General features: G+C 50.2%; 8 protein-coding genes, 1 long non-coding RNA gene and 1 other non-coding gene across 20 annotated transcripts in view; 5 read left to right on the forward strand and 5 right to left on the reverse strand.

Moving 5' to 3' along the window:
- Positions 1-38,606: 38,606 nt before the first annotated feature.
- LOC138992071 (uncharacterized) lies at positions 38,607-58,418 on the forward strand. 3 transcript variants are annotated; one of them, XR_011467914.1, is made up of 4 exons: positions 38,607-38,736; positions 50,883-50,921; positions 53,224-53,330; positions 58,282-58,418. It is a non-coding gene; the product is annotated as an uncharacterized lncRNA (long non-coding RNA). The 3 variants fall into 3 exon arrangements; XR_011467916.1 differs by lacking the exon at positions 58,282-58,418 and adding an exon at positions 55,850-55,912; XR_011467915.1 differs by lacking the exon at positions 58,282-58,418 and adding an exon at positions 53,550-53,683.
- Positions 58,249-147,103, reverse strand: TBC1D16 (TBC1 domain family member 16). 5 transcript variants are annotated; one of them, XM_070389220.1, is made up of 12 exons: positions 146,993-147,103; positions 127,245-127,490; positions 123,861-124,458; positions 74,070-74,231; positions 72,864-73,011; positions 71,818-71,982; positions 71,134-71,282; positions 70,377-70,511; positions 69,430-69,616; positions 67,225-67,404; positions 64,527-64,673; positions 58,249-63,692 (listed from the first exon to the last, which is right to left on the reverse strand). In XM_070389220.1, the coding sequence occupies exons 2-12, from the start codon at positions 127,426-127,428 to the stop codon at positions 63,444-63,446; spliced, it is 2,304 nt and encodes a 767-aa protein (XP_070245321.1). In that variant the 5' UTR covers positions 127,429-127,490; positions 146,993-147,103; the 3' UTR covers positions 58,249-63,443. The 5 variants fall into 5 exon arrangements, with proteins under 5 accessions (XP_070245321.1, XP_070245318.1, XP_070245319.1 ...); XM_070389217.1 differs by having other exon boundaries at positions 71,818-71,985; XM_070389218.1 differs by having other exon boundaries at positions 71,818-71,985; positions 127,245-127,486; positions 146,993-147,046.
- A 127-nt stretch (positions 147,104-147,230) lies between these two features.
- Positions 147,231-190,914, forward strand: CCDC40 (coiled-coil domain 40 molecular ruler complex subunit). Of its 2 annotated transcripts, XM_070389224.1 has the most exons (21): positions 147,231-147,574; positions 147,833-147,953; positions 149,423-149,486; positions 149,922-150,338; positions 153,266-153,398; positions 154,555-154,718; positions 155,489-155,572; positions 155,650-155,869; positions 162,219-162,376; positions 162,575-162,697; positions 165,751-165,872; positions 177,290-177,533; positions 177,614-177,796; positions 181,524-181,769; positions 182,729-182,942; positions 183,362-183,531; positions 183,622-183,713; positions 185,127-185,247; positions 187,314-187,502; positions 189,022-189,180; positions 190,135-190,914. In XM_070389224.1, the coding sequence occupies exons 2-21, from the start codon at positions 147,925-147,927 to the stop codon at positions 190,378-190,380; spliced, it is 3,378 nt and encodes a 1,125-aa protein (XP_070245325.1). In that variant the 5' UTR covers positions 147,231-147,574; positions 147,833-147,924; the 3' UTR covers positions 190,381-190,914. The 2 variants fall into 2 exon arrangements, with proteins under 2 accessions (XP_070245325.1, XP_070245324.1); XM_070389223.1 differs by having other exon boundaries at positions 147,231-147,953.
- Positions 190,915-192,088: 1,174 nt separating this feature from the next.
- Positions 192,089-208,360, forward strand: GAA (alpha glucosidase). Of its 3 annotated transcripts, none has more exons than XM_005889519.3 (20): positions 192,089-192,211; positions 194,971-195,492; positions 196,703-196,848; positions 197,789-197,954; positions 198,037-198,133; positions 198,613-198,732; positions 198,806-198,924; positions 199,009-199,140; positions 200,396-200,506; positions 200,979-201,092; positions 201,190-201,274; positions 201,709-201,826; positions 202,204-202,337; positions 203,476-203,627; positions 203,781-203,929; positions 205,121-205,262; positions 205,658-205,801; positions 206,263-206,427; positions 206,707-206,859; positions 207,260-208,360. In XM_005889519.3, exons 2-20 carry the CDS (start codon positions 194,986-194,988, stop codon positions 207,317-207,319), a joined length of 2,814 nt encoding a protein of 937 aa, XP_005889581.2. In that variant the 5' UTR covers positions 192,089-192,211; positions 194,971-194,985; the 3' UTR covers positions 207,320-208,360. The 3 variants fall into 3 exon arrangements, with proteins under 3 accessions (XP_005889581.2, XP_070245328.1, XP_070245326.1); XM_070389227.1 differs by lacking the exon at positions 192,089-192,211 and adding an exon at positions 192,239-192,448; XM_070389225.1 differs by lacking the exon at positions 192,089-192,211 and adding an exon at positions 192,547-192,992.
- LOC102273004 (ATP synthase membrane subunit K, mitochondrial) lies at positions 199,804-200,147 on the reverse strand. The gene has a single exon (XM_005889518.2). It carries the CDS (start codon positions 200,091-200,093, stop codon positions 199,917-199,919), a length of 177 nt encoding a protein of 58 aa, XP_005889580.1. The 5' UTR covers positions 200,094-200,147; the 3' UTR covers positions 199,804-199,916.
- Positions 208,361-211,092: 2,732 nt separating the features above from the next.
- On the reverse strand, positions 211,093-222,859 carry EIF4A3 (eukaryotic translation initiation factor 4A3). Its single transcript, XM_005889520.3, has 12 exons — positions 222,618-222,859; positions 220,570-220,642; positions 219,884-219,950; positions 219,032-219,094; positions 218,066-218,198; positions 217,782-217,862; positions 216,433-216,574; positions 215,431-215,569; positions 214,694-214,809; positions 211,734-211,841; positions 211,506-211,633; positions 211,093-211,324 (listed from the first exon to the last, which is right to left on the reverse strand). Exons 1-12 carry the CDS (start codon positions 222,784-222,786, stop codon positions 211,308-211,310), a joined length of 1,236 nt encoding a protein of 411 aa, XP_005889582.1. The 5' UTR covers positions 222,787-222,859; the 3' UTR covers positions 211,093-211,307.
- Positions 222,860-238,707: 15,848 nt separating this feature from the next.
- On the reverse strand, positions 238,708-238,780 carry TRNAG-CCC (transfer RNA glycine (anticodon CCC)). The gene has a single exon. It is a non-coding gene; the product is annotated as a tRNA-Gly (tRNA).
- A 370-nt stretch (positions 238,781-239,150) lies between these two features.
- Positions 239,151-259,903, forward strand: CARD14 (caspase recruitment domain family member 14). Its single transcript, XM_005889521.2, has 20 exons — positions 239,151-239,361; positions 240,536-240,673; positions 241,598-241,923; positions 243,981-244,148; positions 245,119-245,238; positions 245,858-245,983; positions 246,480-246,644; positions 247,648-247,749; positions 248,643-248,785; positions 248,873-248,967; positions 250,529-250,589; positions 250,767-250,959; positions 252,526-252,652; positions 252,825-253,062; positions 254,108-254,171; positions 254,894-255,017; positions 256,034-256,207; positions 258,150-258,271; positions 258,957-259,072; positions 259,687-259,903. Exons 1-20 carry the CDS (start codon positions 239,151-239,153, stop codon positions 259,880-259,882), a joined length of 3,009 nt encoding a protein of 1,002 aa, XP_005889583.2. The 3' UTR covers positions 259,883-259,903.
- A 22-nt stretch (positions 259,904-259,925) lies between these two features.
- On the reverse strand, positions 259,926-267,100 carry SGSH (N-sulfoglucosamine sulfohydrolase). 2 transcript variants are annotated; one of them, XM_005889522.2, is made up of 8 exons: positions 266,942-267,100; positions 265,669-265,829; positions 264,049-264,154; positions 263,690-263,840; positions 263,189-263,345; positions 262,745-262,826; positions 262,052-262,255; positions 259,926-261,271 (listed from the first exon to the last, which is right to left on the reverse strand). In XM_005889522.2, exons 1-8 carry the CDS (start codon positions 267,036-267,038, stop codon positions 260,712-260,714), a joined length of 1,518 nt encoding a protein of 505 aa, XP_005889584.1. In that variant the 5' UTR covers positions 267,039-267,100; the 3' UTR covers positions 259,926-260,711. The 2 variants fall into 2 exon arrangements, with proteins under 2 accessions (XP_005889584.1, XP_070245329.1); XM_070389228.1 differs by having other exon boundaries at positions 261,193-261,329.
- A 31-nt stretch (positions 267,101-267,131) lies between these two features.
- The window catches only part of SLC26A11 (solute carrier family 26 member 11), a 17,729-nt gene continuing 2,691 nt past the window's right edge, over positions 267,132-282,169 (forward strand). The window contains exons 1-14 of the mRNA XM_005889523.3: positions 267,132-267,270; positions 268,387-268,610; positions 269,145-269,337; positions 269,699-269,784; positions 271,743-271,822; positions 272,852-272,994; positions 275,392-275,567; positions 276,011-276,083; positions 278,302-278,352; positions 279,408-279,468; positions 280,767-280,822; positions 281,018-281,158; positions 281,713-281,840; positions 282,164-282,169. The exon at positions 282,164-282,169 is cut by the window's right edge and continues 94 nt beyond it. Of these exons, the coding sequence (XP_005889585.1) occupies positions 268,389-268,610; positions 269,145-269,337; positions 269,699-269,784; positions 271,743-271,822; positions 272,852-272,994; positions 275,392-275,567; positions 276,011-276,083; positions 278,302-278,352; positions 279,408-279,468; positions 280,767-280,822; positions 281,018-281,158; positions 281,713-281,840; positions 282,164-282,169 (1,416 nt within the window). The 5' untranslated portion in view covers positions 267,132-267,270; positions 268,387-268,388. The remainder of the gene's footprint in view (positions 267,271-268,386; positions 268,611-269,144; positions 269,338-269,698; positions 269,785-271,742; positions 271,823-272,851; positions 272,995-275,391; positions 275,568-276,010; positions 276,084-278,301; positions 278,353-279,407; positions 279,469-280,766; positions 280,823-281,017; positions 281,159-281,712; positions 281,841-282,163) is intronic.

The following is a 282,169-nucleotide window of genomic DNA, read 5'->3' on the forward strand; positions in this document are numbered from 1 at the left end:
GCCAGCCTCTGGCCCTCCTTGCATGGCCTGGAGCACTGCAGACAGGATCCCAGCTGGACAGGAGTCTCCTGGGACAGAAGGCCCACCAGCATGTCCTTCTCCTGGGGACACATTAGTCAGGAAACCTGGGTTTCTCTTCTCGCACATGGGTGACCTGGAATGGCACAAAGCAAGTCAATGCACTAGACCTGCTGTCCTTCACCAGGCATGTCCAGTGGGTTGCTTGTCCAGTTTTCAAAACAAAAATTCAGGGCCCCTCATTTAAAAATTATCAACAGGGGCTTCCCTGGAGGTCCAGTGGCTAAGACTCAGTGCTTCCAATGCAGGTGGACTGGGTTCAATCCCTGGTCAGGAAACTAGATCCCACATGCCAAAACTAAAGATCTGCATGCTGCAAATGAAAAAAGATCCCACATGCCTCAATTAAGACCTGGCAACTAAGAGCCCACATGCTGCAACTAAAACCTGGCACAGCCAAATTTTTAAAAAATTAACTAAGTTTATAATGACATAGATTATACTACAAAGGTAATACATGCTTAAAACTCATTTCTTCCTAATGATTTCACTCCATTTGATGCTTACCATGTTCTTGGGGGTGATTCACTTCTATTGTATCTGATGGTGGAAATGTTGGATAACGGTGGCTCTTGGGCCTCTTGTCCCAGTTCCCTGTTCAGTGACTTTCTGCCAGCAGCTTGAAATCAGCTGTGGTGGGAGTATTTACATCACAGAAATTGGCAAACACTGCAAATCACATCTTGTGTTACTGTTTCACTGGTTGTCTAGACTTAAGAAAGTGATGGAAAAAAATGTTAATGATACAGGTTAAATTTAAAAGCATGTCCTTAAAAAATAAATAAATAAAAGCATGTCCTGTCTGTAGCCATTACATTGTGAATGCCACAAAAAATTGAAGGAATATTATTTTGATATTAAAAAACTCTTATCTGATTCAGTGAAGAAGCCACTCACATCATTATGAACCAGTGAGGTTTGACTTCTTTGTTGTTTCCCTTTCACTTTACTGGTTGGCTTCAATATCAACTAACATTCTTGTCAGAACTACACTCATTCATCAGTGGCAAGCATATGTTGGCCACTGATCCAAGAGTTTGGGGAAAAAAAATCAAGGAAAGCATTCTGTGAATCAATTGGTTATAGAGTTTACTGTAAAGAATATTTGTAAATTCTATGATACACATTCTTTATATGAGTAAAATCACATGTATTCCACCCTGACCCCCACCCCCTTAGGTGACAGTCCTAAACATTTATGAGCAACTCACACTGTGGCCAGCCCAGAGGAGGCATTTAGATTAATGTAAGTAAGTGAAGTACGTTTAGTGAAATGGGGTTGAGGACACTGATTCAACTGTTTGTAGCCCTAAAGAAGGCCAGGACACTGGAGGAGAACCCCAGGCCTGGGACAGGTGACAGTAAGAACTGGGATCCTAGGACACCATGGCAGGACCCAGAGTGGGTGAGGGACACAGGGACACCTGGCATATTCATGGGATCTTTTTTTTTTTTTTTCTTAGAATGCACTTTTGTAATGTGTTGTTTATTTATTTAGCTGCGTTAGGTCTTAATTTTGGGATGATGTCATGAGGGATCTTTTGTTGTGGTGCACCAGCTCTCTAGTTGTGGCACTTGGGCTCCAGAGCTCATAGGCTCAGTAATTGTGGAGTGCACGGGCTTAGTTGCTCCACAGCATGTGGGATCTTAGTTTCGGGATCGAACCAGTGTCCCCTGCATTGCAAAGCAGATTCTTAATCACTGGACCACTGGCAAGTCCCATATTGACAGGATCTTAACGAAGGAAGGCCTGTGGATGGTGAACCAAGTCCTTTTAGTACAGCATCCTTGTGGCTTCTCCTCCCCAAACAAGATGCTCCCTCTTGTAGGTGGCACAGAATCCTAGACCCCCCTAAGTCATTGTCCTAAAGGTAGATGGGCCCAGGCCCCCATACAAAGGCCCCATTATCCTCAGGATTGCCCCCATGCTGCTCTCTCTGTCCTCCAAGCCTGTTAGGGGACCTTGTGTCCTAGAATTATTGTGTCCATATATTCTGGCCTCCGTATCTGCTAAACCCAAGGAGGGGCTGGTCCAACTCCAACCCTGGCCCTCCTCTTGCTGGTGGGAAAGAATTATCCTTTTATTTTGTTTTGTTCTATAAGTGTGTTTGTATAAAGTATGCTTCAGATTGCAGGGGGTGGGTAGTCAGAGAAGGCCTCACTGAGCAAGTCACAGGTGAATTAAGACTTGTATGATGAGGAGACAACTATGTAAAGATGGAGGGGGGGGGTGCATGTTGCTCCAGAGAGATGGGGCAGCATGTACAAAGGCCCTGAGACAAGCACAGACCGGGAGTGTCTGAGGACCAGAAGGAAGGCAGGACACAGGGACAGTGTGAGCTGGGGGACTGGGCTTCGAGAGCACATGAGAGAAGGATGAAGGCTGTTTGCCCTAGTAGCTGTGATGAGGAGCTTGGACTTGATTCTAATTGGGTAGAAGTCCTTTGGCGGTTTTAAGCAGGGAAGTGAGAGGAACAAGGTCAGGCCTTGCCCTAGTGGCTGTGATGACAAGTTTGGACTTGATTCTAATCGGGTAGAATTCCTTTGGAGGTTTTAAGCAGGGAAGTGAGGGGAACCAGGTCAGGCCTAGATACGGAGCAAGTTCCCAAGCCTTGAGAAGGGGTCGCGTGCTTAACTTTCCTGGATGACCTGTTCTCTACCAGGTCATCTTTTAAGCAGCATCACAGAAGTACCATCTCTCCCCCTGTTAGCAGCATGGATTTGAAGACTTAAACACTAAAAATAGAGGGTAGGGCTAAAGGCACAGACTCCAGGAACCAGGCTGCATAGGTCTGCGTGGAGGTGGGGCATTTACTCCCTCCCCTCTGTGACCTTGAGCAACTGATTCATCATCCTGCGCCTGTTTCCTCATCCTGAAAAGGAGGCTAATGATAAAACAGTTGATAGTCTTGGAGGTTACCTGGATCAATAGGCAAAGCGTTGCACAGCGCCTGCCAGGCGGAAGGCACAACACATGTTAGCTATTATTGTTATTTTTATTGTTTTCATGATTGCTGTCAAGACAGAGAGGCACCCAGGCAACCAAGCCCAGGTCAGAACCCTAGCTCAGGACAAGGATGCCTGGGGTCATGGAAGCTGGTTACGCTGACTGGTGGGTAGGTGAGCTTGAAGCTACACACTTCACTACAAGTGAGGTGTGGAAGCAGGTGTTATGAGCTCCAGAAGCCTCACATTCAGGGCCCATGGAGCCCCTGGAACTCCTGGGTCCTCAAGACATAGGGCTCCTCCGTTCCTGCTGGCTTCAATGGATGACCGTGGATTACAGGGAGCAGGCCTTTATTTTCAGTTTGAATTGAATGCTTTACTAGGTCTATGTGGCCCTAGGAAGTCCTCTGTGCAGGGAAATGAGCTGTCTTGGCCCAGGGGGCAGGGGCAGAGCTGAGATGGGTCTTGGTAGAGGTGTGAAGGGGACCGGCGTTCTCTGAGAATTGGCGTCAGGGTTCTGGCATCTGTGTTGTCAATTTTGGGTCTTTGGGTCACTGCGTGTGAAGAGGGTCTTTGAACACCAAGCCCAGTGCCTGCCTTGGACACTTGGGGGTGGTGTGGGTGGCTCACCTGGGAGGGGCTGGACTAATGCATACCCCGCCCTGGCTGGAAGAGCAAAGGAGGGGGCTAGGAGGCCATGAAAAGGGGACTAGGGTGCCACCCAGCTCCAGGGGAGCCACTTCCTGGCTTGTGTGTGGGACCAGGGACCCACTGGGTTACGTGCCTACGATGGCAGCATGTCAGGACTGTCAGGCAGCTCATTTTGAGAGGTGACGCCCTGTCCCTCACTTACAGACAAGGAAGGTTCTAACTGGTTATGCAGTGGCAGCAGGGCTGGGCCCCTGCCTACGGTGGCCCCGCCCAACCATCTCCACACTTCCAGCCGGAAGTTGTGCTCCACAGGCCGTTTTCATTCCCTAGTCATGACCAGGCCCTGGGTCTTCACACCTAGTACACCTGGTGACCAGCCTCAGGAGGGCCTGGGGTTTGTGGTGAGGACTGGAGTGAATTAAACGGACACAGGTTCCCATTATCAGGGAGTTTATCATTTGAGAAGGTGGAGCCGGGAGAGGTAGTAAGGGCTGAGGACTAGACAGAGGTGGCTTTGGTGACTTGGACCCACCAAGCTCTGGGCCAGGGTCCTAGTGAACACATTCTTTTTTTTTTTAATTTATTTATTTTAATTGGAGGCTAATTACTTTACAATATTGTAGTGGTTTTTTGCCATACATTGGTGAACACACTCTTACCTTATCCACATAAAGTGGTCGTATTATCCTCGGCTCTGTGGGGAAACTGAGGCAAAGAGAAGGTAATGATATGCAAGAGAGGTAGTGTGCTTTGCATATGGGATGGATGTGAACTTGGAGTGGGGGCAAAGGGCAGACTGTAATGGGTTGAGTAGTAGCCCCTCACTGGCACCAGATATGTCCAGGTGAGATCATTCTGGATTAGCATAAAATACAAGGACGAGTGCCCTGAAAAGAGACTGAAGAGGAGAAGATACACAAAGATGTTCTCCTTACATCTGGGGAGGATGCCACATGATCATGGAGCCACAAGCCAAGGTACGCCTGGGGCCTCCGGAAGCTGGAGGAGGTAAGGGGTGGTCCTCCCCTAGACCTTAGGAGGCGGGGGCACGGCCCTGCCCACCTCTTGATTTTTGACTTCTGGGATCTAGAGCTGTGAGAGAATAAACTGCTCCTTCAAGCCCTTCAGTCTGGGGTGGAGCCAGGATTTGAGTCTGGTGTGTCTGCCACAAAGCCTCATTTCTCCATTACTCTGCTGGCCAAGGGGGATCCTGGCATGAGAGTCCCATGTCCTTTTCTTGTTGGTAGAAAGAGAAGGACTGCTAGTCTGTCTGTGTTCCTGCTGTGGGCTGAGTGCTGGGGTATGTCTTCTCACACAGTTGACATGCCCAGCCTGTCAGCTCCATTATAATCCAGTTTATACATGAGAGGGCCCTGTTATAATCCATTTTATACATGAGAGGTCCCCCTTTTCAGGGCCAGACTCACAGAAGAAGGACTCTGATCCCAAGAGCTGTCCTTTGCTTCCACCAAATGTCCCTACAAGGGCAAGATATGATGAGTGTCACTAAGTAGACAGCATGATGCTGTTATGACACCACAGTTTCCCCCTAAACACATGTGCCCAGGGAAAGGTCTGGAAAGATATACCTCTTGGGGTTGTTACCAGTCTTTCCCTTCCCACGGCTCCAGCCCTGGGTCCCACCCTCATCTCCAAATGTCTGGATTTATGGCAAGCACTGTGGCTCTGGCCTCCCTGCTTCTTGTCTTCCCTCCCAATGTGCCCCAAATTCTCAAATTCCCATTTCTTTCTTCCTTTTTTTTAAAAAATGTATTTATCTGGCTGCACTGGGTCTCAGTCACGGCACGTAGGATCTAGTTTCTTGACCAGGGATTAAACCCAGGCCCCTCCATTGGGAGCATGGAGTCTTAGCCACTAGACCACCAGGTAAGTCCCTCAGATTCTCTTTCATTACTTATTCTCATCCGAATCACCCCATTCCTCTCACTGGAGCACCAGAGGTTTTCCCTGGCACACACATGCAGTCTAACCCTTTCTCCTCTCCCCCATCTGTCACCCTGCTCTCTTTGGGGATCCCTGTCACAGATGGGCAGTCTTCCCTCACTTCCTTTCAGGCCCTGGCCTGTTCAGGCCTTGCTCCTTCTCTTCTGGGGCAAGCAGAGAGAGGACAAAGATTTACCAAGCACTCCTGTACTCCCTTCATCCCAGGATTGGCATGAGACCCTTCGCTTGCATGCTGGTTCCTCCTGAGAGCCCTAACGGGTAACCTTATCCCCATTTCACAGATGAGAAAACTGAGGCTCAGATACTGACTAAATAGCTTCATGCAGCTGCTACGTGCCAGACTTGTGGTTGCAAACACTTACCCAAGGTCTGTGCTTCTGATGCCTGCCTATCGCATGCCAGGCAGTCCGGCACAGTACTGTCTACTCTGCAGACTGCCCCTCCCCCCATGAGGGGGACACGCAAACCCTGTGCTCCCTCTGACGGCCCTCACATCTGTAGCTCTGTGTTGACACTTCAACACGTGGTGTGGGACGGTGACGTAACGCTTTCGTGTCTGTGCACAAGCAGGTCTTATCTCCCCGCTTGACTATAAATTTGGAGCTGGTGGGACAAGTCTGCAATTCCTCAGCATCTCCCGTGTCCCTAGCAGGCACTCAGGCAAGCATGTGGCGATTCATTTTGAAGGAATGCATACCATGTGAAGCAAACAGTGCCATTGACCTCTAGGACTGAATTTCAGGCCCAAATGCCTTTACAGGGTTTGTCGCGGTACTGGGTACTGAGGATCTTACAAAACTCCTCGTTTTTCGCAGGATTGGAGGAGCCCACGCTCAGTGTCACTCAGCAGGTGGCCAGGCAGGCTGCTCTGTGAGGGTCAGGTGGGCCACTGGACTTTTCTGTTTATCGTGAGGGTCTAGGGCAGTTCGGTTCAAAAGAAATATCATGGGAGATATGTCTGTAATTTTATGTTTTCTGGTAGCCACGTGAAAGAAGAAAAAGGAGACAGGTAAAATTTATTTAGTGTATTAGCCCAGCATATCCAAAATACTTCAACCTGTGGCCAATGAAAAGTTATTAATGAAGTATTTGACCTTATGTCTGTTGTTGTTAGTCTGGAACATTGGGCTAGGATTTTGCACTTTGGGTGCCTCTCCTTTGCATTGGGTGAATTTCATGTTCTCGAAGGCCACATGAGGCTTTGTGGCCCCATATTACACAGCAGGCTTGGGGTTGGATGTGGTAACTCCCAAATCCCAGTTGAGCAAACCCCTCTGGCATCTGACCTGTGAGAGCTTTATGATTTGTCCCTGGTTTATGTCCCTCAAAGCCCTGCAGGCCTGAGGCAGGCCAGTGGCTGGACCCAGTGTCTGGGGTCATGTCGTCATTTATGTGCTCAGTGTGGTCAGGCTTGGTATCAGGCTTGGCGAGGGCGCTTCCTCTGGGCCAAAGCAAGTGCCCACCAAGAATGCTGCCTCCAGCCCACCTCCCCCTGGAGGCCCACCCAGGTTGATTTAAAAAGTGAGATCAGAGCCAGGGTGGGTAGTGGCCTTCACAGACACCTGTGGGATGGGACATTCACATCAATAATGTGTCCCCTGTACACTCGGCTCACTTCAAAGTTGCCTTCCTGGGACACAGCAGTTTTCCAACAGCCTAGGAGACTGGCTGGCTGGCAGGGGGCAGCTGGAGCTGGAGTTTCTTTGGAGAAGGGTGTCTTCTTCCTGGGTGCTTGGTCTGGGCTTCTGTTATAGGTAGGAAGCCACTGATATCGGCAGGACAGGGTGCACCTCCGAGGTGTCTGTGGGATGCTGCCTGGAGTAGACCCAGGAGGGGCCGTGAGCGTCTGCTTATCTTATCATTCAAGTGGATGCTGTTTGCTGGCAGCTGAAGGTAATTATGGGGCTTCGTCCTTGAGGATGGTTCTGCGCATGTGTCTCCTGTGGGGCTGGTGGCCGTCAGCTGCTCAGCGAGCTGTGAATCTCTGGGACTCTGGGCAGGGCCTCCATTCACTGCATCCAGATGCCTGGGATAAAAATGCCTAATCTGTTGGAGATAGAGACATCTCCTCCTCTCAGGGATGGTGACATCGATAGGCAGTCCTGGTGGGTGCTGACCTCCAGCCTCCAGGCACAAACTCTGCCCCCAGGATGTCTGTCCCTGGCAGCTTCTCTCTGTCCTCGTTCCTCTGGCCTCTTTCCACAGTTTTCTATCCTCTCTCCTCCTCTCTCTGCCTTCCACTCAGGAGCTCCACTCTCCTCTGATTCTTTTCCAGCCTCTTCCTTTCCTGGCACTTTGCTGGTTGTGCCTGTGTGCCTCGTTTGGATCCTCCTGGTTTATCGCTGGGGCAGTCACAGTACTGAGTTTAATAGTCCACCCCACCCATTTCATTTCTATCCAGAACCTCAGAATGGGAACTTGCTGGGAAAGAGGATCTTTGCAAATGCGATATACTTGAAACAAGATTGTTCGAGTGGGTCCTAACCCCCTATGACTGGATTCCTTATAAGAAGAGGGAGATTTGGACACAGACACAGAGATACTGGGGAGAAAGCCACATGAAGATGGAGATAGACTTTGGGGTGATACATTTAGAAGTCAAGGATGCCAAGGCTTGCTGGAGGCCACCAGAAATTGAAAGGGGCAGGAAACTTTAGAGAGAGTCCTGCCCTGCTGACACCTTGATTTCAGACTTCTGGCCGCCAGAGCTGTGAGAGGAGCAGTTCCTGTTGTTCAGGCCCTCCAGTGAGTGGCCCTTTGTTACAGCAGTCCTAGGACACTCACCCCAGCCTGTTTGCTGGGCTGGACCCCAGAACAATAGGAGGATCCCTCCGTCCGACCCTACTCTAGGTTTGCTGAGGCTCGTCCTCAGCAGGCTGTCCCTCACATTCAGCTCTGTCTGCAGAAGCCTCAAGCTTCACACACAGTTTCGGGGATAATGGCTTCAGAATTCCAAAGGATTTTTTTGAGCTCACCAGACGCTGACCACAGCCAAGCTGCAACCCCACACTTGACAAGTGACGCAATCAATGCCTTGACAGTGTTTCAGGAGATTAATTGGGAACAGAGGGTGGGGTGGACAAGAAAAGGCAGACAAGAGCAGATTATTGCAACAGCACAGGCTAAAGGCATCCCTGCTGAACTGGGTGACAGTGTGGGTAGAGGTAATAGGCCTCGGGGACAATATCAGCAGAATGGGGCAATACCGGCAGAGCAGAGAGGTCACCGAGAGAGCACGTGGTCATGTGCAGGTGGGAGGTGAAGTGACCAGGCAGTCAGCAGTAGCCAGTGAGGAAGGCTGTGTGGTAGGATGGTTAGGAACTACGTGAGCCAGAGTCTTGTCTCTGCCCTGACCACAGGTGGGGGTCCCTGACCCCAGGCTCCTTCTCTGTGAAATGGATGCCAGGGGGCCCACTTCCCAGGAATCTGGGAGAGTCAGAAATGGGAGGATGATCAGTCCTTAGGGACTGTGCTGTTGTCAGAATTCCTGAACAGGTTGAAGCTCTAGACTGGGTCACTCTTCAAAAAGCAAGGAAAGAAGATGGGACTTCCTTCGTGGTTAAGAATCCACCTTGCCATGTAGGGGACGCTAGCTAGTTCGATCTCTGGTCGGGCAACTAAGATCAGATATGTCTCAGGGAAACTAAGATCCCACTTGTCAGGGAGCAACTAAGCCCACTGGCTGCAGTACTGAGCCCAGGTGCTCTGGAGAGAGTCCATGCACCGCAGCGGAAGATCCCAAGTACCGCGACTAAGACCCCAACACTACTAAATCAATAAATAAAATGTTTTTTTTTTTAAAGCATGGAAAGAGAGGCTTCTCTTTTGGGGGATGCTGGAGGATGGGCAGTCTCCATTGAGATGGACGTAGGTCGAGCAGGATGGGAGAGACTGCATGCGCGAGTACACACACATGTACACAGGCTGCACGCTCAACCACTGACCAAGTGAGGGTAGTGTCCGTTAAGAGAACGTGAAAGAAGGGCTGAGACTGGAGCGGCCAGTAGGAGCCAAAGGTGTGTGTGTTTTATGGCAGGAGAGAGTGTGGGGGTGGGGGTAGAGGAGGCATTAAGGATCAGGGGGAAGTGGTGCTGGGAGCACGGGTGGGGGTCCACCTGGGAGAGGACAAGGGTGGCCAGTGCAGAGACTGGTGGGGAGAGGGGAGAGGGCATGAGGACCACCTCTCCTGGTGGTCCACCAGCTAAGACTCTGTACTCCAAAGCAGGGGACCAGTGTTTGATCCCTGGTCAGGGAACTAGATCCCACATGCTATAACTAAGAGTTTGCAGGGGGCAACTAAAGATCCTGCACGCTGCAACTAAGACCTGGCACAACCAAATGAATAAATAAGTATTTTTTAAAATATTTATTTAAAAGGGGAGAGGGTGAGGCCTGATGTTCTGGAGCTCCTGGAGGGGAGGGTGTTGGGGAGGGGAGGGTGTTGGGGAGGGGAGGGTGATGGGATAGGGTGGGGAGAAAAACTGGAGATAAGATTGTCTGTGGGGTGGTTTAGGGGAGATGGGGCTGCAGTCAGGGTCACCAGGAGATTAGGGGAAGACTTCCTGCTCAGTAGGGGAGGTGGGCTGAGCTGGAATCTATACATAGTCACTATCCCCTATAAAGACCAGCGACCTCCAGACCAAGTGGACGAGGTAGGTCGAAACAATGGTCTGGTCAGGCTGGAGTGCAAGGGGCCAGGAGCCTGGGTGTCACTGCGATGGGCTGGAAGGGGCCCTGCTCCCTCTCTCCTCTCCTCTCCTTGCCTGTTTGGGACTCAGGCTGCCAGCAGAGCAATCAGGCTGAGCTCTGAGGGGAGTGCGAGTAGCATTGTCTACGCGTGTTCACACAAAGAGGTACATACCTGGAGGGATGTTCACCCTTTGTCATCACCTCTGGGCGGTGCCATCTAGTGATTTTTATTTTTCTCTTTTGCACTTTTTAAAAGTGGCTTCTTCTTTTTCTATTTTTGCCGCACCCCACAGCTTGTGGGATCCTAGTTTCCCAAACAGGATCAAGCCTGGGCCGTTGGCAGCGAAAGTGCAGAGTGCAAACCTCTGGAGTGACAGGGAATCCCCTCTCTTGCACTTTTGAATTTAGTTTACAACCACCAATCACCGTTGTTGCTTTTTTTTTTACCCCCCAAACAAACAATAAAACAATTTAAGACCTCCCCTTCAGGTCCCAGCATTTGGATTGAACTGGGAGGTGAACCTTCTTGCCTCTGCTTATTATTACACATTCTGTTACCTTTGAGGGACTCTGGAGCCTCGCGGGTCCTTGTGGGCAAGTGAACTCGGAGGAGGGGGCAGTCAACATCACCCTGAAAGCAACACCCTCCCTCCAGCGCTTCCTAGATGAAAATGCCCCCTCCTTGAGAAATAGGCGTCCGGGGCAGGAACGCTGCACTGCCTGCACACCTGCCCATCCCATTCCCGCTCCGCACACCCTCTAGCCTGCCTGGCTCTGCTCTCTCTTTCCTTCTCAATCCTTTGAGGACTTTGCCCTTTGCCTGCTCTCTTGTCTGCATCAGCAGCTCCTCCCAGCAGAAGGATTTTTTTAAAGAAAATACTTATTTATTCATTTGGCTGTGCCAGGTCTTAGTTGCGGCATGCAGGATCTTTAGTTGCCCCATGCAAACTCTTAGTTACAGCGTGTGGGATCTATTTCCCTGACCAGGGATCAAACCCGTGTCCCCTGCTTTGGGAGTACAGGGACTTAGCCAGTGGACCACCAGGAAAGTCCCAGTAGGAGGATTTCTGTTCACAAGCCAGTCCACACTGGGAGTCTCCTCCTGTCATCCCATGACTCTCCGGCCAACTGCCTTGTTCCTCTGCTTCCTCCAGCTTCTGGTTCAAGTTGTCTAGGGTGGGGCCTGGGGTCTGAGATTTGACAAAGACTCCTCAGGTGATCCTCACCTGCAGTCAGGGTGCAGACCTACCAAGCTCATAGCCTCCTAGACATTTCACTCATCCTTATTGCCTGAATCAATGACATGCCAGTAAGTGTTTAATAACCAGTTCTGGGTGATGAGGACAAAACCCCCAATTTATATAATTTGCCAATTTCTGTGGTGTAAATATTCCCACATGGCCAATTTCAAGCTCCCAACATGAAGTTTACCAGCCAGCAAATTCCTGAAAATTTAACCTCTGGGGTGGGATCTCCAGATGGCCTGTCTTTACCCTGAGCTGACTTGCAACCTTCTGGATCCTGGTTCAGTAATGGATGGGAACCAGGCAAGATCACAGAGCAAATGGATTATAGAAGCAGCCCCAGGCCTGGGTGTTTTGAGCAGTAGCTCAGGGCCACCACCCCCACCTCCTGAAGGACATTTCCTAGACTGGCAGGTGGTCGATTCTATCTCTCAGTCCGGTTCTCTCCCACACATCCTTCTCTGAACCTTCTGTGCAGGATGTACAGGCTGGCACTCAGCAGCCATTCTGCTACCTTCCTCTGTCTCAGAGAGGAAGGCAAAACCCAGCTATCCCAAGACTTCTTTGCCACTCACTTTGGCCAGTTAGATGCCTTGTTGGGAATTTGGAAGCAGGAAGCAACGGAAAGGCCACGCTTCTGCTTTTTTCCTGGCATGTTTGGTGGTGGGCATGTGAGGCAGCATTCTGTGGGCTGGGCCCCAGCCCTGGGGATGTTGAGAGGCAGGTTGAGGACTAGTTTTTGGTCAGTGCGGGTCCAGTGGGTGTTCTGATTGCTCCAGGCATTCTGAAGCCAGTGGTCCCAGAGCTGTCGTCTTGGTCCCCCACCTTATTGATGAGGAGGGAGGGTTAGCTTTCTGGGCCAGTTTGGTGGTGTCTTAGGGCCCATTTTGGAAGCAAAGTATAGTCTGCTTCTCCAGTCCTTCCAAGGATTTTTATAAGCCCCTAGTTTCATCTTCTGCCAGACGTCGCCAGAGTGGCTTTTGTTGTCTTCATCTGAAGCCCGACGGACACACTTTCTCACCATGGTCACCTCAAATTCCATGTCCTGTGACCTTCATTCAGGTTTGGAACCCCTAGCTCCATGCGGTATGTCCATGTGCTTTCTAGTGGGATTTGGTGATACATATAAAGAGTGTAGACTCTGAGATGGGACCTAGAAAAAATCTTTTCAATATGTACACTTATCAGGCAAATGCTTCTGGAAAAACGCAATAACCTAACACCATTGACAGCTCAGAGTTGTGGACTGTTACCTCTGCTGTGTGACTATGGAAACCGAGAAGGATTCATGAAGTCGTGCCCTCAAGTCTCCCCACTTTTTTTTTTTTTTATAAGAGCAATTATGCTTCCACTCTGAGCCTGCCTGCCCGAATTGTTCACACAGTCTCAACCACGGCGTTCACAGAGGGTTGGAAGGAAAACACAGAAGTGAGAATGGCTGTTGGGGGCAGGCATGCAGACGGCAGTGAGTAATGACAGTTGACAGTGATCAAGGAAACTGAAAACTATAAAAACAAAGGAAAGTGCAAGGCTCAAAAAGCATAGGCAGGAGTGGGGAGGAGGGACTGGGGCTGTGAGCACAGGGCGAGCCACCCCCTGCCCCGTCAGCCCCTGCTCTGTGGACCCTGAGGTCATCAGCACCAGGGCCCAGTCCTGGCATGCTATTGGTGCCCACCACAAAAACCCTTCAAGAGCACGATAAAGAATGTTGGTGCCTTTGGCTGGGGAAACACCGTGCATTTTATAAGGCTGTTTAAGATGTGTGTGTGTAAAAAAAAAAAAAAAAAAGATGTGTGTGTGTGTCGCGGGTGGGGGTGGGGGCGGGGGTGGGGAGGGGGCAGATGGGGAAAGGATGGTGTGTGAATATTTTTCTGTCTTTTATTCACTTGGCCATTAACAATGTACTCAGTTTTGTCCAACTCTTTGTGACCCTATGGACTGTAGCGTGCCAGGCTTCTCTGTCCTTGGGATTCTCCAGGCAAGAATACTGGAGTGGGTTGCCATTTCCTTTTCCATGGGATCTTCCTGACCTGGGGATAGAACCCATGTCTCCTGAGTCTCTTGCGTTGCAGGCGGATTCCTTACCACTGAGCCACTGGGGAAGCCAACAATGCACTAGCAATTTTAAAAGATTCTCCACCTAAGTGATGAACTTAAAATGTCTTTTTTATTAAGTAACACATGTTTACTGAAAAATGTTGGAAAAATTTAAAAAGTGAAAGCAAGGAACCTGCAGTCACTTGCTTAACATAGCCACCGTTAACTTGTTGGAACTTTCTTCCCAGCCTTTCTTCCATGTCTGTCCATCTCCCCTGTTTCTGTCTTGGGCTTGGACAGTGTCTATATGCGGGTTCCTCTCTAGGCGAATATACATTAAAACTTAAAAACAAGTAATGATGATAGTGTGTTTATAGATCTGTATCCAACTTTTCACTTAACTTTCTTATCTTGCCTCCTCCCATCAGGGGATTTAATAAACTGAAAGCAAACCCCTGCTACAGGATAGCCTTCAGTTACAATTGACAGATTTCGCAAATGAAAATACAGAGGATTTTGCAAATGAAAATACAGAGGATTTTGCGAATGAAAATATTAGAGGAAGATAAGCCAGGTGGACAGAGAGTAGGGCCTGCGTGAGGCCTATACCAGGCTTTGGGGTACCAATATTACCCTCGTGGGGGAGCACAGAACACTGAATTACATTTCAACTTTGGATAAACAATGACTGTCCCATGCAAGTCCAGGGCATAGTTATATTAAAAAATGATTTATTGTGTATCTGATATTCAAATTTAGCTGTGTTCTATGTCTTGTCTGGTAGCCTAACTTCTAAGTGCTGGGTGGCTTCAGACACTGGGGTTCAAGCATTTTAGAGTGAAAGTCGCCCCACACCTGGAAGACTGAGTCTGTTCAGACCTAGAGGGACTGATTCTGCTCACACCTAATTCCAGGTGACTCTTTGCTTTGGCCTTGTACCTTCCTACCTTCCTCTGACTTCCCTCTGATGCCCTCTTATCACCCTGCTTATTTAACTTATATGCAGAGTACATTATGAGAAACGCTGGGCTGGAGGAAGCACAAGCTGGAATCAAGATTGCCGGGAGAAATATCAATAACCTCAGATATGCAGATGACACTACCCTTATGGCGGAAAGCGAAGAACTAAAGAGCCTCTTGATGAAAGTGAAAGAGGAGAGTGAAAAAGTTGGCTTAAAGCTCAACATTCAGAAAACTAAGATCATGGCATCCAGTCCCATCACTTCATGGCAAATAGATGGGGAAACAGTGGAAACAGTGACTGACCTTATTTTTCTGGGCTCCAAAATCACTGCAGATGGTGACTGCAGCCATGAAATTAAAAGATGCTTACTCCTTGGAAGGAAAGTTATGACCAACCTAGATGGCATATTCAAAAGCAGAGACATTACTTTGCCAACAAAGGTCCGTCTAGTCAAGGCTATGGTTTTTCCAGTGGTCATGTACAGATGTGAGAGTTGAACTGTGAAGAAAGCTGAGCACCGAAGAATGATGCTTTTGAACTATGGTGTTGGAGAAGACTCTTGAGAGTCCCTTGGACTGCAAGGAGATCCAACCAGTCCATTCTGAAGGAGATCAGCCCTGGGATTTCTTTGGAAGGAATGATGTTTGAAACTCCAGTAGCTGCGAAGAGTTGACTCATTGGAAAAGACTCTGATGCTTGGAGGGATTGGGGGTAGGAGGAGAAGGGGACGACAGAGGATGAGATGGCTGGATGGCATCACCGCCTCGATGGACGTGAGTTTGAGTGAACTCCGGGAGTTGGTGATGGACAGGGAGGCCTGGAGTGCTGCAATTCATGGGGTCGCAAAGAGTCAGACACGACTGAGCGACTGAGCTGAACTGAACTGAAGCCAAGTGGAGTGGGGCCTGCAAGGCCTATACCAAGCTTTGGGGTACTGACATCACCCTCCTGGGGGATCCTCCTCCCCTGGATAGTAGGCTTGGGCCTCTGAGCCGTGGGAAGGCTTCTGGTGACAGCCTGGAACCCAGGGCAGTTGGACAGTAAGCCACTGATTGCCCTCAGGGTTCAGGGCTTTTGAATTGCTGGCAACAATTTCTTCTGGGCCCTCAAGGGCTTATTTAAATAGAGTTAAAGTGCCCGGCCCCTAGTGGGAGAGGTTAAGTAACAGAGGTGGAGGATTAACTGCTGGCTTGGGGGATGGGCAAACCTTTGGAAGGCTCTGGAATTGGTCTTTCTGTCTCCCAACTCTCCCCCGCCCCCTGCAGCCCCTCACATTGCTTTCCCCATCAGGCAGACTCCTGGTACCCTTTTCTCTCTGGTCCTCACCAAGATTCTTAAACATGGGTGTATCTGTGGGTTACTCGCAGAGAGGCAGGTACAGTGTGGGGAAGAAGAGCCTCTTCTTTAAGCGTTTGTCCCTGAGACCTTGCCTGGTAGCTTACCTTATACCTCCACCCACTAGCCCATCCTCCTCCTCCTTCCCTCCTTTAGGGAGATGCCCACCTGATTTTGAGGATTGGAGGTCTCTGGGGGAGCAGACTGTCAGGGTGGGTACCTCCCAAGGAAACTCTGACCTGGCGGCTCTCTTCCTCTTTTCTCAGCAACCACTAAAGAGAGGGAGATGAAGGGGGTCTAATTCCACCAACCCCTGCCCCTCAGTAACAAGTATGACCCTGGCCCCCTGCCAGCCTCAGTCTGGAGGTACAGGGCAAGAGGGACCATCAGTGGCTTGGAAACCAAGTAGCCAAATAGCCCAGCTCTGACTGAGGGTCAGCATGGGGTGGGGGTGTTGGGGACTGGTCCCTTTGGTCTGGGGCCACAGATCTCTGAGGAGCTGCAGCAGCCAGGGGCTTTTAATCCAGGGCCCTGAAATTGGGGTCTGTCCCCTACAGGGTGTGCCAAACTGCTTGGGGCCTGAGCTCTATTGGAAAATATTCTAGAGGGATATGCAAGGGAGGTGGTTAGGCTAATATTGCAACAGCTTAACCTGGGAATCTTGTGACTGGAACCAGGGCAAGGGGTGGACAGAAGTCCAGGGAGTGGGTTCTTCTGCAGGGTTTGCTGATGAGAAGGTAGGGAGGAATCGGGGTGACAGCACCCTTGCTCTGGGCGTGTACAGTGGGCAGAAGGTGAGGTAGTTCTGTGCCGGGAGGCGCTGAGACCTCAGATCCAGGCTCCGGACTAAGCGGTGTTACTGGCCCTCCGAGAGAGCCCCGCCCTCCTCTTGGGCCAGAGGAGAAGGTTGACATTGCAGCAAGAGGGATTTGAGTGGGATTAAGCAAAGGCCTTGCCTTCTGGACCATGTATATCTAGAAGACAGGTTCTGAGTGTGGTTTTTTCCCTTGTCAAGTCTCCCTGCAGACTGTCAGTGTCCTGGGAGCTCCTTTTAACTCCACTTAAATATCACGAACGGGGAGTGAGAGGTAAGGCTCTGAAAGGCTGAGGGAGGCATGCTGGGTGAAGAAGGTGGCTTGGTCTGCTCGTCGCTCGCTTCCCACTGTGTTGACAGCTGAGCTGGACCCCTGCCACTCCCCTGGGGCAGGGTGGCTTCACCATAGGCGACCTGCCCAGTGGGACAAGCACTCCCAACCTCGCCACCCTTGGTTTAGTGCTCTGCCCTCACTGTCTTCTCCAGTATTCTTGCCTGGGAAATCCCATGGACAGAGTCTGGCAGGCTACCTTCAATGGGGTCGCAAAAGAGTCAGACACGACTTACAACTGTGACTAAACAACAACAACTTCTGTCTTAGAATTGTCCATAATTTTTGAACAAGAGCCCCAAAGTTTCATTTGCTCTGGGTCCCTCAAATCCAGCAGCTGGTCCTGCCCTGGGGGCCCTGCCTGTTTTCTTGGCCTTGGAAGCAGAGGCTCCTGTGTGGCCGGTGCAGCTGGTAGGACCCAAGGAGGGAAGTGGGAGGCTGAGTCATGTGTTTCTCTCTTTCCATCGAACTCACCAGCCAGACCACCTGCAGGAGCCGAAGGCAGGCCAGAGGCCAGGAGAGTTACCACAGGGAAGACCATCTAGTTGGACAGTGGGGCCTAAGCAGCCACTGACACTAACTGTGCCTGAAGCCACCTGGAAGAGGCAGGTGTAGCCTCAGAGGGATCATGAAGCTGGGAAGGGGAAGAAGCAGAACCCCGCTCGTCCCCACCTGTTTCTGTGTTTTCACTCTCGAGGCCCCTTCACTCCTGTGGTCTCATTTAGTGCTGTGAAAAATGAGATCATTGTTATTACCCCATTTCCCAGAGGGGAAAACAAAAGCTTGGAGCTCTAAGGTTGTGGACCCTAAGCATGGGCGTCTGGTTGGCTGTCTCCGGTGCCTAGTGTTCTGGTTAAAATAAAAATGCCAGCATCCTGGTCCCAGAGAGTCCTTACTGAATAGGTCTGCGATGTGATGTGAGGTTCAAATTTTAGGAGCTCTCTAGATTTGGGGCCTTCCATGGTCTTTGCCCAGGGTCACACAGCTGGGAAGCAGCATCACAGGATTTGAACTCAGGGCCAACAACTCCAGTTCCACTAACAGCATAGTGGAGGCTGGGACTTGGACAACACAGGAAGAGGGCTTTCAAGAGAGGGACACTCATTATGGGGTCCCTGACACCTGCCAGGGTTTTCCCATTTACTCCTCATGACATACCTATGAGGTAGGCATCATGTTTCCATTTTATAGATAAGCACATGGAGGCCTTGAGACATCAGTAATGTGGTACCAGTAGCCCTCACTGTGATGGCCCCGGAGATTGGAGTGGACTGTGCACCTAGGCTGCACAGGAGAATCAGGAAGGAGCTTTAAAATAATACCACCCTGGGGTCCTGACCAGACCAACTGCTTCAAAATCTGGGTGGATTTTTTTTTTTTTTTTTTTTGTACAGAATTGCCCAGGTGGTTCTCATGACAGCCAGGGCAGTGAACTGTGATTCAGAGGAACAAATTCCCCATCCTGCTATGAAGAAAGGGGTGGGGGCAGTCTAGATGACCCCAGGTGACCTCAGGCCAGGACTCCACAGTTACCTAGTGGCCTGCAATCTCCACACACCCTTTCTTCTTGGATTTGCAGAAAGATGCCTGGGAAACCCTGGAGTGATTTAGGGCCCGGGGTGAAGTGGAGGCCCCTCCTTTCTCTCGGGACACATGCATCCTGGATTAGGGTAGCCTTCACCAAGGACTCCTGGTCCTGGCTGCTATGCTGTGAAGGACACCAAGTCCGAAAGACATAGAGTGTAGAGACAGATCAGTAATAGAAACCCCACATCCTGCTCGGTGGTGCCGGACACCTCCCCCAACTGCCTCCCCGATGGGGCTATGACCCATGACCTGGGGGAAGCTCTGGTCTCGGTGCTGCGGCCAGAGCACGGTCCACCCTCGTCCTTGACACGTGTGCTTTGGGAACACAGCCCTCCAACAGGCATCGATTCAGTGACTTCCTTCTGCCAGGCCCCTGTGGGCCTTCTAGTTTTTCCTAAAAGGCAGTCTGTGTGCACCTCCATTCTGCCAGCTAGGTGCATGGTGACTTTTGATCTCTCTCTGAACTTTTATCTGAGCTGGGTGGCCAGAGCAGCTAGGCATGTGCTGGCCAGGGTGGGAGGTGGGAGGCGGACACACAGAGATTTCAGCTGGGCCCCATATCTTTCCATCCCTGGAGTTTACCAGCAGTGGGATAAAAACCCACCCCCAGACCCTGGAGCCATGGACTATGGGGAGAGAGATCGCTGGCTTTGAGCTTGACCATAGGTAGAAGGCTTGTGGGAGGAGCTTGCCAGATATGCCATGTGCTGAGGCTCCAAGGGGTCCCGTGAGAGGCGGATGGGTCAGAGGCCAGAGGTGGGCTTTCAATCCTACTGCTTCTCATCTGTCCAAGGTGGGGGAATCCAAAGGAATCCTTTCGGCACCCACACATGTGCACCCCGCGAGTACATTTCTCAGAGTCATCCTTGACAGACAAGGCGTCTACGGCAAACAAATGCTTCTCCCCTTTGTGCTCCGTTGCACCCCCAGGGTCAGGCGCCGTTGCAATGGCAACTACATAAAACAGCATCTCCCTGGGTCATGGCCTTCCCTGCTTCATGCTCTCTCCTCTTCACTCCTGCTCCCTGGATCACTTTTCCAAAGAAAACACCTGCAAATCAAGCCAACCCCATGACAAGCGTTTTGTTTGGGAGAATCGAGGATAAGTCATAACCTTGAATTTAGTGACGTACTGTGGTCATTGGAGACTGGAGGAGCAGTGATGAGGGTGGGGGGTGTGGGGGAGTCACAAGACAGGACTGAAGGTCAGGGCAGTCCGGAGGGAATTTGGTTTGTTTTTTGTTTATTTTTGTTCATTTATTTTTTTAAGTTGACCTTTTCATGTTGAGATCATTGTAGATTCTCATGCTGTTGGAGGAAGCAACCTAGAGAGATCCCGTGTAGCACAACTACTCAGGGTCACCCAGTGGTAACATCTCATGAAACCATGGCACAATGTCACAACCAAGATATCACTGTTGATATACATGCCCCATCTTACTGTTTCCTTGGTTTTGCTTGTACTCATCTGTGTGTGTGTTTAGTTTCAATAACTCTATCGCCTGTGTGGGTTCATATATCCACCACCACAGCCGAGATACTGAACGGTTCCATGACCTCAAGGATCTCTGGTATCGCCTTTTATGACCACTACTACCTCTCTCCTCCACTCTCCAATGCACCGCCCACCCCCCACCCCCCAGGATCTACTCGTCTGCACTCCATTTTCTATAATTTTGTCATTTCAAGTATGTTATATAGATGGAATCATATACTACATAACCTTTTGAAATTGGCTTTTTTTCACTGAAAATAATTCCCTGGAGATTAATCCAAGAGTAAATCAACAGTGCTTTTTATTGCTGAGTAGTATTCCATGGTGTGGATATACTGTTCAACCATTTGCCTGTGGAAGGTCCAATTTTGGGCTATTAGGAGTAGTCTGCCATGTACATTCACGGACAGGTTTGTGTGTGTGTGTGTGAACATAAGCCTCCATGTCTCTAGGGTAAGTGCTAAAGAGTGCAATTGCTGAGTCATATGGCAAATGCATGTTTAGCTTTGTGAGAAACTGCCAATCTGTTTTCCAGAGGGGCTGTCTCATTTTGCACTCCTATTTGCAATGCATGAGTGACCTAGTGTGTCTGCATCATTGCCAGCGTGTGGTGTGGTCACTATTTTCTTATTTGAGCCGTGCTGATAGATGTGTAGCAACATTTCATTGTGATCTGTATTTGCATTTGCCTCGTGGCTTTCAGTGTTGAAGGTATTTTCCTATGTCCGTTCGCCATTTGTGGATTCTTTTCAGGGAAATGTCATAGTTGAATTAGAAGTGAGTTTCCTGTAAACAGCATATTGTTGGATCACTTAAAAAAACAGACTCTGCCAATCTCTTCCTTTTAATTGGTGTATTTAAATAATTTACATTAAGGCAAATTATTAACATTTTAGAACTTAAGTCTGCTGTTTTATTGTTGATTTTCTGTTTGCTTTCTCTGCTCCTCTTCTCTTGCCTTTCTGTGGATTACTTGAACATTAGGAGTCCATCTTGATTTATTTGTAGTGATTTTGGGTGAGTCTGGGCTTCCCTGGTGGCTCGGAGGGTAAAGCATCTGCCTGCAATGCAGGAGACCCAGGTTTGATCCCTGGGTGGGGAAGATCCCCTGGAGAAGAAAATGTCAACCCACTCCAGTATTCTTGCCTGGAAAACTCCATGGATGGAGAAGCCTTGTGGGCTACAGTCTATGGAGTCGGACAAGACTGAGCGACTTCACTTTGGGTGAGTCTATGTGTATGGTTTTCCTAGTGGTTGCTCTGGGTATTACAACACGCACTCATAATTTATCTTAAAGTGTCAACATGTTAGGGACTTCCCAGGTGATCCAGTGGCTAAAACGCTGTGCTCCCAGGGCAGAGGGCCTGGGTTCCATCCCTGGTCAGGGAACTAGATCCTGCACACCTCAGCGATCCTGTCTGCCACAACTAAGACTCAGCACAGCCAAATAAATAAATAGATATTTAAAAAATTAACAGAAAAAAAAATTTTTTAACACTTTCAGTGAAGCATGGACACCTCCCTCCTGCTTAGATGCCTTTACTTTTCTCCTTAAAATTTTTTTCTAGATGGGCTGGGAGGTCTGAGAACCCAAAAAGGAATTAGATGATGGTGTGAATTTGGCACATAACAGTGCCCACACCTGAGGGACCCTCCTTGCCCCACATTGCCCCTGGAGCTGCCACGTGGTGGCGGGAGAAGCTGGCATCCTCACCAAGGCTCCCTGGCTCAGCTCTGCCAGACGCTGCAAGTTTACATCGCCTGCACCTGCCAGGCTGAGACAAGCACTTGTCAGCCCAGAGCCTCTGCAATTAAAGTCTTAAGAGTGCAGTCTTATGAGTGGGAGGGGGAAAAAAGCAATTTCTCATTTAACATGTCAAAAACTGCTCACCCAAAACACCTCAAAGAGACATCAGGCAGGGAAGAAGTCCACATCAAAGCTCCTCAGAGGACCTAGCCCCACTTGCTCACCCAGTGCTGTAGCAATCTTCTTGGTAGGAGGTGAGGAGGGTGGAATTGAGGTGTGACTGGCTGGAGGTGCTGGGGTGTGGACTGCAGGAACCCCAGAGCCTCACCATATGGGTGCCAGGAGGTGGCAGAGGCTGTCACAGAGAGCCAAGTGGTTCTCAAAACCCTTTCCAAGGGCTAGGGTGGCTGCTTAGTCCACCCACAGCCCATCTGCCTGCCCCCTGCTTGTCTGTGGCTTCATCCCTCACCCTGTCCAGGCTCAGGATCCTCCTGCTGGAATGGGCCCGGGACCCACCCTTCTCCCCATGGTGTGCATGTGATGCATGTGTATGCGTGTGTATGTTTATTACGCATGCATGTGTATATATGTGTATGCAGACATTTTTTTTTTTTTTGGCCAAGTCGTATAGCTTGCAAGATCTCAGTTACCCAACAAGGGACTCAACCCTAATTGGGGTAATGATAGCCTGGAATCTTAACCTCTAGGCCACCAGGGAACTCCTGCAGGCATGTATTTGTATATATGTCTTGTATGAGCATGTGTATGTGTATATGTAAATAGGATGCTGGTGCATGCATATGTATAATATGTGCATGTGTAAATCTGTGTGCATGCACTTATGTATATATATATATTGGTGTATAATGCATGTGTATATATGTAGGCATGCCTACATGTACTGTGTGATACAAGTGTGCATATACAATGGTTGTGCACATGCATGACATGTGCGTTTTGTGCTTACATGTATATAATGTATGTGTATATAGATGTGTATCATATGTTCAATTTCCTCAATATGCAACAAGCTAATATGATTTGATAAAAAACAGCTAAACAACCCAACAGAAAAAAAGACGATAGAAAAATGTAATTCATAGAAAATAAGATTTAAATGGTCAATTGAGTTTCAAGTACATGTAAACCCCGACAAAAGAAAACCAGATTAAAGAATATGGATACAATGATCACACTATGTCTAGTGGGCAAAATTAAATAATATTTCACCTCACTGATAGGAAAATTCAAAATGATATATTGCTCCCTCTTTACACAAACGCTAAGATCCACTGAGGCAAAACCATGCAGAATGCTGACATCTCACACATGCCTGGCAGAAATAATCTGCCAATATATACTGAGAAGAAAATAATTCACATACCTTCTGACCCAGTATCCCACTGTGGGAGCCTCTTCTACAGAAATAAAAATAATAGTCTATGAAAATCGACATAAAAGAACGCTTTCAGCTTTGGTGGTGGTGGGCAAAACCAAAGCAAAGCAAACAAACTGGAAACAACTGAAATGGGCAGCTTTTAGAGGGATGATTATATAAACTGCAGTAAATTCACACCATGGCTTACAGAGCAGCCCTGAAAAAGTGAAAGTCGCTCAGTCCGACTCTTCCCACCACATGGGCTATAAATTCCATGGAATTCTCCAGGCCAGAATACTGGAGTGGGTAGCCTTTCTCTTCTCCAGGGGATCTTCCCAACCCAGAGATCAAACCCAGGCTTCCCTCATTGCAGGTGAATTATTTACCAGCTGAGCCTCAAGGAAAGCCCAGGAATACTGGAGTGGGTAGCCTATCCCTTCTCCAGTGGACCTTCCCGGCCCAAGGAATCGAACCAGGGTCTCCTGCATTGCAGGCAGATTCTTTACCAACTGAGCTATCAGGGAAGTGGCATGTGACAAGTGAAAGTCGCTCAGTCGTGTCCAATTCTTTGTGACCTCATGGGCCATAGCCCACAGAATTCTCCAGGCCAGAATACTGCAGTGGGTAGCCTTTCCCTTCTTCAGTGGATCTTCCCAACCCAGAAATTGAACCGGGGCCTCCTGCATCGAACCCAGGTCTTCCGCATTGCAGGTGGATTCTTTACCAGCTGAGCCACAAAGGAAGCCCAAGAATACTGGAGTGGGTAGCCTGTCCCTTCTCCAGTGGATCTTCCCAACCCAGAAATCGAACCGGGGCCTCCTGCATTGCAGGCAGATTTTTTACCAATTGAGCTATGAGGGAAGGCCGATCTATCTGGGAAGCCCACTGGAAACCTTAGAGAAGAGAGAATGGAGGGAAGGAGGAGACAGTGATTATGTTTTCTTTATTTATCTTTGCATTGTTTCACTTGCTAAAATGAAGATACATTACTGTTTAAAAAATGGCTTTAGTGATGTATAATTGGCTTGTAAAAACTCAGGCGAATATTTAAAAGGCAGAATTTGATAAACTTTGACATAGGTATTCAAGATAGTGAACACATCCGTGAACACTCCCCCAGTCTATGCTTCCTCCCTACTCCCTGCCTTCTCACACCCAGACCTTCCCTAGGCAAACCCTGATCTGCTGCTCTGTCACCAAAGATTTGTTTGCATTTTGGACAGTTTTATATAAATGGAATCATACTGTACATGCTTTTTTGTTCTCCTTCCTTCACTCAGCCTAGTTTTGAGATTGGTTCACACCATTGTGTATATGAATAGCTCATTTCTTTTTATTGCGTGTCCCAGTGCATGGAAATAACAGCTTCTTTATCCATTCGCCTGTTGTTGGGTTGTCTTCAGTTTTTGATTATTACACATGAAGCTGCTAAGAACATTTGTATTCATGCTTTTATTACCCAGGAATGGGATGCGTAGGTCATGTGATATACTTTAACTTTCTAAGGACTGTCAAACTTTCCCAAAGCAATTGTGCCATTTTGTATTTTCACCATCAGTGTTGGGAAGTCTAGATTCTCCACATCATCATCAATGTCATCAGATTTTTAATTTTAGTCATTTTGATAGGTGTGTGGTGGTATCTGACTCTGGGTTTAATTTGCATTTCTCAAATAACTGATGATGCTCACTATCTTTTCATGTACTTATTTTTCATACACATCTTTTTTGATGAAGTGTCTGTTCAAGTCATATATGAGGATTTTTTGGGTGGTCAGGGGAAGGGGGTTGTTTGTTTTCCTAGGTTCCGTAACACTGAAGGTTTCTTTTATATTCTTCATATGCAACCTTCATTAGATATGTGATTTACAAATATTTTTCCTTGTTTGCATCTTTCCATTCCCTTAACAGTCTTTCAAAGAGCAAAAGTATTAATTTTTTTCTTTTAAAAATTATAATAACTTTATTGAGATATACTTCACATTCCATACTGCTTCCCAGGTGGCACAGTGGTAAAGAATCTGCATGCTAATGCGGGAGAAGCAAGAGAACACAGGTTCAATCCCTGGGTCTGGAAGATCCCCTGGAGAAGGAAACAGCAATCCACTCCAGTATCCTTGCCTGGAAAATTCCATGGACAGAGGAGCCTGGTGGGCTACAGTCCATGGGGTCACAAAGAGCAGGACATGACTGAGTGACTGAGCACACACACACACACATCATACAATACCACTACAGTGTACAACTCAAAGATATTTAGAAATTCACAGGTATGTGCAAATTTGTAGAACATTTTCATCACCTCATCCCCATTAGCGATCACCCCACCCTAAGCCCTAGGCAACTCCTAATAAAAGTTATTAACTTTGATGACTCTGATTGATTTTTTCTTTTTATGTATTTCTGTATTTAAGATATCTTGGCCTAACTCAAGGTCACAAAATTTTCTCTCTCTCTCTCTTTTTTTTTTTTCTGGAAGTTTGTAGTTTTTGGTTTCCATTTAGGTCAATGATCCATTTTGAGTTGCTTTCTGTAGTGGTGGGTGGTATGAATTGGAGTGTTCTTTTTGCATATGGATGTCCAAATGTTTCCTTTGTTGAAAAGACTACTCTCCTCACTGAATTGCTTTTGCACCTTTGTAAAAAATCAGTTGTACAGGGATGTACAAATCTATTTCCATTCCATCAATCTATTTGTTCCCCTTCACACTAATACCATGCAGCCTCAATTACCGCAGCTTATGGAAGTCTTGATATTGGGTAACGTTAGCTCTCCAACTTTATGCTTTTTTTTTTTTTCTTCAAATTTGTTTCAGCTGTTCTAGGTTCTTTTATATTTTCATGTGAATTTTAGAATCAGTTTCTCAATTTCTACCAAAAAGAGCCTGCTGGGATTTTGATTGGGATTGCCTTGGATCTATATATAATTTGGGGGAAAGAGATAGTTTTAATGATATTGAGTCTTCTAAGCTATGAACAAAGTGTCTCTCTTCATTGACTTAGAATCATTTAAATTGCTCTCAGCAATGATTTGTGGGTTTTAGTGTACAGTTCTTAGACATCTTTTTGTCAGATTTATCCCTAAGTGTTTTGTATTTTTTGATGCTATTTATGATATTTAAACTTTTAAAATTTCTGGTCATTACTATTATATAGAATATGGTTTATTTTTTTTAATGTATTGATATTTCTCCAGTAACCTTACTAGACCCCCTTATAAGTTCTAGCAGACATTTTTGTAGATTCCATTAGATTTTTTACATAGATGGTTAGTATCGTCCGCAAATAATGACACTTTAGGTTTTTTCCTCCCCATTCTGAATGCTTTTTTTTTCCTTTGGCTTACTTTACTGGTTAGAACCTCCAATGTGATGTTGACTAGAAGTCTTTTTAGTTTGTTAAAATGGTGGACTGCATTGATTGATTTTCGAATATTGGACCAGTCTTTGTTCCTAGGTTTCCCCCTTGTAATGTTGCATTTTTCTTTTAATATATAATTAAATTTTTAATAAATTTAATAAATCATTAAAATTCTAAAATTTTGCTTAATGATTTTGTGCCTTGTTTGTGAAAGATATTGATCTGTGTTTTTTTTTTGTTTTGTTTTTTGTGTTTTGTTTGTTTTTTTGGCCGTTCTGGAAAGCTTATGGGATCTTAGTTCTTTGGCCAGGGATTGAACCCAAGACCATGGCAGTGAAAGTGCCAAGTTTTCACCACTGGGCTGCCAGGGAATTCCCAAGTCTGTGTTTTTTTTTTCCTGTAACATCTTTGACTGATTTTTGTATCAGTGTAGTATAAGCCTCATAGAATGAATTGGCAAATGTTCTCTTGCTTCAGTTTTATGAAAAAGCTTGTGTACAATTGGTTTTATGGGAAGTCCCCTACAAACAAACCTCCAAGTTGCAGACTTTCAAAGATGCAGATATGCGCTCCATCAGTGTCAGGCATGAGTGAAGTCCTCTGTCTCCTCTTGCTGCTGGCCCTTCAGTTCTACCACTGCTTTTAGCTCCCCTGTTCTTTATCCATGTCACTTTGTCCCACTCCATTTCTAGAGCCACAAAAGACTGTCCCAGCATGTTTCAGCTTCCCTCTGGGAAGGTGAAGGATATTAGAATTCCTGCCCTGCCCTTTGGGGCTCCCCTTCCCACACACCCCACCCCACAGCTCTGCTTCTCGGGCACTGCCAAGGCTGCTGATATCGGTCGTCTACTCTGTAACCACTCATGGTCGATGCTTTCTTTATAGGTTGGTACTAAAAGTAGAAGATCAATAACGTTATATTATTATGACTGTATATAAAAATTCAGTGCACAGCTGAGTGGCGTATAATGATTACGACTTTGGTGTTTTCCTCGGGCCTCTAACTGTCTTCCTTTTTGCTGGAATTGCCTGCCTCTATCTCATGCTGGAGTTCTTCCAACTCATCAATAACAGACAAAGTCACTGGAATGCCTCTGTTAGGGAGAAAACCCTCTGGAATTCTTGCTCCTGCTCTAGCCTGGAGGGTTGCTGAGGGGTGCCACTGCTCAGCTGGCATCTTGGGGATGACCTCCCTTCATGCCTCACCTGGGGTAGAATCGAGGAGTCCAGGCCCAGCTATTCCTACTACTAACTAGTACTACTAATACTACTAGCACTACCAGTTCTACTAGTACTACTACTACTGCTACTAGTACTAGTACTACTAGTATTACAATACTACTAGCACCACCACCAGCCCTACTGCTAATTGGCACTACTATTTCTGCTTTTTCTAAATTGAGGTGAAATTCACATAGCATAAAATGAATTGCTTTATTTAGTTATTTTTTATAAGTTGATGCCTGAGATTTAATTTCATTTTTTATTAATTTTTTTCTTTCTTTTTTTTTTAGCTGCACTGTGCAGTATATGGGATCCTACTTCCATGACCAGGGATTGAACCCATGTCCCCTGCACTGGGAGCACAGAATCTTAACCACTGGACCACCAGGGAAGTCTCAATGAATCATTTTAAAGTCTACAATTCAATGGTATTTAGTACATTTACAATGTTGGGCAACCATCCCCTTTATTTAGTTCCAGAACTTTTCTTCACCCCAGGAAGAAACTCTGACCTCATTAAGTCATTACTCCCTGTTTTTCTGTTCTCCCATCTCCTGGAAACCACTGCTCTACTTTCTCCCTCCAGGGACTCTGCCTATTCTGGACGTTTCATAGAAATAGAATTTTAAAACTCTCTGTGGTTTCTGCGTCTGGCTTCCATCGTTCAGTCGTGTTTTCAGTGCTCCATCTGGGTTGGATCGTGCTCAGAACTTCCTTTTTAGCCTGGATACTCTTTCATTGGATGGGTGGGCCACATTTTGTGTCTCTATTCATCTGCTGATGGACGCCTGAGTTGTTTCTACCTTTTGACGATGGTGGGTGAAGCTGCTATGAGCATGTGTGTAGGAGTATTTGCTCGAGTCCCTGTACTCAGTTATTCTGGGTACGCACCTGCGAGTGGACTTACTGGGTCATGGGCGATTCCCTGTGTAACTGCTGGAAGAAGCCCCATTACTTCTTGGCACTCCTTTGTTGGGCTAAGCCTATCCAAGTCACTTCCTAAGGAGGGTCTGTGCAAGGGATGTCCTCTGAGACCTTGCATGGGTGCCAGCCCCATCACAGCCTGCCCAAGCTGCTCCTCCCCTCACCACTTTCTGCAAGAAAGTGATGCCCTACCCAGGGTGGCTGGGACACAGAACCCAGCCCTGGACCCAGTACTATTGCATCTGACCGAGATTGATGGAAAATCCAACAGAACAGTTGGATTCATCAAGGGCCCTGCTCACCCTCGACCTGACTGCTTTACAACTGGCCAGTCCTGTTCCCTGTGATGGGTGAGGAAAAGGGGCTCTGGGAGGGCAATAAGTAGAGAAGGGCTGGGAGGAAAAGGAGTGACAGGGTGCCCTACTTTCCCTTTGCCTTTCATGTCATTGTTTCAGCATGAGTAGTTGACTGATACAAGGAAGGAACACAGGTCAGAAAGTAGACGATAGGTTTTCCTGGTCATTCAATTTCTTAAAACCATGTTGCATTCTTTCTGCATTCAAAGTAAGTTCTGGCTTGAACAGAAGGTGTGGCCTTTGGAAGTCATCAATGTTCCCTCTCATTGTTTGTAGGCATAATGCACGAGCCTCATTCTCACACTCAATCTCACTGAACTCCTTCAGGTCCACAGAACTCCGTGCTCATGGGGCATTGCCAACGCTATATGCAAGGGGGCATATCTCCAAATATCTGCTCATGCACACACTCTAACATCCCACAGACTTCACTTACAAAACACGTGTCCAAAAATAAAATTATTAAGACCCTTAATCCAAGCAGAGGTCCCTCTGAGCACGCGACCCTGTGTGGCTTCAGAAGTAGTTCTCCATGAAACCAGCCCTGTTTGCGTCTATGTACACCTGTGTGTGTGTGCATGTGTAGTCATGTAAATGTTTTACAACATGCCTTATCATGTTTTAAGGGCTTCCCTGATAGCTCAGTTGGTAAAGAAACTGCCTGTAATGCAGGAGACCCTGGTTCGATTCCTTGGGTCGGGAAGATCCCCTGGAGAAGGAATAGGCTACCCACTCCAGTGTTCTTGGGCTTCCCTTGTGGCTCTGCTGGTAAAGAATCTGCTTGCAATGGGGGAAATCTGGGTTCGATCCCTGGGTTGGGAAAAACCCCTGGAGAAGGGAATGGCTACCCACTCCAGTATTCTGGCCTGGAGAATTCCATGGGCTGTATAGTCCATGGGGTCCCAAAGAGTTGGACATGACTGAGCAACTTACACTTCACTTATCATGTTTTAAAGTATTTATTTCTTTGGCTGTATCAGGTCTTAGTTCCCCCATGTGAGCTCTTAGTTGTGGCATGTGGGATCTAGTTCTTTGACCAGGGACTGAACCTGGAGCCCCTGCATTGGGAGCGTTGAGTCTTAGTTATTGGACCACCAGGGAAGTCCTTTGCATTATGATTTAATCATCTATCTTGGAAAACTTTCTCTATAAACTTCATATATTCTATAAAAATGTATGTAGTCCTTTAAAGTGGATCCTTAAAATTCCATTAAATGTATCAAAATATATTTAATCAATATTCTATTCATAGACGTTTTCCCTCAATTTCACTCTTACCAACAATACTGCTTCAAATATCTTTGTGCCCTTAAGCAAATGTTTTTTCACCACAGTTTCTGGAGGCTAGGTTTCTAGAATTGGAACTGCTGGTTCACAGTATACAGAGATGTGAATATTATAATAGACATCAGCAAATTACCTTTTTTCCCCTTGTGTTTATGTGGTTGGGACAAATTACCAATTTCTTTGCTCTCAACAACACGTGCCTGTTTCAATACTCCTCCACCAACATTTGGTACCATCAGAGTCTTCATCTTTGCCCATAGGATAAGGCAAAAATATCTCATTGTTTACTTTTATTTAGTGATCAGAAAGATCAAGGATTTTCTCATATTTATTCATCCACTTATATTTCTTCCTTTGTAATCTGATTATCTGTACTCTTTGAATGTTGCTTCTTTCTTTTTTTAAAAAACTAAACATTTTAAAGAATATTTATTTTGTTTATATGTTTACTTGGCTGCGCCAGGTCTTAGTTGCGACACTCGGATTCTTCCGTCTTCGTTACGACCTTCAGGCTCTTAGTTGGAGAAGTGGGATTTGGTTCTTTGACCAGGGATTGAACCTGAGCCTCCTGCAGTGGGGAGTATGGACCACCAGGGAAGTCCTCGAAATAGACGTTTAATGTTAGAATGGAAACTTATAGAAAAGCTTCCAAGCCAGTGCAGAGTTCCCATACACCCCCACCCCAGGTTTCTGCTAGTATTAATACATAGTGAAAATGAAGTCGCTCAGTCGTGTCCAACTCTTTGCGACCCCACGGACGGTAGCCTACCAGGCTCTGCTGTCCATGGGATTTTCCAGGCAAGAATCCTGGAGAGGGCTGCCATTTCCTTCTCCAGTGGACCTTCCCAACCCAGGGATCAAACCCAGGTCTCTTGCATTGCAGACAGACACTTTACCGTCTGAGTCACCAGGGAAGCTCTCTTGGACAATTAATACATAAGGATGGCACATTTGTCAAAATTAACAAACTAATATTGACGTATTATTACCAGCTAAAGCCTGTGCTTCCTTTAGATTTCTGTAGTTTTTCCTTAATGTCCTTTTCCTGTTCCAGGACACCAGGACACCAGGAAGCACGTTACATTATTGGTCACGTCTCCTCAGGCACCACTCAGCTGTGAGTTTCTCAGACTCTCCTTGTTTGGATGACCTTGGTGCTTTGCAGGAACACTGCTCAGATACCTTGCAGAGCGCAGCCACTGGGACAAGTCTGATGTCGTTCTCTGGACTGGACTGGGTGGTGCGTTTAGGGGAGGAAGACTGCAGAGATAAAGGGCCTCGCTCAACTTGTCATGTCAAGGGCATCTGACCATCGTTGCCGGTGTCGACCTTGACCACCGGGCTGAAGTCGTGTTTATCAGGTTTCTCTGTGTGACCTGACTCTTTCCCCTCTTCATATTGCTCTGCTGCTTTTGGGTCTCTCTGTCACCTGCTGTGCCTCTTAACAGGGTGAACGAGCTGCGGTTTCCTCTCTGCACCTGCTGGCCTTGCCCACTGTGTCCAGCATTTGGGTCCTGTGGTCTCAGGGTTCTCACCACCCTGCTGGCATCACCCCCTGCCCTCAGGGCTCTGGGGCATTTGTTTCTCCACATGGTTGGAGTGAGGTCCCCTGGCGTCCTGGTCTCTCACTTCTGCTTCTAACACTAGCCTCCTAGCTGGTCTGGGAGGGCTGCACAGCAGCTCCCAGGCCATACAACCCACTCAGACATCAACCTACACATCCCAAGCGAAACATGTCTTCTTGAGAACTGGCCCCTCTCAGCCTTAGTGTCTCCTGTCCTTACGCCTCTCAGACCCACCGATTCTCCCCAAACATCCGCAGACCAGCTCCCTCCTTTTCTGGCCTCCTTATCTCACCCAACTGGACTGCAAAGGCCTCCAGGCCACAAGGCTGGCTGGGTGCATCTCACCCAGCACTGAGGTTTCTTGGGGTGTGGGACTTTCAGTGCTAAAACGGGGGGCTGGGTCACCCTGCAATTGTGTCCCTTCTTCCACACCAGCTCCCCTCCAACAAATATTCCCTAACAGCTACAAGCCTGTTCCTTTAACTGAAATCTCATCTCATTTCTCTTCAGCTGAGACGCCAAAGTGACTTCAGAATAAAAGTACCACACAGCCCCAGAGCACCTGGGGAGTAAGGCAGCTTGCAAGGGACGGACCGCGATCCCTGTGCCTTTAGACCATTTTGTCTTTAAACTGAATTCGTTTCCCACGGTAGTTGTAACAGATCACTACATACTGAGCGGCTTACAACAGCAAAAATGTATTCGCTCACAGTCGGCAGTGCCAGTTCCCCGTGGAGGCCCTGAGGGGGCACCCTGTCTCCCAGGGGGTGCAGGCCACCCTTGGTATTCCTTCGTTGCATCACCCCAGTCTCTGCCTCCGTCTCCCTCAGCCCCCTCTGCATGTCTCTCTCTGTGTCTGCTCTTCATGGAAGTCACTGGTTTAGGGCTCACCCCAAATCCAGGAGGCTCTCATCACAAGATCCTTAACTTAATGACACCAGCATGAACCCTGTGTTTTCTTCTTCTGAGGTTCTGAATAGACAGGAATTTTGCGGGGACACAGTTCAACCCATTCCAGAAGTCCTGGAGGTGGATTTGTGGTTGGGGAACTGGAGGCAGGCATCCACGTCGGGTCTTCTCAGGACCTCACACCTGCCCAGCCCGCTGTGTGGAGCTGAGTGGCTTGTTTGTGGTCAGGAGGAGGCGTAGCAGCTGGGGGTCTCACCTGAGGAGGGAGTGGTAGCAGGAAGGGGCAGAGCTTCGGGGAGCCCCGAGGAAGAGTCCACACCTGGGCTCAGGGCTGCCCCAGCTAGGCGGGGCTGGCAGGGCCTCTCTGGTCGTTGGATGCCCGCTGCCCTGGGAAGGATATGCCCTTGGCTGAGGACCGTTCTTCCACTGAGTGACAGAACCTTCCACGGTGGCCCAAGAGCTCCAGGCTGTCTGCTGGAAATCAGCCCCTTATTCCTGAAGGCAGATCCGGGTAGTCTCCCTCCAACTCCCTGAAGTTCCCTGACTTCCACCGGTCAGGCTGTGAGGCCTTTGCTGTTTGAGCAAACTGTCGTGCTGGCCCCTGACCCACGCCCTCAGAGGGCCCTCCCCAGGGGAGCAGGGCCTTCCCCCAGGGCAAGTCCTTTCCAGAAGGCCTGCAGCCGTTGGCCTATTCAGCCTGCTTCCCAGCAGACCCCACCCAGAAGCCCTCCTGCAGCTCCACCCCCTCAGCTCTCAACAGGTCTGGAGGGTGAGGCCCATCTCACAGAGGGGATGCTGGGGTCTGGAGAGGTGGAGCCCCTGCCCCACTCTCAGCTTAGGCCAGGCCGTCTGATTCCAGAGGCCAGGATCTCCCTTGTTTTAGGCCCCCCCAGGGGGACTGAGGGCCTCTGAGCATCCCCAGCCTGGGTCCAATTTCCCAAAGACACCAGATTCCCTGGGGATTAAATTCATGCTGAGTGACGGCCATGGGCCTGCCGTCCTGGCCCCTTTAGGGATGGGATGTAACAATAGACAGGCTGACTTCAAGAGCCGAGATTCCTCTTTCCCTGGCCTTTCCTTAAACCCCATCCTGCTGCCTCCTCCTTCCTGGCTGGGCCTTGCCAGTGTGTAAGAGGCCCCCAGACAGAGCCTGGAGTACCCCCCTTCACACCAATTCTGCTCTGGGTCCCTGCTGACTGGGGAGGGAACCAGGCACCAGGCACTAGTGGGGGTCACGCAAGAGGCCACCAAAGTGAGGGAAGGGACACCCATGGTCACAAAGCGAGTGGACAAGTTTGAGGATGGGCACTTGGAACTTTTGCCAAGTCAGAAGAGCTTTTGGGGCAAAACCTTTCATATTCATGAGAATATGAATAGCTTAATATTCATATGAAAGGCAAAACCTTTCATATTCATGAGAATATGAATAGCTTAGGCCCATCTCACAGCATCCCCTCTGTGAGATGGGCCTCACCCTCCAGGTAGCTTAACATACCCTAAGTCACCAGAGTTAGGTGTGTAGAAAGGGGAGCAGGCTGAACAATGGAGGGAAAGCCCTGGGGACTGATCTCGTCTTGGGATTAAAGATATTAAGACTGGACAGTAATAGTAATGATATTAATATTATTTCTATTAATAATAGAAAAATTGTGGCAACAGCTGCCACTTTTTAAGTACAGACTACATGCCAAGCACTTTGCATATAGTGTTTATTGCACCAAGCCCTTGCATGGATTCTGGAACCCACTATTTTTAACTTCATCTTACAGTGAAGGAGACCAGGGCTCAGAGAGGTGAGGTAACTTGCCTGAGGCGACACAGAAAGAGGCAGAGCTGGGCCTTGATCCTGGGTTTCTGGCATCTGGCACTAACTCCCGTGGCCTCTCTGTGCTGAGGGGAGCCTATGGTACATCCATGCCATGAGCTTTCCATCGGCTTGGCCTCCCTTGGGCCAGCACCCACAGCTGGCCGAACGTGTGATCTTCTGGGCTCCCCTGGGCTCTGGAGGCAACAAGCACTGCGAGGCAGCCCTTCATCCCTGAGCACCAGCCAGACCAGCATCAGGATAGTGAAAGGGAGGGCTAATTGTGGCTCCTTATTCATGGTCACATCCCAGTCCCCTGAGCAGGTCAGGGCCTGAGGAAGCATTCACTGACCAGCTGCACGGTGCTGAGCACACCAAGCTGCCAGCTTGTGCATCCATGTACTCAGGCCCTAACTTGGACATGACCTCCAGCCCAGTCCAGCAGCCTTCTGAAAACCTCCTACCCCAGCCACAGACACCCCTGCTCGACTTACCGCAGGGCTGAACTCCCTGACAGCAGCTTCGCCAAGCCCCCAGGCAGCCAGGTGGCCTCCTTGCTCAGCCCCACTCCCGCCTCCTCCGCGGCCAGGAATAACCAAGTGACTCAGGCGGTGCCCGTGGTGCTGACCCTGCTCCCTGGGCACTTTCCCCTACAAGGCAGTGTGCTCCTCCGGCCACCCGGAGGTGACAGGCAGGCTGCTGTCCCACTTCATCCATCCATTCATCTACCACTATTTATGGAGCCAGTTCCTTTGCAAAACACAGGGCTACAGTTGCTCCAGATGGAGACTCGAGGGGCTAAGGATTTTGCTGGGAGTCTAGAAAGAGAGTCAGGCCCAGGGCCCTGATATGGGCCCCCTGCTGGACTCCGTCCTGGGGAACCGCCTGAACCGTCGTGGAGGGTCATGAGCACATCTGTCAGCTCTGCTGCTGGGCCGTGGCATCAGGGCAGGCCCGGGCGCCAGGGGTGACCTCTCTGCCCGGGAATGAAGGAGCGGTGCCAAGCCTGCCTGCCCGGCGGGTAATTATTGCTGGTCTCCTGCCTGACCTCTCCTGCCTGTTTGCCTGGAGGGGAACCAGTTGAAGCTCACAGCCAGAGTGGGGCTCACAAGTCAACCTGCCCACCACGCCCGCCCCGCCCATCTCACCGGCCAGCCCTGCAGCATTCCCTCCCCAGGGAGGAGCTGACCCCTGGCTGCCTAATGCATGATGCCTCTGCTGGTGAGTCACGGGGTCCGCCGTGGGCAGGGATGGGCTGGTCCAGGGTCTTGGCTCTGGGGCTTTAGCGTCACCCCCAAGTCTAGATGGATTCTGCCCCCTGGCTGTTTGTGCAGGAAAAATAAAACCTTCTCTGATCCCTTTACCCAGCCAAAGTCACTGCTGGTGTTTTTAGTGTATTTCCTGTCCGTCTTCCCACTACATATACCTGTGCATATATTTTTAAAATAAAGAAGAAATTATGTACGTACTGGTTACTACCATCAGGAACATTTGCCCATGAGACTTATTTAAAATATTTAACAGGTTTACTGAGACATAATCAACATATCATAAATTCTCTCATTGAAAGGAGTAAAATTCAATGGTTTCAGTCATGTAGAGCTGTGTAATCACCACCATCATCTAATTTCAGAATATTTTCCTAGACCCCAAAGAACTCTGTGCCCATTGGCTGTCACTCCCCATTCTGCTCCCTCCCTCCAGTCAACAACCACTAATCCTCTGTCTCTATGGAGGTGCTTATTTTGGACATTCCATGCAAACAGAATTACATGAAGGTCTATTTTTTGGAAGCCCTGAATTAAATAGGTGTTGCACTTTCTGATCTGGGATACACCACGTCTCCTTGTGGGGAAGTTCAGTTGTCTCAAACATTCCTCTGCACTGAAAAAGACCACCCATTGCCCCCACTGGAGGATCTAAAGGTGGGATTATAAAGGCTGAGCTGGAATGAGCTGCTCTCCCGTCTTTGTACACAGCACGTTACCTTGTGAGAGGAGCACACGGTCACTCGGCTCTTTCCAGAGAACAGGGACCCCCTCCAGGCTCACGCAGCTACCCCCAGTGCTGCCGGGACCCGCCCATGGCGGGACACAATGGATGGTGGCTGACCACACACAGCCCAAGGCTGTCACCTCTCCAGTAAGTCTGGCTTTGCTTGCGTGGCATCATGAGCTGCCCATGCTCAGGAACAGGTGTGGGCTCCCCTTCAAAACCCAACAGACGCTACCAGGATGGATGGCTTTTCAGGCATGAAATCTCCATTCACTGATGATGGAGATGACTGTTAGGAGATACCCAGATCTGGTGGGAAAAGTGAGCAATCCAACATGCTGGAATTTGCTGGACAGTCACAAGCCAAACCAAGACAAAAGCCTGAAGGAGGCTGCAAAGTAACAGGAGTGGAGTTTTCACGTGTCTTGTCCACTGATTCTAAAAGGCAGTTACCCAGATATTCTCAGGTGGGCAGACCACTAAAGCCTCAGCAGATCTCCCCAAAGTGTTGGCTTCTGGGGAACTTGAAGTTGGGATCGTTGGGGTTCCATGACAACTTCCCTCCTGCAGATTGGGGAGGGGGGTCAGTTCTGGTCTGGCATACTGCAGTCCACAGGGTCGCAAAGAGTCAGACACGACTTAGCGACTGAACAACAACAACAAAGACAACAATTCTGGCCACAAGGCACGGACTACCTGCTTCTCTGCATGGACACTGCTCGGAGTCCCTGGAAAGTCATCTCCCTCCAACATACTGTGTCACCAACTCACCAGGAAAGGCATTCACCCAGGTGTTGCCTTGTGTGTGCACACTGCATACTATGTGCCTGCAGATGGTGAACACATAGACACACTCCCACCCCCCAGTCATCATCCACAGGTGTGTGGTGGCTCCTCTGAGAAGGCACACTTCCCCTAACTGTTCATGCTGCCGCCTGCCTTGCTGCACACACATCAAGTGCCTTTCCCGTCCTTGTAGAGCAAGTTGGCCTGTGCAGTTAGCGTTCCTGGCCACTCTCCATCACAGCCAGGACACGTGCTGAGTGGACGGCTCACGGGCCACCACGGGGACAGCCCTGCAGAGCAGGCTTTCCTTTTCTACCAGCCTCAGGTTCTGGGGAGAAAGACAAAATTTGGGTGGTGGTGGGTACATTATCCAAGTGGCAGTGATGCCTTTTCCCCAGAAAGGGGCCCTTTCAATGTTATAGTCACTGATCTGCTTCAGATGGCCCATTGAATATTGAACACGGCTACTCTGAAGTCCAGAACACTTTCAGAGGAATTTGCACTGGATCACAGTAGTACTGAGCTGACTGAATAATGCTGAGTGAATCTTGATGAATGAATAATCATAGACTAGACACTTGGTAGGTCTTTAGCCATATTTGTGGGCACAGATTCCTGGAGTCTTTTAGAACTTAGCCATGTAAGGATCTTGCTGTGGAGCCTGGATGCCACAGGCTGGACCACCAGTCCAGACATGGGAGGGGACCTCCCATGACAACTTCTGCCAGGTCCCCTAGACTAGTCTTCAGGGGGAGGGGACTAGGGGTGAAAACCTGACCTCAGTAAGTTCCCGGCTCTCAGCTCCAGCACGTGGCTGGCTGGGTCCCCCGTTTCCAGCCCCCACCACTCGCTCCCGGCTGCCCCCTGCTCCAGAGGAAGTGAAACAGGCTGTGCCCAGGCAGAACCGCCTGGCTGCACCTGGCATGAAGTCCCAAGCAGGCTGCCTGCACAGCCCTCTCGGCTGACCTCTGCACACCCTCCCCGGCGCTTTGCCAGGCCTTATTCATGCGCTGGCAGTGTTAGGACCGCTCAGGAGGGAGGCGGGCCCGCAGTGGCTTCCAGGCCCAGCGCCAGGCCCCAGCCTGCACCCCAGGCTGCACTCGCGTATCCAGGAACCACCTCTTTTTACAGCAGGAAGAGGGCAACCAGAGAGGGTGAGAGCGCCGCTCACGGTTACCCACAAGTTTCGGAACAAAGTTGGCAGCATGAGGAGTCTGGGTTCGAATCTTAGCACAGCTGGTCGGATCGCTAGCAGTTAAAATCTCAGGTAAGTTTCCCTATCACTCAGAGTTTCCCTGTAGGGAAATAACCCATCTCCCGTGACAAATCTCCCTTTCCATCCTCCTGGGACCTTTGCAGGCAAACTGCCAGGCGGATGGCAGTCGGGTTGGGAAGCATGAGTGGAGTCACTCCCGCCTTTTCTCCTGCACTCGCTCAGGGCCGGTGGGCATGGGGAGGCTTGGCACCCAGGCCAGGAGATGCTGGGTGGGTGTCCTGCGGTCCTCCCGCCTCCGACTAGGTAATGGGGGCCAGAGGTCGCCCTCCATCCCCGAACCATAAGGGTTGGAGGATCCCCCACGCAATTACTCCTTGCAGGCTCCTCTGTGCGCCCCGCAGCGCAGGCACCCACCACCCCGCAGCAGCCTGCGTTAGTTCTGCGGCCCAGGGGGAAGTGTGCGTGCGCGTCTCCACTGGCAACGGCGGTCGCCCGGCAACCCGCGCGCCCCAGGCCCGCCGCCCCCCCCCCCCACCCGGGAGCCCGGAGGGGGAGGGGGAGGGGCGCCCCGCGGTTCCGCGCAGTCCCTCCCTTCTGGGACCGGCAGCGCGAACCCGCACGGCCAACTCTAGACCCCGGCTGCCTCTCGCTGGAGCTGTGCGTGGGGGCTGGGGCACTTAGACGGTCCCGTGCTGGCATCCAGGGAGGCTGGAAAGCCAGACCTCGCGGAGACTCTGGCAAGCCCCTTCCCTCCGGGGATATCGAGGCAGCAAGGCCTCCTGGCCCTCTCCCGAGGCTGGGAGAGAGAGGAGGGCGAAGGTCGCAGATGTGAGCGCGTGGTGAGACAGAGGCAGAGAAGAGACTAGCAGGGTGCTGTGCCCGCGGGTGGGAAAGTCATGTCAGGGTGTGGAATCCAGAACGTCTGAGATGACGTTTAGCTGGGGGCTGGTCCCTCTGGGGCCGGCTGGGGGCAGAGGGCAGCCTGAGGACAAGATCACTCACAGAGTCTGGATGTGTTTAGGTTTTTTTCACCCCGTGGGGTGCCTGCATTTTAGAGAGACATCAACCTTTACTGCACGGGCCTGATTTGGTGTTTAGTCACCATTTGAAGCTGCACACTCCAACCCCAAAGTCACAGGATCCCACATCTCAAACCCCCAAACCCAAATCCAGGATTGTGGCTCATGAAAGTGGAGACACCCTGGTGGGTGGTGGTTTGGGCTACTGCAGAGATCAAATATGTCTCCTGGGCCAGCAACTAGGGTCAGTTCCCCAGAGCATCTTGGACAACCAGCTCTGGATTTCCCGAACATGGACTCATGCCATTTCCCCAAGGCCCCCAGTGAAGAAATGGGCTCCAGGCGGTGAGGGGCGCACAGGACGACTGACACCCAGCCCACCACCCTGCAATGGGGGCCTCCTTGGTGTTGACAATGACTTAGTAACAGGTCCACCCTTGGGATCCCCCTGCCTGGCCTCAGAGGGGTTTAGTGGGCTTTACCATTGTCCTGCTAAATGACCTTGAACAGGTGACATGACCTCCCTGGGCCTCAGTTTCCTCATTCTATAAAATGGGGACAAATATAAGGCTTTGTGGTGATTCGATGAGATGGTCAGGCACAGGCAGTGTTCAGGAGAGCCTGGGCTAGTCTTATCGCCTCTCTCCTTTCCTTGGCTCCCTTCTGGGTCCTCATTGCCTTCTTGTCTAGCTTGAATTCCCCTAGCTGTTTCCCCTTGGTGTTTTTCTCTTTTTTGCCTCCTTCCCTTCCCCACAGTCTGACTTCTTTTCGTCTCCAGCTCTCCCTTCTTCATTATCAGTTTCATTTCTCTGTCCAGACATTTGGTGAAGCTCTGCTGAGTGTGTGCCAGGCCCTGCTGCCCCCAGCACCACCTTGCCAGGCTCCTCAGGTCCTGCCCTTGTATTGCCCAGGGGTTGGGGCTGGGGCGGGGGGGCCGGGGAGGAGTGCTGACGTCAAGAGGCGTTTATCTGCCCCTCCCTGCCTAACGCAAATTTCATCCTCGTACTCTCTGAATCAATTTACTTTTATTGCCTCAGCTGCTCAAAAGCAATTTTTCAAGAACAAAAAGGTCAGCACGTCCAAGACTAATCAATTCTCCTAGAGCTCCTGCCACCACCGCCAGGGGAGCTGGGGACTGGCGGCCCCCCGCCCTTCCCGCCAGCCCCCTCCCAGCCCCATCACTTTTATTGCTTCATGATGCCTGTCATTAGCGGTGTGTTTGAGACGCCCCACAGTGTTCTTACAACATAAAACCTGGCCCACTTGCGGGGGCGGGGGTGGGGGTGGGGGCTGATGGGAGGTGGCGGGCGCATTTACGGCCACTCGCTGGCCCAGACAGTAACAGCTGAGCTGATGGATCGCCTGTAAGGGGAGCCAGGGCAGGAAGCATCCAGCCACTTGTTCAAAAGCTCGGCTCCAGAGGACACGCCAGAGGAGCCAGGGCCCTGGCTGCCTGCTCTCAACCCCCATCACTGTTGCCTTGGGCACCTGCCTGCTGTCACCCAGTCCAGGCCTTTCCTCTCGAGACCATCATGATCCCCACTGCAGCCCTGCCTGGGGACAGAATACTCCTTCCTGAGTATCTCCCAACCCTCAGCATCATGCCAGGCTCCACCCACTGTGAGACCCTGCCATTCCAGATGGGAAAACTAAGGCCCAATATCACAGAAGTAGATGCAGACTGGAAACAGGTCTGGGACCTGCCCAGGGGACACACACGAGCCTTGCCCAGTGGAAAACACATCTCCTGTTCCTGGCTTTGCCCTTCCACTCTCCCACTGTCCTGTCCCACACCATCCTAACATCTGATGCCCGTGGCAACAGCAGCTAAAATGCACCCAGGCTTCCAGGGGCAGACCTGCACTCAACACACTGCCCAGATGACCCCTTTTTGCCCACAACAACCTTTTTATGAGACACTCTTATGCCCATTTTTCAGATGAGGAAACTGAGGCAGAGGAAGACAAAATTTTATGCTTAAGACCGCACAGCTGGAAACATGCAGAAGGACCAGATCCCAACTATCTGTTTTTTGTTTTCTCTTTTAAAAATGGCTTAGGATATGAAATATCCAGAATGGCAAATCTATGGGTGTGGAAGGCAGATTGATGGCTGCCAGGTGCTGTTAGAAGAGGCATGAGGAGGAACTGGTCAATGGGCATGGGTTTCCTGGGGTGATGAAAATGTTGAGGAACTAGATAGAAGGGATGGTTGCCCAACATAATGGATGTGCTAAATGCCACTTAACTGTACACTTTAACATGCTTGGTTTTGGGTCATGTAAGCTTCAATAATTTGGTTTTCTTTAAAGGCTTAGGTTTTTCTGCCACTTATTCGGCAAGAGGCTGCGTGGCCTGCCTCTGCTCTCCTGGGGGAAGTATGACAGCAGGAGAGACTCAGAGATGTCTTTCCTGCCCAGCAGGAGAGTCACCTCTCCCAGAGAGCCCTCCTGGCTGACCTCACCTGCTCAGACGGCTCCTCCCAACTGCCATGGCCTCTGTCCCTCTCTCATGTGGTCCTACCCTGTGGCTCTGCCCTGTGGCTCCTGGCTCTGTTTATAGCACACAGAGTGTGTCTGTGCCTGGCTCCCTGTCAGATAGGACCCATGCATAAACATTTCCAACATCCCTTGAGCTCCTGGAGGCTCCCTTAACCCCTGGTCCTTCCTTGACTTGAGCCCATTCTCTTGTCCTTCAGCCCCAGGTCTCAGAACCTTTGGCCTTTTCTCAGGACTTCAGAGGTCATCTGGTTGACCCACAAGCCTGCTACCCAGCACCCTCTCCAGGCTAGCTTGCATGGCACAATGACAGAGAGTTCATGACTCCCTTCACAGGACATCTGAAAGTCCTTTCTAGGGTTAAATTGCCCACCCTGCCCAGGGAAGAACAAGCCATGTCTCCTCTCTCCAGGAGAGACAGGCACACCTGTGAAGGTTGCTCCCAGCCCACACTGTAGTGGTCTCTGAATGTCCCTAATGTGGGCTGTTCCCAATTGTGAGCCCCTCCCAGCCTGGCAAATCTTTCTTCTCTGCTCTCCAACGCAGCGCCCATCTGGAGCCCAAACCTTTGAAGGCCCTCTGCTGGGCAGGGCAGTCCAGCCACTTGAGAAGGTGACAGTGAGCTAGGTCTCTCTTCTGATGTCCAAGTTTTGTCCTACAGGCCTTGGGGAGCCTCACCCAGGATGAGAAGGGGTCTCAGGGCAGAAATAAAGCCTGGGATGCCTGAGCCCTGGTGGTGTGTCCCTGGAGTCAGCAGATGCTTATTCAGCCCCTGCCATGAAACTGGCCAGGCAACTGACCAGGGCCTTGTGGTGGGCAAGTGCCCCTTTTCCCAGTCAGATCCTGTGGGGAAGGCTGAGTGGGACAAAGCTAGTGAACACTCAGAAGAGAGCAAATACCAATGTCTTTAAGCGTATTTGTTTCTTTAACAAAGAGAATGACTCCCTTCTGTGAGCCTACTCACGGTGTTGAATGCCAACTCACTGTTTACCTGTTTCCCTGTTTCCCTGGACCAACCAGCCAAGGAAGGGTTAGTCCTGGAAGTGCCACGTTGCAGGTAGAGGCCCTGGGGGGCAGCATCACAGGAAGTTAGGGTTCCAGAGCTTCCCACAAAGTGGCAGGTCTTAGTGTCCATGTGGGCACCATACTGGCCCTGTCAGTCTCACCACCAGTGCACCTGGCTTCCAGGTCTCAAAATTCAATCTGCTTCTCTGTTCCGGCTACTGGGCCCCTGCCAAGTCCTTCTGAATGGGCAACAACTGCCGAACATTCTAAGAAATGCCTCCCGGGGTTTTCTTGGGAGCCTGGGTGAGGCAGGAAGTCCCCTGGGCCAAGGGGACAGTGGTAGCAGGTGGCACCCGAGCTCTGGGTAGGGGCCATCTCCTGGGGGTGCAGGCTAGTGAACTGGAGGCAGGAGTGTGAGGCCCAGTCCTGGGGCTCCTGCCAGTGGCCGGCACCTACCCCTGAACCAAGGGTTCCACACCTGCTCTATTTACAGACCTTGAGCTCTGGAAAGCTCAAGGTCTGGCGTTCCCAGGGCCACAGAGCTCCGCTGGCCAGGGGCTGGGACTGACTCACTCCCCATGGCAGCATGTGGCCAACCAAGAGTTGTTATCTGATGGTCTGTTATTAGTTTCCGTTCAGATGAATCTGTATCAACTCTATGCAGCTGAGTCCTACTGGCTGGGCTCAAGGAGAAGGAGAAAATTATAATAACTGAAAAAAATTGGTATTTTGACAAGTAAGTACCTATTTTCGAATCTAGCCAGTCCAGTCGCTGCTATCTCCAGGTGACTGATGCAAGATAATGTCCTTTCGTGGCTCTAAGAAGATTTCCCTTGATTGTCTCACTGGTTGCCTCCAGGTCCCCTCTCTCTTCCTCTGCTCCTTTCTTCCCAGCCCCCACCACTCTTTCATGCCTCTAAACTCAAGGGTCACACTGTCACCTGAACACACCAATCACAATGGCATCATTATAGTTCCAAAGCTACCAAAAAAAAAAGGTGTGCGTGTTGTAGGGGGTTGGGGGCGCGGTGAGGATGGTGGGGTCCAGGAATTTAGCCGCACCCAGGAGAGCAGTACAATCAGCTATTGTTGTGTCAGAAGTTTCCCGGTGATAAGAAGGGAGTTTAGAAATGCCGCTTTCTGAGTGGGTTGCAAAACAGAATAGAAAGTTCAAGGCTGAGAGATAGCTGGGAACAGGGAGTAGCCCCTCCAGGAAGCCCCCAGGCCTCAGACAGGCCTCAGGCTGACCAGCCCCTTGACAACAGGAAGGGGGGCCTAGTTCAATCACCCCCTTCCGTCTCCCGCACCCCACCCCACCCCCGTCCCCTGAGGGACCAGGACATCAGAAAGCTTGGGTTTTGTCGAAATTCTCTAAAGCAGCTTTGGACCATTGAGGGCCTGCCTGGTGCCAGGCACCTGTTGTATTTACCTCAATTATCTCATTTCTCAGGGCTTCTCAGGTGGCACTGGTTGTGAAGAACCCACCTGCCAATGCAGGAAACCTAAGAATTACGGGTTCGATCCCTGGGTCGGGAAGATCTCCTGGAGGAGGAAATGGCAACCCATTCCAGTATTCTTGACTGAAGAATCCCAAGGACAGAGGAGCCTGGCAGGCCACAGTCCATGGGGTCACACAGAGTCGGACACGGCTTGGCACATCTCATCCCTCACACCCATGTTGTGTGGAAGGTGGCAGCTCTCTCCTACTTGGATGGGCAGGCAGCCGAGGCACACAGATTGGGATCTGAACCCCACTCCACTGCCTCTCGTTTATCCCGAAAGCCTGTTCCTTCAGATTGTGGGGAGGACCAACTCCTCCTCAAGTGTCCTAGGTCATATCCAATTCGTGCAGTCTCTCCCTCGGGACTTTGTCTAAGGGTATCCGTGGGGTTCAGGCCAGGTTAGAGGGGGGCCATGCTGCCTTCCTGCTCATTACTTCCTGGTGAGAGCCACCCCTCCCCCATTCTGGGAGCTGATTTTGGCCAGTCTTTCCCTGGGACACCTGTCCTTGAGTTGTCATCCTCCCATTGGCATTAGCAACCTCGAGGGCAGAAGGTGAGGGCACGAGGAATTGCAGTGATCCAGCGCTGGTCACTAGCAGCTGTGTGACCTCAGGCAGGTCGCTGAACTTCTCTGTGCCTCAGTTTCCTAATTGAAGAAATGCGGATAATAATAGCCCTACCCTGTATGGTCACTAGGAGGAACAACAGAAGGTGCCTGGATGATCCCTGTTCCATCTGGGGGCTGCCAAAGCATTCATTTCAGCCGAAGCCTGTCACCGTATAGACTAACTGTGGCCTGGAACTTCAGGGCCTTCCTTATTCTGAATCTTGTGCTCTTGCCATCACATCGTGCCAGGCTCTTGGCTCTCCCCTGGCATGCACAAATCTCCCTCTGGAAGTGGGAAGCAGCTGGGTCCCCGGATGACTGCCACAGTGTGGGAGCCCTCCACAGTGCGTAGAGAGGTTGAAGAGCGGCAGAGAAAGCACTTCCAATCAAGCGTTGTGACATCATACCTCAGCTCTATGGTGTGAAATGTAATAAACAGAAGCTTCATTTAAAAGGAAATTGGGGGAATTCCCTGGCAGGCCAGGGGTTAGTATTCAGCCTTTCACTGTCAAGGGCACAGGTTCAATCCTTGGTCAGGGAACTAAGATCCTGAAAGCCACAAGGTGCAGCCAAAAAAATTTTTGAAAAAAATAAAATAAAATGGAATTGGGAGGCCAGAGGGGGAGCTCTCATAGTCTACCATTCAGCATCAGTTGCAGACCCAACAGGAAGAGAATACCTCACATTTCTATCAAGAAGGCTACTACTTTTCTATCCAGCAAGAAAAGGAAGAATTTCTCTTGGCCTGGCAACAACCCAGCCATTGAGAGATTGCCACAACTCAGCCAATGAAAAGCCACAACACTTCCAACTCCTAGTTTCCTCCAATGAGCTCTTTTGGTTATAACAGCCCCTCCCAATCCCCCTTCTCCTCTATAAAAGAAAGTGCCCCTGCTTTGTTCTCCTGACTTGCCTGTGGTTTGCCATGGATAACATGTCCCAAATTGCAATTCTTTGCTGTTCCCAAAGAAACCCATTTTGCTGCTAAAATTCCTGGGTATTTTATTAAGTCAATACTAGCCTCCTAAATTTAGGACCCCAGCACCCCTCCCCCAGCATGGTAGCTCCTGACCAGCAACCCTGTCACCCCCCGTGTCACTGAGTCCGTCCCCCAGGTTGGAGGCCTGGGCCCAGCTTCTCTGGCCCTCCCCCAGGGATATAAGACCTTCCTGAGGAGGTGCTCCTCTCTGACAACCTCATCCTTCCGTGGAGCTCCAGGAACCCCCATTCCCCTGCCACCGCCTCCCCTAGCCTGGTAAGGCCAAACCACCACCGTCCAAATGCTTTGACAGCCCTGTCCCTCAGGTGAAATCAAAGCCTGTGAAAGATACAAATCCTGTGAGACTGTGGGAAGCCTGTGCTAGTTGCCTGGCCCTGGGTTGCAGCCAGCAGAGGCTGATCTGTGCTGTAGATGGTCTCTGCTTCCTGGGACCCTCACTCCCTCACCCAGAGCAGGGCGCACAGGGGCCCAGGCACCAGTGCTGCCTTGGAGTAGGAGACCCGAACATCCCAGCGGTCCGCCCCAACCAATGGGGCTGAGCACCAGTCTGCAGAAACCCCAAACTGTGGTTAGGTTCAGGTGGCCTTCCCATCTTGGAGACAGCCATCCCCTTTGCCCCTCTGTGTTCACACTCCCCACCCCCACCCCATTCCCTCTGGGCTGGCCCCAGTCAGTCCAAGTGCCTTTAGCATGTTGCACAACTCTCTGGGCCTCTGCCTACTCATCTGTGAAGTGGTCCAGGACCTGTCTGTCTGCAGGATGCCGTGAGGGCTGGACAAACAGTAGACAGACAGCTGGGCCCACAAGGCAGTGCCCTGGACTTTGTCGTGGGGCAGGCATTGAGACCTTTGAGACCTTGGTGGGGGAAGCCCAGAAATGGTGTCATGGGTAGCAGGGGCTTGCACAGGGCAGCAGAACTGAGGACACGGGAACAAACCACTCAGTCTCTCCTGTAGCTGTGCTCTCCACCTGAGGTGAGGCAGACCCTAATGAAATGGCCACAGTCTGAGGGCCTCTAACAGGCCAGACACGTGTGACATGATCTGTATGACCTCATGCTTTTCATTTAGTTTGAAACAAGTGTGGGAGTTGGGTATTGTTACTGTTCACATTCTATAGGTGAGCAGAATGAAGCTCAGAGAAGCTGAGCAATTTGCTTAAAGTCACACAGCGAGAGATACTGGATTGGAACCAAAGTTCTCTCAGTGCACAGAGGATTCCAGAGAGCAGCGAGAATGTTCTCAGACTCCACCCTGTGCACCCCTCAGCGACCTGCTGGGCCGGCCTCTACGTCTGGGATCTAATCTTATCTCTCCATCAGCACTTGTCACGGCCTCTTTTATGGTCTGTGTACTCTGACATGTGTCCATATTGGTAGAGACGTGCCTTCATTCTGGCAATATTTGCTGAGCGTCAGGGAGGGGCACTTGTTTATTAATTTATTATCTTCAAAGACCACGAGGCTGCTGTTGGCCAGGCTCCATGCTGAATGTGGGGGCCTCGGGGCCATGCCAGTGACCCACTGCTGAGGGCGAGGTCCCAGTAGGAAGTCCAAGGCCTGGAGGGTGGAGGTGAAGGAGCCAGCTCTGGGAAGTAGAACCAATGTCCTGGTTGCTGGCACTCAAGTTCAGAGAGCTCATGTGATGTGCCCACATTCCTACAGCTGGATGCAAGAATGTGGATCCCACCCACTCTTTTACTCAAAGTCCAAATTAGGGGAGACTCATGTTGCCTAGAGATGGGTTGGGTCTGGGAGCCCCCCCAGAAGATGGCCTTAGAGCCAAAGCTGGTACCCCTGGAAACCCAGTCTCTCTTTGCTCTCCTTTTCATGGGGACCAGGGCCTGAAGATCTGGGGTGCTGTGGAGTCACAGAGATTGAGAGAAGTGGCCCCTGCTGCTGGGGGCATGTGGGACAGCTGGGCTGAGCCTTGATGCCCAGGCTGGGAGGAGGTGAGAGCAGTTCAATGCCCCCTTGCATCGCCTGGTCCAGCTTTGGCTTCCCAGGCATGCTCTGATCCAAGAGCCCTGCATCAGTGGCCCCAGAGAAGCGGGAGGGAAGGTAGGCAGGACAGATTTGGCAGGCCTGGCCTGGGGGCCGCCAAGGACTCACTAGGGGCTGGTTCTTGTCTAATAAGGGTGAAGCATCATGTGGTCACACCAGCTTAGCATTTTGGAAAGTCAGCAAGTCTGTGGATTTAAGATCTAAGCTTGCAGATGTAGAGAGGTTCTACTTCTGTGGTTTCCAGGATAGAAAAGCAGGGGTGGGGTGAGAAGAAAAGAGCCCCAGGGAGTCCTGGGTGCCAGATACCCTCTCCCAGTACCTCCCTAGGGAGAAGGGTGGGTACTTCCATGTAGCCTCAAAGGTCAGCGTGGGTGGGAGGAGGAGGGAGGGGCAGTGAGGGAGCACCAGGCTTTAGTGGGGAGCAGCCCCCTTAGAGGGCAGGGGTGGGGCATCCACTCTGAGGTGCCAAGGGACCTTCAAACAGATAGTGTTAGTCACTCAGTCGTGTCTGACTCTTTGTGACCCCATGGACTGTAGCCCACCACACTCCTCCTACCATGGAATTCTCCAGGCAAAAATACTAGAGTGGGTTGCCATTTCCTTCTCCAGGGGATCTTCAAGAGGGAGGGGACTCAGGGCGTGGAGGGGAAGTGCGGTTCTCCCACACTGCAGGCAGACTTTACCCCCCTGAGCCACTAGGGAAGCCCCTCAGACAAACAGATAGGGCTTCCCCCATCTCCCTGCACAGCTGAGAGGGTCCAGACCCCTTGGTTTTAAGTCCCCACGTGATTTTCATATCTGGTCAGGGTGAGGACCCTGCAGAATGACATGACCACCTCCTGGAACCCAGGATGCAGGATCCCTTAAAGGCAGGTGTGCGTGCCTCGGTTCCCGGATGGCTGGAAGAGGTGACATCGGGCAGCCGAGCCACTTTATGGGAGGGATGCAGGATGCAGGCATCTTCCAAAGTGCAGAAGCTGCACCCTCCATCACAGCCCCCCGCCCCCCAGTTTCAGACTCATCACTCTGGGCCCTTGTGCCATCAGTGGAGCTTGTCACGCTCCCTGAACATTCTCTATGTGATTTTTGTGACGATCACCTTTCAGGCTGACCCAGGTCTCTTTCTTCCTGGCCCCACACTATGGACACGGCGGACCTGACAGTGTCCTACGAGGGCGGGGGCCAGTGGCCCCCTGAAGCAGCCCTATGAGTGGGGAACAAGCAGGCAGGAGGAGGAAAGGGGTGCAGGGTGCTGTGAAGGGCCCACCCCCTGGTTCCGAATCTGCCCGTGGCTCTTCCCTGTGGGTTCAGGCAAGCAGTTCCCCTCCCTCAGCCTTTTTCTCCCTGAAAACCCATCCTCTACCTGGACCAGGGTTCTGGTATACAACATATGCTCAATGCATGGTCGCGGCTATTCTCCCCGGGAGGGGGGCACTAAGAGCTCCGTTTATGGGGGGCTGTGCTGGGTCTTCGTTTTGGTGCACGGGCTCCTCTAGTTGTGGCTCATGAGCTAACAAGTTGCAGGGTATGGACTTACTTGCTCCATGGCATGTGGGATCTTAGTTCCTCAACCAGGGGTCAAACCCACATCCCCTGCCTTGGAAGGCAGATAAAGAGCCCCATTTTGCAGCTGAGTTGTTAACCTGGGGAGACTAGGACAGAGCCTGAAGCTCACTCTCCTCCACTCCCCACTGCACTGCTTGAGCGAAGGCCTGGGCTGCACCCTGCAGTGGGGGAGAGGCAGGGCCTCTGTTATTTCAGAATCAACTCCCTGTAGGCCCGCCCTTCCCCATTTCTGCCCCCTGAAGAGAAGCTCCCACTTGGCCTCGCTTCCCCTTTTTTTAAGGGACCGCCTTCCTTGCCTCAAGGGACACTCAGACACTAGCAGCTGCTCCTTCCATCCCAGAGCTGCCCCATTCGGCCCCCACCTCCTCCTCTACCTTAGAACCAAGCCCAAGGGTACATCTGACTCAGGTCATTCTACTCTGTGGGCTCCCAGCTGGGCAGGCAGGATAATCTGCGTTTCTCACCAGCCTGCAAGGGGTGGAGCTCCAGGATCTGGCTCCTGGGTGCATCTCCTGGCAGCCTGGATCTGGGTGACCTTGGCTCCTCCCTGCTGGGCGCTGGGGTCCCAGTGAAAGGGGTGAGGCAAGGTGAGGCCGGTAAGCCCCTAGAGGGGTTGACGACTTGCCTCCTCTGGCCGGGTATCACACACCAACATCCTGCTCCCAGACAGAGGCCCAGAAAGGGGAGGCATCGTGCTCAGGGTCATGCAGCAATGCCAGCTCACAGTCCTATCCATAATTCCCTGGGTGGGCGTGAGGGAAAAACCAGCGACAACAGGAGCAACTCAGTTCAGAGTCAGGTAAACTGAGACTCAAGGTGCCCACTTGAGTGCTCAGATGTCCCCTCCCTTGGAGAAGGATGGCCCCAAGCCCTTGGCCAGAGACTGTCCAAGCACAGGGAAAAGAGAATCAGAAAAGCCTGGGCACCAGTCCTGACTCTGCCATCTACTGGCTGGGTGACCTTGGACCAATTACTTAACCTCTCTGTTTTCTCCTCTAGGCAATAGGGTAAACCCAGCACTGCCCCCATCTGGCTGCGGTGAGTATTGAGTGCTATAGTGGATGGAAAGGGCCCTGCAGGGTCTGTGTCCCAAACACCTGCCTCCCTGGTATTCATTGGCCTCCTGCTCAGGCCTGCCTAGTCCGCATAGAGGTCCCATGGCTCCTGGCCAAAGAGCAGCTTCTTCTGACAGGTAGTGAGTTTTCCATCATGGGGGATATTCCAGATGACAAGACATGGCTGGGAGGATGGAGCCTCTGTCTGGAGTGGTACTGGATGAACTAACCCCTTCTCTTCCTGGGCCTCCCGGATGTGGCCTGCTCCCAGCCAGGCAGACAGTCAGCGGTGACCCACCCCTCCCAGGGGCTTCTCCTGCAGACAGTCTTAGAGGGAAAGAGGGGCCTGGAAAGAGAGATCTGTTTACCCTAAATACAGAATAAAGAGCCAGCGATGCTGCTGTTCAGGTCCAAGAGCTGTGCAACCTGCCGGGACAGGCCATCCATCTGTCTGTCAGGGACAGGGCCAGGGGCCAGGGGAGGGTGGGGGCTGGGCTGCCGGATGGCAGAGCCCAGGAGGGATCTCAACTCCCAAGTTGATGAAGGCCGAAGCGAGCCATTAACTCACACAGGGGGCCCTGATGAATTTTGATTTCCAGAGAAAATGGGCCCTGGGAGCTTGTGAATCCCATGACAAGGGACCCACCAGGCAGATAGATATTGCCAAGCAGGCTGGGCTCTGGGGTCGTGGCACGGAGCCCCTCTGGCCCTGGGGTGAGGGCTTTGTCTGAGGTAAGAATAGGCAGCTCTCAGTGGTGGGTTAGGACCTTGCTGGGGAGATCAGGTCTGCATTACTGAGAGGTCCGGGTGCCCCCACCAGGGAAACCCAGGTACCCAGGGAGCCCTTCTGAGGCCCGAGGTTGCCTTTTCTTGGCTTTTGGAGGAGGGTAGGGGACATGGGGTACTTGTTCAGATTTTGTTGAGACCATCAGCTGGACGCAAAGACGGGGGAGCTGAGGAGCTGAGGGTGAAGGCGCTGGAATGAGGGGCCGGCCAGGTGCCCTAGCCTCAAGATGGCGCTCGGGGCTGGTGCCTGGGAGTGACGGGCCGGGGCCACGTGGGTGGGGGCACTCGGAGGACGCTGGAGCCAGGCGCCTGCCCTGCCAAAGGTCAGGTCCTGCCCGCGCTGCCCTGGGTGGGCAGCTGTGGAGGGGGGATTTCATCTCTGTCTTCGGGCCCTTGGGAGCTCACTGTGTGTCCTCTTCTGGCGCATGTTTCAGCGGGAGTGATTCCTTAGTAAAGCTGCCAGCTCGCATGGTGCCCTTTTAATTAGATTTCCCCAAATTCCCTCTGTCACCGGGTTATTAATATTTATCTGGAGCACACCTGATGTGATTAGATCAGTGGGCCCGGGAGGGCTGGAGGGGCTGCCCCCCTTCTCCCTTCCCTCCTGCTCTTCTCTCTCCCTCATTCTACCCCAGCCCCCTGCCCTAGTGCCCCCTCCACGCCCTAAGTCCCCTCCCTCTTGAACCTCCAGCTATTGTCCGGTCCTGTATGCCCCTCTCCCTTGGTGCCTCTCCCATCCCCAGCACGGGCAGGAACCCATCCACACGGTGGCCCCTGAGGTGTGTGCCAGGCGTAGGGCAGGACTCCCACTCAGAGAAAAGGTCCACTGGGTGTGAAATCAAAAGCCTTTTTGCAGAAAATGGGATGGATCTGAGCGATGTTGGCCCTCTTCCTGGGGAAATGGGAATTAGCGCTGAGGATTATTTTTGAGGATTTGGGGGGCCCCACTGTGCCCACACTTGCCACCTTCTGACCAGACCCCAGTGGGTCCCCAGGCTCAGGGACCCTTGCTCCCCAGGCCTCTTATGGGCAGGGCAGGGATGGGAGCATCCGACAGCTTCCCTCCCTCCTGGAAGACCAGTTCCTGGTGAGGAGCCTTTGGTTTGCATAGACACCACTGTGTTGCTGAATCCCTCAGCCAGGTCTGTGTCTGAGATCCAGCAGGACAGCTGAGAACAGGAGTGGGGAGCCCATGCAGCCCACCTCCAGCCTCGTGCAACCTACCTGGTGCCCTCGGGCCTAGGGGGCAGGGTATGCCCAGCAGGCCTCCACCCAAACTTTGGAACTTGCTTTCTGGAAAGGAAAACCCACTAGGGAGCTCAGTTCCGTCCAGGCTTTGGCAGTCTCTTAGGTGCCCAACCTTAGCCGGGGCAGGAGCCAAAGGAGTTGTACCCATCAACTGGTGGGACATTTTCTGGTGGGGTGTCCCCTCTAATAGAAGCCACATTCTGTGGGCTCAGCACCTCATTCTACAAGCAGACCATGGTGTTCTGGGTCAGTTTCAGGCTTGTGATGGAAGTCGAGGTCTGTGCAAGGATCCAGAAGACCAGGCTGGTTTGGAGAACCATTTCAGACCCTGGGGGCCTCGCCCTATTTTGGGGACCTGGTAAGCTCTTTGGGGCTGGCCTAGTGACTGCACTCTGGTCCAGTGGGTTGAGGGGCAGTGGTCTTTTTGGTAAGACCCCTTACCTCCAGCATCCTTCAACCACTGCATGGGGGAGGGTGCAGATGCAGAGGGCTGCGGAGGGGTTGGGAGAAGCTGCAGGCCAGAAATCAGGGGGTAGGGGACCAAATCCCAGCCTTGCTGTGCTGTCCCACCTGCCAGCTCTTGAAGAAACACCTGTGAGGGCAGTGCCTCTTCCTACATGAACTAGCCTGAGTCAAGTTCCTGGATCTCACCCTCCTGAACCACTCCCCCACTCCCCATCACCAACAGCTCTGAAGTGTGCATTCCAGGAAACATGGGTAAGAGCTGAGCTCTTTATCTCACCCCACTTCAAAGCCAGTGGTTCACCTCCCCTGGAAATGCCCTCACCCCCACGTCCCTGAGCACCGGACACCTCCCACCCCCTCCTTGCCACTGCCTCAGGCTGCTGACTCTGAGCCCTGAAAGTTCACTGCTATTTATCAGCACAGCTCAGGCAGTCATGTGGCCCCATGGAGCAGTAAGACCAAGAATGGGGGCGGGGAACTCCCATCTAAATTAATCATTTGACAGAACCTGGGGATTTATCAGAAAGCCCAAAGGATGCTCGGGCTTTGGAGAAAGGCAGAATGTTCCTGGAAATAGAACGGACCCTGCCATTTGGGTAGATGGGTGGGATTCCCCCAGAGGACATCTGCCCAGAGGTCTGAGGGTCCCAGGGATGTTCTTCTAAAATTTCTAAAGTTTTCCAAAAGGGACAGGAGGTGGGCATAACAGAGGGCAGGGCCTGGATACCTGACCAGGCCCTGGGAGGACTGTCATCACAGAGTAATGCCGTCCACTTCTCACCCCCTCCCCTCACCGTGCACACGCTTCGTTGGTTATTTGTCCCAGCTGGTTGCCTTAAGTACACTTGGATTTCCTTTACAGAAGGACACTAAGACCCCACAGAAAGCAGGCTCCCGGCTGAGCTTATTTGAAAAGCCAGAATGCTCCATTCATTCACAGTCCCTATACTTATGCACCTTGGACAGAGTGAGGAACCCTGCAAGTGAGGGGCTTCTCCCATGAAGGGCGAGTCCACACCAAGAGTCCTGGAGGGCAGAGGGGATGGGACATCAAGAGGTTGGTGACTTAAGAGTAAGCTCCTGGCTTCCCTTGTGGCTCAGCCGCTAAAGAATCTGCCTGCAATGCGAGAGAACCGGGTTTGATCCCTCGGTTGGGAAGATCCCGTGGAGAAGGGAAAGGCTACCCACTCCAGTATTCTGGTCTGGAGAATTCCATGGATGGTTTAGTCCACGGGGTCACAAAGAGTCGGACACAACTGAGCAACTTTCACTTTCACTTTCCCGATGCCCAGCCCTTCGGCACTGCCTCCTGTGACCACAGGTGGCTCTGCCCAGCTCTTCTCACCAGAAAAGTGGAGAGTAGCTAGTTGGCATTCTTGTCACTAAGTCATAAACTCTTGATAACATTTACTATCCTTCAGTCTTTATTTTAGACAGGGTCCCGTCCTCTACCCTTTGAGGTCTGTTTAGTCTTTTGTTGTGTGCCTCTCAGAATCTTCTACCCATCCCCCTGTAGCTGGTGTCCAGCCAGGCATTGGCCATAGTTCTCCAGTGAACTGATCTGAAGCTCTATCTTATTCCAGAAGGCTTCCTGGTCCTTGTCCATTGCTGTAGTCTACTCTTAGGCTGTAAAGTTCCCAGACTGTTGTGCTCACTCACCATAAACTTGTGGCCACTAGGACCCTCAGTGTCTTTTTCTATTGTGCTTACTCATGGCCAGGAATCAATGAACTCAGTGAACTTTATGTCTGGTCCCTGGTGAAGGTTTCCCACTTTGTTGAACTGCACATGTCTCCTGTTGGTTGAGAGGAGTTTGAACCTGCTTCTTCCTCCTGAGGGGCTGCTATACCCAGCCTATGGCACTATCCCATTGTTGCACCATCTTAATTTCAGCACCCAAAGGTCCATTTAGAAAACCATTAAGCCATTCTCTCTAATAAGTCAAAATATAAAGTGCTTTCTTTTGTTCAGTGTCAAATTGCTGATGAAAGAGCTTGTGGCATTTGACCTATCACGGCAGATATATTATCATATTCAGAGAATAATGGCATATTTTCAAACCACTTTGTCTAAATCACATGGACATGCCCCAGGAGCCCAGAGATCTGGCTGCTCTCCTGAGATGCAGAGAGGGGAGAGCCTCACCTGTGAGGGAGGGATAGACTGAGGATGAGGGATGACCTTAGGGGTGTCCTATGGCCAGCATCTGAATGTGGTCCATGCGGCCACTGGCAGGTGTCCTCCAGTCTGCCGAGGGCATGACAGTGGCTGGGTGGGACCCTCCCCGATGGCTGTGAGGAGGTGGGGGGTGGTAATGAGGACACATCTACTTCAATGGTGAGATCACTCGTGCTCCCTGATAACTTGCAGAGATGACTGGGACCCTGATCTCACTGTAATTTTTCTTCCAAGGGTCTCCCAGGCTTGTCAAGCCCTGGTGCTCCAGGTTTCTGCTGAGTGGTGGGAAGGAGCCTGCAGCCAGCCTCCTGTGGGTTCTATTCTAAAAGCCAGTGCTCCTTCACATGGAACTCTGCTCAATGTTATGTGCCAGCCTGGATGGGAGGGGAGTTTGGGAGAGAATGGACACATGTATGTGTAGAGCTGAGTCCCTTCACTGTTCACCTGAAACCATCACAACATTGTTAGTTGGCTCTACCCCAATACAAAATGTTTTGGTGTTAATAGCCAGTGATTTAACTGAACCGGGGAGCAGGGGGCTGGGCTGAGACCTCCTGGCTGTGTGTGCATGTGTGTATGTGTGTGTATGGCGGTGGTGGCTTCTCAGCACAGGGACAGGATGGGGATAGAGATGCAGTGTGCCTGAGCATTAGGGCCCCAACTAAAGGAAAGAGCCAGACCTCACGGACTCTCTGGGTTTGGACAGAGGGTGTCTTAGTGGCAACGTTAGGCCAAGACCAGACACGTTTTGTGTGGGATTGCTCCCACCCTTGCCATGACACGTCCTCAGGTGGGTGCTGGGGGTAAGGAGAGACATCAAAAATAACCGAGACTGAACTGGGTTGATAGGGCTCATAATGGAATTCAACTTGACTGAAAGAAAATCATGTCAGTGACATTTCTGAGTCTCTGAAGCCAAAGGCCACTCTGACCTGGGGAGTTCAGGGTTTACCCTGGGGGCCCCAAAGGTGTGAACATTGAGTGGCTTCTCCTAGGGCTGGCAAGGCAGTTATGCTCCTGGAGGGTTTGAAGTGTACATACCGCTGCCCCAGAAACCTGTGACCCAGTGTGTTTGGCCTTGGGTCCGTGGAGCGGGTCCTGGGACAATGGTACCAGTCTCCCTGGTAGGGTTCGCTGAACACTTGCTGAATGGATGCATGGAGGGTTGATGGGATTGGAGGGTGCACAGGATGGTGTCTCTGAAGCGAATGGACCTCAAGAGAATTTCTGCCGCTAGCAGCAATGTAAAGACTGCCAGTCATGCAGATTGCCCATCCGTGCTGCAACAGACAGGTTGCTCCCAGGCACATTCGAAATCCTCAGGACCACAGGACAGCAGAGGCTGGGCCATTCTAGAGGCTGCCCTGAAGAGTCTGGCTCTTGGGTGGCACATCTCTGTGGCCATGACTATATGGCTGTTATTTCAGGGAGACTTAGAGCAGAACCAACACCTGATGGAGCTCCTGCTTGGAGCAGACCCAGGGTATCAGTGGCCAGACAGATTTGAAAGGCCATGGCCCAAGGCGGGCGGTGGGGGTGGGGAACATAATGGGCCTCTTGCATGGCTGCTCTGTGGGTTTGGGACCATCCCTTTCTGAGGACAAACTGACCTACAGCCATGCCCTGGAGGGTGGTGATGGTTGGACTGTCAGTGCCCCTGAACTCCAAGCGCCCTCTTTGTCTGCACTCGGCCATCAGCTGTGACTTCAGCTCCCAGGTTAGAATGGGACATGCAGGAGAAGTGGCACCTCCCATCCCCCAAAGGACAGGTAAAGGTTTCTCTAAGTGGAGCCACCAGCCATGCACGGCAGCTGAAGCATCACTTGGGCCTGCTGCCCCTCCTGGCTGTGTGGTCAGCCAGCCTCAGGCAGGGGTATGTCTGCAGAGAAGAGGTGATGAAGCTCTCTGTGGTCTCAGCCAAGGCCAGGTGGGTGGAGGGTGAGACAGACCCTGAAGACACGAGACCCTTGGTGCCAACGTTCAGATGGTAGCATATAAGCCCTCCTCCCCTCTCAGGCAAGACAGAAAGGCACATAGAAAACCAAAGAAAACATTTGCAAGCCCTTAGGCACTATGTTGGGGCCCAGAGCCTGCAACCCACCAGCATGCTCCAGAACCAGATGGGCCCCTGCCCCCTTGCTTACCTCCTTGTAATCCTTGGGGCATGTTCCCTGCAGTAGGGCTCCAGGGCATGGAGATCAGAGAAGCCCCATGCCTGAATCCCACCCTTAACAAGGTCAAATTCATCTTCTTTGCCTCCGCAAAAAGTTTACAAATGCAAGACTCTGGCTTTTCCTGAAACTGGAGGCCTAGCAGCTAAATCTCAATAAAACGCTGTGTGTTTCCAGGTCCTGCGGCCGGTCTCAGGGCCCCCAGTTACTGGGGTTCATGGGCACTTGCCCACTAACTCTCCATCAGGGAGGCAAATAGCTCCTCCGCTCTAGCAGGCCAAGTGCCTGTCCCCTTCAGATGCTTGATGGACCCCTGGGCCGCCGGCCAGGTTCCCCAGAGCAGGGCCTGCCACTGGCCAGCCCTCTGGCCCTCCTTATTCTTCCATGGGGGCCCTCTTCACCCAGCCACATTTGGACCTAACAAACCTTGTCAGACCTCTTAGAGGAGCCACAGAGCATATGTTTGTTGTCAGTATGATTTTATTTACTTTGCAGTGGGATCCACGAGAGCCGGAAGCACTGTGGGGGCTGGGGCCCCAGTGGTCAAAGTGGCCAGTCCCGAGCCAGGGGCAACAGGCGATCGTATTTAAAAAACAAAATAAAATACAGAGAACGAATTGCTTGCCACGGACATCAGTGATCTCCTGGTAATGGTGGAAATTTCTTTAAACTTTCCCTAAGACAACGGAAACCCTGCCCTCTGACTAACCCAAGGTGCTACAGAGAAGATGACCAAGTGACTTGATCTCTCAACTGGAAACGTACTTTCCTACCTAGAAATTGAGCGCAACGTGTTTAACGGCCAGATGCCTGCAGCCTGTCTGCACACCCGCCCTGCCCCCCAGAGGCCCAGGGACATCCCTCTCCAGTCTCTACAGCCTGACTCAGGGGCCACAGCCCCCTCCCTGCTCCCAGGCTCGAGTGGGTTTCACAGCCCCAGGGGAGGACCCTGAAGCCTGGACCACGTCCTGATTCAGAGCCAGGCATGCTGCACACAGACACGTCTCTCGGGGTCACCAAGGTCATGGCTCATGGTGAGTCTTCCCTGTGGCAGGAGTGAGGTGGCATGGGGTGAATTACACAGAAGAGGCACAGAGGAGTCCCCCTAGCTGGGGACGCACAGTCAGGCGGACGTGTGGAAGGGAGGGGGTTTGCTGACTCCTGAAGCAGGGTGAGCTCTCAGATTGGGAGCACGCCACCTCTCAGCCAAGGCTGCAAGGCCAAGGTCAGTGGTCTCTTCCCTGAGTGGCAGGTGAGGTCCCCAGGACTGGGAAACCATCTTCATGACACCTTCACCTGGAGAGTCCCCACACTAGTCCTGTGAGGTGGGCTAAGCCAGAGGCAGTGTTCCCATTCTACAGATGAGGGAACCGAGGCTCAGAGTGGGGAGGTCACGCACCTGGAAAGGGTCAGAGGCAGGACGGGAACCAGGTTCCTGACCCCTAGGTAAGTGTCTTCCTTCTACACAGCACTGCTCACCATCTGTAGCAGAGCCCTGTCCTTAGGCTTCACAACTGTGGTGGCAGGTCCCTCTTCTGAGCCAGGGATGGCCGGGGACAGAATGCTTTCACTCAAAGGGAAGGCCTTGCAGCCCAGCTTAGAAATCCAAGGCTAATCAGATCCTGGGCCATCTGGTTCCCCAGGATCTCCAGGGGAAGCGCCCAGGCTCAGGCCAGACCCACAGGCTCCCTCCCCTTGCTGTGGGTTCATGGCACAGCTCCCAGGCCGGCCACACCCCTGCACGTGTGTGTGGGATTTCCCGGGGACACTCCGCCTCCTTCCTCTGAGGCAGGGCAGCCTCTAGGGGCCTCTGCTAGGCAGACAAACTGGAAGAGGCTTCCTTCCCTCGGCAGGGTGAACCCAGGTCCTCCTGCTACCACTCGGTCTCCCTCCACAGGGGAGGAGAGGCTAAACAGGAGATGGAGGCTTCCGCAGGGCCACGGCACAGCCCTGAGCAGGTTCCCACCCCACTTTGCGGCTGCTGCTTCCCAGCTATTTCTACCAAACAATACTCAGATGAGAGAGCTCAGAGGGACCTCACAAAACACCAGGGAGAGCCACAGAGGCCCCCACCCCGACTACCATTCACAGATTTTGCCCCGTTTCCTAATCAAAGGTCAGAGCTGGGGGACCTCTGCCAGCCACTTCTGCCCTCATTTCAGGACCAGCATCTTCATCCTAGCTGTTTGCCCCCAGCAGGCTTTGACAGAAAACTCAAAGGTCCTGGATTCATAAACCTCCATTGTGCCTGACACTGTCCTGTCCGATCAAGACAACACAGTGCTGCTTGCTAATAGCGTCCAGCCCAAGGCTGCCAATGGAACTGCCCTTCTAGACTGCAGACCCTCCTCCTCAGCAGAGGTGGACTGGGCTGGAGGCGGGTCCTCCCCAGCCTGCCCATCCCTCCCTCTCTAATTGGCTCAAGAACACCGAGTCCCTTGATTTGTGAGTTCCAAGTCTTTCCCTGCTGGGACTTAAGTCAGAACTTTCTGGAATAGCACACTGCTCCCCTCTGCACTTAATCAGACCCCAATCCCACTGTTTCCCCAGCTTGTGCATCTCCCACCTTCCCTGGGCTCAGCTTCATCCTGCCATTGTCTCCCCTTCCTTGGGAGGGTGAACCCCACACTGGGCTGGTGAGTCTGTGCCCCTCTGCCCTTTCCTCGCCAGCACGTGTACATCAAAGTTGCCCTCTCTTCCCAGAGGCCCCGACGACATCAGGTAACGTCAGCACAGACATTAGCAGTGGGGAAACTTGTAAGTATGCGTGCACACGCACACCAGCCAATAATATTAAGTGTCATTTTAAAAAATGGGTTAAATAAGCAGCATCGCGGAAGATGGCCGTGCCGGGCTGATTATCCCGTATTTGCACGTTCTGGTGGTGGAAAGGCTAGAAGTCTAATGACTGAATTATCACCCTAATGCCTTTTGCTGGCTGGGAATAATCCTGGGGCAACAGCTGCCGCAGGGTTTTTGGCTGGTTTCCTCTAATTGCATCCAGATTAAGGGAGCCATATAAGGGCGGGCTTTCTCCATCCCTCCGGAGCAATGGGACCTCACAGAGCCCATACACCCAGGTCTTCGGCTTTTTGAGGTCCTGGCTGCTCCACGAAGCCCAGACCACACTGGGGCCCGGCCCAGCACACAGAGTGTGAGGTGGGAGCAGTAAAGGCGGGGGTGGCACTTGGTACAAGGTTTTGGGGAGCTGTGAGGGTGAGGGGCTGTGGGAGCCGGGAGGTTCAGAATGAGTGCTTTCCACCCAGGACCCTCAAAGTGAGGGAACACAGGATCCCTTTCCCTCCACCCCACACAGCAGCCCAAAGGCACAAGGTATCAGAAAATGTGCAGATGCACTCTGGCTACAGAGGAAGGGAGGGGAGCACTCTTTCCCTGCTTAGGCATCTCCAGTCCCTTCAGTAGAAAGTCATGCCCCTGGTAAAAGGCGAGTTCCAAAACAGTGTTATCTAGACCAGGATTCTGTGGCGGTAATGGTAGACTCCCAATTCCAGCTCCCTACCAACCGCCTGGTTCCTCACCCCTCCCTGAGTCCCCAGCCCCTAGGCATTGACTTCTCTTACTGCAGAGGAGGGTCCATTTCCCCACCCTTAGATGCTGAGTCTGGCCAGGTGACTGGCTTTGGCCAATGGGATGGTAAGCAGGGGTAGCATCTGTCAAGGCTTGGGAAGGTGCCTACACACTTCTGATTCTGCACCTTTGCCTTGGCCGGGACTGGCTTGTGGGAAGGATGCAAGAGGCATGGAGCAGAGCCACATCTGACCTCTACACACCTCTACATGTGTGAGCACCCTGTTGGAACTTAATAGTCCAACCCAGACCAGAACCACCCAGCCAGAGCTGCTGCCCCACAGACTTGCGGGCTAGCTAAGTGCATGCTATTTGAGGCCGCCATGTTTGGGGGCTATTTGTTATGCAGCATTACTGTGGCAATGGGTAATTGATACGCCTGTTCATGGAGATGTGGTCTCTAGAGGAGGGTCAACATAGTGCCTGGTAACTCAAGTCACCTCCATAACGGATCAGGAGCCATCCTCTGGATGGAAAGGCAATCCTCTTTTCCCAGAAGCTGAGCAGATGAGAAGTCTATGCAGCCTGGACCCTGCTGCTGGACTATAATGGTTGGTACTCCAAGATCTGGGCACTGATGGGGCTCCAGGACAGTCTCCCCAAAAGGCTCTTGGACCGAGGTGTCAGGAACCTGGAAGTCCCAGTGTCAGTCTTCTGCCCACTGGAGGACATGGACTCATAGAGAAGCTGAGACGGGAAGAGGCTGATAACTTCCTCTTTCCTGTTGATAAACAACTTTTTAAAGTGGCGCCATCCAGCAGCGTCCACTCTAAGTGAGAAAAGCTAGGGGCAGGAAGAAGCCTTGGTTGGGCTGTGTCTCTGTGATGACTCTAGCACTTCAAGGATTTTTCTCCCCAGAAGGATGTTCAGGAGGATTCTAGGAACGATTCCAGGCTCCTTGTTCCTGTCAGTTCAAGAGGGCAGCTTTCCGTGTCCTTGTCTGTCCTCCTCTAAACCCCAGAAGGAGCAACTGGGGAGGCTCTGGGAGCAGGGAGAGTGTGCTGGGAAGACCTGGTTCCCACACAGAAAGCAGGGTTGCCCTGAGTGACGGCTATTGTACTGTGGTCGCTCCCGCATCTGACCACCAGAGACGCTGACTTACAGAAGACTGGCGGTCACGGCAGAACGCAGACCCCGCAGGGAAGTGGGAGTGTTTCTGGCACTTTCAGCTGCCTTTGTCTTGTTGGTCAGTTCACATGTGCCCCTTCCCTCAAACATTACAGATTCCCTTCAGAGAATTTTGTGTGCACACACACACATACACACCTCGACCCATCCAACCCCAAGTTGGTCACAGTATTTGGTGAAAATGGCCTTCAACATTGCCAAATGTAGACAATTCTTCAACTAAGGGAGAAGAATCCGACACTTCAACAGCCCGTGCTCAGGCTCACGGGCAGCAGATTCCTTCACATACCAAGATGGTCGGGTGTTGAAACAGACAGTATGAAAGCCCCCAGCCTCCTGCTCTTACACCTCTCTACCCTGAAATCAGTGGGGCCTTTTTTTTTTTGGCAGATGTCTTCACATCAGCTTTGCAGCTGTGGCTGGAGAAGCTGTGGAATCTGTTTGATTTATTCAAAGAATGAAGTCTGATGAGGGGGTGTGCCCAGCTTGCAAAGATGTCTCTGGGCCTGGATGGGACCCCCTTGTTCTGGGCTTCCCAGTGTTGTCTCTCTCCTTCTGTCTCTGTTTCTGCCTTTCCCAGTGCCTGGCAATAATACCCTTTGGTGGCTGATGAAACTGGAAGAACTCCTGGGTTGTGTTGAGATCCATCAAAGGTGGGCAACATGAGAACCCAGCAAGCCTGCGTCTCCAGGTAGGGTGGTCATACATCCTGGTCCCGCTGTTTGGGGAGCCAACTTTTCTCTGGGCAGCTGGTGGGTTTTACTTCTGGCACTTCCGGACTCCAATTTTGTCCTTAATATAAGTTTCCCTTCATGTTGCTCAAGGGCATTTTCCTTCCATTTCTACCATCCTGTCTCCTCCACACCCATCCCCACCCCCTCCCCCATGCTTGGGACCTGGCAGAGGTCCCCTCACCCCTTGTCCAGCGCAGGGAGCCCAACCTATCTGCGGAAACTGAAGCCTTCTCGGGGCGTCTTTGGGCCCTTCCTGCCTTCTCTGGGGGGCTTGGGGGAAGGCATCTCCACGGTGCCCCCGTACGGGCAGCTTTCCGACCCTGGGTGCTGGCCCGTGCACTCCACGGCAGGCATGTAACCGCTGTCCCACATGCCAGTCCCACACAGCTTGCACAAGTCGTGCAGGCTACAGGGGATCCGTGGCAAGAGGCGAAACTGGTACAGCAAACTCCTCGCCTGCAAACAGAGAGGACAGTGGTGATGAGGGACAGTGGGCAGCTAGTGATCCAAGAGCAACAATAGCCAGCACCCGAGGTTGCTCCTTGTGCCAGGTCAGGGCCAGGGCTCCGCCTACCTCATCCCTTTTGACATCCTGATCCAGCTGAAGGCAGGGGCTATAAAGTTTCACAAGCCGCGCTCCCATCCGGCTTGACCCAAGGACGGCTCCCCCAACAGTCATATGGAAGGTGAACAGGGCAGCCAAAAGTGGAACAGGGCCCACCCTGGCCCTCCCTGGCTCAGCCTGGCCCCATGGCTCCACCTCTCTGCCCTGAAGGACTTCTTCAAGCCCTCTTCCTGCCCACTCCACCCCTGACCCCAGGCCCTCCTCGCTGCCCCTGGAAAACACCAGAAAGCTTTAAGAAGTGGTGTCTCCAGCAGAAGCCTGGGAAGTAGGGAGGTGGCAAAAGCCCCATTTATCCCACTAACCTTGGATGAAAGTTTGGCCACCTCCCCTCCCTAAGCCTCCTGCTTAGTTTTCCCAGCTCTGGGCTATGAGTGAGGTACCTCACAGTGGAGGACCTGTCTGTCAAAATGGGTAATCTGTTCCTTCCATGAGGAGAGGGGCCTCTTTTGTCAGCCTGATGGGCGCCCTGAGCAGCTGCCAGACATTCTGACCTTGGTGGGGAGCTCCCAGGATGGAGGGTGGGGGCGGGGCTCTGCATGTGGGCAGGAATTGATAAATGTGGGGGGTGGAGCTTATAGGGGCCCCTGTAGGGGTGGAGCTCTGGCAGTAGAGGTGGGGCTCTGTGTAAGGGAGGGCAGGGCTGCATGTGGGGGAGCCACACTCACCTTCCTGAGAACAAGCTCCCCATTCATGTGCATGGCCAGGTTTCCAAAGTGCAGAAGCATCTGGTCGGTGGCCAGCTGCTGCTCAATGACATCATCCCCGTAGATGGCCACGATGGCCACGCAGATGAAAAGGTGGAAGTAATCTGTCTGGGGGGTAGAGAGTGGGTTCAGATAAGGCCCCTGACCCAGCCCCGGGTCCTGACTGCCAGTAGAGGCCACAAGCAGAGCTATGGGGTCAAGGGGTCCCAGGTGAGGCCGTCTGGGTTTGTGTGGCCCTGGGCAAGCCCAGCAGCCTCCTCAGTTTCCCCACCTGCAAATGGACCAGTGTCAGCACCTACACCCAAAGACTGCTGTGACGCGCAAAAGGGCGATGCTGGGGTTGGTCACTGACAGGCAGCTGGTCCCCTTTGGGGAGCCCTCTAGGAGCCTCTCCAGCACGTGGGCAAAGAACATGCTCCTCTGAAGCCTGGCTACTACCCATTCTGGGGTCTTGAGAGACAGTGAGTCAGAACCCGCTCCAGTGGGTGGTGGAACATGCTATCAAGGAAGATGAACTTTCCGGCAGCCACCCACTTGTCATTGTGCTCCTGCCTTGAGGCCAAATGTCCCAACTTGTGCCCCAGAGATGTCTTAGGTTTGTTGGTAAGAAAAGTGGGGAGGAGAGCCTCAGAGCCAAGCACAGCAGCTCCCCATAGTTCCCTACAATGAGCCCACCCTCTTTAACCAGATTTCAGGCCTCATCAAGGACTCCGCTGCCTTCCCTGGAGGCTGCCTCACATTTTGCTACCCGGCAAGGGCGGGCCTGCAGCAGGATGCTGGCGCTTAGTCCTCACGGGGTACATCCTGTGTCCTCTCCGGCCGGATGCTCTGAGGGCACACTGCCTTTGAGTCACACTAGCTCCTGGGGGCAGAGGAAGGACAAGGACCACCAGGAAGCCTGTGTTTAGTCTCCTGACATCGGCCACCCAGCCAGACAGAACCCTGTTCCTTCCCAAACAGAGCCAGGCAGAGCCTTGGATGTGCGGGCAGAGGTTACGGGCAGCAAACACCCCACATACCACCCACTCTGGAAAGGCCATTCCCAGACTGCCCAGCCCCTTCCTCTGAATTAATCCGGAATAGTCTTGCTGCGGCTCAGAATGATCCTTCTGCAGCTATTTGAATTGCGGCGGGGGCTGGTGGGGTGGGGTGGGGGGGCACAGCGGAGGAGTTTCAGGAAGATTCATGTCCAGCTCCTCTGGGACAGGATTATGGGGAAGAAAAGGTGGGGCACATTCTAAAGGGGCCTGGACAGCAGTACCGGACTAACCCCAGTTCACTGAACCAGGCCCAGGGCAGCCCATCCCCCGAGGGCAAACTGGAAGTATAATAAATGAATAAAACAGAGCCCTTCACACTCTGGGGACACTTTAAAGTTAAACCAGCTGGTAGTGACCTCCCCCCACCTCCTGCCAGAGCTCACTCTAATGAATTAGCCTACCCCCACTACCACCATCCTACTATCCCCCGCCTCAACCTCCTGCCACTAATTTGATCAAGGGGTGGGGCCAAATGAGGCTAAATTTAGCCTGAGAAATGGCCCCATCTGTTGGGTGATGCTCTGGGTTCACATGTAACATTAGCCTAAATGTGCTGTCTCGAAGGTGGCAAATTTGCTGCTAGAAAAGATGCAATGAGGCTTTGTGCAAAGCGGACACAATTTTTTTTTTTCTTTTAAATGTGATCCAGTGTTTTGGACCATCCTTGCCAGTGCTTCCTAGATTCCACCCTGCAGTACACACGGAGCAGGCTAATCCATACAGGAAATGCAGCCCAGACCTGGGCCGGGAGGGAGCAGGAGGAGGTGGGCGAGGATGGATGAATACAAAACAGCCCGTGGCACCAGCAGCAGGCTTCTTCAGACTCACTTCTATCAGACATAATCCTTCTTCAACACTAGTAAGGAGGGCAGACGCTGATGCACATTTCTGAGGGCTGGTGGGCGTGCACATCTATCAGCAAGGTTTGTCTAATCCAAGCTGCGCCAGCTGCCGTAGGAAGGATGGAGGCTGCTCTTGCAGAAATGGTCCCGGCCACCTCTTGGATGCGTCAATACTTTTTTTTTTTTTTTTTAAGGCTGATGGATTCAGAGAGACTTGCCTATCCTTTAACATGGCCTGCTTGTTGCTAATTTGGGCGTTAAAGCCGTGTGACAGGGCCAGCGAGAGGCTCTCAGGGGAATTTGTTGAGGAGATGCTGATAATGAAGGATGGCAAGGGGAAATCACGTCCCTGCGAGGCGACAGTGGGCGGTGCCCGGGCTCTCAGAGGGGCTGGCAGGGAAGCAGGATCTCAGGGCCCTTTCCCTGAGCCATCCCGAGGAGGGCAGGCGGGTGGGCGCTGGGTCCGGCATGTGGGCACCAGCGTCCTGCTTGTCCCGCAATGTCTTTCATGCTGATTGGTTGTGACAGGAGCGTGCTCAACCCCAGAACGTGGTAATGAGTGCAGTCAGTGGGCAATTTGCATCGATTTCAGTTACTTGGGAGGCGAGTTGAGGGTCGGAGGCTGGCCACGTGGGACTAGAAGGCAGTTGCCGTGTGAGGGGCTGAATGTGGTCTGTGGGGGGCCAAGCATGGTGGAGCAAGGGGACCCCAGAGGAGGTGCCCGGTTATGCGGGCATCCTGCCCTGCTCGTATGCCAGGCGTGCCCGCCTGGCTCACCTGGTAGTGGGCCCAGCAGGCTTCCCAGATCCGCAGCGCCTCGGCCTCGGGAAACTCCCGCTTGAAGCACAGCAGGAGCCAGCGGTGGCAGAAGAGCATTTGCAAGCCGTCCTCGCCCAGCGAGACCAGGTGCTGGTAGAAGCGTGCGTGGGTCAGCCGCAGCAGCTCCCGCAGGTACAGCTGGGGGCGAGGCCAAGATGAATGAGCCCCCCAGACCCGAGCAGGCCTGCCTGCCTGGCCCTAGAAGCCCACTCCCACCGAGGCCCTTCCTCGTCAGGCTCCCCACCCTCAGAGCAGGTGCGCCACACGTGAGGTCTCTATTTGCTTCATGGGTCTGCACCCACTTACTCTGTTCTGTCACTGGAAGTCTGACTCACATCTGTCTTGGTCAGTTTAGCCCAGATTTTGGACTGTTCTGGAGGCTGTTGCAAGGGACAGCAAGAGCAACCTGCTGTGGCCCAGGAGGCGGGTGGCAGGTCTGAGGCTAGGGAGACCCCTGGCTCTCAGGCACCACATGGGCTGTTTCTGATGCCCCCTCCTTCCTGAGATGTCGAGCAAAGCATCCTTTTGACAATGCCCCCTCCCCCGCACCCACTCAACCACCTTCCACTCCTATCACCTAGATTCATCATCTCCCATAGCTGATTCAGAGCAGAGAGGAGACATTTCTGAACCCCGAGAGGTTTGATTTCTGTGCTTCAGGTCACCACCCAGTGACGTGGGACCAGATTAAGGCTATTTCTGGCAGCGTCTGGCTTGGGCTGCTGACTTCACCAGCACCGTTGTAAAATCGATCTCCAGCAGCTAACGAGTCACGGGGCCATGTGCTGTGGAGCCGTCAGCAGCGAATCACGTCAGAGCCCGTAATTGCCTCCCCAGGTACTGTGGAAACCTGACATCACAGGGCCGACACAGAGAGCGGGGAGTGGGCAGGCTCGGCTGAGATCGCAGCCGGGGGATCCTAAGGGGGGGGGTCTTGGTGACTCACAGGCCCCTTCCCACACAAACAGCCCATTGTTCCTACTTGAGACAGCCACTGGGGTGGCACGGAAACGGATTCTGAGGATCCTTCCAGACTGGCCAGTTTCTTCACCTAGTGGCCCACAGCAGGGTCAACAAATCCAGGCAGGCAACTGACCCCCTTCCTCCCTCCCTCCCTCATGGGTGCCCCCCGCCCCTGCTCTGGTGCCCCTTCCCTTCCCACCTCCCTGCTCCTGGCTCCCTCTCCTCCAATCCCCCTGCTGCATTCTGCTCTCCTATCCACAGTCTTCATCAGCTTCCTAATGGCTAGTCGACAGGAGTGCTCCTTGGTCTGGCATTCGAGGCCCTCCATTCAGCTCGACCCTCACTGCATGTGAGCCACCAACCTGACTGGGCCACCCAGTGTCACTGCCCAAAAATCCCTGCTCAGACAAGTCTTGGCAGGCCTGGCAATGTTCATGGCCAGACCCCGTGTACCGTTGAGTCAGCCTGGCCCAAGGAGACATTGGGACTGCTGTCTTGGTTCCCTCTCTATCACCAGAGCTCTTTCTGTATCACTCCCTAGCACACTCAGCATCCCGCCCATGCACCATCAGCTTCCAGGCTGAGAACTTCTCAGACTAGGGACCTGAGACCACGTCCTAACAGGTGATTGGAGTGCACAAAGAGTGGGCACTCCCGGCCCCACCTTACCCAGTTTTGCCTCCTCACTCCCAATTTTCAGTGCTGTCTGGTCTGTGTAGGTTAGCAGGGGTCATGGTGGGAGGAGAGCTGCCTGGGCACAACAGGCCTGCTGCCCTCAAGGTGGGGTTGTGATGACTATACAGTGGGCCTCAGGGCGGCTTCAAGAGCCCCTCTGATTCCCATCCCTAGAAACCCTGGCTATGTCCCCTGTGGGGGACTCAGATAGACCTAAGAACACGTTTTATAAAGCACAGGGCCAGGTGTGATGGTGACCCCTTCCCCCCAGGGAACCTGGGTTAGGATGCCACATGCAGGGAGGAGGGAGGCCACATGAGGAGCCTCTGGACTACAGGAGTGTGAGGTGGGGATGGCAGCATGTGTCCTGGGACCTGGGAACAGCATGTATCCCTCATGGGGGAGCTGGCCCTAGTCCACGAGCCCAGGGCTAAGCCCCCCATAGTCCATCAGCAAGGCCCACCTTGGCTTTCCCACTGCTTGGCGGCCCACAACAGCCAAGCCACACACATCTGAGAGCCTCACCAGTTGTTTCTCCATGTCCTCGTCCCGAGGAGAGCTGACAAAGATTGTGTTCTGCATCAGACCCACAAAGCACCAGAAGGTGTCTGACTCGTCTAGGACCTCAGCCAGGATGGGCGCCACCAGGTCCGACATGCCCTGGGAGTAGCCAATGGCTGGGTTGTACACTGCATAGTTCAGCAGGATCCTCCTGGAGATGCAGTGCAGAGAGCAGGGAGGTCAGTGGAGAGTGGCTATAACATAGCGGTGTGTTGTCCAGGCCAGTAGAACCCCGGGCTGGAGCCTCTGGGTTCTCCAGGCCCCCGTGCTTCACCTTGATCTTAGAGGAAAGAGAGTAGCTCCTGGGATCATCTCCAGAGCTTGGGGAAGGTAAGGGCCTGCACTTAGGCACTCACCAGCCCCAATTCTCTAGAGCAGAGCAAGGAGGAATGTGGGTCTGATTTTCTTAATGGTCGACAGCCTGTGACAAAGGGTGGGCTAGCAGGGACTTTTTCTTATGGGCTGCTAATTTTGTGCAATTATTTGCCAGGAGGCAACAGAATGTCAAAGATGCCAGCCTCAGCCCCTGTGTGGCTTGATCTCCCAGAGGACCACCCAGTGGGAGGGAGACACTCGGGGGAGGCGGGTTCACAGCTGGTGTGGGCCAAGCAACTGGCTTGGTGGATGCCCAGGGGGTGGGGCCTTTGCTGGTACCTTTGGGAGGGGCTTCAGGCCTTCCCTGGGTCACTAGGACAATAAGGGGCCCATTGACATTGTTGAAATAGCTAAGGACTCTCTGATTCTGGGGCACTGAGCCTAGAAGAAAGATCCTTGACCCCTGCAGAAGCTTCTGCGGCTGGTCCACTTCCCAGAGGGTCAGCTGAGACCTGAGGGGTGAGGTGAGGCTTCGGGGCGGCAGATGGGAGTGAAACCCAGTTGGAAAGGAGCCCTGCTGGCCGGGGAGGCGGTACCTCATGCTCTCCACATTGGGATTGCCTTCGCCTCGGAAGAACTGGTTGCTCCTATCTGTCCGAACCACATCCTTGTCCACGGTGAACTGCACGTTCCGCCAGAAAGCTCTGTGCTCTTCAGGGGTCATGGAGAGCCTGGCACGGAGCAGAGAGCCCGCTGGGAGGTCAGCAAGCGTCCCACCCGCTCCAGGCCACCAGGGGCGCCCCTTCCCGCCCCGCTCAAAGATGGGAGCTGGGGTCGCTGGCCAACCCTCCAGCTGCCACTTACTCTGGGCAAGGTAGGGGCGCTGGGCACAAGGCTTTCCCAAATTAACTCGGTCTCACCGGTCCCAGCTTCTGGGGGAGAGCTCACCGAAACTACAGGGTCAGGGAGGCCCAACAGAGCTCAGCAATCCCAGTTCCCAGCTGCCCTCCCCTCGACCCCCGCCCCGCTGCCACCCCGGCGTTCAGTGGTGGGATGTCAGCGCCTCGTTAAGTATGTTGAAAAAGAATTCTAAAACCTTGACATGCGAGCTAAAGAGAGCCAGTCCCGGGGCCGGGTGCGGGGGTAATGACTGCACTTATCCAGACCCATCGCTCACGGTCCTGGGAGACCCATTTTCCAAGGAAACTATGGGTCACGGAACATATTATCAATGCTGAATTGCACCTCAAATTGCCTTTCCAAATGGCATCTCCCTCCGCGGCTCCGGAGGGGGGGAGGCGGGGGGTTCCCCTCCGCGGTTCGAGGGGGGCCCCGGTCGGGCGCCGCGGTCACCTTTTCTGCTGGATCTCGGCGTATTCCTTTCTCTTCTGCACCCGCAGCGCCTCCCTTTCCTCCGACGTCGACTCGTGGCTGTAATAACGCAGCAGGAAGGGCCAGACCTCCCCTCGGATTGACACATCAATGCCGCCGAAGAAAATGGCCTGGAGGAAGCGGCAAAAGTTGGGGAGGGGCCAAAGCAGGACCGCTCAAAGCACCCCCAAATCCCCGGAGATCTGTGTTTTGGTGGCTTTGCTGCGCCTTCTTGACAACTGATGCCTTGATTCAGATCGCTGCAATTTGCACATGTTTAGAAGGGGAAAATGCCGGCCCCCCATTCCCATACAGGACACAAACCAGGCTCATTTCAATGTCAATGCCCCCCCCTGGTGCGGCGCTCAGATTAACCTGTCGTTCTCACGTCAGGGCCTTAATCCCGGTTTTGGAATCGCGGGCGCGGGCTGCGAGCTCTTCTATACACGCTGTCGCGGGGTACCCCGAACCCGCTCCGGAGGTTGCTTTTTCATCGCAGCGGCTTTGATCGCTCTATCGGGCGCGTTCACACAGCCGCTGGCGTCAGCGGACCGACCGACCGCCCCCTCCCCCGCCCCCGAAACCCGGCCGGAGGCTGCGGCCCGTGGGCGCGGCCCCGACCCCTGGCCTCGAAGCAGCCGGGCCCGCGGGCGCGCCGGGCCTCACCTTGCGGAGCTTGTACTCCTCTTCCACTTGCCCCAGCGCATTCAGGTGGCGGAGCCAGGCCGCCACGTCCAGCCGTCGGTACATGCTCTCCTCGGGGTGTGTCTCGGAAGACGGCAGCTTGGGACGCCGGATGGAGAACTGCATACACGTCTTTTCGTCGGCGACCTGCTGGACGCGAGGACCGTCGGGGCGGGGGGGCGGGGGTATGGAACAGCGGCTCAGACGCTCGGCTTTCGAAGCCAGCCCGCGCTCTTCGCGGGATGTAAACGCCTCCCCCCCCTCCCCTCTTCTGAAAGGAGGGGGACGCCTCTCCCCCGCATACAAACCCCTAAATGGCAAGTGTAATTAGACGTAATTAAAATGAAAATACCGTCCGCTTACCATGGTCCCCCCTCGCGCTCCCGGCCCACTCCCACCGACCGCCTCTCCCCTCCACTCTCCCTCCGGCCCCGCCGCAAAGACGGAATTAATGCCTGGGACGGCCAACTTCCCTCTGCCGGGAGGGCCTGCAATAAATTACATGTGATTGGCCACATACAAAGGGATGGCTGTTCTGCGAGCGGGGAGCCCGCCTGTCAGGTTGTCTCCACGGGCAGTCACGGATCCAGGGCAAAACTGCAGCTGACATTTAATTCAAAAATCAAAGGTTGTTCAATGTAGGGGGAAAAAAAGCCATGCTACTGTAATAAGGGAAGCCAGCAGGAGGCTCTGTGGGAAGGAAAGGAATTTTAAAGTCAGCCCGTTTCTAATAAGCACATACACTATCTTAAACAGATAATTAAAGAGCTCTTATTACATTTGTATGTAGATTGAGGAAAATATGGCAGGAAGCCTTGTCAAAACATGATTTTTCAAGTGTGGAGTACTGCCTTTACTAGAAGCCTGGGCACATGTTTTAAACCCGAAGTTGCTGCTCTGTTTGCCCCCAGCGACCACGGGTCACACCCTTGAGGCCTGGGACTCCAAGGGAGAGAGTGGGTGTTCTGGTCTGGGTTGGAAGGGGAGGGGAGGGGTGGGGCAGCACCCATTCCCCCCTCCCTAGCTACCTGGTCTTTGAGGTGCGTCTCAGCGCAGTATTTCCACTGCTGAAGCACGTCAGGCAGCTTGTCCAGGCCACCATGGTGGAAGTGGAACACTTTGTACTGGCTTTCCCGACTGGCGACGACCAGCTGGCCACTGGTGCAGGCCTCATCGCTGAGCGGCCATTGGAGGGGGGAAGAAAACAGACCCATGAATATGTAAACACGGGTTTTTATTTCCAAGTATAATCAGAGGCCGCTATCACTCGACCTCAGAGGCAGGAAACAGAAAGTCCCCCAGGAGTTTGGCTGCTGGCGGGAAGCAGAGAGAATTATGCCCTCACAGAAGCCATCACCCTCTTTGCTGAAGGAGGCAAAGCAGCTCCCTCTTGGGGAGGCCCCAGGTGGGACTGTCCTCGCCCCCGGGAGATCTGCCAGAGCAGCCTTCAGTCCCCACCCCTGCCGGCCAGGTCACATCCTCCCTTCTGTCCTGGATACCATGGAGATATCATGATATCATATCATCCATCTCCTAGGGGTGGATGCCCTGACATGAAATCAGATTTGGAACCCAGATGGGTGGGCACTAAGGAACTCCCCTCCAGTGGGCTTTCCATCTAGCACAGAAGTCACTCTGGGAAAATCCTCCAGGGAAATTCACTATATGTGCCTCAGGACCATCGCCCGACCTTGACTGGCCTTCCCTGAAAGGCAGGATGGGGCTTTGGGTCTGGGAATGCCCCCAGAGGCACAATTGCTTCTTTGAAGCACTGGTCTTTGGCTGGTGCTGTCTTGCAGCTTTCAGGAAGAGAGACATGAGGTAGCCATTAGGTGGGGAACTGAAAGGGATGGTCCCCCATCATGAAGAAAATAGTGCCTCCCTCTAGAAAGCCATAGCCTATCCTGAGTATGCACTGAGTGGTTGGGCCTCTGATTGGGTGACCGGGAGCTCCCTGCAAGCACTGCTCTCTCTGTGGCCCTAGTTTGTCATCTTCCCCCAAACCAGAGCGCAAGCAACAGCTGCTACTATCACGCTGAAGGCAGAGGAAACAGTTTGGGAGCTACCCAGACCAGGCTCCTGCGGGGCAGCCATTGTGGGGCACTGCCTACAGGGCACTAGTGATGTTGGGAAGCAGACAGTTGGGAATGTCAGGCTCCTAGACCCAAGCATGGCCCCCCGGGGACACGGCAGGTGCACAGGCAGCTTCCTGGACATGGCCAAGAGGGCCTCACCTGAAGAAGAGGCGGAGGGAGCGCATCTGGCCCAAATCCACTCGGAACACACCACAGATCTGCTCCAGGGCGCCAGCCCTCTGCGGCTCATCCCAGCGCTGGGGCTGTAGGAGGCCGCTGCCGTCCGGGAACTGCAGGTGGGCATCCATGCTGGAGGGGGAGCTGGTGGAGCAAGTCATGTGAGGACTACACCTGTCTGTCGTGCAGTCATGGGGGGAAGGGCAGGCAGGGAGGGCTTTAAACATGTGTGTCTGCTCAGAGACATACCGGAGCACATCGTGCAGAGAGGTTCTCCATGAACATCCATGAATCCCATCACAGGTACTTTAATGTGGATGGGGAAACACTTTTGTGACCAAATTCTGTCCTACCTCTGTAAAGGCACTAGGCTGTCATAATGACAGCTGAGGTCCTACTGACTGGGTTTGAGCCCTCGCTGTGTGACCCTGGGGGAAGTTAGCAAGCCTCTCTGAACCTTTGTTTCCTCCTTTGCAAAGTGAGGATAATAACAGGCCTTCTAGTAGAATGAACAGCGCTTGGTGCTGGGCACCCTGGTTTTCAAGGCTTGCTAAAAGAAGCTTGTTTCATGACCATTTTAGACAGCATGGGGCTTCCATTTGGGTTCACACTGGTTCAGTATTTTCCTGAAAAAATATTGGTTCCATAAGGAAACATTTCGGCTGCAATCCTATTAATACTACCAGTAAACACTTAGTTGAGCCTGGCTCTGTGTTAACCACTAGCCCTGTGCTTTTTATCACATATAATCTTCACAATAATCCTAGGAAATGAGTGGTTATTATCCCCACGTACAGAACAGGAACTAAGGCTCAGAAAGGTTAAGTAACTTGTCCAAGGTCACACAGTTAGCAGGTGGTAGAGCTGGGATTTGAACCCAAGCTTTGTGGCATACATCTTCACCAGGGTATTCGATGGCCTCTCAGTTCAAAGTTCAGCAATACCGCATCATTCTTTTATTCTGCCTCTTTAAAAACTTCATTGTTTTATTTGGACCCTTGGTTGCAAAATATTTTATTTCATGGAATCAGCTACACTGCAGGTAAAGTGATGTCTCTTGAGATTTCATAGTAAACTCTAGCAGATGACTGCTAAAATATAGTCAGAGTAAAGGCAAACATCGGTTCAACCCCAACATCCTGCAGAGCTAAGACTGCAGTCGCTTTATCCCGCTTTTCCTGTTTAAACCAAGAACATAAAAGTGTCGGAGGCAATTAATCTGAAGGCACCTCTTCCTCAGATGGGCACCAGGTCTCCCAAGGAAGCTACCCGAGATTGTTGACGCACCATCTGTCTAATTCGGAACTTCCTCAAAGAGGAAGACTGGCCTTAGAACCTTTGCTGCTTCTAGAACAGCACTGGGCCTGGTGTGCTGTTCTTCCCTACTTGCCTAAGGAGGTGGGTGGAGCCAAGTCCCCCCATTTCTGAGGGGCACCTGGGGTCTCCCAGGAAACAGACTCAGGTGAAGACAGACAGCCGGATTGGGAGGAAGGCAGACAAGCTGAAGCACGCGGCCACACGACAAACTCAGACCCAAAAAGGCTGAGGGATTCCCTGTCCTCCTGAGGGGACCCTGACCGGGCTGCACTATGCAATGATTGTTTGCAAAACAAGGCAGGCCGCAGGGCTGAAGACAGCCCCCCACCAAGCCGCTTCTTGCAGCATTTCATAATCTGCTTATTGAACAATGAGGCCGCAGTGGCCAGAGAGCATGTGCTTGGCATGCTTCCCGACTGGGCCGGCCCATCCGGGCTCACCTCCAAGCCCAGCCAGAGAGGGGCCACTAAAGGGTGGCATTATTTCCAGCCCCCCCTCCCCCAGCCCTCCCCACCGCCACTCACACACACACACACACACAGCACGATCCTCTAAAATCTACATGCTCTTCCCAACATGCTGCGTGCTGCTCACCCCACGGGGCAGGCCATGGTTTGCAGAAACCAGATCCAGGATGGACACCGGCTCTGGCAGAGTCCTGGCTGAAGCTACTGCTCCCCTGCTGTGGTGGAAGGATTGAGGCCCTGAGGGGAAGGAGCCCCAGAGAGAGGGCCCCCGCCCCACAACACCTTCCTGTAGCAACTTGCCCCCAGGCAGAAGTCTGCCTGAACCCTTTTACAACTCCTGCGGGGGAAATTATTTGCATTAATTAATTGATTGATTGATTAATTCAAGACCTTGTGTTGGGACCTACAGCTGGGGTTCCACCATTCAAACTGGAGCAAAGTTGATGGAAGCCTTGGTTCTCGTTATTTTGGGCCTGTCGTAACAGATGTCCGTACAGTCATCTAGGTCACCAAGGGCCACATCTGTTTCTGCCTCAAGATCCATTGCCATGGGGTTAAGGGCTGTATCTCATTTGCTCTTCTGCACCTCCAGCTCCCAGTACAGGCCTGGCACAGGACACAAAGATTTAATACCCATGCCTTGGATGAAATTTTAAATGTCTGGGAATTTTAAAGTCATAGAAAAAAAATGGAAATAAAATCTTGGGAAATTTGAAATATGTATAATTTTTATTTTTTTGTCTTTTTATACATGCAAAGCCCTTTGGTTTTAGGAATATTCATATGTGCTGCATATAACCTGGCTTGTTCATAAAATTATTATGTGTGGTACATTAAAATTATAAGGAAGGTTTATTTAGGGCAATAACTCTCAATATGCTAGAAGTTAAAACTGTTTTATAGGTACAACTAGAAGATGCTAAACTCTAAGAAATACAGAATTTTCTTTCTGAGGATCACCAACATGCAAAAACAGAAATGAAAAAGAAAAGTCAACTCTGTTATCGCAAAACATAGCAGATGTGTTGTCTACCTGATAATCACAGCAATGTCAGGCACAGAGTTGGGAGTTTAAATATGGCCTCAGATTCCTAGGGTGGTGTCCATTCCTCCACCTCTGAGACTGAGCTGGTCTTTTGAGTGGCTTTAATCCATAGGATATGGTGTGAGTGACATCCTATGAGCTCCAGAGCCTGGCCTCAAGAGGCTTCTGCATGCTCCGTCTTGGCACACTCCTACCACCATGAGAGGAAGCGCAGGTACAAATGAGTGACCACAAGGAGAGAGAAACCCAGCTCACAGCACCACAGTCTCCAAACCTCATGGACAGAGGCCATGACAGACCCTGTACCTGGCTGAGCCCCTAGTTGGTGACAGCTGCTGAGAAAGCCCCAGAGCACCCAGTAGAATGGTGAGACTTGGCCCAGTCCAGCCAGAAGAACTGTGAACAAATTAAATGCAGTGGTTTTAAATTGCTAAGTTTTGGAGTCCTCCATTATAGGGCCATAGATGACTGATACATACCGGAAGTGTCTGTTTTCAGAAAAAGCTCAAGCAGGAGGGAAGAAACCTCCAAAATTATTATTTTGGGGTTTTTTTTTTGGCTGTACCTCAAGGCATGTGGGACCTTAGTTCCCCAACCAGGGATCCAACCCAGGCCCCCTGACGTGGAAGCATAGTCCTAACCATTGCCTGGGAATTCCCTTCCTCCAAAATTATTGAATTGTGGTTCTCAAGGTCAAAGAGACATTGCGGCCAGACTCTGACATTTTTAAATATCCAAACTTCTAAGTTGGCTCTTGCTTTTGTTCCTCCTAAGCCTTTGAGTCAGTTGAACAGTATGTCAATGGAACCCCAGCTGTAGGTTCCAAGTATAGTGCCTGGAATTAATTAGTCAATTAATTAATGCAAATAATTTCCCAGGAGTTGTAAAAGGGTTTAAGCAGACTTTTGCCTAGAGGCAAGTTGCTGCCGGAAGGTGTGTGAGGGGCCCTCTTTCCAGGGTTCTTCCCCTCAGGGCCCCAGTCCTTCCACCACAGTGGGGGAGCAGAAGCCTTCACCCTGGACTCTGCCAGAGTGAGTGTCCATCCTGGATCTGGTTTCCGTAAACCTTAGCCTGTCCCATGGGGTGCACAGGACACAGCGCCTTGGGAAGCGCATGAGATTTTGGAAATCGTGCTGTGTGCATGTGGAGTAGAGGTGGGGAGGACTGGGGGAGGGAGGCTGAAATTAATGCCGCCCTTTGGTGGCCCCTCATAATTGTCAAAACTTGGAAGCAACCAAGATATCCTTTGGCAGATAAATGGATAAACAAACCAGTACATCCAGATGATGGAATATTATTCAGCAAGAAAAAGAAATGAGCTATCAAGCCATGAAAAAGGTATGGAGGAAAGTGAAAGAAGTCAATCTGAAAAGGGTACATACTACACGATTCCAACTCTATGACATTCTGGAAAAAGCAAAACTATGTAGATAGTAGTAAAAGAATCAATGGCTGTCAGAGATTGGGACTGTGAAGGAGTAAACAGGTGGAGCATAGAAAAATTTTAGGGCAGTGAAACTACTCTGTGTGAGATTATAGTGGTGGATACATGTCATTATACATTTGTTAAAACCCATGGAGTGCACACCACCAAATGAATCCTAATGTAAACTGGGGGGGGGGTAATGATGTCACTGTTATAAATGTAACAAACATACCACTCGTGGGGATGTTGGTCATGGGGAGGCTTTGCACGTTGTTTGGGCAGGGGGCATATGGGAAATCTTTGTACTTTCCTCGTAATTTTGTTATGAATCTAAAACTGCTCTAAAAAATAAAATCTGTTTAAAAAAATGAAAAGCCAAAGAACAAACTGAGACATATATATGATAAGGGTTAATATCCTTAGTATGAAAAAAGGTATGTAAAAATTTTAAAAATGAGTGCCCAACAGAAAAAAAAAATGGCAAAAGGACATGAAAAAACAATCACTAGAGAATAAACACAAATAACCAATAACATTTTCATATTCAGAGTAATGAAATAAAGGCAAATGGAAGCAAGATACAATTTAGGGGGAGGTCTATGAAGTTGGCAATAATTAAAAGGTTATAAAATATAGTGTAGGTAAGGATTTGGGAAAGTACTCTTGCATGGCTGGGGGCACTGTATGCCAGCCAAATTTCTCTCAATGGCAATTTGGAAATCTAATGCAAAAGCCTTAAAATGTTTATTTATTTTCATCCTTTACTTTCATTTCCAGGTATTGAACCTAAGAAAACAGCCATAGTTACCTACAAAAAACACTTAATGTGAATAGACACAAAAAAGCCTCTGAGGAAAGTCCAATGCTCATTCAGAAGAAAAGCTGTCAGCAAACTAGGAATTGAAGGACATCTCAAACTGATAGAGGGCACCTGCAGACATTCTACAGTTCACATCACACTCAATAGTAGGAGACTGAATTTTTTCCCCCTATGATTGGAAGGTTCTATGCTCTGTAAGAGACAAAAAAGAAACTGAATCTCATAAATATTGGAAAAGAAGAAGTAAAACTCCCCATTTGCAGATGATATAATTGTTTACATGAAAAAATTCCCATGGAATTTACAAAACAACTCAGAACTAATCAGTGAATTTAACAGAGTTAAAAAAATAAAAGGTTATTATACAAAAATTAATTGCATTATTAAAGACTAGTAACACATAACTGGAAAATGTAATAAATAAAAAATTCCACTTACAATAGCAAAAAGCCCATATAAAATATTTAGAATAAGTGCAACAAATGACATTCAAGACCTTTACACTGAAAAACACAAAACCTTGCTGAGAGAAAGTAAAGGAAAACTAAATAAATGAAGAGATATACCATGTCCATAGATTGAAATGGTCACATTGTTAAGATGGTAATCTTGCCAAATAGATCTACAGATTCAACACAATTCCAATCAAAATTCCAGAAGAATTTTCTGGGTAGAAATTGGCAAGCTGACTCTAAAATTCATATGGAAATACAGAAGTCCTAGAATAAGCAAAACAACTCTAAAAAGAGGAGAAAGTTGGAGGACTTATTAAAAACTACAGTAATCAGTGTAGTTTGGTATTGGTTAAAGAGCAAATTTTTTAATTAATGGAAAAAAATAGACAGCCCAGAAATAGGCCAATATAATTGACAAAAAAAAATTAGACAAAAATGCAAAAACAATTCAGTGGAGAAAAGAACAGTTTTTCAACTAATGTTGTTAAATCAACTGGATATCTGAATATATGAAAAAATTAACATCAACACTTTCTTCATGTTATAAACAAAAATGAACTCAAAATAGATCACAGACCTAGATATAATACTCAAGACTGTAAAACTTCTAGAAGAATCCATAAAAGAATACTTTTTGTGATCTTAGAATAGGCTAAGTTTTCTTAAAAAACAAAAAGCACAAAACATAAAATAAATAATAGATTAGATAACTGAAAACTCTTTTCTTCAAATTACATCATTAAAGAAAACAAAAATGCATCCCACAGCCTGGGAGAAAATATTCATGACACACATATCCAATAAAAGACTTGTATTCAGAATATGTATGAGGAACTCTTAAAATTCAATAGTGCTGTTAGATAAATTTCTTAGATGTGATACCAAAAGCATGATCTATAAAAGAAAAAAGTGAAAATCGGACTTCATTAGAATGAAAAACTGCTCTTTGAAAGGCATTGTTAAAAAAATAAAAGAGTCAAGCCAGGGACTGGGAAAAGATATTTGTAAAGTATATAACTGATGAAGGATTTATATTCAGAATATATAAAGATCCTTCAAAGCCCAGTAAAAAGAAAACAAACAACACAAGTTTAAAATTGCCAAAAGATTTGAAAAGACACTTCGCCAAATAAGGTGGCAAATAAGCATAGGACATTACTGATTACAAGAGAAATGGAAACGGAAACCACAATGTGTACACATATGTCAAAACTCAGCAAACTGTGCACTTTAAATATATGCAGGTATTGTAACTCAGTTATACTTCAATAAAGTTGTAAAAAATACCAATACTCAATATGATTACCAGATTTCTAACAAAAATGAATATTTTATTTTTTTAAGCTTTTAAAAATATTTTATTTATTTATGGTTTTTTTTATCTGCAGCATGTGAACTCTCAGGTGTGGCATCTGGGATCTAGTTCCCTAACTGGCCCCCTGCATTGGGAGTGTGGAGTCTTAGCCACTGGGCCACCAGGGAAGTCCCAGGGATATTTTAATATATTGTGGCACATGCATATGATACAATGCCATTAAGCTAGTATGAAACATTTTATTAAAGTATTTCATGATGAAAGAAAATGCTATTATGTTGAATCAAGAAAGTAGGGTGAAAATTATATGAAATATGATACAACATAGTTTTGTATATAATGTATATTTATAAATATTTTATATCTACATTAAATAGATAAATAGAAAACCACACCAAAATGACAATAAAAATCATCTCTAGGTGGCATTATAGTTTGTTTTCATCTTCTTCTTTATCTTACATATTTTCTAAAAAGAATAATGTATCATTTCGATACTCAGAAATAATAAGTTGATCTTCCATCTTTTTTTAAACAAGTCCATATTAACCTTTATATTGTAAAACCAATAAGGATAATTTTGAAAAGAAAAAAAGGAAAAAGTCAGGTATCAATAACCAATCATTATCTCGGTTACCATTTATTTGAGGTTTCTTATGTGCCAGGAGCTCTGCTGATTGCTTTAAAGATTTTCTCACACTAACACTATGAAGGAGATATTATTAACTCCATTTTATAGCTAAGAAGACTGAGACCAGGAACATCATCCTCAAATTTCACAGGTGGTAAATGGCAGAGCAGGGATGGACCAGGCATGGCTCATCCAAAGCTCAAATTCCTGACACCTATTGATGTGTGACTTCCAGAGACAAAGGCAATGACTTAAAAAGAAAATAAAGGAAGATACAGAGGAAAAAAAAAACCTCTATTTTAAAAACTATCTCTTAAAGAATGCCCCTGAAAACATACCTACTGCTCCCCGTTGCCCCATGCTCCTGGATCTCAAACCGTCAGCAATCAGGTTTTGTCCACCAGTGAAGCCCCAGTCCTCAGCCTGGTGCACGGTAATATCAGGTCATTTTTGCCCACACCTCCTTGTATCACTGCATCACACTGAATGGCTTCAAGCAACAGAAATTTCTCTCTTGCAGTTCTGGAGAACAGAAGTCTGAAGTCAAGGTGTCAGCAGGGCCAAGCTCCCTGTGAAGGTCTTGGGGATGATCCTTCACTGCTTCTTCCAGCTTTTGGTGGAGTCTGTGGCTTTCATTGCCATGGACACATCACTCCAGTCTCTACCTCTGTCTTTACATGGCCTTCTTCCCTCTGGGTGTGGCTCTCTGTGTCTCTGTTCTATTTTCTTGTAAGGGCACCTGTCTTTGGATTAGGGCTCACTCTAATCCAGAATGATCTCCTCATAACTAATTACATTTGTAAATATGTTCTTTATAAATAAAGCTGAGTTTTGAGGTTCCAGGTGGATATGGATTTAGGAGAATATTATTCAATCAAGTTATACCCCTTTATATGCTCCCACTATATCTCAGACAAACTGGACAACTCATATCCTTTCTACCTTATAAGGCCCTCCCTCCATGCAGTTGCCTCCTTGGGTTCCTCCCCCTGGGTTACCTGCTCTCTAGCCTCTATTCCTGTTCTTTTCACTCTCCAAGACCCAGTTTCTCTGTTTTCCCTTGACTTTAGGGAAGCTGCTAAGGAGAGTATCTGATGTATCACAGGTACCCCAAACATGCTGATTTTCTCTTATTTCTTGCAAAATCCTTAGAAATTTATCATTCTCTTTGGTGTGTTTTGCTTTGGACTTTGCATTAAGTCAGTTCCTAATGCCCAAACCAGACAGACATCACAAGAACATAGCATTCTAGGCCCTAATGAATATCCCTCATGATAGAGACACAAAATTCTCAACAAAATACTAGCAAACCAAAGTCAACAACATCTAAAAAGGATTATACACCATGACCAAGTGCGATTTATGCCAGGAATGCAAAGGTGGTTTAACATATGAAGATCAAGTCATGTAATAACCAGATTAATAAAGATTACAAAAACCACACAACCATCTCAATAGCAGCAGAAAAAAACATTTGACAAAAATCCAACTCCTTTTCATGATGAAAACACTTACCAAACTAAAAATAGAAAGGAACTTCCTCAATCTTAGTAAGGGCATCTATAAAAACCCACAGCTAACATCATACTCTATGGTGAAAGACTGAAACCTTTCCCCTTTAGATCAGAAACAAGACAAGGATGTCTGCTCTCACCCCTTCTATTCTACTGAAGGCAATTAGACAAGGAAAAGCAAAGAAGCAAAAAGGTATCCAGACTGAAGGAAAGAAGTAAAATCATCTCTATTTGCAGATGATGGATTTTTCATATAGAATATCCTTAGGAATTCATATCTACACACACACAAAAAACCTGTTAAAACTGATACATGAATTCAGCAAAGTTGAAGGATACAGGATCAATATACAAAAATTAATGCATTTCTATACACTAGCAATGAACAATCCAAAAACCAAATTAAGAAAGCAATTCCATTTACAACACACACACACACACACAAAGTAAAAGACTTGCATAGCAACTACAAAAGTATTGTTGAGGCACAGACCTAAACAAATGGACACCACCCTTATGGCAGAAAGTAAAGAAGAACTAAAGAGCCTCTTGATGAAAGTGAAAGAGGAGAGTGAAAAAGTTGGCTTAAAACTCAACATTCAAAAAACCAAGATCATGGCATCTGGTCCCATCACTTCATGGCAAATAGATGGGGAAACAATGGAAACAGTGACAGACTTTATTTTCTTGGGCTCCAAAATCACTGCGGATGGTGACTGCAGCCATGAAATTAAAAGACACTTGCTCCCTGGAAGAAAAGCTGTGATCAACCTAGACAGGATATTAAAAAGCAAATGCATTACTTTGCCAACAAAGGTTCATCTAGTCAAAGCTATGGTTTTTCCAGTAGTCATGTGTGGATGTAAGAGTTGGACTATAAAGAAAGCTGAGTGCTGAAGAATTGATGCTTTTGAACTATGGTGTTGGAGAAGACTCTTGAGAGTCCCTTGGTGTGCAAGGAGATCCAACCAGTCCATCCTAAAGGAAATCAGTCCTAAATATCCACTGGAAGGACTGATGCTAAAGCTGAAGCTCCAATACTTTGGCCACCTCATGCAAAGAACTGACTCATTGGAAAAGACCCTGATGGTGAGAAAGATTGAAGGCAGAAGGAGAAGGAGACGACAGAGGATAAGATGGTTGGATGGCATCACTAACTCGATGGACATGAGTTTGAGTAAGCTCCAGGAGTTGGTGATGGACAGGGAGTCCTGACATGCTGTGGTTCATGAGGTCTCAAAGAGTCAGACATGACTGAGCGACTGAACTGAACCGAAAGAAATGGAAAGTCATCCCGTGCTTACGAATAGGAAGACTTCATATTGTTAAGATGGCAGTACTCCCCAAATTAATTCATACACTCAACACAATCCCCAACAAAATCCTACTTGCCTTTTTTGGAGTTATTGACAAGCTGGTCTAAACATAATATGGAAATGCAAGGGGACCCAGAACAGCCAAAACAATATTGTAAAAGACGAATAAAGTTGGAGGACTCACACTTCCTAGTTTCAAAACTCACTATAAAGAGGTACTGCCATAATGACAAGACATATTGATCGATGGAATAGAACTGATGGTCCAGAAATAAACCCATACATTGATGATCAATTGGTGTTCAACAAGGTTGCCAAAACAACTCAGTGGGAGAAAGAATAGTCTTCAACAACTGGTGCTGGGACAACTAGATATCTATGTGTAAAAGATTGAATTTGGACCCTTATCTCATCCCATTACAAAAAATTAACTCAGAATGGATCAAAGATCTAAATGGAAGAGCTAAAAGTATAAAACTCTTATAAAAAGCATAGGCATAAATCTTCATGACCTTGGATTACGCCGTGGTTTATTCAATGACATCAAAAGCACAAGCAATCCAAGGAAAAAAGAGATAAATTGGACCTTGTCAAAATTAAAATCTTTTGAGCTTCAAAGAAAACTCTCAAGAAAATAAAAAGACAACCCATAGAATGGGAGAAAACATTTGAAATCACATATGTAATAAAGGGCTATATTTTAAAAAAGAAAAATTTAGAATACAACACTAAAAAGACAATTGATCCAACTAAACAATGGATCTACCTGAATAGATGTCTCTCCAATGAAAATATTCAAATGACCAATAAGCACATAAAAAGATGCCTAACAGCATTAGCCATGAGGGAAATGCAAGTCAAAACTACAGTGAAATATTGTACCATTTCACATATTAGGATGGTTATAATAAAAACCAAAGACGGAAAATATAAGTATCAGTGAGGATGTGGAGAAATTAGAACCCTTATACATTGCTGATGGGAATAAAAATTAGTGCAACTACTGTGGAAAATACTTTGGAAGTTTCTCAAAAGTTAAATACAGATTTACCATATATGACCCAGCAGTTCCACTCCTAAAAAATTAAAAATATATATCCACATAAAAACTTGTATATGAATTAATGTGCATAGCAGCATTATTCATAATAGCCCCAAAGGGGATATGACACAAATGTCCATCAACTGAAAAATGGATAAACATAATACAGTATATCCATACAATGAAATATAAAATTAGTGAAATTTTAGTAATTAGTAAATTAGTGAATATAAAATTACTGAAATACTGATATGTGCTACAACATAGAGGAATCTTGAAAACATACTAAGTGAGAGAAACAAGTTACACAAGGCCACACACCTAGGCTTCCCTGACCTGGGTTCGATTCTTGGGTTGGGAAGATCCCCTGGAGAAGGGAAAGGCTACCCACTCCAGTATTCTGGCCTGGAGAATTCCATGAACTGTATAGTCCATGGGGTTGCAAAGAGTCAGACGTGACTTTCACTTTCACTTTTCATATGAAATATCCAGAGCAGAAAAACCCATAGAAAGAAGGCAGGTTAGTGGCTGGTACAAGCCAAGGGAAGGGAGGAGTGAGTTTTAACTGTGATGGGTTCGGAGTTACTGTTTTGGAATGATGAAAGTATTCTGGAAATTGATTGTGGGGATGGTTGTACAACTTTGTGAATGAACTAAATGCCGTTGCTTTGTATAGTTTTAAAGGGTGAGTTTTGGAACTGTATCCTGGTGGCCCACTGGTAAAGACTGTGCTTCCACTGTGGGGGTGCGGGCTCGATCCCTGATCAGGAAGCTAAGATCCCTTACGCCGAGTGGCACGGCCGAAAAGTAAAAAAGATCTCTGTGTTTCAATTCATGCAAAATGAACTACAATAAAATATCTTTTAAAAAGAAATAAAGGGTGAGTTTTACTTTACATGAATGATATCTCAATAAAAAGAAGTCCCTGTGTCCCCCATCTCCCCTGTCTGATTCAGCCTGAACATCTCCTGGCAAAGGCACAAAGCGTGACCTCAGCCAATATTTGTTTACTCAACACAAAGTTCTCAGTGCCTCCCAGTTCTGGGGATGGCTGAATGTTGCCAGACATTTAGACCTTCATTCTGGTGGAGAACGAGGGGCAGACACGTCAGGAAGTGACTGTGTCATGGGGACGTGGGCACAGAGGTGGGAGGCTCAGGGGCTGACATTCTTGAGGGTGGTCTTGGGGAGCCTGGGTGAGGCCTGAGGAGGGGAGAAAAGCCAGTAAAGCAGAGAGTGCAGAGAGCATTAATAGGTCAAGTAAGCGACGCACGCTGGAAAAGGCGCCCATCACTATGGGGAAAATGGCGTTACCCTGGGAAGAGAGATTCATTTTGCTCTTACGTTGTTGAGTTTAACTTTCCTCCTAGTGAAGGAATGGAAATGATCTCATATTATAAATAATTTTACATTAAAAATATACTCCTTGCTTTTTTATTATTTAATATTGTAAGTAATAAATTCATTTTTGTGGTAAAAAATTCAAAAATACTAAAGTGTGCAAAATCAGCAGTGGAAAAGCCCCTCCCAACACCTCGCTATCCTGTCCAGTGTGCCCTCCAAGAAGCCGTCTTTGTTGGCAGCTTGGGGATTCTTACCTTGCTTCACGTGTTCATGTATTTAAAAAGTAACTTGCAGACATCATTTTACAATGGCTCAGGCACAATTACAAAAGAACAGTGTAATCATTTATTCACCTGGACTCATTAATGACTCCCCTAGGAAGTCATTAATAGTAAAGCATCATCAGATGGTAAAGTGTCTGCCTACAATGTGGGAGACCAGGGTTCAATCCCTGGGTTGGGAAGATCCCCTGGAGACGGAAACGGCAACCCACTCCCGTACTGCTGCTGCTGCTGCTAAGTCGCTTCAGTCATGTCAGCCTCTGTGACCCCATAGACAACAGCTCACCAGGCTCCCCTGTTCCCGGGGTTCTCCAAGCAAGAACACTGGAGTGAGTTGCCATTTCCTTCTCCAATGTATGAAAGTGAAAAGTGAAAGTAAAGTCGCTCAGTTGTATCCAACTCTTTGTGACCCCATGGACAGCAGCCTACCAGGCTCCTCCATCCATGGTATTTTCCAGGCAAGAGTACTGGAGTGGGGTGCCATCGCCTTCTCCAACTGTTCTCCCGTACTCTTGCCTGGAAAATCCCATGGATGGAGGAGTCTGGTAGGCTACAGTCCATGGGGTCACAAAGAGTCGGACACGACTGAGTGACTTCACTTTCTTTCCCTTTCATTACAGTCAATCAGTCGCTCTTCTCTACAACACTTGACTTCATTCAAGGAGGACAAGAAGAAGCCGATCCCCTGCCCACCAGAGGATGGGAATCTCGTAGGAAAGCTAAGCTGAGGACCATGAGCACGTGGATGATAACACCACACGGACCAGCTGCTGCTGTCAGAGAGCCCCAAAGAACTGGAGGTGTCAGAGGAAGGCATCACCCAGAGCAGGGGCTGTGGCCCCTGGAAAGGCTCAGTCCCAGTGCACTGGCACAGGGGTTGGTCCTGAGTATCTCTGGGTAGAAGGAAGAGCCTGGGCACAAGCAGAAGGAATAATAAGGAAGCCAGAAGGGCTGGCTGGAATTATTCTAAGAAGGGCCCTGGCATTGGTATTTTGGAAATCCATGGACAGAGGAGCTTGGTGGGCTATAGTCCATGGGGGTTGCAAAGAGTCAGACATGACTGAACAACCAACACTTTTCTTTTTTCGTTGATATTTTAATCAGGTCATCCCAAAGAATTGAAAGCAGAGACTCAAACAGATATTTGCAAACCAATGTTCACAGCAGCCTTATTCATAATACCCATGTCTCTAAAATATATGAAAAAAAAGTATCCATCAACAGATGAATGGATACACAAAATGTGGTCACCACATACAATGAAATATTAGTCCATCTTAAAAAGGAACAAAATCCTGACACAGGCTACAGTATGAATGAACCATGAAGACTTTATGCTCAGCGAGGTAAGCCAGCCACAAAAGGACACATACTATAGGATTTCACTTAAATGAGGTGCCTGGAAGAGCCAAATTCATTGCGACAGAGAGCAGATTAAGGTTACTGGAGGCTGGAGGAGAGAGAGAACGTGGAGTTAAGAGTTTAATGAATAGAGCTTCAGTTTTACAAGATGAAAGAGTTCTAAAGATGGGTGATGGCCCAAAAGTGTGAATGTACTTCATATTACAAACTGTACATTTAAAAATGGTTGAGATGGGGGGAAATTGCTCTATAGTATGCGGAGCCCAGCCTGACCCTCTCTGATGACCTAGAGGAGTGTGATGGGGCAGGGGAGGGAGGCTCAAGAGGGCAGATATATATATATATATATATTTAAACTATGACTGATTCACATTGTTATGTGGTAGAAACCAGTACAACACCGTAAAGCAGTTTTCCTCCAATTAAAAAAATTTTTTAAACTCCAAAAATGATTGCAATAGTAAATTGTGTTTTATCCCAGTAATAATATTAAAAAAAAAAACCCAATGGTTTTCTGATTTAGAATTCTTAGTTCCCCCCACTCCAAATAATATTTTTTTATCTTTCCTTCATCTTCCTGGCGTGGATGCCCATGCTGGATCAGCTGTAGGACTGGCCAGCCCCTGACCCATGCAAAGGCCATGCAGACCAACAGGTGGGAAGGAAGGAAACCCTGCCACGGAGGTGCATTATTGAGGATAATGAAGAGTTTGTGGAATAAGTTTAAGAACATCAATAGAGTGGGTAGAAGGCTGGTCGCTTTGCTTCCAAAGTGACTATGCGTGACGTCTCCCTGTGGAACTCCTGTCCTATTTCCATCTCTGACCTGGTTGGGGGGGGGACCTCTGTACTGTACCTGGGGCAACCTCCCTCCCCCTATCTACTGTCTCTTCTTTAAAGTGACCTCTGGCAGAAGCTGGGCTGTTCCGCTGCTTCACGACATGATGTGCTCTGTCTTCAGGGACCCTGAGAGAAGGCAAAGCTCACAAAGACCCAACGGGAGTTCCCCGATGCCCTAGTGGTTAGGATTCCAGGTTTTCATTGCCGCGGACCTGGTTCAATCCCTGATCAGGGTACTGAGATCCCGCAAGCTGAGCAGAGTAGCCAAAAACAGATAAATATTTTAAAAAGAAACCAATATTGTTTTTTAAAAAACAAAAAGGCCCAGAAAGGCCCCTTCGTCTGGGCAGTGTTCCCTCCCCATCGACAGGGCTTCGGGTTTCGGGGAAGCAAGTTTTTGCTTTGGTTTTTGTCTTCCTACTCGGTAAAGTCGAAGTCCAGAAATCCGCCTGAGGGGTTCGAGGAAGAACAAACCAGGCGATCCTGTGTAATCCACCCGGTGGGAGAGTCGGCCAGCTGACATAGCTGTGGCACTCACACTGCACAGTCACACACTTGGCCCCACTAGCAGCGAAGTTTCCTCAGAACTCTCGCATCCTGTGGCGCCTACTTAAAGGGCTGCCAGGGCCCTTGTGAAGACTCGATTGTCAGACAAAGAGATTGCTTAAAAGAAGGAAACCTGGGCAACCAGGATGTTCTGGGAGCCCCAGGCTCCTGATTTTAAAGGATGAGTAAGGTAGGAGAGGGCATTCAGAGCCGTGGCCACAACAGGTCCACTGTGACTGGGGAAGACAAAGATCACTTTTACTCTAGTCTGCCACCAACTCCGTCTGCGTGTCACCAGCTTCAAGCCCTTAACCACCCAAACCTGCCACTGACAGCTGAGAAGTTTTGTCCCTAGAGCCCTCAGCACAGATGCAGTTTCTGACGAAGCCTGCCTCTGCCCACACATGGGGAGATGAGTACCACTCTGGACTATGGCGAGCGAGGGACTGTTTCAAAGCTACTTTGGATTGGCTGGGGCTCTGCAGTGACCTGGCTAAGCCTCTGGGTCTCAGGGCAACAGTCCTCGCTTGGTCACGAGGACTGATGTCCTGCGCCCCCACAGTCTCCACACATTCCTAGGCCAGGCAGCCAGCCAGGGCATGGGGGACATCATGCAGGGTGGTCCATGATGCCAGCTTCACTACACTGGGCGTTTCTGAGTTCTGCTTTGTTTCCAAAAAGCTAACTAGTCTACATATAGATCAACCTGTGACCTTGACCTTACTAACTGTACCTTGCCCAGACAAAGCCTAGAGGACAGGATAAAGTAAGAACCAACACGTACAGAGCAGTTTAGGTCCTAAAGATACATACAGCACCCCCACTACATCGCTGCTTGCATGCCCACTTTTCAGCTGTGACAGCTGACACCCAGAGAGGCCCAGTCATTGCGCAAGGCCACGCTGGGCCCTGACCACTATACTATCTCTTGTGCAGCAGTAGAACGCATCTCTCTCTTTTAAAAAAATATTTATTTTTATTTACTTATTTGACTGTGCGGGTCTTCGTTGTGACATGTGAGATCTAATTCCCCGACCAGGGATCAAACCTGGGCCCCTACATTGGAAGCACAGGGGCTTAGCCACTGGACCACCAGGGAAGTCCCCAGAAAGCATCTCTTTATCCTCTATCATGTACTAATCAATGGCATTTACTCACATAGGGCTTCCAAATGTTGCTTGACTGACAAGCAGCCAACTAAAACTACAGGAAGGAGAGTTCTAAAGAGAAGGAGGATACTGGAGGACATGTCACGGCAGCACGCACACACATGTGTGTTTAAGTACTGCAACATGAACGGCCACGTCAGGCATGTTTGGGGTATGGCTACATCCTTTCTGCCAAAGACAAACTGGATGGGAAATCCTCCCTTCGCTCAGCGTGGATCCTGGAAGGCCTGGGACCAGTCCTGGCTCGGCTCCTCAGCCAGCCTATGTGGTCTTGGGCCAGTTATCTCCTCTACTGGGCCCTGGCCTTCTCAGCCATAAAATGCGGAGATGGGAGAGGAAAGCATTGGGACAGGGCTGAGGGCCCGAGATACACTGAGTGGACTTTGCTGTTCTGTCTGCTTGTTAGGTGCAGCCTGCTGTTCTGCCAGCAGCCTGTGGCTGTTGGGAGGTCAGTACCGGGTGGGATGTCCTTTGCCTTCCAACAGGGCAGCCAGCCCAGCCACCTCCTTGCAAATTCAGGCTCCAGAGTTCTTGCTGTTCCCAACTCCAGCCCCATACCCGAGTCCTTGCTTTTTCACTCATGTTCCCTCCCCTGCGGGCTTCCCAGGTGGTGCTCGTGGTAAAGAATCTGCCTGCCAAGCAGGAGATGCGGGTTCAATCCCTGGGTCAGGAAGATCCCCGGAGTAGGAAATGGAAACCCACTCCAGTCTTCTTGCCTGGAAAATCTCATGGACAGAGGAGCCTGGTGGGCTACACTCCATGGGGTCACAAAGAGTCAGACATGACTGAGAGAGCGCGCGCGCGCGCACACACACACACACACACACCCTCCTCCCCTGTACCCTTATGTCCCCTACACCTCTCTGCTCCTCATTCTTTGGGGTCTGGCAGAGCCCTCCGTGAGTGACGATTTCAGGGAGAGATTGTCTTATCTGTGTTCCCTGTACCCTGACTCTGGGAGCCTCACTAGGACTCTGTTAACCAGGAGGAGGGATGGGGCAGCAACGGTGGGTGTGGGGCAGCTGCCCTCCACCACTGACAGGGAGCCCACCTTCCCTGACCCCTCATCCCCCTGGCCCTGAGCCCTTTCCCAGCCTCTGAGCCACTCCTGACGTGTCATGCCCTCTAGCAGGGATGCTGTCTTAACCGTCTTTGTAATCTTCACCCCATAAGGGCCTGGCAGGGGGAGGCTGCAGGTGGATGACAAAGGAAGTCTTACTTTCTGCACCTTAATTCCTCGCTCTGTAAAATGGAGGTGACAGTGGCTGGATTCTGATCTCTGAGACCCTATTAGGCTCTCAAATTCTGGCCATTTCTAAGCTGACTGTTGCAAGCAAAACTGTAAGCACGTCTGCTGTAATTAACATCACACACACGTGCGCACAAACACACGCACACACATAGTGGCGGCTGAATCTACCCTCTGGGGTGGACTCCGCTTGGTCTCTACTGACCCCGGACACTGTGGGGCCCTGCTCTGGGCTTTGCTGGCAGATCCCCCCTGCCACCTGCTGTGCACCCAGAGACAGTCAATCAATGTCACTTCCGGAACGGTCGGCCAGAGCTAAACGTTAGCGATTATGGCAACTTCCCTTCCCAATCTTTTAGGAGACCTTGGTGCTGACGATCACCACAGGAACTTAGCTCTGTTGGGCTCAAGGGGTCATCTCTGACATAAGTGGAAATGGGAAGTTATCAGAATAGAAGCCCTGGATCTTGCTATTTCAGCCCCCAGAACCTGCCTTGGCTGAGCTTGGGGTGTCATCAGCCACACTTGAGACCAACATAGCTTTCCCGTCCCTCTCAAGGGGCTCAAGAGCTGCAGGAAGGACGGGCCGGCCCGACTTCAATCACAGTTCTTGGTGCAGAGAGCTCAGCTCTGCTGGGAGCCAGGAGGACAGTGGCTGAGCTCAGGCCATTAACTCTGCTGGGCGGCTCTGATGCTGCGCAGGGCTAATTATGAAAGGTGTAAATCACGGGGAGGAGGAGAGCAGGCACGTTATTCAGGTTTATTACCAACACAATTTAGGAAAAGATAACCAGGCTAGGCCTCTCTTCTCCTTTGGCCAGCCAGGGGGAGCGGTGCTGGCAGGTAGGAGGGGAGAACCCACTAGTCCTCTGGGTGCTGTTTTTCTTCTAATTTTTTTTTTCCTGAGTCAAATAGCACGACATCATCAGATTTCTAAGTAAAACTAAGAAAAATTTCACTCAGCCAAGCCGACTGCTTTCCTGAGTTTCTGAGCGTCCATGTATCACGTGCATCTATGATGGTTCACAGGTAGACTCAGGATGTACACGGGATTCTGGGGCTTTTCCCACTTAACGTTATTATACAGCATCATTCATTATGGGCTGGAGACTCTGATGGCAGGAATCATTTGTTTTTCTTTTTCCCTTAAGGCATTTTGCAAATATGCTTGGAGGCTAAGGGATGCTGGGTACCTCTAATAAATAAAGCAAAATAATTAATAGCCCAAGCAGCCTAGAGACCATTCCTAGCTGCTCCCGAACCAGGCTTCTGAGAACCAATTGTTCTGTTTCATTCCCAACTGACTTCATCCTAGAGACAGACTTCGCTGAGAAGACAATAGCAGAGACAGCTTTCTAAACACAAAAAGGACAAAACATAGACACACATCTCCCCTAGATTTTATAGGAACTTCACATGGGTAAGAAAAGACGATATTTCTAAACCAAGTGCTCTTATTAGCCACATACACTCAGCCCATTGATGGTTGCACTTGGGAAGTTTTGTAAGACCCAGAAAACTATGAGCGACATAGACCTAGGCCCTGATCAAGGCAAGGCCCACAGCGGCCATCCAGACAACACCCTGAGCCGCAGAGACAGGCAGAGAACACACGTTCACAGGCCGGGGCATCCTCACTGTCAGGCCCAGCCCAGTCCTCACGGCCAGTCACATGACCCTTTCAAAATGAAACCACGACACCAGCCCAAACCAACTAAGTGATGTTAGAGGAAGATGGGGGGAACAGGCAGGACAGGAGAGGAAACATAGGTTGTCACAAACACCTGGGTGTGAGACATGTTCCTGTGTCGTTTCTATGGGACCAACATTCAGTTGTAATCTAAGTGCTGGCTGGGAGTAGAAAGAACCTCGCAGGTCAGGTAATTTAGTGTCATAAAAAGGCACCTTGAAAAAAAAATCCACCTTGTAAATTGGTGCAGTCATTATGGAAAACAGTACAGAGCTTCCACTGATATTTGACAGAAAACAACAAAATGCTGTAAAGCAATTATCCTTCAATTAAAAAAAAAAGTCAAAAAATAAATTAAAAAAAAACTAAAAATAAATGTGTCATATGATCCAGCAATTCTTCTCCTCTTGGGTATATACCCGGAAACAAAAACAAGAACATTAATTCAAAAATATATATTCATCTCAACATTCATAGCAACACTATTTACAATAGCCAAGACATGAAGCAGTCCAACTGCCCATCAACAGACAACTGGATTAAAAAGATGTGAGATACACACACATACACACACACAGTGGAATATTACTTGGCTATAAAAAATTAAATCCTGCATTTGCAGCAGCGTGGATGGATTCAGAGAGTATTATGTTATATGAAATAAACCAGAGAAAGACAAGTACTGCAAGTTATTACTTATATGTAGAATCTAAAAAATAATACAAAGGAGTGCATATGCAAAACAGAGATAGACCCACGGGTATAGAAAACAAACTTGTGTTTACCAAAGAGGAGAGGGAAGGGGGAAGGGACACACAGGGGCATGGAATTAACAGATGCAAGCTATTATATACAAAATACATAAGCAACAAGGATATACTGTACAGCACAGGGAATTATACCCACTGTCTTATAATAACCTATAAAGTAAATGAAGTTGCTCTGTTGTGTCCGACTCTTTGCGACCCCACGGACTGTATGTAGCCCACCAGGCTTCTCTGTCCATGGGATTCTCCAGGCAAGAATACTGGAATGGATTGCCATTTCCTTCTCCAGGGGATCTTCCCAATCCAGGAATCAAACCCGGGTTTCCTGCATTGCAGGTAGGCGCTTTAACCTCTGAGCCACCAAGGAAGCCCTATTATAGGTAATAACCTATAAAGGAGTATAATCTGTAAAATACTGAACTACTACACTGTATACGTGAAACTAACAATATAATAAATTGATTATACTTCAACTATTTTTTTTTAATTTTAAAAAGGCATCACATCAATATTATATGGTTTTCCTGCAAAAACTCCTGAAACTGGCCATCACCCTTTAAAAGTCACCTACCATCTATTGGGCCCAAGTCACACAGGGAAGGGACTCTATGGTCTTCCTCCAAAAACCCAGCCCAGCCTGCAGAACCAGTAGAGGTGGAGGCCAGAGACTCAGTAACAAGAAGTGGACTCTTGCGGGCTAGGGGTTCGCTGACCAGGGACCTTGCTATGGGTGGGCAGGGGGGCTCTGCTGACCAGAGCCTAGAGCTGGTGAAGCCTAGGTCCCTGTGAGTCTGTATGTGTCTATCATGGCTAAATATATAAGCTTTGCCTGACCCCACCTTGGCACCCACTCCACCTGGACCCTCTGGGTCATGTATCCCTGCACCCACAAAAGTGGCTCACAGTGTGGGTACTGGGGGCAGCCCTGTGTGGTAGGTCAGGACCCCTGCAGTCCCTTGGCAGGTCCCCCAGGTCTGCAGAACAAAACCATCACCACTCAGGCTGGTGGTTCCCAACTTTTTCGGTGACGTTCCTCTAGGCAATTTAAAAATGGAATGAATACTAATAATAATTTGACTAAATTTAGGTGTTCCCCTTAGGCATCTGATTAAATTTCATGAACTCTTTTTCAGGCTTTCAGCCCAAGCTCGCCTTCTCTCTCAGCTTCAGGCAAGGACTGCTTGGCCATCACATGAATCAGTGGACTGTACCTGCTGGGCTGGAGTGTCCTTCCAGAAAGAAGCCTCTGGGGGAAGGGCATGGGGTGTTGGAGTGCTGCGGCATGAGTCAGGGTAAGTAAGGTTTCTTCAGAGAAAGAGCTTGAGGTCATAGAAGCACCTCAAAGATCAGGAAGCCAGTGGGTTCATTTTCCTAATGAAGACACTGAGGGACCAGCTGAGAAGCACAGCTGGTGGGAGGGAGTGAGGAGCTGGGAGCCAGAACCTTATGGATTCTGAGCTCTGGGCTTTGCACCTTCCATGTGGCTCCTTCTCGTTTTTCAGCCAGTCCCATGAACCATCCAGGAGCCCCAGAGGCAGAGACAGCCCGTCCTGACAGACTCTGCCCAACACGCCGTCTGGGACGCTCAGACTGATGACGGCCCAGGGGTAGCCCTGCCGTGCCCTCCCGTGTCTGGCTCGGCACCCTCAGTCTCTGCAGGCTGGAAGGGGAGTCGTGGGTGACTCGGGACTCCACACCAGGGGCTGCTATCAAGGGTAGGGACCGATGACTGGGCCCTGGGTGCTGAGGGGCCTCAGAGGAAATGTTGGTTTCCACTCTCTACCACTCCTGACCCAAGACCACAAATCATAATGACAGTTAATTAAAAATCCCTTTCACTCTTGGGTGGGGTGCTGGCTACTCATTTACATTCACTGAAATTCCATCCACACGGCAGACCCCACAAACCTGAATTCTGTTCAGAGCACCACGTCCCATGAGTGATATCAAAACAGCACCGCTTTGGATCCTTTTCCTCCCTTCTGTTCCTCTGTCCCCTGGGCCTGGTTCCAGGTTGACCCAGAGCATCCTTTGGCACCAAGCCATTGCTTGCTTGGCTCAGGGCATTTAAGGCAAACCAGGGTTGGGATGCTGGCTGACAGAATTTTCTTAGAGCAAAACGGGTATTTACCAACAGGGGAGGACGGGCTTCGGAAACTCTGCTTCTTGGGGTGAAACAGCCATCTTCCAGCGGTCTGGCTCAGCCCAAGCCCAAAGCTTGCTGTCAGCCTTGACTGCCGAGCAACTATCCCTCCTTGGAGCTGGTTTACAGGGTACAATGGACACTGGACATCATGAGGGGCAAATCCAAGAGAGGTGGTATATCTCCTGCCCCTTGGTCTCCATGTAATCCCCACATGGTGGTACTGGCAGGAGGCTTTGGGGACCCTCACATGAGGGCCTTCTCTCCTTGATGTTATTTTCCATTAAGTCAAAGACCCCAGGAGATAAATGGGCCAATTACACATATTTCACAAAAGAAGAAACAACATGAATTAACATACAGAAATATATGCAAAATCCTCAATCATAAAAAAATGCAAATGAGCATGGTTTTTAGCACATGGATCAGCAATAATTTATTTCCAAAGGGGTGGAAGCCAATGTTGGGAGATGTACCATGAAGTCAGCTCCTCCTCCTGCCCCAGGTGGGGTGAGCAGTCAAATCTCTATCCTGTCCATGAGCCCTTCTTTCATGGGAAGAGGAATGCCCTTGATACAAATTCAGACACTCAGAGGCATGTAAAGCAAAACTGCAAAGTCTCTTGTTCCTTCACCAGCTTCAGCCCAGACTCAATCCTGCTCCTCCATAGTAACTCTGGGTAACAGTGGGGGTGTCCTGTGCGTGCACACACACATATGCACATACATGCACATGTGGTAAAGCAGAAATAGGAGCATGCTGTCAATATTGCTACAGCTGGATCTTTCTGTCACCCTACTCATGGCCTTTGTCCTGGCAGTACCTTGGGTCAATCACACTTTTTTGTAAGTGTTGCTTCAGGTTCTGTGTATTTATTTAAACATTTCCTATAGATGAAAACTTGGGATGGTTCCTGTTTTTATTATTTTGTAAAATAATATCACACCAAACTTCACTGCAAGTGTGTGCATTAAACCTTTGTGCATGCACAAAATTACACATCAGATCTTTGTACACACGTATATGCAGGACCTCTGTGTGTATGTACACAAATATTTATACCTTTGTGCACATCTGTCAATTTCTCCACAACCAAGGCTCAAATCTTTAAAGCAACAACTGGCGATGTGTCTCAAGAATTGAAAAGATTCCCCTCTTTGATTCTGTTTCTGGGAGCCCATTGGAGGAATAATCCTATTTGCACACCAGCACAGTAGAAGCCCAGTGAGGTTTCTCACAGGACAAACAGAAAATTGGAAACAACTCAATGTCCATGAAAGGTAGATGGACCAGTGAAAAGTTGTATATCTACCCAATAGGATATTTAGTAGGCATTAAAAATGATTGCTATTAAGAAGACATGGGAAGGAACTTCCTTTGGTCCAGTGGTTAAGAATCTGCCTGCCAATGCTGGGGACACCGGTTGGATCTCTGGTTCAGGAACTAAGATGCCACCTGCCACAGGGCAACTAAGTCTGTGTGCCACAGCTACTGAGCCCACGGGCCCTGAAGCCCATGCTCTGCAGCAAGAGAAACCACCACAACTAGAGAATGGAGTTCACCACAATTAGAGAAAGCCCACGCAACAGGGACCCAGCACAGCCATACATAAATACAATTTTTTGAAAAAGAAGACATTCATTCAAAGCATGAATTGAAAATAGCAAGACAGAACTCACACAACCCTGGCAGGGGTGAGTGTAACCTAAGCTGGCCCATCGTTGGTGGGAAACAACACTCGCATCTTGTGGAGTTGAGCATACACATCTCAGAGGGGTTTTGCTCCATGAACCAAAGACGGGCACCAGGATTGTCATAGAGAAAATCCCTGAAAACACACCAAGTGGTGATGGCCAGGAATGTGGGTAGACAAGCTGCGGAGTAGTTGCAGCTTGGGGGTTAGGGTTAGGGTTAGGGACCTCACCAGTTATAAGAAATGAACCATGTGACCTTAGACACTGACCTGGGTCACAGAAGGTGGCAAAGGATGCTGACATTTTAATACTTCTCAAAATCAGACTGAACCCAACACGTATTGTTGGGAAAGGAATACAAATGTGGACCGTCTGCCTTAAAAGAGGGGGGAAATGATGCCCACAGCATTCCAGAAAATGATTCCCTTCTGGAGCCTGGATTCCAGGGCAGGGAGGAAGCCCAGTAGCTGAATCATTTAGTCATATAGCTGCGTGACGGGTAATGTGGGTGCATTTTATTATTATGCTGCATCATTTACATGTTATACATGTTTTTTGCATGTATCAAATATAACAGAATTTATGAGGGGAAGGAATAGTTAGGGAGTTTGGGATCGACATGTACACACTGCTATATTTTAAATGGATGACCAGCAAGGTCCTACTGTATAGCAGAAGGGACTCTGCTCAGCGTTCTGTGGCAGCCTGGATGGGAGGAGGGTCTGGGGGAGGATGGATACATGTATATGTTTGGCCGAGTCCCTTTGCTGTCCACCTGGAACTATGGCATCAGCTATGTGTGCGTGCACGTTCAGTCACTTCAGTCCTGTCTGACTCTTTGCAGCCCTGTGGACTGTAGCACGAAAGGCTCTTTTGTCTGTGGGATTCTCCAGGCAAGAATACTGGAGTGGGTTGCCATGCCCTCCTCCAGGGGATCTTCCTGACCCAAGGATCAAACCCAGGTCTCCTGCATTGCAGGCGGATTATTTACTGCTGAGCCACCGGAGAAGCCCATTAATTGGCTATACGCTGATATAAAATTAAAAGTTAAAATATATATAAAAAATTGTTAAATTATTATTTTAAAAACCAAGAAACCAAATTTTACAGTGTGTCTGCAACTCTGTAAATTAACTTAAGCATCAGAAACCAACAAAAAAATAATCGCAAGGCTAGAGGAAGTACACTAAAATGCTGACAATGGCTGTGTTAGCTGTAGGTAGGATTTCACCCCCTTGTTTTATCTTTTTCCTATTTTCCAAAATTTCTTTAGTAAGCAGGTATTACTTTTATAATTAAAAAAGAAAACACCCTCCAAATCATTAAGAAACATCAAAGGTAAAAAAAAAACCCAACTAAACAAACAAAAGGCAAAAATAAAAATTGCCCCAAGCAATCAACCCATGGTTTCAACAGGCAGATGAATCAAGTGGGTCAAATAAGCACAGCAGAGTCAGCACGGGAACGGTAACAGAACACGAAGGCCCTGACCCACCCCCGCTCCCTGCCAGCCTCCGGGGGTCCCTGGATTTCTCTGGCTTCAGACACCAGCACCCACGCCGGGCCTCCCAGGGACTAAAATAGGGGCTGTCATGTGATCCCACACTATTGGTTTCCCAGGGCTGCTGTAACAAACCACCGTGAACTGGAAGCCTTAAAACATCAGAATCTCTTCTCTCACAGTCCTGGAGGCCAGAATTCCAAAATCAAGGTGTCCACAGGGCTGTGGTCCCTCTGAAGGCTTCAGGATGGAATCCTGCTCACCTCTCTCAGCTTCTGGTGGCTCCAAAAACCCTTCCCATTCTTTGATTTACAGCTGCATCACTGCCGTCTCTGACTCCACGTCACACGGCCTCTGCCCCCTGTCTGGGTGTTCTTTTCTATCTTTTATAAGGACACATATTGGGATGTAGGGCTCACCCTAATCCAGTATGATCTCATCCTGATTCTTGCCTTAATTTTACCTGCAAAGACCCTTCCCAATAAGGGTCTACTCTGAGCTTCTGGGGAAACATGAATTTGGGGGACACCGTTTAACCCAGCACACACACGGTTCCCAGTAACTGAAGGCATATTGAACTCATTTCCACAACTGAGAAGCTGGATAGTACATGGGAGGCAGGATAGCCACTCCAAGGCCAGGCGGATTCTTGGCATGCCTCCTGCCCTGCCTGGTCCTGGGGTGCTTGGCCCTCATTCTTGGGGGCACAGCTCCTGGGCACGTGGACCAGGACATCTCAGGTTCCTTCCCTCCCTCCACCCTCGAGGAAACAGAGGCCCCGTGCCCTGAGACCCTGGCGTTGAGTCAGGCCCAAGGAGTAAAGCGTCAGCGGCCAGGACCCCCCGTCTTGTGGCCACCATTATTCACTGGTCTCCATTTGCTTCTCAGACATGCATTTCCCATCGTAAACTGTGCTAAATGCTATTTAGTAGCTAATTAACTTTCTGTGTGAAGACCTCTCTAATTGCGCGCTCTCCCCGCTCTGCTGGGGTCCTCGGGGGACACAGAGCTGTCCTAGGGCATTTGTTCTGCTGTTCCTACCTCGCGGGCACAACTTCCCGCCCGGCAACAAACTGCCAATCAAGGCAGCAGAGGTCAAGGGGGACCAAATTAGGAGCCCTCCGCTGCTGCCAAACTTGCTTGGTGAAGCTTAATTTAAATAGAAAGCAAAAAGGTGATGAAAAATAATTTTCCCCAATGAAACTCTTTGCCAGGCAGCAGAAGGGGTACCCTCCTCTGCTCTCTGGAATGGCTAGTTTCTTCTTTGAAATGTTCAGACTGGAACGTGTTTATATTTTGACTGCATTGGCATCTGCCATCCATCAAACGGAGAGATAATCAGAAAATAAAAGCTTTTGATTAGCAGTTGCATAAATCACCGCAGTGCCAATTACTGCACAGTCCCAATGCAGGGGGTGGGGTGTGGGGAGGCAGCAAAGATGCCGTTGGGTTTGCCCCCACCCACTTCAGGTCCAAAGTCATCACTAGCTTTGTACATGGGTCTCAGACCTTGTACTTCGAGGACACGTTGTGCATGTGCTCCACATTGCAAGGGTACGTTCGTGTCTTGAATGTGAGATCTCTGATCGTCCTCCCAGATGGATGTCCAGCCCAAGCAGATGTTTTTGATTGTCACAAATACACAGAGTTTAGAATCAGAGCTAAAGAGCAGGCCCCTCGGCTCCAAGTTCTCAACACCACTCCGTGGCTTCACAGCCCCCAGGACATTTTCCAGAGCCTCTGCCAGCAGGACATCCTCACTCTGAGGTCTGTGTCAGAGGACAAAGGCTGTCCCTGCCACCTGAGAAAGCAGGGCTCCAGGTGGCAACTCCTGTTTTGAAGGATGAGGATGTCCCCCATCCCCCATTCCTTGCATCTTACAAAAGGGCGGGTCCCCTCCAGCAAGTCAGTGGGTTTAAACTCAGCATCCCAGGTGAGTTTCCCATTCACAAGGAATGGCTCAGCAAACCTGACCCTGCAAGAGGCCGTGACTGAGCCCTGTGTCCTGCATCCTCAGTGGGACACATCACCCTTGTTAGATCAGTGAGAAGGTTTGGTTCAGTGAGAAGCCTATAGCCAGCCCAGTGTCCGATGCCCTTCCTGGGCAGGCTGGGCAGGATTGGGTCGGGGGATGTCCAGGCAGAGCCTGGGCTGCCTTTGTCATGACCACTGGGAGGAGCTGGATTTGAGGTCTCCAGCCAGGAGCAGGATTGCAGGCTCCACCCAACCAGGAGGGAATTGTCCAGAACATCTTGGTCTGGGTGTGGTGACGAACAAGCATTTCTTTAAGCATGGTTATTTTAAAAACAGAACAAACAGGTGCAGGCATGTGCCCGGTGACCAGGGGCCATCACTCTCTCCGAGGGTGGATGCTAGGGCCGGGAGTGTCCCTGAGAAGTTCTTTCCCCCAGTTTTGTGGTTGTGGCCTCACTCCACAGGGAGAGCTTTGGGCACTGCTGCAAGCCACTTCTCAGGAGAAAGGATGTAAAGTAGGAATAGGAGATTTGGGTTCAGAGGGGTTTGGGGACTCTTTCAACTTTGGCTGGCTTACAGGTGGGTGAGGGATTTTCCTTTGGGGAGCTTTCAGTATGGAGCAAACACACGTGTTTGGAGGCCCACTTGTCTGGAGCTCTCCGAGGGTCTTGAATGTTATGTCTGTATGAGATCTAGGAGGCATCCAGTCCTTCCTCAGTACCTGTGGGAGTGGGCTCCAGGGCCGCCGAGGATACCAAAATCCGAGGATGCTCAAGTCCCCTGTATAAAATGGCAAGTATTTGCATATAACCTACGCACTTCCTCCCAGATAAGTTATTTATTTCTTTATATTGAAGTATAGGTGATTAACAATGTTGTGTTATTTTCATATGTATAGGAAAATGGTTCAGTTATATTCATACGTGTGTATCTGTGCTAAGTTGCTTCAGTTGTGTCCAACTCTTTGTGACCTTATAGATCCCAGCCCACCAGGCTCCTCTGTCCATAGGATTCTCCAGGCAAGAATACTGGTGTGGGTTGCCATTCCCTTCTCCAGGGGATCTTCCCAACTCAGGGATCGAACCTGTGTCTCTTATACCTCCAGAATTAGCAGGTGGGTTCTTTACCACTAGGGCCACCTGGGAAGCCCTATATACTTAAATATATATACATGCATGCATGCATACATATATCTAGATCCTTTTCCCATTGTAGGTTATTGCAAGAGGCTGAATATAGCACAGGTCCCTGAGCTATACAGTATGTCCTTGTTGCTTATTTTATATACAGTAGTGTATATCTGTTAATCTCAAACTTTTAATTTATCCCTCCTTTCTTTTCACCTTTGGTAACTGTAAGTTTGTTTTCTACATCTGTGAGTCTATTTCAGTTTTGTAAATAAATTCATTTGTATCATTTTTAAGATTCCACATATATGTGATATCACATGATATTTGCCTTTCTTTATCTGACTGACTTCACTTAGTATGATAATCTCTGGGTCCATCCATGTTGCTGCAAATGGCATTATTTTATTCTTTTTATGGCTGAGTAATACTCCTCTGTATATATACCACATCTTCTTTATGGACACTTGGGTTGCTTCCATTCTTGGCTATTGTAAATAGTGCTGCCATGAACACTGGGGTGTATGTATCCTCCCATAAACTTTAAATCATGACTTATAATATCTAATTTAATGGCAAGGCTACAATGTCAATGCCACGTAAATAATTGCTGTGTGCGCTCAATCAGTCGTGTCTGACTCTTTGCAACCCCATGGACAGTGGCCTTCCAGGTTCCTCTGACCATGGGGTTTTTCAGGCAAGAATTGGGTTGCCATTTTCTCCTCCAGGGGATTTTTCTGATCCAGGAATCCAATCCGTGTCTCCTGCATTGGTAGACTAATTCTTTACCACTGGGCCACCTGGGAAGCCCAACTAATTGCTCACATGTGGCAAATTCAAGTTCTGCTTTTGGGGACTTTCTGGAAATTTTTTTCTCAAGCTTTTTCAGTCTGAGGTTGGTTGATCAGCAGATGCTGAACTGGTGGATATAAAGGGCTGACTCTATCTCAAGTTTGGAAAAACCAGCCCGGCAATTCTGAAAGTGATTTTTTTCAAAAAAAAGGGAAAACTAAACATACAGAGGAGAATGAGAGGTCATTGAATATTTCCTTCTGACTCCAGCAAAATATGCTCCAGTTCTTCTCCCTGAAACCGTGTGCGTATGTGTGTGGGGTGTGTGGTGTATGTATGTGTGTTTGTATATACGTGGTATGTCTGTATACATGTGACTATGTGTGTGTGAATGTGTGTTTTAAGTCAGGATCCCTGTTACCATCCAGGCCGAGTTCAACCTTCAGTTATGAAAGGACAAGAGCTTCTCCTGTGGGGCTCCAGCCCCAGGTGTTGGGATTAGGAAAGAGAGGGGAAAGGTATTATGCAGGCCCAGAAATCACAGTGTTTATTTACTTTGAACGTTTTCCCTGACACCTACCAGGGAGGTGCTGGCCTGGCCACCAGCCCTGGGCTCCTTGGCAAGTGGATGTCCGCCTAGTCTTTCATGTTCTTTCCAAAGTCACAAAACAAAACACTACCACCTGAGAAGTCACACCAGTCAGCCGGCCCCTCTCCCAGCTTCAGCAACGGCTGTGGCCAGTTTATGCAAACTGGAAATAGTTTTTCTTTGTCAACTACAGAGAGCTGTGTGTTAAATCCAAACCATACACCGTCAGCTACCAAGGGGTGCAGTGGGCACCACCCGATGGGGCTCCCTGGGTCTGCTCAATCATTAGATGGTGGTGGGAAGTCAGACATGCACAGCTCGCCTGCTCCCGGCTCCACCAGCTGGGGCTGTTCGCCTGTGTTCCGAACCAAGAGTTCTGTCAGCGCATGCCAGCAACTCAACACACCCATTCCACTGCAAAGAAGACAAGCCCCAAACCACTGACTTTAGGGATGAAGAGAGCTTTTCTGGAAGGTTTTATGCATGGACTGTTGGTCCTTTAATCATTAATCAGCCATGAAGCAAAACTTAGTGGTCCCTGCTTGCTTTGTCAGTTAAAACCTCTCGGTATCAAAGCTCAGTTCAGCCAAGCACCATGAAGTGTGCCCTGGCCAGTCCCGTGGAAAAGCCCAGTCATAGCCATGCCTCCCCTCCTGCCAGGCTTGGCGGTGTCACCACATCCTAGCCCACACCTGCCCCCAGGCTGGGCCCTTTCTGGGGACCTGGTACCCTCAGTTCCACCAAGGAAAAGTCTTTCAGTCAATAAGAGAGAAAAAGGTTTCCCCAAAGGACATTTCTTTAAAAATGAGGGAAAAGGCATAGGGATGAGTGGAGATGTTTTCCGCCCATTACACGAACGCCAGCTCTGGGTGAAAGCAGTGTGAGCAGCCAGGGAGTGGTGAACTGCAATCTCGCTCACAGGTGGGACTCAAGGTGGCCCCAAGGGCAGCCCAAATGTGGGGGACCATTAAGACCCCTCACAAGCAGCACTGCTTTCCCCTGATGAAGACGTGCTGTGAGCAAGGAGTGAATTTTGCCCTATAAACAATCGAAGTAGAGTCCTCAGAGCTGGGGGCTACTGCTCTGGATGCGGTTAAACGCCCAAAGCCTTTTAACCAGGTCCCCATCATCTCCATTGGTGCGGCCTTGTGCAGGTGACCCTTTGGCTTTGAGCTTTGTTTGAATGACAGAGGTGCTTCCAAAATAAATGTGGTGCTGGGTGTTCTCAAGGACGAAAAGACATGGTTTTTTGCCTGTTGCAGAGTAAGTCTGAATGAGTCCAGCTATCTTCACCTCTCTCCTCTCCTCGCCAGGGCTAAGGGCCTGTGCAGAGTTCAGGATTGTTTTAAAGGCTTATCCCCAGGTAGGCGGGGCTGTTCTCATCCTGGGCAGACTGGCAAGTCAGCACAGGCACCGTCTGCATGTGGCCCTGTCCCGGCAGAGGTGAAGGGTGCTGAGTCATCAGGGCTCAGACTTTGCCTAGGCCATCCTGTGAGCGATGACCCCAGGCATGGGCCCCAGGGCAGCCTGGAGGTCCTGACCTGTGCCATTAGGGACGTTGGCCATTTGGGCCAAGTTCATGCTGCGCTTTGGCTGAGCACTTGCCAAACTCGAAGGTCACTCCATGTATTAGCTGTTTCTGGAGGTCTGGACTTTGTGTATGGTTCCTCTGAGAAGGCAGGCATGCATTCTGGGCAGTCCAGTCGGCATTGGGCTGGGGACTTGTCCCAACAGGTACGCCACCTCCTGCTACTTGGCCCCAGGGCAAGAAGGAATGGGCTATGGGCTTCTATAGTAGCTGGCCCGCAGGGCCCAGGAGGCTAAAGGGAGGCAGGGAGAGAAAAGCAGGCCGGCTTTACTAGCCCAGTTCCCACAAGCCAGGCCCGCCTCCCCAGTGACCCTTGCTCATTTTGCCTGTGACCTGAGCTGCCTTTTGCTTTGCTGCAGGCTGGGAGGACTCCAGAAGCTTCATTAATAGAAAAACCAGTGCTTTTGTTATAAGAAAGTAATATTAGTCGCTCAGTCATGTCCGATTCTTTTCAAACACATGGATGGTAGCCCTCCAGGTTCCTCTGTTCATGGAATTTTCCAGGCAAGAATACTGGAGTGGATAGCCATTCCCTTCTCCAGGGGATCTTCCCAATCCAGGGATTGAATGCAAGTCTCCTGAATTGCAGGCAGATTCTTTACTGTCTGAGCTACCAGGGAAGCCCAAGAGGAGGGGTATAAACACTGGCCCTGGCCAATCTCACCACAGGTTACTGGTAGAGATTCCTGGGGGCAGGCAGGGGGACCCTCATGGCTGGCATGCCCTGTTAGTCCCTCCCTGATGCCCCCTCCTGGATTCCCAGTGTCAATTCCCATCCTCTGGGGGTGGGGGGTGTGTGCCAGGGACTCTGGGTCCTGTTTAGGTACCCTCCCTTCGGTGCCAGGCACTCAGAAGGGTGTGTTCATTTTCCCAGTTCCCAGAAGACAACAGGGAGAGTCTAGTTTTCTAAGTTCTGGAAAAGGCTGGGGCAGCAGTATCTCCTGATCTGACCTTGACAAGCCTCCCAGAGCTTCCTCCAATTTTCCCCGCCCACCGGAGTCTCTGAAGAACCTGCTTTCAGGGCCTAAAACTGGATTTGATTTTCAATCACCTTAGATCTGGGTTGAACAAGCCATGTTGAGAGCAGGCGTAGGTCCCTGTTACAGGGAGGTGTGTGTGGTGATCAGCCTCAGGCCCTGTTCACCAGAAGGAGACCAGGCGGTGGGAGCCCAGGCCACAGTTAGCCCCCTGGCCTTGGTGCCACGGGTAGCTTTGCTGGCCTTTCCTTCCAAACCAGACAGAAGTGCATGGTTGCTGCACCAGAGCTGGTGCAGAGGTACCCGCAGCCAGCAGTCCCGGGCCATAGCAGTGTGACTGGAGTTCCAGATGAATGTTGGGGTAAGGAACAATCAACATAGCCTTATAGCTAATCTGAAAAAGTAGGTTCTCAAAAGTCATGGAAGATGTGTGTAAATAACTCTTTGAGTCCCTGCTTTCAATTCCTTGGGGTACCACTCCTTTATATCTAACACATCTGTATTAACTACATATTATTTATATAAAAACCATTAACTTTTTTTTTTTTTAAAGAGAGAGCGTCCAACAAAGTAAATCCCAAACAAGACCACCCTTGAGACTCAGCTGGGCTGTGGTAGGGGTCAGCATGTCCACAGGGGCAGTGAGAAGGACAGTAAGCAGTCTGCATCCCGAGATGACTGCTGCCTGGCATCCCAGGTCTAATGTTGGCCATGTGTCTCTGATTTGGGGCCAGAGGCCAAGTCTGTCTAGCCATCTGGTCTCTGGGGAGGCGATGGATAGCACAAGGCTGGGGGTGGTGTGGGGCACCATGCTGGCAACTCTCCACCTATCAGACCCCCAAGAGAGGAGACGGAAAGTCGGCGGGGAGATGGAGGCCAGCTGAAAATAGAGACGGGACCCAGGAAAGGCGTGTCTGGCAGCCCCGAGGGAGTCTGGCTTGGGCCAGAGCTTGTGTCCCCCTCCTCAGCAGCACACATCCAGGCAGCCCCTCGGGAACAGGCGGTGAGAAGGGAGCGGGGACAGGTGAGCAACAAAGGGCAGATGGAACTTCCTCTCTGGGCGGGAGGCGGGGCGGGCTCAGCGGGCAGGGCACACCCCTGGCTGATCTGGGGGAAGCCTGCCATCTGCTGGGCACACACAGAGCCCTCCTCAGCTGAAGTGCCACCTCCAGGAAAATGGAGTTTCAAGGGAGGGTGTATGCCAGCCTCGTGTTCCACAGGGAAGAAGCAGGGCCATGATGCCCAGACAGATTTGATGCTGGGGCCGGGGGAAACTGGCCGCCGCTCCCAGAGAGCTGGGCCCCGGTGAACCTCGGCACCCCACGTCCACGCCCGCCGCGGGAGCAGGCTCCTCTGCACGTCAGTCCCGTGGACCCGACAAAGACGGCTCTCTACAGCCCCTCGTGCTCTGCGGGGGCACACAATGAGTCCTTTCACCCCCGGTGGGTCTGGTGGAGCGTGGCCACCTCCCCAGGGGGTGTCCGGCCGGGCAGCAGGCCCTGCTACTTCATGCTCGCGGTTTGGAAGCTCAAGGTACTGTCACTTTCAACTATCATCAGGGAAACTTTGGAGCTTGACATCCGTGTTGGTCACGTCGGTCTTACCCCGAATGTGGAAGCCTGTGAGCCTGTGCCTGGTCAGGCTCTCCCAGAAAGGAGAACTGTGACCCCATTTAAGTCGTGGCCGTTGTGCCCGTGAGCACGCGGAGCGCGGGGAGCATGCAGAGAGCCCGCTGTCACTCGACACCCTTCCCGGCAGCCCGGCAGCCCGCCAGGCTCGGAGAGAGACCGTAGCTACCAAAAATAATCCTCCCAGTGTTTAAATATTTACAGAAGCAAGACAGATCCTGATGTCTTACCATCTACAGGGTCCGGCCCTAACTGCCAGCCCTGGGGCTCCAGGAAGAGGCCACATCTATGCCCTTTTGCTGGGTCCCAGGTCTCCTTCCCTCCCTCTCCTTTCCAGACGTGTGCAGGTCTCCCTTTCTGTGACCCATGAGACAGCCACCCTCCCTCCTTCCAGAAAATTTCCACTTCTGGCTTCCTAGCCCCATGTTACCCCAACCCTGGCAAGCACCCTTTGCTGGCCCCAAAGCCTCTCAGGAAAGCACCTTCCCAACTTTAGAGGATTTGCGCCCCATCTTGGAAACCATCAAATAAAATGTAACAGAAGAGGCATGTGGCTATCTAAACCTAAAGGTTCATCTCCACACCTCCTCCTGGGGACCTCCAGGGCACTTAGGAGCCACTCACCTGTGATGGTCTAGTGGGCAAGGATGGTCACTGTGTGGGGTAAAAGGTGGGGCAATGAGGATGGAGACGTGTGAGGGCACAGAGCTGGGCACAGCTGGGAGGGGGCCAGGGGCTCGGCTCCAGGGTGGCCACACTTAGGGATCATCTGTGTCACTGCCTGCCGCTAAGGAAGGTCGGGAATGTACTTGAGGCCACCTGCTGGCACCAGAGTTCAGGCCTGCTTCCACTGGCCCATGACTTTCAAAGGGCAGGCGTTTCTGCGATGACCAGTGTGGCTGGGCTTCGGCTGTTAGATCGTCAGGGAAACCATACTCTCAGGTTCCCAAAACAGATTTCCCGAAGCAAGGAAGCACATTCCGGATATGGTGGAGGGGCCACCAGGAGCCCTTTCTCTCCACCACACCACAGGCATTTAGGGAACATTGGTTGAATTGAACGGAAAATCCAAGTAAAAATGCTTTGTTTACTTTGCTGGGAATGAACGTTAAGGCAAACAGCAGAGGATACAGGAACGTTCCCATCAAATGACAAAGGTCATTGGTCACCTCCCTCTTGCTTTGGGGGAGGATTTCATCAGGTATTGGGTTACGTTGCAACAGCCAAGTTGAGGGGGGTTCCCCAAAGACAGAGGATGGCTCGCCCGGGAGACACTGCCATGTCATTATTCTGTGACCTTATGCTCAAAGCTCTCAGAAGCTCACATGGGCCCTGCAGAGGCCCTGCCAGGGCTGCTGATGCAAGAGCCGGGGCCCCCAGGGCCTCTGGCTTCCTGCTCCCATGCGGGGCTCTGTGCAGTCAGAGCAACACAGCCCCCTGGAGAGCATCCCCACTACCCCCTGCAACAAATCAGTGAGGGTTGCATCAAGGACCCCCAGAGGGGCTGTGGTGGTTTGTGAGCTGAGGGGGAAAGGCTGACAACTGTTTCATTTCCTTGTCCTTCAACAGTCATCCTGCACTGGGACTGTCAATTCCCTCGGGAGTGTGGCCTCCCCTGGAGGCTGAACTTCTTTCTTTTCACTTCGGGAGGGTTGATGCACTTATTTCCTCCCTGTCCTGACAGATTTAATAGAAAGAGGCCGGCTTTCTAGAGAGCTGACAGTCCTTGAGAGGACAGTCAACAATATCATGATTTCAAGGTCGACCCACGCAAGGGCTCCACAAGGTACCTGTCTTTTTTGGAATCTTGCTTCCTTGGGTAACACTGGTGACTTCCAGAATCTCTGCTCCAAGTCAGGGAGGGGCTAGAGCTACAGAACCTTCCCCAAGCAGGGGCAACAGGTCATTCATCAGACCTCCCCCTAGAAGCTGCCCAGCCATCAAGGACAAAGGAAGAGGGCTAGCCAGAGAACACTAGGAAAAAAAAAAAAAAGACAAAAACCAATAAAACCATATCAGGACACCAACCAGTAGAGGTTAGAGCTGGCCAACTCCATGGTCCTGTGCCACACGTGGCATCAAGCACTTGAAATGTGGCAAATTAAAACTGAGATGTGGTGGCTTAGAGGTAAAGAATCTGCCTGCCAATGCAGGAGACACAGGTTCGATCCCTGATCCAGGAAGATCACACATGCTGAGGAGCAACTGAGCCCATGTGCCACAGCTACTGAGCCTGTTCTCTAGAGCCTGGGAGCCACAATTACTGAGCCCATGTGCTGCAGTGACGTAAGTCCGTGCACCTAGATCCCATGCTCCACAAGAGAAGCCCGCACACTGCAGCTAGAGAGTAGCCCCTGCTCTCCGCATCTAGAGAAAAGCCCGTGTAGCAACGCAGCTAAAAGTACATTTTAAAAAAGCAAAACAAAACTGAGATGTGCTCTAGGGTTAAAGTTCACACGAGATTCCCTAAGACTAGGTACAAAGATAGAATACTGAACATCTTCCATCAACTTTTAATACTGATCACACGTTGAAATGCTAATATTTGGGGTATACTGGGTAATTATTCAAATTGATTTTACATATTTTTTTTTTTACTCATTAAAATTCAGCTATTAGATACACACATTTATGCTCGACTGATTTTTGGCAAAAGTGCAAAAGCAATTCCATGGAGGAAGGTACCCCGTTTCAATGATTCTGCGGCAACAAAACATTCCCAGGCTGAAAGATAAACCTTGCCCTAAATTTCATTCCTTATACTGAAATTAACTCCACATGAGTCATGGACTTGAATGTAGAATGAAAATGACCAAAGTTTTAGAAAATGATAGGAGATCATCTTTAGGATTCAGGACTAGGCCAAGAGTTCTTAGACTTGACAACAAAAGCAAGAGTCACAAGAGGAAAAATTGATAAATTGGGTGTCATCAGAATTAAAATATTTTACCCTGTGAAAGATTCTGCTAGGAGGATGAAACGATAACTTCAGAGATACACTTGTGCATCACATATCTGACAAAAGACTAGTATGTAGAAAATAAGAACTCTCAAACATATAACAGTTAAAAAAAAGATTGTGTGTCCTGTGTGCTTAGTCACTCAGTCATATCCTACTTTTTGCAACCCCATGGACTGTAGCCTGTCAGGCTCCTCTGTCCATGGGGATTCTCCAGGCAAGAATACTGAAGTGGATAACCATGCCCTCCTCCAGGGGACCTTCCCAACCCAGGAATTGAACCCAGGTCTCCTGCACTGCAGGCAGATTCTTTACCATCTGAGCCACCAGGACAGACCACCAGGAAACCCCACCAGGAAGATCAGAATATAGGCAAAAGACATGAAGAGACATTTCACCAAAGACAATAAGAAGATGGCAGAGAAACACATGTAAAAATGCTCAACTAATCATTAGGGAAATGCAAAAGAAGATGGCAGAGAAACACATGTAAAAATGCTCAACTAATCATTAGGGAAATGCAAATTAAACCACAGTGGGACACCACACACATACCAAAATGGCCAAAATACAAAACAGTCAGTCAGTCAGTCAGTGCAGTCACTCAGTCGTGCCCGACTCTTTGCTACCCCACGGACTGCAGTGTGCCAGGCCTCCCTGTCCATCACCAACTCCCAGAGTTTACTCAAACTCATGTCCATTGAGTCGGTGATTCCATCTAACCATCTCACCCTCTGTCGTGTCATCCCCTTCTCCTCCCTCCCGCCTTCAATTTTTCCCAGCATCAGGGTCTTTTCAAATGAGTCAGTTCTTCACATCAGGTGGCCAAAGTATTGGAGTTTCAGCTTCAGCATCTGTCCTTCCAATGAATATTCAGGACTGATTTCCTTTAGCATGGACTGGTTGGATCTCCTTGGATTGAACACACCAAATGCTGGCAAGGATTCAAAGAAACTATACCACTCACCTATATTGTTGGTGAAAATATAAGATGGCACAGCTACTCTGGAAAAAAATTTGGGCAATTTCTTTAAGACAAAACATGCAACCATCATACATATGACCTCGCAATTACACTCTTGGGAATTTCTCCCAGAAAAATGAAAACTACATTCAGACAAAAACCCATATAGAAAGGTTCACAACAGTTTTATTCATAAATGCCCCAAACTGGAAACAACCCATTAATGTCCTTCCTTCAAAGGGTGGATACTTAAACAAACTGGTTCATGAACACCTTGGAATACTACTTAGCAATAAAAAGGAAAGCACTACAAATACACACAGTGTCTTGGATGGGGCTCAAGGGAGTTATGCTGAGTGAAAAAGGCCCATCTCAAGGTGACAGAGCATGTGGTATCACTTATATGGAAGTCTTCTAGAGACAGAGAATATAGTGGTGGCTGCAACTATGAGGGGGAGCGTATGGCAGCCAGGCAGCGATGGAACTGTTCTGTACCTTGATTGTGGTGGTGGTTACACAAAGCTACACGTGGGGCACAATTGCACGGGATTCTATATGCAGGTACACACAAATGGAGTTTGAAAGACCAGCAAGATCTGTGCGTTGTACCCAACTTCATTTCCCGGTCTGGAATGTGTATCATGGTTTAACACAGGATAGTGCAATCAGGGGAGGGTGAGTGAAGGATGCATGGGACTTCCCTGTACATAGTTTGCAACTTCCTGTGACTCTATAGTTATTTCAAGATGGAATTTTTTAAAAGCAAGACTACTAGAAAATTTTAAATCACATATGTGGCTCACTACATTTCTACTGAGCAGTGCTGGCTTAGACCAGGAGTCAGCACGTAATGGCCTGCTATCTGTACAATCCATGAGCTAACAGTTTTTTAATAGCCTATTTTTAAGGAGTACGTCAAGGCTGTATACTGTCACCCTGCTTATTTAACTTATATGCAGAGTACATCATGAGAAACGCTGGGCTGGAAGAAGCACAAGCTGGAATCAAGACTGCCAGGAGAAATATCAATAACCTCACATATGCAGATGACACCACCCTTATGGCAGAAAGTGAAGAGGAACTAAAAAGCCTCTTGATAAAATTGAAAGAGGAGAGTGAAAAAGTTGGCTTAAAGCTCAACATTCAGAAAACGAAGATCATGGCATCTGGTCCCATCACTTCATGGGAAATAGATGGGGAAACAGTGGAAACAGTGTCAGACTTTATTTTGGGGGGCTCCAAAATCACCGCAGATGGTGACTGCAGCCATGAAATTAAAAGACGCTTTCTCCTTGGAAGGAAAGTTATGACCAACCTAGATAGCATATTCAAAAGCAGAGACATTACTTTGCCAACAAAGGTCCGTCTAGTCAAGGCTATGGTTTTTCCAGTGGTCATGTATGGATGTGAGAGTCGGACTGTGAAGAAAGCTGAGCACTGAAGAACTGATGCTTTTGAACTGTGGTGTTGGAGAAGACTCTTGAGAGTCCCTTGGACTGCAAGGAGATCCAACCCGTCCATTCTGAAGGAGATCAGCCCTGGGATTTCTTTGGAAGGAATGATGCTAAAGCTGAAACTCCAGTACTTTGGCCACCTCATGCGAAGAGTTGACTCACTGGAAAAGACTCTGATGGTGGGAGGGATTGGGGGCAGGAGGAAAAGGGGACGACAGAGGATGAGATGGCTGGGTGGCATCACCGACTTGACGGACGTGGGTCTGAGTGAACTCCGGGAGTTGGTGATGGACAGGGAGGCCTGGTGTGCTGCGATTCATGGGGTCCCAAAGAGTCGGACACGACTGAGCGACTGAACTGAACTGAAGAGCAGTTTTAGATTTACAAAATAACTGAGCAGAAGGAACAAAGAGTTCCTAGGTACCTTTCTGCTCACACAGATGTTCCCCTAACATCTTGCATTAGTGTGATACATTTGTTATGATCGATGAACAATATCAATACATTATTATTAACTAAAGCCCATAGTTTACATTGTGGTTCATTCTTGATGCTGTACATTCTATATTGTTATTGTTGTTTAGTCACTAAGTTGTGTCCAACTCTTTTGTGACCCCATGAATTGTAGCTGGCCAGGCTTCTTTGCCCATGGGATTTCTCAGGCAAGAATTCTGGAGTGGGTTGCCGTTTCCTTCTCCAGGGGATGTTCCCAACCCAGGGATCGAACCTGTGTCTCCTGCATTGCAGGTGGATTCTTTACTGCTGAGCCACAAGAGAAGCCCTGTACATTCTTTAGATTTTAACAAATGTATAAGGACATGTATCAGCATCACAGCATCATCCAGAAAAGTTTCACTTACCTAAAAATCCTCTGTGCTCTATCCAACCCTAATGCCTGGCAACCACTGATCTTTTTTTAGTGTATCCATAGCTTTGACTCTTCCAGAAAGTCATATAGTTGGAATCACACAGTCTGTAGCCTTTTCAGATTGGCTTCTCTCACTTAGCAACATGCATTTAAGTTTCCTCCATGTCTTTTTCTGTCTTGATAGCTCATTTCTTTTTAGTGCTGAATAGAATTCCATTATCTAGATAGACCAGTCTATCTCTCCCTTAACCTATGGAAGAATGAACATCTTGGCTGCTTCCAAGTTTAGGCATTTATGAAGGAAACTGCTACAAACATCCATGTGCAGGTTTTTGTGCGAAGAATGGGTTTGAACATTTTTCAGTGTTGAAAAGGACAAAAGGAGGGAACTATTTCATGACACATGAAAATTATATGAAATACAAGGAATCCATAAATCAAGTTTTACTGGAACCAAGCCATACCCAATCACTTTCATATTGCTAGTGGCTGTTTTCTATGGACAGAGTTAAGAAGCTACACAGAGGCTGTGCCATTCAAAAAACCAAAAATACTCACTACATGGCCCTTTATAGAGAAGATCTGTCAACTCTTCAGATGGACAATTACAATCCCCATCTTCAAAAGGCCAGAGAGAAGTAAACCAAAATGATAATAGTAATGCTGGAAGGACTGATGGCCATAAATATTTTCTTTATGCCTTTCCTCCCAAATTTATAAAATGGACATATATTACTTATGTCACAAGTAGATTTCCACAGCATCTTTGCTCCAGCCCCACAAGCCTCTGACGGGGGTGGGGTTCCAAACAGACCCAAGGGGCCAATAGGACTAGGCCGGAGGGGTGACTCATGTGCCAAGTGATGATGGAAACAGGGCTGGATTTTGTTTTGCTTTTCTGTTTTTAACATCCTAGCTGGTACCTCAGCTAGGAGCCTCACTCTGTGACCCTGTGCCTCAACCTTCTCTACAATGGGAGAAGAACACCCCAACCTTGGGCATTGTTTCAAGGGTTAAACAGTCAGTGCCCACAAAGCCTAAGATGGATTGAATAGGGTCTCCCCAGATTCATCTCTCAATGTGACCCTATTTGGAAACAAATTACAGATGTAATTAGTTAAAGATCCCAAGATGAGCTCATCCTGGATTGAGAGTGGGCCCTAAATCCAAGGACTGATGTCCTCCCAAGAAGAGAAACCACGTGACAATGGAGGCAGAGATTGGAGGGGTGTGGCCACGAGGGACAGCTGGAGCCCCAGGAGCTGGCAGGGGCAGGAAGGACCTCTTTGGACCTTCAAACACCTTGATTTCAGACTTCCAGCCTCCAAAACCGTGAGAATCTCTTTCTGATTTTCTAAGTCAACGGGTTTACAGTCCTTCCTTACAGCAGCCCCAAGAAACTAACACAAACCTCTTAGGTTCAGGCTGGCACTCTGATAGGTGCCATAAAAATGCCACTTTTATTTTTAGCGTCCTGGTAAATGACTGCCATTTGTCTACTCTGTGCTGAGCCTTTGGAACTCCTTTTACTCATCACCTTTGTGTTCACAGTGGCCCCACCGCACAGATGAGGAAACTGAGACAGAGAGATTAAAACACCTTGACAAGCTCCTGCCCCGGGGATCACACAGGGCTTGGTTTACATTTGACGGCAGACCTGGCCCAGCCCAGATGGCCTGCCCCTTCCCTCCCCAGGCAGCATGTCTGAGCCAAACAGCCACCCTGAGTCTCACATCAAATGACTGGGCACCGTCGAGACCCAGCCTGAATTCCCTGGCAGCCCCTCCGAGCTCCTGGAGCCAGTGGCAGCTGGCCGCCAGTGCGCTTCCAGAGCTGCAGGGTAGATGCTGAAGGGCCATCCTCCGCCCTAGGCAGCGCCTGGCTTCCCTGCCTGGCAGTGAGGCTCCCAGGCTGGTCCAAGGGCTCAGTCCCACCAGCTGCCCTTCTCGAATAGGCTTCCTTTGGACCCCTGCTATCGGCCAGCCCCAGGCATGGAGCAGGGCAGTGGTGAGTGACTGCCACCTTGGCTGGGGGGCCGCACATGGAGCAGGGATGTGGGTGCAGGGGGGCGGTGTGGAGGGAGAGATGCCGCACAGAGCCTGCCGAGTGCTACAGAAACATAAGACAAGATTAGTCTTAACGACGCACAGAACAGATTGCAGGGTGTCGGGAGATGGGATGTTTTAAAGAAATAAATCTCAGCTCCCGGTTACAGAAGCACAAACAAACCCAAACAACAGATCTTTGGAAGCTGCCAGCTTCTCGGCTGCCAGGCTGCTGCTGGGGGCCCCCAGGGGGTGAGGGTGGGTGTTCCAGGAGCATCGTCAGGGCATCTGGGGCACCTGGGCCGGCCCAGTACTGAGCTAGCCCAGAGATATTTTCCGGAAATTTGGGGGGTGTGCCCCCCAGCACCTGGCCATCCCTCTTCTCACCAACTCTTGGCCATTCTACCTCTTAAATCTCTCCAGGACCCACATTCATGCTCTCCAGCCATTACCCTCCTCTCCTGGATGGCACAGCCCCGGAACCTTCCCTCACCCCATCCCCAGTCCCACTGCTGCTGGAATGGCCTCTGAGGACATCCACTGGCCCAGCCACTGGCCCTTCTCTGTTGCTCCCCCTCTTCATCTCTTTAGGGTCCCATCCTTCTGGCCCCTCCTCCTCTTCTTCCTTCATCTCCCACCTCTGGGAGAGGGTTCTTATTTGCTTTAGCTGTTCTGGGTGGGAAGGGGTAAAAAGTGTCTTCCTTGTTTATATCACCCCTCACGCCCTGCAGTTTCTACTCCTGCAGGCTTGCCCGCCTGCCCCGAGATGGTTGGACAGAAAAGGAACGACAAGGCTATTTATGAAAACCGCCCAAAGCGACTAAGAATCACATGGCATTGCACAGCTTGCCCCCTCACCAGGCTTTGGGTGTCCAGCATGACCCTCTCTGGGTCCCTCCTGGAAGCCCCACAATCAGTGTCAGAACCTGGCCCTGGCCCACCCAGCTCAGAGGCTTCAGGTCCTTCTGAGGCTGGATTCTCCCCAGAGCAGGGTAGGAGAAGCAGGGCCAGTTACACCAGCGACATCGAGACGGTATGAATAATTCAGCCTTTACGGCTGATACCCTGGTGTCACAGAGCCTTTTCCTCCTAAAGGCAAAAAGCACTTAAGATGTCATTTATTTCAGCCTGGCTCCCTCTGCGGGGTGGGCGCCGTCATGCTGTCGCAGTCACTGCCCTCGGGGCTGGCTCCATCGTTACCCTCCCTCCTCACTGGCTTCTGCTTGTGACCCCTCCTACCATTCACCCCCTAGGAAACCAGCCCCTGGGTGGGGGGCGGGGACACCTGTTCACTTTTCTGGCCTTTTCCCCTTTCTCTCTCTCGACAGAGCACTCTGAGGGGCTCCTCTTTGCAAGGAGGGTGACTCCCACCCTCCAGAAGCACAGTTTCTTCTGGGCCTGCACTGTCCAACATGGAAGCCCTCACCACCTGTGGCTACTGGACTTTAAATTCATTAAAGATGAAAACACTAAAAATCCAGTTGCTCGGTTTCCAGAGCCACATTTCCAGGAGTCCACAGCCACATGTGGCCAGTGGTTACCGCACTGGACAGCGTTCATCACCATGGAAAGTCCTATAGGACGGCGCTGGTCCAGAAAACGGTAAAGCTCAAGGAAAAGCAACAGCAGGAGGCAGCATATGTTAAATGCCACATAAACAAGATGCCTGGGGAAAGTGGCAGGAGCTCTGGGGAACAAGCTGGGGTCATGGAGGAGACCACAGTCTGGCTGGCGTTTCACCAGGGGAGGGGAGCACATTCCAGCTGGAGGGAGGCTGTGGAAGGGTGAGGCTGTGGGGGACAGCTGGCTGAACCACAGCAAGCATGGGAAAAGGGGAGAGGAGACGTCGGCAGGAAGGTGAGCATCCAAGTAGGACCCCGGGGATAGGCAGCTGTCATCCCCGCATGGCTGCACCTGACTCTCCCGGACCCGTGTCTGCACTGGCTGGACCACCGCCCCAATGATGCCAAGGTGAGAGCCTTGAAGTGGCAAGGCCACCCAGCTCATTCTGTAACCTGAACACCACCCTTCACTCGGCACACATTTACCCTGGGGGTGGGGGCGAGCATCAGCTTCATGGGGAGGACCTCACGGGGTCCTAGGGGGCCTTCTTATTAACAAGCAAGCAAGACAGCAGACGGGGGTGAGCTAGTCTGAGCTATGCAGCGGCTATGAGCTCTGTGATCTATTTTTTAATATATTTATTTATCTGACTGCATCAGGTCTTCGTTGCAGCACACGGGATCTTTGATCTTCGGTGTGTAGGTTCTTTAGTTGGGGCACGTGGGATATTTTAATTGCGGCATGCAAACTCTTAGCTGCAGCACCCAACCAGGGATCCAACCCACATCCCCTACGTTGGAAGGTGGATTCTTAACAGCTGGACCACCAGGGAAGTCCCTGGCTATCTAGTTTTAAAACTTGTTTTCATCATATGATTAATATAGTCACACACTAACATTTTTGAAACTTGAGAAAGAAAAAAATGACTCACGGTGTTCACATGTGTCACTTAAATTTATCTCAATCAATATCAGGTAAATTAAAAATTCAGCTTGTCAGTCACACTAGCCACCTTTCACGTATTCCCCAGGTAAGCAAGGCAGTGGCGTTATCGCGATGGCACAGATCAGGAAAGTTCTAGTAGGCAGCGCTGCTTGGATGGCCTCATTCATTCATCAGGCCTTCCCATGGATTTCAGTCAAAATGTGTACATTATTTGCTACCTGCTTTGTTACTGAAACACCATTAATTTCCACACTGATGTATAACCTTTACTAATACTGCACAATCTTCTTCTGCAGTACTAAGGTTCTGCACCTTTGGGGCCAGAAGTGCCTCCTCCTCAGGTAAATGAACACCCATGAGCACACATACAGGAAGTGGTGAAAGACCTCAGGGGGCTCACAGGCCCCCAATAAAACCCCTTAACCTGGATGATGAACAGTAATGGATGCATCTCTTTCTGTAGATTCGTCCCTTTCCCCTCCATTATAAAGAAGAGCAAGATGGATATCTTCATGCAAATATACTTTATTTCTGTAATTTAGATTGGTTCTTGGGATGAGTTCCAGAAGACACCTTTTGATTTAAGGAGTGGGAGCTGTGTTATCAGTTCATAAATGTCACCACATACTTCCCCAGGTGGGGGGCAGTTGAGATGCCACGTAGGGGTCCACATGGGGGTCCTGTTATACAACATCCTCATCCAACTAGCCCTAGAGACTGGACCAGGTACCTCTCAGGACATAAACGAATGACGGGCTGGCCACTGATCTTGTCTGGTGGTTATTCTCACCTTCATCCCGACCCAAAGCCTTGACTTCTGACAGTATGGAAGGCATGGGACTGAGACAGCCACAGACCCTAAACCCTGCTTGTAGAAGTCAGTCCTCAGTGGGAGGAGGGTCCATGATGGCAAGTCAGTCACATAGCCTTCCTTGTCCACCCACTTCCCAACAGTCTTTGGACACTCACGTGGTCAAGAATTTCCAGCCATCACTATGCTGGGGTGGCTATGGCAGGTGGCCTCATCTACGGATGAGGCTGTGCCTGGCTAAACCCCACAGGTAGCACACAAGTGGACACTGTCATTCTAACCACTCGACCCTTCCGTAAACTATTTGCCACATCACAAAATGTTTAAGGGACTCTCAGATGGGGGGCTGCTCCTCCCACCCTTGCCCAGCCACACGCTCAGTCTCCACATGTAGTTCTTAAGTTCTGCCACTAGAGGGATCCCGTGAGCCAGCCTGTCTGCTCCCCCGAGGGGAGCCAATTCCCAGTTAAATGAAGAGCCTCTGCCCCTGGAGCCACTACCAACACGTTCAAGTCCTCAAAGACAAGCTCCCTGTAGGGAGTCTGGTCCAGCAGAAGCTGGTGCTCCAGGACCTCACTCCGGATGTCCTCTCTACAAGGCCCGTGCCTCTCTGTGTCCCTTGAACTGTAGCCTGCCAGGTTCCTTTGTCCATGGAATTCTCCAGGCCAGAATACTGGAGTGGGTAGCCTTTCCCTTCTCCAGGGGCTTTCCCAGCCCAGGGATCAAACCCAGGTCTCCTGCAATGCAGGCACATTCTTTACCAAGGGAAAGCCACAAGGGAAGCCCAAGGATACTGGAGTGGGTAGCCTATCCCTTCTCCAGTGGACCTTCCTGACCCAGGAATTGAACCGTGGTCTCCTGCATTGCAGGCAGATTCGTTACCACTTGAGCTATGAGGGAAGCTCCCCTTATCACAACAGTGGTTCTCAAGTGCGGTAGCACTTTGGAGACCCTTGGAGAGGGTCTCCAAACCCTGCCCATGCCCAGGCACCACCCCAGTCATTCTGGTTCAATCAGTCTGGGTGGGCCTGGGAATCAGGGACCTTCAAAGCTGCTGGGCTTTGAATGGGGCATTCTCATTTTTCGCTGGGCTGGGAAGCCTTGCTCTATAGCACCCTGTGCTACTGACCATTTAGTCCAGATTTCAGGCCCATCACTGGGTGGGAGCTGTAGGGCGGTGGGGGGCAGGAGGGAGCGGAGACACTCCAGCTTTGCTTTCAGGTCTCGAATGTGGTGGAGAGAGAAAATCACAACTCAACTCCAGGAGCAAAGAAGCAGGAGCAGCCAGGCAGAAAATGCAGAGTCCAGGGCCACCCAGTCCCTCTTGAAATCCACAGTTGCTTTTTTATTTTTTTTAAACTTTCAGCAACCTGTCAAGCGTGGCTGGGTCAGGAACTAGGGTGCCTCCATGTAATACCTCTCACATTGCATCTCAAAAACAGTCTGTTTTCACATCAGCCCCTGACTGAAGCACACGCTCCCAGGAGGCAGGGAGGGGGACCTCGTTCATGGCCATCCTGCCCCAGCCCAAAGCCTTGGCGGAACTGGACAGACTGAGCCAGAAAAGCAAGCAATATGGAATTGTTGAGGCTCCACAGTGAGGGAGGGATCTCCCTCACGACACTACAGTCTTCCTTCCCAGCATGCCCTGCAGCTCTAAGCAGAAACATGAACCTTAAGCTAAATTGGGTGGAACAGGGGTCTGGAAGATGTAACTTGGGTTTCCAAAGCATGACCACAGAAAGGACTCATGACGGGACAGCCAAACTCCCACACCTGACAGATGGCACCCAGCTTCAGGTTAGGAGTCTGCACGCGGTACAGGATAATGTTCCCAAATCCAACAGGAGGTGAAAATTGCTGGGAGTATTAGCCAGTCATAAAAATGAATGGAGTCCTGACACGCTTGGATGCACCTTGAGAACATTATGCTCAGTGAAAGGAGGCAGACACGAAAGGACACAAGTTGCATGATCCCATTGACGTGAAATGTTCAGAACAGGCAATCCATAGAGACAGAAAGTGGCTGAGAAGGGCTGATGAGGAGTAACTGGCAGTGTGGCACCACCAGGGGGAGCTCTGACAGAGCCCCACTGGCAGCGGGACTCAGGCAGGGCTACAAATTTCCTTCTGAGCCTGGTTCCCTAGTGGGAAACGGGCACACGGCTCAGGGAATCTCATGGGGCACTGGAGTCCTTGGCTGCAGCTGACTGACCGCTCCCTTACATGGCACACTTCAGTATGCGAGAAGAATGTTATCAGTTCACCCTTGGGCTTTAATGGACCACATCTTACTGGGGAAGAAAAGAGGAAAGAATTCGTCTCAAATTCCTTCCCTCTGAAACCAGCAAAGCGCTCCACATTCCTCCATCCTGTTCCTTTTCTCACATCAGTTCCTGTGACCTTATTGCTCTAGGTCCGTTGTAAACCCAGCAGGGTTCAAATCTGGCTCAGCTCCTGAACTGGCTGGGTGACCTCCAGCAAGTTCCTTAACCTCTCTGAGCCTTACTTCTCCCTTCGACACACAGAAGGTGATGTGAGCACCTACGTCACAGGGTTTGGGGTTCTTGTGAGCCTAAAAAGAATTAATCCATGGCCCACAAGCCCTGCACCCAGGCAAAACCCAGACATCCACACTGATCACATGCTCAGCTCACATCATGAGCTCAAGAATTACATGCTGACTAACGTCAGTACTTACTGTCATCACCATCATTAGCCTGGAAATTAATGAGAACAAGGACCACAGCCAAGCATGAGAAGGGGCTGCAGAAGTCTCATGCTTGCCCATCCCACGCCTGCCCCGGCTGCTCTGAGTTAGCCCAAGCCTGTGGTTCGTGAGCCTTGTGCGCGCCCACCTCTGGGAGGCCCCGAGGCCCCCTAACAACGACACCATATGACATTATGATAACCCTCCCCCTTCAGGCAACATCTCACTGCTGCTCCTCCCAGCCCCCGTGTGTGTGGCAAGTAAAGTGAGCCCGCTAATGTGCCCAGGCATCTGGTTCCCCTGGGCTCTCAGCTGTACAGTAAACGCTGCCAACTTCCCCCTGGGGCTGCGTTCCAGCCTCTTATAGCTTGAGGGTGTGAGAAGTAGAAAGGCTAAGGGCCCCTCTGGCGGGCCAGGCTCCGAGCCTGGCTTGGCCCCAGGCAGAGCACAGAGCCTGGCTGGGGACCAGGCCTCCCCCACAAGCCTTCTGCCGCCACCCTGGCCTGCCTGGGTTTGCCTGACGGACCATCTCAGTCCCTCCAGTGATGAGCATAGAAGACGACAGGACGCTGAGGCCTGGTCCTGAGGGGTCTGGACTGGGGTACGGGGCTGGTCAGACTTGGCTGGGAAGGTTTAGTCCTAGGGAAGGGGAGAGAAGGAAGAGGGAAGTCCCAGCCCCCCAGCCCAGGCTGTGTGTCCTTCACAACCCCCTGGGGTGGCATGAAGTGAAGGCACTCTGGCACCCATGGGATGGCATGCAGGTGTCCTCCACACTCAGTGAGCAGAGCGGGGACACAGGCCCTTGCTCTCAGCCCCAGAGACGCAGGGGGCAGTGGGGAACTCACCCGCTCTCGCTCTCCAGGAACACGGAGCTGCTGCTCTCCGCGAGGGCGGTGCTGATAGGTGAGAGGCAGAAGGGCGAAGAGAAGGCCTCTGAGTCCGAGTCGAAGGAACTGGCCCTGCTCACACCCTCAGCCGACAGCTCCAAGGAACCCTCCTCTTCGCCCACCTCGGGCTGGGGCTCCCGGCCTTCTTCCGTCCCGTCTTGCGAACTGACTGCTGACAAGATTCCTGAGTCGCTGTGGGCCGGTGGCAAGGCCGGGAGGGGGCCGTCTGTCCCCAAGCCCGGGGCCAGCTTCTCCCCGTCCTCGGGCGAAGGGCTGACACACTCGGTGTCTCGAATGCTCTGGGCCACCACCAGGATGTCCTCGTCTCTAGGGATCAGGGTGGACCTGGGCTCCGTGGGGGATGGCTGGTGGGGGGCCCCTGAGCTCTGGGCACGCCGGCCCCGAGGGCGGGGTGCCTTGCGCACGGGGGAACTCTCGGGGGTGATATAGCGCAGCGCCTCCTCGTCCTGCTTCTGGATCCGGGAGTTGGGGACCCACGCGAGGATGAGAGTGGCCCCCAGCAGTTCATCCTTCTCCATGTACAAGCACAGGTAGCCTATGAGGGGTCAGGAGCACAGACGGTTAGGGAGGGCCATGTACCAAGTGCCTCTAGCTGGTTTCTTCCCGAAACCACACCTGGGCGAGTAAAACTGTGGGGTTGTGCAGCCCAGCCCTAAGAAAACACACCTGAGGGATACAGCTGAACTCAGGATGAATGAGAGCTGTGGGCGTTTTCTAAGCACACACACTGAGCAGATCCGGGGGGGCAAGCCCTCAAGCAGCAGTCTGTCCTGTGCCTTCCCTCCTCCTCTTGTTCAGAGCCCCACCCTGTCCACGGCTCTGGGGGCTCCAGGGCTCCCTTGCCTCCATCAGCCTCCCGGTCCAGATGAGCCCAGGTGGCTGGGGAGGCGCCCAGGGACCCAGAAATACCACCAGCTTCATTGCAATCTTAGGAGGGACCCGGGCTGCAGACTTTATTGCTATGTCACACAAAAGATAAATCCAAGATGAGTAGCATTTGGGCCTTTCCCTGTCGGCTGAGGCTTCTCAGCATCTCTTCTTTAACACTGCTTTTTGGAAGGAGGGCCATCTTCAATGTCATGTCCTGGATTGCTGACAAAGAAGAGAAGAGCAGTTCTCTGAGGCCAGCAGCACATGGGTGGGCTCTTAGGGCCCCTGAATGCTCAGTCTGGGAGGAAGTTGGTCTTTCCTCCTGAGACACCTGCCATTTTGGGATGTCCTGACTCTTAGGCCTATGGCACCAAGGTTCCCAGGCCTTTGGGTCTCTGAGAAGCCCCTGGGGCAGGAGCTGGGGCCCCTGTCATGCCGCAGGGCTCTGACCCAACCCAGAATCCTTAGCCCAGCTCCCACTTCCACAACAGCAGGGAATTCAGGGGTTGCCAACCAGTTGTCCAGAAGAATAATGTTCAGGAGAGGTCAAGTGTCTCCACATGGCTTTGGGTTGGGAAGGGACCCAGAGACCTCTGGCCCCCTCTCCCTTGCCTCCCATCAGGCAAGGATGATACCAGAAGCCCTTCAAAGGCTGTGGCTTTTCTTTTTGCTTTATGCCCAGAACATGCAACACCCTCAGACCCAGGCCTAGGACCTGTGCTCCCGGCCCCCGAGTCCTCGGAATTTGGGCCCGTGGTCAGGCATCCCCAGGGGCAAGGCAACATGCCACTCAGCCTTCTAGAGCACAGTTCAGGGACCAGGACCTTGGAATCCCTCACCCTCACAGTTCAGAATCTGCTTCTAGGACCTGCTCGGGACTTTCCGCCTGACCTATGATGTCCCCTGGAGAAGGCTCGGGGTCCTTATAATCCAGGAAAGAGCTGGGGCTGGAAGTCAGCTCTCCTGCTTTGGAACCTGGAGGGTCTGATGACTCTAAATCTGTACCTAACTGTCCACTGTAAAGACATGCTTATCAAGGCAGAACGACAGAATACTTTCCGAAGAGTTCATTAGCATAAGTTAAACTTTTTGTCTTTTAAAAATAAATTTATTTATTCAGTACTTTGTCGACACCTAATTTGTATGCAGTGAAGTGCCCAGATCTGATTGTAATTTGTCATTTTTAAATGTACTGACGTCTGATGTGAGACTTTCTGTCTGGACGCGGGTGGGCTGCAGCCAGGCTGCAGGTGCACGGGAACTGGGGACCCAGAAGCACCCTTCAGCAGCCTAGAGAGGCCTCAGGAAGAGCCCAGGGCCTGCCCTTGCTCTGCCTCTACTCTGGCTGGTATTGGGGAGCTCCTCTGAACACCAGCCTCCTTCTCTAAGAGAGAGGCCTGCCCAGGCTCTGGCATTCTCATGAGATTGTTGTACAAATTAAATAAAGCAATACATTTATCTTGTACATTTGCACAAATAACAAAGGACCACACAGGCTTCTAGTATCACTAATCCATCTTTTGGATGCTTCCTGGAGGCAGCAGGGCTGAGGAACTCAGGTGTGGGTGGTGCGCTAACCAGGTCTAACACCCCCAGGTTCCCTGCCCAAGAACAGTCACAATCAGTGACACTCCTAAGAGAATCTGTGCCCACTCCCTTAGTGCACAAGAGAGCTTGCTATCTGGGGGCTCAGAATACAACTGGAGCCCTGGAAAAAAATGCAGTCTCCTTCTCTGAGGCTTGGCAAAAGATTGCAAAGTCACTGTCACCACAGGAAGAGTTGCCCACTCCTGGGACTCGGGACAGCCACAGAACTGGAGTGTCCCTCCAACAGCCCAGAGGGACTGGTAACTCCAGGCTCTGGTGTGGAGGGCCAGGAAAGAACTCTCCATCTCCATCTGTGCAGAGGCTAAGAGCTTCCTTCCCCCATTTCGAAACAGTGGATTTAAGCACAAAGGGTGCACAGGATCAATGATTTCCATGTCCCCAGCATCCCAGGCCTGCTTCACAACCTGCTCGGTCCTCATCCCACACTCTGGGCTGCAGGAAGGGATGAAACCACCAAGCCTGACCTGAGGGCTGTGTTCCCACCCACACTCAAGGGGGCCTGGGGGAAATCCCCCGCACCAGGCAGCTTCCTGAAGAAGACGATGCCCCACTTCCCTCCCTGCAGTCGGGGGGCTCCCACCTCCCAGCAGCCCTCTCACAGCAGCCCTGTATACATGAATGCCCTCTTCCATTGCAAACACAGCTAATTCCCCTTCGACCGTCCTGCCTCCCCTCTGTGAGTCAAATGTCACTGGTGTGCTTCCCAGATGGGGAAATTAGGGCAAACAGGGAAGTGATGCAGGAGCTTGCTAACTTCAGAGAGATCAGCCAGCTCTCCCCGGGCCTGGACCCCAAACCTTCTTCTCCCAGCCCGTGACCCCATGTTCCCTGCACCGGACTCACCTGGGTGGTGTTCCCCCAGCCCCTGCAGCCCCTCTGGGGGGTGCACACAGACATTGTTCTTGGAGTAGATGATCTCCCCATCCAGGACGGAGGGGGGCCCGCTGCCGCCGCCACCACCTGGGGTGAGGGTCAGGAGGTCCGAGGCTTTGGAGGAGGCCCGGCGAAGGAGGCGGCCCAGAGACATTGCCGAGGCAGTGTTTCCATCCTCCGCACACTTGGGCCCAGATGGGGCTCTTCCAGACCTGCCTGAGGGAGGAAGAGAGAGGACAGGCATGGCCCAAGGTCATCAACATGGACGGGGCATTCCTGGGGCAGCATCGTGTCCCACACCAGTAAGCGTAAACGGAAGCTATGCAACCACGGAAGGGGTCCTGCTAGCACAAGGCCATACAGAGGAAATGGGTTCTCAACTGTGGCGTGACGGACACTCGGGGCTGGGCCATTCTTAGTGGTGGTGGCTGTCCTGTGCCTTGTAGGGTGTTTTACAGCATCCGTGGCCTCGACTCACCAGATTCCACTAGCACCCGTTTCCACTATGACAACCAAAAATGTCTCCAGCATTGCAAATATCCTTCGAAGGCAAAATCACCCCATGAAGAACCAGTCTAGGGAACTCCCTGGCAGTGAAGTGGTTAGAACTGGGCACTTTCACTGCTGTGGGCCCAAGTTCAATCTCTGGTTGGGAACTAAGATCCCACAAGCCCAAAGTGTCCACCTCCTACAAAAGGACTGGTCTAGAGGAACCTGTTGGAGAAGGCGATGGCACCCCACTCCAGTACTCTTGCCTGGAAAATCCCATGGACGGAGGAGGCTGGTGGGCTGCGGTCCATGGGGTCGCTGAGTCGGACACGACTGAGCAACTTTACTTTCACTTTTCACTTTCATACACTGGAGAAGGAAATGGCAACCCACTCCAGTGTTCTTGCCTGGAGAATCGAAGGGATGGGGAGCCTGGTGGGCTGCCGTCTATGGGGTCATGCAGAGTCGGACACGACTGAAGCTACTCAGCAGCAGCAGCAGAGGAACTTGTTCCTACAGCAGTTCAGTCGCTCAGTCATGTCTGACTCTTTGCAACCCCATGGACTGCAGCACGCCAGGCTTCCCTGTCCATCACCAACTCCCGGAGCTTGCTCAAACTCATGTTTGTTGAGTCGGTGATGCCATTCAACCATCTCATCCTCTGTCATCCCCTTCTCCTGCCTTCAATTTTCCCCAGCAACAGGGTCTTTTCTAATGAGTCAGTTCTTCACATCAGGTGGCCAAAGTATTGGAGTTCCAGCTTCAGTATTAGCCCTTCCAATGAATACTCAGGACTTATTTCCTTTAGGATCGACTGGTTTGATCTCCTTGCTGTCCAAGGGACCCTCAAGAGTCTTCTCCAACACCACAGTTCAAGCAAGAATACTGGAGTGGGTTGCCAGGCCCTCCTCCAGGAGATCTTCCCAACCCAGGGGTCAAACTCAGGTCTCCTGCATTGCAGGTGGATTCTTTACCATCTGAGCCACCAGGGAAACCTCCAGGCTTTCTCTGCTCAGGGTTCACTACTGTGTCCATTCCTTCCTAAGGTTCTCAGCCCTCTGCTTCCCAGGGGGTGTCCTGGTTATCCCTCTTCCTTCCTACCCCTCCAGGTCTTCTCCATCCTCTCCTGACCCATGTATCATCATCCCAAAGCCCAACCTCTTGTCCTAACACATGCTGGCCGCCTCTGCTGGGAAGGGGACACAAGTGATAGACAAAGGACTCGAGTTAACACCCAACTCATTCTTTAAAAAAATAAACTAGGAATCAAAGAATCAGCTTGAGAACATATACAGAACTCCTAAAGACTCCCCGCAAAAAGGAGCAATATCCCAACTGAAAAAGCAGGCGATTCACAGAAGAGGAAACGGAGGGACTGAGAACATGAAATGAAAACCTAACACCTGACACACTGGCAAAAGCAATGTTAATTCCAGCAAAAATGAAACAGAAGCCCAGGCAGCAGCTATGTGAACCAACCAAATGCTCCTGTCCATGGAGCTCATGAAGGCTGCCTACCAAGCTGGGAGTGCCTACCATGGGCAAGATGTCATCTGTGTAAATGAACAGATGTTTGGAAAGCTAGTTCCTGGTCTGAGACCCAGGCCACACTGGGCAGGGTGCAGGCCAGCCTCAAAGGGTGAGGTGGCTGGAATGGGAGTGTCGCAGATGGGCTGCAATTCCAACTCTCAGAGAAAGAAACAAAAAAAAGACTTGAAGCCAATATGATAAAGTCATTGACTGGGAATAGATAAACAAAACAGAGTCTGCCCACATGATGGGGTATTACTGAGCCTTCAGAAGGAGAGAAATTCTGACACTTGCTACAACATGGATGGAACTTGAGGACATACTCAGTGAAACCAGCCAGTCACAGAAGGACAGATACTGTATTTACATGAGGTGCCTGGGACAGTCAAACACACAGAGACAGAGCACAGAAGGGTGGGTGCCCAGGGCTGGGTGAGGGCTGGGGAGTTAGAGTTTAATGGGGAGAGTTACTGTTTGGGAAGATGAAGAAGTTATGGAAATGGATGCTGGTGATGGCTGCACAACATAGACCCAAATGTCCCCCGTGCTGCTGAACTGTCACTTGAAAATGGTTAAGACCCCAGAGTCCTCACCACCAGGGAATTCCCTGTGTCATGTATATTTTACCACAATAAAGTTTTTTTAAATTATCAACTGCAGGAGGTTCTCAGGGTAAATTATATCGTTCTTCGCACTTTCTGCATTTTGTAAACTTACCCCTAAATCCAGGGCTGATTTAGGATGGTCCCTAAATGGAGTTCTCTTTGTGTCCAGTGCTTGGACAGTTTCTTGGGGCAGACGGCAGGGACGAGGGGGCCATCTGGCTCAGCAGGGGAGGGGTGGTCTTGGCGCTAATTTCCTTCAATGTCTTGGGACCAGGCGGCTGAAGGCTGGATCCTCAGCCCCTTATGGCTCTCTGGTTGCCCCTCTGAGCCCCTTGCTCTGATCTCCCCTCTACCTGTATACTTCCAGTTATGTCTGGGGCTACTAACTCTCCCAAACACAGTTCCATGGCACCCCCACCCCCCGGAGCCACCCTTCCATCCCTGCACCTTTACCTAGAGAAATCCACCACTCTTTTCTCTGTCATTGCTGAAGTTCCTAAGGGACCAGCCCTGGGGACCCAGGACCAGCTGGGGTCCTTGCCTTCTCATCCAAGAAGCCCCTCCATCTCGGCCATGTCCAGGGTCCCGAATCCACCCCTTCTCAGGCATCCCCCAAGCCTGAGACCCCACTTTCAATGTGGGTTACAGAATCAAGTTGACCCCTCAGCCCCAGAAATGGTAAGCTGGCTCTGTAAAGGGCCAGAAAGGAAATATTTTTGGCTCTGTGGGCCCAATGGTCACCATGGAGACTACTCAACTCTTCCCTGTTGTGTGAAAGTAGGCAGTTCTCAGGCAGCTGTGACTGTGCTCCCACCAGACTGTTTGCTTCCCTGGTGGCTCAGATGGTAAGGAATCTGCCTGCAATGCAGGAGACCCAGGTTCAATTCCTGGGTTTGGAAGATTTCCTGGAGAAGGGAATGGCTACCCACTCGAGTATTCTTGCCTGAAGAATTCCATGGACAGAAAAGCCTGGCAGGCTACAGTCCATGGGGTCATAAAGAGTCAGACATGACTGAGAGACTAACACTTTCACCTCATTTCACTCACGCCAGTTCCATATAATTCTGATGTCACACAGGAAAATCCTTCGATTTTTTCCAGTCATTTAATATGTCATAACCAAGCTTCCCTGGTGGCTCAGTGGTAAAGAATCTGCCTGCCAATGCAGGAGACATGGGTTCCATCCCTGATCTGGAAAAATGCCACCGAGCAACTAGGCCCGTGTGCCGCAACTACTGAGCCTTGTTCTGAAGCCTGGGAACCACAACTACTGCGCCCACATGCTGTAACTACTGAAGCCCAAGCGCCCTAGAGCCCATGCTCCACAGCAAAAGAAGCCACTACACTGAGAAGAAGCCCATGCACCACGAGAGAATAGCCCCTGCTCACTGCAACTAGAGAAACGCCCTCGCAGCAACCAAGACCCAGCATAGCCAAAAATAAACTCAGTAAATAAAATTATGAAAAACAAATGTCAGAACCAGCCTTAGCCCGTGCACCGTACAAAACAGGCAGAAGGCTGGATTTGGTTCACGGGCTACACGTGGCCAACCCCTGGCTCAGACCACTTTCTGGAGACTCAGGGTAGGGCTGTTCCTTGCTACCCAAACCCCCTCCAGGCCAACTTTTGGGGAAGCCTTCTGTCCTCCCCAGGTTGAGGGGGCGTCTCCCTTGTCTTAACCACTGAGTTCTCCTGCCTGAACACACAACATCTGACCAAGATTCGAAACTTAAATCACACTGGAACCTACACATCAGAATATGTGTTTTCTTTCCAATTAATTACCTGATAAAGCTATATTCCAATTCTAATGATGACTTCATTCCATTCGTCTAGAATATTTTTAGAATTCAAGAATCACTCCAGAATTACAAGATCAGTTAATGAGCCATTCAAGAAAATGAATTCCCCTCTCCAGATCAGCACTGCCCAGGAGACATACAATGTGAGGCCTCATATGCAATTTTAAATTTCCTAGTAGCTGCACTTTTAAAAAGTAAAAAGAAAGAAATGAGGGAAATTCATTTTAACAATATGTTTTTAGTTAAGCCATTATATCCCCAATAGTATCACTTCAGCGTGTAATCAATATGGAAAAATTACTGATGAGCTATTTTACATTCTTTACATCTCCAGAGTCTGGTTTATATTTTGAACATAAGCACACCTAGGTTCAGACCAGCCGTGGTCCAGGTGCTCAGTGGCCTCCTGGGGCCCACAGCCTCCGGGTGGGCAAGACTGGGGCAGGGCTGGGGCCCTACCTCCTTCTGAGCCTCAAATGGTATTACTAATACTTAGTGTAATTGCCCTAACTGCCAGAATGAGCTGCAAACAACGCTCAGCTGATTCCAAAAACCACACCATCTTTAAGTGAAGACGGTTTGCCACCGTTGAGGATAATCAAAAGAATGTGCTGAAAGCTCTGAAGGGGATTCCAAAATACAAGTGTTCACAATATAGCATTTTCCCCACATCGGCTGTGAAATCCCACTGCAGCCCTGGGAAACGAGTCCTAGCAGCACAGTTTTGCAAACGAGAAAACATGTACTGTACACCCCAAGTCACTCAGTGAGCGACACACCTGGACGGGAGAACTTTGTCCTCTGTGCTTGGAGTTCCAGCTCCTAGGTGCCCCCACCCAGCCTGGGTAAGCAAGGACAATTCCCCAGCTCCACCCACAAGGCTGTTCAAGGGTGGGAGATAATCTGCTTCTCCGAGATCCCACAAGTCTGTTAAACATTAGCCACAAATATTTACTCTCTTCAGAAAATGTTCATTTATTTTTTTCAATGTATTTGTTCCTTCATGAACCTATTTCGTCTCAATTAAAACTGGTTCCCAATCTCTGCTCTCTTTCAAACTAGAAGTGGAGACTCCTTGACCTATTTTTTTTAAAGCTTTTTCTTTTTTTAATTATGCAAAGTGTTCAGAGAAGTGTCAATATAAAGAACACATGTCCCTGAACTCACAACAACCCAAAAATATCTGTGTATTTTCTACTATCTTCTGTGTCTATCTTAACAAAACAAAACCACCTACTGGAATTATATCATATCTTGCTTTCTGTTATAACATATTTTTCCATGTGTTAGAAGCAAAAATGTGTCCCCTTAAAATTCATATTAAAGTTCTCACCCCCACATTTCATGTGTGTGTGTGTGCTAGTTGCTCAGTCGTGTCTGACTCTTTGCAACCCCAGGGACTGTAGCCTGCCAGGCTCCTCTGTCTGTGGAATTCTACAGGCAAGAATACTGGCGTGCATTGCCATTCCCTTCTCCAGACCCTGGGATCGAACCCAGGTCTCCTGCATTGCAGGCAGAGTCTTTACCATCTGAGCCACAAGGGAAGCCCCTACACTTTATAATTCAACATTATTTGAAAGTAGCTTCTATATAGAGATAATCAAGTCAGAATTAGGTCATTAGGGTGGGCCCTGATCCAGTGGCTGGTGTCCTTTATTTTATTATTATTTTGAAGAATATTTGTTTATTGGGCTGTACCAGGTCTCAGTTGCCGCACTCAAGGTCTTTAGTTGCAGCCTGTGGGATCTAGTTCCTTGATCAAGGATCAAACCCAGGTCCCCTGCATTGGGATCTTGAAGTCTTTGCCATTGGTTCACCAGGGAAGTCCATGGTGCCATTTAAAAAGAGGACATTTGGAGACAGACACAGGTATACAAGGAGAATGTAGCGTGAACATGAAGACAACTCTCTACAAGCCAAGGAGGGAGGCCTCAGAAGGAACCAACCCTTCAAAATCTCAGGTCTCCTGACTCTGAAACTGTAAGAAAACTGATTTCTGTTGCTTAAGACACCCAGTTTGTGGTACTTTTTATGGCAGTCACAGAAAACTAATACACCATATTATTAACTAATTAAAAAATCCAAAATGTCAACCCTCCATCTTAACCGCTGTAAATATATTACAAGAATGCACCATCCTTGAACCAGCCACCGTCACCAGATATTTGTCTTCCAAATAGTGGCTACCTAAATAATAAACTTCACATTTTTATGCAGAAATCTTCATCTGTATTCTGTTTTCCTAGGTTAATTTCTGGGATTGCTATTTCCTTGGGAGGCCAAACTGATATAATGTCCAGTGGATTTCTAAAAAGGTATCCAAGTTTTGAGGGATTTGACTTTTTGCTAATTTGGTCATTGCAAAATGGTTTTCTGATAATCCATTTGCTTGAGTGGGTTGCCTTATTTGTATTAAACATTTGTGTTCTACCTGTGAATTGTCTATTGGTGTACTTTGCCAATATTTCTGCTGGGGTGTCGGAATCCTTATTGATAGGAAAGAAATATTTATATAGCAAAGATCTTAATCTTAATCTTTTGCTGTATGTATATTTTCCCTAATCTGTTGTTTGCCTTTAAATCGTGTTACCTATTTTGAAATACAGACGTTTTAAACATCCAGGCAAACCGATGGTAACTTTCCCTTAGTGATTTCTTTTTATCAGTTTTACACTTTATATCATTCTTCCCAAGCCAAAAATCCATTAATTGTTGGCTTATATTTTCATCTAATTTTCTCATGGTTCCATTTTCAATGAACTACTTCTGATATTTCAAAAAGTCTAATTCAAAGTATACATTTACCTGAAAAAAATCACACATTCACCAGCTCATTGAATGAGTGTTTGTGTTGTTTTTATCACTATTTCCCATTTTTATTGTATACTATTATTTGATTAAAAAATAGGGAGATCAATTAAAGCTTAATAAAACTTGGATACTTGTCATATACAAACTTATGAGAAATTTTAAAAAGGTGGGGGAGGGGGATATGGGGGAAGGGGAGGGTCATGTTAACCTCTTTCCCCAGCAACCACCCCCACTCCACTGCAGCACCACCGTTACAGTAAATTTCAGAAACTCGATGGCCTTCCCTTCACACCATCGATCATGGAAGCCCCTCTCCTCTGTGGGGACTGGCAGCTCCCCCGGGTGTACCGTAAACCAGGCTCTGCTCATAGGCAGCTGACATGGTGACTGCACCAGGCCAGTGCAGTCCTTCTCAGGATCCGCCAGCCACAGCTTCTTCATCTGGGCCAAAGCAAGGAGCCCAGAGCAAGCTCTCCAAACATGCCCTGCCTGCCCACATCCCCACCCCCTGCAGTCCTTTCCCCTGGAATCCCCCTTACTGCCTTATTTTGCTTCTGTTGAGATGGCTTGTTGCTATTTAGAAGGCAAGGCCCATGTATCCAGAATGCCTCACCCAGCGGGGCCTGCCAGGGGCCCCTCACCTGCACCCAGGCCAAGAGTGACAATCGCCTGTCACATAGTGCCCCCCAGCTCCACAGTCACAGCTTGTGTCTGGTGGCCAACCTCCATAGGGAAGCCAGGCAACACACGAGTCCACAGAGGTTGGGTTCCTTGCTTGGTGTGAATTTCTATTCTGCTCCTACCATCCGTGTTGGCAGATTCCTAACTTGGCAGTTCTATCCGAGTCCTCCAGCTGGTGAACATAAATCTGAGTTTACCCCTACCCTGTCGGAAGAGAGGGAAGGAAAAGAATCCCAGAGAGCACAGTTGCTGAAAGGCCTCCACCTCCCGGATGAGAATGGAGGCCCTCCCTGCGCAAAGCTCAGGACAGCGCCCTTGGGGTGCAGCTGCCCCAAATCGAGCAGAGCTGCTAAGAGAGCAGGGCTCATCCAGAACAGCACCGATGTCCAGAGGCTCTAAGGTTACCTGATGAAGTGCTTCTCCAAAGCAGGGGGCTTTAAGAAACTCGGAGGACAAATCCCTACACTCTGACCCAGCAGATCTGCGGGAGGGGGCACCCAGGTGCCACCATCACCATGTGAGACTGGGAACCATTCACCTACTACTCCCCTGAACCCCCAAGGAAGGCAGAGAATCGGGCTCTGACAGGAGGCAGACCAGCCCCTCTGCTGCTCAGGCTGTGCTGTTATCAGCACAATTAATGACATGTCAGTGGCTGCCCAGGGCCTTCCCCCACTGCCTCCTCTGGTGTGTCACCAGTTGGATGTTAAGTGTTGGGTGGATTCAAGACTGCAGAAGGCCTGTCCCCTGCCCGCAGCCCAGCACCTGTCACTGGGTTAATAAACGTGGCTTGGGCCCACGTGTTACCCAGAGTAGAGGAACGTGCAGCTCTGTGTCTAGGGATGCGAAACAGAAGGAGCCAGCCTGGAGAATGGCCTTCAGAGACCTCCTGCAAGGAGGCCCCTGGGCTTCAGTGCCCACTGGTCTGGCAACGAGACCTGACGAACAGTGGGCTGGCTGGGAGCAGCTCCTCGTGTCCCCACCTGTCCCTCAGGGGTGTTCCTATGACCCCGGGGTGGTGGAAAGGTTTATGATCAGAGCCATGTGGCTCCTGCTTCACAGATAAGCCACACATGTGCAGAGCAGTGTCCAGCTCCTTTAGGGTCCCTAGATCCACCCGGGGAGAAGGCAATGGCACCCCACTCCAGTACTCTTGCCTGGAAAATCCCATGAATGGAGGAGCCTGGTAGGCTTCAGTCCATGGGGTCGCTAAGAGTCGGGCACGACTGAGCAACTTCACTTTCACTTTTCACTTTCATGCATTGGAGAAGGAGATGGCAACCCACTCCAGTGTTCTTGCCTGGAGAATCCCAGGGACGGGGGGAGCCTGGTGGGCTGCTGTCTCTGGGGTCGCACAGAGTCGGACACGACTGAAGTGACTTAGCAGCACCAGCAGCAGCAGATCCACCCGACCAGACCCCTGGGAAGCAGCGGGCCCCTTTGTACTACTGTTAAGTCCCCCGCCTAGATTTCTAACATCGGGCTGTCCTGGCCCTTCAATGTCCACTGCCGGAATCATTTCCTCTGTGTCGACCATTGAAGGGGAAGTTGTGTCCGGAGCAGAGTACACGCCTGGGCTTCTGACAGGCTTGGTGAGGAGTTAGAAGGCCAGAGGCTGGGGGAGCGCTGGGAAGAGGGTTCGGTGGAGCAGGGTGGGGATGAGGAGGGCCTGCCCCCCCACTCCCCTGACCAGCTGTCTCCCGGCGGAGCCCACATCACGTTCCTCTCCCAGCCCCTCTGCTTGCAGGCTCTCAGGCTTCAGTGATTGGCCTTAGAGAGGAAAAGTCTTGGCCTTGGGGCCAATCCCACCTTCAAGCCGCACCTACAGCTCCCATGGGCACCCTCTGAACACTTGCCACCCTCTCCTGACCCTGAGGCTATGTCCTAACTAGGAGCCCCCAGAGGGTTCAACAGGCTGGGGGCGGGGCAGGAGTTGGAGCCAAGCCGAGACAGGGGGGCAGCCTGGGAAGGGCCCCCTGTCTCCTCCAAGGTACACTCCTGGGGTCCGTGGGGAGCACATGACTGCTCCAGAGCAGGGTCCACATCACAGCCAACAGGAGGGGCAGCTGGAACTTTTCTGGGGTGCACTACACAAGGGTCACGGCTCTGAAGGAGATGGTGGAGGCGATCCTTCAAAGACGTCAGGGCTGGGGCTCAGGCCAAGGAAAAGGGTCATTGCCAGGCCAGAGGGGGGCTGATGCGTCCAGTTCAGTTCAGTTCAGTCGCTCAGTCATGTCTGACTCTTTGCGACCCCATGAACTGCAGCACGCCAGGCCTCCCTGTCCATCACCAACTCCCGGAGTTCACCCAAACTCATGTCCATCGAGTTGGTGATGCCATCCAGCCATCTCATCCTCTGTCGTCCCCTTCTCCTCCTGCTCCCAATCCCTCCTAGCATCAGAGTCTTTTCCAATGAGTCAACTCTTCACATGAGGTGGCCAAAGTATTGGAGTTTCAGCTTTAGCATCAGTCCTTCCAAAGAACACCCAGGACTGATCTCCTTTAGAATGGATTGGTTGAATCTCCTTGCAGTCCAAGGGACTCTCAAGAGTCTTCTCCAATACCACAGTTCAAAAGCATCAATTCTTCGGTGCTCAGCTTTCTTCACAGTCCAACTCTCACATCCATACATGACTACTGGAAAAACCATAGCCTTGACTAGATGGACCTTTGTTGGCAAAGTAATGTCTCTGCTTTTGAATATGCTGTCTAGGTTGGTCATAACTTTCCTTCCAAGAAGTAAGCGTCTTTTAATTTCATGGCTCCAATCACCATCTGTAGTGATTCTGGAGCCCCCCAAAATTAAGTCTGACACTGTTTCCACTGTTTCCCCATCTATTTCCCATGAAGTGATGGGACCCAATGCCTAGGGACCCATAAAATGGAGGAGAGACTGGTAGGAAGGGAGGCAGAGCTAATCAAGGGCCTGACCCCTGCACCGTGGGCTGGGATGACAGAGGCTGTTTGGAAGGAGCCATTGGGAGGAGTAGGAACAGGTATGCAGAAAAGCTCCTGGCCAGAGGAGTGGCCCGGGTGGAGGGGAGGGAAGAGTCCTGGAGATGGATGTGGGTGATGGCCGCACAAGGATGAGAATACATTTAATGCTGTAGAATTATGTGCTTCAAAGTGTTCAGTATTCAAAATCTGCTGTGTGTACTTTATCACAGGGAAAAAATAGTAATAATAGTGGAACCTGGAGAGGGTGTACAGATTCTCCGTTCCGCCCTAAAAAAATAACAATATTAATCTTTTAAAAAAACGTCTGGAAAAAAAAAAGAAAAAATAAATAAATAAATAAAAAATAAAAAAACGTCTGGGACCAGGAAGCTTGCAGCCAAAGAGGCCAGGATGAAGTGGAATGGTATGGATGGAGGAAAGGAAAAGGACAGGGAGCTTGAGGCCAGTAACAAAGGAAGCTCAGGTCCCTGCACTGAGGGCAGGCTGCCAGCAGCAATGCCAGGGCCTGGCAAAGACCAAGCAACCCGATGACAGATCTTCTAATGTCCCCGAATCCACAAGATGCATGACCTTGAACAGTTCTTGAGCAGATGTGCAGAGCAGTTTATACCCGGGGTCTTTGGGACCTGGAGTCCTGCAGGGAACGATTCCCACCCCACTGGGAGACCAGAAAACTGTGCTCCGGAAAGGTTGCCAGGTACAGAACCTGGAGCAAGCAGAACACCCAGGTCCCCTTCACAGATCTGGGGTCTTTCTATGGGCCAGTCTGACTCTCCTCCTTACCTGGATAGAGGTGGGGACCTGGAGAGGGTGTACGGAGAGGACCTGTACAAGGGGACCCTCTCGTACAATCTAAAACTGCTACCAGCAGAGATCCTGAGACACACAAAACCAGTGATGTCTATAGTCAGAAACAGCTATCTGACTTTTTGCATCTCTACTAAGGATTCAGTGTTAATTGAAATAAAAAAGCAGCTTGAGATGCTCAAAGCACTTTGTACCAATATTATAAATCCTCTCCCAAATCCTGAGAGATGAAGGGTGGATAGAGAAACAGCTCCAGGTAGAACCATGACAACGATTTAAAAACAAAAAACAAAAAACAAAATCTCATTCTCCTTGAATGCATTCATTTAATATTTTTACTTTTAAAATGGTTACGTTCTTAGCAGTATTGTTGATCTTAGATTATAAGCTCCTGAGCCCACGACATCTCTGAGAAGTTCCTTTTACGAAGGGCTATCTTCAGTAGAGTTCCAAATGCCATGTTTTTGTTGATGGAAAGGAGAGCGATGCCAACCTGGCAGTTGGCACAAGGAATACAGAAATGGAGTCAGGCCAAGATCTGGAATGTGCATTAGCTTGAGTATGCAAAAAAAGGCAATGATTTTAAAAGATATAAAATAAAAATGCCAGTGCTGGCTTTTAACCATCTCTGATCAATGTATGAATACACGTTGAATTCTGTGCTGCTCTGAGCCATCAGAAACCACTGGGTAGGACCACATTTTTTACAAAATAGGCTATTGTATAATTTGAAAGAAAAGATCAACTTGGCCTCTCCTCAGAAAACACACACACACACATACACACACACGCTCATGAAACAAAAGACTGCAGAAACTCCTAGACTAGGGAGTCATTCTTCCTATTAACCTGCAACTCCTTAAGAATTAGAACATCTTTGAGAACTATTCTTGGTCCTCCGTGACTTGCAGGAGTAAGTCACACTGGTGATGAAGGTAGCTCAAGTTTGCTTCCAGGAGGAGAGAGGTTTTGAGGTGGCTGGAGAGTGGGGAGAGGGTGCCAATAGAAGAGAGATGTCAGAAACCGCAGCAGCCCCAAGAGAAGCAGGGTGGGGCCTGGGAAGGATAGCAGATTTCTTCTCTCCCAGCCCTGTTCAGAACTGGCCCTGACATGCTGGGTTGGAGCCAGTGGGCAGCAGCAGGCCTGCTGTTAACCACACATGTTCCCTCCTCCCTCCCCAGGAGCCACGTGGCCACTGACACTTGGCCCAGAGGAAGCGAGGCTTTTTTAACTCCACATGGCAGTGGTGGGGTGGGGCTCTCCTCTAGCTAATATTTACAGGGGTAAAGTTAAGAATCTATTACCTTCCCTGGTGGCCCAGTGGTTAAGAATCTGCCTGCCAATGTAGGGGACATGGGTTTGATCCCTGGTCTGGGAAAATCCCACATGACCCGGAACAACTAAGCCCGTGAACCACAACTACCGAAGCCCGTGTGCCTAGAGCCCGTGCTCTACAATAAGAGAAGTCGCTGCAATGAGATACCCGTGCGTTGCAACAAAGAGTAGCCCCCACTTTCCGCAACTAGAGAAAGCCCAAGCACAGCAACAAGGACCCAGCACAGCCAAAAGAAGCCTGAAGAATTCTTTTTTAAAAAAGAAACTATTACCCCAAATTCATTCCCCAAGATTTAGTGATTTAGACCCAGCGAAAGTCCTCCTAGATAGGGAGGTAAAGTCACCAAAAAAGACAGAAATGAGCAAAACACAGATGCAGAAATGACATCCTTTAGAAAAGACTCAAGTCTCCCTTCCTGCTTCCTTCACAAAGCACTTCTATCCCCAGTGTATTGGCTACTGTAACAAGTCACCACAAAAATAGAGACTTACAACAATACAGTGTATTATCTTGCAGTTCCAGAGGCCAGAGGTCAACCCAGGTCTCACTGGGCTAACCTCAGGTGTCAGCAGGGCTGGGTTCCTTCCTGAGGTTCCAAGGGACAATCCATTCTCCTGTCTTTTCCAGCTAGAGTCCACGTACATCCCTTGGCTCATGGCCCCTTCCTTCTCTTTCAAAGCCAGCAGTGCAGGTGCTGTTTTTCTCATAGGGCATCACTCTGACACTGACTCTGGCCCGGTCTTTCACTTTCAAGAACCCTGTGATGACACGGCCTCACTGGATAATCCAGGACAATCTCTCCACATCACAGTCAGCCAATAGGCAACTTTAATTCCATCTGCAACTTGAATCCCCTTTGCCACATGACCCAATACAGTCACAAGGTCCCAGAACTAGGAAGTAACATCTGGACATCCGGGACTGCTCTTCTGCCAACCACATCACACCAAGGACACTGTAAAGAGCTGACTTCTAACTCTCCAGGGGACTTTCCATCTCCACTGTCCATCAAACTTCCATTCAGAGCAACTAGCCTTTAAGCAATACGATGAGAACCTGGGCCTAGACGTTGCAGAGGGGAGACCCAGCCTCTGTGACAGCTGGACAGGACAGAGGAAAGCTGTGCACAGACAAGTGCCAGAGCCTTGGTTCCTGTGCTGGTGTAAGGCGCTGGTGGTGGTTTAGTCACCAAATCGTGTCCAACCCTTTTGCGACCCCATGGACTGTAGCCCGCCAGGCTCCTCTGTTCATGGGATTTCCCAGGCAAGAATATTGGAGTGGGTTGCCTTCTCCAGGGGGATCTTCCCAACCCCATACCTCTCCTGCATTGCAGGCAAATTTTTTACCACTGAGCCACCAGGGAAGCCCCTGTGCTATTGTAAGAAGCTGCATCAATTCCCAAATGGAAAACAAATAGAGCAAAGGTGCAGACACCTCTTGAACCTTTCTAAGAAGACGAAAGAAACAGGGCAGCCTGGATCCGGCAGGAGGGAGGCTCTGCCCAGACTTCTCCCGTTCACTGTTCTGTGCCATGTCCCTGCCGCAAGGCCACCCTGGGTCAACAGGACAAGTGTGGTCCTGGCAGCTCATGATCTGGCAGTTCCCGCACACCTGCCACAGCCCACGTCCACTGTGACAGCTGTCCATTGCAGCGAGGGGGAAGCAGGTAGGGAGTGGGGCTGATGAACCCTTAGGGGGATGTGTTGTGTGGCAAAGCCCACAGGTGATTCTTCCCCCGAACTTGCCACTGTCACACTGCTCAGGAGCAAACTGCTCTGAGCTCTGGTCACCTGCCAGATGACCAGAAGAAACTGGTTCATCTGCTTTGCCCTCAAAGACCAATCAACACAGAGCAGGGACAAGGTAATGCCATCTTAAACACGAGCTAGGCACATGCAAACAAGGAATGTTTTCCTCTCATAAAACATCTGCTGCTAATACACTTCACAAGAGGCCCCGATTTTCTCTCCCAGAACCAGGCACATGCACCGCAGTCTTTTTGGGAACATCCAGTTTTGCAGTTCAATAGGTGATATAAATATTGCAGATCAGGAACCTTTTCTTTGGGGTGCACAGTTTGGGGAAGTTGGGTCTCCTTCAGTCTCGTTGCCCAGATAAGACACCTGGGAGCTGATATCACCCCTCTTCTTATTTGCATTTAAGTTCAAATTATGGGATCATTGCAGAAGAGAAATATATTTGCTGCACTTGCATTTTGCATTCAGGATTAACATGGAAAAGATCGTGGCCCAAAAATAGGGCTGCTGTGCATGGGGCCCTCTGTGTTGAAGTGAGGACAACACAGTCGACTTGCAGTTAAATCGAAGGAACGAAGTTTAGGGCAGAAATCCTAGAGCTGGGGCCCTGGGCCAACTGCCATAAGGAAAAAGGACCCTCAAGAGGCCGTAACTGGAGAAGACAGTTAAAGAAACGAAGGTGAGGGAAGATCTGGTGGCCTGCTTAGCTGTTTTTCCTCTCCCAACTGTCCAGTTGTCACTTTGATTATCGCCCACTCCTTGGAAAACCCCAAAGCCTCTGCCTGTCCAGAGAAAGACCATCTGCTGCCCATGCCCCTGGACAGAAAATACCCTCAAACCACCTCCCCCAACGCGCCAAGGAAGGCAGGCCTGCAAGGAGAAACAGGCTTAAAGATGAGTCAGGATCCACACTGAGGAAGGACTAAACCCAAAAAGCAAGGAAAAGGGTAAAGCCAACCAGGAAACCACTGACCAACCACAAAGTGGATGAGGGGCATCTGACCTGTACATTGTGCCTATAAACTTTAACACAGAGAGGTTCTCAGTGTCTGTGGCAAAGGAGTAGGTAATGCACCACAAAACAGAAATCAAACTAGGGGAGAACATACTGACAACACTCCCGGAATGCAACACACTTGATCTTGCTCAGGGAAAGCATTTTAGCTCTAGAAACTGAAAAACCAGGACTTCCCTGGTGGTCCAGTGGCTAAGATTCTGTGTTCCTAATGCAGGGGGCCTGGGTTCGATCCCTGATCAGGGAACTAGATCCCACATGCTGCAACTATGACCCGGCACAGCCAAATGAATATTTAAAAAAAGAAGAAATTGAAAAATCGTAAAGGTATCAAATGCCATCTGATAGATATGTCCTTTGTCCTGATTCCAATGCCAGAGAGTGTAACAACCAATTTATCAACCACTTGAATTCAGGGTCACTCAGTGGAAAACCAGAGCAAACACCAAAGTGTGCAAGCAGGTTCAGACACAGGCTCAGGGTGCACCCCGGTGATGGTGGTCTCTATAGGAGCTAATCTAGAATGAGCATGGCTACCACATCTCCGTATGCAGTCAGGTGAGTCCATACAGACCCCTCATCTTGTATATCAGCTCTGCTGCTGCTGCTGCTGCTGCTAAGTTGCTTCAGTTGTGTCCGACTCTGTGAGACCCCATAGATGGCAGCCCCCCAGGCTCCCCCGTCCCTAGGATGCTCCAGGCAAGAACACTGGAGTGGGTTGCCATTTCCTTCTCCAATCAGCTCTAAACACCTGGAAAGACTCTCCGTTGGAGGCTCAGGCAGAGAAGGGCGTGCCATTCAGATTGGATAATGCATTTGGGTTCTTTCAGTTCTTTCCTTGTGCTAGCCGTACAACTGAGGTTACTACACGCAGACGGAGAACTTGATCTTTTTTTTTTTTTTTAACAAGTCTTAAGTGCCTGATTTCTCCTCTCTGAGGATGGCTATATCGGTTCAGAAGATGGAGTAAAGGACATGGTTCAGATCACATATCATCAAAGCAGATTTATTAGAGATGCAAGACCAAGTGCCCAGAGGACACGTGGGTGGTTGCTAGCATCAAAACCACCAACACGGAAGTGAGTGGGAAAAGATTCCCTATGTCATTTGCGAGGAGGTGGGGGTGGGCTGGGAGAAGTACGTGCTTTCTTTGTGCAATGGCCTCATCAACATTCATCAATCTAATACAAATACAATAGAACAATGTACAATAACTATGTACACCAATAAAACCAACCTCCACTGCTACAGATCCTTCATGTTTAAAGTCATCCTCCCCAACTGCACCACTGTAGGAAGCTAATTCACTAATTTTATAGGAGAGGATTCAGGCCTGTGGAGAAAACTGGGGACCCTCGGCCGGACGTGGAGGGACAAGTTAAAATCTCTACTCCAGATTTGCGTGGCCAGGCAACCTGGTCACCCTGGTCCCTGGTCGGCCCAGGGGGACCCAGCACCCCACAATATAAAGAGTGTAAATATATCTCTGGGGAAGGAAATGGCAACACATTCAAGTATTCTTGCCTGGAAAATCTCATGGACAGAGGAGCCTGGCGGGATACAGTCCATGGGGTCGCAAAGAGTTGGACACAACTTAACAACTGAGCACACAGGAAGTTTTATTTCTTCTTTGGGTAACTATTGTTTGCACTCAAAAGAATCACAGTTTACAATTATTTTAACTTGTATTTGTATTATTTTAAAATATAGTAGTTTTTTAAATCAAACCAGTTGATTTTGTAATAATAAATGCCCACATTTTAAAACTAAAAAAAAAAAGAAAGACTCTAAATATATCTAAATGGAGAATTCCACTTCTGCTTATGATCAGCTTTCCACCTGATGAACCACATATACAAGGAACCAAAAAACAAAACCAAATATTTTTACCAATCTAGTTAAATGTGAAAAATCCAAACAGTGGTCATTAATAATAATTAAACACTTATAATTAACAAGAACTTTAAATGAGCCAGGTACTAGGTACTTTAGATAACTGTTGCAACAGAACTTTGTGACAGGTTGTATTACTCCCATTTTACAGATGGAGAAACCAAGGCACAGTAACATTAAGTCAGTCCTATGTACTGGGTTGGTATTCAAATCCAGCAGTCTATATTTGGAGGCCATGTTTTAAACCCAGGCACTGAGCTACCCAAAACCTGAGCCAGGGAGACCAGCAGTTGTAGGTAGGGTTCTACAAACCCAGCGGCTATCATCTCAGATGCCTTTACACTGAGGCCTGGGGGCTTTTTATAGACTCAACTGAATTGATACTAGCAGCTAGTGGTGACATCGGTTAGTCCCCACTCTCTCGAATGTTTATGAATCACTTGGCAGAGTGAACCATGTTATTCTAAGTCCCTAGGGCAGGGAGAATGTGCGCATGTGAGTGGTAGGGGCAAGAGGGGAGGCAGTGTGGTACAGTGGTTTTGTGGCACAGTGTGGTACAGTGGAGTTGGAGCATCCTGGGCCCAAGGCCTGTATTTCTGTCACTCCGGGATGCATGAACTTGGGAATTTAAATGTCGGTGTTTCTACCTGTAAAATGGGGATCACTTCAGTTCCTGATTTTATGGGTTTAATTCATGCAAAATAATCAGAATCTATTTACATAACAATCATCATGGCTGGAGGATTAAAAAATTCCACTGACAAGAACTTTCCTTAGTCATATTCTGAGACTCTGCTCTCCACAAATGCTCTACAAGCCAAGTGCACTCAGCAGAGAACAAGCCTTCCGATACCAACAGCACATGGCGGTGAACGAGTTTCACAGTTAATACTAAGAGGCTTTCTCACTTTAATAATCTTTTCTTTGCAAAGTTTTCCTGGTTCTTAAAAGTGTTTAATGTTTGCTAGTCAACTAAATATTGATGTTTCTAGTGGGGGAATTTCTAAAACAAACACACAGATTTTTTTTTTTTTTTAAGTTTTCTAATCAATTTGTGACAGATTTAGAATGGAATTCTCCAATCTGGGCCTTTGCCCCTGCCCTTTGATAATATGCTCCATCATACGGCTGGTTTTTGAGAACCAGTTCCCTCTTTACAGACATAGGAATTGGTGCCTGCAGGTGGTAAAGAAGGATCAATGGGACCAGACACAGGGGCTGGCCTGGCTTCTCCTATGAACTTGAGGAGGCAGTAAAACAAACTTCATGGTAAGAAAAGTGAACGTATTGTGTCGTTTTCTGTTTCTGAATAGAATCTGAACTAGGTTGTGGCCAACATATGACACCAACTTCCGAGTGTGGGAATAACAGGATTTCAAGATTCATGGCTTCTGGCAGCGTGCCTTAGGTTATATTTAGAAATCTTAAATTGCCGGGGTTTTTTTTCTTTTCCCTTTTTCTTTTCTTTCTTTTTATTTTTTCTTCCTTTCTTTTATTATTATTTAAGAAAAGATCAAGAGGAAGAGCTCGGGCCTAAAGGGTGTGAGTTTCCTGACCTGAGGCTCTTAAACAGCCAGACCACCCACCCCAAGGCCAGGAATGTTAAGCGCGCGCCCCGTGCGGGTGAAACACACACTTTGGGGGGCTGTGTCGGCAAACGGCGGGCCCCTACAAGTTCTCATTCGCGTGCTCTGACGATCCAGCCAGACAAAGACCGCAAGTTCTCCGGACCAAAGATTCAGACAGCCTGAGACCGAGTCTCCTCGAATTAGGCCCACTCCCTGCCCGGGGCGCCAGAACCCGCCGCGGATGGGGCCCTCAGGGAGCTCCCCGCGTGATCCTGCCGCCCCACTCCTGCTCTGGCCCTGCACCTCTCTGCGCTGCGGCCAGACCCCGGCCCCTCCCGGGCCCCGCGGCTGCAGGCCCACGCGCCCCGCGCTCCCCCAGCCCGTCCCGCCGAGGGGCGCTGCCCGGTCCCCCGCCGGCCCCTCAGGCCCCGCCCCCGCGGCCCCCGGCAGGTCCCCGATACCCACCCGGGTCCCGCACCCGGGGCCGGATTTGCGCCGGCTCCCGGAGCCGCCTCCGCCGCCACTGCAGCCGCCGCCAGTGAGGTTTGGTGGGGCGGGGACGCGCGGCGAGGCCCGGCCCCCGGCCCGCCCCCCAGCCCGACCCGGCCCCCGGCCCAATCAGACCCGCCGCCCACCCCACCCCCGCCAGCCCCAGTCCCAACCCTGCCCCAACCGTGTTGCGGAACTGCCCCAGTCACCTTCCGCTCTCCCATCCCAGGCCCCGGCCCGGACGACCCCTTCCTATTTCGGGCCTCGCCGCCTGCCCGGGCCTCCGGCCCCGGGACTTTGCCCCAGAGGGAAGCCCCACGCCCCCGGAGTGAAGGCAGGACCCTTGGGACGTCCCACCTGCGCGCTCGCCCTCTCTGTCCCACCCTCTGCTTTTGTTTTTCCTATTTTGAGATAGGAAGAGAACAACACCCGCCAGGAGGCCACGGGGCATCCCTCTTCTGCCATGAATTCTTCGCAAGAACCCCGGGAAGGGGGTACTGAGCCCCCCAGGTCTGGAGATGGACAGGCAGGCACTAGGCGGGGGCTCGGTCCCCGAAGGTGCGGCCGGCTCCGGACCCCGTCGCGCCCCCGCCTCTTCCTGCCATCCTCAGGACACTTGGCCGTCCCATGTCCCCAGCTTCCCGGGTGCCCTGCGCGAGCCCCTGGGGCTCCAGAGTGGCCGGCAGGACACACGTTGACACGGGTTGTCGCTTTACAGAAACGGAGTCAGGCGGGGTAGAGCTCGGACTTAGAGATGGAGAAGATGCGTATTTATCCTTTAATACATTTACAGAGTTAAATATTCTGTGTTTCTAGTGTACCCAAATGGCACAAAGGCCTCCTGCCCCGCAAGCCCCGCGCGTGGTCCTTGCCCGCCGGATGTTGACGGCGTCGCATAGCAACTGGAGATGGCGGAGCCGGACGGCGGCGCTGGCGGGTAAACGGGCCTAGGGATCTGGGACCTCGGAGCTGCCCCCACACCTCCCCCTTCCCATAGCCCCCTAGGCACCCCTTCCCTTCCATGACCTTTTCCCCTCTCCTGTACCCCTGCCTCCCCACTCTCTGAGCCTTTCCTGACCTCCCCGGTCACCCCCACATTCCTGCACGCCCTTCTGCCTTCTCACCTCGCGTCCCTTTGTCCTCTCCCGTACCCTCCCTTTTCCCCCTTTTCTGGGCGCTCCTTTCTCTGAAACCCGGGACTTGCTCAGTCCACAGTAACCATGGCAACCACGATGCTTGGTAATCCCTGCTGCAGAGCCCTGAGAGCAGGGGTCTCTGTGCTGGATGCTGCCCAGCGAGGTCAGTGAGAGGGAGACCAGCCCAACCTCACCGGGGTTGGAGGTGGCAGGTGACGGACTGGGTTCAGTATGGCCAGGCAGCCCCACCGTGAATGCCTTGAGCACACAGATAGGCTGTAGTCAGGTAAACCCAGGACTACCAGGCCTCTGCTCTCTTACACTTTGTTTAAAAGGATAGAGACTATTTTTAAAAATTTACCTTTCACATTGGACACCGCTGTATTGTTTCTTTCTTTTTTTTAAGGTAGGTCTGCGTCTACTGACATGGAAAAGTCCAGATTACAATAAATGAAAAGATTAAATGCAAAACAGTGTATATAGTGTGATCTCTAATTTGGTGGATGGGTGGCTTTAAATGCACAGAAAAATATTTGAAAGAAGATATCCTTGGGACTTCCCTTGTGGTCCAGTGGTTAAGGCTCTATGTTCTCAAAGCAGGGAGCCTGGGTTCGATCCCTGGTCAGGGAACTAGACCATGCCACAAGTAAGGGTTGGAATGCCACAACTAAAAAGATCCCACATGCCACAACTAAGACCTGGCACAGCCAAATAAATATCTAAAAAGTAAAAAATAATACATAAAAAATATCCTTAAATCTCTTACTATTACGTCTTGTTATCTTGAACAGGAGAGAAGTCACAGGGGATTTTCATTGTCTGTGTCACATATTGCTGTATTAGTTTAACTTTTAACTAGAAAAAAAGCAATTTTAAGAATGTGACATTCTTGTACTATCCAAATCACGGGGAAACTAGAAAGTTTCTAGTCCTTTTTGCGCAATTTTCTCTTATTTTGTTTTCTATTTTCCCCATTTTGTCACAAACACAAGTGTATTTAAAGTGACTTTCTAGCATAATCTACTTGTACTGTTCCTTAAATGTTTCAATCATTGCATTTTTCATTCATTCTTGGAGTGACTCTTGTGCCATGTGACAGGCATGGTCTAGTGCTGGTGTTAGTGACAAAGTCATGGCCATCAGCCTAGAGAGAAGGCAGACAATTAACAAGTAAATATAATAACTAGATATACAGACAGTAAGGAGGGGATAAATGCCAAGAAAAAGAAAGATGTTACTTGAAACTGTTCAACTGTTTCTCCGCCACCAGGTCTCACTTGGGCGGCAAATCGCCTTCTGAAGGAGAAGAGGACCAGCATGTTGAAGGCGGCAAGGTAAAATTCCTTATGGGATGAATTAGTCTAGGCTGTATTTACTAGGAATTAGCGTTCAGATTTGTTTAAGAAAATTGCACGATGATCCTATGACCTTGCTCTGGAACAGACTCAGTTCAGTTGCAGAGAAACCTAATTTCTTTCCACCTCCTTCTGAAGCGTTGATGGCTTGTCAAGAATGCCTTGGATATCCCACACCTAGATCGCCCTGAGTTTTTCAGAGCTCATTTTCTGTAACAAAGGATGCAAAATAATTACCAAAAAAAGAAAAAACAGAGTAGATCAGCTAAACTATGAAACATAATCTCCTAGCGATGCTCAGAGTGTATAGATGCAGTTTTCCCATCAGTATAATTACCTTATTAAGGACAAAATCTCATAAGATCCTTTACACTTTGTCTCCTGATTTTTTTTTTTCCTGCTTCATAACTACAGGTATCGTCAATGGAGAAGAGCAATGACCAGAGAAGTGAAGAAGCTGAGGGTGCTACAGAGCATTCCGAAAGGGAAATTGAAAATGATGGGGAAGTCACAGCGCAGGGGGACTATGGAGGAAGCCAAGGGGAAATGGAAATGGAAGAGGAATTTGAATTAGAAGAGGAATTAGAATCTGATTTGGAAGCCACGTCCCCTGAAGGGGAAGTCAGTTCTCTAGATCTGGCTTCCTCAGACATCAGTCTTGGGGAGGGGCCCGAAGATGAAGTTGACCGCACACCCCCGTATGAAGGAACAAGGAGGGAAATGGGTCTTGAGGACAGAGAGGCCCCCCACCCATCCAAATCCACAGGAATGGGGTTCATCACCACAAAGAGCTCCCAGCAAGTATTAGGCCTGTCTGAGCAAATGAACCAGGTGAGTAGCCTGAGGTCTGTAGTGTTTTACTGCTCATGAGGTTTGTAAATCTATGTGAGGAACTCAGGGTACACTATAAATAATTCACATGGCAATGCCTGTTAGAAATGTCTTAGCAAACTTAAGTCTCAGGAGCCACTGTCATAGTCCAAGAGTTTCTGAACCCTCCTTTGTGTTCCCAAACCCAAGTTGGAAACATTCCACGTAAGGGCATCCAGGTGTCCAGTCTCTAGAGCAACACCGTCCGGTAAAACTCTACATGATAATAAAAGGCTCTTTATCTGCGCTGTCCAGTATGGTAACCACTAGTCACATGTGACTATAGAGCACTTAAAATGTGGCCAGGGAGATAGAGAAACTGAATTTTTAAACTTTTGAGGATTCTAATTAGTTTAAATGTATATATCCAACAGTTATAAGTGGTTACCAGACTGGACAGTGCAGCTGTGGATAATAATTGTTATAGGCTTATTTTTACTTTTTACTTTTTAATCAAGTACATACAGAAAACTGGAGTACCTTAAAGAACTTTTAAGAATGTTTTTTAAAAGCATTTGACAGTAAGTTGCCTCCCAATGTTTTCATATATGTTTTCCGCAAACGAACATGTGATAATTATCAAAATCAATGTGTTACATTACCAAATACACCTCGGGCTTCCTTCACCAAGTGTCCTAGTAATGTCTTTTATAGTAGAGCTCCACTTCAGAATCGCCTGCTGCCTTCAGCTGTATCGTCTCTTTAGTCTTCTCAATCTGTCCTTGACCTTGATGACCTTGACACTTTTAAAGGTCACAGGCCAGCTATTTTGTAGCAGGTCCCTCAGTTTGGTTCTGCCTGGTATTTTCAGGTCTCCAGGTTTAGAATGTCATGGAAGGATGCCATGTTTTCCTGGTGTTCTATCAGGCCGTGCCTCAGTTCAGCTTGTCCATTACTGATGGGCAAGCCCCCAAATGTTTGGACTGTAACTCTCCATGCCAAGACCTTCCTCGCCAGGCCCAGGCCTGATACCTGTGTCTCACCTTGGGGACAGTCTCTGGAACCCACCTTCCTCATTTTGTCTAGACTCATCACCCCATACTGGGTCAACTCCACTGTTGGCTTTAGGTTTGATTGTTCTAGAAGGAAAGCGAGGGGTAGGGCAGGAAGAGAAGACATTATATTTATTCATCATGTACTCTGGGCTGGACACTTGCATGCCCTTTACATGTGTTGTCTCAGTGACAACAACCCCATAAGGTGGGAACTATTATTATCCCCATTGCTCAGATTAGGAAACTGAGGAGCCAAAGAACTTCCTTACCCAGAGGCATGCAGCTATGATGGCTGTCATGCTTGCTCTGAACTGTGAAGTTCCTCCCCACCCTGTGAAAGCTAAAATAGGTAATAACTTTGGAGAATCACATGATTCAATATTTGATGAACCACAATTAACCGTTATGACTACAAACAACAAGTGGATATCAAAACCACTTGTAAGATTCTAACAACTGAACAGTGCCCTCCTTTATAAGATAGCCAGGACCAGGAATTCCAGATGGTCCAATGGTTAGAACTCTGCACTTTCAGTGCCAAGGGCCTGGGTTCAATCCCTGATTAGAGAACTAAGATCCTACAAGCCACATGGCACGCCTGAAAAAACAAACACACACAGCCAGGAGTACCAAAGTATAGGTCGCTTGCTGAGCTGTAAACCCAGTTTACATCCTCAAGTCTAGTTTCTAGAAAACTCACCTGGGGGACTTCTCTGGTGGTCCGGTGGCTAAGACTCTGCCTTCCCAAGGCAAGGGTCCCGGGTTCAATCCCTGGTTGATTCCACATGCTGCAACTAAAGAACCCTCATGCTTCAGCTAAGACCCAGAGCAACCAAATAAATAGGTAAATAAATAATTCTTTTTAAAAAGAAGATTGGTATGAGAGAAAAAAAACAGTATGGCTTGGTATCTTAATAAAACCTCTTACTTTACAAGAAAAAGAAAACTCACTGGGAAACAGTCTCCAAATTTGATCAACCAGAAGGGCAGAGACAAACTCTAAGAGTGAACCCTAAGAGCGAACTCTATTTCCCTCCTCCCAGCTCAAGTAACTTAACTGTGGAGTGGGAGCTGCTGGGTCACCAGTGTGGTCATTAAGAAAAGCCCTTTCTGGACCCCCCAGAAGTAAGTAGGCTTTGGACTCTGGGCTCCCATGAATGTCATTGTGGTTCTGGATGCCTCAGAAGTCATTTCTAGAAGCAGCATCACCTGAGGAAGAACAGCTGGAAAGAGCAGGAGCTGGGCGTTGAGACAGCCGTTGGCTGGCTAGGCGAACTTAAGCAAGGGCTTCAGCTTCCATGAACTGCTTCCCCTGCAGGAGACAGAAACGACTGGCATCCACCTTGCAGGGTCCCGTGCAGGGTCATTGTCTGCCCTTACTCATGTTCACCAGTTCAGCAGCAGCGGTAGTTATTGTCAACGATAATCATTGCAAGAGTCCCCTTTAGAGTTAAAACGGAGCCAGGTGTTTGGGAAAACATTTTCTTCTGGAAATGTTCCCAAAGTGAAACTGTTTGAAAGAAGAGAAGAAACAGCTCTCTTGGGAGACCCTGGCCGGGGCTCAGGCTTTCAGAAATGCTGTTTACCAGCCTCAGGGAGAGCAGTATTTGGGAATAAAGAAACTCACATCCAGCACATGCCCATGCCTCAGTGTTTACACTTTGCTACAGATCCAGACCGGCAGAAACCACTCCTAAATCCCTCATTGGGGTGGAGGTAGGTGTTTTTTGTTTTGACGATTGCAAAAGCCAAGTGATATGCAAGCAATTTTCTATTGCTTTACCAACTGTGTTAAATTTTGAACACTGTAATAATCAAATTTGAATAACACCTCAGTCCTGACTAAACCCTCAGAAATTCAGATTTGGTTGTTTTTGCTCTATACAATCCCAGGGAACACTCCAGCAGAAGGTCTTTCCTCTGGAGGCTGGGCATCACCTCAGACAGAGCCCAGGGAGCAGCGACACATCCCTGGGTCTTGACGAGCTGCCTCCGGGCACAGAGGAGCCCTTTGCCCCGGAGTCAGGTACTATGGGACAAGCCACTTCCCATCCCCTTCTGTGCAAGGGCTCCCACTCCTTCGCCCCCTGTTACCTCATTTCCTGTTGGGCTGAGTCTAAAGATAAAAATGTCATTAACAGAAATGGATAAGACACGTAGAACATTTGTTCTGTTTTATCTAATTTAATCCTTTCACTTACCTGGTGAGGTAGGAACTGTTCTCCATTTTACAGACCATGAGAGTCATTAAGTAACTTACCCATGTAAGTGGCAGAACCAAGCCTGGACCAAAATCCGGTGACACGGCCCTGGCTACACATCCCTCTCTGCCTTCTGGTCTCAGAGGGGAGCTCGGCCCTAAACATGTCCCTGTGGGCTGAGTTTTCCAAGGTGCTTTCAGGCACACCCCTATCTCTCCACTTGGTTCTGGTATCCCAGTGTTGAGTACATGAGAAAGCAGATTGGGTTGTTTTATATTGTATATAACCTGATGGGAAGAACTGACTCATTGGAAAAGACTCTGATGCTGGGAAAGATTGAGGGCCAGAGGAGAAGGGGATGACAGAGGATGAGATGGTCGGATGGCATCACTGACTCAATGGACATGAGTTTGAGCAGACTCTGGGAGATAGTGCTTAGTGACGAAACAACAGCAACAACAAGTATTCCATTTGATGGTGGTGTGCGGATGACCCAGCCAACAAAACCTCGCCTCACCTACAAGAGACCTGCAGACAGTACTCATCTAAATGAGTTAGAAACCAAACAGGGTCTCTCCAGCCCAGGAAGGAAGAAAAGCTGAAACTGGAGCCTCACTGATTGCTTTTCAATCGTATCAGTTGTTTTCCTTAAAAAAAAAAAAATCTATTCCATCATTAAGAAGCCCCCTTTCTGTTCATTATTTATGTATTAAAAGGTATCCACAAAATGTGTTTGCTTCTTGTCTACCTTTAAAGTTCAATCATTCCTACAAAATATGTTGAATTAGCTAGCAGAAAATTCATGAGCAGAAGACCCTATTAATAGCATTGTGAACCCTAACCCAACGGGGGCTTTGTCTTTCTTTTTTCCCTCATGTTGCACAAGCCTGGGCATTTAGCTTTCTGATGAACTTCCCCCAGATAAGCACTCTATTAACTCCTCAATAACATTTGCTGTTCCCCCCTTACTTGTCCCCCTAGAACCCGACACCCAGCCCAGGGAGGGAGCCGCGTCCTCCTTCCTGGACAGGATCCAGCAGCTAAGCATGGTGGAAGAAGGGGGCCTGGTGGAGACAGTGGAATCTGAGGGCAGCGATGAGGCGGAAGAAGACAGATGCCAGCTGGTGGTCTTGGACCCAGACCACGTAAGACATTCGCGGGTTTTGCTTTTGCCCCACACAGACGAAGATGGACTTAGAGACACTGCTGCACTTGCCCTGTTCTGCCTGGAGCCTCCACGGCCCGCCTTTTACCCAGCAAATGCTGTGCTCTGTTTCATCTGCTCCCCGAATAGTTTATCTGCAGGGTTTGGGCTGCCACTTTGTCAAGTGTATTCTCCCTTCAGGTTCATTCATTCAGACTCAGCATTTCTCAGTCACTGGAAGCCGATCTCTCTTCGTGGTGGGGGCTTCCTGAGCACTGTAGGGTGCTGAGGAGCATCCCCGGGGCCTCCGCCCACCAGATGCCAGCAGCACCGTCTTGGTTGTGATAGCCAGAAATGTCTCCAGACTTTGGGCGGGGGCAAGGTGACCTCCACTGAGAGCCATCGCCTGGCATGTCCCACAGCTCTGGCAAGGCGGGAGGATGGGTCTTGACTGGCGCTAAAGTTGCAGTGGGAAATGGGGCTCAAGGTTCATTTGGTGCTGGCATCCAAGGCTCTGCTCATCACTGCCCTTCAGCTCTGGGGATTAAACCAGTACCACCACCCCAGCTTATCCTGTCATTTTGTCAAAATATGCACTCAGGTCCTTCAGTGCCTACAGTGAGACCACAAGTGACTTCTGAAGTAAGAATCCTGGGCAGAAGTGGGGAGCACCCAGTATGAAAGTCATTTCTGTCACCACCTCACCAAGAGCTGTGGCTAAGCCCTGGAGGGGACAGGACAGTAACTGGCTATACTTTTCCATTGTTCTAGCCCCTGATGATAAGATTCCAGGCTGCCCTGAAGAGCTATCTTAACCGGCAGATAGAGAAACTGAGGCTGGAACTTCAAGAACTGGTGCGTACCTGTCCCACCTCCCACTCAGCTGTGCTCCCTCCTGCATCTCCATGACCCAGTTTCTCTCTCTGGTGCAGAGCGTGGCCACCAAGCAAAGCCGAGTCCAGCGGCAGGAGCTGGGAGTGAACCTTTACGGGGTCCAGCAGCACCTGGCCCGCCTGCAGATGCAGCTTGAGAAGAGTCACGACCGCCACTCCATCGCTGCGTGCACGAGGCAGCAGAAGGAGGAGGAGCTGCAGAGGGTACGCTTGCTGTACGCCAAGACCTGTGAGACCGCCAACGAGGAGCGCAAAAAGCGTAAGGCAGCTCTGCGTCCTTGCAAGTGTCCATGGGGGTGTCCTCACATGCCACAGAGACCCTAAGGGGATCCTCACCTGCCATCGAATCCCTGAATACCTTTGCAACCTGGTGGGGTGGCCCAAGTGCCATCATGACCCCAAGGGGTGTCCCCATGTGCTGTCATGACCCTGAGCCACTGTAGGATATGAAAGGCAAGATGTGTTCATGTCCTGGAGGCATTCCCATCCTTTTTGGGAAGGAAAGACCTGTCTTAAAATGCACCTAATTAGGCAAAGCAGCAAACACTAAAAGCCGGCAGGTTGGGTTTATGGAGGCAAAAGTGGGAGAGGCTGCTGGGCTGCTGGGGTGGAAGATAGGGTCTCCAGAAGGCAGGGAAGAGTGGGGATGCGCAGGGTTTAAACAGGTGGGGAGGTATAGGTGAGGCCAACCCAAAGTGCAGGGACCCGTGATCCAGAGCCCTGCAGCCCCAGGCTGTGCGGCAGGTTAAGGGGAGCAGGTGACTCTGGAGCAGAAGAGACCACGGGGCTAGGACTAGTCACTGTTCCTACCAGAGCAAAGCCCTGCACAGAGAGAGGCAGTGGGCCACAGTGAACAGCATGGTCACAGCCGATTATTTCAGTTTTTGTGTTTTTCATGTTTCCGACTTTCTTTGTCACCTCTGTGTGACTATTATAATGGGGGAAGTAACCTAAAAGAATTTGAAAGAAAACAGAATCACACCTGTATCTCAACTGTCAATGGAAAGAAGCATTTTGGACCCTGAGAAATGTAGGAGAGGATTCCAGACAGAGTTGGGGAAGTGCTCACTTAGAGAGCACTCCTCCCTGATTATCACCAAGTTAACAGAATCTACCAAAAAGAGAAGGCTTCGCTAGTGGCTCAGACGGTAAAGCGTCTGCCTGCAATGCGGGAGACCCAGGTTCGATTCCTGGGTTGGGAAGATCCCCTGGAGAAGGAAATGGCAATCCACTCCAGCATTCTTGCCTGGAAAATCCCATGGACAGAGGAGCCTGATAGGCTACAGTCCATGGGGTCGCAAAGAGTTGGACACGACTGAGAGACTTCACTTTACCAAAAAGAGAAGAGCAGGGCACTCACACTAGAACAGTGGAGCCACATCCTCCAGTTATAACAGAAGTTAGACCATTTTGAAAGAGGACACAGGTCCCCTGCTCCCTCCACACAGGAGCAATCATGCCCACCAGCACCCCCCATCAGAGGCTAAAGGCGCAGATGGGCTTCTGGAAAGATCCAGTTGTCTTTATGGACACTGTGTCCTTTCTGGAGGTCACCAGGGAGCAGGAGCAGAGCTTGTTCCACCAAGCAAGGACCCACCTCACAGCACCATTTCTCCCTTCTTTGAGCTAAACAATTTGGGTCATGGTCCCAGCCCTGCCCACCAGGTGCTGCCACTGCCCTGTCCTGTAGGTGAAACATGGGCCTTTGCTTCTGGACAGTGTCTACGGTTGCCCACCTTACTTGGGAGGGAGGTGAAACCCACCAGTCAGTAACCTTCACACCCAAGTGTGAGTCCACAGCAGCAATCCCCAGACAGGAGAGCAGACCTCTCCACAGACGAGCATCGGGTTCTGAAACTGAGCATGTGCCAACTCGTGTTTGACGTGAGACTTTAGAGGCTATCTCACCAGGCAAATGAAAACCAACTGTTAGAGAAAAGGATACTCAGAATTAAAAAATAGAATCATCATCCCCCCTCCCCAAAAAAGTACAAAATAGATAAATCAGCACTGCTGAAAATTGAGCAACTGAGTTTGTATACTGAAAGTCCAGTGTGAGGAATTCTATCCAGAATTCAGAGCAAAACCCCAAAGTGATGGACATTCTGAGAAAGAGATAAAAGACATGGATGTAGGTCTGGTAAAGTCAGCATCCATAACATAGAAATTCCAGGAGATTAGGGGCATTAACCAATGACATCAGAGGAAAATGTTTGCATGAGTTCAAGAAAGATGGATTTTCAGGTGTAAAGACTCATGTAGGGCCAGGTGGGTGGAAGAAAAAATAAACATGCCCAGACATAGTTGGTGAAATTTTTAAATTCCAAAGGTAAAGGGAGGGAAATGCCATAGGATTATAGACAGGACAAAACCAGACATTCCCTATGTTATTCAACCCTCCAGAGGGTGGAAATTTTGGGAAATGCTTCCCAGGCTTGTTTTATAATTCTCAGTATAATCCTTACTGGAAAAAGCTTCCAGTGTACAAAACATAGTGATCCTACTTACACGATATGAAAATCCTAAATAAAATATTAGCAAATGTTAAACTTGTGCTCAGCAACAAAAGATTAAGTTTAGCAATATATGAAAAGAAAAAAATAGCTCCTAGTGAAGGAGGGCTTAATTCTGGAATAATTTGAAATTAAGAAATCTACTGATTCATTGCACTTTTTTCTTAAAGGAGAGAGAACAAAAAGATTTTCTGGGTGGATGCCCAGTGGATGTTTGAATAAAACTCATTATTCATCCTAAACTAGGGTAGAAGGAAATTTCTTTGTAAGTGTTTATCAGCAACTGATAAGACAGTTTTACTCAGTGGAAAGCCCTGGAGTGATCATAGCTAACGTGAGGAATGAGATGAGGATACACTGTTTTGGACGTTCCAGCTATGAAAGAAAACAGGAAATATAAACAAAGTATAGATTCTGGATATGATGTCATGAGACTCATTCTCCACCAATGGTATGATTGTTTACCTAGAAGATTCAAGATTACTGTTGAAAAAGAAGCAAATAAAAGTAATAAGAAATCTATAAAGTAACTGAATACCAGAGTTATAATTTTCTTTTCTACCAGTCATATCCAATTATGAATTATTAATGTAATTGTAAAAATCTCATCCATGATATCTATAACAGCCATAAAATACTTAGGAATAAGTCTAATAAGAAGCAAGTGAACCAGACTTCCCTGGTGGTCCAGTGGTTAAGAATCCATCTGCCCAGGCAGGAGACATGGGTTAGATCCCTGGCCCTGGAAGATCCCACATGCATTGGGGCAACTAAGCCTGTGCCACAGTGACTGAGCCCACACGCCCTGAAGCCCGTGCTCTGCAATAAGAGAAGCCATCGCAATGAGAAACCCACACACCGCAACTAGAACAGGCCCGCACACAGCAAGGAAGACCCAGCGTAGCCAAATAAATAAATAAAAGGAAGCAAGCAAACCTGTCGGAAGAAAAACAATAAAACTTTACTAAAGAATATAAAACATTTAAATAAATGCAACAGTCATGTGATGGGATGGGCAGATGCAGAATATATAAATGTTATTTCTCTAAATTAATAAGCAGTTCACTGCAAGTCCAGTTAAAATCCACAATGGGATGTTTGGGTGAGCTTGAATTTATTTAAGATGGTTAATTATTATTTTTGAGGAGTAATAATACAAACTTGAAGCTCTCTGGAGTCTCCCTCTGGCCCAGTTCAGCCCCCTCTGCAGAGTCACAATGGTATGATTGATTCTTGTGTATTTTTTTAAAGATATTTTTGTATATAAAAGCAAAGTTATAAAGGTGTGGTATTTTTGTCTATTTTTTTACGCAAGTAGCTGTATACTATGCCCACCACTCTGTTCCTTGCTTTTTCCCCCTTATCAATGCTTGCTAGAAATTATTCCAGAGCAATACCTTAAAAACTCTCCATTCTCAACAAATTGATTTTCAAGATCCCTTGGAATACTAAATGCGTAAGAATATCCAAAAAATTTTGAAAGAGAAGGGTAATGAGGGAATATCGTCCCAACAGGTGTCAAAGCACTGTATCAGTCTACAGCAATAGAAACGAAATGGCTCACGGGGAAAACACGGGCAAATAGATCAATGGTGCAGAGTAGGGGTTCCAGGAAGTTTATCTGGAATCTGTTTATTGCAAATTGAACGTACAGATTGCACTTTAAAATCACTAAATATTTTCGCTCATTTGACCATCCAAAAAGGAACACTTAGACTCCTATTTCATGCTAAGCAAAGCATGTTGACCCTGCATATCTTTCCGACTTCCTTTTCTGACACCAGGTCAAGAAAACTCTGCTTCTAGAGGGCTCACCTGCTGAGGTCAGGCCCGTCTGATAATTACCCTTTTTGCCCCAAAACACAACCTGATCTCAGGAGTGACACCAGGGGCAGAGTTCACGGGGGCTTTTCAAGACTCTGCCCACCCTGTCTTATTACAGGAAGGGCCCTTCAAGGCCTAATAGGTGAGACTACTATCCTGCTATAGAAGAGGGGTGATGGTATGAGTAGGCAAGTCAAAAGGGAAAAGGGCAGCCGGTCTTCATACTGTGAAAACAGACTTGATTTCACTAATGTTGCAAGAATACAAATTAAAAAGAATATTTGAGGACTTCCCTGATGGTCTAGCGGTAAAGAATCTGCCTGTCAATGCAGGCGACATGGGTTCTATCCCTGGTCTGGAGATCCCACATGCCGTGGGGCAACTTAGTCCCTGAGCCACAACGACTGACCCCCAGGCCCTAGAGCCTATGCTCCGCTACAGAGAAGCCACTGCAATGAGAAGCCCGAGCACCGCAGCTAGAATGCAGCCCCCGCTCACCACAACTAGAAAAAGCCTGCTTGAAGCAACAGAGACCCAGTGCAGACAAAGATAAAATAAATGAACAAAAATTTTTTTTAATAAAAAAAATTTGAAATATTGGCTCTCAGTCACTCAGCCAGGAAAGAAGGAAAGAGGGGGAAGAAGTGAGTGCCCTGGAGGAAGGGTGGGCAGGCTCCCTGATTCAGGTGGGGGGAGTTATTCAGCACCGTCTACCATAGCGAAGGGCCATAGGCTGGGCGACTTGAACAGTAGAAGTTTGCTTTCTTGTAATTCTGGAGGCCAGATGTACAAGATCAAGGTGTTGGCAGGGTGGTTCTACCTGAGGCCAATCTCCTGGGCTTGTGGACAGTCATCATTCCCCTGTGTCCACACAGGGGCTCATCCACTATGTGTCTGTGTCCTAACCGCCTCTTCTCCTAAAGACACCAGTCGTTGGGCCCACCCTAGTGACCTCATTTTACCTTAATGACCTCTTTAAAGACCCTCTCCCCAGATACACTCCTACAGTCCACCCAGCAACCACTCTTTATACAGAACTCCCCCGTCTTTTCCCTGTACCCGCTCCGTTCCTCTCCCCTATAATTCTTATCCACAGGGGACCGAAAGAATTCTCTAGTGTTAGAGTTTTTAAATCATCTTGGATGTTAAAAAAATGTGTTTGTCAAGTTTAAGTCCATCCTTCAGAAACACCTGACTCTAATATGATATTCACCCAGCAGCCTTTTGATCTATAAATCGATTTTCTGTTTGGATCTACACACTGAATAAGGAACGCTCTACACCAGTGAACAGTTACTTACTGGTGGAAGTCTATCTCCCTAAATAAGCTGATGTTTTAGCTTATAAATCCATCTCATGAGAGTTTTGTTAGAAGGAACCCATACTTCAGTGGTGCTCAGCACCCCCTTCAGGCTGGTTTTTCTCCCAGGGGATTTAGGACCGAACCTGACGTTGCCAACTCCATGTGGTAAGAAATCTGTAAAATTTACACAAGGCCTCATCACCTTGACACTGTTTCAGAACATCCTTGGAAATGAAGAATCTCTAACATGTGCTGGGAGTTGGAGGGCGTGTTGCAATTAATAGGCATCAGTTCAGTTCAGTCACTCAGTTACGTCCGACTCTTTGCAACCTCATGGACTGCAGCACGCCAGGCCTCCCTGTCCATCACCAACTCCTGGAGTTTAGTCAAACTCATGTCCATTGAGTCGGTGATAGCATCCAGCCATCTCATCCTCTGTGTCATCCCCTTCTCCTTTTGCCTTCAATCTTTCCCAGCATCAGGGTCTTTTCCAAAGAGTCAGTTCTTTGCATCAGGTGGCCAAAGTATTGGAGTTTCAGCTTCAGCATCAGTCCTTTAATGAGTATTCAGGACTGACTTCCTTTAGAATGGACTGGTTGGATCTCCTTGCAGTCCAAGGAACTCTCAAGAGTCTTTTCCAACACCACAGGTCAAAAGCATCAATTCTTCGGTGCTCAGCTTTCTTTATAGTCCAACTCTCACATCCATACATGACCACTGGAAAAAACAGCCTTGACTAGACGGACCTTTGTTGGCAAAGTAATGTCTCTGCCATTTAATATGCTGTCTAGGTTGGTCATATATTCTGTCTCTCCACCTATTAATAGACTGTAAGGTCTTTGACGGCATGGTCCAGGTCTTTGTAGTTTTAAGGCTGTTTCTCAGGCCCATCCCACAGTGGGGGGAGGGGTGCTGCGTCCATGTTGGTCTGTATGCGATGCTGGGACACCCTCCCCATCTCTTCCCAGTGGCAGCTCTGCAAACTGAGATGGAGACCCTGGCTCTGCATCTCTTCTACATGCAGAACATAGACCAGGACGTGCGTGACGACATCCAAGTGATGAAACAAGTCGTGAAGAAGTCAGAAGCCCAGCGCATGCGGGCCGAGCTGGAGAAGAAGCAGCAGGTATTCTGCAAAGACGATGCCCACGTGACGATAGCTACCCCTTGGATTTCCCAATCAGCCTTGCCCATGTTTGAATACCGCAGCCCTGGGGGAGCCATGTCCAGCCTGGGATCGCTGACATGAGTCTGGGTTGGTGGGGACCAACCATGCGTCTTATCTCTTATTGTCTCACCATGCATCTTATCCCTGCCCTTCTAGGACCTGCACGTGGACCAGCTGACCACCCGAGCCAACCAGCTGGAAGAACAAACCGCCCTGTTCGAGGCCCAGTACCACGCACAGGCTAAAGACACTCAGATGCTCAGGAAAGCAGTGAGTGAGGTAAGCATCACCCATGCCATCTGGCAGTGCCCGGGAGGTGCCTGCATGCCTACTGAAAGACTGACTGAGCCCTCAGTTAGCTGGCCCACCCTCTGCACATCTGTCTGTCCTCATAAGCATCTCAGAGCACCTGACTGACCCACGGTGATGATACCAGCTGACTGATGGCCGGTATTCTTACTCTCACCGTAGCAGTGACAGACTAGAAGATGTCCCAGAAGCTGGGACATTCTGTCCTGCTTGCTGGGACATCCTTAGCAAGCTTCTTAGCAACAGCAGACCTCTTTCAAGGAGAGCTGAAGTTTCCCTAACCATTCTCAGCCTGGACTGCTGGCACACCTGGGCAGTTCCCACATCTCCATTCCATAGCAAGTAAGAGAGAGCCCAGGCTCAATGCGACGCCAAGTTCAGTGACTGGCACTGGAAACCAAAATTGCTGTCACTTTTTAATCTGTGAATCACCATCTATTTCATACATGCAGTGACGGCATGAAAGAAACAACACACTTTCGCTGAAGGAAAGACAAATGGGTGGGCTCGAACAAACAAACAAACATATGTGGGTCCACATGGGAAAGTGCCCAGTTCTCACCAACCCATGAGTATACTTAATCTAGAATGAATGCCCATCAGAATCTCGGCAGAGGGAAGCTCTTTAGTTAACAAAGCAATTCTTAAGTTTACCTAAAATATAAATTCAGAGGACTAGCAGAGAATTGTCCAGGGAGGAAAGTTCATGAAGGCTGTTTGCCCGGAAATGACAGGTTTCCTGAGACATGAGACTTTCTGGGCTAACACCAGGGGAGTCCAGGACAAACCAGGATGGTGGGTACCCCCCTAACATTAAATACTATGAAGCCCAAGTGGCTAAAATAATGACTTACTGCAGTCAGGGACAGACAGGTAGGCTGTGGGAGCCTGTGAGAGAGCCCAGAATCAAGGAAACGTTTGAATAGAAATTTCATGGATTGTAAATTAATGGTGAGCAAGTGAGTTATGCGCCCAGTGGTGTTGGGACATTTGGTTAATCATTTGGGGAAAAAAATCACATCTTTTCCTCATACCACACACTAAAACAAATTCAACTATTGAAATGAGGGAAGCTATACCAGAAGAAAGAAAAAGAAATATCTGTAGAGTCCTGGGTTGGAGAGGGCTTTCTAAGCATAATACCACTAAGTTTGGTGGTGTAAAGAGATTTTGAAAATCAATCCAGAATCTGCCACGCACGTTTCTGCTCTGTGCTGATCACACACACACACACACACACACACACACACACACACACACACACGACACTGTCGTTTTCCTTCCATTGCGTCTTTCTGTGTCTCCCACCGCTCCCTGCTGGCTGTGTCCTGCCAGGACAGGGCCATCCCACGTTCGTTCCTCCTGCCTTTCTGCACCCAGAACCAGGGGGCGGGGGGGAGGTGGGGGCCATGGCAGGTGCACCACAGACATTGATGACAGACAAGGGCAGGACAGGGGTTCTCCCAACCAAGTTGGCGAAGGTGAGCAAGGCAAGGGAAGCAGGGCTTCTACACTGATAGCGGGGGTGCAGCGTGCCTTCATCAGGATCTTTATTCAAGGACAATATTGCACCACGTGTCACGGGCACCCACCCCACCCCCTAGCACACTCTCCCAAAATATCACTGTTCAGCCTTCATTCCAGGGAAAATGGGCATGCAAATTAACTTTTTGTACATTAAATACTCAGTGAACAAAATGAATAGAGAGTCCCTGGGGACACAGTGCTGTGTGTGATAGCAAAGAAAGTCCCAAGAAGAGGACGTTGGTTAAACAAATTATGATATATCCATACAGTAGAGGACTACCAATAAAATATTTGCTGACATGGAAACCCATTCACAATATGCTATTTTAAATACTAAGTTGTAAAACAATAATAGAATGTGATTGCACACACACAGGCAAACACAACACACACACATCAGGGTGATAGGAATGGTAAACTTTAAATAATGGGATGATTTTTATTTTCTTTTTGCTTATTTACATATTCTAATTTGCATAGAATGAACACTTTTTTTTTAATGCGGACTGTGTTTAAAACTGCTGCTGCTGCTAAGTCACTTCAGTCGTGTCCGACTAAAAACTGAATTCAGCTCAATCTTTACCTCTCAGCCTGCACCTTGGTCAACAAGCCCTTGTCTGGCAGATTGGGGAACTCCGTGGGAGGGCACCTGCCCCTGGCTGACCGTCCCCACTCAGCCCAGCCTGGGGAGGAGCCCAGCAGTTTTGGCACCTTCTGCCTCAGCCAGGTACCGTGGGTGCACAAGCTGGTCCGTGGCACAGAGCGGCCTTCTCAGTTAATAACTTACCCAGATCCAGAAATGTCTCAGCAGTCATGGTATAATTAACTCACACCACTTTATGCTCTATAATGGTAATGAATAGATGATTTATTAAAGCCCTGACGACAGGAGTGCGATTCCCCAGTGTAATGCCTCCTTTCACATCCAGCTCTGCCCTCTTATCATCCCTGTGAGTGTTCGAGGCCGCTCTGACCTCCAGTGTCTGCCATGCACATCCCGCAAGAGCAGAGGCTGACCGGACTCAGCATCTCCACTAAGATGCTCGTGGCCCAAAGAGGGTCCCACCCAAGCCTTCACTCTGTGCCCCTTCCAAGAATCAGCACGAGGCCAGACTGCTAGGAGTGCAGTGATTCCCCTGGAATGACACTCAAGGACATTCACGAGACCCAGCACTTGGGGTCGAGCTGAGTGTGCTGGGCCTCCAGGCACCATCCCACCTGATCTGATGGCCCAGCATGTGGGTACTGTTATTGTTCCCGTGTCACGGCTGGGGCTCAAGGCTCAGGCAAGTGCTGGATGGGCCTTTTGAGCCGTGTTTAATTTCATGTGTGTCCTTCTGTTGCTGAGAGTAGCCTCAGCAACTATATAAACAAAAGCTAGGGTCACGGGGAAGGAAGGCGATTTGGGAAGCTCGGGGCTCTCCGATGTCCTTTTGGGGGCTCTGAGCTTAATGACGTGAGACCAACGTCCACGTAACCTCGACTGTCCACTGCAGGCCTGCACAGAAATAGAGGCCATCAGCATGGAGAAGAAGCACATCCTGCAGCAGTGGGCCACCAGCCTGGTGGGCATGAAACATCGCGACGAGGCTCACAGGACCATCCAGGAGGCGCTCAGGTGCGGGCGGCCCTGCTGGTTGCCACAGAGGTGGGCCAGGCGTCTCAGGGCCACAGGCAGGGCCCTGGATGGAGCGGTGGGAGAACTCGTGACATGTGGGAACTCGGAGGCAGGTGCAAAGTGGACTCCATGCCCGCCTCCTCCCAGGCGAGCACGGAGCGCCCGTCCCCAGCTCTCCTGGGACAAAGGGGCGCACCTGCAGCCCTGCGGCCCCAATTTCCGTTCTTGAAACCCCCCCTTATTGTTCACCCAGATTTCAGTGTTTCTTAAATCCTTTCAAACTTTCCGTGGCACCGGGAGCTGCAAAGCTTTCATGCTCAGATTTCCTGGGAGGATTAAGGAGAAACAGTGAGAAAGAGAGGGAAAGAAAAAGGGGTATTTATCTTGGAGAGATAAAGGTGTCCCTTTGATTTGCAGTCTCACCACCTGTGTGCAGAAACTTCGCCTATTGTTCTGCTGAGGGCTGAGTTCCAATCGAAATCCCGCTTTAATCTCCCCGAAAAGGGAAGGAAGAGGCCCCGCCTGGCATTCCCCTCTCACTTCTAGCGAGGGCTGGACGTGCACCCTGGGTGGGGTGGTGGAGCCTGGGGGTTCCACCATTGCCTTAGTTCCCCAAACCAGCAGGATGCTTGGGGTCCAGATGTGGAAGCAGGTCCTAGAGGGAACGCGTCATAGCTCAACTCAGCCCTCAGCGTGCAGCCTGGCAGTGAGCTGTGCCCAGGAGAGGCCTGCTGACCACGGGGAGGAGGGATTGGGTTGCTTTGCCAGTCCCATGGCATGGCCTCTGGTAGCCCAACAGCTAGGAGAGACGTTCCTTCTCAGTCTTGTGATTAAGAAAAACAAAAATGGAGGCATATACCTATGACTGTTTTTAAAGCAAGCCACATTTATGTGGGTAATGCCAGACTGAAAATACTTATTTCCTTCACTTCCCTGAGTCGACGATAGAAAGACAAAGGGAGGCCTTCCCTGGTGGTCCAGTGGTTAAGAATCCGCCTCCCAGTGCGGGGGACATGGGTTCGATCTCTGCTCTGGGAAGATCCCACGTGCCTCAAGGCAGCTAAGCCCATGTGCCACAACTATTTAGCGGGTGCTCTAGAGCCCACGAGCCACACCTACTGATGCCCGTGTGACCTAGAGCCCGTGCTCCGCAACAAGAGAAGCCACCCCAATGAGAAGCCCGTGTGCTGCAGCAAAGAGTAGTCCCCACTCTGCAACTAGAGAAAACCCACTTAGCAACAAAGTTCCAGCACAGCCAAAATGAAATGAATACATGTTTAAAATCTGAAATAAATAAATTAATTAAAAAAAAAAAAGAAAAAGAAAGCCAAAGGGAGAATCAGAATTATCCAGGCAAAGTCTGGCTAAAAATCTGCCTTCCCTTTGAACATGCAGGGAGGGACTGGGCTGTCCCAAGGCTGTGGGCTTGGGCTGTCCCTTGCCCGGCCCCCCAGGGCTGCTGGTCTACCTGCTTCCGCTGTGTCTGTCGACTGAGAGCTGCCCCATGTTTGGTGAGCAGAGGCCTTAGCTAGTGAGCAGTTTTTGCCTCTTGCCTAACACTGACCTTGAGTAAGGTCAAGGCTGAGAGTCTCATGGCCTGTGGACTCCCCCACACAGGGACCTCCAGAGTTCAGGGGGACACCCTGCACTTAGGCCAGCACTCTGTGTCTCCAGGACTAACCTGGATGTCCCCCAACAACCCTCCTCCTGACCTTGTCCCCTCCACTCCCACCGGCTGTTCCTACCTGTCCTCTGAGGTATGGCTTAACGGTCACTCCTTTTCTTTTTTCTTGTTTTGAAATTCAGTATTTTGAATAGATAACACAGTGACTTGGTCTAAACTATCTGTAGACTCATATTCAGTGAGGTGAATATGCCCGTGTCCTCCATGACCTGCTGCCCCTTCCCACACACACACTCCTCCTGGTTTCCTGGGTCTCCATCCCTAGGTCATCCACAATAGCAAAAGAAACTACACAAATTCACCTTCTTCACTTTCCCTTTTGTGCCGTGTTCTGTGCCTTGCTCTTTTCATTCCACTGGGTGTCCTGGAGATCTTCCAAAACATACTGGTTGTTTGTCCCTTCTTTTCCTGCCACATACCCTCTGATGGACTCAAGGTTATCCACATGCCTTTCCCGTCACAGTGTTGCTGTACAGAGTCACATCCAGGGCTATCATAGTCTATATCATTCTGTATAATTATGTTCCCTATCAAGCCGGGAAGTTCTGGATTCCAGGGCACGCACTCAGCAGGCTGGACAGGGATTTCCCAGGAGGGCTGAGATGATAACACTTCCCCCAGCAGTGTTCCAAAGTCCCCTCCCTGACAACTGAGCACATGTTGGACTGTGCTGATCTCACCAATGAGAAAAATGACATCATGTGTTTATAACAGGCACCCATTGAATGTTCATTTTAGCAACGCACACCTCCCGTAACAACAAGTCATAGGGCACTAGTTCTGGCTCAGCTGGCCTTCCTGCGACCCCAGATACGTCAGCCATGGAGGAGGGAGGCCTCCTTTCAAACCTGTTGACCGCACAGGATGCTGTGAGAATTGTGAACTGTGATTGCAGCGCTGCATCCAGATAGATGTGAAGGAGGGAATCTGAGACTGTTTAACCAAAGTCAAGGCGTTGCAAAAACAGAACATTGCATCGCTTGGGACTTCCAGGCCAGGTCAGCGGCTGAACTAAAGTACCAAATACAAGCTCGTAGCGTGTAGACCATTTTAGAAAATGAACAAAAACGGTGATTTACTGGCTGATGGTCCAGTTGTTGGACATGAAGCTAGACATCCCCCTGCCCCCGACCCTCCTGGGAGCTGTCTGGGCGCTGAGGAAGTGCCTTAGCTGTGGGAGAAGAGAGGGAGGTGGAAGGTGGTGTGGGACTTGGAGGCAGGGACTGCCTCCTCAGCGCCGGCTGGCCTCCGTCAGGCCCGGGGTCTGGCAGGTGGTGCCCCACCACCGCCGACATCCCCCAAGCCCAGGGAGGCCTGCAGCTCTGGACACCCGGGGCCGCCACAGGCACAGAGAGCAGCTGGTTAACATGGGGCAGACACAGGGCATGGGCAGGGCCCTTGGGGGTTGCCCTGATGACACACCGTGTCGCATCCCCCCTTCCCACTTGGGGAGGCCAAGTGGCCCTCGCTCCCTGGGACTCCTGGGCATATCGTGTCGATTGGGACCCAGCGGGTGACCTGAGATCACATGGGTCTCTGCTACAGCAAGACGTGAAAGACAAGATTCCCACCAACTCTTTACCATTAGTGGCAAAGTCCCATCAGGAGGGGTCCCAACCACAGAATCATGACGAGGCTGCGGCAAACACTGAGAGTCACACCTGCAAAGCCCACGAGCCTAGTTAGGGAGATTGGGATCCACATTAAATGCTGCATTTAAAATGGACAGCCACCAAGGTCCTACTACATAGCATAGGGAACTCTGCTCAATGTTATGTGGCAGCCTGGATGGGAGGGGCGTTCGGGGGGAAACGGATACTTATATGTATGCGTATGGCTGAGTCCCTTCACTGCCCACCTGAAACTATCACAACATTGTTAATCGGCTGTACTCCAATACAAAATAAAAGTTAAGAAGCAAACCGGTCATTCCCATGTGAAACGTCTCAGAACAAGCCAGAAAATTCAGACTATACTGTGCTCAGCTGGGGTTAGGAAGGATACCCTGCCTAGAATTTACACCCTCTCAAGGTCAGGGACACAAACAGGTCCCCTTGTGCCCGGGTTTCTGCTTCTGCCATACTTTCCGATAGGAAACCCAGGGGCAGGCAGGGCTCAGCACCTCTGTCAGGTGTTAACTGGTCACTTCATCGCCTTGAGCTCCTGCAGCAGGTTCCCTCTTAATCCTCAGATGGATTGGGTCAAGCTTCAGACATACTCTAGACTCCACCAGTTCTTTATGTTTTTTTTTTTTCTATTGGTATCTGTTAATCAAGGACATTTTAATCTATTTTTATTGAAGTATAGTTGATTTACATACAATGTAGTAATTTCTGCTGTACAGCAAAGTGATTCTGTTATACATACATATATATATTCTTTTTTAAATATTATTTTCCATTATGGTTTATTATAGGATATTGAATATAGTTTTCCTGTGCTATATATTAGGATTTGTTGTTTATCCATTCTCTCTATAAAAGCTTATATCTGCTGACCCCAACCTCCCACTTCATCTCTCCTCTGACCTCCCCTGCTCGGCAACTACTAGTCTGTTCTCTATGAAGGACAATTTTAAAGTGTGTCTTTTAAATTTTTTATTTATTTTACTTTTTGGCCATGCCATGTGGCTTGTGGGATGTTAGTTCCCCCTGGGGGATTGAACCTGGGCCATGGCATGAAAGCACTGAATCCTAACCACTGGGCCACTAGGAGTTCCCAAGTGTGTCTTTTTTAAAAATAATTTTTATTCAGGATAAGTGACCACATCCCAGGAAATTAGAAAAACAGAAATAAAGATTTAAAATACCACCATCTTTCTCCTTTTGTGACAATGACAGTTTATTAGCTAGCATTCTGGTGTCTTTTTGCCAGTGCATGTCTTACTGAGTGTTCTAATTTCTGTCGTAAAAACTGGACATCTTGGACTTCCCTGGGGGTCCAGTGGTTAAGACTCCATGCTTCCGCTGCACGGGGCGCTGCTGAACCCCTGGTCGGGGAGGCTCTGTGTGCTGCATGGTGCAGCCAAAAAAAACAATAAACAAAAAATGTGGGTGTCTTATCATTATTGTCAAATCCTAGATACTTATAAGGCTTCTACTTCCTAAAGAAGTATAAGAAAATAAGTGACTTTTAAAACTTTGGTTTATTGAAGATAACTTATGTAAAAATTTATTATGTAAAGTATTATTGTTAGGTAAATTATTTATTATGTCAATTACCATTATTATTATGTAAGAAGTTATCCTTTGTCAGAGCACAATTCAGATTAGCAAATGGACAGAGGCAAGTAACCATTACACGCTCAAGATACCACATATTTCCTGCAACCCCGAATCTATTGCCTCTTCCCGCCTCCAGCCCCTAGCAAACACTCATCTGCTGTTTCTGTAGTTTTGTCATTTCCAGAATCTCATATAAGTGGGATCACACGATACACAGCTTTTCTTGTCTGGCTTTTTTTCACTTTGCACAGTGCTTTGAAAGTCTTCCTGGTGTTTCAGGGTCAGCAGTCTGTTCCTTCTCGTTTCCAAGTAATATTCCCTCACGTGGATACATCGACATCTGGTTGTTTCCAGTCTGGAGGGTGGCGTGACCAGAGCTGCAGTGCTGTTGTGTGCAGATGTTGGTGTGGGAATGCAAAGTGGAACAGGTCGCTCTGGGAAACACCTCCACAGCACTGAGATTCCCAGTCAGTCCCATCCTCACCAATGCTTAGCAGTGCCATCGTTTTCATGTTAGTTGTTGGCAGACATGTCGCGGTGTTCTGTTGAGATTTTAATTTGATTTCCCTAATGACTAATGATAGTGAGCATTTTTTCATGTGAGTATTTGTCATATCTTCTTTGATGAAGTCTATTTTGCTCATTTTAAAAAATTGAAGTATAGTTGATTACAGTGTTTCAGGTATACACCAAGCAGCAAAGTGACTCAGATCTATAATACACACATATATATATAGTGTTGTTGTGTTGCTGTCGTTTAGTCACTAAGTCGTATCTGACTTTTTTGCGTGATGCTATAGATTGTAATCTGCTAGGCTTCTCTGTCCATGGGATTTCCCAGGCAAGAATACTAGAGTGGGTTGCCATTTCCTTCTCCAGGGGATCTTCCCAACCCAGGGATTGAACCCATGTCTCCTGCTTGGCAAGTGGATTCTTTACTACTGAGCCACTTGGGAAGCCCACATATACGTATGGAAAAGTACATACACTTTTCCATACATCTTACATTTTATTGTAAGATATTGAATATAGTTCTCTGAGCTGCTGCTGCTGCTGCTGCTAAGTTGCTTCAGTCGTGTCTGACTCTGTGCGACCCCATAGACAGCAGCCCACCAGGCTCCCCCGTCCCTGAGATTCTCCAGGCAAGAACACTGGAGCGGGTTGCCATTTCCTTCTCCAAGTTCTCTGAGCTAGTTTATCTATTTCATATATAGTAGAGTGTATCTGTAATCTCAAATTCCCAATGCATCCCTCCAACCCCTGTCCCCCTTGGTAACCTTGAGTCTGTTTTTTGTCTATGAGTCTATTTCTACTTTGTAAATAAGTTCATATGTATCATTTTTTTTAGATTACTCATTTAAGTGATACCATGCATTTGTCGATCTCTGACTTACTTCACTTAATATGATAATCTCTAGGTCCATCCATGTTCTTGCAAATGGCACTATTTCATCCTTTTTTTGTATCGATGGACGTGAGTCTGAGTGAACTCCGGGAGTTGGTGATGGACAGGGAGGCCTGGCGTGCTGCAATTCATGGGGTCGCAAAGAGTCGGACACGACTGAGCGACGGAACTGAACTGAACTGAATCACTTATATATACACCATATCTTCTTTATCCATTCATCTGTCAATGGACATGTAGATTGCTTTCATGTTTTGGCTATTGTAGATAGTGCTGCTATAAACACTGGGGTGTATGTATCTTTTTGAATTAGACTTTTCATCTTTTCCAGATATATGCCCAGGAGTGGGATTGCTGGATAACATGGTAACTTTATTTTTAGTTTTTTAAGGAACATTCATACTGTTCTCTGTAGTGGCTGCACCAATTTATATTCCTACCAACAGTGTAGGAGGGTTCCTTTTTCTTCACACCCTCTCCAGCATTTATTGTTTGTACTTTTTTTAAAGTATTCATTTATTTGGGCAAGTTGGGTCTTGGTTGCATCATGTAGGGGCTTTCCTTGTAGCACACGGGCTCTCTAGTTGTGGCATACAGGTTCCAGGAGCACATGGGCCCGGGAGTTTTGGCACGAGGGCTTAGTTTCTCTGCGGCATGTGGGATTTTAGTTCCCCAGCCAGGGACTGAACCCACATCTTCTGCATTGCAAGTCAGATTCTTAACCACTGGACCACCAGGGAAGTCCCAATTATTCATGGTTTTTGATTATGGCCATTCTGACTGGTGGGCTTCCCTCATAGCTCGGTTGGTAAAGAATCCACCTGCAATGCAGGAGACCCTGGTTCGATTCCTGGGTTGGGAAGATCCTCTGGAGAAGGGATAAGGAATAGGCGACCCACTCCAGTAGACTTGGACTTCCCTTGTGGCTCAGCTGGTAAAGAATCCACCTGCAATGCAGGGGGATCTGGGTTTGATCCCTGGGTTGGGAAAATCCCCTGGAGAAGGGAAAGGCTACCCACTCCAGTATTCTGGTCTGGAGAATTCCATGGACTGTATAGTCCATGGGGTGGCAAAGAGTCAGACACGACTGAGCGACTTTCACTTTCACTTTGATTATGACCATTCTGACGGGTGTGTGGTGATATCCACTGTAGTTTTGATTTGCATTTCTCTAATTATTAGCCATATTGAGCATCTTTGGCTATCTGTATACCTTCTTTGGAGAAATGTATGTTTAGATTTTCTGCCTATTTTTTGATTGGGTTGTTTGTTTTTTTGATATTGAGCTATTTGAACTGTTTGTATATATTGGAAGTTAATCCCTTGTCGGTCATATCATTTGCAAATATTTCCTCCCAGTCTGTATGTCGTCTTTTTTTTGTTTATGGTTTCCTTCACTGTGAAAAATGTGGACTTTTCAGTCCCATTTGTTTATTTTTAAACTTTATTTTAATTCAGTCCTATTTGTTTATTTTTTATTTGATTTTATGTTTTAACTGTGCTGGGTCTTTATTGATGTGCGTGTGCTTTCTGGTTGTGGAGAGTCAGGACTGCTCTCTAATTGCAGTGTGCGGGCTTCTCATTGCAATGGCTTCTCTTACTGTGGAGCACAGGCTCTAGGCATGCAGGCTTCTGTTGCAGCTGGTGGGCTCCGAGCACAGGCTCAGTAGTTGTGGCGCACAGACTTAGTAGTCCCATGGCACGTGGGATCTTTCCCGACCAGAGATCAAACTGGTGTCCCCTGCACTGCAAGGCGGATTCTCAACCCCTGGACCACCAGGGAAGTCCCCATTTGTTTATTTTTGCTTTTGTTTCCATTATTCTAGGAGATGGATCAAAAAATATTACTGCAGTTTATGTTAAAGAGTGCTCAGCTTATATTTTCCTCTAGGAGTTTTACAGTATCTGGCCTTATATTTAAGTCTTTAACTCATTTTGAGTTTATTTTTGTATATGGTGTTAGAAAATGTTCTAATTTCATTCTTTTACAAGTAGCTGTCTGGTTTTCCCAGCACTTGTTATTGAAGAGACTGTCTGTTCTCCATTGTATATTCTTGTCTCCTTTGTTTAGATTAATTGACCATGTGTGTGGGTTTATTTCTGGACTCTGTTCTGTTCCATTGATCTATGTGTCTGTTTTGTGTGTGTGTTTGGGCCAGTACCATACTGTTTTGATCACTGTAGCTTCATAGTATAGTCTGAAGTCAGGGAGTGTGATTTCTCCAGCTTGTTCTTCTTTCTCAAGATTGCTTTGGCTATTCAGAATATTTTGTGTTTTCATATAAATTTTAAAAGTTATTGTTCCAGTTCTGTGAAAAATGCCACTGGTGATTTGTTAGGGATTACATTGAATCTGTAGATTGCCTTGAGTAGTATGGCCATCCTAACAATATTGATTCTTTCAACCCAAGAACACAGTATATCTTTCTATCTATTTGTGTCATCTTCAGTTTCTTTCATCAGCATCTTTTAGTTTTCAGAGTGCAGGTTTTTTTTTTTTTAATGTGTAATAATGACAGACTTTATTTTTTTGGGCTCCAAAATCACTGCAGATGGTGACTGCAGCCATGAAATTAAAAGACGCTTACTCCTTGGAAGAAAAGTTATGACCAACCTAGACAGCATGTTAAAAAGCAGAGATATTACCTTGCCAACAAAGGCCTGTCTAGTCAAGGCTATGGTTTTTCCAGTAGTCATGTATGGATGTGAGAGTTGGACTATAAAGAAAGCTGAGTGCTCAAGAATTGATGCTTTTGAACTGTGGTGTTGGAGAAAACTCTTGAGAGTTCCTTGGACTGCAAGGAGATCCAACCAGTCCATCCTAAAGGAAATCAGTCCTGAATATTCATTGAAAGGACTAATGTTGAAGCTGAAACTCCAATACTTTGGCCATCTGATGCAAAGAACTGACTCATTTGAAAAGACCCTGATGCTGGGAAAGACTGAAGGCGGGAGGAGAAGGGGACAACAGAGAATGAGATGGTTCGATGGCATCACCAATGCGATGGACATGAGTTTGAGCAGGCTCCTGTAGTTGGTGATGGACAGGGAGGTCTGTTGTGCTGCAGTCCATGGGGTCACAAAGAGTCGGACACAACTGAGCGACTGAACTGACTGACTAATGATGTTTACTGCTACACTGATGAAATGAGGAAAAAAAAAAAACCACAAAACTGGATAGAGCCTAATTGTATCCCAATGAGGTATTTAGAGTTCTATCTGGTCATTGAAAAGAATTAAGGGAAGAAATGTCTGACACACAGAAATTCAAATTCCATTATCCAGGATCTGCAGTTTTTAACTTGACATTACTTATGGGCATGTCCATGGCCAGTATGCTGAGGGAATTTGAAGAGACAGCCACCTGTGTTCTTCCCAGCCACACCATTTACTCAAATGCCCTGAGCGTCATGTTCAAGAGTGCTAAACTGAGATAGCAGCATTTTCTTTCCAAGATTATGATCACGACTAAAGGAGATGGGATGGCAGTGACCACTCCTCACCACCAAGCACAAGCCAACAGTTTCCTGTCCTTCCTCCTCCTATCATCACAATATTAGAAGAGTTTTATTTTTTTTTAATTCTAAAGAGAAATGTAGCGTAATTTTTAATTGCATATACACGATTAATAGTATCAGTGAAGTAAGAATTAACCAATTCACTAACATTACAAAATCACCAAATATACAAAGCGGTCTTGCACATTAGTTATAACTTACTCCCCGGTTCTCATATTAACCTAAGTAAATTACATATGAGTACAGCCACAAGAGATTAGTTAAAAAGTATAATATAGTTCCAGTTTCAATTTTTTATCTGGTATTAATTACTATGGAAGAAAAAAAATCTCATGAAAGAAGAGTAAGCCAAACTTGCTAAAAATAAAGTCAAAGACTTGCTTGCTATAATCAGTGTGTTTGAATATTTAAAGTACAGTTTGAATGCTTGGGAGACTGTTATCAAAGTCAATGTTAATATTTTCACTTTATTAATTTGGGTGACAGATTTTGCAAAACATAGGCTCTTAGTCTGTCAGCATGTATAAGAGGATTCAACTCAAATACTTGCAGTTCCTATATATAACTCAAAAGGAACTCAGATGCCTTTACCACACATGATTACATGTGACATAGAATGGTATAAACACCCCAATATCCTTTTCTCAAGCATAAAAGTAACATAAATTTACAACCTCTATACTGTGGGATCTGAGAATTCTTTTGAAATTAAACACAAGGAAATTGAAATTAAACACATGACTATAATCATTATAGTCATGGCAAAAACTAGACTGGGGACTATGTTCAAGATAACAGTTTCAGTTCCTTGTTAGCAAGTTTTCTCAATTTTACAAGGGGGAAGGAATAATTAGTTTGCTGTCTATTGACTTCATTACCATAGTTATAAAAGTACGGTTGACACAGGGAGCGCGAGTGCCTAGCAGAATTAGGTAGACTTAATTTCTTTCCTTTTAAAGAATCCGTTTTGTTAATGTCTAAAAACCATTAAATGCAAGGTTGAATCCGAGAAAGATATCCCAAAATCTAATGCTGTTACCACCAAGAACATCCAAAAGCTTGAAGGGATTTCAAAGGGGAACAAAGGTCGGCTTGAATGAATGAAATGAAGTCGCTCAGTCATGTCTGACTCTTTGTGATCCCATGGACTGTAGCCCACCAGGCTCCTCGGTCCATGGGATTTTCCAGGCATGAATACTGGAGTGGGTTGCCATTTCCTTCTCCATAGAAGAGTTTTAGACTTGGGCTTGAGAAGGGTAGTAGTTCCAACACATTAGAAAATAGTAGTCAAGCTTCAACCACTGTTGGGACTTCCCTGGTGGTTCAGTGGTTAGGAGTCCATGCTTCCACTGCAGGAGGCTGGGTTTGATTTCTTGTTGGGGAATTAAGATCCTACATGGTGTGTACTGTGGCTATAAAAATAAATATTTGAAAGTCATGCAAAAATTTTTTTTAATATTCAACTAATACTAATAGAGTTGGTTTCCTAATTTCTTTCTCTTCACTCTATGAGCTTCCTCCCAGTAGGGTACCACCATACGCATTGGTGTTCTGATGTCCTGGCTTTGCTCTTTCAATTTTGGCAGTGAATGCCAGCATCAAGTCAAGTCCATGGATGTTGAGCTTGAAGCCTATAAGAAATCCATCATGAAGGAGGAAGAAAAGAATGAGAAGCTGGCCAGCATCCTGAACCGGGCAGAGACAGAAGCCAACCTGATGCAGAAACTGACCTCACAGTGCCTGACTAAGGAGGAGGCCCTGCAGAATGAGTTTAACACCTACAGGCTCACCCTACTGGACACAGAGGATGCACTGGGCAAGGCCCATGTGGTATGGTCATGTCCCCCACCAGCAGGGCAAGCCTCCCCACTCTACTTCGTAGTATCCACCCTCTAACTCTTTCTTTCTAGGAATACACAGCAACTGTGGGAGAATTGCAGACTCTCCACCAGGCCATCCAGCATGAGCAGGAGCTGAGGAGGAAGATGGATGCCTCCATCATGGAGAAGCTGAAGGAGCACATGACCTCCAACAAGATGACCAAATACTTCCACCAGCTCATCCTGAAGCTCCAGAAAGAAAAGACCAACCTGGTACGCCAGCTGCACACACCTGGGCCACAACGGGTGGATGCTTTCATGGTGCTCAAGCATTGGGGCAGCTCTAGTGGGAACAGACCACATGTGGTGGAAGGGCACGGAGCATGTCCATTCACCTTTCATTTTTGTCTAGTTGTAAAAGTAATGCATTTTTATTGTGGAAAACCTGGAAATACAAAAAGGCATAAGAAGAAAATAAGACAGCTGCAATCCCACCTTCCACAGACAATCTCTTCTGAAACTCAGGTGTATTTCCTTCTGGAAATTTTTCTAAACACACATGGTCATACTCATACACACAGACACACAGAAACACACATTACATACACATTCCCACATGCACACATGAGCAAAAACAAGCACACAGATTCACACACACACATACACATTTGTTTAACATGTTCACATACATGAACAGACATGTGAAGATGCATATGCACACACAACCTGAGAGGACATAGGACTCTTACTATAATCAGTCTTTAAACCACTCTAATCCATTTTCATTAATTTTACTGAAACGCAACACAGAGCAAAAAGTGCACAAACAAGTGTAGGAGCCCATTAATTTTTCACTGTGTGTGCAGTGTTTTATTTTACATTATTGGTCATATTTAACATAACATTTTCCATAAATATTATTAGAAAAAGTGCATGTCGGTTTATGCATCACATTTTATCCTTCAAATATACATGTTTTCTTTAATAATTCTCTTTTCGGACACTTAAAGTTGTTTTAAACTTTAGAAATAACTCAGCACTGAACATACTTGGTCACACATCTTTGTCCACATGTCTGAGGATAAATTGCTGCAGCAGAGACCCTGGTCAAATTGGTAGGAGCATTGAAAATGAATCATGGAGTAGCCCGACCCTCTGCTTTCCCACGATGTGCCTAAAGGTCCTGAGTGAGTGTGACTGGCCCTCCTGGACTGAGGACCCAACCCCTATCCCTGGAAAGAGCTCTCTTTTGCTCCCCCAGGGGTCTTGCCTTTCTCTGAGCAGGGGTCCCTATGTCCTGAAAAAAGCAATTTGCTACTTAGGTTTTTTCTTCTTGGTTCTTCCTGTGTGACCCCCTGCCTTAGGGTGCTGTCTACCTGGCTTGCTAGAACTCTGAGGCACCTCATGCCTCCCAGATACCTGGGAGGAGACCAGCTGGCTCCTGGCTTGCTTGTGCCAAGGAACTGAGGAGAGGGGGCTGGAGCCAAGACTGTGCATGCCTGGGTCTCCTTGAGATGTCCTGGTTGATGCTAGTGGAGTCCTACCAGTTCTTATTCCAGGAAGTGGGGGCAAGACTACCTGCTGGGAGCAAAACAGTGGGGCCCAAGTGTGCACTGGAAAAGTTATGCAGTGTGGTGAGTGTTAAATAAACTTGCCCAGCCCTGATGCAATATCACAGAGGCTGATCCCCATGCTCCCGGGTGTCCCCCTTTCCCAGTCACCCATGTGGACAACACATGTGCTACCACCCATGTCCACGGGAGGGCAGTAAAGTCCTGGGTCAGCATTTGTTGGAACACTTGGTGGGTGATAGGTGTACTACCACCTATGTCCACAGGAGGGCGCTAAAGAGATTTGGACCAGCATTTATTGCAAAAATTCATGGACAGCAGGTGTACTGCCACCCATGTCCACAAGGGGGCAATAAAGAGTTCTGGACCAGCATTTATTGCAAAAATTTGTGGGCAGAAGGTGCACTACCACCCATGTTCACAAGAGGGAAATAAAGTTCTGGGCTAGCATTTGTTGGACCTCTTGGTGGGTGGCAGATGTACTACCACTTGTGTCCACACGAGGGCAGTAAAGTCCTGGGCCAACATTTGTTGGACCAGTTGGTGGGTGGCAGATGTACTACCACCCATGTCCACAGGATGGCAGTAAAGAGTCCTGAACCCAGCATTTGTTGGAGCGCTTTGTGGGCAGTAGGTGTACTACTATTCGTGTCCACATGAGGGCGATAAAGAGTCCTGGGCCAGCATTTGTTGCAACAATAGCCAACAGCAAATCCAGCTCTTGAAAGGAGGCACTTCTCCCACTGCTCAGTACCCCTGTGGCCTGGTGGCAGACAGGGGATATCTGGGACAGGGAGCAGAAGTTGTAGAGGGACAGAATCATCCAGAGCTGTGTTCAGAGGGATTGCAGGCATGGGTGAACCATGAGGTCTACACAGTTAATAAAGGAGTGGTACCGATGTCCCAGGAGGAGGCCAGGGTGGTCTCAACATGTGGGACAAACAGCCTGAGGAGGCTGAGGGGAGGTCAGGGTGCTCTGGTTGGCCTGTTTGATGGCTGAAAGGAGACTTAGGAACTGAAGGCCTTCCAGTATGGGCAGAGTCCTTGTGAAGACCTGGCAACTTTGGATAATCTTGGCAAAGAAAGGGATGGGTGGATAACCAGAGCTCAGAGGAGCCAAAGGGGCCAAGGTGTTACATAGGAAGCTGGGTGCCTTGAGATGCTGGCAAGGTCTGACTTTAAACCTAGGGATGTCCTGGAAAGCCACGCATGATAGTTGGTCAGAGAGTGGGTGTTTGACAAAGCCAGCTGGGGTCACGTGGGGGAAGAGAAGAAATGACTGGAGCATGGGCAGGAGTTGGTGGGAGCCACAGGCTGATAGAGAGCTGAGGATTTGCAGGGGCAGGAGCCGTTGGGCAGCCAACAGTGAGAGGCTGGCTGGCAAGGTCAAGGCACAGCCACAGTCCAGGGAAAAGGGCCCTGATACCAAAGTGAGCCTGAGCTGCCTCCCTCCCTAATTCTCACAAGTGTCCTTACAATCAACTCTCCACTGTAGGAAAGAATGGAGAAAATCTGTCTTCTGAAACCTGCAGAGGAGGCAGGGTGGGCTGGCTCAGCTTTCAGGACAGAGGGCAGGTCCAAGGAGCCCTGGGCAGCTCTGCCCTGGGCTGAAGCTCCCAACCCCAGAATCATGGTTGGCAAAAGTTCCAGGACCACAAGCCTCTGGCCAGGTGGTAAATGACACCCCACAGTACAATCTTTTCTCTCCATGACCGTGTCCAATTTTTTAGTGAAATGTAAAGGACATTTGTCCCATAAAATAGAAGTTAGAAGTTGGCATTTGTCACAGCATTATTTCGAGTAGGAATGTTGATAACAGATGACAAGCTCAAAGAGGGCAGGCATGTTGGTTTTCTTCACCAAAAGCACATGAGCTCTTGAGAGCAGGGGCCCTGTGCTTGTTGTGGAACAGATGACATTCCCAGGGACAGCTGTGACTTGCTTCCCAATGTCTGTTACAAATATGACTATTATACAACCATTAAAAATGACATGACATGACGTGTCAAATTGAAACGTGGCTTACAAAGCTATATGTACAGTGTGACCCTGTTTTTGGGCAGGGAGGAAGAGGGTTTATATACAAAGTCAAGAAGGCAGAATAGATTCTAAATAGTAATGCTGGCTAACTGTGTGGCAGATTTATGGGCGATCATCTGTATTTTTACATTTCCCCATTTCATGTATTTTACTGTTTGATAAGAAGAGATAATAATATCAGCTTTCTTTTTTTGTGAGGAATCATTAGGGTTCAAACAAGTAAGTCCTTTGACAGGTCATAAGGTTGAGAAAAAAACCAACATCCTCCTCTGTTTTAGAATTTCTCCAGATGAATACTCAGATCAAGGAAAACAAGAAGCCAACCAACTCATGTGGAGCCTCTCAGAAAGAGGAAAAAAGTTCAGACTTGTTTCCTTCTGCTAATTCAGGTGACACATCTTTCCAAAATTGACGGTGACATTGCTCAGACCACCCTGGACATCACGAACACCAACTGCAGGCTGGACATGCATCAGAAGATACTGGCTGAGCTGGATAAGGAAGTGAAAAAAGTCAACGACCTCATCAACAACAGTGAAAATGAAATTTCCAGGCGCACGATACTGATTGAAAGAAAGCAAGGCCTCATCAACTTTTTCAACAAGCAGCTGGAGCAGATGGTTTCTGAACTTGGGGTAGGACCCCAGGATCAGGAGAGGCCACTTGGGTTGATATCTGTGCCTGGCCATTTCGAAACTGCTTATGTTCAGGGACAGACTCATGTAGGACACAGGCGTTCCCACCCTACCCCTCTTACGGGTGAAATGCACATGTCTGTGTAGAATGCTGACTCAGGGGCTGTCTGCAGACCTTCTCTGTGGGGGCACATAGTCAATATTTCAGGTGTTATAGACCATACGGTCTCTGTTGCAACCCCTCACCCTAGCGGTTATGAGGAGCCACTGCAGTAGGTAAACAGACAAGTGTGTCCATGTGTGATGAAACCTTACTTATGGGCCCTGAAGTCTGGATTCCATATAACTTCCACCTGGCATGAAATTGTCTTCTTTTGCTATTTTGTGTGTCCCGTGGACTATGTGAAGGCAGGCAGCGGGCAGGATCTTACTCACCGCTGCTCTTAGTGGTCTGATGGGTTTGAGGCTTGAAGTTCAATAGGTTATCCAGTGTCCCTGACCTGAGGACCCCACAACAGCCTCAAATCCCAGAGCAGCAGGGGCAGTTGGTGGGGATGCTCTTAGGTAGACCCCAACCAGAGCATGGTCTCAGAGCTGTAACTTGAATGGATTCCAAGGGAGTAAAGACCCTAACCTATGACAGTCTGTTGTGAAAAGACAATTTGCAAAGCCCTTTTGGGTAACAGAGGCCCCACAAGACTGGGGCGTGGTGGGGCCAGGCCAGTGGAGGAAGGGAAGCTGGTGGCAGACCAGCAGATCACCAGAACAGAATCTCCCACAGCAGGTCAGGCCATATGGCCTTGGACCGCAGAAGAGGGGACACAATGACAGGGTTCCTAGGCCCTCTGAGTAAAGATCCCCTACTCAGCATACAGATGCATGATCTCAGGTGTCCCGCCCTCTGCAGCCCACCCTGACTTTAGGGACTCAGTCTGCTTTCTGGCGAACATCGCTTTCAGGGGGAAGAAGTGGGGCCCCTGGAGCTGGAGATCAAGAGGTTGACCAAGCTGATCGAGGAAAACAACACCAACGTGACGCAGGCCCAGGTGACCTGGCTGCGGCTGCAGCAGGAGATGGTGAAGGTCACACAGGAGCGCGAGGAGCACCTGGTCTCCCTGGACATGTCCAAGAAGGAGATCCACATCCTGGAGCAGAAGAAAATACGGATAGAAAGTGAGCTCCCCTGCCCAGCCCCTCCACAGCACCTGCTGAGGCTTTCTGGTGCCATCTGGTCCCACCGGGTCAGCTGGGCCGGGCAGCCCCACAGGAAGTGCTGCCGGGTGTCCGGGGCCCACTCTGCCTGGACACATGGTGCCTGTTTCTTCCCAGAGGTCCTGCCGCCTTCTTGTCCGGCCCTCTGGGCTCCCAAACCTGCTTGTGCGAGGTCGGGGTCGTTGCTTTCCACCCTCTGCCCCGGAGCTTGCTGACCTTTCCTGGGGACTCGGTGTCTGAGCGGCAACCACGTCCCCTTCTGCCTCCGCTGTCTGGGTGGGGATGCCCGAAGGTCAGCGGGGAAGGAGGGCGCAGTGTGCACAGACCCCCGATCACAACCCCCGGGGGCCACTCCCCACCCCCGGTCACCCTCCCCACAGACAAGATCAACCAGGAGAAGAAGGAGCAGAAACAGATCGAGCGCCACATGAAGGACCTGGACAACGATCTGAAGAAGCTCAACTTGCTGATGAACCAGAACCGGTGCAGCTCCGAGGAGCTACAGCAGGACAACCTGGCCACGGAGGGCGAGTTCGTGCGCTCGCTCAAGGTGCGCTCCGGGCTCAGAGTGGATGGGCGGGGCAAGCAGGTGCGCGCAGTCCTCGGCCCCGCCCACCGCCCCTCTCTCCTCCCCACGCAGGCCTCAGAGCGGGAGACCATCGAGATGCAGGAGAAGCTGAACCAGCTGAGCGAGGAGAAGGCAGCCGTGCTCAACAGCCTGGTGGAGGCGGAGTGAGTGCCCAGGCGCCGGTCCGGAGGGTCGCTGCCCACGGTTCACGGTTCACGGTTCACGGAAACCAGTTGGTGCGCGGGGAGGGGGCGGGGGAGGCGCGGCCCTGAACCTCAGCCGGAACAGCGGAGTTCTGTGCCACCGGGCAACCCTTCTGCAAAGCCATGATGGTGATCATTGGAAGTGGAGTGGCTTCCTTCCGCACAGACCTTTTAAAAACTGTATCATCTTTCTGGTGCCTGATTATAAGAGTAATCCAGACCCAACGGTAAGCATTGTAAACCATAGCAATGAGTGCAGAGTAGAAAGGAGAATCACACTTAATCCAGCCCTCTTCCTTTACGGTTTTCTCTGTAGGTTTCTTTCATTTTTTTTTTTTTTTAAACCATAGTGCGATTTTCTCTGTCTGCCTTTGAAGCAGCCTTTATTATATTTCTCTGTGGATGTCTTCCCCCTCGGGGTGCACGGGTCTGCGTTCCGAGCTGCGAGGACCGCTGAGCCGCCCTGTGTGCGCCCTAATTGGCTCATGTGCTCTCCAAGGCGCTGAGCGGCAAAGGGACCATTCGTTCCCTGCGTTTTGACAGAGTCGACACATAACACTACCTGGAACTTTTTCAAGGGATCTTAGTGCCTGCAGGCTGCTACAACTCAACACCACAGGCTGGGGCTTTATAAACAACAGGAATTTGTTGCTCATAGTTGTTGAGGCTGGAAGTCTGAGATCAGGGTACTTGTGAGGTCGGGTGAGGGCTCTTTTCTGGGTTGCAGACTTCTCACTGTGTCCTCACAGGGTGGCAAGAGAAGGGAAGCTCTCTGGGGTCTCTTTAATGAGCGCACTAATCCCATTCATGGGGGCTCCACTCTCATGACCTCATCACCCCACCACCACCACCAAAGACCGGGCATGAGGATTCCAACATGTTGATTTGCAGGGTGGGGACACAAACATTCAGACAACAGGGGTGGAGGGCATATGTCTTTGCTAACATTTTAATAGTTTTCAGGCTCTTGGTCTATTTAGGCTTTTGACTTCTCCTTATGTCAACTTTTGTCACTTATACTTGACTTACTCAGCTTCTCCTAAAGCTACATATCTGCTTTCTCCCTCGTCCCCCCTTTCTAGGTGAGAGTGAAGGGCCTTAGGGTTGAGTTTACCTTCTGGTCCCAAAATGGGGGACATTAGTTTCTATTTAAACCCTTGCCTGGGTGCCTGCAAATTAAGCATGCCACCTGCTCAGCAAGGGCACCCTGTCATCAGGAAGGCAAGGGTCTCCCAGCCCATCACACTGCTCTTTGATATCTGAGCCCATTCCAAGCACAGCACGCCCCAAGCACAGTGCACCATGCTCACCGAAGTGTCAGAAAGAAAACCCCTTTGTTCTGCAGCTCTTACACTGCCTCCCCTCCCCTTAAAGACACCAGATCATGCTTTGGGAGAAAAAAATCCAACTTGCAAAAGAGATGCGGGCCTCCGTGGATTCTGAGACAGGCCAGATGGAGATCCGGGCCATGAAGGCAGAGATACACAGGATGAAGGTGGGTGGAAGGAGGGAGGTGGGGGGCCTGGAGCTTGGGGTCCTGGGAAGAAACCACTCTGGCGCGGCAGCCTACACTCCAAGCACGCCAAGGAAACTCGCTGTTCCCCCTGCTGACTTTCTCCACCAGTGCCTGTCCAGTTCTTGTTCTTACTGCACCAGAATGGTCACAGGGCACGACGACCTGCACAGTATTCACGAAGCACTGTTACCCTCGCTCCAAGCAGCGTGCTCCATCCAGTATTTCTAAATGCTGACTGTGACCAGTCCCCACCCAATCTCGTGACCCGCTTGTGAGATGTATCCCACCATTGGACCAAAAAGATTCACTCCGTAACAGAGTGCAAGGAACACACCCACGTTTCCCCGTCAAGTCATGTTTTTCTCTCTACTGTCATCTTTAGCTGGATTTCATTACCTTAAAAAAAAAGGCTGGTAATTAAATCACAAGCTGTCACTGAGCCAAAGGTTCAGGAACTTAAGGATACAAATCACAGCAGGTCATAAAAAGAAATATGACATCACTTTTACAATTACATGGTCCATAATAACCCTGCTGGCTGAGTCCAGAGGAATTCTGATCAAATGCATCCACTATGATAAGTTCAATAAACACTCATTTAACTGACTTTTCAAACCACAGAAGCCATGTATGTTGCTGCGGCAGGTCAAACACTGTACCACAAAGCTTACACACACACACACAGAGACGCACATACGTACATAGGTGCGCACACACACACACACACACACACACACAAATGGGCTGCCAGCCCCCTCCCTCCTAGTTGTGTTTCGGTTTTGTTTTCCTTCACCAAAATAGTACATATAACTCAGCAACTTATTCTTTTTTTAGTGATCCAGACATGAACTTTCTTTAATAGTTGCAGAATATCCTATGGATACAACATAATTTAACGAAGCCTTCCCAGGTGGATGTGAAGATGCTGACTGTCTCCAGTTTGTTGCTGTCTGTCACTACTAACAATGTTACAATGACATCCTTATGGAAATCAGCATCCATATTTTTGGGGGTCTCTTTCTGGGCTGTCTTCTGTGTCTACTGATCTAAGAGCCCAAATCCACACCATCTTGATTTTTTAAAATATTTATTTGACTGCACTGGGTCATCTTTGCAACACATGGGATCTTTAGTTGCAACATGTGGGATCTAGTTCCCCGACCAGGGACTGAACCCAGGCCCTCTGCCTTGGGAGCACAGAGTCTTAGCCACTGGACTGCCAGGGGAGTCCCCCTCTTGTTATTTTAAATCAACTTTATTGAGGAATAATTTATTTACAGGGCTTCCCTGGTGGTTCAGCAGTAAAGAATCTACCTGCAATGCAGGAGACATGGGTTCAATCACAGGGTCAGGAAGATCCCCTGGAGAAGGGAATGGCAACCCACTCCAGTATTCTTGTGCCGAGAATCCTATGGACAGAGGAGCCTGACGAGCTGCAGTTCATAGGGTTGCAGAAGAGCTGGCCACGACTTAGCGACTAGACAATAAACAAACTTACATGCAGTAACGTGAACTTACTTTAAATGTCCAGTGTGCATAATGTGGCCACCACCCTGTGGAGACATGGACCATGCCCTCCTCTGCAGAAAGCTCCCAGACACCCCTCACAGTCCCACTCCCACCACAGCCCAGCCCCCAGCCCCAGGCCCCAGAGACCCTTCAGGCCACCATCTCACCAAACCACGATGCCTTTTTCCTAACAAGGCAATTAACCTCAGTGTGATACAGTTAACCAAACTACGAACTCTAAGCAGAGATCACTGTTGTTTTGGCTAATGTCCTTTTTCTACTCCAGGACCCAACCCCAGGCTGCATGTGGTCCTCACGTGTCCCCATCTACCCCTGTCTCTGTCAGTTTCTCAGTGTTGCCCTGCTGACCTGGTATTCTTGACATGGACTGAAATCATTCTGACCAGTTGACAAAGCCCCCACGTTCCTTTTTTCCCTGGGGCATCACCCTCACGAGTTCCCCTCTGGTTCAGTTGGGTGCGGAGGGAGGTGGCGCAGGCCCCTCTCCTGCCCAGTCCCCTGCCCTGTGCACCCAGGTCAAGCACGGGCAGCTCCTGAAGCAGCAGGAGAAGATGATCCGGGACATGGAGCTGGCTGTCACCCGAAGAGATACCATCTCCACCAGGGCTGAGGGGCAGAGCAAGATGGACAAGAAGTTGTTCACCCGGACAGACTTCCACCACAAGCAGACCGAGCTCCGACGGAAGATCAGGGACATTCACAAGGTAGGGGAGACGGGCCATGGGGAAGGGGCCCCGCCTCGGGCCACCTGTCCACGGGTGGTCAGCTGGGTCATCAGCCCCACTGGCAGGCGTCCGTGCGTGACCAGCCAGGGCCGAGTTTCTGAGGCACTTTCTCCGACTTGGGCTTTCACTCGGTCCTTCCAGCCTGCTTCTTGGGGGGTCCCTCCCCAGCTCATCCGCCTTACTGCCTCTTCTCCCAGCCCTCATTCCTGGAGCTGCCATCCCAACTGCTGTGTCGGGGTTGTTTTATGAGAAAGAGAAGAGACACTGGGGGTTGGGGGATGGAAGGAGCTCAGCTCCTGAGTCAGATAGGCCACTTTCTTCTGGACTGGGGGACAAAAGTCTGAGCCCACACCCCACATGCTGGTTCTGGGTCAAGACAGAGTGGCGGCCAGATCCACAGGTGCTTCCTGGGTGTCCCTAACGCCCTGCTCTGATCAGGCCTTTGCTTGGGAGTTTGTCTTGGGTTTAACAGAAGAGCCATGAGGCAGGTGCAGCTCAGGACTGGAAGCGGCCCCGTTTTTGCCCCCTCTTCTAACAGAAACGGCGTCAGGGAAACACGGAGTGTTGGTGAAGAGTGTGAGCCCCTGTGTCACTGATGCCCAGTGGGTGCTGGGGATGGGCTGATGGGAACGTGGAGGGCACCCACTCGAGCCCGTGTCCCCGTCCACCTGGCCACATTGACCAACCATTCGGTGTGTGCCTGCCCAGGGAGGGGACCAGCTATGGCCCCTGTGCCGCCTCCTTTCGCCGTCACCAGGCAGGGATCTGAGCTCAGATTTCCCTCGGCCCCCACTGGCCGGCTATGTGGTCTCAGTGGGCGAGAAATCTTCCATCCCCACAGTTCCTCATCTGTCAGTGGAGACGGGGCAGTGACCCCTCCCAGAGAGGCAAGGGTTGTCCAAGACAGAACGTGGCCTTGGAGCCCCACCGTGGGTCCTAGCCCTGCTCTTCTACTTGTGGCTCATGCATATTGTCCAACCTCTCTGTACCTTGGCTTACTGACCTGTGAAATGGGTCCTCACCTCGTGGTGTCACCCAGAGGACCAGGTGGAGAATGTTGGAATAGCCCTGGTCAGGGGAGTCCCGCATAAGGAAAGAGTAGCTGAAAATGATGGATTTGATCCAACTGCTTATTTGAACGTTCCTGGAGGTGCAGAGGGGCCTTTTCTGGTCCTGGTTTGTGCATTTCTCTGCCATGTTGGCCACTCCTGGACTTTCTTTTATCCACCCCTCTCCACCCCTCCTTGCTCCCCAGGGGCCTCCTCTGCCCAGGTTGGCAACAGAATCCTCCCCCTACTGCCACAGAGGGTCCGGCCATGGCTCCCTCGCTGGCCTCCCCACCTGAGGCACTCTCCTACACCCCAGCTTTGGAATCCTCCCAGATTGTGTGCATAGAGGGTCCTGGGGGTCCTCCCTGCCTGACTCTTCTCTGTCCGCTGAATAACTGGGGGCAGGGTCCCAGGATGCTCCTGTCTCATCACCCCCGCCGCCGCCCCAGGCCACCGAGGAGTGCACCCAAACCATCCTGGAACTGGAAGAATCTCAAAAATCCATGAGTGACTCCCTCCTGGAGAAACAGGAGCAGTTGTCAAGGATGCAGGTTGAGGCCGACGAGCTTGAAGTTGAGCTGGACCGGCTGGCGACCCTCAAGCGACAGGTAGGCAAGCCCCAGGGCCACAGGAACCCAGCAACAAGGCCTGCTCTGGCCCAGCTAAGCCCAGGCTGATCATAGCAATCTACTGCTGTCGTCCACCTCACATTGCTCATGAAGGCTCCACGGGCCAGCACTGTCCTGGGTGCCAGGGGTAGAGTGAACAGAAAAGGTGAAAACCCCTGCCCTCCCTGAGGTCACCTTCTGAGGGTTGGAGGACAGATAATCAAACTAATAAGCACAATGATACCTCATTTCTGATGGTGACAGATAACTCTGGAGAAACAGGAAGCACAGAAGGGGTGTCGGGTGGATGGGGTCAGCACTAGGAAGGAGGGTGGTCTGAGATGGCCACACAGGGAAAGTGACATTTGAGTCAAAGTTTGAAGGGGAGGCAAGGGATTGAGCACCCCCAGGTACACCAGGAGTGGAGGCTGCCCAAGGCCCCAGGCTTGCAAGGCTTGGAGGGGGCAGCACCGTGACCATGGGCTGCTCCCTCAGGGATGGGGTGGGGAGGAGTGGCTTGGGATCACTGCAGTCATTTGGTTCTCATGATGAGTGTGGAAAGTGAGGGCCAAGAGTGGACACAGGACCTGTCTTAGGCCATCATAGTTCTTAAGAAGGATGCATGGACCAGGGTGGCCTCAGGCTAGTGAGAAGCCATCAGACTCCGTGTGTCATTTCAAAGCTGCCCCACTGGGATTTTCTGCTGGATTCAATATGGTGTGAGCAGAAGGCAAGGGTCACTCAGGGCTGCAGTGTTTGGGCCCGATCAACTGAGATGGGTGTGGTGGGCACCTGGCAGGTTGGACTGTGGGTGAGGGCGGGTCCATCAGCCCCTTCCCCTGGATCTGCCAAGCTCTCCACTGGCGCATCCTTGAGTCGGAGTTCGTGCCAGGCCAGCAGGTGTCCTCTTTTGAACACGCATAGCCTGACATGGGGTCTCTTGTCCCTCCCAAGAATCTTTCTGAGCTCGTGGCCCTGCAGACGCGCCTCAAGTACCTGCAGGCCGTGAAGGACGGGCGGTACGTCTTCATGCTCCGCAATAAGCAGTCACTGCTGATGGAGCTCAAGCGTCTGCACGACAGGCTGGTCAGCATCGGCACCATCCTCCACCACGTGAAGGAAGAGTACCCCCAGTTCCAAGAGGCCCTGCTCAAGGTCAGCCAGTCCATCGACAAAAGGCTGGAGTCATCCGGGTCCTAGAGAGCCCCAATCCCCAACCCCCACAAGGAGGAGACCAGTCTTGTGTGTCATCAGAACTGGAATCTTCCTACCCTCAGAGAATGACACCATTTAAGAGAGACAGGGTGGCATTGTAGGAATTTTTTGTAGGAAATCCCTGCGTTTGCGGTTCCATTTTGGTGAGTCTTCCACTTGCAAAGGCAGTGTCAGTGAACACAAACCTGCATGCCCACGTTGGGCTAACTTCTCCTAGTAAAACTGGAAATACAGGCCTCTGCTCCTGCCCCCACCTCCAGCATGGGTTAAATCCAGATTCCCAACTTATGGGAGCAAGTCCAGGGGGATGTGAATCCCTGGCTGCGTCTGGAGGCCTAAAGCCTGAGGTGAGATCACACAGGTGTGTGACCACAGACCTCCCTTTGTCTACCCACTTCTCCAGAGTCCTCGTCCACCCAGGGCGCCTCCCCCTACACTCTGACTCCCAAGCACCTGGTACCTATGCCTTCCCTGCAGTTTAAAGGGAAAATTTTCTATAAGATAATTTTAAATGTTTCAGGAGGAAAATAAAATTTTTTTTCTGAATGTGCGAGAAAAAGTGTATTTATTCTACACAAACCCCACAAAGAAGCAGGGAAGCCCTCAATCACACTCTGACACTGCTGTGTGGGGCTTTCTGTGCCTGGTTCCACCTGACAGGGTCACAGGATCCAACTTTTCACTTGAAAATTTTGCTCCTCTTTTATTATTAATTTCCATTGGAGTATAGTTGCTTTGGGCTTCCCAGGCAGTGCTGGTTTCCCTGACAGCTCAGTTGGTAAAGAATCTGCCTGCAATGCAGGAGACCTGCACTGGATTGGATTCCTGGGTCAGGAAGATCCCCTGGAGAAGGGATAGGTTACCCACTCCAGTATTTTTTGGCTTTCCTTGTGGCTCAGCTGGTAAAGAATCGCCTGCAATGCAGGAGAACTGGGTTGGATCCCTCGGTTGGGAAGATCCTCTGGAGAAGGAAAAGGCTACCCATTCCAGTATTCTAGCCTGGAGAATTCCATGAACTGTATAGTCCATGGGGTTGCAAAGAGTGGGACATGACTGAGCGACTTTCACTTTCACTTCAGGTGGTACTAGCGGTAAAGAACTTGCCTGCCAATGCAGATGGAAGAGATGCAGGTTTGATATCTGGGTCAGGAAGATGCCCTAGAACAGGGCGTGGAAACCCACTCCAGTATTCTTGCCTGGAGAATCCCAGGGACAAAAGAGCCCAGTGGTCTCGGGCCATGGGGTTGCAAGGAATCAGACACCACTGAAGCAACTTAGCTCATGGTTGCTTTACAATGTTGTGTTAGCTTCTTGCAGTACAAGCTTGCTCCTCCTAACAGCTTTTTCTCACTGTACGAAAAGTACCGTGTCATTGAACATTTTCATGACAGTCGGTTTTATGGGTTATGACATTTTCCTTTCAGAAGAAGTTTAAGTTGCTTCCACATTTTCGGCCTCTGGGTGATAAACTCGCACAGTCAGGCCTCTGGAGTGGCCTGGTGGGCTCTAGAACGCGGAGAGCTCGCTCACTCGGGGGCGTCGCACCCTCCCCGGATCGCAAAAGGTGAGGCCAGACCTCTCCCCAGAGCCCTCTCTCCTGCAGTGTGCATGGCCACTGGGCCCCTCCCACTTTCCAGGGGCGCCGAGGCCAACAGGGCGAGGATGCCCCTGCACGCCCCACGACCAGAGGGCGCACGACCGGGGATGAGCACTCATCAAGGGCGCCTGCGCAAGGAACTGTCACGTGACTCGCCGCCACTGCGCCGCGGGCGGTGGATCCCGAGGTGGCCGCTGCGGCTGGCGCGCGTGCGCGGAGGTGAGCCGGCCCGACAGCTGGATTGGGGCTGCGGGTGGTCTCAGCGAGTGGCGGGGCCGGGGCGGTCCGCGGCAACCCCACAGACTGGTGGCTTGGCGGATCCAGCAAGTCTTCAAGCCCGAGAAGGGAGGGGTCGATCGATAGAAGGGTTGGTTGTCAGTGCTTTCCTTTTGGAGAAGTTGAGGTCATCGTGCCAGGGCCGCGCGCCAGCGGTCAGCAGTGACGACAGTGATCTCGGTAACATGGGGACCCCGGAAGCTCCACGGTACCCACTCACTGCCCCCGAGCTGGGCGAGGAAGGCTGTCCTTGCCCACGTTCACAGGGAGGAAGCTGAGGCACGGGAGGTTTAAAATCCTTCAGCTGCCTCTGCCGGTGGTGGAGCTGGGCTCTGAACCAAGCTTGTCCGTACCACCACTGTGGCCTGGGGAGCAATGGTTCAAAGTCATAGCCCAGAAAACGAGGCGACAGTCCCTCCGGGGCGCCACTTAACCTACTGACCGTCAGTCCTTCCCCATTTTTCTCTCTAAATTGTCGAGCACCATGAGTGTGGCCCTTCCCCATTGTAGGATCTCTTCCCTCTTCTAGGCTGTCTTCCCTGTCTGTAAAATGGAAACAGGGAAGGGATGGGGTGCTGCCCTGACTGTGCCACTGGCCACCTCTTCAACTTCTGAAGCCTGGGTGGGAAGGGCCAAGACCTTCCACTCTGAATTCCCCAAGTTTCTGAATAATCACCATCACAGATGTGTCTGGCAGAGTCAAGTGGAGCTGGTACACTGTGTGGTATAAAAAATTTATATTTATCCCGTCTTTGTCTCCAGTTCCTGACACACAACTCCTAAAAACCCTAGAATCTTGGTGGTGATAAGAATGTCTGTTTCATGCTAATGAGATGACTGGGGGCTTGTAAACAGCTTCAGAATGGGAGCTAGTCCCCAGAAGGACCAAGGCAGGATTCCAGGGTGGGAACTTTCACCTGGCCTCAGGAGGCTGGTGATTAAGTTAATTACCAGTGGTCAGTGATCTCATCGTTTCGTGCCTACATAATAAAACCCTAAACTAGTTGGGGTTTAGAGAACTTCCAAGCTGGTGAACACATTTTGTTGCTCAGAGGGTGGCCAGCCCAGAGAGGGCATAGAAGCTGAGCACCCCTTCTCCATACCGCCCTCTGGGTATTCCTAGGTTGTATCTTTTATAATAAACAAGTACTTTCCTGAGTTCTGTGAGTTGTTCTGAGTTGTTCTAGCCAGGTATGGAACCTGAGGTGAGGGGTGTTGTGTGAACCCTGGAAATTGATAGCCACGTGGTCAGAAGTGACAGTCTGGAACTTGCAGTTAGCGTCTGAGGTGGGGGAAGTTCATGGGACTGAGCCCTCAACCTGTAGGGTCTTTGCTAATCCAGTAGTTCTTGTCAGAATTGAATTGACTTGAGTGTGACAAAGCCCCACACTTTTGGTGTCGAAAGTGTTTGCTCTTACACCTAACATACTGGTGAAGTATGGTGGCCAGAATGTTCCAGGTGACTGACTGGTCTGTGTTTGGGACAGGCTCAGACTCTCAATGACGCAGGTGCACTTCTACGGTGGGTGACTTCTTCCCACCCCCACCAGTATCTGCATGTTTCCAGAGGCCGTGAGAAAGCAGCTTACAGACCTCCTGCCACAAGGAGCTTTGCTGACAGAGGTTCAGCTCCTGTGCCCTGAAATCATCACTGCTATCTTCTGCAAGGGGCCACCTCCTGGCCCTTAACACTAGGGCAGGCTTCTTCTGGGAGACCTGGACCCCTCTAAGGACCAGCTTTGGCTTGAGGACTCCCAGCACCATGGCCTTGCCCAACCTTCTTTAACCTGCATAACAGTCTGGGGCTCTGGGAGCCACCACTCTCCTGTGGGGTCAAAAGGGTGGGTACATGTGGGTGGTACATGTGGCAGCCTCTCTGCCAACCTCCCCATTTTGTCTCAAGCAGATAAAAAGGATTCTCTGAGTAAAATCCTTGCATATTTAGTCCCATATCCATGGCTACTGATCCTCAGAGGAGCTGGACAAACAATGTTCCTTACATAAAGATAAGCAAGATGCAGGTGATAACAGTCTTAGCACCAGAGTCACCAGAGCGAGGCTCCAGTGCAGTGGCTATGGCAGAGACCCACAACCAGACCCCACATGGGCAGGTTTCTCGCACACCTGACAGCAGGGGCTCCTCTTGCCAAGTCCTGGGGGCCAGGCCTCTCTCCTGTGCTTGGCCGTCCCTGAGTGTTGCCCTGGGTTGTGGTGCCCAAGACCCCTCAGAGACTGTATCCACATCCAGGTCAGCAGAGAGGGACAGAGAGAGGGCGCACTTCCGCCCCATTGGCCAAGACCTAATCACCTCAGCCACAATCCTCATACAAGAGTGGGACTTACTCCATCTACTGTGGGAACTTGTTCCGCTTGATCTGTCACGTGGGTCTTTGTTAAGTCATTTTGTTATTTCGTCTTTGTTAATCATTAAGTCATTTGGACAGACATTCTAGATGCATTAATTTGTGACATATTAGAAGACTTCACAATGCGCAGAATTCTGCAACTCCCTGTTTGGGACTTTTCTCTCCTTTCCCTTTTTCCTCCCTGCCCCAGGTCTGCCCTCACTCACTTCTGCCCTGGGCGCTGTTGGGCCAGCCCCAAGTTCAAGTCTGGAAGCTGCTTTGAGAGTCCCCTGAGGTCCTGGGCATTCCCTCCTGTTGTCCTGTTGAGCCTGGTTGTTCTGTCTGCCTACTTCCTAGATCCACTGTCCACCCATGATGAGGTGGCCACCATGTTCCCGCCCCCTGCTGGGGGTCTGCACCCTCCTCTCCTTGGCGCTCCTGGGGCACATCCTGCTTCATGACTTGGAGGTGGTCCCCCGAGAACTACGAGGCTTCTCCCAAGACGAGATTCACCAAGCTTGCCAGCCAGGAGCCAGCAGCCCAGAATGCCGTGGCAGCCCCAGGGCAGCACCTACACAGTGCGACCTGCCCCCCAACAGCCGCTTCGACTGCGCCCCAGACAAGGGCATCACCCCGCAGCAGTGTGAGGCCCGTGGCTGCTGCTACATGCCTGCAGAGTGGCCTCCGGATGCCCAGATGGGGCAGCCCTGGTGCTTCTTCCCTCCCAGCTACCCCAGTTACAGGCTGGAGAACCTGACCACCACTGAGACAGGGTACACAGCCACCCTGACCCGTGCCGTCCCGACCTTCTTCCCCAAGGACATCATGACCTTGAGGCTGGACATGTTGATGGAGACCGAGAGCCGACTCCACTTCACGGTGGGCAGGATGGGGGCCAGGGGCTGGGCAGGGGCAGAGAGAGTGTGTGGACAGTGGATGAAGATGGATTCTGCTGTGCTTAGTGGCTCAGTCACATCCAACTCTTTGAGACCCTATGGACTGTAGCCCGCCAGGCTCGTCTGTCCATGGGGATTCTCCAGGCAAGAATACTTGAGTGGGTTGCCATGCACTCCTCCAGGGGATCTTCCAACCCAGGGACTGAAGCCAGGTTTCCTGCATTGCAGGTGGATTCTTTACCATCTGAGCCACCAGGGAAGCCTGAAGACGGACTCTATGGGGTGTTTATTTATGCATAGATGTGTACTGTACCCTCACCCAGAGTCTGGGTGTGAGCAGACCTGGCATCTACATTCAGGGGATAGTGGGTCACTAAGACAGTGACTGGGAGGCTCTAGGAGTGTTCTAGAGGGGAGGGCTTAAAGTGAGGTGGTGACAGGTTAGGTTCCCCCCCAGGAAGTGACGTCCCAGCTGGGACCTAAAGCAGGAGGCAGGAAGGGGGACATTCCAGGCAGTGGGAGGTGGGATCCCAGCCACTGAGGGCAGGGCCTCTTGTTCGATTTATTCCCAGCCGCTGGGACAGTGTCTGGCATATAGCAGGCGCTTGGTAAAAACTTGTCAACTGAATGAATGTCCAGACACAAAGGTGAGAGAGCCTGCAGCACGCAGTTCAGTAATACCCAGTTATTTTAACAAAGTAATTAACAACAGCCGTGAATTATTGAGCGATGACTGTGTACCCAGACAATGGTTGGGTGATCTAATAAGGTTTTCTCATTCACCCTGTGACTAGGAATGCCAGGCCAAAAACCGTTGCCAGATTCGGGAAATAAAAATACAATTTTGAATTTCAGATAACTAAGGAATTAGTCTTTTTTTTTTTTTTTTTATAGCATAAGTAAGTCCCATAGAATATCTGGGACATATTAATACTAAAAACAATTGTGTGTCAGAAACCCAGATTTCCTGGTGTTCTGTATTTTACCTGGCAGCCCACAGGAGGTGCTCTCCTGGCTCTATAGGAAACTGAGGTTCAGGGATGTGGACTAGTCTGTCCACACCTCCAGGCTCTGTGCAGCCGCCCTGGGACTTGAACTGACTCCTCCCTCCTCTGGAGGGTGAAGGATGGAGTAGACAGCTGTTAGGGGCGGCCAGCCACCAAGGGCCTCATGACACTATTCTTGTCCTCTAGATCAAAGATCCTGCCAACAGACGCTATGAAGTGCCCTTGGAGACCCCGCGTGTCTATAGCCAGGCGCCGTTCACACTCTACAGCGTGGAGTTCTTGGAGGAGCCCTTTGGGGTGGTCGTGCGGCGGAAGCTGGACGGACGGGTGCTGTGAGTGCCTAGCCTCTGTGCCCCCCACCCCAATCTGGGTGGGAGGGTCGGGGAGCTGGAGAGCATTGTCCCTGACCCTGTTGTGGTCCACCCTCCTGCTCTGGCCTCCTTGCTGTTCGTGGCCCCCGGGAGCCCTGGTGCTCACTGTTCCCTGCACCCAAGCCTTCAAAGGCCCCTTCTCAAAGGCCCCCCACTCACACTGTCCACCCCAGGGAGGCCCATTGGGAGTGATTTTCCCCGGGGGACACTTGGCAACAGCTGGAGACATTGTCACCACCAAGGCGGGGAAGCAGGGATTCCATCCAGTTCCCCACGGCACCAGGACGGCCCAGAACACAGAGGGATTGGCCCAAACGTCAGCAGTGCCTCGGCTGAGAAACCCTGTCCAGTCTAAAGGAGCAGCCCCACTCCAGGCAATACCCCCTACTCTGCTTTATTATTTATTTGTTTAGCACATAGTACATATCAATATGGGCTTCCCTAGTAGCTCAGCCAGTAAAGAATCTGCCTGCAATGTGGGAAACCTGGGTTTGATCCCTGGGTCGGGAAAATCCCCTGGAGGAGGACATGGCAACCCACTCCAGTATCCTTGCCTGGAAAATCCCCATGGACAGAGGAGCCTGGCGGGCTACAGTCCACGGGGTCACAGAGTCAGACACAACTGAGTGACTGAGGACAGCACACAGCACATATCATTTTACCAGACACTGCGGTTATTAACTTGTCTCATCCTTTCTCTTGACCCTGTGGAACCTCGGAGTGCCCTAACTGCCTCTGGCTGGGCAGCTCCATGAAGTCTGGGAAGTTTGGCCCTCCTGGGGAGGTGGTACTCAGAGCCACAACTCCCAGGACTGGAAGGGTTTTGGGCAGCAGCCGCTTGTGGTCAGGGCTCACGGAGCTGTCAGCTTCTCATGTGAGGGCACCTGGACTCTTCTGGCAGGCTGAACACCACGGTGGCCCCCCTGTTCTTTGCGGACCAGTTTCTGCAGCTGTCCACCTCCCTGCCATCCCAGCACATCACAGGCCTTGCTGAACACCTTGGGTCCCTGATGCTCAGCACCAACTGGACCAAGATCACCCTCTGGAACCGGGACATCGCCCCTGAGGTAAAAGGGTGGCAGAAGGGGGTCTGGGATCAGAGGGGCCTCATGGGCCAGGACGTAAAGTGGGGTGTCTGCCATGTCCCAGCCCAACGTGAACCTGTATGGATCTCACCCTTTCTACCTGGTCCTGGAGGATGGCGGGTTGGCTCACGGGGTCTTCCTGCTGAACAGCAATGCCATGGGTAAGCACGGGGCACTGGGGCCCTCCACATCTTCTGGCCAGTTCTGCTTCTAAGCCCCCAGCCAGGGTTTCCCTGGTGCAGCTACACCCCCTCCTACCTTGAGGGCGCTGGGGCTCTCTGTACCTGCCTGACAGGCTGCAGTCTCAGAGGAGAGGGCAGAGGATTGGGCCTTGTACATTCTCCGAGAAATGAGCAGTGGGCCATGGCCTCTGCCAGCTCTATCCTTCGGTGCCCCTAAGGTGAGACCTCTGATGTGAGGAGGGGGACTAAGGCCAAAAAGGGGGGCCTCAGGCTGCTCAGGACCTTCCTGTCCTGCTCCAAGTCTCTCAGTGAGCTGGGCTCAGAGTGACTGTCCTGGGTCCCCCGGCTCCCTGCGGGAGGACCTGTCCAGCAGGTGTTTGGCCCATTGGTGCAGCGCTGAAGGCCCTGGGGAAGGGGGGTGAGTATTTGTCCCTGAGCCCCAAGGCTGCTTCCTCCAGATGTGGTCCTGCAGCCCAGCCCAGCCCTCAGCTGGAGGTCGACAGGCGGGATCCTGGACGTGTACATCTTCCTGGGCCCGGAGCCCAAGAGCGTGGTGCAGCAGTACCTGGACGTCGTGGGTAGGCCTCGCCCCAGCCCCGGCTGCTCCCTCCCCAGCCCCTCCTGCCCACTCACGGTCACCTTGGCCCCCAGGCTACCCGTTCATGCCGCCGTATTGGGGCCTGGGCTTCCACCTGTGCCGCTGGGGCTACTCCACCTCTGCCATCACCCGCCAGGTCGTGGAGAACATGACCAGGGCCTACTTCCCCCTGGTGAGTGCTGGGGAGGGGCCTGGGGCCCGTTGGGGGGCGGGGGTGGAGAGCCTGGGCCCCGACCGCCCTGTGCCGTGGCCGCAGGACGTCCAGTGGAATGACCTCGACTACATGGATGCCAGACGGGACTTCACTTTCAACAAGGACCACTTCGGGGACTTCCCGGCCATGGTGCAGGAGCTCCACCGGGGCGGTCGGCGGTACATCATGATTGTGGTGAGTGCCCCTTGTGTCCTGTGCCACGCGGAGCGGGCTCTTTTGGAAGCCAAGGGTCTGAGTGTCCGGTGGCGCCAACTCAGTGGTATCGTTGACCTGCCGTGGGCATGGAGGACGTTTCTGAGGGTCTTTGGTATTGAGGGAATGTCAGATTTATAGGCTTGGCCTTTGCCACCCAGTGATGTCCCTGGAAATGTCTTTGCTTAGGATCCTTGCAGCTGTAAGTTGCTTGAACCTCTGAAAGCAAGTGGTGAGGGCATTCCTCGGCTGACACCGCTCAGCTGTGGGCAGGCCAGGTGGAGCTGTATGCCGGAGCAGCTGCAACGCTCCATGAGACCCCTGCTTTTCTTTCCAGTGGTCAGCTCTGCCTTGTGGGGAGCAAGGCAGGCTCTGAGTGGTTCAGCACGAAGATGCACTTCCCTAGGCCAGTCCCCACAGCCAGAGGGGTGCGGTTCGGGCTGGTATAGCTTGTGAGGGGGTGGTGCCCAGAGGAGGAGGTGGGGATGGGGAGACAACCAAGTGGTCGCCATTGTGGATGCCCTTCAGAAGAGGAAATCCATTTGGAATTGGACTGATGGTCATTTCCATCCTCAAGGCCCCTCTGAAGGGAACAGTGTCCAGGCCACTCACTCAGAGTAAGGAGGGCAGGTGCAGACCTTTTTTTTTTTTTTTTCCAGGTTCATAATTTATTGTACAAATTGAGTATCACATGATGAGTTGACATTAGCTTCTTCAGGCATGGGAACTTAACAGATAATGTACAGTTCAGAATCTGTTTATGTTGCTTTCACTGCTGGAGTTTTTTTAGACCTTAACTTGAAGTATAAGACTATCAAAGCAATACTTCCGTATGTGGCCAGCACACAATTCATTCTCCCTGTGAGAGTGTAAGAGTTGAAATATTTTTTGATACCAGTGAAATGGAACTGGGCATCAGCTTCTGGACCTGCCATGATTTCAATCTTTCAAGGGGTTCAAACTCCCAGACCATTTATTTTTATTTCTAAATGAAATAAATGGTCACTGTAGAGCATTTGTGAAATTCTGGGCCCTTCAAGCAAAAGTAACTTGCATCCAGGCGCTCCCTGTTTGGCCAGCCGGGGCGGGTCACGTGTGCACCTCCACGCACAGCGTGTTGACTTGCGTGAAGCCGCATCCATTTCTGCCTTGCTAACATTTAGGGACAGCATTTTCCCAGCGATGGGGCCAAGGTTTCAGGCATTTCCTTCTCATCCTGACTGGTTTCTCTCTCCAGGATCCTGCCATCAGCAGCTCAGGCCCTGCTGGGACCTACCGACCCTACGACGAGGGTCTGAGGCGGGGGGTCTTCATCACCAATGAGACTGGGCAGCCACTGATTGGGCAGGTACAGTGGGGCCTGGGGGGCAAGGGGGAGAAAGAGTGGTCTCCAGCCAGTGGTACTGAAGGCGGGGTTCACAGCTGGGGGTTATAGTGGCTTCTGACAAGGCAGGGCACCTAGAATCCTTGTGTCAGGGGCCCTTGTTTGCAGGCAGTTCAGACACAAGCTCCAAAGCTCCTCAGAGAGACCTCAGAGTCCTCTACGTGCTCTGGGTCCCCAGGGGCTTCCTGGGGCGGAGTGGTGGGGGGTGCAGGGGTGCATCCAGAAGAGTCCCTGCTTCTTCCCGAGGGCAAGCCCAGGACCAGGAGGAAGGCCCCCAGGAGTGTGGCTTCCGGGGCCTTTCCCCATGCTCCTCCCCCTTGCAGTTCACCCACACCCAGGGGAGATGAGTGAGGCTGCAGCCCTTCCCGCAGCTGGTTTGCCCAGGGCCTCTGTGCAGGCTCCAGTGGCCTCGTCTGCCCTCTGACCTCTTGTCCAGGTGTGGCCCGGACTTACCGCCTTCCCCGACTTCACCAACCCCGAAGCTCTTGACTGGTGGCAGGACATGGTGACCGAGTTCCATGCCCAAGTGCCCTTCGATGGCATGTGGATCGTGAGTGTGGCCCTGCCCCTGGGTGTCCTGTGGCCTTGGGGACCAGCCCCACACCCTGCACCACGTAGGATGTCCACCCCCTGGTCCTTTCTCGCAGGATATGAACGAGCCATCCAATTTCGTGAGGGGCTCAGTGGATGGCTGCCCGGACAACAGCCTGGAGAACCCGCCCTACCTGCCAGGTGAGCTGTCCCCCGATCCCTGCCTGCCTCCCCAGCACTAGTCAGCTGGGGATTTAATAGCTCAAATCAAGGGATTTCCCTTCTCTGGTTTGGGAGGCTTGAAGCCCTGGTTTCTGAGAAGCTGATGGATAGCAGGAGCCTGGGACATGGGAGGGAAGCCTCAGGAGTGAGGTTCGTGTGGGGAGACCCCAGCCATGTGATGCTGACCGGGCATGTGCTGCTGAGGCGAGACCCTTCAGAGGGGGTGCTCCAGGCGCAGCTGGTTCAGGAACAGGCAGAGGTGAACTCTAGGTCTGCAGAGGTCAGGCTGTGGCACCACCTTGTCCTGTCCTTGGAGAAGTGGAGACTGTACCCAGGTTCCAAGGGGCTCCAGGATGTGGGGGGCACCAGCCTGCTGGGCAGAGGCTCCAAGGAAACAGCCCCCTCTTCTCCAGGGGTGGTTGGCGGGACCCTCCAGGCAGCCACCATCTGTGCCTCCAGCCACCAGTTCCTGTCCACGCATTATGACCTGCACAACCTGTATGGCCTGACTGAAGCCTTAGCCTCCCACAGGTGAGGGGCCAGGGTTGGGGAAGGAGAGAAGGAAGCCCAGCTTCCCCCCAGGGCCCCTGCCAACCCCATTCTAACCCCTCTTGCCCTCCAGCTCCATGCCTGGTGCCTCAGAGGAAGGGCATGGTGACAAGACAGGGAGCCAGGGCTGGTCAGGACCTCTGGCTTCCTTGAGCTTCAAGGGATGTTTGTCCAGCCTGGGACACATGCATTTTGAGGGTAGTTGGGTGGCAGGGCTGACTGCCTGGCAGACACGGGCGGAGGCCTCAGCTATCCGGCTCCTTGATCCCAGCCTGCCCTCCCTGCTGCACTGCCCTGCACTCTTGCCAGCAGTGATGGGGTTCCCAGTGACCCCGCTCAGCACAGCTCTCTCCACCCAGGGCCCTGGTGAAGGCTCGAGGGATGCGTCCCTTCGTGATCTCTCGCTCAACCTTTGCTGGCCACGGCCGATACTCCGGCCACTGGACAGGGGATGTGTGGAGCAACTGGGAGCAGCTTTCCTACTCCGTGCCAGGTGCGCACACCTGTCAGGAGGTGGGGCAAGGAGGAGAGGGTGGGCCCCCTCCAGGGGAGTTTGTCCAGAGCCAGGTCCTCAGAGAGATGCTGCTGCGATGGGGTGGGGCCTGCCGCCAAGTCCTGTGAGAGGGCTCACCCTTCCAAGTCAGGTACCTGTGCGAGTGGGCTCACCTGTGGTGCCCCTCTTTACAGCATCCCATCTTGGATTCATGCTTTGTTAGAACATCCCTTCTGATGACCACATTCTGAGTTGTGTGAAAACTGCATCTGAGCTCAGTCCAAAGGGCGCCCCCACCCCTGTTGTCTCAGTGCCTGGCTCCACCTTGCAAAGAGAATTTTGATTCTTGTTCCAAGAGCTCTGATGCTGCAGACGTATTAGGCCCAGGGATGGCTCAGGAGCCCTGGGGAGAGGGTAGAGGTGACCCCCTGAAGTCACAGCTGAAGAGAGCCTCTGCCAAACCCTCCAGCCTGGAAGTGCTTTCCTAGTTACAGGCTTGCTTCCGCGTGTGATGCGTATGTGACGTCCTGTATATGACGTCCTGCCAAGCTGAGTCCATTCTTCCTTCACAAAGCCGCTGCTGGCTCTGCCCACGGGTGCTGACTGGCTCTGAATTTTACCCTGGGGCCAACGTGGGGGTCAGGCCTGAATCCTCTTTAACTTTTGCCATTGAAATTGTGTCTTGGTGTAGGTCTGTTTGAGTTCATCTTGTTTGGGACCCTCTGGGTTTCCTGTATCTGATTCCTTCTTCTGATAGGGAAACGAGTCATGGTGGATCAGTGCCCACCCTGATGTCCTCTACCTGATTATGTCTGCAGTGACCCTATTTCCAAATGTGGTCACATTTCCAGCAACTGGGGGTTAGGACTAGAACTTAACCTTTGTGGGGAGGGGAGGGGATTCAATTCATCCCTGGCCAATCCAGTTTGCCCTGCACACTCTAGGTGTTAAGGAGCAGATACAGCTGGTTGTTCTGCTGAAATCATAAGTGCAGGATGCACTAGCCATCGGGTGGGGGCTGGGTGGGAGGGTCTTTGGGAGAGATCCTCCTCCCTCGCCAGTTCAACAGACATGTCTGTCAGGCTCCTGGACTGGTCAGGCTGTGGCATCTGCAGACCTGTCTGACTCTGCCCTCCAGAAATCCTGCTTTTCAATCTGCTGGGGGTGCCCCTGGTAGGGGCTGACATCTGTGGCTTCCTGGGCAACACCTCAGAGGAGCTGTGTGTGCGTTGGACCCAGCTGGGGGCCTTCTACCCCTTCATGCGGAACCACAATGCCCTGAACAGCCAGGTAGGGCGGGGACGGCAGGGGAGGCTGTGCCCTGGGGAACGCTGCTTTCTGTGCCAGCCCTGGCTGGCCCCGAACTGCCAGGTCTCCTGGGGTGAAGGGACTGGGCACTGCCACCCCAGATCCCAGGTGCTTCCGCCACTCCCTCCACCGCAGCCGCAGGAACCGTACAGGTTCAGCGAGACGGCGCAGCAAGCCATGAGGAAGGCCTTCACCCTGCGCTACGTGCTACTGCCCTATCTCTACACACTGTTCCACGGGGCCCACGTCAGAGGCGAGACAGTGGCCCGGCCCCTTTTCCTGGAGTGAGTACCTGGGTTGGGAGCAATGGCCTCAGGCCCACTGACCCCAGGGCAGCCACCCTTCTGCGTTGGGTGTTCCAGGCACCAAAAGGAAGGAGGCGTGGCAAAATCTGGGCCCTCCCCACTGAGGTACCCCCTGCACCCCCAGTCTCCACCCACTGGATTCCATTTCAGGGCTGGGAGCCCTCGATAACAGAACGTCCCATGGTGAACACTGAGTACAGACCAGGCCTCCCAGATGGCAAAACAAGTTGTAAGTCTACTATGATTGAATCTGTTTGGGGCTTAAGATAATAAGACCACCAAAGAAATCCAATAGCTATCCCCCAGATAGGACTCGATATACCTGAGAAATTACTATCCTGTAAAATGGCTCCTCGAATCAGAGGGTTAAAGGATTTTTCAGTAGTGTGGTAATTAGTCAGCTATTTGCAAAAATCTATTTTCCTCTCATCTCATACAAACTTAAATTCCAGGTGAATTAAGTGTCAAAAATTAAACTGTAGAAAAAGCCCCAGGAAAACAGAAGTCCATGTTTCCCTCTGCTCTGGCAGGAGAGGACTTTCTAAGCATCAAAAGCAAAAAGCAAAGGAAGGAGGTTTAACTTAGAGGGAAAAAAAAAAAATAATATTTCTTTGAACATAAACAGAAAAATAAACACCAAACTGCTCTAAACATAGATTGTCAAGGCAAATGAACAGCAGAAAACCCTTGTGGCTCAGTTGAATCTGCCTGCAATGCAGCAGACCAGGGTTCGATCCCTGGGTTGGGAAGATCCCCTGGAGAAGGGAAAGGCTACCCACTCCAGTATTCCAGCGTGGAGAATTTCATGGACTGTATAGTCCATGGGGTCGCAAAGAGTTGGACATGACTGAGTGACTTTCACTTGTCAATAAAATGACACTCTCCCTAATGTACAGAAATTCAGACCAAGTGTAAGACTAACATCAAGAACCAAATAAAACACATGGGCAAAAGCACAGTTTGCAAGTAGGAAATGTAAACAGGTCACGCCCGGATAACCAGGCAAGGAGAGGTTATTCTTGGCTCCTGCCTTGACTTCAGTTAGCCAGAACCAGCCCTGCCACGTGTAGCCCAGGCCCTTCAGCTCCCTTCCAAACCTCCCCATGGGCCTCCTGAGCCCACTGACCTCAGAGGCTGCCAGACCGCCCTGCCAGTTTTTCCTGTTTGAAGGTTCCCCGAGGACCCCAGCACCTGGACTGTGGACCGCCAGCTCCTGTGGGGGGAGGCTCTGCTCATCACCCCGGTGCTCGAGGCTGAGAAGGTTGAAGTCACTGGCTACTTCCCCCAGGGCACGTGGTACGACCTGCAGACGGTGAGTCCTGGGGCCCTGAAGCCTGGGAGGATGGGGGAGATGGTGGAGGGGTCCTCCCTCTGGCACTGTTGGTATGGAGGGGTCCTTGCTACATGAGGCCCTCACCTGGAGCTGCTCCACTAGCATCATCTTGTACAATCCTTGCAGGACCCATTTTTTAGATGGGGAAACTGAGGCTGGATAGGTGACTTGCCACCAAGCTGAGCCAGGACTCCAGTTCTCCTGCTTCCACACTCCTGCCCCTTCTCCCATCCTCTGAGCAGCCCCACCGGAGCCCTGGCTCCAGCCTCTCTTGCTCTGTCCCCACTGTGGGACTGTCTCCGATCTTGCCTCCCAACAACAGCACAGGGTCTTGGCACTGCTCAGGACCCTTTGTGACATGACATCCCCTCCAGGTACCAATGGAGGCCTTTGGCAGCCTCCCACCTCCTGCACCCCTCATGTCTGTCATCCACAGCAAGGGGCAGTGGGTGACGCTGTCCGCCCCGCTGGACACCATCAACGTCCACCTCCGGGCCGGGCACATCATCCCTATGCAGGTATCTGGACCGGGCCCCTGAGCCCATTCATCCAGCCCTGGGGCTGCTGGGCCCCAACATGCCTCTGTCCAGCTGGAGGTCCGCCCCCAGGGAGAGATGCTTCTTCTGGGGGTGAGGATGACCTGGACTGGGGAAGGACACATCCCTGCACTGACTTGGACTGGGGAAGGACACATCCCTGCACTGACTTGCTCCCAGGCCAGGCAGAGGGGAGGGCCTCCTAGAGATTCATTGGCCCTTCTCAGAAAACAGTCAGTCTGCAAACCTCCATGGGCCTTGTGTCCTCTGAGGTGTCCCCCTGGGTCAGTGGTCTCCATGGGCCTCCAGGCTACTTGGCCATAGACTGTCCTGCAGATCTTGCTTTCTTCCACTACGGCACTGTCCTAGCCTTGCATTGCTCATACCTGGGTTTGGAGGCCTCCACCTGGCTTGGGACAGTGATGTGGGCCACCCTCTCCCAGGGCCCTGCCCTCACGACCACAGAGTCCCGCAAGCAGCCCATGGCCCTGGCTGTGGCCCTGACAGCCAGTGGGGAGGCCCAAGGGGAGCTGTTCTGGGACGACGGGGAGAGCCTGGGAGTGCTGGATGGTGGGGACTACACACAGCTCATCTTTCTGGCCAAGAACGTGAGTCACATCCGCCCAGGCTGGGGGCCAACTTGGGGTGACTATCCTGACTCGGTGAGGGTAGCTGGGCCTGGGGTCCTGGGATAGCCACCTCTCCGGGTCAACCAGACTGAAGGGGAGAAGAGCCCATGGGCCAAGTCCCTCGACCAGAGTTCCCTGCACTGTGCCAGCATCCCAGGGGTTGCAGGGGGTGTGCTGCCCAGAGACCCTGGCCGAGTGGGGCTTGCTGCTCCAGACCATCTGCTCACACCTCCTGTCCTATCTCTCTGCTCCGGCCAGAACACCTTTGTAAACAAGCTGGTGCACGTGAGCAGTGAGGGGGCCAGCCTGCAGCTGAGGAATGTGACCGTCCTGGGGGTGGCCACAGCCCCCCAGCAGGTCCTCTGCAACAGCGTTCCTGTCTCCAACTTCACCTTCAGCCCTGACACAGAGGCAAGAGAGCCCACAATTGGGCCCAGAGGGCCTATCCCTGAGGGTGGGTGAGGGGGTGGGAAATACCAGCTGAGCTGGCATCATGGGACTCCCTGTCCGGCATGGAGAGGACACTTGAGTGTTACAAGGGGCAGAAAGGAAGCTGAACTTCAGGGAGTGGGAAGTTTAGTCCCTTACACTTCACATCTTTCCTCTGCCCGTGTCCACGCTGTCAGCCCCTGGTTAAAGGGCAGCTCGTTTCCAAAGCAGATTGAGGCGGCCACTGCCAAGAGTGCTGGGAGGGAACACAGCGAGACTCCCAGGGCTGGGCCAGGCCCCACGTCCACTGCCCAGCCACACTGCAGGCTCCCGTCTGCCTCACTTCAGTTGCCAACCCAGTTTTCCTATTTCTTGTCCCCAGACTCTGGCCATCCCTGTCTCGCTGACCATGGGAGAGCAGTTTGTCATCAGCTGGTCTTAACCCGGGGCCCAACGGTGTGCTGCTCCTTCACAGACCTCCCAGTGGCCCAGCACTTGCCCCCTGTCGGCGGTGTAGGGGCCTTGGGTCAGAAGTGCTTACCCTGAGTCACATGGCACTGACGTCCTTGAACACCCAGATCTGCTTGCAAGTCTGTCTCCCGGGCTCTGGGCCAGCAGCTCGGCTGAGTCATCTGCCCAGATGCCAGTCAGATCAATGCCCTGAGCGGTGCCCTGTCCTGGAAATGTTTACTGGAAGCTTTGCTCCTCTGTAGCCTGTCACTGCAATGTGTGCACAGCCAGCCACCACTGCCTGCCTATGACGCAGAGGTGGTGCCTGGACAGGGTGGTACCTGCATTGCAAGGCCCCCCACCTCGGGAGGCTCTGCTGCTGGGACCCGATGACAGCACAGAACTGGGGGCTGCTGCAGACTGCTTTCTGGGCTGCTGCCCCCAACTCAGCAGAGTTCATAGGACTCAGGGAACCCTCAATCTGAAGTGCAGTTATTTTCAATAAAAGGATGCACCTGAAGGTCTTGATGCAGGAGGACTCCATCCTTGATGGGCCCTGGACATTTCTGGGCAGTGTGCGCGCTTCACTGTGTACTCAGAGCAGCACCCTCACAGCCCATCGCCTCACACCCCAGTATCCACTCTCAGGTGACTGGAGAACAGCCAGCCAGGCCTGGTGTTGATCACCTGGTGGGAGATGCGCGCCCGCCCCAACCCTGCCCAAGGGCTCTGTGGACTAAAGCTGCTACACCCACACCCGTTCCCAGACAACCACTGGTCTGCTTTTGGTCACTATAAATCAGTTTACATTTTTTGGAATTTTCTATAAATGGAATCATACAGCTTTTTTATTTGGGGGGGGGCTAATATTAATCTAACTGCTCTGAGATTCATCCGTGTTGTATGTGTGCTTTTTCATTGCCAAATAGTTCTCTGTGGTATGGAGGTGCCACATGGTTTATCAGATCTTAATAGCGTTAAGAGTGTTTTCAGCCTTTTACTGTTAGGAATAAAGATGTGGTCAGCAGTCGTGGACCAGTGTGAATGGACATGTTTTCATTTCTCTTGAGTACACACCAAGCATGATAGGGTCAGATCATATGGAGGGCGTGTGTGTATGATTGAACTGTTTTCCAAAGTGGGTGACCCGCTCTGTGCTCCTACCAGCTTTGCTGTGGTTTGGTCTAGTCTCTTCAATTTCAGTCATTCCAGCGACAGTGGATCTCATGGGTCCGATTTGTGTTCCTAATGACTGAAGATGGTGAGCACCTTTTCTTGGACTTATGTAACTCATCAATTTTCTTTGGTGAAGTGTCTGTTCAGGTATTTTGCCTATTTTTTTACTTGGATTTGTTCCCCCTGAGTTATAAAATAGTTTTTCCATTGCTACTGACAAATTACCACAATCTTCCGTGGCTTAAAACTACAGATTTATTCTATCACAGTCCTGTAGGTCAGAAGTCTGACTTGGTCTCACCGGGCTAACATCAGGTGTTAGCAGGGCCACTGCTTCCTCTCCGGAATCCAGTCTCCTGAGCATACAGGTCTGAGGTGCGCTGTCACCTACGCATCCTCCTGAGCTTCTAGGGGCTACTCCAGATCATAGCTCGGGGCACCAAATCCAGCGACGGTGAGCTGAATCCTCACCACTGAGACTCTCTTCCGCCTCTTGCATTACACCACTCTCTGACCCATGGTAGCCCTTCATCTCAAAACCTTTAACTTATTCTCACCTGCAAAGCCCCTCTGGCCATTTAATGTGGGATAGTCACAGGTTCCAGGGATTAAGATGTGGGCATTTGGAGGTGGGGTGGATGGGTTTCTCTGACTTCTCAGAGTGAGAGCATGGGCTGTAGTAGTTGCAGCTCCTGGGCTCTAGAGCACAGGCTTAAGTTTGCTCTGAGCCATGTGGGATCCTCCCGGATCAGGGATCAAACCCCGGTTTTCTGCATTAGTATGCAGATTCTTTACCACTGAGCCATCAGGGAAACCCTCAGGTGGATTTAAGAGACTTCTTATCTAGGACGTATTCTTGCCCACAGCACTGACAGACAGTAATTCCTTGTTTATTTTCACTATTGTCTGAGATCCTAAGAAAAAAATGGAAGTTGATAGACAGTTAGTAGCCCTCATACTTAGCCCTCAGTTCTGAGTTTGTCATGTTAGAACCCAATTTCAGGTGGCGCTAGTGATAAAGAACCTGCCTGCCAATGCAGGAGACTCAAGAGTCACGGGTTCAATCCTTGGGTCAGGAAGAGCCCCTGGAGAAGGAAATGGCAATCAACTCCAGCATTTTTGCCTGGAAAATTCCATGGACAGAGGAGCCTGGCAGGCTACAGTCCATGGGGTCACAAAAAGTTGGACACGACTAAGCAACTGAGCACACATCTGGGGGGACAATCATTCTACCTACACACAAAATTCTTCGTATTTTCCAGTTTGTCTTTTGTCGAGTACATGCTTTACAAGTATTTTCCCTCTTGCTCATGCCCTTTTTAAGTATAATTTAGAGGAAGTGTTAGATTCCCCACCTGATTTTTGATACAGTTCACATACCACACAATTTACCACTTTAAAATGTACAATTCTGTACCTTCTAGTATATTCATAGAGTCGTGCAACCATACTTCTAGTTCCAGAACATTTCCATCACCCTCAAAGAAGCCCTGTACCCTTTAGCAGTCACTCCCTCTCAGCCCCCAGAAAACCGGTTATCCGCTGTCTCTATGGATTTACCAATTGAGGACATTTAATAGAAACAGAAGCACTTGTGTGGCTCTTTGTGACTGGCTTGTTCTACTCAGCCTATTTCAAGGTTCAAATCGCAACATGTGCCAGCTCTTCATTCCCTCCTATTGCCAAACAATATCCATCATATGTACTTGCATCTTTCAGTTCAGTGGGCATTTGGGTTATTTCCACACCAACTCCAACACTTAGCCACCATGGGGAGCAACTGAACCCACTTGGCCTGTGACACTAGCAGTCCCAGACACTCGCCCAAGAACCCCCGCCCATGTGCATCAGTGCAGATAGGACGTCGCTTCCCTCCCCAACCCCTGGCGCTGCACAGCCCTTTCAGGCCTTTCCCTGGTGCCGGGGGACACTGGTGAGCACACCTGTGCAGCCTGCACTCCAGACCACTGCCGATGGCAGTGACTCCCTCAAAGGGGAGTATTCCAACGGCTCCTACTGCCCAAGAGTCCGGCTGCCTTCCAGAAAGTCTGTACCTACTCACATGAACATCACGCACCAACATCTTCACCAACACTCAGGGCTAATGGTTATGAAACCTTTGGAAATCACATACTGCTTCTGAATCATCCCCAAGGGTACACTTCTATGGACGTCTGCATTTGTTTCTTTATTTGACAACATCTGATTTAGGCTGAGTTTCTCAGGTGTCTTCCCTTGTGGCTGGTTTCCTGTTGGCCCCTCCTCAGCCATGACAGGTGGGCTCATTAACCCAGAGAAGCCTGGCTATGAACGGTTCCTTACAGTTATCCGCCCAGGGATCCTATCTTGCTCTCTACACCCAGGCACACAGACCCAGGCCAACCCAAAGAAAAGTGCTGATGGTCTGACTCCCACACCTGCCATCCTTAAGAAATGGGATCGAGTACCAATCTGGGGAAGTATGGAGAGGCCAGGCAGCTTACCATTTCTATTTCACCATCTTAAAGGTCAAAATTCAGAGTAAAAGGAGATCATACAGACAGTAAGAGCTGGGTCCACCTTAAGAAATACAAATTAGAATTTATGGGAAAAGTTTTAAATGTTTAATGAAAAAGAAAGCAATGCATTATTTACACATGGGTAAAAAAAGGTGGCCCCATCTCCAGAGTTCATTCTGGGGTGAGGTGGGGGGGAAGGAGGTGCTTCGAGAATAGAGTTCGCACAAACCCCATTAAATAGAAACCGCCTCTAAATATTTCCAAATGGATACAAAATAGATGAAGAGGCTCCAGTGAGCAGATTTTTCAGATCAGATCAGCAACTGAAAGTGAAGAAAGATAAACAATAAGAAATAATACAAACAAAATGAAAATTTATAAAGTTAACTAAAAGCTCACAAAAGACTTCACAAAAACAAAGCAAAATGGGAAAACCTCAAGTGCCCCAAACTAGGAACCAGGAAGTTCTTCCTACAACAATCACAGACAGACTTAGGGTCTCACCGTTCATGGGCATCTCATCAATCTGAGTGGAGTAGTACTGCTCGATGTCTCTGAGGATGCGGATATCATCATTCTTTACAAAATTAATAGCCACACCCTTTCGGCCATATCGACCTGATCGCCCAATTCTTTAAGAATAAAGCAAAATCACTTTAGTAAACATAGCAAAGAAGGTTTCAGTACATCCACCAACAAGAATGAAACCAAGGAGAAGCTTGCATGGCGTACCTGTGTATGTACAGCTCTCTGTTGTTGGGCAGGTCATAGTTAATGATGAGGGACACCTGGGGCACGTCCAGCCCCCGGGCCCAGACGTCGGTAGAAATGAGCACTCGGCTGCAGAAAGAAAGGCATTTGAGACAATCGCCTAGCAGAAAAGGGTCAGACCAGCTATGAGCACACTAGGGCTCCTCATACTGTTCCCTCCGCAGGCTGAAGCGTGCGGGACAGCACCAGAAAGCCCCATTCAGAAGGCGTGTTTGGTTTACTTACTTAAATCATGTGTTTATCTCATTAAAATAAAAAATATATACACACATATATATATAGGCTATCTTTTACTCTACTACATTTAATTTGTTTAGAGCCACCACTACTTGGAAAGGACATTTTACTTCTGTCTAGCAAAACATCAAGTACACCAGCCTCACTGATTTTGGTGCACAACACATACAGCGTCTTCTAATTAGAAGTGCAACTCACACCACTCTGTCCTTCTCAAAGGACAGAATCTGACACACCACAGACCCACGCTATCCAATGCTGAGGCCACCAGCTCACAAAGCACCCGAGTGGCTGGTCTGAAATGAGATTGCCTGAAGTTGTAAGATTCACACTATATTTGGATACTTAGTACAAAAAAAAGGGGGGGGAGGGCAAAAAAACCTCATTAATATTTTTAATGCTGACTGTATGTTGAAATAATATACAGAATTAAATAACACGTTTACTTGATTTACATTCCTACTGGACATCACTGGTATAGAAACTTTCAAAGTTTCAAGGGACAATAGAACAGGAAAAAAAGTTCAAAAAAACAGGAGAGGTGTTGCTGCTACCAGATAATCACACAGAACTGGAGCCCCGGAGAGAGAGCAAAGAATGGACCCACAGCACCACCTGAGGGGTAAGGCCAAGAGCCATATAAACTCCAAACAGGAGAAGTACAACCGAATCACACATGGACCCGTGAGGGTGAAAACCACTGAAACAAAACACAAATGAAACAGACTTAAGGAGCAGCCTGCAGAAAAGACACCGTTTTCATAGGAGTGGAGTCTTGACAGGAACAACGGCAACCAAGACAACACCAAACACGGGAGGCCAACTGCACCAGGTGCTTCACGTAAGGGATGCGAGCGCCCAGAGCCTGATGTCCACGGGACTCCTGGGACCAACCCTGCTGGACTGCCTCCTTCAACATCAGGAGATGTTTTAAGATGAAGTAGACATTTTCAGTGGAGAAGGCAATGGCACCCCACTCCAGTACTCTTGCCTGGAAAATCCCATGGACGGAGAAGCCTGGTGGGCTGCAGTCCATGGGGTCGCTGAGAGTCAGACAGGACTGAGCGACTTCACTTTCACTTTTCACTTTCATGCATTGGAGAAGGAAATGGCAACCCACTCCAGTATTTTTGCCTGGAGAATCCCGGGGATGGGGGAGCCTGGTGGGCTGCCGTCTATGGGGTCGCACAGGGTCGGACACAACTGAAGCAACTTAGCAGCAGCAGCAGACATTTTCAGAGACCAGATGACACAAAATACAGAGACATTCTTCAGGCAGAAGGAAATGCAGCCCTGACAGAAGCTGCTCAGAGATAAAGGAAAGAGAGAAGAATAACGAGTGTGGCACAAAGCATTTATGATATGAATTATACCCATTTCATCATATGAAGCAAAAACGTCTTGTGGGGGTTGAAATACATGTAAATTAAAACACATGAAAACAGCAACAGAAGTCTGGAGGGTCACTGAAGTCAAGGGTTTCAAGTTCTCTATACCCTCAGGGGAGATGATAAAAGTACCATCAACCACAGTTGCTGATAACTCTTCAGCATCATCAGCAGCTAAATAACACAAAGAAATAAAATATAAACATTTTCCAAAATAAAAAGTGAAGAAAGGAATAACAAGAATAAAATCCAAACTAAAGAAATAACACGTAAAATACACTTAAAGATAGACACAACTGAGTGACTGAACAACAAACAATAACTGCAGTATTTACATTAAACAAAACTGGGCTAAATATTCCAATTAAAAGATAGCAATCATCATCAGATTAAAAGAAAAGGAAAAACAGGGACCTCCCTGGTGGTCCACGGGCTAAGACTCTTAGCTCCCAATTCAGGGGGCCTGGGTTCAATCCCTGGTCGGGGAACAAGACCACACAAGCCGCAACTAAAGATTCCATGAGCTGCAACTAAGACCTGGTGCAGCCAAATAAACCAACTAACTTTTTTTTTAAAGGAGAGGAAAAACAAAACCCAACTCTATGCTGGTTGCATGAAACCATCCAAAGCTTAAGTCTGGAAACCAGATGTGCAGGAAGAAAGGTACACGAAGGAGGCAGGGTTCAGGACAGAGGCCCGAGTAAAGCGGGGCAGGTACTTCCAAGGTAACGGCTAAATCCTCCAGACGTCTAGTAATTCTGAACTTGGACACACAAGCAGAACCCCCAAGAGAAAGACCAGCACTCTCAACACAGATGGAACAGAGTCAAGGGGAGAGGGGTAAGGATGCAGGTCTGAGAAACACAATTAACCCACTGAAAGCCAACAGGCACAGCCAGGACACAGGACGCCAGCACAGCGCAGAACCCATCCTGTCCGAGCACAAAGAATGGTCTTAAACCAACCCCATGCTGGGCCACAAGGCAACTCTGAATACACACTCAGGGAAAGAAATCATACAAAGTGGGTTCGCCAGCTGCAGTGGGATTAAGCTAAAACCAATAAAAAAGGATAAACAGAAAATCCCCCTTTTTTTTTTGGAAACAAGAAAAATATGCTTCTAAATAAGACAACTGATCCTCTAGTTAAGGTTAGTTCTCACCTCAGCCTAGTCTGTCACATCACAGTGGCTGCCCTGCTCACCAAGCATGTCAGCGACCTCCCTGAGCTCAGGTAACACCCCGTAAATGCTAGCCAGTGGCCTCAGCACAGGAGCAGAGGGCGCATCCAACCTACCTGGCACCTGACCGGAACTCCTTCATGATGGACTCTCGCTCCTTCTGGGGCATGTCCCCGTGCATGGACGACACGGTAAAGTTAGCTTCCCTCATCTTCTCCGTCAGCCAGTCAACCTACAGATGGAATAGACAGGTGCTGCCGTAAGCTCACAAACCAAACCAGAGACTGGATTCAGGATTTCATGTCAATTACCTGCAGGACCAATACAAATACTCACAAAACAAGTGTTCTTAAAACTCACACCGATCTTCACTGGATGTGTAGAAAACTTAAATTTGCCCAGCAAATATTGGGGCAAAAATTCTCTTTAAAAAAATTCATATATATGTGTGTCAATGTTCATTAGAAATTTAAATTCCAATCTTATTTGGAATGTAGTCCAAATCCTCCTTTTCCAAGGAAAGTTGCCAGGGTTCTCAGCTCTACCTGCACATCAGCATCACTTGGGAGCTCAGAGAATGCAGGCTCCGGTGCCATCCACACTAGTGGTCCCGAGCCTACAATCATGGGACCAGACCAACACCCTGTACACGTGTTCTCTGGACATACTTGCTTGTCCACCCATCACATATAGCAACTTGATCTAAAGGGCAAAGCCAAGTGTATGCTGCAGAGACCGTGTACCCAGAGCCTAAAACATGTACTTCTGGCCTTCAACAGAAAAAGTCTAAGTTCTATGATTTTCGTTTTTTGTTTTGCCACAAGGACATTAAAGAGCCAGGACAACCACGCACCTTCCTCTTGGTGTTACAGAAGATGACAGCCTGTGTGATGGTCAGCGTGTCATAGAGGTCACACAGGGTGTCAAACTTCCACTCTTCCCGTTCCACAGCCACAAAAAACTGCTTGATGCCTTCGAGAGTCAGTTCATCACTGGAGGACAAAGACAATTTTATCAACTCATCCCTCCAACACAAACGAGGCGCACACAGCCCAGGTGCCATTCCAGGTGCCAACCTGAACCCTGGCAGCACAGGAGTCTGGTCATTAGATCCCCACCCCGCCCACCTGCCACATCCTCCCAGGAGTCACCACTTCCACTGCATGAGCCCAAGCTCAGGGTTAGGCTGAACCTTTAACCACACCCTGTATATGGTTCTAAACAAAATGTTTGGCTGTTTAATAGAATACACATTTTATTCCCAGCAACAAATAATCTCACTGATAAATAAATACTATCAGCAAATTTTTACACCTGAAATTACTGAATCAAAGGAGAATATATAAAAGCTTGCTTTTCAAAAGAAAAAAGTTAGAAGAATTTTCATGTTCTGTATGGATGTGAGAGTTGGACCATAAAGAAAGCTGAGAGCCAAAGAATTGATCCTTTTGAACTGTGGTGTTGGAGAAGACTCTAGAGTCCCCTGGACTGCAAGGAGATCAAACCAGTTAATCCTGAAGAAAATCAGTTCTGAATATTCATTGGAAAGACTGATGGTAATGTTCCAAAACTCCGCCACCTGAGGCAAAGAACTGACTCACTGGAAAAGACCCTGATGCTAGGAAAGACTGAGGGCAGAAGGCGACAAAAGAAGATGAGATGGTTGGATGGCATCACCGCTCGATGGACATGAGTCTGAGCAAGCTCCAGGAGTTGGTGATGGACACGGAAGCCTGGCATGCTATAGTCCATGGGGTCACAAAGAGTTGGACACGACTGAACAACAGAACTGAACTGAAAACCTGATACAACTATGCTATGTTTTAGTCTCTCTTGAGAAACAGGGCGTCCTCACCGTTTTACCAAGATGCGGATGGGGTCGGTCATGAACTTGTTGGTCATCTCGAGGATCTCGTGGGGCAGTGTGGCACTGATGAGCACCACCTGTGTGGCTGGGGGCAAGTACCTGTACACATCGTAGATCTGTTCTTTGAAACCTGGGATGAGGCATGAGACACACAGGAACTTTTAAGGCTGTACACTCTGACATAAGTTGCACATCAATTGTTCATTTAATTAGGTGTAACATTGTGGTTTTAAGGTATGAGATTTCACAAGGAATCTTCTTACAGAGCTGGACCAAATTCTCACATCCCCTCTTCTCTCCCTGGTGTGCTCTGGCGACCATGATCCCACCCAAGAGTCCTGGATGCCAACAGTTAAAAGCAACAGAAACCTGAGCCCATAACCCTGGGCCTCTGCCAGGTGGTCATACCTCAGTTCCAGCTGTTGGTGCCCTGAGGATGTACACCCATGGTGGCCAAACCTGCCATATTTTAAGTAAATCCAGAGATCTGGATTTTCACCAAAAAATCTTCAATTAAAAACCTCCCATTCAAAACCAATCTCCCACAGATACTGAGTCATGTTGTTCACCTGAAAATGTTAGATGTCAGTGATATCTTGACTTAAAAAACCTCCCTATTAAGAATGCAACTAGTTTACATTATTTCACAGGGTACAGGATGAATAAAATCTGCTGGCAAGCAGGACCTCACCCTCGGGTCACCACACCACCACCTCTGCAGGACAGGGTTAGGAGACAGCACATAAGAAGGGGGCAGGCAGCTGCGAGGCCCTGACTGCTGAGACCAGGGGTCCAGACGCTGTGTTTCCAGTGCATTCCCAGCTGACAGAGATGTTGCTGGTCTAGAGACCTCACTTTGTAGTAACTGTACCTTTAACTTAGCTGATGAGCAGGACCTCCAGGTAAGGGGCCCCAGACAGACGTGGGGTGGAGGGCAGCTCCAAGGGACACCATTAGCCTCTAGGTTCTAAGAGAAGTGCTCAAGGACCAGGGACCAGAAAAACACCTGGGAAGAACCCCACGAGTTACTGGTGACTCCTGAGAAGGAAACTATTCCCTTTACACTGGGCGACCAGAACATCTAGAGATGACCCACCCAGCCCCCTGATGTGGAAGTAAGACCGCGGAGAGGGGTGTGCAGGGAACAGAGGCGTGAAGACTCTGAGGCACTGGTCACAGCTGCTACTGAGCCACGGTGACAGCTGTCATTACACATTTCCCACTGTGTTAAGAGCACAACTGCTGTCACTTAGGGGTCCTCACATATTTGTCCTCATGTATTTTAGTAGAAATACATGAAACACATCCCAATTCTAGAAAACTCTTGTTATTCATACCTTTATTCAACATTTCATCAGCCTCATCCAAAACCAACATCTTGATAGCACGTGTCCTCAAACTCCTGCGACGAATCATATCTATAAAATTAGATTTCCAAATAAGTAGAGGTCAGGTTATAAGTAAAGAGCCAGCCATTTCAACCAGTATTCATCGCATTTCAGGGACCTTCCCTCCACTTCTTAAAAGTTACTCAAATGCAAAAAGTTATCAGGTAGCATATCAAAATGAAAATAGTCCTCTATCACTGAAGCTCTTTTTATAGACAAAAGCAATTAATCACCAAAGACACGCCCAGGTGTGCCGGCGACAACGTGCTGTCCGTAGTCCAATTTCCTGATGTCCTCCCCCACATTGGTGCCCCCGATGCAGGCATGGCACTGGACATTCATGTAGTCACCCAAAGCAAGCAGGCCCTGAATTAAAACACAGGTTCATGTCCAAGGTCTGCGCCAAGACCACTCTAAAGTCAGAAACATCTGCATTCTCCCCAAATGAAGACTGCTTCTATTCTAATTTAAAACGACCATCAGGTATTATTTATGCTATTACTTCTATCATAAAACTACAGACAGCCTAAGTCTCTTCCTTCCATTTTTTTCTGCACCAGAATGAAGTTAGTTTTACTGTTTTCTTATTATAAAAGCAGTATGTATTAGAAACTATAGAAAAATAAGAAAACATGCAAAATTCACAATCCTACCACCCAGAGACAATATTAACATCTTAACAAACACATTTCCATTTCCACAATGTTTACACTATAAAGACCAAATAGTTACAATTATTTTTATTAAGATGGACTTTTTTTTGAAAAAAGTTATAATTGTAAGATTACAAAAAACTAAGGGGAATCATACAAGTAGAACTAAAGATGACTTCATACAAACCAGTGATTTATGGCAAAACATGAGGAATCAGGGGGAAAACCCAATAGAAGAGACAAAACAGATTCAATTAAGTCAATCAGTTGGCTTGACCAGTGTGAATGGCAGAGAGGGATGATATACGGATGATATACCTATATACGGACTCCAGACACCCCAAAACCCAAGCTTAGTCAGAAATCTACACAACTTCAGTCAGCCCTCCCTATCCTTGGAGCCACCTAAGTTCAGATCAGGCAGTTCTGTAGTATATATTCATTTTTAAAAGCCTGCATATAAATGGGATTCATGCAGTTCAAACTCATGCGGTTCGAGGATCAAGTGCACTCGCAAACGCGATCCCGCCATCTGTAACCACTCACCTTCTGGATCTGTACCGCTAACTCTCTTGTTGGAGCCAAGATCAGAGCTTGGGTTTCACGAACCTAGGAAATAATTTTTGTCAGAAAATAGAGAACCTCAGTATTTTCGAGGGGTGTGTGTGTGTTAGTTGCTCAGTTGTGTCCGACTCTTTGCATCCCCATGGACTGCAGCCCACCAGGTTCCTCTGTACATGGAATTCTCCAGGCAAAAATACTGGAGTGGGGTGCCATTCCCTTCTCCAGGTAGACCGCACATATTCAGACTCAGATCTATTCTGAATATCACCTCATGTTAACCACACATCTGATTTCAGGTAAGCAAGTCTGAATATTACTTAAACCAGACAAGCAGCAATAATGAGGTATACTAGTCAGGATTCTTGTTTGCAGACAAGGATTTCCACTAGTCAACAAAAGCCTCCCAATTTACGACACAGAAAACAATCTATGGTTATTATATGGGAAAAGTTGGGGAGCGGGATAAATTAGGAGTTTGGAATTAAAATATACACACTACTATATATATAAAATAGATAACTTATAATGGAAAAGAATCTTTAAAAGTATATACATATGTGTATATATATCCACACACACATCTGAACCACTTTGCTGTCCATCTGAAACTAATGTAGCACTGCAAATCAACTGCATTTCAATAAAATTTTAAAAAACGGTTTAAATAAAAAGGAATTTCTGACAGGATATTAGCTCAGATACTAGTGTACAATTAAGATTCTCTTAAAATATGTTTATTCAGTACAACTAGATATATTTAAGAACTGTACTTCTTGAAGATTGTAGTTACAGAAGGTAAAGGAAGTATTTCCAAGGATTAAAGTTTAAGATTACCTGAATATCCAGACACTGGAGGACAGAAATACTGAAGGTGGCTGTTTTGCCTGTACCAGACTGAGATCTAGTAAAGAAAACACAGATAAATGGGATGTAGAATGCTGGGCTACATGCCTCTGCTCCCATTCATGTAACCCCTGCTGCAGCAGTGCTCTGAGGCGGTGGGCTGCAGAAGCACTTAGGCAGCTTCTTCCAAGGAGAGTCCCCCCTTCACTGACCCCAATGCCCTAACCAACATCTTAACCACAAGGGGGCAGGACTTAGGCACAACCTTTAAATCACAGGTGTTAAGGACAGTAAAAGTGGCCTTTGCATCGGGGGGTTACAGAACTGCAGAATCTGTAGAATGGGTGTTCCAGGCAGCAGCAAAGGATTACCTTTTATATAACTCTTTTCTACAATTTCAGACTTTTTTTTTTTTTTTGGTAAATGAGTCTTTAAAAATAAGGCAAATCAGAAACAAAGCTATTAAAAGAGTATTAATGTATATGCCAAACAATAAGTAAGTAAATCTGGCTTAAAGAAAAAAAAAGAATGCTTTCTAGAGTGGAGGACACAAAAATAAAAACAGCCCACAGCTGAAGTCCAGTCAAGAGCTGGTAAAGGCGTTTGAATGGAGAAGCACTAAACTACAGATTCCTGGGCTGACTAGAGCCTGACTCCTATTGCATGAGCAGACTTACTGCGCAATGACATCTCTTCCTTTAATTATCTGCTTAATAGCTCGCTGCTGGATTGCTGATGGTTTTTCAAAACCTGTAAATTAAAACAAAAAAATGAGCTCTAGCCACTAGGACAGCATACTTAAAACCATAACTGGAGCTCCTTGTGGGGAAGATGGTATCTTTTTAAAATTCCCCACCTACTCGTAACCCAATGTCCAACATACTGAACTCAGAAGAAACTACTGAATGAAGTACTAGGCTGAAGGGGATTTTCATACCAACACATAATCTTATTTATACAGAAACAATCTTTAAGGAACATTGTTGCAAAACAGAGAGACCTGAGGTTAAAAAAAGAATGTGGTTACTCCTGGAGAATGGGGGTGAGGGAGGCTCACACTTTACTCCAATTACTTGTGTATTGTTTGGCTACATTACAATAACCTGCACTGCTGGGGGTTCTGTGACGTTACTTTTTAAGGTAAAAAAGGAGGATAAACCAATCAGTACTGTAGTCACCACTCCCAACCAGTAGTAAGTCTGCAAGTTGTTCATATCACCTAGAACTCCATTTCATCTACTGCTTGGATCACATTCCTGCTTGATGCAGCTACATGAACTACAACACCATCCCTCTATAGTGCAAGAAAATAAACACAGCATACTTCAATTTCTGGTAGTTTTCTAAAATATAATACATTTTCCTATCTAACACAAAAGCAAATATAACAGATGAATTAAACCCCTCAAGAAGACTCAGCACATGGACTGGGAAACTAAAAACAGTGTTTTTAGGGCAGCGATGTCCTGGGTGCCCAGAGGCAGATAGGGCTGTCAGCCACACTACCAGGCCTGGCTGCTATGGCTCTCCAACTCCCATTCCCTCAGCACTTTCTCTGTGCTGAACTGTCACAGTGTCAGAGACTGCTGGATAGAAAAATGTCTGTCCCAGTCCCAGGCATTAAGCACAAGTGTTGATCACTCCCATCTGCATCCCCAACCCTACCTCTTCTCAGGCTCCCCAGCTGCCTCCTTTACATGTCCCACTGGATAGTTCACAGGTCCCTCAAGCTCCACTCATCCAGTAAGAGTTCCCTCCAGTGCCCCCCACCAGAAGAGAGGGCATCATCACCTACCCAGTTATTCACACACCCAGGACTTTCCTCTGAGCCTCACATTCAATCCACAATCAAACCCCGTCAGCACTCCCATTTCCAACACAATACCATCATCGTTTCTCTGGACTGGAACAAAAGCCTCTTAACATTCCCTGATTCCTCTCCTGCCTCGCCTCCCCCCGTTTTCAGACACCCAGGACCACCTCTGTAACTGTAAATCTGATCCCACCACTTTCCTGTTTAGAACCCTCCAGAGGCCTCCCACTGGACTCAGAAATAAAATTCAAATTCTTCATCATCTGGCACCACGTTTGTTGGCTGTACCCCTCCCCGCGCCCCAATCTTGCCCCTAGGTTCCCAGGACAAGGGGAATTCTTTTTCTTTCTGGAATACACAAGGCTTCAGGCTGCAGGGCTCTGGGACCAGCTTCTCTCTCTGCTCGGTTCTACCATAATCTACTCATAACGGGCTTTGTTCCAGGTCTCAGGTCAAATGCCAGCCTGGGAGGTCCCAAACCTAACTACCCTATTAACTCTTTCCTCACCCAGTCATGCTTGATTCAGTTAACCCGCTTTATTTTCTTCGTAGCCATTACCACTTTTTCCCAAATGCAACTTAAGCTCCCTAGGCCTGTCTGGTTCACTGCTAAGCCCTCAGTGCCTACAGCCGCGCACGTTCTAGCATCTGTTACAAGACAGTCATCCACTGAATGAATGACTTGGGAGTGCACAGAGAACCCTGCAGCCCTCGCGGGACCCAGCACGACGCCCTGCCGAGAGAACACTTGAACCAGCCGACACAAACGCGGGTACGGCCCCCGGGCTAGGCCTCACCTCCGACCGCCAGCCCCCAGGGCCGCAGGACTCCCAGTCTCGGACCCCAGCCCCGGCCGGGCCCCTGCTCTCTCCGTGGGCGCATCCAGTCCGCGGCCCGAGCCCACCTACCTACCGTAGGCATAGATGCCGCGCAGCAAGTCCTCCCGCAGGCCCATGGTGTCGAATGTGGGGGTCACGTCCACCTCCTCGCTAGTCTCGAATTCCACTTTGGTCATGTCTTCCTCTTTGAGTAGCCGCTTCCGCGCCGAACCCGAGGTCGCCATCGTGGCCGTAGCCGCCATGATACCGAACGGGCTGAGAGCCGAGCGCGCGCCGTAGCGGAAAGCGGAAGCAAGGCCCCGCGCCGCCGCCGCCAGGAAGTGACGCCATCGCGTGTGCGTACGAATGTGCGTCGGGGCCACTCCTCGGAAGGGGCGGGGCGTTCCTGGTCACGTGAAAGGGGAACGGAGGCTGGCCGCGGAGAGACTGGGGTTACTGCGGCTCTCGCTCGGGAGGGCCTCGTTTGGGATCTCGCAGGGCCGAACTCTACTCACTCCTAAGATTAATCGGTGCGGAGGCAGCGGGGCGCCGAGGAGCCTACCTCGTGTGGCCCTGTTGGGTGGGCTCTCGGGCTGAATTGGTTTCCCTCCCGCCCCGCGTTTCACGGGTTCTCTGTGCGGGACCGTTAAACCTGTAGCCCCTGCAGACGGGATTGTAGGCCACGCCAGTGCTCCATGCGAAATCTCCTTGGTGGCCCTGCTTCGAGTGGGAACTTGGGCGCACGTCCCCAACCCGGCACCGGCACACGCGTTATTACTCGTTAACACTGCCTTCTGATGGAAATCCCCACTGTACATCGTCTGCTTTTGAAAAATCTGGAATCTAACTGCCTGCTTCTCAGCTCTCATTTTAACCACCCCCCAATCCCACCCCCAGGCCGGTTTTTAACCTGCTAATGGAAAAGCTCCTACCCGGGGTCGAGTGTGGGAGAGTAAGGCTTCTGAGATGGTCTCCAGCTCCAGGGCCTCCAGGACTGGTCGCGTGACCTTGGACTGCGTCTCCTTGTTCTTTGAGTCCCTGTATTTCGCGTGTCTGGTGGCGGCGCTAATAAATCCCGCCCTGCAGAAAAGATGGCCCTGGAGGTGATGGCTTTCGGTTGCCCTGTAGAATATTACCAGTTATGGCATCTTACCCTAAACTTCTCTAAGTGCCTCTAAGAATCCGGCTCCTCAGAATCGGCTTCTGAACCACCGTCGCTACCTGCCGCGGGTTCCTCTGTGTCGTGAGAGAATAGCGTCTTTAACTTCGTGAAACAAACCTGCTCAGGTGCCAGCTCTGTCCTTTACCATTGTTTGCTTGCCTTACATCACTGTGGTGGTTTAGTCACTAACGTGTCCGACTCTGCGACCCCATGAACTGTAGCCAGCCAGATTGCTCTGTCCATTAGATTTCCCAGGCAAGAATACCGGAGTGGGCTGCCATTTCCTTCTCCAGAGGATCTTCTCCCAACTCAGGGATGGAACTTGGTTGGCAGGCGAATTCTTTTTCGCTGAGCCAGCCAGGAAGCCCCTCCAGTCACTAGGTATATCTTTAATCCACAGCCTCTTTCCAGAACTGCTTGAACTGCTGGCCTCTTGTGAAGGTTAATTTAGTGAAAACTAGGTAATCATTTTATCCACTAAACCAGGCACATTAGAAAGCAGAGGTTTGCAGTATGTTGACAGCAAATGATCCCTGGGTTGGGAAGATCCCCTGGAGGAAGGCATGGCAACCCACTCCAGTATTCTTGCCTGGAGAATCTCCGTGGACAGAGGAACTTGGCGGGCTACAGTCCATGGGTTTGCAAAGAGTCGGACATGACTGAGCAACTAAGCACAGCACACAGCAAACAAGTAAAGGGGGTCTTACTTCTGACACTCTTATCCTGAGGTATGAATATGTCCGTATAATTGATCTTTTAAATGTGCCTGATGAGGATGCCGGAACCACCCACTCCCTGCAGTATAAGCGCAAAGTCCTAGCCACTGGACCACCAGGGAATTCCCTGCAACACACTTTGCTTTGTTACCAGAAGGTGAGAATAACCTAAGCAATAGTGTGTTGGAAGAAGCCTGGCTCTTCACGCTTGTTAAAATATTTGCTCTGTGTAGGCATGTTATGCTGGACCGAAGCTTCCACCCAAGCTGACCCTTGAGCAACATGGGGGTTGGGGCGCCAACTCCCTGCATACTTGAAAATCTGAATATAACCTTTGACTTACTGCAAACTCAACTCTGTTGACCAGAAGCCTTACCCATAATATAGTCTTTAACACATATTGTATTTCTATGAATTATACACTGTATTCTTAACAATAAAGTAAGCTAGACAAAAGAAAATATTATTAAGAAAATCATAGGGGACTTCCCTGGAGAAGGCAATGGCACCCCACTCCAGAACTCTTGCCTGGAAAATCCCATGGATGGAGGAGCCTGGTAGGCTGTAGTCCATGGGGTCGCTAAGAGTCAAACACTACTGAATTGACTTAGCAGCAGCAGCAGCAGGGGACTTCCCTGGTGGTCCAGTGGCTAAGACTCTGTGCTCCCAATGCAGGGGCCCAAGGTAGATCCCTGATCAGGGAAATAGATCCCACATGATGCAACTAAAGATCCCACGTGCTGCAGCTAAGACTTGGTGCGGCCTAAATAAATATTTTTTTAAGAAAATCATAAGGAAGAGAAAATACATTTACTAGCACTGTATTGTAATTATTGATAGCCCAAGTTTACATGGTTTACAAGGTGACTAATCGGTCTCTCGGTATCTACATCAATATTGTCTTATATGATCCAAAACACTGTAGATGTTACCCACACAGTTTAAAGTTCTGCTGTTAAGAGTAGACTGTACTTTCAAAGCAGGAATTGACAGCCCAGCTCAGCTGTCAATACATAATTTCACTGCTTACATGTCCAGATTAATGTTTCAATTCTTATCAGAAACCTCCATCACATTTCAACTAAGGAGTGCAGTCATATTGTTTTAACCGTTCTACTGCTGGGAAAACTAAGGCCCAGCCTGCTAAGTTAAAGTAACCTCCAACACAGCAAGGGGTAAAAGCTGCCCCACTCTGAGTCCCTGAAAAACTGTATTTATATGGCTTACCATGCCCTTTGTCCCAGGGCTAGTGGTCACTCAGGTGGACCTGCCTGTTAGGTTAGGGTTCAGCCCACTGTCTCATTTCCCACTGTCTCCAAATTTGGGAGAGGGATTTATCTCACCTGATTAGACTAATCTCAAGGAGGGCTGGCCTGTGTCTATTTTGTCCCCAGGGCTCCAGTGTGGTGTGCCTGGATGTCCAGACCAAGAGGGCAGGAGGAACACAGAAACACGCAGCTCACGCCGGAGTGGTGGGCAAGACAGGAACAGCTGCACCTGAGGAGCCTGCCTTCCTCTTCCCTGAACCCTTATTGGACTCAGGGTGTAGATGATCAAGGCAGCTTATCTTGTCTGGGATAGGTGGAGGTTTGGGTGCAGTGCTCCTGGGCTGGGCTAGGTTTCCATGAGTCATCACCACAGGAGTTGATGTCCCAGATCCTAGGGACTGTCCCCAAAGAGCAATTTCCTACCAGAAACCACATCTATCACCTGGTATGAAATGGCAAACACTGTTCCTTTGTAGGCACAAGCATCTCTAACCCACCCAGCCAGGCAGGGCATCCTACTAAACACCACCCGGTCCCCACCAAGGCAGACCTGGGACTCCACACAACTGGCATCTGACATTTTGGCCTCACCTTCCTGATGCAGGCACTGTTTCAGTGGCTGGATTGAGCAGTAAACAGGACAGATAGTGCTGCTCTCACAGAGCATGTGTTCCAGAGAAGGGCAATAAGACAATTGCAGGTTTTTTAATTACTGTGATTCAAATAAAATGAGGCAAAGTAGCAGAGTTAGTGGGTGATGGATTTACCAGGTGACTGGAAGAAGGTACCACGTGAATTGTGAGAAGAGGTGGCCACAGTAACACCCCAGGTTCCGGGAACAAGGGACAGGTAGGGTGGAGACTGCCAGGTGAACAGGGGATTGGCACAATCAAGGGACAGAAAGCCAGCCTGGTTACAGAATCCAGAATGTGAACCAGAGGGAGAGTGGGAGAAGGAGTGAGCTGAGCCAGATCATAAAAGGTCTTACAGACTATGATGTACAAGCTGGGTTTAGAAAAAGCAGAGGAACCAGAGATCAAATTGCCAATATCCATCAAATCATAGCAAAAGCAAGAGAATTCCAGAAAAACATCTGCTTCATTGACTATTCGAAGGCCTTTGTGTGGATCACAACAAACTGGAAAATTCTTAAAAAACGATGGAAATACCAAAACACCTTACCTGCCTCCTGAGAAACCTGTATGCAGGTCAAGAAGCAACAGTAGAACTGGACATGAAACAATGGACTCGTTCAAAATTGGGAAAGAAATACATCAAGGCTATATATTGTCACCCTGCTTATTTAGCTTGTATGCAAAGTACATCATGCAAAAGGCTGGGCTGGATGAATCACAAGCTGGAATCAAGATTGCCAGGAGAAATATCAACCACCTCAGATATGCAGATGATACCGCTCTAATGACAGAAATTGAAGAAGATCTAAAGAGCTTCTTGATGGGGGTGAGAGAGGAGAGTGAAAAAGCTGACTTAAAACTCAACATTAAAAAATAAAAATAAGATCGTGACATCTGGCCCCATCACTTCATGGCAAATAGAAGGGAGAAAAGTGGAAACAGTGACAGACTTTATTTTGTTGGGTTCCGAAATCACTGCAAACGATGTCTGCAGCCATGAGATTAAAAAACACTTGCTCCTTGGAAGAAAAGGTATGACAAATCTAGGCAGCATATCAAAAAGCAGAGACATTACTTTGCCAACAAAGGTCTGTTTAGTCAAAGCTATGGTTTTTCCAGTAGTCATGTATGGATGTGAGAGTTGGACTATAAAGAAAGCTGAGTGCCAAAGAATTGCTGAAGAATTAAGGCTTTTGAACTCATGTTGGAGAAGACTCTTGAGTCCCTTGGACAGCAAGGAGATCCAACCAATCCATCCTAAAGGAAATCAGTCCTGAATATTCATTGGAAGGACTGATGCTGAAGCTGAAACTGCAATACTTGGGCCACCTGATGTGAAGAACTGACTCATTTGAAAAGACCCTGATGCTGGGAAAGATTGAAGACGGGAGGAGAAGGGGACAACAGAGGATGAGATGGTTGGATGGCATCACCGACTCAATGGACATGAGTTTGAATAAACTCCAGGAGCTGGTGATGGCCAGGGAGGCCTGGTGTGCTGCAGTCCATGGGGTTGCAAATAGTTGGACACAACTAAGTGACTGAACTGAACTGAATAGAGACAAAAAGCAATTTGGTGGTTGCCAGGTAATGAGGGAGGAGCTGCTTAATGGACACAAGGTTGTTTTTTTTTTTTTTGAGTGAAAGAATGTTTTAGAACTCAATAGAGGAGATGGTTGCAGAGCATTGTGAATGCACTAAATGCCACTGAGCTGTTCACTTTAAAATGGTTAATTTTATGTTATGTGAATTTCACCTCAATTAACAAACATTTTTAAAAAATATATCTGTGCTTGAGCCCAGGAGTTCTGAGCTGTAACACATTATGCCTATATAGGCATAATATATGCCTATATTATGCCTAAATTTGGCATCAATATCATGACCTCTTGAGAGCAGAGGACCACCTGGTTGCCTAAGGAGGGGTGAGCTGGCCCAGGTCAGAAACAGAGCAGGTCAAAACTCCCCTGCTGATCAATAGTGAGACTGCGCTTGTGAATAACCACTGCACTCCAGCCTGGGCAATTCAGCACGACCCCACTGTAAGATAAAAAAAAAAAAAAAAAAAAAAGAATGATTTGATTTCCTTGAGTTAAATCTGAGATGCCTAGGTATCCAGGGAGTTGTTAGGTAGGCAGTTGCATGTTCAAATGTGAGACAGAAGCAGGGAATGAGCAGTGTCACCTCTTCCTGTGGAAATTGCTGCTTCCTGATTTCCCCTGGCCCACGCTTTGCACTGATGCAGGCCAGGGTTGGAGTGAGGGGTCCATGCTCCCACGCAGAGGCCTTTGAGCCACACCCAGCCCAGCCCTAGATGCCTGCTCAGGTGGCCAGCTCACCTGTTGAAAACCTGTTTAGAATGCCTCAGTAGAAATCCTGGGGTCAGGACTTCCCTGGTGGTCCAGTGGCTAAGCCTCCACACTCCCAACGCAGGGGCCTGGGTTTGATCCCTGGTCAGGGAATTGGATCCCACACACAGCCATAAAGATCTCTTGAGCCACAAGTAAGACCTGATACAGCCAAAACCACAGAAGCCCTGGGATCCTCCTGAGCATTAGCTTGAAGAGCAAAGAGGCATCTCTTCCCCCCACTTATGATGCCCTTGTCATCCATTTGGCTGCTACCCATGCAGGGTACTGGGCTGGAGGTCCCCATCTTAAACCTGAACCCCTGTCCTTGGGTACTCTGTGCTGTGAACTTGCACTTTATTCTTACGGGGCCTTTCCTGTAGCACCTGGTTCCAGCATCTCCATTCCAAGGCAAACCCAGAACACCCCCCACAACTCCCTACATTCTGTGGATAAGGTGACACCCAGAGGCCTCCACAGAGCTAGCAGGACATTCACAATGTCCATCTGTTTCTCACCCTGTGCTCCTTTCTTGATTGCAGCCCTGGGCCCTGCTCACCAGGTGGGGCTTTCCTGGCGCCTCCCAGCCCTTTGGAATTCCTCTGGAGATGCTCTTCCCACTGAACCAGGTTACCAAAGTACCACCTGGTTGACCCTAGAAGTGTGTACCCAGCTAGGGTCTCATGTCATACAGAATAACTATCAGTCGGATCCTCCTGATGCCCCTGTAGTGACTCAGAAATGGTTTTTGCCTTCAGAAAGCTCACAGTCTTTGGGGGCCTGGGGCTTCCTCAACTCTGTTCTTGTAACTCGAGGAATTTCTGTTTTTAACAGAGGTTTAGTGAGGCTTTAGCCACCTTAATTCCATCGGCCGACTGCCTCTTTTACTTGGAAGGACAACATTTTGACATTTTTGAATAACTATCTAGAATTTTCTGTGCACCAGGCATGGAGAGAAGTGCTTTCCCACCATGAGCAGAAGCCACTGCTATTTTTCTCCACTGGAAAAATAAAAAAGTTGAGACTTATGGGTTTAAATAGCCTGGCCCAGAGGTTAGCTGCTGTGCAGCAGGGTTGGGACTCTGATCCAAGAACTTGTGTCCTTGTCTGAGGTCAGATCTGTGTTCTTACCTGCTCTGCCCTGAGCGGCTGGAGTCCCAGCTCTCATACTCACCAGGAGGAGTCTTGGGTTCTGGTTGCTGTCTCTCCATCAATTAGCTGTGTGACCTTGGGAACCTGCCTGGTCAGAAGGATGATCCTCAAGATCCTTCTTACTCATATAGGTCCTGGAACTATGGTTGTCCCTTCTTTCTTGTCTATCATCTGCATCAGCGCGAACCAGGCACCCAATGTTTATTTATTCACCCAACCTGTATTCATGGAGCATCACTCAGAGTGAGGACACAGCAGAAAACAAGAAAGGAAAGAAGTATTGTCCTCTGGGTCAGGCTTGTCATAGAGAGTCAGGCAAAAGGCAGATAAATAATTAGAATACATAATATGTCAGGGAGCAGTGAGGCCAATAGAGTAAAATGAAACAGGGAAATGGGGAGGGGAAGTAGTGTGGGAAGTCTATGATTTTAAACAGTGGCTGCAAAGCCCTCTCTGGGAAGGTGGCCCTTGAGTGAAGTCCTGAAAGAGGTGAAAGAAAGAGCACTGCAGGCCAAAGGAATAGCAGGTGCAAAGGCCCTGGGGCTGACATGTGCCTGGAGCCATCCGAGACTAGCAAGGAGGCCCCATACGAGGAGCAGGTGAATGCTAATGAGATTAGCAAACACCAGGAAATCAGGGCCTAGCATGTGGGGTGGGGTGAGGACTTGAGGATTGGAAATTTGAGCAAAGGAAATGATACAACCTGACTCATCCTCTAGCAACACAGGAGGCTCTGCTGGCTGTGTTGAGAACTCACTATGAGGGGCATGGAGAAAGCAGCTAGGAGGTCATTGCAGCTGTCCTGGTAGGCACCGATCAGATCACAGTAGTACAAATGGCAAGAGTGATCAGATTCTGGATACGTCTTAACATAGAAGAACCAAGACTTTCATTTAAATCTAAGTAGTAAGTACCCATGTTGATTTTAGATGGATCTATTGGAACTATTTAGATACTTCCCAGAATTGCTAATGTGAGTTTACCCTAAACTTCCTAGGATCTTTCTGGAGAATTATGGGCTGACTATTCATATATAAGATTCCATCTGCCCCAAGATTTTCCATCATTTTCTCAACCACCACCTTCTGTGGGTTGACCAGATACACAGGCAGTTCTCGGAAGGTTCCTGTGGTTCTGGCAAAGGCAAACACACCCTTTATACCCATCCTCCCTGCTGTGGGAATGTATTGGAGTTTCAGTGATGTGTGGAGGCGTGAGTGAGGTGCTGCTTCTGTAGGCAGGGCCCAGACAGATGCACCTGTCAAACCTGCTCTTCTGCTGCTGCTCAGGTGAGACTGTAGCTGGTCAGCTATCACTTCTCAAGAACGACGAAGGCAAGTGTACAGAGTCTACCTCTAGGAGAGCAGGTCAGCATACCCAGGGAGGGTGGACAGGACAGGCATGGGGTCCAAGAGCTGTTTGTGGGGCAGGGGGGAATGGGAAGAGGGGGGAATGGAAAGGGCTGGCTTCCTCCTTATAAGGCATGGAGGTGTGCCAGGTTTGAGGACAAGAGGGGAAATCAGCTTGTTGCATTTTGTTTGGTTAAATTACTCAAACATCTTCTGGCTGCTAAGTAAGAGAGTACAGGCCATGCTGGATGAGAGAAGTGTTCTGTTTAGTACTCTTATCTCAGCATCATTACCCAGGATGAAAGAAAAGGAAGGTTTCTAAGTTCAGGTGTAAAGTAAGACCAGGTCTTCCATCGTGGCTCAGTGGTAAAGAATCCTCCTGCCAATGCAGGAGATGCAGGTTCAATCTTTGGGTCAGGAAAATCCACTGGAGAAGGAAATGGCAATCCACTCCAGCAGTCTTACCTGGGAAATCCCATGGACAGAGGAACCCGGCAAGCAACCCGACTCTTTTATGGGGTCATAAAAGAGTTGGACATGACTCAGCGATTATACAACAACAACAATAAAATAAAACCAACTGCTTCCTGTTGGTGGTAAGGGCAAAGCCAGACATTTACGATGACACTTTGGTGCGGGATGTTAGCTGAGGGGTGCAAGGGAGCACCCCATTTGTGTTTGGTGACCTTCTGCCTCACTCACCATGTTTGTGGGTCATCAATTCCCTTAAGCTTCCTGTAACCTACTCCCCCTATTCTGGAGTCTTGCATGTGCCTCTGTGTACGTGTGTATATGTGGGTACATATGTGTGTTCACTGCTCCTTCTCCCCTGCTTCACAGGCAGGCAAAAATCTGTGCCCTGGGCTATGAGAAGAATACTGACATGGGGAAATAGGAGGACCCACATCTTAGAGGCTTAGGGCTCTTATGATTTAAGACTCCCTCTAGAGTTACTGTAGGGTTAGAAGAGGATTTTATAGAGTTTAGACTATCCTTAAGGATCTCCGGGCTAAATTTTCTTTACTGTTAGAGCTAACCCCTACTTACGTTGAGGCTAAGTTGCCAGGAAACTCCCACCTTTTAAATTCCCATTTGGGGACCTGTCTTAAGCTGCTTCACTGCATGAAGTAAGGACTAGCGTGGCTTCTACTCGATTATACCTACTTATACGCACACCCTGGGGTGGCTGACAGGTCCCAGGAGTCAGGGGCAGTTGCTTGAGGTTTGAGAGTCCCAGAGAGGTCTGTCTTCAGCTGTCCTGGTAAGGCAGCTTGTCGCTTGAGCTGGCCCTGATTTTCCGAGTTCCCTTTGGTGGAAGTGGGATTCTGTGAACAGACAGGCAGTCCTTGGGAGTCCTACAATGCTATGGGCATGAGGGGACAGGAGTGGCAGTTGAGCCAGAAGGCGCTCCCAGGACAGGAGCATGTCACCCACTATGACCCAGCCTTGGGAAGGCTTCCCAGCAAGACCCTGTCAACAGGGCATCCATGGAGACCTGGGTATCTGGAGCTCCCAGAGTTTGAGTTGCAATCTGGAGAGGCAACCCCCTGCCCCCGGCCCCAACCCTTGGCGACTATATCATATAATATCAGACAGCCCGCCAGGGTGTAATTGGCTAAAAATAGAAGTCAATATTCCATGAGCCCAAGTATTTTGGTCACTGTCTCCTTGGAGCTAACTAATCCAGGCCATTGACTCCGATCAAAGGAGGGCATTTAGGGTCATTGTTCAGGGCTGGTGTATTTATTTCTCATGTTTTTGAACCTTTAGGCTCAGGCTCGATTTGTATTAAGACGGATATTTTATAAGAAATTTGTGGGGAAACACAGGATTTTATAAATGTGCTCCACTCTTCTTTATGAAGTGCATGTTAAGAAATCCTGTTTTGGGGTTAAGAAGCAGTTTCTTTCCTCATTGATGCAAAACTGGGCCAACCAAGTCTTCTTTCCCCATGTCTCTGTCTTTTCCAGAAGTTACTTCAGCCAGCGCCTGTCATCCTGGTCTGCTCCCATTCTCTCTGTGCCCGGCACACAAGGGTTGGCTCTTCCTCCTAGAACTGAGGGAAAGCAAAAGAGGGGATGCCTCTGCTGGTCTCTGATCGTTGGTCACCTGAACTGTGTCATTTTGAGAGAGAAAGGCAGGGGCTGCCATGAATAATTACGTTTAGGCAAGAAGTGTCCCGGGTGCTCTGGGGCTGATGGGCACCTTATCTGTGATAATTTCCTTCTCTATTTGATCAACCGAATTGATTATTTTCTGAAACAATGAGTTTATGGTTTTTATTGAACCTAGGCTCACTCATTCTAAAAAGTTTAATCAATTAAAGAAAATTGATTTCCTAAAATTCTACCACCACAAATAGCATCAGTGAACAGCATTCCAAAATCTACCTGCTCTCTTTCTCTGTCTTTTTCTGTGTTTCTCTGTTTCTGTCTCTCTGTCTCTTTGTATTTCTCTCTCTCCATCTTTCTCTCTCTTTCTTTCTCTCCTACACATTTGAGTGCGCGTATGTGCTCGCGCGCGCGCACACACACACACACACACACACACACACACACCAAACGAGAGAAAGATGGACAGATTAGATGGATGGATGAACTAAAATATAGACTGAGGGACTGCTAGAGAGACAGACGCACGGACATCATTCCATAAACATGAGACCATAAACATTACTGACAATGTTACACATTTTTTTTAATGTGGACCATTTTTAAAGTGTTTATTGAATTTGCTACAATATTGCTTCTGTTTTATGTTTTGGTTTTTTGGCCATGAGGCATGTGGGATCTTAGCTTCCTGACCAGGAATTGAACCTGAACCTGTTGCATGAGAAGGCAAAATCCTAACCACTGAACCACCAGGGAAGTCCCCACCTGTTTTAAAAGCAAAATTTTAGCTTTACTTACATTTAAGATTATGGTTGAATTGCTAAATGCAATATAAACATTTCCAAGAACAATTACTTCTTTAAAAATTCCTGCTAAAGTTAAGAGATTACGAAAACCATGACAAGGTAGAGACTTTATTTAAAATCTACCTGCTTCCGTGGAGATGCGGTTCTGTCACTGGCAGTTCTGAGCCTCTTGGCAACACTTCATCCGTTTTGGGGCTCATCTGATATTCCGACATTTCTCAAAACTTTGGGGAGAAACTTGTTTACCTTTCCGTTGTTTGTGTTTTGTGGCTGCGGGTTTTTTGTTGTTCTTGTTTGTTTGTTTACATTTTTTGACTCACTTTGCAAGGTTCTCTAAGAGAGATTGTGAGTTTCTTCCTTCAGCACCTTTCCCATTTGGACTGGTTCTATGTGTGGAATCTGACCCAGAGCCTTTGCCCTGGACACGGTGAGAGCTGCAGCACTCACGAGGTTGTCCTCTGAAAAGGCACAAGGGGAACCCCTTGCCTAGGCACCCTGGCACCCGTGTAACACAGTCCTGGTGGTAGTGGGGTTGACTGAGGGGAACGGGATGCTGGACTGAACCAGTGTAGGGGTGGAGTAGGGGGGCTTCCTAGGTGGCGCTGGTGGTAAAGAATCTGCCAATGCTGCCAATGCAGGAGATGCAAAGACACAGCTTTGATCTCTGGGTCAGGAAGATTCCCCGGAGGGGGGCGTGGCAACCCGCTCCAGTATTCTTGCCTGGGAAATCCCATGGACAGAGCAGCCTGTTGGGCTACAGTCCATGGGGTCACAATGAGTTGGACATGACTAAAGCAACTAAGCATGCACACATATGGGTGGAACAGAGGAGGCCGGCAGGGAACACAAATCGGCTGAGGGCAGAAGCACTCAGCTGGATCGGGGCCTCCGGAGCAGGGGATGGGTGCTTGGCTGGGGGTGAAGGGCTGTCACGTGCCTGCAGATTCAGCCTCTTTTGGCCAAGCACTGGGGCTGGGCACCTGATACATTATTGCTGCCACACCTGGTTTTCAGAAGGATAGGCAGGGCCTGAGAAAACAAAGACTATGGCCTTTTGAGGCAGGGCTGGATGGGGCTGGGAAGGACTGCTCCTGGAATTGATCCTCTGTCCTGGGTCCTTGGGTGGTTGACCAGTTAAAGCCTGCCCTGGCCCCAGGTCACCAGTCTGGCAGCCATAGAGAAGATGCGTCTCATTTGGCCCTCCATCTCTTGACAAGCCCACCCACCTCTAGGTGCCAAGAAGTGAATGCTTATTACCCGAGTGACATCTAAAAGAGAACCTCACAGAAGGGCATTGATCATCACAAAAGAATCACTTGGGTGAGATAGGAATTTAGGCATAAATTACATAATGAGGGCCTGGAGACCCCTTGATCATGCAAATCAGGGCCAGTTTCATGGATGTAACCTGTCCCTAGGACCCTGTTCTTGGTCTAACACTCTGCTGTCACTGTCTAGAACTTCTGGAAACTTTTAAAACTAGGGGCCCATGTTTTCATTTTGTACTGGGCTCTGTGGATTGCACAGCTGGTCCTGATGCAAGGTAGGTCATCCCGATTTGAAAGGCCAAACCAAAGAGATGCAGACTTCTACTGGGTAGAGATCCCAGGAGCTCGTGAGCCTTCCATTCAAGTGTGTAGTTGACTGCTTGGACGTGGCCAGGCACTCCAGGACTTGAGCCAGTTTCCAAATTCCCTTTGCACATATGTATTAGTTTTCCAAGGCTGCCATAATAAATTACCACACCGCATGGCTTAAAATGACAGAAATGTATTTGCCCTGAGTTCTGAAAACCAGAAATTCAAAATCCAGGTGCCAGCAGGTCCAGACTCCATCTGAAGGTCTCAGGGAGAATCTGCTCAATGCCTTTCTCTGAGCCTCAGGTATTGCTTGCAATCTTTGGTGACCCTTGGCTTCTATGAGCATCACTCTGATCTCTGCCTTGGTTGTCACATGACTTCTCCCTGTAAGTCTGTCTCTGGATTGCTTCTCTTCTTATAAGGTCACTAAGTCATAAGGGCAAAGGCAATGGCACCCCACTCCAGTACTCTTGCCTGGAAAATCCCATGGATGGAGGAGCCTGGTAGGCTGCAGTCCATGGGGTCGCTAAGAGTCAGACACGACTGAGCGACTTCACTTTCACTTTTCACTTTCATGCATCGGATAAGGAAATGGCAACCCACTCCAGTGTTCTTGGCTGGAGAATCCCAGGGATGGGGGAGCCTGATGGGTTGCCGTCTATGGGGTTGCACAGAGTCGGACACGACTGAAGCGACTTAGCAGCAGCAGCAGCAGCAAGTCATAAGGGATTCAAGGCCCCACCCTAACAACTTTATCTTGATCACATCTGCCATGATTTCCAAATAAAACCACATTCATAGGTACTGGGAGTGAGGACTTCAACATATAAAACCCTAATTCATGGACAAAGTTCAACCTATAAAACCCTGATTCCTAAGCATCCATCAACTGTTCCCTGAAGAAACCAGGAATGAACCACCTAAGGGCAGGACTCCTATTCTTGGCTTGCTCCCTCTTCTTCCTCAACCAGTGAGATCCCCATGCCCCTTTCCCACCCACAACTGTTGGCAGATCCCTCCTTCTGAGTACAAGACTTAGGGGAAGGGTATCAGTGGAGTCTGACCCCATGGTGACAAAGATACTGTGTGACTATTGCACCTGCGCATTCTCCTTGGTCTCCTAGGGTTCAAAGCTCACTTTCCTTCTACAAGCCTGCTTCCAAGCCCCAAGGAAGCTTTTATAGTTCCTGAGCAGACGATAGGGATCAAAGATCTGTCGAATTGTTTCCTGGAACAGTTTGCATTAGTCTTTGGTGCCAAAACTCAGTTTCTGTGCAAGTCATGCGGCTTGAGATAGATATGAGATCATCTTCGCACGGGTTTTCAGGCTATTCTCGCCCAGCCCCGTCCTGCCGGCACCACACCTGGCCTCAGAGGGGACCCGGGATCCCATCCCACGGCGAGGAGTGCCTGCGAAAACGAATGTGAGCAGTTTTTGGTGAGTCCTCGCTAAAGATGGGGCCCCTCGCTTGGATTGTAGGGGGCTGTCCATGGGGACAGGACCCTCCAGTGACCATCTCCTTGTTTTCTTAGTTTACAAGGGTTGATTTGCTGTAGTTTTCAAGCATTTGTCATATATAGACCTCTTAAAGAGGTATTTGAGGGATTGCCCTGGTGGTCCAGTGGTTAAGACTCTGAGTTTCCAAGCAGGGGGACAGGTTCAATCCCTGGTCGGGAAACTAAGATCCCACATGCCGTGTGGTACAGCCAAAAGCTTTTTTTAAAATACAGGTATTTGACTCCAGCTGCTCCACCTTGCCATTCCAAATGAAAAGAACCAAATCATAGGAATTCTCAGGTCTGAGAGAAACTCTCCCGCCTGTGCTCAAGGTGATGTACACGGACAGTCACTGTGGCACTGCGTGTGTTGGAGAAAAAGGCGAAACAACCTAAGGCCCATCCACAGGAGCACCGACTGTGGTTTCTTAGTATAATTGAATTCAGTACACAGTTTAAAAATAGATCAAGCTGCATGTATCCATTTGCTAAACCTCAAAAAACAGGCTGAGGAACTTCCTTGGCTATCCAGTGGTTAAGACTTGGGCTGTCACTGCCATGGACCCGGATCTGATCCCTGGTGGGGGAACTAAGATCCCACAAGCCACATGGTATGGCAAAAAGAACAAAAAAATAAACAGGCTGAGTGTAGAGCCATGCCCAGTACCACACTGTTTATGGGGTTCCCGGGGGCATATGACAAGATGCCCTGTGTTATTTTGGACACACTCATATGCATCACATGGTCCAGAAGTTACCTGTGGGAAGAGAGCAAGGGACAGGACCTGGAGACAACAGAACTGGGCTGTCTCTAACTGTGTGTCCTTAAAAAGGAGACCAGGTACAAAGTGTTAAGATGGGTTGAATCTGTGTGACTGGTATATGGATATTTTAAATCATTTGCAGGACTTTTTTAGGATGCTTAAAACAGGCTGCAGGTTAAAAGCATCTTATTTAGATGTATCAATGGGCTAGTGACTTTGTGCCAGGGTTGGAGGGAGGAGAGGGGCTCAGGTGAGGGCACACCTGTGGAGGTGACTCATTACAAAGCCAGGGAGCATCTGGAGTGGGTTCTGTGGCTGGCAGTCTGGGCAGGGGGTCCTCTGAGGTCCTCTTAACATAAGGTCTTGTGCTTGGATGTGATTGTGTCTCCCCTTTCCCCAATCACCCTTTCATGAGATATTAACCTCACAGATATACTGTCTGTTTATGCACATCTGTGCTTTATATGGGCTTCTCAGGTGGCGCTAGCGGTAAAGAACTTGCCTACCAAAGCAAGAGACGTAAGAGACCTGGGTTCGATCCCTGGGTCAGAAAGATCCCCTGTAGGAGGAAACGGCAACCCACTCTAGTACACAGAAGAGTAAGAATTTTTGCTCAAGAATCGATTTCTGACCCTTTGGGGCTCTGTCACACCTATTAAGAATGCACGTTCTAGATCCATCTGGTCTGTTTTGTTTTTTCAATGAGACAGATTTTTATTTTATTTTTTGTTTATTTGGCTGTACCAGGCCTTAGCTGTAGTATGCAGGATCTTTAGTTGTAGCATGTGGGATCTAGTTCCCTGACCAGGGATTGAACCTGGGCCTCCTGCATTGGGAGCACAGAGTCTTAACCACTGAACCACCAGGGAAAGCCCCATCCATATGGTTTGTAATGTCACCCTCATTCAGTACACCCATTCCCCAGGCCAGGGGCAGCTTCCTGAGATTTAAAGGCAAATCCAGTCTCCTGAATTCAAAAGAAACCCCGTTCTGCTTGCTCTGCTCCTGGTTGAGGGATTGACTTGATATCAACAAGAAGGATGGACAGCATCCTCCTGCTGGTCACAGGACACCTGGGCCAGAGCGAGTGTCATGACCTCTCTGAATTGGTCATTTCCTCCCTACTGCTGACTTGGGGAAGAGGGTTTGGATGGAAAGACCTCCTGGACAGGAAGCTGTGTCTCTCTGACCCCAGCCCTCCGTGGCCACCCTTCCCATCCAGGGTCCTGAGGCCGGGCCATGGCAGAGCTGTGCCGCACGGACTCCTCGCTGACCTCCCTGGATGAGGAGGTGTTGTGGGAGATGATGGAGGACCACCGCTGCAGGATTGTACGCAGCATCTTCCCCAGCCGTCTCACCCCCTACCTGCGCCAGGCCAAGGTGCTGGACCAGCTGGATGAGGAGGAGGTGCTGCACAGCCCCAGGTTCAACAACACGGCCATGAGAGTCGGTGAGGACCTGTGTCCCAGCCCACTGCAGAGCCGGCTTGGCGCAGGTGGTGCTGGAAAGGCCTGTGTGAGGGCAGGGGGTGAAGGACCTTGAGGTGACCTGAGGTCAGGTCATGGGACTGGGTTAGTGCCCCAGAAATGCCACCACAGATGACTATAGACTGGGTGGCTTAAAACTGCAGAAGCATCTTCTTTCATACCGTGGAGGCCAAAAGCCTGAAATCAAGGTGTCAGAAGGGCTGAACTCCCTCTGAAGGCTCTAGGGGAGAAAACCGTTGCCTTTTTCTGCTTCTGGTGGCCCCAGCATCCTTGGTTTGCAGCTACATCACTGCAGTCTCTGCCTCTATCATCACATGTCCTTCTTTCTGTCTTTTCCTTTTTTGTCTAAGAATGTTTGTGATTGGATTTATGGCCTACCTGCATAACTCAGGAGGACCTCCTCTTGAGATCCTTACCTTAATTACATCTGCAAAGCCTTTTCTGAACAAGGTCCCATTGGCAGTTTCCAAGTGGACATAACTTTGGGGGCCACAACTCAACCCACTCCAGATGTCTTTGGAGCTGATTCTGATTGTCTGACTAGCTGTGTTTATTTGTTCAAAAACAGGAAAGCTTCATCATATGAAGTTGTTAGGAGAATGGAATGAGTTACTCTTTATCAGATACTCATCTCAAAGCCTGGGCCTTCAAAAACAGGCAGTAAGTGGTAGCTATCAATATGCTAGTATTTGTGCCTGTTGCCTAATGACCATTACATAGGGGAGAAATTAATTCAAGCTGAGAGTGATGGGATCTAGGTGGGCTCGGAAGGCCCGAGCCTCTCTGGGACTGGACCCTGGACACTGCTACTTGCTTCTTTCCTCCCACCTGCTTTGTACATGTGTGTACACATGTGTCCACAACACACCTGGGAGAGGTCTGGAGAGCAACGATTATCCCTTTGAGTCTTTTATTCTCAACTCTTAGCACTTGGGTTGTAGCAGTTCCTCAACAAATATCAGCCTGACCCCTTTCGAGTCTGACCACCATCATGGAAGTAGTAAATTGACCCTGGAAAACTGCTTTGACCTCCTGATTCCTAGATGTGCAAGGATGACCACCATCCTGCTGTACTCTGCTTCCTTCATGGGAAGCCCAGCCAGTACCTGGCTAGCTAAGACTGTTCTCTCTCCCAAGGGTACTTGCTGGATTTGCTAAAGACTCGAGGCAAGAATGGGGCCATTGCCTTCCTGGAGAGCCTGAAGTTCCACAACCCTGATGTCTACACCCTGGTCACCGGGCTGCAGCCCATCGTGGACTTCACAAACTTCAGTGGTGAGATCTGGTGATATAACCAGGGGTGAGGAGGTGTCCCTCCTTGACTGTAGGCTGTTCCAAACTGGGCAGACATTCCTGTCCCTGTGCTCCAACCACACCCCCCAGACTGTGGGGGGTGAGGAGACCCTCCACACAAACACTAACCCTAGTGAGGGTGGGTAGGCAGAGTCCATGACCTTGGGTTATAAATGAAAAGCTTTGTTTCTAACTATCCAACACCAAGAGCAGACCCCTCACAGGGCATGAAACCTGCATCTGCGAGGCGCAGGCAAAGAGGTAGTGTGTCCTTTCCTAGAAAACCTTTACCTTGAGGTGCTTGAGGCAGAAGGGAACCGGTCCCCACTCGGTCCTGCCCAGTCCCGCCCAGCTCTGGCTCTTGGGAGGGGCCAGTGGTGGGAAAAAGGAGAGGAGCTGCTAAGTAAAGACTTATACCGGCCAGGTGGGAGACGAAGTCTTGTTTATTAACTGAGTCATTTTAGGCTTCTCTAGAGGAGCTGTTGAGAGATTTAGGTATTTGAAGGGGCAGGGCGACATCACTCAAAACTGTTGGTAAGAAAGTGTTTCAGCCTATTTGTCATCACAGCCCGTATTTATGGGATTCAGGGTTCTGTTATACAGATTCATGTTCTTTGTTATGTTTTCCTTAGGATGACATGAGAATGAACATTGAGCAAGGTTCAGCTGATGGTGGCAGGGGATGGGGAGTTAGGTTTAAACAGCCAGGTCCCACAGGGAAGCCAAGAAAGGGGACAGAAATCACCTGTCATGCTATTTATTTAGCCAAAATATTGAGTCCTATTGAGCCTGGAAGCATTTACGGTGACCCACAGATTAGGGTGGGGGCCCTGCTTGAGAGTGTGGGTGCAGGAAGCAAGACCCTGCAAGACGAGGAGCCCTTGGCCTACCTGCCCTGTCCCTCAGGGCTCATGGAGACGTCCAAGCTGACCGAGTGCCTGGCTGGAGCCATTGGGAGCCTGCAGGAGGAGCTGAGCCAGGAAAAGGGGCAGAAGGAGGCACTGCTGCGGCAGTGCCAGCAGCTGCAGGAGCGCCTGGACCAGGCCGAGGCCCGCGCTGAAGGCCTGTGTCAACTGGAGGCCGACCACAGCCGCATGAAGCGCGAGGTCAGTGCCCACTTCCACGAGGTGCTGAAGCTGAAGGACGAGATGCTGAGTCTCTCGCTGCACTACAGCAACGCGCTGCAGGAGAAGGAGCTGGCCACCACACGCTGCCGCAGCCTGCAGGAAGAGGTAACAGCTCGGGGTGCCCATCCTGACCTGCTGCTCCCCACTCTGGGCCTTCGCACTTGCTGGCCTATCTCCTGGAACCCCTACTCCCACTCCCTGCAACACCCCTGCAGGAAACTTCTCCACCAGGGTCCCCTCGAATATGCTATGTGGTCTCAAGTCCACCCTGCCTTGCAATCACCTGGTCTGTGAAGTGCCCACGATGGGGAGCCCTCCTCCCCGTCCTACCTCTGGGGGACTGTCTGGCTATTCTGGGAGTGGTGGTTGTTACGGAATAGTGGAACCACCCAGCCCTGCTCCCCTCCAACTGCATCAGTAACCAAAGGGACTTCTATTGTCTCCTTTATCTTTCTCAGCTGGTCCTGGATACAGATGGGAGAACAGGAATGTTACTAGTGAAGCCCCCTCAGACCCCAACAGTCTTTTACTCATATTTCTGTTTGGGATAATTATTGTATCTTCTTATTGATCTACAAGAGTTCTTTATGGAAGATAGTCATTCCTTGTCATTTTGGCATTTGCTTTTAACTATGGCATTGTTTGATTTTAGTTTTCTAAATTTTATTTGGAAAGAATTTTGAATTTACCCAAAAACATACAGATAAACATACAAATACAAATACATCCACATACCTTTTCTTTATCACTGTGCTCTCTCTCTTTTTCTCCCCATGCGTACACACACTTTTTCCTGAACTACTTGAGTTGAACGCATCATGGTCCTTTACCCCCAAACATTTTGATGTATATTTCCTAAAAATAGGATATTCTCTTATATAATTGTGGTGCAGTTGCCAACTTCATAAAATTACAGTCATATAATCCTTAAATCTACTGTATGTGTTCCAGTTTTATAGTTGACCTAAAGTACATTCTTTATGGCATTTTCCCTCTAGTCCAGGATCAGGTATTGTACCAAAATTGACAAAGTACTCTTACTATTACTCCCTGCAGCTGGGGGGTATGGGAGAGGTGTTTTAAGGCCAGCAAGCACCCTAGCTTCATGTTGACACCTCCCCCTGGACTTAGCCTGACCAGTGATTCTTGCCTGAGCACATCTTTACTCTGGTGGCTGCAAAATGATGAGCCCCATCTCCAGTGCTCCCCCTGGTGACCAGTTGGCCCTCAGCATCCTGACTGTGAGAGGTAGCCTTTCCTTTCCCCACTTGTGCATCTGTTATTGGCACAGATGCGTGGATTCCTATCTCCAATAATCTGTAACATGTTATTGTCTTTGGTTTGGTGCTCAAAGTGTCCTAGATTTGGCAGTGGGAACCCCTTCAATATGTTGTGTCCTGGGACATGACATGCCGTTGAGTTTTCTTAGCACTGACTTTCTTTGCATCATCACAAGATATTCCAGGATCATCTCATACCCACTCCACCTCAGCTCCAAAGTCAACCCTTTCTTCAAGGGGCCCCAGTTCCTTTCAGTGACCACTGGGCTCTAGGTGTGCTCATTGCTACTGGGGTGTCTTTGCTCCTCAGCCGTTTTAGCAGAGAGGACTAGGAAACATGCACATAGATACACAAGTACACACACCTACAGACATGCGTAGGCACATATGCATGCAGGTATGCATGGACACACACATGTGCAGAGTTTAGAAATCATGAGTTCACACCCAAACCTCTAATTCTGGTAGATCCCCCGGGGTTTCTTCTTGCTGCCTCCCACTTCACCTGACATGTTTAGCGGAATGTGGAAAGGCGGAGAAGCAGGGCCATGCTGGAGGAGGCTTAGTGGCCATTCATCCCTGGCTGCACTGGCTGTCAGATCCAAGAGCCGATGGCAAGGGCTCCTTTCTCCGTTCCTGGGGACCTCAGCTCAGTGATTTAACCCCTACACCTCCCAGTAAGATAAAGCTAAAATGCTTTTATCATCCTACAGGGACTATTCGTTAGGTAAAACCCTTTATGGATTTTGAAATCTTGGGAGAGGGACCTTTTTGAGTATGAAAAGCATCATCACTAAGGAGAAAGGCTGAGGACCACACCCGGCTCCTGGTCTAGTGGAGAAACAGCAGTGACCTTCTCCTCCTCCTTCTCCTCTCTGGCAGCTGTATCTGATGAAGCAAGAGCTGCAGCGAGAGAAGATGTCTTCTTCCTGTGAGCGGGAATTTCGAGAGCGGTCCCTGAAGATGGCCAGCGACCTGGAGCCTGGAGACGAGGAGCTGAGCCGCCTGAAGGAGGAGAATGAGAGGCTCCGCTCCCTGACCTTCAGCCTGGTGGGTCCTGGTGCCCCCAAGGTTCAACTTCCTGCCCTGGTCTCCCCCCAAGGCTCAGCTTCCTTCCCTGGTGGCCAGCAGGTAGTGTCACTGGCCTTGGCCTGTGGCCTCCAGACTGTGGGATTTCTGACAGGTGGTTCCACTGAGGTGTAGCTAAGGTCTGGGTGAGATGAAACCTAGTGACTCGTCCTCACCACCCCTTCTCACACCCCTCCTTCCTGTTCTTTCCAGACCCCGTATGCTGGCAAAATTGAAAGCTATTGTGCATGTATTCAAAAGTCTTAGCTCGTTTGCTGCTGCTATGTTGTTTTGGAGTAAATAGAGGCTGATTATAATTGATGAGATTAGCTTTAAGGTTATGGAAGGGGGGAACTTTCTGCCTGCAAAATATTCCACCATCCTGCTCAGGCAGGCACGGGGGAGTGGGGAACTGTAAGATGCAGAGAGGTTCGTGTCGCCAGCACCCTGAAATTATGCAAATCATCTGCCTCTCCTCTGCAGTCCCTTTCGATCAATAAATACCTATTTTTTGAACTAGCCCTTCGACAGACATTCATGGGGTGTGGGTCACCCGGCCTGAACTGTGCCATCGTTCAGAAAAGTGAGCGTGAAGAGGGAATGCCTCAGCCCTTGATATTCGCCCTCCTGGAAGCCTCTGCCTTTGGATCTATTGGGAGCAGGCTGAAACTGCCAAAAAGAAGGAGGCACTATACTACCCTCAGAGGCTTTCAGCTTCCTGTACTTTGTCTTCTAGCCACGCTCACGTGGACCCGAAATGCATGTTCCCCATTTTGATTGCTGACCTTGCCTTTTTTCCTGTCCTGCCTGACGTGCAGTAATAAAGCTAAATCCGTCCCCACACCCGGACTCGAAGCTTCCTGCCTCCTGTCCTGGGGACGAGATGATGGGGATGTTTCCCTGGGGCCTTTGGGGAGGTCAGGGTCCCTGGGCTGACATCTCTTTGTGCCAGGCGGAGAAGGACATTCTGGAACAGAATCTGGACGAGGCCTTGGAGAGCAGGCAGGAGCTGGTGGACCGCATCCACTCTCTGAGGGAGCGGGCGGTGGCCGCTGAGAGACAGCGAAAGCAGGTGACACTGCTGGGCCGTGTTTAGGGGCCGGGCTGCTTGGATGAGGAAGCAGATTCTTTAATCTATACTGAGCTTAAAACCAACTTTGCCCAAGAAATGCATTGGCCTGTTTGCTTATTCCTTTGTCAAACTAGACTGGACACCAATTCAGAATCCAATGCTAAAGGCCACGTCCACTTTGTGGGGTGATGAGAAAATAGGTCAGGCAAACAAGCGATTAAAACACAGAGTGATTTCCAGTGCGTGGGGGCCCCAGGGTGAGAGCCAGGGATTTATTTAGTTGCTGTAAAAAGCAAGGGGAGGATGAGAGAAAGGAGACAGTGGAAGAGAATGAGGTGGGCAGAGGGAAAATAGGTATGCCTTTTGGGACATGGAATAAACAAAATACAATTTGACATGCACGACCCATGCATATTTTGATGATCAAATTAAAATATAATCAACACAGTAACTCTAGATGCACCTGAAATCTAGCACTTAAGAAATGAGCGTCAATTCACCTTATTTCCTCTTGAGAACCACCTCCCTCACTTCTCCCCGAGGCTCCCCCACCCCCATCCTCAGCCCTACCCGCGGAGTCACTGACCTCCGTGGGCCATGTTTGTCCCCCTCCGTCCAGTACTGGGAAGAGAAGGAGCAGACCCTGCTCCAGTTCCAGAAAACCAAGGTGGACTGTGAAATCTACAAGGAGAAGATGAACGCCCTGCAGAGCCAAGTGGTCGAGCTGCAGAAGGAACGAGACCAGGTACCCGGCGGGAGGAGTGAGGGGCTGGCCTGGGTGCCGGGCTGAGGGGCTCCGAGGACCGAAGGTGCAGTCCCGGAGGGGTCTCAGGAGGGTTGGGAAGGCCACTCTGGGTGTGGCTTATTGCTGGCTAGCCAGGTCACCTGACCTCAATGGCAGCAGGTTCCAGACTTGAGGTCTCTCTCCTTGGTCCCCAGGATGTTTCTCAGCTTCCCGCCACTGTTACCTGTTGCCATGCCTGCTGTACATCATCTTCCCTCCTTTCATTTCTAGCAGGAGGTGTTTGTGTGCACCCCCTTATTGACTGTTACTGAAACTGCTCACTTTTACATGAATCATAAATGGTGGTAAGCCACAGAACAAGCTGTGTGTGTTGCACACCAGACAGTCCAGGGTAAACACAGGCCAGAAACAGGGGCTTTCTCTGGCTGGACTCCTGCGACACACCCTCTTTATCCTCTGGACATTGATCTTTTCTGTCTTCCGTCTCGGCTCCCAGGCCTACTCGGCGAGGGATGGAGCCCAGATGGAGATTTCTCAGAACCTGACGGAGAAGGACGCCCTCCGCAGGAAGGTGTTTGAGCTGATGGACCAGGTCTGCGAGCTGCGCCAGCAGGTCCAGCGGCTGCGGGTGCAGGCCGACTCATCACCGGGGGTGAGCGCTGCTGGGGGTAGGATGCAGGTGTCAGGGCAGACCCGAGCCGGCCGCACGGGCCTGCTGGCACCACCGGATTCAGCTCTGTCCACAGTGCTGGCTCCTGTGAGGTGTAGTGTGATCAAAGGTTGATGGTATCCAGTGGGGTGGGCTGAGTCTGCTTCTGCATCTCTATTTATGCTAATACTATGCAAGTCATAGAAGGGTTAGCTTGGTGGAAGGTTCTGGAACCTGGAATGTGCGGCACTCAATGAAGAAAGCAAGCTTAGGAAGCTGTGCAGGTAGTCACTTGGTCTAGTGGGTGATGTCTTCCTGGGATGCTTGAAAGTAAACTACCTGAGAGCTGAGTGATAGAAACGAAGGAAGCTGCATTCTCAAAGAACTAAAATTACTGTAAAACCTCTAATTATGGTCTTGCCAGCAGCTCCAGTTCCAGACACCTTGGTGGGTGGGCAAGACTCTAGAGGTGCCCAGGGACACCTGGGAAGCACAGCCAGACCCTCCCCTCCCTAAGAAGGGGTCCCAGCCGTTCTTCCCTCCCCCACTTGCCACATCAAACATGTTAAAAAATATATACATATGCATGGAAAAGAGACTGACGAATAGATAGCAAACTGCTGGCTGCTCTATTTCTGAGTGTGGGAGGATGGGTCAATTTTACTTTCTTCTCTAATTGGCCTATTCCTCCCCACCAATGTTCTTTGTGGACTATGTATAGATATACATATAGTATCTATTATTTGTATAACCAGGAGAGAATAACATGTATTATCCAAAGGGGATAAAATGCGGTCACCAAGCTGATTGTTGCATGTCCCATTGGTGGCCAGCTCCCACAGCGCCAGGTGTCCCAGGCTGGGAGAAGGGGACATAAATGTTTTGCCTTGAAGCCCAGGAAAGGAAACCACTCAGGAAGCTGGAGATACAGGGGTTGCGACTCGGTAGAAACTCCAAGAGCAACCTAGGATATTCCCCGAATTAACCAGCCTGTCTGGGTCTTTGGCAGCCCAAGCAGGAGGTGGGGGCCAGGGAGCCCTGTCCGAAGGGGAAGCAGCGGCTGGTGCGTATGTTTGCCCTCTGCCCGCGGGATGACAGCAACGGCAGCTCCTCTGAGGTATGACCGGTGCCTCCACCACTGCTGGGGCTGGACCAGACCTTGTCTATCAGGACAGAAGAGGGTCTGACACGTAGGAGATGCTTAAAGATGTTAAAGAAAGGCTTATCAAGTGAACAGGGGAGCTGCAGCTGGATCTACATATTTCACCTGCATCCTCCAGTTCCACGCTCTGCATCTTGCATGTTTCCACCCTGTCAGCACGTGACCCTCACTAGCCAACAACTTAGCCTCTCTGGCCTCGGTTGCTTTATATGTAAAGTGGGACAGTGCGTGTGCTCAGATGCTCAGTCACATCTGACTCTGTGTGGCCCCCGTGGACTGTAGCCCACCAGACCCCTCTGTCTATGGGATTCACCAGGCAAGGATACTGGAATAGATTGCCATTTCCTTCTCTAGGGGATCTTCCTGGCCCAGGGATCAAACCTGTATCTCTTATGTCTCCTGCATTGGCAGGCACATTACTTACCACTAGCACCACCTGGGACACCCCAAAGTGGGACAGTGCTACCCACCAGAGAGATTTATCATTAAGAGCTAAGTGATACAGGTGACTTCCTTGGTGGTCCAGTGGTTAAGATTCTGCACTTCCACTGCAGGGGGGTGTGGACTCAGATTCCATATGTGAAAGGGTGGCCAAAAAACTTAAAAAATAAAGAACGAAGCAACGTAAAATCTAGAAGTAGCTAATAGAGTACCCAACACAGAGTAGGTGCTCAAGTAATGTGGCTTGGCTCTTTGCTCCTCCTTCCCCTCCTCTGGCCTCCTCTACCCTGTCAGTGGGAGGCTGTGGCTTATTATCATTACACTCTACACAGTAGAGGCAACAGGGATAGTGTCCCAGGGGATCCCCATGAGAGCCCCGTGGTGACTTCTGCTGTGTCCTCCCCCAGTCTCAGCTCTGGTCTGACCTGAGTGCCACATCCAGCCGAGAGCTGGTGGACAGCTTCCGCTCCAGCAGCCCTGCGCCTCCCAGCCAGCAATCCCTGTGCAAGCGGGCCACAGAGGACTTCTGGGAAGACCCATGCTCTTCCAGGTAGAGTGGGGCTGTGGACAGGATCAGGTGGCTCCAGCTGCCCGTGGCTCCCTGGGACATTGACTTCCATCTTCTTATGCTTTGCAGCGGCTGCCCAGAAATCCTGGAGGTGGACCAGGGAGGCTCCCTGGGTGCTAAGAAGAGCAATGCAGACTTGGATTTTGAGATTGTAGACCGGGCAGGTGAGTGTACCCCCAAACCTCTGCAGCCACCCCACCACCCCTAGCTGGGCTGGCAGAGCCAGGAAGGAGAAGACAGGGATTTTCAGGGAGGCAGGTGATACACCCCAGGGGAGGGGCAGAGAGGAGTGAACCTGACTCCTGCCCTAACCTGAGCTTCTGGGAAAATCCAGACAGCCTGGCAGTTCAAACCAGTGTCCAGATGTGCTGTGTTTACTGACTTTCCTTTTGTTTTCACCTGGAGGCTAAAGGAGTTGCATTCACCTCCACATCCAGCTCAGCATAAAGTTCAGATAGCTCCAGACACACACGTCCTCTCTCTGTCCTTCCCTGCTCTGACCCACGGACACTTGGGCCTCCCAGTGATACCAGAGGGCAACCGGCTTCCATCCTCACTGCTCCTCGCTGAGGTGCCTGCTGGGAACATTTCTGCCGCATGCTGGCACCTGAGACATTCCCATTTCTCCTGTGGCTTATTCCTCATATTTGTCACTTAACTGGTCCTGTCTCTTTCTCAAGGCACAGGCCCCTCACGGGCCTTGCCCCCCGCCTTGGGCCTTGCACAGAGCGGGAGCTTAGCATCTTGTCTGAATTTCACCTCACGGCCTCCAGGGAGTGCGTGTATCCCCACGCTGTCGCCTGGCAGCCCCTTCAGGACTGATGGCCTCAGGCTTTCTGTGGGTCACGTGACCAGAAACCTTGCCTCTTACAAATTCATTGCCATTTTTATTTATAACAGAGGCTCCACCCCAGATATAACCAACCTGGATGTGAGATCACAAACAGGATGAGTCAATGCTCTTTTTTTCCTTTTGTCATGACTGTGCACCAAGTCCTGGTTTATCAAATACATTGGGAGTGTATAATTTCACTTGGCTTTGACTGTGAGCACGAGTGTATGTTTATCTGTGAGCTGGGCACAGGCTGCCTGCAACTGGCGACCACTAGCTGTCTGAGAGCCCGCTGGTTCTCTGAGCAGCTCAGGAGGCAAGAAGGGCAGCCTTACGTGCAGGGAGGCTGACACCTGGGCTAGGGGCAGCCCATCTGCCTCAGATGGGCTTGGGGAGACTCTGAGGACATTTAGCCCTGCAGATTGCCAACTCAGAGTCCTGCTGTGGCCAGCTTGGGAGCAGGGTGCCCTGGGAGTCAGGAGGCAGCCAATGACCAGTGCCAGTGGTGGCTGCCACACAGAAATACAGGCCCAGAGTTATGCCAGATTTGATTTCTCAAGTGAAGACAGAAATCCAGATTCCAGATTCCCTATTTTGTAAAATGCTAGCAACTCAAATACTGCAAAAGGACACAATGTAGATTAAACCCTGACAAATGCATCTCCCCACCAGCCTCCTCTGTTTTAGCAGAGGTGAATCAAGGTTCTGGGCATCAAGGAAGGGAGGGGCAAGAGAAGGTTCTGCCTCAGCAAAACACAGAACAAGTAGGGGGGTGCCCGCTGCAGGGGCAGAGGTGACACTGAGGCTGCACGGGTGAGCCAAAACTCCTTCTGAAGTGGGGTGACCTTGAGGGCTGGCCCAGCTCCATACCTGAGCCCCTGGCTTCCTCCTAGACCTCCCTGAATCTGAGAACAGCCTGCAGCCGACTTCTGGGGACCTCTATCTCTCCGCCAGGTGAGCAGAGGGCTGGGGCTAGCAGGTGGCAGAGCAGAGTGAGGACTGTGTTCTCACTGTCAGCCTGTTTGAGGCTTGGGAAGGAGAATTCCAGAATGCTGGGACTAGAGGGGACCCAGGGGGAGACCCAAGCTCCTGCTCAAGGACACCTGAGCTCCGGCCCCTCCCTTCCTGCAGCTGCTTCCCAGTGAGGCGGAGGCCGGCCCGCAAGATCCTGAGCCAGGTCACCGTGCTGGCCTTCCAGGGGGATGCGCTGCTGGAGCAGATAAGTGTTATTGGCGGGAACCTCACGGGCATCTTCATTCATCGGGTCACCCCGGGCTCTGCGGCAGATGAGATGGCTTTGCGCTCCGGCACCCAGATTGTCATGGTGAGTGTGGCACCGGCCCCTCGAGCCCCGAGTATCCTCTTGAGGGTAGGGTCAGCGTGAGGGGCAGATAACCCAGGCAGCCATGGATTCAACTTGACAAAAATGGATTACTGGATTGGTCCACGCTCTTTTCTTGGGCTGACATAAAACAGAGTAACACAATGACTAGAGAGACTGTCCTGGTGACTCTCATCAAAACCCTGTGCCCTTCTCCACCCTGACATCCTTGAACTCGAGGGTGACCTACAAGCTGTTGAAGGCTGGACTATGCACCAGCTGAGCGGGCTTTGGGGATGAAGCAATCTTGGCCCAGGAATCTTCTGATAGAGATTACGAAAGATTCTGATGTGGGATTTTTTTTTTTTTTTAATTGTAATAATCTTACTGTCACTTCATGTGTATGTGTTAAAATACACATACTAAAATTCACAATTTTAACCCTTGGGGACACACAAAAAATTTTTTTACTATAAAATATCCATTAAACTGCAGAAAACAAAAATGTACAACCTAATTATTATTAAGTGAGCACATGGACAGGAGGTCACTTTGATGTTACCTAAAAACATCACTGATTCAATGGACATGAACTTGGGCAAGCTCCAGGAGATGGTGAGGGATAGCAAAGCCCAGCATGCTGTAGTCCATGGGGTCACAAAGAGTCAGACACGACTTGGCGACTGAACAGCAGCAACAACAAAAGCAGAATTATTAAGCATCAGGCCTTTTAAGATTAGCAGGAAATTTGAAAAACAGGCATCACCAATTCCTTCCAGGGTAGGGGGGTGTAGAGGGGGTGCAGGGCTGAGAGGGGGAGGGAGGGGCTGCACTGTCAATCAGGATTCCACGGACCCCACGGCTTCTCCCCACTATCCATGGGCTGAGCTGAGTTCTCCTCTGTCTCGAATGATCACACACAGAGCTCCTGACGTAAGCATCAGCCCACCCAACACAAAAGCCCTTCGTCACACTTCTAACAGTCCTGGTGAGATTCTCAATTGTCAGCTCACATTGTGGTTAAAGCAACAGATCCCCTTTATGAGACAGTCCTGATACTTGAATGGGGCCAATTCCGTTCTAATAGCATTAAAAACATCTCTGTTTTTCTCATTGTAAACATATCTACTCTCCTAAACCTAAACAACACTGGGAACAAATGGATAAGAGTGGATAAGAGCCCTGTGGATTTCACAGCTGGGGAAGGGTGACATGAGGGGTGCCCTGGCATCTGGTGGGTGGATGTCAGAGAGGTGCGAAACATCCTGCAGGGCCCAGGACGGCCCCAGATGTCCTCAGTCCCAAGCTGAGGACTCTGCTCCAGAATGCTCTAGAATGGAGCATATTGGAGAGCGGAAACTAGGCGCCCAGTGGCGATCTAAGTACCTGATCCGGGGTGGGAATGTGTGTAGCCTGGAGACCCTGCATCAGGGTGTCCTGACACAGGGCTCTGATAGGGGCAGATGGGTGTCTGGGAAGCAGTGAGTCTCCTGCAGGGCACATGCCTGCACTCAGACCGCAGCTGCAGAAACCTGGTCAACAGAAGTAACCCTCATGATCTTCCATCAGGTGGATTACGAGGCAACTGAGCCCTCGTCCAAGGCTGTCCTGGAGGGCATGACCCTGGAGCGGGCCGTCGGACTTCTCCAGAGGGTGAATGGCTTCTGCTGTCTGTCAGTGAAGGTCAACATGGAGGGTACACACTCCCCTATCCTCTCCACCCTCCCCCAGAGGCCACCGATGCCAACGCTCCCAGCTCACTGCAGAGCCAGGCTGCGCCCCAAGTCCACAGTGGCCCCCAAAGCAGAACTGTCGTCACGGGGCGTCACGGCCTTGGGCTTACCTGTTCCCATGTCCTCTTTGATCAGGTTATAAGAAGCTGGTCCAGGACCTGGAGGCCAAAGTGGCCACGTCAGGGGACTCCTTCTACATCCGGGTCAATCTGGCCCTGGAGGGGCGGGCGGAGGGAGAGCTTCAGGTGCGCTGCAACGACATCCTGCATGTCACAGACACCCTGTTCCAGGGCAGCAGCTGCTGGCACGCCCACCGTGTTGGCCCCTACAGCACCAAGGGCACCAAGCATGGCACCATCCCCAACTACACACGGTGAGCAGTCGTCCTGGCCTCCCACACCCGAGAGAGAGCCCAGGAACCTGCCTGGGGAGAGGAGGGGACACTGCCTGGCCTTGCTTAGCCAGGAGGTCCCCTCCTGCCCTGGAGAAACAGCCTTCCCGAGGCTCCCTTCACTGCCCAGGGATATGGGGTGGGGCACCTCCAAGAAGTGGAATCTCCAATGTGCGACCCGCCAGGTTCACTGCTTAGATGGGCTTCCTTTGTGAAAAGGGATGGACCTGAGTCCTAGAGCATTCTAGGGTATGTGGGACCAGTTTCTCATCTTCAGCACTATGGATGTTTGGGGCTGGCTCATCGTTTGTTGTGGGGGACCGTCCTGGGCACTTTGGAATGCTGAGCAGCATCTCAGCCTCCACCCCTGGATGCCAGTAGTGCCCCTGGCGCCCCACCCCTGCTAGTGCTGACAACCTAAAATCTCTCCAGACATTGCCAGTGTCCCCTGGGGGAAGGTGACCCATCGTGCAGGTGTGTCCAGGACTATCAGAAAGCCCCGTGTCCTGGGGAACCCCCTCAGTCCCGGGCCAACTGGGACAGCCAGTCACCCTTCCTGGGAGCAACAGTTCCCCTGCTCAGAATCACGCTCTGTAGTAGATCAACCATAAGGCACCAAGCATGGTGTCTCGTCCAGCTCCTCTCAAGCCTCACTGCAAATTCTGCCACCTGGAGATCAGACTCAGCAGATGCAGGGAGAGGCCTGAGACTCTGCATTTCCAGGCCCTCTCTGGGTGGTGCCAGGCTGAAATCCTCAGGCCACACTGGGACTAGTGAGGTCCTGGAGTGATGGCCTCCACCCCACTCAGACTGTGTTGCCTGGACCCTCCCTCAGAACAATTCAGTTAGCATCTCCAGGGGCGGGCTGGGGCTCTGCAGGTGTTTAAGAACACCAGGGGACTACTGGGCTGCTGGGGTGAATGACCGTGGTGGGGGAAGTGGGGATGTCCCAGAGCACTGTGCAGGGGCCCACCTCTCCCGTCCAGCCCTCCCTGCAGCTGGGCTGGGGTTGTTCTCCTCCACACAGGGCTCAGCAGCTGCTCATCGCCCTCCTCCAGGACATGGCTCATCAGAGCACTGTGACCCGCAAGGTGAGGTGGGGAGCTCACCCGGTCAGTCCAGGTCCTAGACAGGGGATCCCCCTTGGGTGAGCTCTGCCTCTCCCCCGACTGGCCTTCCTTCTCTCCCAACTCACATCATCCTGAGGGAGGGGCCCAGTCAACCCCTCCTTCCATCTGCAAAATCATAGCCCTACCTGGGGTGGGCTGGAAAACTGTGGGCACTGACTGAGGGTCCCACGTGGAGAGTGTAGGCTGCTGACCTGAGGTGGGCTGACCTGGTGTGTCTCTTCCCCGCCGTTCAAACCTTCACTTGGGTCTGCATACTGCCCAGCCTGCAAGATCTATTATGTGCAGATATATTGTGTATGCTCCCTGCCTCTTGCTCCCAGGTCACCCCATTTGCCCACTATGTGCACCCCACTCTTATTCCCCACTGAGGCTGGGCACCATTAGGTTGCCCCGACACAGAACACTCAGCTGCCCCTGAGCAAGGCACTAGGGCAGCCCCCGGGATCATGGCAGGGCTAGCCTGGGGGAACCCTACTCTTCCTTCCTGCCTCCCACTCCCTGCCTTCCGTAGGGAGGGCTCAGCCTGAGGACTCTCTTTGGCCACCCCTCATCTCCCATCCTCTGCCATGGGGCCTGGGCCTCCTGATTGTTCAGTGGGCGCAGCCTGGGGCCAGAGATCACCCTGAATTTGGGGGGGGGGGCAGGCCTCCAGCACTGTTTGACGTTCCTTCTCCCTCATCCAGCAGTCGTCTGGGGGAGCCCAGAAGTTGGTCCGCATTGTCAGTATGGACAGAACCAAGGCCAGCCCTCTGTGGTCAAGCTTTGAAGGGAGCCAGTCGGACCCGAGCCGGGTAGAAGGTGAGGTGGGTGGAGCTGGTGGAGGGTCTTCAGGGGCCACAGTGGTTGGGCAGCTTGGTCAGGATACCACCACTCATCTAGGCCAGAATCTGTTTTAAAAATCATAATGGATGTCTATGTGCTCTTCTGGAAAGCAGTTGTTATACACTCTTAGTGACCTTTAACTGATGCTCCTACTTCTGTAACCTACCCCAAAAGATGGTCCGAAGCCCCTGGTACAGTCATCTGGACAGCAGTCCTTTTAGAATAGTAAAGTCTAAATACTCTCCAAATGCCCAACACTCCACAAACCAGTGGGCCCTCAGACAGCTGCTGTTTTTAAAAGTCCCAGGGAATATAGCAGTTGGGGTGGGGGACAGTGGTTGTGACAGGGGCCAGCACAGCACAGACCCCTGCGCAGGTAAAACTGTGTGATGAGATAAGCAGAAGTGAATTTAGAGAAAGGTAAACCATTTTGAGTTTATTTTCTTGAAAAGTGCTTTGAGTGCCCGTGTCCTTAGTCACTTCAGTCATGTCTGACTCTTTGCGACTCTATGGCCCCCAGGCTCCTCAGTCCACAGGCAAGAAAAGTGGAGTGGGTTGCCATGCCCTCTTCCAGGGGATCCTCCCAATCCAACCTGCATCTAATATTACTGAAATGACCAGGAGAGGAGAGAGGGAAGGAGGGAAGGACTGGGATCATGTGTCCCTGAGGATGAGGCTAAGGAAGAAGACACAGGAAGCTTCCAGACTGTTTGGAAGGATAAACTCAGGTTTTCTATCCTCCCTGTGAGCCAGACAGGGAAAAGAGTTTAAGCTGCAGCCTATAAAGGCGATCCTAGAGAAGCAGGACATCTAATCAGCAAGTACAAAGAAACCAGCCAGGGCAGGTGTGGAGGCCATGGTGCATCGTGCAGGAGCCCGGTGTACCCGCGTTACTTCAGGGGCTGGGCTGCAGCAGCGAGCAAAGCAGACACAGGCCGTCCTGGGGGCGGGGGCTGCTTCAGCCCGGCGCCCAGCCCACTTGCGGCTCCTTCCTCCCACAGACCCCTCCACCGTGTGCTTTTGGACCGAGAGCTGCTTCACCCTGGTGCCCTACACCCTGGTGCACCCCCATAGGCCCAGCCGGCCCCGGCCTGTGCTCTTCGTGCCCAGGGTGGTCGGGAAGATCCTGATTGAGAAGCTGTGCCTCTTCCAAGGGTTTAAGAAATGCCCAGCAGGTACGCTCTCACCTGGGAGTCCCACCTGACTGTCAGGTGGCGAGGCGAGGCCTTGGCAGAATGCTGTATCTGCTTTCAAGGGGGTGGATGACAGAGGAGTGGCCAAAACAAAGGACCACAAACCAGGGGGCTTAAAACAGCAGAGATGTATTCTCTTAGTGTTCTGAAGGCTGGAAGTCTGAAGTTAAAATGTCTCCACAGGCTGCCCTTTCTCCAAAGGCTGCGGTGGAGGGCATCCTTCCTGCCTCTGCCTGCTCTGGTGGCTGATGGTGGCTTGTGACTCTAACACTGATCTCTGCCTCCTCATCTGTGTGTCCCTCTGCCTTCACATTACTTTCTTATGAGGAGCCAGTCATTGAATTTCAGACCACCCTACTCCAGTACAACCTCCTCTTAACTAACAGCATCTGCAAAGATCTTATTTCCAAATAAGGTGAAAATCTGAGGTTTCAGATGGCCATGGATTTGGGATGGGGGAGGGGTGGGGCAAAGCACAGCTCTGCTGGCAGCTAGGTTTGTACTTCATGGAGTCATACAACCAAAGGGCTCCATCCACCTACCCAAAGCCACTCAATATAGAGCCATTGAGATGAACTGGCCAGTGGGAATCCTGGGTCCCAGTGGCCCTGCTCTGCAGGAAAGGTGGCTCAGCTGGCTGGAGGGCAGGAGTTAGCTCCTTGGCACTTTCTTCCGTCCAGAGAGTCGGGTTACAATGTGAGGGTGAACAGGGCCCTGTTCTTTTCTCCTGGAGTTCACAGAGGGGACAGAGGGGAGCAAGTGTGGGCCACACAGTTCCTCCAGTGAGCACCAGCTGTGTGTCAGGCTCTGTGCAGAGGGTTGCAGGCCCTGGGTGTCTAGTCTGCGCCTCTGGAGACAGACACCTAAACACGTGGCAGGCTGACTTGTCTAAGCTCCACAAGTGGCCCAGAGGGGAATTCTTTGGAGAGGGGTAGGGGTGAGGGTGGGGATGACAGGCAGGCGTTTGTGAGCAGAACAAGGCAGTCCAGGCTGCCTTGCAGAATGTGCAAAGTGCTGAAGTAGGACGGGGAGGAGGCGGTGGGTGCCTGGAAGTGCCGTGGGCTAGGGGATGGGATCAGGCCTGATCTTTGAATGCCTGTTTTGAAAGCAGAATAGAAGACAGATTGGAGAAGCTAAAGACCACTGGAACACTCGGGGCCAGAGGTGGTACAGCAAAGCCACAGCAGGGAAGAGAGGGTAGTCCCAAGAGCTGTCTGCAGGGTCTGGTGGTGCTCTGGAGGGTGGAAGCTAGCAGGATGGCACATACGATTCTCACTTGGGAGAGTGGGTGCTATTCAGGAAGAAGGGAAATGTAGGGGTGTGTTCTAACATGTTTATACAGGGCAGGAGTTCTCAGCCTGGGCATGACATTCAGGGTCCTTCTCTATTGTGGGCTGTCCTGTGCATCACAGATGGGTAAGATACCTGGGCCTCAACCCACTCCATGCCAGGAGCAGAGCCCCTCCCCCAAAGCTGTGACAGTCAGAAATGTCTCCAGACATTGCCAAGTGTCCCTTGGGGGCGAAATTGCCCCTGGTTGAGAACCACTGATTTAAGGGCTTGAAGGGATTTTGGGGTGTAAGAAGTTGCATATGTAAGTTTGGGGCTTGGGAAGTGATGGGAGAGGGGTTTATCTACATCTGTCTATCCTTCCTTCTTTCCCTCCATCCTTCCTTCCACCCAACCTTCCATCCATCCACTCACATCCTGGCATTGACTGGGTACCCGCTGTGTCTGAGTTTAGGGTGAATGTGCAGGGCACAGACTCCTCCAAGCAGACAGAGCAGGGTCAGGTTTATAAAGAGGAAACCCTAGCAAGAGCTTTCCCTAGAGCTCACAGGGGTCTGTGGGGGTGGGGGTGTTCAGCACGGGCTCTTGAGGGAGCAGCTGGGTGTGTGACATCCCCATCAACTGTCACCTTCAGAGTACTTGAGCCAGGAGGAGTATGACACCTCCAGCCAGAGAGGGGACATCATCCAGGAAAGAGAGGCATCCGGTGGCCTCTACTGTGTCACCCGCAGAGCAGTTGAGTCCCTCATAGGAAAGGTAAGGGGTTGGGTGGGGGTTGGGAGGAACTCCATCTCCAGAGGAGGGCGGGGGGAGAAGGCAGGAAGGGCCAACCTCCAGAGACCCCTGGAGCACCCAGGATTGGTGCTTAGCTCATCTCTGGCTCCATCACAGAAAGATCAAACCCTGTTTCTGCCATGTGAGGTCCATGTGACCTTGAGCAAGACTTAACTTCCCTGAATCTGTTTCCTTGACACAGATGTTTAGTAAACATTTGTTAAATGAATGAATAAAATGGAGATAACACTCCATGTTTTAAGGTTCAGACAAATATATGAAAAGCTCACGGAGAATGATAAAATTTTCTGTTGATACAAAGCAGTTAGGAACAGCTATGATCCAGAGGCCCAGTGGCCCCATCTCCTTCTAACCCCCAAAGAGGCTGATGGAGCCACCAACTCCTAGGGTTTGAGCTCCACACAAAGCCTCCCTCAATCCCAGTGGCCTCTGATTTTTAATTCAGAAGTGAAAAGTCAAATGGATGGAAACTTTTAAAACTGTACAGAAAACATGCTCATATACAAAGGGGCATGCCCAAATTCTTTCCCCATCTCCTTTGCAAACTTCAGTCCTGCCTGTATGCTTCTCTCCATGTTTCCCCTGAGTGTGGGCTCCCCTCGTGTCCTCTGAGGCTAAGGCTCACTTCTCTCCCCACGTCCCCCAGAACACCCACGCCCTCCTGGACATCCAGCTGGACAGTGTCTGTGTCCTGCACAGGATGGAGATTTTCCCCATCATTATCCATGTCTCCATCAATGAGAAGGTGGCAAAGAAATTCAAGTAGGTGCACCCCTGGGGGCCAGTGGTGGGGTTTGAACAGGCTCTGGAACTCCCCGTGAGGCCCACGGTGAACATGTCCGGAGCCTGTGTTGGGGTTTCCAGGATCTCACCCTGTGCCAGCCCCAGAGTGTCACAGATCAGTTCCCCCGCAACATCCAGGACAAAGGTCCTGCAGCCAGCCCCCAGGAGTAACCCAGAGGACAGTAAGGTGAGACCCTAGAACCTGACCTCGGCTAAGTCCATACATTTCCTGGGGTACAGTTAACAGTCCAACCATGTTAGGTGAGGACAGAGACTGAAAAACACTACTTGGTTCATAACTGGGACAAACCCAGATGTCCTGCTGCTTCCTTTATAATTTGAGAACTGAACTTGTAAACTAGACCACCTTCCATTAGTACATCATCATCTAGGGCCCCAATTGTATTTTCTTCATGAGGGGCTGGGCTACCTCTAATCAGGCCACCCATGTCTAGGGCATCTAGACAGCTGTTGCATCATCGGTCCACCCAGGCCCCTAGAATTCCAAGCTGGCAGCTGATTTCTGGGGCTCTGTGTCGGGAGACAGGTGCAAAACTCTCCCTAAGCCACCCTCCCATCTCCGGCCCTGGCAGGAAGGCTCTGCAGCGGCTAGGTACCACAGAGGACCAGCTCCTGGAGGCCGCCAGGCAGGAGGAGGCTGAGCTGGATAAAGTGCCCTGTCTATATAGCAGCCTGGCCCCCGAAAGCTGGAGTGACCTGGATGCCCTGCTCGGCTGCGTCCGCCTGGCCATCACGGATGAGCAAAGGAAGGTCGTGTGGACAGAGTAGAGGCCTTGCTGATGGCCCCTGTGTCATGAACAAATTCAGAAAATGAGCTTTGATATATTTTACTAAAATAAAAAGCTTTTACAAAATGCTCAGGCCAGTGGCTTCCCTCCCACGTTCCGCAGGATGGAGATGATAAGGGTGGGGAGGGCGACAGGAGCCCATCCACTTGAGAGAACACCCCTTTTCTGGGCTTTCCCAGGCAGAGCTTCTGCTCCCAGGTGGGCGGAGGCAGGGAAGGTCTGAAGCACTCCACGAGTGCTGTCTGTGCTACAGACTCATGTTCATCCAGGATTTACCCAGTGAATAGGGCAGTTTCATGCCTCAGCAGTGGCATCTTCATCCTGAGACCCTCTCAAAAAGAAGGGTAAGCTCTGCTCATACAGACCCCAGGATGAAACCCATCACTCAAGGAGCCTGCCAAGAATCAGCAATCTCACAGAAACCCAGCCCAGGGGTTGGGAGCCTGACTATGGGCAAAGTGAAGGAAGAAGAAAGCCCAAAGGTCCTTTAGAGGCTCCCTGTCCAGACCAGGATTGACAGATGCTGTCCCCACACTGAGTGTGGTCTGCACCCACCCACCACCCTCGTGGCATATGGAAACCCATCTCCTCTCAGGTGAGGGGCACAAGAATGTCTGTGGTTTCCAAAGAACCAAGAGGGTCTTAAGCCCCATGTCCCAACCCCTTTTTTCCCTGCAGGTCCCCAGACCATCCTCACGTGTCACAGGTTGGGGATACTGCAGCATCTTGGGTACCCCCCAGGAATTCATGTGCCGGACGCGGCTCAGACTCAGGACAGCAGGCCCCCTACTGTAGGGGCAGGAAGGGCCTCACAGTTCGTTGTGGAGCGGCCGGCACTGGGGAGCCAGTTTCTCCTCCAGCACCCCATCTGGAGCACACACCCAAGGGTCATGGGTCTCCCACTGCCACTTGACCAGCTGGGTCTGAAGCAGTTCCAGAACCTGGGTATAGCGGGGGTCGGCAGCCAGGTTGTGGGTCTCGTGGGGGTCCTGGTTCCTGTCATAGAGCTCCCAGCGCTCCCGGTAGTAGTACTGATGCAGGTCCTTATACCAGCCCGTGGGCTGGCCAGCTGTGGTGCGATTCAGCAGGTCCTGAAAGGTCGGCGAGATGTAGAAGTCCTGGTCGATGGGGAAGGGCATCTTGAAGTGGAGGTTGTGCACCAGGTGGAAGTTCTCGTGGTGCACGGAGCGCATGGGGTAGGACATGGTGACCTCATGGTAGCTCTGGCTGCCGAAGACTGTGGTCCAGAGGGGTTCTGCCTCCAGCACTGGGAGGAGGGACCGCCCAGTGAGCTGGACGGTCTTTGTGCCAAAGATGGCATAGCTAGGGTAGGGGATGGAGAACCAATCCAAGATGGTGGGCGTGAGATCTGGAAAGGAGATGGCATCTCAGCAGGGTGGGCCCTCCAGGGCACTAGGTCCAGCCCCCTGGAAAGGGTGAATCCAAACCACTCTGGAAGCTGGTGGGCCGCCTCGCACATCAAATCACCAACAGGGGGAAGCTGCTATGGTCAACCCATCGCTGCTGCATCACCCTCCAGGCTATGATGCCTTCAATATAACAGGAGGCCCCAATTTGGTGACACCCAGAATTCTAAAATCCGTGAGGAAGGCCCCTAGGGACCTATTCCTGCTCTGTGTTGCAGCCCTAACACTCCCTGACCTTGGAGCCAAAGGGAGATGTGAGTCCTGAGCCATGGGGGCCCAAGCATGTTACTGCCCTGACCCCTCAAAGTGGGTTCAAGGCGCATCAGAATCACCTGGAAACTTATCAGAAATGCAAATTCTTGGACATCATCCCAGACCTACTGAATCAGACTCTATGCAGTGGGATATCTGGATCCTAGCAAGTGCTCCAGGTGACTGATGCTCCCTAATGGTCCAGTGGAAAAATGACAGGCGTGAAGGCAGTGAGACCCAAATTAGAATCCAAGTTTGGTGCTTACAAGCTGTGTGACCTTGGGCTTCTTCGTTTACATCTCTGAGCCTCATTTTTGCAACTGCAGAATGGGGGTGACCACCCCTTTCTCAGTGGAGTAGCAACCACATAAGGTAGTGGGTAAGGAGCAACATCTGGACATTGTGGTCCCACTGAACATTCACTTCCTCCCCCCCACCCGATCCCTGCTGTATGGGATGCAGAGTCTTACCTAAGAGGCTCACGTAGGCCTCACTGACCTGGCCCCAGCGTTTTGGATGCTCTGGAGACGATACCAGCATGGGCTCTGCAGTGCCTGGCCAGTACAGGTTGGTCCTGCCACTGGGGAAGGGGATCCCATTGTCGGACGTGAAGATGACCAGGGTGTCATTCAGGACACCTGCTCCACGCAGCTCCTGGAGCACGAGTCCAATCCCTGCAGGGTGTGGAGGGGAGAGCAGAGCTCAGACACAGACAGACGCGCAGTCATGGGAATGTGTGTGCACTCCTGCCTTTCTTCATCAGACCCTGCACCATCGATTCCTTCAGTCACCCCTGCCTTCCTTCCCACCAGCCAGGCCTCCTGCCCAGCAGATCCTAAGTCAAGGATCTCGAGATGACATAATCCTAAAGTACCTAAGCAGTCCTTAAATCAAGTGATGAGTGTCTTTATATAAAGAGGAGGGACAAAGGCCAAAGAAAAGACACGGGAGGAAGACATATGATAACAGAGGCAGAGATCAGAGTGAAGCAGCCACAAGCCAAGGAACACTTGGGGCCATAGGAAGCTGGAAGAGGCAAGAAGAACTCTCCCTCAGAGGCCCCTAAGGAAACACAACCCCACAGCGTTGTGACTTCTGGCTTCTGGCCTAAGACGGGAGCCTGAGATGTGCCCTATCCCATCGCCTGGGCTCCCTGAACCCACCTTGGTCCATCCGGCCAATGGTGGTGTACTGAGCGGCCAGGTCAGCTCGGGCGGCTGGGGTGTCAGGGACGAAGTAAGGCACCTAGGATGGGGCAGGTGGGTGGGAAGTCAAGGTTAGAACAGACGGGTTGGGGAGGAGACAGAGTGGTCAGTCCTTAAATTGGGGTGGGAGATACAGGTGCCAGCCCTGCTCCCAGGGCCTGAAATCACCTTCCTTCCTGAATGGATTAATCCAGAAGAACCATGCTTCTGGGAACATCATCCATGTCTTTTCCCTTTTCTCTGCCATCCCATGGATGGGGACCTGGCTCCAATGAGTCAGAGAATCTCTTCTTACACACGTGGGGCCAGGGCTGCAAACCCACCAGAGGGGCACAGGTCCCCCGATTTACAAAGCGGAAGAAGAAAAGTAGTTCTTGAAAACGTGGAGAGGGACCCTCCTACCTGCACATCCTTCGGGTTGTAGGTCTGGGGGGTCCAGTCTGGAATCCGCCCCATGCCACTCTCCCCATTGCCAAACTTCTCACAGAACGCCCCATACTGTGGCTGGGAGTGCCCGCAGCGGTGGGGGTCATGGAAGGCAACATAGAGGAAAAAAGGCCTGCAGGTGGAGGGATGGGCTTGAGCGTTGAGGTCAAGGTCAGATGGCTGACCATCACCCTACTTCTACCCTGGGGAGCCTCATCCTTCAGGAAGGAACACCCCTCAGCTTTGCCTACTCCCCAACAACTGATAACCTGTGATCTGTGCCACCTCAGGCTCCCCATGTCTCCTCTTCCTCTGACCAGATCAACTTGAGTATCTGGAATCTTCTCCCCCACCCACACCCCATCTGTCTGAGGACTCCAAGAATCCCAACCAAAGATTCTGGGAGCTGCATCTAGTATCAACTGCCCAGAGGTCTGGCTAGGTGAGGGCGGTAAGGGGGCGGGAGTCTCTGCACACCTGTCACCCCGCGTCTGCAGGAATTTCCGGACCAGCAGTTTAATTCTAGTGATGTTCCGCCCGACCTGGAGGACAGAGCCATTCTCCTCCGTGTATGCAAAGTCAAATGGATACACCATCTCCGGCCCCACGTGCTTCTTCCCAATGATGCCTGGAGCCAGAGAGATAGGCCTGTTCAGAGCCCCTTTGGTCTCCCATTCCCTTCTGCCCCCTGCTCTGCTCCCCAGACCCTGTGTCTTGCTATGGACTCCAGGAGGGCAGCAGAACCCTTGTTCTCATGTGCCCAAAGCCCAGTCAGGATCTCTGGGGCAGGATGGGAAGTTGCTCTCTTGCCCCTGGGGCCACACGAAGCCCCTCACCTGTGTGAATGCCAGCTCGGCCCAGCAGCAATGGCAGGCTCTGCACCCGGTCGAAGGAGTTGAAGTGGTGGACATCCTGGTGCAGGCCGTACATTCCATTCTGATGCTGCAAGCAGAGACGCTGTGATGCAGGATGCCACCTGGTCCTACTACCCCTGCCCTCCGTCCCGCCTGCAACACTCCCGCTCTCCCAGGCTCACCAACCTGGCCCTTCACAGGCCCCTGATTTAGCGCCCTCGGAGAGGTTTTCTCCGTCTTTCACTCCCCGCCGAACAGGCCCACAGGTCCTTCCCATGGGACTTTGGGACTTGTATTTCCCAGGAAATACAACAGACTGGGAGGATGTATAACAAAATTAGGAGTAGCCTTTATTTTCTTCTTTTTGCATATCTATACTTTCCGATTTTTCTATCAAGACCACATACTATTGAGTGAAAGCCATCCCAGCAAGCCGTTTTATAGCATGAAAGAAACTGTCATACATGTTACAAACTCACACTATAGAGACACAAGTAGGTAAATCCCTGTCCTTATTCCTGCAGCCTACTGTCCAGAGGTGAGCATGGCCTACAGCTGCCTGATTAACCTTTCAGGAAGCTTCTGTGTTCCGGTCACTGTCTCCTCTTCATGTAGGCCTTCTCCTCACTGGCTCAGGCTCTCAGAAAGAAACGCACAGACCACAGCTGTGCTCCCATAAAATAACGTTGTGAGGTAACACATTAAGAGTAAGTGCCCATGGACACCTGGTTCACAGTAGCATTATTCCAACAGCGAAAGGTGGAATCAACCCAAGTGTCCATTAACAGATGAATCGATAGACAAAATATGCTCTATCACACAATGGAACACTACTCAGCCTTGAAAAGTAGTGAGTTACTGACACGTGCCACTACTCAGGTGAAGCTCTGGGACATTATGCTGACTGAAACCAGCCAGTCACATAAAGGCAAATACTGCGTGATTCCACTTACGTGAGGTACCAAGAGTAACCAAATTCTCAGAGACAGAAAGTTGACTAGTGGTTGTGGCTGGTGGTGCAGTGGGAAGGAATTACTGTTTAATGGGGACAGAGTTTCAGTCTGGGGTGATAAAAACGTCCTGGATGGTGGTGATGGTTACACAACAATGTAAATGTACTTAATGCCACTGAGCTGTATCCTTAAAACAGTTAAAATAGTAAACTTTTACATTATATATATGTGTGTGTGTGTGTATATATATGTGTCGGCTCAATAAAAATAGAGTAAGTGCCTTAAATGGCAGCTTTTACTGTCACACAAGCTCCTGGGACAACATCATGACAACAATGAACACTGGGTTGAGCAAATACCTGCCAGGCATCTTACTATGAGCTTTACACATAGGGTGTTAACTTGGCCAATCCTACAGTAACCCCAGGAGTGAGCTATTATCATGACCCCATCTTACAGGCGAAGAGACTGAGGCTCACAGAGGTAAGTGATTGCTCACAGTCACAGAGTGGTGGAGCAGGGCTGCACTTGGACTATTTGGCTGGGGGTGAGGGAGGGAAGGTGGACAATGCCCAGGGAGACAAGGGAAGTGTTCTCAGCAGCAGAGGCATTGGGGCACTCCCTCCTCCTGCCTCCCTGCCGCCCTCACCTGGGGCAGGCCAGTGAGGAGGCTGGCGCGGCTGGGTGAGCAGCTGCTGACAGAGGTGAAGGCATTGCGGAAGACAAGACTCCGGCGGGCCAAGGCGTCCAGGTGAGGGGTAGAGATGGCGCTGTTGTTGTAGGCGCCACTCTCAAAGCCTCCGTCGTCCGCTGAGGAAGATGGAAAACAAAGGACATAGTGGGCTGGGCTCAGAAGGAGCAGCATAGGGGAGAAAGACCTGGGTCCTGTTGCAGTGGCCTGGGCCAGTGATGGCTAGGCGGTTATGATACCCGGGCAGGTGTGATACCTAGCAGGTGTGATTCCCAGGTGGCCATGATATTCAGCAGGCCTGTTACTTGAGTAAGAATGCCACCAGACATGTATGAAAAGTGGGTGAACATGTTAGGAGGCAGAGAGAAAACTCAGGTAACCCTGAGATCCAGGTAGGGATGCCCATGCAGTCCTGGGTTCTGAAGACATGCATGAGGATATGGATCAATGCGCAAGTTCTCTGCCCATGCCCCTAGGAGTGGGGGAGCCGAAGGGAGTCCCTCAGTGCAGGGCTGTTTGTGTTACAATTAGCTGAAGGGCCTGCCCAAGACCACAATGTTAATCAGAAAGCGAGACCCTGGCAGACAGCCAGACCTCAAAAGCGGAAAGAATCGGGTTGTCTTGTGAGAGCTGGGCCCTGGTTACCCAAACAGGAAGTCTCGTGAACAGCAGGGCGCTAGAGGAACTTCGGGTTTCAGGGTGGTGGGGGCTAGTGGAGAAGGTGGGTAGGGGGCTGCTCTCCTCAGCCAGGAGGAGGAGAGCTGAGCTACAGCGCTCTGGGGTCTAAAAGAGGAAGGGCAAACAGGGGTTATCACTGCTGGAGAGAAGATGAGAGCCCTAGGGCACCCTGGCTGGTCTCTGGGGCCTTGGGCACCAGCCCCTCTTCTGGCATCCACTCCGTAATCTCTGGAAAATCGCCCAGCCTCCCCTGCGGAGGCGGAGACCGCAGGGCTAGCCCGGGCTGCTCCGGGGTACAGGGTCAGAACCCGGGTCAGGAGAGGAGTGTGAACGCTGGTGCTGATACCTCCAGACCCTCCAGTGGGCAGGGCCGCCTCTGCCTGCCTCTCCAAGGAGCTGACCACAAAGAGTCTGGGGCCAGCAAATAAAGGAGACGGGGAAAGAATGGAAATGGGGGCTGCAGGGCACCGAGAGTTAGCACTGGCCGCTTCTGGGAGAGCCAACCGGCGGCGGTGGAGGGCAGTACCAGGGGTGCCAGCGGGTCAACACTTACCGAGGATCAGCAGCACGTTCCGGGGGCGCGCCCGGTGCACACAACAGAGACCCACGGAGATCAACAGCACCCAGCAGCCCTGCCCAGAGCTTCGCATGGTGGCGGCTCCAGCCCGGGCCCCGCCCCGGCTCCCCGCCCCGCGGTCATGTGAGCACCAGAGCCGCCCCGCCCCACCCTCGGTCACGTGTACACCAGGCCCGCCCAGGACCCGCCCCCGCTCCCGCTCCCCCTCCCTCTCCGGTTTCTGCAGACCCGCTGCGGAGACGACGGGAAACCCGGAGCTGCGGAGACAACCGGAGACAACCGGAGACCCGGAGCTGTGGCGTCCGGTGAGTGAGCGGCGGACGGCGGCGGGTCCTGGGACCGGGACCGGGTTGAGCGAGCCGCCCGGGTACCGGTCGGGATCGGTGGTGGGCGGCCGAATCGGGGGGCAACGTGGGGTCCGAGAGTGGGGGCGCCTCCCGCGGGGACCCCTCTCCCACCCACTTCATCCCCACCCACTTCATCCCCACCAGGTCCCCTACACCCTCCGTCTTGCTGGGGCTAGCAGACCACAGACGGTCAGCCGGCGTGGAATCCCCACGCCTTAGACCCCAGCGTCCGGGGCAAGAGGCTTTGGGGGTGGGGGGCAGGTTCTGTCCGTAACATCCTCGTGGGGACCGGGAGTAGGGGGTGGGCTGAGACGGGCTTTGCGCCAGGGGCGCCAGGACGGACTTTGCGCGCCAGGGGCGCCAGAGAATGCGCGACCCGAATTAGTGGGGGAGCCACTGACGTTCGTTCAGAACCTACTAGAATACCTAGGGCGCCTCTAAAGATGAAACGCCACAGGTGGGGGTTGGGGTGAGGCGCAGCCTTGGGATGGGAGCCCCCCCACCACAGCGCCGCAGTCTGCCGTAGTGGGTGGAGCCTTCCATGGTGCGCACTTGGAAAATCTCAGGACGCTCGCACGTCTAGTCACCCCTCCCACTCGCCGGACAGCTGTGGCTGTCACCGTGGACCTGCTTTTCTCTGCACTGCTCCCCGTTAAATTTCCAGGGAGAGGGGGAAATAAAAAAGGAAATAAATTTTCCTGGGAAGCGAAACCTTGAGTCTCATTAGTATTTAGGCTTCTTATTGAGAAATCTTTTTTTTTTTCCCCCTTGGGCCAGAGTTGATGGCGGAAGAGAAGGCACCTAGGGTCTGGGCAGGTGGGGTTCAGGGAGAGCAGTCGGTGAGGAGTGGGCACTGCGCCTTCGATTGGGGGCTCCTCTACCTAAGATGTTGGTTTCCTGTCTCAGATCAGCAAGGTGTGGGGGAGATTTAACCCGTCTGGCTCCACCCCCCTACGTGGGAGTAGACCAGTGGCGCATCTCTTGATGTCTCTGGGCAACCCCCTCCTCCCTTATTGCTGGGTTTTTCTGAAGCCCAGACACTGATTGCTGGTCTGTGTCCTACCCCCGCTCCAGACATGTCGCCTCCTATGTCTCCTATGAAGCCACCCAAGGGCTTTGCCCCTATGTCCTGCTGCTGGTCCACTGAGACCATGCAGAAGTGGCTGCCTTTCCTGGGCTGGCTGCCTGACTACACCTGGTACGCCCTGAAGATGGACTTCATTGCTGGGATCTCAGTCGGGCTCACAGTCATTCCCCAGGCGCTGGCCTACGCCGAGGTGGCTGGACTGCCTCCCCAGGTGAGATGGCTGCCCCTGCTACCCCCCACCTCCTTTCCCCTCAGCCTGACCCCACTCCAGACCTTAGTGCTCGTCCAGGAGCAAAGTAGAAGGCATAGTATCCCCTCCAGACAAGGGAGCACCCTGGGCTCCAGTCCGACAAAGCCTTATTTTATAACCTAGAGCATGTGATGGCCCTTGGGCAGACACGTGCCCCTGTAACCCCTCTTGTCACAGGCACCAAGCTAGTTCTGGATGGCCTGATGGGGCCAGCGAGATGACTCACCCTGGCTTTAAGAACCCTTTCTCAGACTCACAGACTCGGACATAAGAACACTAGGCCCCACGTGGGTGTGGGTAGAAAAGAGGCCCCTAATCACTGTAGGTCCACAACCTTGGATAACAGAGGGTAAGCAGTTTGCCCTGCTGTATACACTGCTGTGCCCAGAATACACAACAAACAACATAGATTCCTCTGCTCAGTCAGCTATGCCAGGGACCCCTGGGGGTGTGCCATGAGCCTCCTGGGTATTCATTGCTCTCTCTGCCCAACAGTACGGCCTCTACTCTGCCTTCATGGGGTGCTTCGTATATTTCTTTCTGGGTACCTCCCGAGATGTGACTCTGGGCCCCACGGCCATCATGTCCCTCCTGGTCTCCTTCTACACCTTCCACGAGCCTGCGTATGCTGTGCTGCTGGCCTTTCTGTCCGGCTGCATCCAGTTAGGCATGGGGTTCCTGCGCTTAGGTAAGACTTTCAGGCTTTGCTGCCATGAGGGTGGGGGGCTACAGTTCTCCTCCTGGGGATTCCATGCCTTTAGCAGTTCCTTATTTGCATTTCAAGGGCTATCCCAGTGTGTGTGCATGTGTGTGTGTGTGTGTGTGTGTGTCTAAGGAAGGATGACTCTCAGCCCTTCCCTATTATGCTCAGCCAGGACACTTGGAGAAGTGCCCAGGGGCTCAGTCCATAGTCTCTCCTGTTCTCCAAACCAGCCCGAACAGGGCATGCCCTCCACTAGTCTTTAGCTCCAGTCCAACCCTCACCTCTCCCAGCCCATGTTGAGCCAGTAGAGCTGGAACCAGTGTGGTGTTCCCTCTTGGCTGTCCAGGGCTCCTGCTGGACTTCATCTCCTGTCCCGTCATTAAAGGTTTCACCTCGGCTGCTGCCATCATCATCGGCTTCGGGCAGATCAAGGTAGGCACACTAGTTGGCCCTGGGGCACCTACCGGCTAACAGGACTGAGGCCGTGTCCTGATATGTGTGGGCCTGTCAAACCTGCTCTTTGAGGGTCCAGAGCCTGTGGTGCTGACCTGAGTCTCCATTAATAAAACCATCCTTTGGGGGAGATCTTGAGTGATGGCCAAGTTCTACCACAGGTAAACCAGTACTGGGGAACCAGTAATGACAGCCCCCACACTTGTCAGAGTTTTCGTGCCTAAGTGCTTGGTTCACCTCACAGAGTTCTGCAGCCTCAAATATACACTAAGCCATCAGGTCTTCACAGATCACAAGCATACTGCCAAAATTTTGACAAGCAGATTGCTCCCCCAAGCTAATTTAGCTAGGTGATTTCATTTTTATGTCTCCCCACCCCCAACTTCTCATTCAGTATTTGTCAAGTATCATGCTTCTTTATGTTTCTATTTAAACATCTGTGGCAAGTATTGGAATCAGTAATCATTGGTCATCTGAGGATATCATTTGTTCTCCTTCCACTGGGTTCTGAGTGCCTGGAGGGCAGGGACTGTTTTGCTTCCACCGTGGCTGTCCCGAGCTGTGCTGAGCAGAATGAAACTGAGCTGAATCGTAGAGATTGAGGGCAACAGACACATGCACACACCAGGCTCTCCATGGTGTGATTCCCACAGTCGGGCTCCGCTTCAGTCTGGCCGGTGACAGTCTTCAAGGATGGAGGCCAAGCAAGAAAGTGAAAACACAAAGCCCCAGAGGGGTACATGTGAGAGAGACTAGGGTAGCTGACCCTTTTGGGTGTGGGACTGAATGCACCCTGCATTTAGTTCTCACAAGTCCTCTGGGAGGTAAGCTTATCATTATCTCCATTTACAGGGGAGGAAACAGCCTAGAACAATGTGGGTAAATTCAAAGAATAGATTATGTACACACATATGTCAGGGTAAGCTTGGCAAATGCTGTTTCGTGGGATGCTGTGTCCTTTATTCTGGAAACATCCTTCATTTTTAGTGTCAAGAATGCTCTTTTTTTCATAACACAGTGAGAGGGTATCTGCTTTACGCATTCCTATTCGACAACCCTAGGCCCTGTCTTCAAAACCTTGACTACATCATGACAGCCCTCTGAGAGCCTTTAGGCTGGATTGGGTGGGGTTCCTCTTGACCTGCCCAAACAGGAGTCCCCTGCCCAGGACAGAGACCCCTCTCTGTGTCCACCCTCCTCAGTGTCCTTCCTCTTCAATGGCTGTGTGCACAGCGGGTTTTGGGGTCCTTGGAGCCTGACCACCCTGGGAGTCTGGTCTCGACTGCCCCTTCTGATCCCAGCCAGATAAAGAACTAAAACACAGAGCGGCGCCCCTTCTCCCTGACTAGGACTGCTGATTTGATAGGGGCCCCGCGGCCCCACCCGCGCAGTTCAGCCTGCCTGCGCAGATTTTTACTTCCGGTAGGGGGCGGTGCCCGGAGGGCGGGCCTCCAAGTGACGGACGCGGTCTCGGGCCAATGGCGGCGGGGCCAATGCTGCGGAGGGCGGGCCGCTAGGTGATGGACGAGACCGCCGGCCTCAGGCAGCTGGGTCTGCGCGGGCGGGTCTGGGCCCCAGGACTCCCGACCCTGGACCCTTAACCAGGGCACTTGTTGAACCAGTTTCCTTGGCTTGAGGTTGACCATGCTGATTTTCCTCGGACACGAAAATAATTTGCAAAGGCCTGAAACAACGTGAACATTGTAACATGCCCTCTGCATCCCCTCTCCCTTGGGGAGGGATGACTTTCATCTGCCCGTGGGGGGCTTTGGAAATGGACTTAGATAAGCCCGGTAGAGCCAGCAAGTGTTTTCCCTCAGGAAGGGCGGTTATGGGTAGGAGACTCCAGCTTTAGAGCGGTATTACGATGCTGCAAGGGAGAGGTCTCAGGGTTTACGTCGCAGAAGGTTGTCTAACCACAATCTCTGTTTGAACAGAACCTGCTGGGACTGCAGCACATCCCCAGGCAGTTTTTCCTGCAAGTGTATTACACTTTCCACAACATCGGAGAGACCAGGTACTCGGTCGGCTGAGTTTCTACCGCCTGTATTAGTAAGCTCTTCCTTGTAGACCCCCTCCCAGTCCCCTCCCCATTTCCGCTCCCAGGTGGCATTTATTCCGGTCCTCTGGGGCCCTGCTGCTTAAACAGGGGCCCCATGAGCAGTACCGTTGGCATCACCTGGCAGCTGGTAAGATATACACACTCTGGCCTGCCCAGACCTGCTGAATTGGTCAGGTTGACAAGAGCCCCAGGTGATTGGCCAGCATATTGATTGAAGCTTGAGACGCTCTGCTCCAGTCAGTCCAGTGCGCTGGTCAGCGTGACCCCATGTGGGGCTTTCTCAGATGGTCGAAGTAAGAAGAGACCACGAAAGGGAAGGGCAGGCAGTCTGTCACTCAAAGAATTCATAGTTCAGCGAAGAGGAGGACGTAGGGCAGGGAGAGGCCGAGGCCAGCAGATACGCAGGTACCCAAGGGATGGATGGCAGGTAGAGGTGGTTCCCTCAGCAAGCACCTCCCTCAGGTGGAGCTGCGTCTCCCAGAGGGCCAGTGGGTTAAAGGAACAAATAGGAGATGCTCCTGGCCACAGGTCAGGACCCTTCCCTGACTGGAGAGGCAAGAGGAAGAAATGACCTGGAGGGAGCTGTAGGGGGAGCTACTTGGAGGGAGTAGGGGAGAAACCCTGTGACCCTCGTCGTCTTCCCGTCTGCTGCTGAGGTTCCCGGCCCATAGGATATACCTGGTGGGGGTCACAGCGGGCAGTGGAGATGGAGATGGACTGGTCAGAAGTGAGTCTTCTGGAACCAACGAGGCATTTGTAGTCCAGAGAGCTACAAACTGAAACTGTGAGAGGTAGTGCAATTACCACTGTGATCTGGCCCTCAACCCCTAGGGCCTGCATACCTAAAAAGTTTTGAATAAAGATTTGAAGTGGAATAGGGACACAGATTTCTTAGGAAAAAGAGCATTCGAGAGAGAAAACTTTCCAGTAGCCGAAGGCCGGTGCTGTCGGTGGGGTTGGGTGGTGACCGGTGTCCATCTGCAGGGTGGGCGATGCAGTGCTGGGGCTGGTCTGCATGGTGCTGCTGCTGGTGCTGAAGCTGATGCGGGACCACGTGCCTCCTGTCCATCCTGAGATGCCCACCGGAGTGCGGCTCAGCCATGGGCTGGTTTGGACTGCCACCACAGGTGAGGGAGCCTTCCAGCCGAGGGAGCACTTCCACAGCTGTCTTGAATAACCTGGGCTCACGTTGTAGTCACCCCAGGAACTGGAATCCCACCCCTTGAGATTCTCACGTCATTCACTAGGTGGTTCTGATATGCAGCCAGCCTGGAAACTGGTTTAGCAGCAGCAGTTCTCAGCCAGGAATGACTTTGTACATCATGCCCCTGCCCTCGACCTGTGGGACTTTTGCCAATGTCCAGAGACATATTTGGTTAGCCCTGTAGGGCAGAGCTGTTTCTGGCATGTGATGGGTGGAGACCAGGGACATCGCTAAACATCCTGCAGTGTACAGTCGCCCGTGGCAAAGAATGATCTGACCCAAAACAGCAGTGCGAAGGCTGAGAAACCCTGGCAGGTCTCTGGGGGAGAAAACTAGTTCCACTGAGACAAACTGGTCCCTCTGCAGCTGCAGAGGGTAAGGGCTTTCCTAATAGCTCAGTTGCTAAAGAATCCACCTGCAGTGCAGGAGACCCTGGTTTGATTCCTGGGTCAGGAAGATCTGCTGGAAAAGGGATAGGCTATCCACTGCAGTATTCTTGGGCTTCTCTTGTGGCTCAGCTGGAAAGAATCTGCCTGCAATGTGGGAGACCTGGGTAAGATCCCCTGGAGAAGGGAAAGGCTACCCACTCCAGTATTCTGGCCTGGAGAATTCCATGGACTGTATAGTCCATGGGGTCACAAAGAGTTAGACACGACTGCGTGATTTTCTCTTTTCACTTCAGAGGGTAAAGCTTTTGCTTTGGGCCTGGAATCAACCAGAGGATCTATAAAGAAAGGCTGAAATGAAAGGCTGCCAGATGAGAGTTAATGAGACCGTTGGCTGGTTGAAGGGCCATCTGTGGGTAGAGGGGGTGAGGGATGGGAGTGGGATGTTATTAGAAATCTCTCCACTGAGGTACCAGTAGGTGACACTGAGATAGAATGGCAAGTATAGCAAAGCAAGAAGTGCTGATATCTAGTGGGCTTTCCCAGAGCTGAAGGGAACAGAAATCACCCCACTTGGACCTACTCCTTGGCAGCCATGAAATCCAGACATGTGAGAAGAAGGGGTGGCTAGATTCTTAGCCCTTGAGTCACTTCCAGATTCTCCAGCTGGTTCTTGGTCCCTGGAGTCACTCACCAGACCCTGTTGTGCAGCCTGAAGACCATGGTTAAATGTTGAGCACTCCAGATGGTGGGGAGGGTGGAAGAGCACTGGGTTTATATTGAAAATTCCTGGGGACTTACCTGGTGATTCAGTGGAAACTGCAGGGTGCACAGGTTCAGTTCCTGATTCGGCAACTATGATTTTGCATGCTGCAAGGTGTGGCCAAAAAATAAAAAAAAACTCTCTGAGCTTCTAAGATACCTTTTTCTGTATTCCTCCAGCCATCTATAGGTAACTTAAAAAAAAAAAAAGTTGTTTAAGAAAAAATAAAAACTCCTGGCTTCAAGTCCTAGCTTAGCCACTTGGCACTTGCATGAGTTGTTTTCAAAATTTTATGCACTTTAGTCATCTGTAAGATAATGAAAATAGCTTCTATTGTTTAGAAGTTTGACACTGAAAGTGTGGGCTCAGAGCAGCTTGGAAACTTGTTGGGAATGCAGACTCTCAGAAAGCACTTCACAAACATCACTTCTTTGGATTCTCATCACAGCCTTGAGGATAGGATATTATTTTCCCTGTTTTGCCAGTGAGGGAAGTAAGGCTCTGAAAGATGAAACAGACAAACCAGATAAGACTTCTCAAGGTCACGTAGGAAGGATGAGGCAGAGTGAGGACTTGCTCCCAGGTCACTTGCCCTTTTTCCTTATCAACTAATCTAGAAGTTCATTGGTTTTATTTATGTCACAGAAGTTTTGATTCTCTCTATTCTCTCAACATTGATCTCTCCATTGCTTTTGTGTAGTTCATTGATTCTACTCTGATATTATTTCCTTGCATTGGCTGATCTTAAGTATACCTTTCCTTTTCAAAATCTTAAGGCAGAAGCTGAGGTCTTTGAGTCCTGCCTTCTCTGATGCAGTGTTCAGGATAATAAATTTCCCTGTTCAGCACTGCAGCCCACAATTTTGATAGGTTATAGTTTCACTTTCATTTAGTTCTAAATGCTTTCTAATTTCCATTTTGACATCTCCTTTGAATTGTGGATTATTTAGGAGTGGATTATTTCATTTCTCCTTTGAACCAGGAGCCTTTTAGGAGTTAGTTTCCAAATATTTGGTGATTTTCTAATTAGTATTTTGCTACTGATTTCTAATATAACTCCATTATTGTCAGAGAACAAACTTTGTATGTACATACATATGTAGGAATAATTTTCTCTGGAGATGACCCTCCTTATCCTGCTAATGTCCTTCATTCTCACCGTCTATCCTAGCTCGCAACGCCCTGGTGGTCTCCTTTGCTGCCTTGGTCGCATACTCCTTCCAGGTGACCGGATACCAGCCTTTTGTTCTAACTGGGAAGACACCTGAGGGACTCCCCGATGCCCACATCCCCCCTTTCTCAGTGACCACTGCCAATGGGACAATCTCCTTCACCGAGATGGTACAGGTGGGTAGGGACGGAACCCAGCCAGTTTGGCCAAGGCTGCAGTGCCCCTGGCCCTGGTTCTATCTCCTGATGCATCAGCTTAGTGATGGGCAGCTCTGACCTCAGCTCAGACTGCTGCATCCTCAGAAAGGTGCGTCTTTGGTACAGAGACAGGTGTGAATGACTTCCTGATTAGGCACAGCCTCAAGGGACACGGCGGGTATTTTTTCCGCCTTGAGCCCAGGGGTGTTTCTGCCATCATGGATGCTGGCAGAGCAGGAATTTGTTGTGTTCTGCTCCGTGTCTTGCTCCTTGCAGTGTGAGCTCACAGCCCTGCTGCTAGAGTTATGTTTGCTTCCGTCAGACATGGACAAGCCAGTGCTTGCCTTATCAGGTCACTGCCTGGTCAGACCTGTTCTGTCCTTCCTCAGAGGGTCACTCACCACCCCTCTCTCCTCTCTCAGGGAATGGGGGCCGGGCTGGTCGTGGTACCCCTGATGGGTCTCCTGGAGAGCATCGCAGTGGCCAAATCCTTTGGTAAGATGCTCACCACCCACGCCCTCCCTGGCACCTCAACCCGGAGCTCAGCCTGCCTTGCTTGCCTGCTCTCCTGCTTGCTTTTATCTGCTCTGATTTTTAAAACTTTGAATTTTTATCCAAGTAACACATGTTTATGTTTTTTGAAAAAAATTAGTGGAAATGGACTGTCAATGAAAAATCTCTTCCAGTAGCTGGAAATATTTGACAGTCCACTCTCTGGACATAAAAGGTCCTGCATTGAGGCTTTGTCAGTTGAACTTTCTGTGTGTGGTATACACCCTTCCGCTGCCAGCTAATTTCAAGCTGAATGTGGAGTCTGAACATTCAGGTCTTGTGATGAGATATGAAATAGCCACTATCCATTGTATGCATACAGCTAAGTAATTTCATTGGTCATAATGAAAGTTAGTAAAGTACATTAAGAACGGACACATTTTAAGTATTATCTTTGTTTTTAATGTAATTGATTTAAAGTTTTCATTTAATTGGTAATAATGGCTGTATTTGATAATCTATTAGCAAAATTCCTAAAAATTTAACAAGGTACCCTTTCCAGGTGTCTGAACACAGCTGGTCTGTCCCCTCCTCACCCCCTCAGAGGCTGGGAAATGTTAATCTACTTACGTGTTTGCCGCTCAATACTGATTCCCTTTGCCTGAGCTGGGGCTGCCAAACCCTTCACGTGTCCCTGCGTCTGTCTTAGGTTCTTGGACTGTGCTCTGTGTTGTCCATGAGGATGACGTGCTCTTTCCGTTCTGTAACAGGGTTAAGTCTTTGTTTGGATCTAATTTGACTTTAAAGATTAAAATTCAAATATATGACATGTTTGTTATTATGACTACCTAAACTGTGTTTACTGCTCAGCCCAGGTTGTGCCAGGATTCTGTTTCTTTCCCTGAAGTTCCAGCATCTGGATCCTTAGACCATTCCAAGGAGACTCTAAAGTAGTGTTCATTCTAAGGGGTTTTCCTTTGCAAACACCAACAATCGCTCAAGACCACACTACATTTCAGTTTGCAAGCTGTTCAGCTCACATCTTTCTTGTTTCGTTTTTATTTTTCTGATCCTTTTTTTTTTTTTTAATTTGGAGGGGCATATCTTGGAATCTGCATGTGGCAACTGTTACTCATCTTGTTTATTACTTAGAAAACTCCCTGTTTTCTTTTCAAGTCCGCTGACTTCTGTGCTCATTTGCAAAGCTTGTTGCACTTTTAAATCAAGGCTTAGTAAACCACGGCTGGCTGCCCATCACCTAAGAATCGCTTTTGCATTTTAAATGTTTGAAAAAAAATCTAAAGAAGATTAGGATTTGGGGACACATGAAAAGTGTATGAAATTCCTATTTGAGTTCACAAATAAGGTTTTACTTTAAGGTGGTCTCGCTCAGTTGTTCATGGTGTGTGGGTACTTTGTGTTACAGTGGGGAGCTGAGCAGCATGACAGAGGGTGTGACCCTCAAAACCTAAAGCATTAAAAAATTCTTTTGATTAAAAAAAAAGAAAAAAAAACATAAAGTATTGAGGACTTCCCTGGTGGTCCAGTGGTTAAAAGTCTGCCTTGCAATATACGGCACATGAGTTCGATCCCTGGGTGGGGAACTAAGATCCCACATGCCACAGGGCAACTAAACCCACACTCTGCAACTAGAGATTCTGTGCGCTGCAACAGAAGATCCCATGTGCCACAACTAAGACCTGATGTTGCCAAATACGTAAATATTAAAACAGAACTAAAGTATTGACGGTCTGGCACTTTACAGAAAGTTTGCCAACTGCTGTCTTAAGATTGATGCTCCTCCATGGTTTCCCCCTAAATCTTCTGTTCATCTCTCTAGGCCTCATCTGAGACTCTCTAGTCATCGTAACCTGTAACCAGAGAGCTTTTAGTTAAAACATCCTTCCCTTATAAAAGCAATATTTGTTGCACAAAATATTGGCAGTTCAGAAATGGATAAAGAAAAGATGAATCACTTATAATCTCCCTCACTACCCCAATTAACTGCTGGTAACATTTCACTCTATGTCTTTCTACTCTTTGTTGTTTTTTTTGTAAACACAGAGACACGTATACCTTTGCATATATGGATATATTTTATCTGTGTTTATATTTATGAAACATAGTGCTGTAAGGAGAAACTGGTATCCTGTTTTACCGTTTCACAAACATTTTCCCGGTGATATATATCTAGTAACAATGTTTTGTCCATTCTCTTTAGCGTCTCAAAATAATTACCGAATTAACTCCAACCAGGAGCTGCTGGCCCTCGGTAAGACTCAGCAGCGGGCACTCTCGGGGTGTGGGTGGTGGTGGGGCTGACACGCCGGGTGCACAGCTGGCCCGGGGGACCTTGCACCCATCTCAGGTGGTTCAGTTTAATCGCTAGGAGTAGGGTTCCGACATCTGGTGTCCAGTCTGACTGAGGCTCGTTGAGCACCTGCTGTGTACCTGACCCTGAGGGCTGTGGCCTGTTCTGGGTCGAGAAACACCTGGAATGTTCCTCTTGGGCTGGGGGTAGGGGCTTTCCAGGGCGAGGATCAGATGGCTGAGGAATGTGGCCAGGTAAGATCTCAGGTAAGCCTGCTGATCCTACAGGATCTTGGCTGCCTTTGCTCCACCCTGTGGATGAGTTAGGACTCAAGTTGGCCCCAGCCTTCCTGACTGTGGAGGGCTGTATCTTGAGTGTCATCTGCGCTATCTTGAGAGCAGGCCTTGAACCTATGGACTTGCTGTGGGTTTTGCGGAACCAAGGAGACTGGTCATCTTTGTGAAGACCACTGACTGAGGGGGCTGCTGACAATCCAATGGTGATGAATGTGGACTGATTAACTCCATTCTGAGTTCCCAGCCAGGCTCCAGGCACGGGTGTGTCCAGTACAGGTTAATCCAAGGCTTCATTCTGGCTGGTCATCTCATGAAAGGAGTGTGGCTTTGAAGGAACTCAGACCATGAGGGACCCCAGCAGGACTGGGCACTTTGGGCCTGTGCACACTTGCCCTATTCAGCCACCGCCCCACTTCTGGGCAGTGGGATTCCTTGTTCTGTTATACACAGGAAAAGGCATATCTAACTCACACAGGCAAGGCCAGGGTCAGAATTGCTTCATAGCTGGCGTCAACCTCAGCACACTGGCAGAGATCGTGGTTTGTTTTGTCCTTCCTAGAGGGAGGGATAACCCGATACAGGGTGCCCCCCTGGGTAGAGCCTCTCACCTCCTGTCTTCCGTTTCTGTTTGATTTCTGTGTCCTTCCTTTACATCTCCTTTTCCTCTGTGTTTCGTGGTCCTTCCCCTGCATGAACCTTTTCCTTCTGTTTTCTCCCTAGGCTTCACCAACATTCTGGGCTCCCTCTTCTCCTCCTACCCGGTCACAGGCAGCTTTGGACGGTGAGTGACCACATGCTCCCTCTCTGTGTCTCCAGGGAGGTCCCAGCCTGGGACAAAAGGTCTTCTTCCGACTTGAAGAACCGGCTCCCCTGCGGGGTCCTTCCCATGTCCTGAGGCCGTTTTCATGGTTCTCCCTATCCGTCTTCTCCCCATCGGTCAGCTCTGACAGTTCACACAGACGCGGGACGGGGGGCTCCATCTGCTTCCCACCTCTTTGGCTGCTTTTCTTTTACAGCAGTACACAGTGTTGTGGGCTGCCCAGGTGATAGCTAGGGGTAGAAAACCTGCCTGCCAGTGCAGGAGACATAAGAGACATGGCTTCCATCCTGGGTCTGGAAGATCTCCTGAAGGAGGGCATGGCAGCCCACTCCAGTATTCCTTGCCTGGAGAATCCCATGGACAGAGAAGCCGGTGGGCTATAGTCCATAGGGTCGCAAAGGGTCGGCACAACTGAAGTGACTGAGCATGCTTATGCCCATGCATGGAAATGCTCCTGGCATCTTGTTGCTTGAGTTAATTCCTGAAAGATAGTGGGGGTGGGAAAGACTGCAGCTCTGCCTGAAGAAGGGGCAGACTGTCAGGTGGGGTCACCATATGGACTCCCGAAAAGCAGGAGGGCAGGGTGGGAGGGAGGCCCATGGCTGGAAAGAGAAGAGGAGGGATCAGTGCCCAGCCCTCAGGCCAAGTCCTAGAACCCAACCCAACCCTATCTGAGCACTAAACCTTCCTGATACCCCAGACCACCATGTTGAGGGGGCATAGGGCACGTGGCCCGACCTCCCACATCTCAACCTCTCTGTCTGTAGAGTCATGACAGCCCTGTCTGTCTCAGGAAATTATTTAGGGAGTTTAAAGAAAATCTCTGGTCACTTGGTAGGTGCTATACTAGCATTCGTGAAGTAAAACCTCTAACCAATTTTCAAGTTAACTTTTTATATGCGCTTGTTGGCATAACTGGGTTGCGAACCTGTTTAGTTAAGGTCATATTTTGTGTCCCCTGATATCGAGCACAATTACAGCGTTGGACATTTGGATTTACAACCAGGCCTCTCTCAGACATGCCCATCTGTTATTTGGGGTTGAGAAGGCCCAGGAGTCTCCCTTGGTGAGAGGACCCAGTGCGCCAGTGTCTTAAGTCTCTCCACTAGGTGGCAGTGTTGCTGAGGGCTCCCGTTTCCCCCACCCCCACCCCTCCCGCACGGGAGCCCCCATTCCTGGAGACCAGCCATAGCTGTGTGGACCTCAGCTGCTCTCCTGGTCCAACTGACAGCCACTGATGGGTTTCTCTCACCTTCCAGGACGGCTGTGAATGCCCAGTCGGGAGTGTGCACCCCAGCGGGGGGCCTGATGACGGGTGAGCACCCCTCGAGCACACACACTGTGTTCTTGTGTATCCACGGCAGTGAGATGGGAGGAAAGGAGAGGAAGGAACCCGGGGTGTGGGTGCTGTTGGCTCTGGCGCCCAGCTCTGTGCCCCAGACGGGCTCCTTGCTGGGTGGGAGTCGGGGCGGCAGGGCCACAAGGTCACGGCGCCCCCACACGCCCGCAGGAGCCCTGGTGCTGCTGTCGCTGGACTACCTGACCTCGCTCTTCTACTATATCCCCAAGTCTGCCTTGGCTGCCGTCATTATCATGGCTGTGGTCCCCCTGTTCGACACCAAGATCGTGAAGACACTCTGGCGAGTGAAGAGTATGTGTCTCCTGTCTGTCGGCCCTGAGGTTTATCAATGATCCTGCCCCTGCTGTCAGCTGCTGCCCGCACCAGCCCAGTTGGGGCAAGGCGGGGGCTTTGGGGTGACCAGCAGGGCCCACGTCACAGCCTCCCTTCTCCACCGTCATTGGAGCTCCAGGTCCCCTGAACCTGCAGTTAATTTACTATAACAAGTTTTTACTCTGTTTTGTTTCTCAAAGGAGTTGAGGGATTTACGTGACTTCTGCATCCCTTTATCCTTGGTCCCCTGAGAAGTGCCCACTGTGGCCTCGTTCCAGGGGCCGGGGGCCAGGTCAGCCAGACAGGGAGGGACTTCCTGCCTCTGACACCCTTGAGCTGACATGGCCTGTCAGCAGCATCAGTCCCCAAGTCCTTGCAGGGAGAGGTGGACCCTTGGGGGCTGCTTGGGGTCCAAGACACCTTTACTTGTTACATGAAAGCCATACCTGAGGCGTCCTCATAGGAGGGCTCAGGTAGCTAGGAGCTGAGCTCGCCGAGGAGGATCCCCCTCTCAGCTGGACCCCCTTTCCCAGGGCTGGACCTGTTGCCCCTCTGCGTGACGTTCCTGCTCTGCTTCTGGGAAGTCCAGTATGGCATCCTGGCAGGCACCCTGGTTTCTGTGCTGATTCTCCTGCACTCTGTGGCCAGACCCAAAATACAGGTAGCCCATCTGCCTCCCTGAGGGGGGCCCACCGGCCTCAGGGGGCCCAGTGGGGTGAAGTATGCCATGGGGTGGACCCCTTGATCCCACTGTCTTACACTTTGGCTCTCTGTGTGATTGTGGCCCGAGGCACTGCTGAGTGACCTTTCACCTGGTGGATGGTGTGACCCTCCTGCATTAACCGCACGCTGTTCTCCTGTGGTGCATGGGGCCATGGGTGGGGGCTCCCGCCAGCTCTGCACTCTGCATCCCCCCTAAGCCTGGCAGAGCTGCCCTGTTGAACTGGCCTCCGGGGCTCACTGCCTTTCCCCTGCTGTCTCCAGGTGTCA

Source organism: Bos mutus, chromosome 19 (genome assembly GCF_027580195.1).
Source record: "Bos mutus isolate GX-2022 chromosome 19, NWIPB_WYAK_1.1, whole genome shotgun sequence".
NCBI classification, from domain to species: domain Eukaryota; kingdom Metazoa; phylum Chordata; class Mammalia; order Artiodactyla; family Bovidae; genus Bos; species Bos mutus.

Excerpts from the sequence above, each read along its gene's own strand:
- TBC1D16 (XM_070389217.1), bottom strand. The coding sequence starts at position 127,428 with ATGTCTCTGGGCCGCCTCCTTCGCCGGGCCTCCTCCAAAGCCTCGGAC. Across the intron at positions 67,405-69,429 it reads AGGACATGGAGAAACAACTG|CTGTACCTGCGGGAGCTGCT; the intron begins GTGAGGCTCTCA and ends CCTCGCCCCCAG. Across the intron at positions 64,674-67,224 it reads CCTGCTGGGCCCACTACCAG|ACAGATTACTTCCACCTTTT; the intron begins GTGAGCCAGGCG and ends TCTACCCCCCAG.
- CCDC40 (XM_070389223.1), top strand. The coding sequence starts at position 147,925 with ATGGCGGAGCCGGACGGCGGCGCTGGCGG. Across the intron at positions 155,870-162,218 it reads CAACGAGGAGCGCAAAAAGC|TGGCAGCTCTGCAAACTGAG; the intron begins GTAAGGCAGCTC and ends ATCTCTTCCCAG. Across the intron at positions 177,797-181,523 it reads AGAAAGAAAAGACCAACCTG|GTGACACATCTTTCCAAAAT; the intron begins GTACGCCAGCTG and ends CTGCTAATTCAG.
- GAA (XM_070389225.1), top strand. The coding sequence starts at position 192,819 with ATGGAAACAGGGAAGGGATGGGGTGCTGCCCTGACTGTGCCACTGGCC. Across the intron at positions 201,827-202,203 it reads GAAGCCTTAGCCTCCCACAG|GGCCCTGGTGAAGGCTCGAG; the intron begins GTGAGGGGCCAG and ends CTCTCCACCCAG. Across the intron at positions 206,860-207,259 it reads CCTTCAGCCCTGACACAGAG|ACTCTGGCCATCCCTGTCTC; the intron begins GCAAGAGAGCCC and ends TCTTGTCCCCAG.
- LOC102273004 (XM_005889518.2), bottom strand. The coding sequence starts at position 200,093 with ATGGCAGGTCCAGAAGCTGATGCCCAGTTCCATTTCACTGGTATCAAA.
- EIF4A3 (XM_005889520.3), bottom strand. The coding sequence starts at position 222,786 with ATGGCGGCTACGGCCACGATGGCGACCTCGGGTTCGGCGCGGAAGCGG. Across the intron at positions 219,095-219,883 it reads TCCAGTGTCTGGATATTCAG|GTTCGTGAAACCCAAGCTCT; the intron begins GTAATCTTAAAC and ends ATTATTTCCTAG. Across the intron at positions 218,199-219,031 it reads TAGCGGTACAGATCCAGAAG|GGCCTGCTTGCTTTGGGTGA; the intron begins GTGAGTGGTTAC and ends GTTTTAATTCAG.
- CARD14 (XM_005889521.2), top strand. The coding sequence starts at position 239,151 with ATGGCAGAGCTGTGCCGCACGGACTCCTCGCTGACCTCCCTGGATGAG. Across the intron at positions 239,362-240,535 it reads CAACACGGCCATGAGAGTCG|GGTACTTGCTGGATTTGCTA; the intron begins GTGAGGACCTGT and ends CTCTCTCCCAAG. Across the intron at positions 259,073-259,686 it reads AAGGTGGCAAAGAAATTCAA|GAAGGCTCTGCAGCGGCTAG; the intron begins GTAGGTGCACCC and ends CGGCCCTGGCAG.
- SGSH (XM_005889522.2), bottom strand. The coding sequence starts at position 267,038 with ATGCGAAGCTCTGGGCAGGGCTGCTGGGTGCTGTTGATCTCCGTGGGT. Across the intron at positions 264,155-265,668 it reads TCCTCACTGGCCTGCCCCAG|CATCAGAATGGAATGTACGG; the intron begins GTGAGGGCGGCA and ends CTCTGCTTGCAG. Across the intron at positions 263,346-263,689 it reads CTGCAGACGCGGGGTGACAG|GCCTTTTTTCCTCTATGTTG; the intron begins GTGTGCAGAGAC and ends CTCCACCTGCAG.